This window comes from Lissotriton helveticus, chromosome 4_1, assembly GCF_964261635.1.
Source record: "Lissotriton helveticus chromosome 4_1, aLisHel1.1, whole genome shotgun sequence".
Classification (NCBI taxonomy): Eukaryota; Metazoa; Chordata; class Amphibia; order Caudata; family Salamandridae; genus Lissotriton; species Lissotriton helveticus.
This window is the reverse complement of record NC_136063.1, coordinates 661,268,655-661,557,012: the sequence shown is the minus strand read 5'-3', so window position 1 is coordinate 661,557,012 and position 288,358 is coordinate 661,268,655. Positions and strand designations below refer to the sequence as shown.

At 46.0% G+C, this 288,358-nt stretch overlaps 1 protein-coding gene across 1 annotated transcript; it reads left to right on the top strand.

Moving 5' to 3' along the window:
- Nucleotides 1–57,965: 57,965 nt before the first annotated feature.
- Nucleotides 57,966–245,617, top strand: TCEA1 (transcription elongation factor A1). The gene is made up of 10 exons (XM_078687305.1): nucleotides 57,966–58,187; nucleotides 70,590–70,652; nucleotides 89,281–89,386; nucleotides 139,637–139,724; nucleotides 201,629–201,777; nucleotides 202,440–202,496; nucleotides 204,721–204,875; nucleotides 205,987–206,133; nucleotides 216,816–216,887; nucleotides 244,964–245,617. Exons 1-10 carry the CDS (start codon nucleotides 58,119–58,121, stop codon nucleotides 244,970–244,972), a joined length of 915 nt encoding a protein of 304 aa, XP_078543431.1. The 5' UTR covers nucleotides 57,966–58,118; the 3' UTR covers nucleotides 244,973–245,617.
- The last annotated feature ends 42,741 nt before the right edge of the window (nucleotides 245,618–288,358 follow it).

Below are 288,358 nucleotides of genomic sequence, written 5' to 3'. Positions count from 1 at the left end.
TCTGGTGATATGGGGGTGATTTGGGATATGCAGCATTTGGTTTCACAGTGATTCAGACTGGTTCAACACCTTTAATAAGTTCAATGTCGTTCCCTGTAAAATCCCGGACTCCTGCATTCACTGTTTCCCTCTCAAATCCTCAGATATTTAATCAATGCTTAGCAAAGGGAATATTCCTGTCTCAACCTGTTGTTTAATTATTGTAAAATCTACATTATCATCATGTGAGGTGTACAATAAATAGTGCAATTTAGTTTGCACAACAAATCCCTTCCTAGCTGGTTCACAGAATTGGTGCTTTTCTTTCAATGAGCCTATTTTTACTAGAATCTTTTCAGAAACTGGGTTGTGGGTTTGTTTGTTACTCCTACAACTTGGATAGTTTTCCCAGAGAGAGGTAGGTTTGGGACTTCCACTGTTCTAATAGTGGACCTGGTAGCAACAGTATCAAAAAGAAATTATATGGGTGACCATAGACTTCTACGTCTACATACGGGCCACTCTGGTCGACCTCTATAACCACACCAAGTATGCAGTCTTCCTCCCTTCTCAGGCACCGTCATTGAGAACTATATGAATCAGAGCCATCATTTTAAAATAACGGGAATTGTTGCAATGCATTCTGGTTTTGAATCTAAAATTGTGGTATGGCATTCTCAAATGGATTGGTATACATTTTTGGCATTCGATGGAGATTAAACATACAAACTTCCATTTGTGCAGGTACAACAGGCATCATTGGGGCCTGTCCCTGCTTTTGCATTTGCTGTGCAGGCACATTTTGAGGTTGCATACCACCTAGCATCTGTACATTTCCTCCATCATTGTCAGGATTATATCGACATTCCCTCTTCCAATGTCCAACTCTATGACACTTGACAAGCTGCAATCCATTTCATAGTATCAATAGCTAATACAGAACCAATACCCATAGGAAGACCTCTACCCTGTGATACATTCATCCCTACTTGATTTCCCAGACAACAAAATTGTGGTACAACAACTCCTTGCATATTTCCCTGATTTCTTGAAAGGTTCTGAAAGCCTTTCTGAGCTTATTTCGTCTGCGCTAACATAAATTTCTCTTTTATCTTCTTCTGCTTCATGTCTAATTCGCCATTGCAATATTTTGCGTATCTCATAATTTCATCTAGTGACCTACTCTGGTTTCCTGTGATCTCCTCAACCCAAGCTGTTATCTATCCTTCCTCTGTAATATTTGGATCCACAGTAGCCATTGGAGCAGTAAAGACCAAATTCCCTACATCTATCAGTGCTAGGATCATCTGTGGGGATTTCCATAAACCTATCTGTGGATTTTGAGAAGTAGGGACAAATCTAGAGGTAGATGCTGGTTGAGCATCTGGCTTCATTTCTGCTATTGGAGGAGCACTCGCAACAACTTGTATTGTAGTCTCAGCAGGAACAATAGGTACCGGAGCTGTGTTAGTCACTGCAGCCGAAGGTGTCATCGTAGGACTTACAACTTGTGGTCGGGTCATAACTGGTGGAACAAATTGCAGAATTTGTAATGATCTTTCAACTGATGTAGCACCCGGAACTGCAGGAGCTACTGTTGGACCTAAGCTAGCACCTAATTCTTTCTGATCAGCAGGGGTGGCATGGGGGAAGGGGTTTGAGGTTTGGAGTTTAACTTTTGTTCTAATATTTCATCATCTGTATCTCACTCATCTGCCTCTCCTTTATGGGATTTGTGTCCTTTCCTTTCTTACCAGCTTCTGATATAATTGCAGGATATAATCTAGTTTCTTCTATAATTGCCCTTCTCTGCCTACACTGGTTTTCATCCCACCAAGCATTTGCATAATTCTTCACTGCTCTATTGGTTCTCCTCTGATATTTTTCCCTCTCGTTTTCCCTTGCAACTTTCTCCTATGCATTAAAAGCCTCACATTGAATGTGTCCGGGTGGTGGCTTCATTTTGTAAAATGTTCCCTTCAATTGATCAAGAATCCTGGTATTAAATGTCTCTTATCTGGGAAAACTCAAGGCACCCTCCTTCTCAGTAATCCTTCTCCATTGACAAAGTCAAAAACATGTGCTTAAACCATGGGCAGTAGTCATATTTTATATAGGTGTACCCTCCGGTGTCGCCTCTTCTCCTTCGCTTACTGGAAAAGTGACATCCCCTCTTACCAAATTCTTAAAATATTTACCACCTTTCATAATGACACGTCAATTTAAAACAGCATGAATAATTTGAATATTTTAAGTTTGGTCCTGTATATGTCAATTTCTCAATAGGCCAATATAATTTCAGCTATTATGTTCATGCTTTCTTATTAACAAATCCAAAATGTTATATTTTCCCTGAAAATGAAATTGCAGCACAGCTTGACAATGTCACCAACGAATCCCAGTGCGAAACTCAACAAACTGACCAATCTCGTAAACAGTATGACGTTCAACCTCACTCCTCACAACAGTTCACCCTCCTTTACCGTTTTCTTTGTATTGACACAATTTTTACAAATAACCTCAAAAACTCTTTGCTCTACTAAAAGAAATAAAGTTTCTCAAACTTTCAAGAATATTTTCAACAACCACAAGTGAAATCTCAACCAGCATGAAATCACCCAATCAATGCAGTTTCCCTTGTTTGCGCAATTAAGTTCCACTAACACCGATCAATATTAATAATTTCCAAAAAATCTCCTTGTCCCTATGTCAATGGTATAGGTGATGATACCTCACACACTACACTTTTTAAATCTCTGTAAATACGTTTTCCTGGGATCTTACAACTATGATGAGTCTGAAATCTTGGAAAACCTTTTCAACCACTTATCCCCTATGTCTTCTTACCCACTCATTCTATTCAAACATTCAAACCATAAGAAAGACACAACTGCAACCACAACACATTTGCCCTTTTAATACTTACACCTTGAAAACCGCAACTGCCACTGAATACCGCTTTGTCAGATCTTCAAGTTCTGGACATTGGATTCAACAATCAGGAATGTCAAATAAGATTATTGGGTAATATTTTATAGCTCCATTGAGGATGTTAAACCATCCTCTGCTACCAGATTTGCGAGCACAGAAATCTCATAGAAAATGTATAAATAGCTCCCCCTTGAAACTTACTAAAATAGTCTCTAATTTCCATGCCAATTTCTTCGTCAGGTCGATGATTCTTTGCCACTGTGTTACAATTGCAATGGTTCATAGATAACCATAGGTCTTTAAAGAGATCTATTATCACAAGAAAATATTAATCAATTAAACTCTGGCAAAGAAACTCTGCTCGATAAATGTCGGGAGGGACACATGTGAATATTGAAAGTAGTTTCATTTATTAAACAATATTCATTTTTTTCATAATACGCAGATTATAGATCTCCCCTTCTCTTATCAGCTTCACGGTTTTACGTGGCTCTATCCATTAGCTATTGGCCCTCCGGATATCCTATTCCTAATTTTTACTACAGTCTCGACCAATTCCATTGCCACGCCTGACTATGATTCAATCAGCCACCTAAGGGCTCGTTTATATACCACTTGCTCATGTCTCTTGTCCTGATGAAGATCGCAATTCTTTGCAATCGAAACGCCGTCAGCCTTTTTACAACTTAAACTCCTTTACGCCTAAAACTTTGTACCAAGGAGTTTTACTTATGGTATCAATGCAATGTATGTTTGAATATTTCTTCACCTATCATATCATGTTTCTTTTCACTTTTATGTGAGCACTGGATCTATAATCCATGTATTATGAAAAAAACGAATATTGTTAAATAAATGAAACCGATTCCAATATTCACTTGTGTCCCTCCTGACATTCATTGAGTAGAGTTTCTTTGCCAGAGTTTAATTGATTAAGATTTTCTTGTGATAACAGATCTCTTTGAGGACCTATTGGCCATCTATGAACCATTGGGCCCGATATAGGTAGGACTTATTTACCGAATCTTAATTACCGAATTTTACTGATTCGGTAATTAAGAATCGGTAAATAAGAAGGGGGGACAAGTAGAAGCATCCAGATGTTTCTTTTACCGAATCGGTAAAAATCTGTATTTACCGATTCGGTAAATACCGACCGGTAATGCCCATTCATTCCTATGGGCTTTGAAGCCCATAGGAATGAATGGGCATTACCGATTCGGTATTTACCGAATCGGTAAATACCGAATTACACAAGGGTGCAGGGGGTGTCACTTTGACACCCTCTGGCACCCCCAAAAGAGGCTCGGTGCCATGTGGCAGGCATACCTGCCCTAAGGGCAGGTCTGCCTGTCATATGGCATAGGTGTGCATGCACACATGTGCATGCACACCGGAATCGGTATTTTAACATCAAATTGAATTTGATGTTAAAATACCGATTCTGTAAGGCTTGTGGGACTCAGAAGAGTCCCACCTACATCTCATAATTACCGATTCGGTAGAAATACCGATCGGTAAATTTACCGATCGGTAATTTTACCGAATCAGTTACACATGCCCCTACATCCCATTTCTGTAATACCGGTCGGTAACGGCCGAAAATACCGATTTTCGGCCGTTACCGACCGACCTACATCGGGCCCATTGTCTTTTGAAAAACTATCCTACACCCCAGGATCAAAGACTTGGGTACCCTTGTTATGTTACACATACTATGTTAGAATGGAGCACAATCAAAATACATTTTTAAATCAATCATCAACTTGCAGAATTATAATGTTCAGTCAATGAGGAGAGGTTTGGTGGAGTTTAAAAAGTTGTATTTTCTCATTAAGAGATTAGTCTGTATTTATTTATTTATTTTTTCTTTTTTAAAGACCTTTATTGTACAAAATGCATCTTACACAGCTTACAGCTTACAACCCCTCGGGCCAGCGGCGTGAATCAACAACCATACGCAACAGTATCAGGTGAACACAGCCCTATGGCCGACAACCCGGAGGTCCGGCGGCATAATGTGCTTCGTGTGTAGCATTCAAAATTTTAGCAAACCACATATCTCAATGAGCAAATAGGTCAGTGAGGTTTTATTTTTTGTAGAGCAATAGTGGGGGCGTCACGGTCAATAGCCGGATAACAGCCCGCACCCATGAGCGCATATAACCGGTAAGTATGTCAGTAAGTATCTTCTCCCATGGGGATGTGGGGCATCAATGCGGAAGAGTAGTGTGATACAGTATCGCAGATTTGTTAAGGATGAATGACTATATAACTTATTATACCTTGTGGGAGAATTTCGTGAGGACGGCAGCGTTTGGCGGGAACCGCCACAGCCATGTCCGTCGCACTCAGTGGTCCCATGAATGTGGCTTCACTCAGTAGCGGTGGTTCGAGCAAGCTAGCCGGTGTTGTGAAACACCATCTAGATCCACCTACCCATCTTCAGGCAGTGTGTGTGTGTGTCGGTCGGTCCCCTTGTCCGTGTTATGGTGATGTCGTGTAATGTCGGCCCTGGAAAAGGGGAGGGGGGGGCCGGGCGTATTGATCAGGGTATGGTGTCTGGAGGCGGTCGTGTAGCATGTACTGTGTCTTTACTAACAAAAGCAAGAAAGCCTGGTCAGGGAGCCGAACCAGTGCATCGATAAACATCTTAACCTCAACTGGGGGGGGATATATACAAAGGGGAAACGACTCTGGGTTGGGTGTGTGTGTGTGTTCGGGCTAAATAAGGGTAGGGTTGCAGCATCCGCATGTGTGTAGGTCTGATGATCAGGGATCAGGGGCATCATGGAGTCGACACGTCCGTATGGGGGGGGTCCATCACAGGGGCACCCAGGGGATGCTCGTGGAGCGCAACCTGTCGGGCGGCTCCGTCTAGGTCATAAAGGGAGGAGCTGACGTGTATATGTGGAGGCGGAACAATAATGTTTCATCGCCGACAGCTGAGTACATCGTGTAGGTAGTTCGGAGAGGGCGGTGCGCAGTCGGGGCGCGTTGTGTGATGTGCAGCATGGCAGGGGGCGTAGGGGTGTGGGTCCCAGCCAGCGTTACCCAGTTGGGGGGGAAGGGGGGGGGGGGAGAAGTGAGCTGGTGGGGGGGAGCTGTGGGTGCAAGCGCAGTCTGCAGTGATCCGTATACGCGTATGGAGGCCAGATGCGAGTTCCCTCAAGTGATCCCCTGTTCTAGGCATTTCTGTTGGAAGGATTGGAGGATGTCATCCCAGTAACATGCAATGGGGAATTTCCTAAGCCCTGCTGTCTCCTCCCGTCGTAAGATTGTGCCCTCCGCTCGTGCCCAATTGGTGAGGGACATGCACCAGTGCCGTATATGCGGGGGGGTGTCGGCCTTCCACCGCTTTGCGAGCAGTCGTTTGGCCGTGATCAGTCCGAGATCCCAATATCGGGCCGGCACTTTGTTGAGTTTAGTGCGTTTGTACAGCCCTAGAATACAGGCTTCCCAAGTTCTCGGCACGCGTTCGTTGGTGCAGTGTGTAAGCAGCGCTGTTACCTCATCCCAATATTGCTGGATGTTGGGGCAAAACCAGAGCATATGTAAAAAGTCTGCACCCACCCGGGAGCAGCGGCTACAGGCGGAATCTGTGACTGAAAAGTATCTGTTGATCTTGTCCGGTGTGAGATAGGCGCGGTGCAATATGTAGAGTTGTATGATTTTGAATCGGGGGTTGCGTGGTTTGTTAACTGGCCCAGTGAGCACCATCGCCCATTCTTTGTCCGTCCAATCCCTCCCTCTGTCCGCCGCCCATTTCTCCCTTAGCTGCGAGGTAGTGGGTTGTGTGTGAATCAGAAGGGCTTGCGCTAACCAATGCACTATATGGGAGCCATTGCCCATAACATGGAGGTATTGCATGAAGTAATGTGTCGGTGGTTCTTCAGATATGTCACCCCATGCGGCAGTCAGCGTGCGGACGAGGGACGCATGCAATAGGAATTGCCCATTCGGGAAGGTCGTATCTCCCGCAAGGGTCGCAAAGGGGAGGAGAGCACCGTCAGCGTATAGGTCTCCTAATGCCTCCACACCCGCGGTGGACCAACTGTCCAACTTCGCCTCTGTCAGTACTCCATTGGCCGTGGGGGTGCCCAGCAGAGGGAGTATCGGGGCGTTTGTTTGGTGGATCGGGTAAGCCGTAGACATCTCAGAAAACACTTACGTGCCACTGCTAGGTGTATCTGCGGGGGGCGGGGTGGCCGGGCCAGTGGATGGAACAGGGTGCATATTTGTGAGTGAGACCAAGCAGTGACGTCTGTGGCAGTGTCCCCCAGGTTTTTGCCACTCAGCCATCCCGTCACCTATTGCATCTGCGCCGCCAAGTAATATAATTCCGTGTTGGGAACCGCTAAGCCTCGCGAGTCAGTGGGCATGTATAGCTTCGTCAGTGCCACTCGTGGTCGGCCAGCATTCCAGATTAAGCCGCGGAGTAGGACCTCAAGGTCCCGGAATATCCCTTTGGGGATATAGGATGGGATGTTGGCAAAGTAGTACAATAGCCTCGGTAGGACTATCATTTTTGTGAGCGTCACTCGGCTGGGCACATTCAGGGACAGAGTTCTCCAAAACCGAATTTGACTCCGGATGGATGCCAGCACCCGCATCAGGTTCCCCTCCAAGATATTCATAGGATTACGGTAGATGTGGATTCCCAGGTATCTGAATGTCGTGGGATACCATTGCAGCCTTTCGCCACCGATGTATATGTCGCTCTCAGGGATGTTCGGGTCAAAGGAATAGGCCCCAGATTTACCCCACTTGACTCTCAAACCCGACATCTCCTCGAAGGTGTGGAAGATGTCAGTTAGGGACCCCGGGACATGAGCCAACTCTCTAACATAGAGGAGGAGGTCGTCCGCATACAGCGATGTCACGTGGAGGGCATCCGCCATCGGAATTCCCCACTCTACACCCCGAGTCCGGAGAATCGTGGCCAGGGGTTCCATGGCCAAGAAAAACAACAGGGACGACAGGGGGCAACCTCGCCTGGTGCCTCTCTGTACACGGATTGGATCGGAAAGCAACGTGCCGGTGCGGACACGAACTGTGGGCCTGCGGTACAATAAGCCAACCATGGTCTCGTAGTCATCCCCCAGGTCAAATTTATCCATGACCGCCCGCAGGTATGGCCATTCCACTGAGTCGAATGCTTTCTCTAGGTCCAACACCAGGCACTCGGCACGTGGCCAGTGGCGTGTTGCGTACTCCTGTATACGGAATAGGCGGCGGATGTTGTAGGAGGTGTGACGCGTCGGCACGAACCCGTTCTGATCATGATGCACCAGTGTTGGTACCAGGGGAGCTAATCTTCGAGCCAGGGCAGAGGCGAGGATTTTATAATCTGTGTTAAGAAGGGCCAGAGGGCGGTAAGAGCCCAGCAATTCGCCATCCCTGCCAGGTTTGAGTAGGGAAATGAGGGTAGCCTCATTGAGCGTCGGAGGGAGAGAGGAGTCATCCGCAGCCGCAGCACACACCTTTAATAGCTGGGGGATGAGTATGTCTGAGCCGGCCTTATAAAATTCAGCTGGTAAAATGGCGTCGCAGAGTTCCTCAGGAGTAAGGGATGCTCCGAGGTCGTCTTGTTGCGCAGCCGTCAATGTAGGCAGCTGCAGGGGTGAGAGATATTCCGCTATGTTAGGAGGTGGGTCGTTGAGTCGAGAGAGGTATAAGGCTGTGTAGTGGGTTATGAACGCTTCATGTATTTGGCGTTGCGTGTAGAGTAACCCCCTCCCTTCCACACGTACCACTGATATTGGGGTCATGCGGTCTTCTCGTGCAATCAGCCAGGCCAGCAGTTTGCCAGGTCTGTCGCCTTGGCGATGTGTGAGGGCAGAGTGTGCAGCGAAGTTGAGACAACGCAGACGTTCTAGAAGGTGCTCATGTTCTGCTTCCGTCAGAGGGTCGCTTGCGCCACCCACCGCATCTTGCTCATGGGCCAGTAATGTAGTTTCCAATCTCGTCAAGTCGCCCTCTAGCTGTCGTCGCATGCAGCCCTGTGTGCCCAAGCAATGTCCCCGGGTTTCCACCTTGAATGCATCTCATTCGATCTGGGGGGGAGGACGCCGTGCCAGCATTATTTTCAAAATATTGGGCAGTTTGTGTGAGGAGGGACTCGCGGAAGGGTGCATCTAGCAAGAGGTCCGGCTGGAGCCGCCAGGTGGGGATGGGTGGGCGTGGGCGCTCCCATGCGATGGCCAGAGTATGTGGGTTGTGGTCCGAGTGGGTGCGGCCCATATATTGCGCATCTGTGACTAGTGGGAGTAGATCGGTGGTGACCATGAACCTGTCCAAATGGACATGTAGAGCGTGCGCTCCCGACCAATAGGAATATGTCCGTGTAGTTGGGTTTCGTGTCCTCCATGCGTCGTGTAGATCCCACTGTGTTGCCCAGTGGATTAATGCTTTCGTGGCGGCATGTGTCGGTGCATTTGTCGGTGGCAGGGAAGATCTATCTAAGGTCGCATCCAGGACGCAGTTGTAATCACCTCCCAGCATCCACAGGACCCCATGCCAGGTCGCCAGCACTGTCGAGAGGCGATTAAGGAAACCACCCTGGTCAGTGTTTGGGGAATATATCGACGCAGGTACTACGGGCTGACCATCTAGTCTGCCCCGGGCTATCACATACCTGCCATCGGGGTCCACATGAACGTCTATGGCTGCCCATGGGGTCCCAGGTCGGACCCATAGAAGCGCTCCGTGGGCGAAGGAGGAATATTCAGTGGCATAAAGTTGTCCGCGTCATCTGCGGCGAACCTCTGTTTTATTTAAATGTGTTTCTTGCAACAGTGCTATGTGAAATTTATGGTGTTTCAAATAAGAGTAAATCTGGTAACGTCTCGCTGGTGTGTGCAATCCTCTGACGTTCCATGTACATATCCTAACTTCAGCCATTATCGTCACTTGCGTAGAAGGCACATGTGTCATCTAAACCCAATCTCCTGAGTGCAGCCTCACTGTGACCCCTCGGCACCCCCCCCTTGTCTAGACCATGCACAACTGCTTGCACATTGGGGAACAACCCAGTCAGATTCCAAGGGGTAGGGATAATATGGAAAACACAGTGTTCAAAAGAGGGAGAACAATAACAAATACCAAAAGGTCGGCTGCGTAACATGCTGCCGTCCAAACACTCAAGTGAGTCAAAGTGAGCTTCTAATTTGACAGTTCTAGGGGGGTGGCGTTCAAGTGGCTCAGCAACAACTCAACAATAATATCTGTAAGAGAAGTAACATCCCGCCCTCGGCCGGGGTGGGGGAGTGGATGTCTAACAAGCTTCGCCCGGCATCAGCAGATAAGTCATAAGGGAAAAGTAACTGTTCGTGATGCGGAATCACATTAAAGCCTGGGTAGTGACGCCTCCCTCCAACCAAGTCGGGCCAAAGAACATCAGGCCACTAGTCATTACAGTAAAAGATAGAATGGTGCCGTACTTACAGAGTTTGAGCGTTGGAATTGTCTGTAAAGCGGTACTCACTGCGCTCCGCTGGCCTGATTCCATGTAGGGCAAGGAGGGCTCCCCCTCCCGTCCAGTGCCAGCAAGCGACTCGCACCCCACAGCAGCCAGGGGCCTGTATGTGAAGCAGTTGCCTTTGCATTAGGACGTGAGGAGCTGTAGGACGTCCCTCGTTAGCCAAGTAAATCTACTGTCTGAGGCGTGACTTCAGGCGGGTCTGCAGAGTGTTGGGAGTCTGGGAGGCCGTAGATCGCCTCGTCGTCGCTGGGGAAATTGCATGGGCTGGCGTGTGGACCAGAGGCCAGTTGCTCCTGCAGTACCTGCTCCGCTGGGGGGGAGCGGGTCGGCGTGTCTTGTGAATTCCGGGGCGTTAGTGATCTGTGTCTCCTCCGTCGCCGTGGCCCTCTGGAGCGTGACAGTGTGACAGTGCCTCGCGCTTGACGAGGTGCCTCCTCCACTCCTCCATCCAGCCAAGCCTCAACGTCCTCAGGGCTAGTAAAGAAGTGTGTCTTATCCTGCGCCACAACTCGCAGGCGCGACGGGAAGAGGAGGGAGTACTTGAGACCCGTTTGTCGCAACCTGTACTTGGATGGTGTAATCCGGGAAGAACATGACCTATGCGGATGTCTCCGAATTTCCTGGACTCACGCAGAATGGCGTCGCGATCCCTGTAGTTAAGTATACGAAAGATCAATGGCCGGGGGTTAGATCCCGGAGGGAGGGGCCTCGTGGGTTCTCTATGTGCCCGCTCCACCACGAAATGTGGCGATAGTGACCCTTCCGGCAGGAGGTCTCTTAACCACTCCTCGACATGATGCGCTGGGTTCGCCCCTTCCCACTTTTCCGGTACGCCAACCAATCTGATGTTATTCCTTCGCGCCCATCCTTCTGCGTCCTCGGCCCGTTCCTCTAGGAATTCAACCGTGTTGAGCAAGTCACGGACATGTTTGTCTGTCTGATTCGCGCGGGGCCCCAGGTCAGCCATCGAGGTTTCCAGCACGGTGGTGCGATCTTGCAGTTTCTTGTGGTCAGCTTTGAGGTGGGTCAGATCAATTGCCACGCTGTCAATCTTATTTTCTAGGGAGGCGCGAGTCTGTTGTAGAGATTCTTCCAGCCGTTCCATCACAGCTAGTACACAGTCCAGTTTGGATTTGACATCGGTATCCATTGCCGGTGTCAGTGTGGCCTGTTTCCCCTTTATGGATGTTCCGCCCGTTCCGGTGCGCGTCTTCACTCCTCCAGACATGGGCAAAGCGGCGCGCGTGAGTGGTCGTGGCTCACAGTGGGGGTAGGCCGCGGGGAGCAGCTCTCACAACTGTTCCAGGGCAAAAGTGTCGTCCGGTCGTCAGCTCACACTCAGTTGTCAGGGTCCTCCCCCGGCACGGTGGGAACGCCGGTAGGGTACCTGCGCTGCGTCTCAGCAGGAAGTGGCTGGCGAGCAGGAATGGCGTAGGTGGGCAGAGTCCTCAGGGTGGGGTATGTAAGTATGGTGTCCAGAGAGAGAGGACAATTCCCCAAGTAGCGGCGTGATGGAGGGCGCAAGACGTCTGCGAGTCGTTGCATGGCACCTCACCAGACTAGTGCTTCTAGGGGTGCCATGGTATATTCTGTGCCCGAACTGGCGACGGTGGTGGACCGTCGGGTTGTGCGGCCTCCTAGCAGGGGGCAGCGCGCCAGGGAGTGGAGGCGTGCGCCAGCGGTTGGGACCAGTGTGTCAGCGCGTCGCCAGGGGGGGCCGTCCCCGTCCGCACCACGGCAGTCCCAGCCGGTACTCACTGTTCAGGAGAGCTTCAGGGGGCCGTGCACCACCGTTTGTCGACCCCGCCAACTCAGGTGGCTCACCACACTGGGGTCAGTTCATCCGGCAGCTCATCGGGGGGTAGGTCCCACGCGTGCGGCGCTCCTCGGCCGCCAGGGCAGGTGCGTGGACTCACAATGTGACACCCTCCAGTCAATCACCCCCCGGGCGCAGGTCACTGCGGTGTCAGTGGCGTGGTACTCTCCCGCCCAGCGGCACCTCCGTGTCACTCCAACGGTGTGGTAGTCCTTTAGCAAGTGGATGACTAATGGCGGCTTCCAGTGGTGGGAGAGGGGGGGAGGAGAAGTGTGAGGCCTCCACTGCAGTCACCCCACACGAAGGGCAGCCGAGGGCGTCCAGGTCAGGGTGCAGCCTCTGGGTAAGGGCGCCGGTAACAGCGCAGTCCGCTAGGGCAGGAGCCACGCCACCACCTCGGGAAGGCCCTTTGCAGTGAGAATCGCTGCAATCAATGGGGCCGCTGTGCCTCGACTCAGGTCTTCACTCCCCCGTAGGGCGTGGGGAGATGGCTCAGTGCAGGCGTCCCCAGCGGAGGTACCGCGGGGAGGGGGGGAGCAGTGCTCCGTATGGAAGCCCCCCGGCAATCCGGCAATCACCGCCCCGCAGGGCCGGACGTCTCCCCCTCACCGTTCTCCGCGAGGCTCCGTGCGCGCCGGGTCCCGCGTCGGTCATCCAGTGGCTCCACAGGTCAGCAGTCGAGGCTGTGCGGTCTCCGATGGCAGGGACAGGTCTGTGAGGCACGCCCCCGGGGCGGTCGGGAAGTCCCTCGGCGGCTCGTGCTGGCTTAGCGGCCAGAGACAGACCGCGGCCTCGCGTACTCCTGCACACCAGCCGGGGAGCAGCCCACGCGGCCGCAAACCGCCAGGCAGCACCGGAGCGGCTCTCGAGCCGCGGCGCTCCCCAAACTCGCCGAGGACAGAGCTGAGGGTCAAAGGCTGCTCCGCTACTGTTTTCAGCCGATTCCGTTGAATTGTGGCGGATAATCGGCCCAGGAAAGAGTAGCTCAGGACGGAGCTTTACTCAATTGCTGCCACCGCCATTGCGTGCCAAACCACGCCCAAGAGATTAGTCTGTATTTATGTCCTTTTATTCGGGTTAGTCAGATAAATCCGTTTACAGAAATATAGAGAAAATTTGGTTAGAATGCGCTTACAAAATGACACCATATTCCATAATGGAATTTAGTCCCTGTCTTAATCTAAATGGCATAGCCTATCGTAGCAAGAACTCATAAAGAGTTGCTTTGGAAAAGAGAAAGAAAACTTTGAAGCAACAGGCTAATAGCTATGAAAAGTTGAACTCCCCATATAAAGAAGTTCAAATGGTAAGAGAGATACATGTACATGGCATATGACATGAAGACAGTATTTACATAACAAAAGTTAAACGAAAATACTGATGTAGGCAAAATCCAATAGGGTGTCCGGGTAGTGTGTAGGGGTTTGGAAAGTGGAAGAGGCACTCAGTGGTATGGGTGAAGTCTTGATAATGTGGAACATTGGGCAAGCCGAGCAGTGTCAAGCATGAGGAGGGATGCTGTCTCAATGTGAGAGGAATATGTCGGGTAATAGAAGTTTTACTTCCTTCCTGAAAGTGGATATTGTTGTTGAATTGCACAACCAGGAAACCTTGGATCATTCACGGCTTTCCTGTTAGAGAAATTGTGTTACCTTATTTCATGATGTCCCTTTTTTCTTTATTATCACGTTTTGAGAGGACCCTGAAAAACAAAGGTTCGGTATGTGTGCTGTATTAATAAAACCTCTTGCAAATCTTTTAAAAGTCTTTAATAATGCTTGTTTTATAATGACATTCTATGCCCCCAAAGGATACACAAGAGAACTGACGAGCCTTGTGGTCCACTAATTGCAAGACTGTTAGAGCGCAGAGCAATAATTATTTCTAAGTTCACGTTTAGAAACTTTCATGTGATGCAGCGATACAGCCTGATGCTCTAAAGTAATATTCTTCCGCGAGTTAAAGAAACATACTCTTTTTAATTGTGAAGACTCTACTGTATTTTACAGGATGCATTGTTGCACGATTTGCATGCCAAAATATGTTCATTGCTCCAGTTGAGTTATGGCTGCTAATAGCTCGGCCTAGGTTATTTGCTGACTCGCCCACCTCTACCGCATCCTACACTGGAAGGCGTCCATATTGTGCCCAAACACAAACAGGAAGGAGCTAAAAAGGCACTTTTTTTAGTGGGAGCAGGAGCAATGAGGTGCCGGTACCTAAAGTTATGGCATCTACCCATTTCATTAAGAAATTTGGTCCAATAAGAGTTTACCTCGAGTGCAAAGAAAATGATGAATTTAAGTGACACTAAATGAAGAGAGGCCCCTATGATGTCTTAGAAGTTCTCTTTCTACATTTAAGTATATCTTTGTAATATAGAATATTAGGAGCATGGAGCTCAGTGCATATGCCTTTGTGATAAAAGAATGTTCAGTTGGGAATGTAAAGGGATTTACAAATATCTCAGTTGATCTACTGCTCTAGGACCAGCTGGTGTGCGTACTCTAAAGCTCTTTCTTGAACCTCAACTTTATGCTGGTATTTGTGACCGGAAACTGCATTACACTGACGACATGTTTGTTGGTGATGACAAATGTATCACCTCAACAGAAAGCAGTTCAATGGTCATTCCTATAAACTTAGCGTAGAGCAATAGTTTCTGATTCAAAAGGAACACTATTAGTCACTGTAAAAATATGGAGAGGGGTGATATCTTACGTCATTGACAGACTAGTGCTGTCTCTTCCCCAAAACAAAACTTGTTAAAAAAACGATTTTCCCTTTCTGTGATTACTGTCTTTGCCTGTGGTTCTTACAGTTTAAAATTGTAGTTTTAACCTGCCTGTGATTGCATATTTTATCACCTGTTCTGTGTTTTAAACTTGTGGTTTTCCCTGCCCATGATTGCTTCGATTTAACGTGTTGAATTGTGGGATTTGCAGTCCAAACCCTGTAGTTTATCCCTCTTATTCCTGTGGACAATTCAGTTTTCCCTCCAAATTTCTCCTCTGCTCTGTGCTAAGACCTGTATGTTAAAACAGTGCACCCCGAGAGAGAATACATAGGGGGTATTCAAGATGCGTCGGGGAGGGTACTCCATAAAGACGAGGACAAGGCGGGCCTTTTCGGGTCCTTTTATAGCTCCCTGTACTCAGCAGACACACTGGACACTGAGCATCAGCATGCCTTCCTTAGGGACTTACCAATTCCACAGGTCTCCCCGGAGTGGAATGAGGCTCTCATAGCTCCGATCACACTTGAGGAAGTGCATTCAGCTATCAAGGCGCTGAAACCCATAAAGCGCCCGGCACTGACGGGTATACCGCGGTCTTTTATAAGACATTTGCGGCCGACATTGGCCACCACTTGGTTGGGCTTTTTAATCGGATGGCCTCAGATGGCGACACCTCTGACTCTATGGCCGAGGCGGTGATCTCAGTGATCCCCAAACCGGGTAAGGACACCACTCGCTGTGCCTCTTACCGGCCCATTGCCCTCTTAAACATTGACGCAAAGCTATACTCTTCCATACTGGCCAAAAGATTGTATGATCTCATGCCACTTATTATCCATCCCGATCAGTCTGGCTTCATTAAGGGACGCCAAACACATGACAACACCCACCGTATCGTCCACTTAATTGAGAAAGCCAACAAATTTAAATTTCCTGCGGTCCTAGTCGGCCTAGATGCTGAAAAGGCATTCGACCGCGTTGATTGGAACTTCCTGCTAGCCACACGCGCGAAATTTGGCTTCTCCCCCCAATTCATAACTATGCTCCAGGCCAATTATAGACACCAAAGATCCAAAGTCTCAGTCAACGGCGTGCAATCTGCCTCATTCTATCACTCCAGGGGGACCAGACAGGGATGCCCCCTGTCTCCCTTGTTGTTCGCCCTCAGTATAGAGCCCTTAGCTATAGCAGTCAGGGAGCACCAAGGGATTGAGGGTCTCCCTTTCACCGGTGAATCCCATAAAATCTCCCTCTTTGCGGACGACGTCCTCCTTTCCTTGTCCAACCCGATAGGTTCGCTCCCACGTGTACAGGAAGTGCTTAGTTCCTTCAAAAAAGCAGCGGGCTTCAAGGTTAATCTGGATAAGTCCTATATACTTAATCGCACCCTTGCACCAGCGGAAGGTTTACAACTCCGATCGCTAACGCCTCTAGCGTGGGCGCCCTCTTCTATACAATACCTAGGGGTACAATTGACGCCAACAATAGAGAAACTGTATGCAGCCAATTTTCCCCCAATTCTCACCCGCATCCAAACAGATCTGACGAGATGGAAACCGCTTTTTCTCTCCTGGTTGGGACGCATCCATGCTGTAAAGATGACACTCCTCCCCAAACTACTATACTTATTTCAGGCGCTTCCCATAGAACTGGATGAGGATTTTTTTAAACGCATGAAAACGATGATCCTGCAATTTGTCTGGCAGGGAGGGCGGGCCTGTTTCTCCTTTTCTATGCTTCGTCGTCCGCAGAGGGAGGGGGGAGCAGGACTCCCTGATCTTAGACTCTATTATAAGGCGGCCCAACTGCGAATTTTGGTCGAATCGTCACAGAAGGAATCGGAGAAGCATTAGCTCCACATGGACCGCAGTATAGCAGGTAGAACGATATGGGACTTGATCTGGCGCGACAAACAGGACAGACCCCAAAATGCATACCTCAGCACCCCGACACGCACTACTCTTAAAGTCTGGGATTCCGTGGCGACAAGGGAGGGGTGGACTTCTTTCCCCTCACCCTTCACACCTATCCACTTCACCTCTTCATTCCCCCCAGCGCTTCTAGAAGGGCCGTTTAATGCTTGGAGGGAAGGGGGTTGTCTCGCACTGACCCATTTATTCCACAACTATGATCCCCTTACATTTGAGAACTGCAAAAGGGATTATGGGGTTGGGAACCATGAGCGATACCATCATGCACAGCTGCTGCATTGGGCTCTCGACCCACGGATTAGGGAGGGTGCCACCAGACCTCTCACCACATTCGAATCTCTCCTCATTAAAACTTCGTCCATGAAGGGTGCTATTTCGGCCCTGTACAAGCTATTACTCTCAACAGCGATTGCCCCCCGCCCACGATATATGACATGGTGGGAAGGGATGGCCCAGCGAGACATCTCAGAGGTAGATTGGACCCATCTGTGGACAGATACTTTTAAACTGAATCACTCCACAGCTCTACGAGAAGCCCATTTGAAAGTAATGATGGACTGGTACTTATACCCGTCCAAACTAGCTAGAATCTTTCCAGGCTCGTCAGATAGATGTTGGAGAGGCTGTGGCCTACTGGGAGACTTCCAACACATCTGGTGGGACTGTCCCTCCATTAGGCCGTTCCGGAAAGAGATCCTAGCACAGGTGAAGACCATCTTGGGGTACCCCATCCCGACATCAATGACAGAGGCCCTACTTGGCATTAGAGATCCTCAGCTAGAACACCAAACCAGGGCCGATAAGAGGATTATGTGGCTATGTCTGGGAGCCGCCAAGATTGCTATAGCGGCAGTGTGGAAGAAGAGAGGCACCAGCGATGTCCCTGTGGCACTCCCGCCTGTGGCAACTGCTTAGCTTGGAACGCATGTCTGATATTTCTTGAGAGGATTTTAAGAACTTTGAATTTCGATGGGGCCCTTTGGTCTCGTTCCTCTCGAGAGGCCTACCATCGGCGGTTTGCCCTCCCACACTTCGGGCCCTCCATCTTTTCCAACTCTGAGCGATTCCATACGGTCGAAACTCTGTAGTATTGCTGCACCACCACTTGGGAGGCGGGAGGGAGGGGGAGGGAGGGGGGGGTGTAGGTTTGATTTTATTGTTTGATTCTTGGTGTATTATCCACTTTCAATTTTCTTTGAGCTCTCGAGGTGCAATACTCTCTAGTTACACATGCTGACAATTAGTAGGAACGAAACGCATATGGGCGGTACTCATCGCAGAGACACTCACGGATGTGGCACAAATCCTCGTGATCCCCCCCCTCGCGGTTGATATTGTGACTGTACCCAATCTTCCTCGAAGCTGAACCCTACAACTGTGCTGCAGATGTGCCTTGGGTACACTATTGGTATGGGGGCACCTCCCCCCTACTTGTCTGTAAGTGTGACTACTATTCTTTGAAATTCGGAGATCCCCAGCGAGGGTATGTTGGCGGATTGTGCCTTGAATCTCTGTTTTGGAAAATTAATAAAAACTTCTTTGAAAACATTGCACCCCCAGCCACCATTTTGTGTTCACAAGCCAGTGAAACCAGCCCCCCTCCCCCCCCCTGCAACAGGGATATTCTACATCAGAGGGTGCTTCTGTGAGCTATTTAAACTGTGTTAACCAGGGACTGTGTACTTTGTTTTTTGGCCAGGAGAGGGAGTAAAGTTTTATTCAAACGGTATTGTTAGATTTCATGTTAGTGAGGCCTTTACCTGCAGAAGTCCAAAGTGTGGATTAAGCCTGTCTGTCTCCTATGAGATTCTGAACAGGAGAAGCAGCTTTCAACTCCCTGGCCAGCAAACCTTGTCTGAGGTCGCCAGGACTTTATGAGATATGCTAGTGGTTGGTACATGTGTACACTGATTGGTGGTTGTATCTGGTGTTTCTATTAGATTAGGGTTAGCATCCTCATTGGTTGGTTATTTGAGGGTTCTGATTGGTTTCCGGGTCTGTGATTCAATCAATGTAGGGTTGGGACTAGGGCTGGGGTTAGGATTTCTATTGGAAGTAGGGACTAGGGCTTCCTATGTTATTGGTTGTTGGGAGTAGGGTGGCACTAGGGCTAGGGTTAGACCTTTAATTGGAAGTAGCAATTAGGGCTTCTGGTTTGATTGGTTGCTGGACTAGTTGTGGGACTAAGAGTAGGTGTGGTATCTATGGTTCTGTCTCTCTATATTCTCTCCTGTCTCTATTGCATAGAACGCTCTCTCTAGGTTCTTTGCTGAGTATTCTACCTTTGTCAGTTATTGCCTGGTTCCTGCTCAGAGCTGACGTTGCTTCGTGTTTGCTGTGAAGGTTACTAATTAAAGAACCTTTTCTTCACCAACTTCATCTCTGCCTTTCATTGGAGTTTGGATTTAACATTTGGCGACGTTTTGGGATTTTTCCTGGATTCCTTCACATTACCAGCATCCACAGAAGCACTGGGAGGCCTTCTCGACCATCCGAATGCGCAACAACGTCTTTTCAACAACAAAAGCGCAACCTCTTCAAAAGGTCGTATGCAACTTATAATGATTGACTGCTTTTAGCGGCTTTACGCTACCTTTGCCTTCATTGCGCACTTCATTACCCTCGAGCGACTTTTCCTCGAGCGCCACAGACTCTACGTTCCTCTCCTCGAGCGAACTCCTGCTCGAGGATTCCACTCGAACGTACCTGACTGAGTCTTCCATTCCGGCCATCTTCGTCCCTCCTCCCAGTCAGCCTCCGCGCACGTCACAGTTCTCCGCCTGGTCCATGACGGAGTGACGCGCCTCACGTTGTTTCAACTCACGTAACCTCTACGTGACTCCATCTTGGTAAAGTTCACGCAGCATCCTTCATTTGCATGCGCAGTCAATTTCATGCGCTCGTTTCTTTAAGTTCATTGCATTTCTTCGTCAAGTTGAACAACGCTTACTTCATCATATACAGCGTTCCTTCAATTTTTATCCTAATCATTTCGCAACGCTGTCCTGGACTTCAAGCAGCTTATTCGTTTTCAGGTTTGACTTTGATATTCAAAAAAAATGTTTTGATTCTGCTTCTCCCACGGCACATCTTCTAGTTGGCTACTCGATGGTGTGCACATCTTACCAAGTACTTTAACCCTTATTGGACATACATTTTTAATTATTCCTTATTGTTCGTGTAATTTTACCTGTTCTGTTGTTTTACTGTTTTCGCGGCACACACTGTTGCTTTAACATGTCTCAAAATATTGTCACTCCTCCTTATTTTCTTCCTGATCCTGGTGTACCTAAAACTAAATGGAAACAATGGTTCAAGGGTTTTGGCAGTTATATTATTGCTTTAGATGGTCAAAAATATGAACCAGACAGAAAATTAGCTTTACTCTATAACAGTCTTGGAGCAGAAGGCCAACGCATATTTGACCATTTACCTGTTTCTCCTCAACCTCATGAAACTGAGTGGGATTGTTTTCAAGAAGCTGTTTCTAGATTAGCCAAATATTTCATTGACGAAACTAGTGTTGTGGTAGAGCGTCACAAATTCTATACCAGACATCAATTTGAGTATGAGTCAATTGAAACCTTCTTGACAGAACTTAGAGTCTTAATTGCAACTTGTGAATTCGATGGGAATATTGATTCTTACCTCAGAGATCAGATAGTGGTTAACTGTTATAACAAAAAGGTACAAGAGAGATTGCTTTGTTGTAGGGATCCATCTCTCAACGAAACTCTTGAACTTGCGAGAGGAATCGAGAGATCTGTCTCTTCTCAAAGGGTTTTGAACAAAAATAAAAACGAAACTGTAACTGAAGCTGTCAATGCCCTAAACATCAAACCAAAGCCTTCCCAATTTAAAAACAAAGATTCCAGAGAAACTAAAAAAGGCTTTGCATGTTTCAGGTGTGGTTCTTCTTCACATCTTGCGAATTTCAAAAGTTGTCCAGCTCTTAATAAGACTTGTATTAATTGTAAACGTACTGGTCACTTCACCAGAGTATGTAACAGAAATCCTGTAAAAATTAATGCAATTGAAAATGTTGAGTTTTCTGAACCTGAGAATGTATGTACAGTTGTCTCTTCTAAAAAGATTGTTTTGTACATTGATGCTGAATTGGATGATGGTGGTCCCATCTGTGTTATCACCATTGGTGATACAGTAATCCAAGTGACGGTGGATTCTGGCTCTCCGATCACCTTTGTCACTGACTCTTTATTTAATTTACATTGGAATTCTTCCCAATTATTCCCTCCTGATATTCACACCATTTCTTTTGGTGGACATTCCATTGACATGCTGGGATTCTTCAATGAAACCATAAAGTTTGAAGACAGGTCCATTGCTTCCAAAATATACGTTGCTAAAAATGGGTACAACATTTTGGGTTGGAAAGATCAGGGCAGATTCGGCATGGTATTAAGACCGGGCACTTCTTGTCCTATCTCCTTAGTTGATGTTTGTTCCTCCAATCTTGCCTTACACCAACTTTTAGCCAAACATAGTGCTCTTTTCAGGGACAAGCTGGGTCTTGTTCATGGCTTTGAGCATCGCATTGTCCTCAAAAAGGATGCCATTCCTGTGGTCCATAAAGTCAGGAATGTCCCCCTATCTGTGAGGTCTCAACTCAAGTTACACTTAGAGCAGCTATGCATTGACAAAGTTATTGAGCCTATAAATTCGTCAGAATGGGTCGCCCCCATTGTTATCGCGAAAAAAAGGGTAGCAAAGACATCAGATTATGCATTGATCTAAGGTCCTTAAACAAAAACATTTTAATAGATTGCTTTCCCCTACCCAAAATACAAGACATGTTAGCTCAACTTGGTGATTCTAAAGTTTTTTCATGTCTGGACTTAAGGTCTGCCTATCACCAGGTTGAACTCTGTGAAGACTCCCGTGATTTGACTTCCTTTAATACCCCTTTTGGACCATATAGATTCTTACGCATGCCTTTTGGGCTTGTGTCTGCTGCCTCTGTCTTCCAGAAGCTCATGTATAAAATGTTTGGCAACTGTAGCAATGTGTTGGCTTACCAAGACGACATTCTCATTTTTTCTAAGTGTGAAGATGACCATTTAAAGAAACTGTCTGAGGTGTTGAACATTCTGGAAACCAACGGTTTAACTGTTAAAAAAGAAAAGTGCAAATTCATGGTTGATAGCATTGATTATCTTGGCCATCACATCTCTAGCAGTGGCATCTCTCCCAAACAAGATCTCATCAAAGCCATTGTCGATAGTCCCAGTCCGGAAAACAAAGATCAACTGAGATCTTTCCTCGGTGTTTGCGAGTATTATTCAAGATTTGTGGATTGTTTTGCCTTGCAAACTGAACCTTTAAGAAAGCTCCTCAAGAAAGGTGAAAAGTTTGTGTGGGATGATTCTATTAACAAGACTTTTGTGCACTTAAAGAACCTTATTGTTCAAGCCCCCTCTCTTCATTCTTTCAGAGATGATATTCAATCTGTTGTCACGGTGGATGCAAGTGGCATCGGTTTAGGGGCTGTCTTCTCTCAGTTGGTTGATGGTGTGGAACAGACTGTCGGCTTTGCTTCCAGATCCCTTTCTCCTGCAGAACGCAGATACAGCACCATTGAGAGGGAAGCTCTGGCTTGTCTTTGGGCAACTAAACATTTCGAGACTTACCTCTGGGGTAGAAGATTTATTTTGGTGACCGACCACAAACCTTTAGTGTTCCTTTTGTCCAACAAAGACCACAGTAATCTCAGTCCTCGTTTAATCAGATTACTTTCTAGGATGTACGATTTTAATTTCTCCATTTCTCATATCCCTGGTGGCAAAAATACCCGTGCTGACTTCCTCTCTAGGTGTCCCCTTAAGGATTCTGAAAACTCTTCTTCCCTTTGTGAGGACTCTGAGTGTGTTGTAGGCATGGTTGATGGTTTGTTGTTCTCTGAGAATATCATCAGCAAGGATGAGTGGTTGGATTGTGTTAAATTGGACAAGGTCCAAAATTTGGTCAAGGATCATGTTATCAAGGGCTGGCCCGATGACAGAAATCTTGATTCTGGGTTACGTTCATTTGCTAAAGTTAAAGATGAACTTACTGTTGAGGATGATTTTTTGATGAGGGGCTCTTTGTTGATTCCTCCTAATAAACTCAAACTGAAATTGTTGAATTTGGCACATCTTGGTCATTTAGGGATCACTGGTACCAAGAAAAGGTTACGACTTTACTACTGGTGGCCCAATCTCGATGCTGATGTTGAAAACTTTGTTGGTAGGTGTTCTTGTTGTTTTGAAGCTGACAAGTCTCTCAAGCTTCGGAATACCCCCCTTATTCCTGTTCCTTACCCTCAGGGCCCTTGGGAGAAATTAGGCATTGATTTTATTGGTCCCATGTACAACTTGAAGCCTCATTTAAGATTTGCCATAGTCTTGGTGGATTATTTTTCCAAGTGGGTTGAGTGCAGGTTCATGTCTGATCCTTCCACGGTTGGTGTCATTGATTTTTTGGATGACCTTTTTCACAGAGAAGGTATCCCTAAATTTCTAGTCTCTGACAATGGTGTCCAGTTTAAGTCCCATGTCACTCAAAAGTTCTTATCCAATCTTGACATCAAACACTTGACTGTTGCCCTTTACAGTCCACAAGGAAATGGAATGGTCGAAAGGGTTAACAAAATGCTAAAAGACACTATCCAGTTAGCATGCATGCAAAATTTGGATGTTTCCAAAGCTGTAAAAGAAAGGTTGTGGAGTTATCACAATACACCCCATTCCACAACTGGCATTACCCCTTTTGTCTTGTTAAAGAAACGTTTTGGCTCCTCCAAGCTTAGCCCTTCCTGGGTCCTTGACAAGACAAAAGTGGATGAGAAATTACCCAATGTTGATCAGGTTCGCAACAGGGTTGTTTCCATGCAAAACAAGATGAAAATTGCTTATGATGACAAATTCAAAACCAAAGTGGTTCCCTTCAAGGTGGGTGATTCCGTCAAGGTCAAAAGACCTCTGAAAAACAGTAGTCATTCTTCAAAATTCTACCCTACTTCTAAAATTGTCAGAGTTTCCAAGAATGCTGTGTTACTTTCTAATGGGAAGTGGTGGAGCAAGAGAAATGTCGTTATTGTTAATCCTTTTGTATCCAAGGACTTAAGAGGACAACTACTTTTCTAATTCCTCGTCCTTGGATTTTCAGCCCTCCACCTCTTCTCCTCAAAGAGACTCTGGTGTCGATGATTTGGAACGTCCAGGTACTTCTTCCCTGCTGTTGGACCGATGTTCTCCTTCTGATCTCATCAATGATGGTTGTACCTCTAATGTTCTTCCTGTTGGTTCTGATTCTCCCTCCAATGTCATCTCTGCTCAATTTGAGCTTCCTCCTGCGCTCAGGCGGAGTTCTCGCAACACTCGTGCTCCTGCTTATCTAAAGGACTATTGTCTCTAATCTGTTTCTTTTTCTCTCTTTCTTTCTTTTCTCTTTTCTTTCTTCCTTTTCTGTTTTTTTTGTGGGAAAGGGAGATGTGTGGCATCTATGGTTCTGTCTCTCTATATTCTCTCCTGTCTCTATTGCATAGAACGCTCTCTCTAGGTTCTTTGCTGAGTATTCTACCTTTGTCAGTTATTGCCTGGTTCCTGCTCAGAGCTGACGTTGCTTCGTGTTTGCTGTGAAGGTTACTAATTAAAGAACCTTTTCTTCACCAACTTCATCTCTGCCTTTCATTGGAGTTTGGATTTAACAGTAGGGTTAGGCTTTCTATTTGAAGTAGGGGCTAGGGCTTCCTGTACCATTGGTTGCTTGGACTTGGATTGGGACTACAAGTACGGTTAGGGCCTCTATTGGACGTAGAGATCAGGGTTTTAGAACTGATTGGGTGCTTGGACCAGGGCTAAGATTGGCTGTAAGGTCCTGGTCTCCTATTGGTTCTAGATTTTAGGGCTAGTATTGTGATTGGATAGTGTTAGGGCTAGGGTTCCCATTGGCTGAAAGGGTCATCTGATAACTAGGGGGCTATAAAAGCCAAGGTTAGGGCGTCTCAGCCTGGGTGCCGAGGCTAAGGGCGGAGAGGACGAGGGCTGCTGCCTGTTTGAGCCTGTTAAGGGTGGAGAGGACAAGGGCTGCTGCCTGTTTGAGCCTGTTCGAGACTGACCAGGGCCATGGCCAGAAATGCTGCCCATTTTCCCATTTAGCAATACCCAGCCTACACCATCCACGTCCACAAACTTAAGGTACTTATGGATCTCTATATTTATCACTTTCTTCTAATTTAGCATTTCCAATGCACTACCCTATTTCTCAGCCTATTCATCTATCAATATATCCTCTACATCCACTCTCATTTATCCCAAAACCCATACCACTACTATGACCCCCAAAATAACCCTTTCTTGACTACTCTCTACTACTCTACCCCTCCTTGTATCATCTGACAACTCTTTCTACTATACTTATCCCCAAAACAAACCTTTCTAAACTCTTCCCTCTGACTCCTCCCCTCCAAAACTCCTTTTTACTCATCCAAAAGCCTCCTCCTACTGCTAAGACTTAAAAACAAAAAAAAATCCTTCACTCTTTTATCCCTCCACTCTCCTTTTCAATCAATATTAACAGACTAACATGTTCACTTCTCAAATTCCATATTCAACTATACTAATTCACCACTAATTCTTTATGGGTTCCGGAGTGGCGTGCTTCAACACCCCTTCAGGGGTAACAAGTGCTATATGAATGCAAACCTTTCTTCTCTTTATTCCTCAGCTATCCTTCTCACTCCAAATAACTGACTAATACCCACCACTGAGATTACTTTCATATTTCACCACACTAATTTACCACTAATCCTTTATGGGCTTCCGGAGTAGCATGCTTCAACACCCCATCAGGGCTATCAAGCGCTATATAAATACAAACCTTTTTTCCTCCTCTATCCTTCTGCTATCATTCCAAATAACTGACTAACCTATCCACCACTTAAAATGTACTTACATGTTTCACTATACTAATTCAAAACTAATCCTCTATGGGTCCCGGAGTAGCGTGCTACTTGCCGAAAAAGCGCTTTGACGCCTCGTCAGGGGTAGTAAGCGCTATATAAATGCAATACAATACAATACAATACAATAAAGGACATTTTCAGCATTGGTGTGCACACTTGTGTTTTATCATGCTGAAATAAATACAGCAATCTGCTGTAAAAACAGATGCGCTTAGCATTAGCGGCCATATTACGTATGGGGGTAAGGGGGGTCAAGCTTTTCATCACGTCTATACATCAACAGCAATCGGCTGTAGAAACAGGCGCTATCTTACTAGTGGCATGTCAGTCTTTTCAAAACTGTAAACAGGACAGCGTATTGTAACATCAATCTGTCATATGAAAAGTCACGGATGATGAAGGAGACAGCTAGCTAGAGTTAAACAAGACTTGTGGTGTCATTTGGTAGTGAGTTATAAAGGAATTAAATATGAAAATTCTTTCAAAAATAATAACCAAAAGAACAACAACTTTGGTAATATAAGCAAGACAACAAATTTGGTTTTGAGCTACTTTTGGGAGCTGTACCTGTTACCCAGTGACAGGCACATCACCTCTGGAAGTCCAGTAAAATTAATTGAGTCTGTTATTCAGTAACAGGCACGCCATCCTCATAAATCATATATAATGATCATAGTTGGGCACGCTGAGACAAGCACATCAAGTCTGTTCTAGTTGTGTGTTTATACTGAGATCTGTCTGTTATATGTGATTTATTTTTATCTTGTACTTGAACAGTGGAAATTAGCTATTTACATATTCCAGGCTATTCATTTTATTCTGTGCAAGATGAATGAGAGTTGTTTTGTTTTCCCGCTTTACAGTGACAGGCGCTTAACTGTTGTATCACATTTTAGTATAAGTTAAAAGCTAGGACACATAAAGGAAGAAAATGCAAAATGTAAAGCCATCTCTATTTTTCAATTTTTTTTGCTTAGTCTAGGTAATCCACCCATAAAGTGGAGTAAATTTGGAAAAATGTATTAGTTATGCTAGAGTCTGTGAGCCAAATCTTAGTGCAGAATGAAAGTACTTACTTTTATTGCAGTACCTAGGAGGTGAAGGGCAGGAAGTATTAAAGAATTTACCTGCACTTTCTGGAGAAGAACAAAGACATCTGAATTAAAAGGACTCCAGCATGTTGAAATTAGATAGTCATTACCTGACACGTACTAGTACCATTATGTAAAGATCCCACTTTGGTCTCAGGAAGTAAGGGAAAGATGAGTCAGTTGAGGATTATGTCACATGTCTAAGAAAATTAGCGTCAACCTGCAAATTTTTTAGCGAGGTAGAGGAAAGAATTAGGGACTAATTTGTTTTAAAACGTGGTAGTGGCAAAATTAGAGAATCGCAGTTGAAAGAGGAACATCCTCTTGAAGAAGTGATGAGTATAGCAAAAAGGGTAGAACCCAGGGTCAGTTGTGTAAAGGAATTCGAAATTTGCGAACATACGTGACAAGAATTTTCAATTCTATTAAGGACACGGAGGCGAGGATTATGCTTCTCATTTCTTTACTGATGAAATCTCAGCAGCCAATCAAATAATAGTAAAATAAATAAACACTACAATACCCATGAACACACTGGGTATCACATGACAGCAATAGAGAATCCCCTAGAAAAGATCCATAAGAGAATACTATATCCTCTTTCATTGTTAAGCATAACAGTTAACGTGATGAAAACAGTCCAACATTTGCGAAGAATGCGAAGAACGTGGAAAGAAAAAGAAGTCTTAGAGCGTAAAACAGCAGTCCAACAGGCTGGAAACAGAAGACTTGATGCTTGCATCATCAGAGAACCGGAACTTGCTGGTATCCAGAAGACACCTTATGGAGAAAAACCAATGATCATCATTTGGGATCAGAACCTGAAAGGAAAGCTAGAGTCGTAATACACCATTCCCTCATAGAACATATTACAGTAAAAAGGCAGGGAAAAACAAGGAGTATATACACAGTATCAGATATATACACAATTAAGGTAGGTAATGTAAATAACCATATGAAATACAGAATTGGGTGGGATAATCCTCGCCTCTGTGTCCTTAATAGAACTGAAAATTCTTGCCACGTATGTTTGCAAATTTTGAATTCTATGTCCGGACTGGAGACTCCGATTATTCTTGTTTAGAGCTGCGCCACCACTACAGATGCAATATCCACAATCGGTTTATAATAAAAGGTCTTAAACGTAGATTCAGATGACCAATCAGCTGCATTCATAATGTCTAGTAAAACTAACCCCATAGAAAAAGCCTTTGAAGCCATAGCTCCACGAGCTGAATGTGCACCAAATTTTGCAACATCAATTCCTGCCTCACCCATGAGCCATCGCACCCATCTTGATAATGTAGCCGAGGTCACTGGGCGAAAAGGTTTCTGCAGAGCAATCAACAATTGACCCCTCATATCTTGTCGAAATTCAGCAGTACTTACCTCATAATCCTTAATACATTGCACCACACAAAGTTTAGGGTTATTAGGAAAAGTCAGATAAGTAACAGAAGTAGTATTACACTTAGTGCGTCTGGAGAGAGCCAAAGTGACACCTTCTGGTGAAAATCTACGACCTGCTAGATCCAGCGCACAGATATCAGAAACGCGCTTAAAAGAAACTAGACATAGTAGCATAGCTAATTTTGCAGAAAGTTGTTTATGTGACAGATACTTGTTGAAGGTCCAAGCCTCCAAGAATCGTAAAACGGTAGACACATCCCATAACTCAAAGTATTTATGAAAAGGAGGATTTACCAACCTGATACCCCTGAGTAGCTTGCAAACTAAAGGATGCTCACCAGCAGGTTTGTCATTGACCGTTACATGGCCTGCAGAAATGGCAGACCGAAAATTATTAACCATTCTATAGGCAAGACCGGAAGAAGCAATGCATGCAAGGAAATTCACAATCAAAGACATCCACAGTAGCGGGATCCACCTCCCGTTAAGAGCATCAACTACACCATCGTTTCCAGGCTGTTGAATAACGCTTGTGTGTTGGGAGCCCAAGCTTTGCTGATAAATCTGGTAGTGTCTTGTGAAAGGCCTGGGATCTTCCAGTGATCCCCAAAACCCGCCAAGTTACTAGAAGGAGTTGTACCGATTCTATCAAGGGATGCAGGGTTTTAAGAGGGTCCGGCAACAGATTCCATCGCTGGGTAAGAAGTAGCGGCACTGCACAAAGCATCTCCAGAAGAACCATGCCTGAGCACTCCAAAGAGGAGTGATCTGAATCAATTCTGGCTGATAATGTTTTGTCATGCTAGGACCCTGGGAATCATCATAAACGGGGGAAAGGCATAACACAGACTTGACAGCCAGTCCTGCAGAAAAGCGTCCGTGGCCAGAGCTTCCGCATCCGGACGCCAACTGAAAAACATTGGAATCTGCCTGTTGAGGCAAGAGGCAAAGAGATCGATCTGACACGGCCCCCAAAGTTGAATCAGTGACCTGAATACACAAGGATGAAGCTTCCAATCGCTGAAATCTCTGAGATGACGAGAATTCCAATCGGCAATCAGATTGTTGCACCCTGGAAGATACTCTGCAATCACCATGACATTTCTCTGAAGGCAAAAGTGCCAGAAATCTTAGGTGATTTCTGCTAGAATCCTGGACTTTGTCCCTCCTAGTTTGTTCGCATAACGTACCGCTGACACATTGTCCATGCGGAGAAGTATGCAACAATTCATCTTGCGAGGTGACAGACAACGAATTGCAAAGGACCCTGCTAGAAGTTCCAGACAATTGATGTGGAGTGACAATTTGTCCCGAGACCACCGCCCCCCTGTAGTTACCTGACTGCAACGGGCTCCCCAACCCCACCGTCTGGCATCGGACTCTATCACCACTTCCGGAGACACTCCGAATAGGGCTTGGCCATTCCAAGACTCCATGTGTTATAACCACCACAACATCTCCCACCTCGCTTCCTCCGAAAGAGGAATCTGATCTGAATATTAGAGGCCTTTCTGGAGATGGCGGATTTTGAGTCGCTGAACTGCTCGGTAGTGAAGAGGACCTCGGAATATCACTTGGATTGAGGAAGCTAACAGGCCGACTATCCGGGCTACAGATCTCAATGATACAATCTGTTTCTGTAAAATTAATCTCAACTCTCTCTTGATAGATCTGATCTTCTAATTAGGTAAGAGGAGTTGGCAACTGAGGGAATTGATCACAAAACCCAAGAACTCTATCGATTGAGACGGTATGAAAACTGACTTCTGTGGATTCACTAGAAACCGAGAGACCGCAAAAGATCGATTGACCACTCCAAATGAGTCACCAACAGACGAGGGCAACGAGCCATGATGAGAATGTCGTCCAAATAAAGCATAAGGCGAACACCCCGGGCTCTCAGAGATTCCACGACAGGCCTCCTAAGTTTTGTGAAGCACCAAGGTGCTGACGAGAGGCAGAAGGGTAGAACCTTGTACTCGAACCAGACTCCCTGCCATTGGAATTGCAGAAATCGACGATGAGGACCGTAAATGGGAACAGACAGATATGCAGCCTTCAGATCTATACGGACCATCCAGTCCCCCTCCTGAAGAAGATCTCAAAGAAGATGGATGCCCTCCATCTTGAAGTGTCAATAAACGACCCAGCCATTGAAGTCCTGGAGATTGAGAACCAGTCTGGACCCACCCCCTTTCTTCTGAACCAGAAAGATGTTGCTGTTGAAGCCCTGAGGATGACGGGTGGTCCGAATTATTGCCCTTTTTTTCATAAAAGAATCGATTTCTGTGGAAATTACAGCCTGATCTTGAAGGGAATAAAACAGGAGCGAAGGAGGTAGAGTCTGAAGAACTCTATCTTGTAACTCTTCACAGTATCTAAAATCCATGGATTATTCGAGATCCGTTGCCAACTGGGGAGAAAAAATTGGATTCTGCCCCCCAACAAAACTTCTGAAAATGCATTCAGGCTCACCTGAAGCGGAGGAATCCTGTTGTCCTCCTTGATTTCCACCATAATGGCCTTTCCTGAACCTGCTGCGTGCTCTGCGAGAAGGATGTGGTGTTGTTATATCCGGAGTCCTGATAACCTCCCAGATGGGACTAAGAGCCATGTTGGGTGCCTTGGTTGAAACTGCAGCTGAATGATTGTCCCCTATATCGTCCGGTCCAACCAAAAACCAGGCGAAAAGCCAGTTTGAGAGAGGACTGAGCCTTATCAAGGCCACTGAAAGTTGCAACAAATTTTGTCAATTCTTTAAGAAAAGACTGGCCAGACAGCAAACCCTGAGGTAACGGTCCAGCTTCAGAAGAGGACAACTCAGCTAACTTTGGATCTAATTTTAAAAGAATAGATCTCCTGCATCCACATGACATCGCACAATTGGCGTTACCCAATTGGCATATGGCTCTCTGAGCCCACCCAATCAAATCATCTGGATTAATGGAGGAGGCAGAAACTTTAGCTCGATAACTTAATTCTAAAATCTTGGTGAGGGGGCCAAGCAAGTCCAACATCTTGTCCTGACAAGAGCGCCATGCTCTATCAATCCCCTTTTTTGGATCCTTGGCGTCGTTTTTTGAGATAAGTCATCATGGAAGGATCGACTTCCAGTGTCTCAGCCACCTTGTCAGCTTAATTCGGTCGAGGAAATTTAGAACGCAAACGCGATCTCGCATCCTTGTCAAAAGGTTGGCGAATATGGGACTACACATAATCCGCAACCTCCGCGGATGGAAGCCAGGAAGAGGAATTAGGATGGACAATTTCGGACGGGTTAAAGGTAAGAACTTTAGGTTGTGATGGGGCATCGACATAATGCTCTTTACAAACTTTTTTAGCAGGAGGAGAATCATCCTGATCCGAAGCCATGTCTGTGGAAGTGTCCCCACCCACAGCGTGAGGAGAATTAGAAGCGGAAATTTCCTTGGAGGAATGACCATAGGAATGGTCATTCGAGAAAGCCTTGGCTAATTTAGCAAAATCAGATTTATGAGGATTAGCAACCTTTGTGCCACCAGAGGAAGGACAACTAGAGGAAGCAGGCAGCCAGCCCTTTTGTAAAGCATAAGACCACAGGTGACGTTTCAAGGGCCCAATAGCACGAATCAGTGCTTTATTAACAGAGTGTTGGACACCCACATCAAGCACTTCAACCAACTCCTGTTCCATTAACCCAGAGGGCCCTTCATCATAGAATTACTCCTCGTCATAATATTCAGTCATAATGACACAGTAAAGTGTCAATAATGCCCACTGGAGGAAGTGTAAAAACTGTAGCAAGGAGTATTGCCAGAAAGCAATAAGGGGAAGTGGTAACCCCTGGCAAGCCACCAACACAGTTACAAAGTAACAATGTGGAAAAGAATTAAATCAAGCGTCGAGGGAGGGTTTGCCAAGAACCACTCTAGGCAATGCCTATGCACTATTATCCAGCCGAAACAGAAAATATTCGCTAGTTTGGACGTAAAATGGGGGCTGTGACAGGCAGGTGGGCAAAGAGCTTTGACAGGGCTGCTCCAGCGCTCACTCGAAAAATGGCTGCCTCGCATGCGCGGTAACGGCCGCCTGACCACAATCAAAAGAGGACTGCGCGGTGCTAGTACGCGCGTCCTCCAGCACCCGAGCTCCCGCTCCACAAAGGCACGGGCACAAAGCGCCCGGACCGGGGAGGTATAAACGCTCCCAATAACAACAGCAGCAAAATGCAATAAATGACTCAACAAGCCACACACTGCGGAACAAAGCCAGCATGAAACAAATGTAAGAAAGAAAGACAAAGCACTTAACTGGCTGCGGAGCAGTAAAGAAAGAGGATATGGTATTCTCTTATGCATCTTTTATAGGGTCTCTATGGTTGTCATGTGATACCCAGTGTGTTCATGGGTATTGTAGTGTTTATTTCTTTTACTGTTATTTGATTGGCTGCTGACATTTCTTCAGTACAGAAATGAGAAGCATAATCAGAGCCTCCGGTCCTGACATAGAAGTCTTTTTCGGAAGTGCTGATAAAACAAAAACAAACAAGCATTGGCAAAGCCAATAGGTATGGCCTAATCAACGTCTATTAGTTTTGTCAATTTTTTTAAGACACATTGCATAGTAGTGCTGGCGCTGTATAACATGGCTTAAAGAAAACAAAAAGCGCTATGATGCGGTTAACACTGGAGATATTATAGCAATTTTTTTTACTTTAAGCTATGTTGCATAGCAGCACGGCTAAAAAATATTGACAAAGCGTATAGATATCACATTTTCTAAACCAATTGGCATTGCTTCTCCCAACTGGATGCATGGCACTGCTTTTACAATTTTGTTAATCAATATTTCAGGAACAGCAGTCTAATTTTTAACTATTTGTTTTTTCCAGTTTCAAAATATGTAGCCCACTTTTTTCAAGTTCACAAAATTTCTGTTGAATTTCTCAAAAAAACCTTTGCTTTTCCAGTGCTCATGTGCAAGTATAGTGATTTTTTTTAACTAATTTGTCCGATGTAATATAAGGATTGTCTGTGAAACTGTGCTACTTTGTGCCTTTTCCCAAAAATCATGTCCCTTTCTGAAAATTATGCTCAGGATAATGAGGTCTCCTTGTGGTCAAGCTAATTGGATGCATGGGGTTCGAGCACATCAACCCTACTTGAGTGAACACCCTGTATGTAGCTTGGGCAGCCATAGTAATTTTTTTAACTGGAAGTGTGAGAAAGTGCCTCTTTTGACATAGTTAGCCCCCACTTTTTGTCTGGTATTTGATGTGGTTTCGATTGCAGTGCACAGGGTCCCTGCCAACCAGATCCCCTGTGCTTCTTTCCTAAAAACGATTTAACAATTGTCCCATCAGGCCCCTGTAAGTCCCTAGTAAATGGTACCGGGTACCTGGGCCATGCAGACTGCCACTGCAGCTTGCATGGCCTGGTGCAGACACAATTACAAAGTTGACATGGCACACTGACTGTGTGCCATTCCAACTAGCACTGTCTAAAGCCGTGGTACTCGTAGTACGGCCCGCGGGCCGCCAGCGTCCCGGCAGGCCTGCCTTGGCGGCCCGCGGACCTTGCAGGTAATGTTACCCATGGCCTCACAAAGAGAGCGAGAGAGATTGGAGAGAGACAGGGGTGAGAGACTAAAGGAGGAGAGAGAGAGGGAGAGAGAGAGAGGAGAGAGTGAGTAAGTGGAGAGAGTGAGTAAGTGAAGAGAGTGAGTGAGTGGAGAGAGTAGAGAGACTGACTGACTGAGAGAATGAGAGACTGACTGAGAGAGAGACTGACTGAGAGAGACTGACTGACAGAGAGAGAGAGAGAGAGAGAGAGACTGACAGACCGAGAGATACTGACTGACAGAGCAAGACTGACTGACAGAGACTGACTGACTGACTGACTGAGAGAGAGAGAGACTGGCTGACTGACAGAGAGAGACTGACTGAGAGAGAGACTGACAGAGAGACTGACTAAGTGAGAGACTGACTAAGAGAGACTGACTGGCTGACTGACTGACTGGGGAAAGAGAGACAGAGAGAGGCTGACTGACTGAGAAAGAGAAACTGATTGGCTGAGAGAGAGAAACGGACTGACTAAGAGACTGACAGAGAGAGACTGACTGACAGAGAGAGAGAGACTGACAGAGAGAATGAATGACTGAGAGAGAAACTGACTGACTAAGAGAGAGAGACCGACTGACTGAGAGAGACTGACTAAGAGAGAGACTGACAGAGAGAAACTGATAGAGATAGAGAGAGACTGACTGAGAGAGAGAGACTGACAGAGAGAGAGACTGACTGAGAGAGAGATAGAAAGACTGACAGAGTTAGAGACTGACTGACAGAGAGAGAGAGGCTGACTGAGAGAGAGACTGACTGACTGACTGACTGAGAGAGACTGACTGACAGAGAGAGACTGACTGACTGACATAGAGACTGGCCGACTGACTGACTGAGAAAGAGTGACTGAGAGAGAGGGAGACTGATTGAGAGAGAGAGAGACTGACTGAGAGAGAGACTGACTGTTGGAAAGAGACTGACTGAGAGAGAGAGACTGAATGACTGACTGAGAGTGACTGACTGACAGAGAGACTGACTGACAGAGAGAGAGACTGACTAACTGGGACTGACTGAGAGAGAAACTGACTGACATAGAGAGACTAACACAGAGAGACTGACTGACAGTCTGAGACTGACTGACTGAGAGAGACTGACTGACATAGAGAGACTGACAGAGAGAGACTGACTGACAGAGAGAGACTGACAGAGATAGAAGCTGACTGAGAGAGACACTGACTGACAGAGAGAGAGACTGACAGAGAGAGAGACTGACAGAGAGATACTGACTGAGAGAGAGAGACTTCCAGAGAGAGAGTGACAGAGAGACTGACAGAGAGAGAGAGAGACTGACAGAGAGAGAGATACTGACAAAGAGACTGACTGACTGAGAGAGAAACTGACTGACTGACGGAGAGAGACTGGCTGACTGACGGAGAGAGACTGGCTGACTGACCGAGAGAGACTGACTGAGAGAGAGACTGACCGAGAGAGAGAGGCCGACCGAGAGAGACTGACAGAGAGAGAGACTAAACTGACTGACTGAAAGAGAGACTGGTTGACTGACAGACTGAGAGAGACTGACTGAGAGAGCGGGAGACTGACAGAGCGGGAGACTGACAGAGCGGGAGACTGACAGAGAGAGAGAGAGAGAGAGAGAGAGAGAGAGAGAGACTAACAGAGAGAGAGAGACTGACTGTTCGAAAGAGACTGAGAGAGAGAGACTAAATGACTGACTGAGAGAGACTGACTAAGAGACTGACTGACTGAGAGACTGACAGAGAGAGACTGACAGAGAGAGAGAGACTGACTGACTGGGACTAACTGAGAGAGAAACTGACTGACATAGAGAGACTAACAGACTGAGACTGACTGACGGACATAGAGAGGCTGACAGAGAAAGACTGACTGACCGAGATAGAAGCTGACTGAGAAAGACACTGACTGACAGAGAGAGAGACTGACAGAGAGAGACTGACTGAGAGAGAGACAGCCAGAGAGAGACTGACAGAGAGACAGAGAGAGAGAAACTGACAGAGAGAGAGACTGACAGAGAGAAAGACTGACAGAGAGAAAGACTAACAGAGAGAAAGACTAACAGAGAGAGACTGACAAAGAGACTGACTGACACAGAGAGAGAGAGACTGACTGACCGAAAGACAGAGAGACTGACTGACAGAGAGAGGAGAGAGAACGAGACTGACTGACTGAAACTGACTGACAGAGAGAGAGAGATACAGACAGACAGACAGAGAGAGACTGACTGACTGACTGAGCAAGAGACTGACTGACTGAGAGAGAAACTGACTGACCGAGGGAGACTGGCTGACTGACAGAGAGAGACGGACTGAGAGAGAGACTGGCAGAGAGAGACTGACTGAGAGAGAAACTGACTAAGAGAGAGACTGACTGACTGAGAGACGGACTGATTGAGGGAGAGAGAGAGAGAGAGAGAGAGAGAGAGAGAGACTGACTAACTGAGAAAGAGAAACTGACTGACTGAGAGACTGAATGAGAGAGACTGACTGAGAGAAACTGAATGACTAAGAAACAGACTGACTAAGAGAGAGAAACCGACTGACTGGGAGAGACAGAGAGAGAGAGAGAGAGAGAGAGAGAGACTGGCAGAGAGAGACTGACAGAGAGAGACTGACTGAGAGAGAGACTAACTGAGAGACTGACCGAGAGAGGGTGATAGAGAGAGAGACTGACTAGCTGAGAGAGAGAGAGAGAGAGAGAGAGAGAGAGGGACTGAGAGAGAGAAAGACCGAGAGAAAGACAGAGAGAGAAAGACTGACAGAGAGAGGGAGACTGGCTGAGAGAGAGACTGACTAACTGACCGAGAGAGACAGACTGACTGACTGACAGGAGGCTGATTGACTAAGAGAGAGACTGACTGACTGAGAGAGAGACTGACTGACTGACTGAGAGAGACTGACTGACTGACTGACTGAGAGAGAGAGAGAGAGAGAGAGAGAGAGAGAGAGAGAGAGAGAGAGAGAGAGAGAGAGAGAGACTGGCTGAGAGAGAGACCGACTGAGAGAGAGACTGACAGTTGGAGAGAGACTGACTGAGAGAGAGACTGACTGACATAGAGAGACTGACAGAGAAAGACACTGACTGACAGAGAGAGATTGACAGAGATAGAAGCTGACTGAGAGAGACACTGACTGACAGAGAGAGAGACTGACAGAGAGAGAGACTGACAGAGAGAGAGACTGACTGACAGAGACTGACTGACTGACCGACAGACAGAGAGACTGACTGAAAGAGAGAGGAGAGAGAACGAGACTGACTGACTGAAACTGACTGACAGAGAGAGAGAGATACTGACAGACCGACAGAGAGAGACTGGCTGACTGACAGAGAGAGACGGACTGAGAGAGAGACTGGCAGAGAGAGACTGACAGAGAGAAACTGACTAAGAGAGAGACTGACTGAAGACGGACTGACTGAGGGAGAGAGAGAGAGAGAGAGAGAGAGAGAGAGAGAGAGAGACTGACTAACTGAGAAAGAGAAACTGACTGACTGAGAGACTGAATGAGAGAGACTGATTGAAAGAAACTGAATGACTAAGAAACAGACTGACTAAGAGAGAGAAACCGACTGACTGGGAGAGACTGACAGAGAGAGAGAGAGAGAGACTGTCAGAGAGAGACTGACAGAGAGAGAGAGAGAGAGAGAGACTGAGAGAGAGACTGAGAGAGAGACTGACTGACATAGAGAGACTGACAGAGAAAGACACTGACTGGCAGAGAGAGATTGACAGAGAGAGAGACTGACAGAGAGAGAGACTGACTGACCGACAGACAGAGAGACTGACTGACAGAGAGAGGAGAGAGAACGAGACTGACTGAAACTGACTGACAGAGAGAGAGAGATACTGACAGACCGACAGAGAGAGACTGACTGACTGACAGAGCGAGAGACTGACTGACTGAGAGAGAAACTGACTGACTGACAGAGCGAGACTGGCTGACTGACAGAGAGAGACGGACTGAGAGAGAGACTGGCAGAGAGAGACTGACAGAGAGAAACTGACTAAGAGAGAGACTGACTGAGGACGGACTGACTGAGGGAGAGAGAGAGAGAGAGAGAGAGAGAGACTGACTAACTGAGAAAGAGAAACTGACTGACTGAGAGACTGAATGAGAGAGACTGACTGAAAGAAACTGAATGACTAAGAAACAGACTGACTAAGAGAGATAAACCGACTGACTGGGAGAGACTGACAGAGAGAGAGAGAGAGACTGTCAGAGAGAGACTGACAGAGAGAGACTGACTGAGAGAGAGACTAACTGAGAGACTGAGACAGAGACTGACCGAGAGAGACTGATAGAGAGAGAGACTGACTAGCTGAGCGAGAGAGAGAGAGAGAGAGAGAGAGACTGAGAGAGAGAAAGACAAAGACTGAGAGAAAGACTGACAGAGAGAGGGAGACTGGCTGAGAGAGAGACTAACTAACTGACCGAGAGAGACAGACTGACTGACTGACAGGAGGCTGATTGACTAAGAGAGAGACTGACTGACTGAGAGAGAGACTGACTGACTGAGAGAGACTGACTGACTGAGAGAGATAGACTGACTAAGAGAGAGAGACTAACTGAGAGAGAGACTGACTAAGAGAGACAGACTAACAGAGAGAGAGAGAGAGAGAGAGACTGGCTGAGAGAGAGACAGACTGAGAGAGAGAGACTGACAGTTGGAAAGAGACTGACTGAGAGAGAGACTGACTGACATAGAGAGACTGACAGAGACTGACAGAGAGAGACTGACTGACAGAGAGAGAGAGAGACTGACAGACTGAGAGAGAGAGACTGACAGAGAGAGAGACTGCCAGGGAGAGAGAGAGGCTGAAAGAGAGAGAGACTGACAGAGAGAAAGACTAACAGCGAGAAAGACTGACTGACCGAGAGAGAAAGACTGACTGACAGAGAGCGAGAGACTGACTGACAGAGAGAGACTGACTGACAAGAGAGAGGCTGACTGACAGGAGAGAGGCTGACTGAGAGAGAGACTGACTCACAGAGAGAGAGACAGACAGAGAGAGACTGACTGAGAGAGAGAGACTGACAGACTGAGAGAGAGACTGACAGAGTTAGACTGCTAGACATAGAGCAAGACTGACAGAGAGAGACTGACAGAGAGAGAGACTGACAGAGAGAAAGACTAACCGAGAGAGAGAGACTGCCAGAAAGGCTGACTGACAGAGAGAGAGACTGACTGACAGAGAGCGAAAGACTGACTGACTGACAGAGAACGAAAGACTGACTGACTGACAGAGAACGAAAGACTGACTGACTGACTGACAGAGAGATTGACTGACTGAGAGAGAGAGACTGACTGACAGAGAGAGAGAGAGAAACTGACTGACTGACAGAGAGAGACTGGTTGACTGGCAGAGAGACTGACTGAGAGAGAGACTGACTGAGAGAGAGACTAAACTGAGAGAGAGACTAAACTGAATGACTGACTGACTGACAGAGAGACTGGTTGACTGACAGAGAGAGACCGGCTGACTGACAGAGAGACTGACAGTGAGAGACTGACAGTGAGAGACTGACTAAGAGAGAGACTGACTAAGAGAGAAACTGACTAAGAGAGAGACTGACTGAGGGAGACTGACTGACTGATGGAGACTGACTGATGGAGACTGACTGACTGATGGAGACTGACTGACTGAGAGACTGACTGACTGAGGGAGAGAGAGACTTATTTACTGACTGAGAAAGAGAAACTGACTGACTGAGAGACTGAATGAGAGAGACTGACTGACTGACAAAGAGAGACTGACAGAGAGAGAGAAACTGAATGACTGAGAGGGAAACTGACTGACTAAGAGAGAGAAACTGACAGAGAGAGAGAGAGAGAGAGAGAGAGAGAGAGAGAGAGAGAGAGAGAGAGGGAGACTGACTGAGAGAGACTGACAGCAAGAGACTGACTGAGAGACTAACTGAGAGACTGACAGAGAGAGAGACTGATAAAGAGAGACTGACTGAGAGAGAGACTGACAGAGAGAGAGAGAGACTGACAGAGATAGAGAGAGACTGACAGAGATAGAGAGAGACTGACAGAGAGAGAGAGAGAGACTGACAGAGAGAGAGAGAGACTGACAGAGATAGAGAGAGACTGACTGAGAGAGAGGGAGACTGACTGAGAGAGAGAAAAACTGACAGAGAGAGACTGGCTGACTGACTTACAGAGAGAGAGACTGACTGAGAGAGAAACTAACTGACACAGAGAGAGAGAGAGAGAGACTGACTGACAGAGAGAGGCTGACTGAGAGAGAGACTGACTGACAGAGAGACTGACAGTGAGAGACTGACAGTGAGAGACTGACTAAGAGAGAGACTGACTAAGAGAGAAACTGACTAAGAGAGAGACTGACTGAGGGAGACTGACTGACTGATGGAGACTGACTGATGGAGACTGACTGACTGATGGAGACTGACTGACTGAGAGACTGACTGACTGAGGGAGAGAGAGACTTATTTACTGACTGAGAAAGAGAAACTGACTGACTGAGAGACTGAATGAGAGAGACTGACTGACTGACAAAGAGAGACTGACAGAGAGAGAGAAACTGAATGACTGAGAGGGAAACTGACTGACTAAGAGAGAGAAACTGACAGAGAGAGAGAGAGAGAGAGAGAGAGAGAGAGAGAGAGAGGGAGACTGACTGAGAGAGACTGACAGCAAGAGACTGACTGAGAGACTAACTGAGAGACTGACAGAGAGAGAGACTGATAAAGAGAGACTGACTGAGAGAGAGACTGACAGAGAGAGAGAGAGACTGACAGAGAGAGAGAGAGACTGACTGAGAGAGAGGGAGACTGACTGAGAGAGAGAAAAACTGACAGAGAGAGACTGGCTGACTGACTTACAGAGAGAGAGACTGACTGAGAGAGAAACTAACTGACACAGAGAGAGAGAGAGAGAGAGACTGACTGACAGAGAGAGGCTGACTGAGAGAGAGACTGACTGACAGAGAGAGACCGGCTGACTGACAGTGAGAGACTGACTAAGAGAGAGACTGACTGAGGGAGACTGACTGACTGACTGAGAGACTGACTGAGAGAGTGAGAGAGAGAGAGAGAGAGACTGACTGAGAGGGAGGGAGACTGACTGAGAGAGAGAAAAACTGACAGAGAGAGACTGGCTGACTGACTTACGGAAATAGAGACTGACAGAGAGAGACTAACCGACAGAGAGAGAGACTGACTGACAGAGAGAGGCTGACTGAGAGAGAGAGAGACTGAATGACTGATAGAGAGACTGACTGAGAGAGAGAGAGGCTGACTGTTGGAAAGAGACTGACTAGGAGAGAGACTGGCTGACCGAGAGAGAGTGACTGACTGAGAGAGAGAGAGAGATTGGCTGACTGACAGAGAGAGACTGACTGAGAGAGAGACTGACAGAGAGAGAGCCTGACTGAGAGAGAGACTGATGACTGAGAGAGGCTGACTGACTGACAGAGAGATTGACTGACAGAGAGAGACTGACTGACAGAGAGAGAGAGAGAAACTGACTGACTGACAGAGAGAGACTGGTTGACTGGCAGAGAGACTGACAGAGAGAGACTGACTGAGAGAGAGAGAAACTGACTGACTGACAGAGAGAGACTGGCTGACTGACAGAGAGAGACCGGCTGACTGACAGTGAGAGACTGACAGTGAGAGACTGACTAAGAGAGAGACTGACTAAGAGAGAGACTGACTAAGAGAGAGACTGACTGAGGGAGACTGACTGACTGACTGAGAGACTGACTGACTAAGAGAGAGAGAGAGACTTAATGACTGAGAAAGAGAAACTGACTGACTGAGAGACTGAATGAGAGAGACTGACTGACTGACAGAGAGAGACTGACACAGAGAGAGAAACTGAATGACTGAGAGGCGAACTGACTGACTAAGAGAGGGAAACTGACTGACTGAGAGAGACTGAGAGAGAGAGAGAGCGGGAGACTGACTGAGAGAGACTGACTGAGAGACTAACAGAGAGACTGACAGAGAGAGAGACTGACTGAGAGAGAGAGAGACTGACTGAGAGAGAGACTGACAGAGAGAGAGAGAGAGAGAGACTGACTGACTGAGAGGGAGACTGACAGAGAGAGAAAAACTGACAGAGAGAGACTGGCTGACTGACTTACAGAGAGAGAGACTGACTGAGAGAGAGACTGACTGAGAGAGAGACTGACTGAGAGAGAGACTAACTGACAGAGAGAGAGAGACTGACTGACGGAGAGAGGCTGACTGAGAGAGAGAGAGAGAGACTGACTGACTGACAGAGAGAGACCGGCTGACTGACAGAGAGACTGACAGTGAGAGACTGACTAAGAGAGAGACTGACTGAGGGAGACTGACTGACTGACTGACTAATAGACTGACTGAGGGAGAGTTAGAGAGACTTACTGACTTAGAAAGAGAAACTGACTGACTGAGAGACTGAATGAGAGAGACTGACTGACTAACAGAGAGAGACTGACAGAGAGAGAGAAACTGAATGACTGAGGGAAACTGACACTGACTAAGTGAGAGAAACTGATTGACTAAGAGAGGCTGACTGAGAGAGAGAGAGAGAGAGAGAGAGAGAGAGAGAGAGAGAGAGAGAGAGAGAGGGGGAGAGCGGGAGACTGACTGAGAGAGAGAGACTGACTGAGAGAGAGAGAGGCTGACTGTTGGAAAGAGACTGACTAGGAGAGAGACTGGCTGACCGAGAGAGAGTGACTGACTGAGAGAGAGAGATTGGCTGACTGACAGAGAGAGACTGACTGAGAGAGAGACTGACAGAGAGAGAGCCCGACTGAGAGAGAGACTGACGACTGAGAGAGGCTGACTGACTGACAGAGAGAGACTGGTTGACTGGCAGAGAGACTGACTGAGAGAGAGACTGACTGAGAGAGAGAGAAACTGACTGACTGACTGACAGAGAGAGACTGGCTGACTGACAGAGAGAGACTGGCTGACTGACAGAGAGAGACCGGCTGACTGACAGAGAGACTGACAGTGAGAGACTGACTAAGAGAGAGACTGACTGAGGGAGACTGACTGACTGAGGGAGACTGACTGACTGACTGATGGAGACTGACTGACTGATGGAGACTGACTGACTGATGGAGACTGACAGACTGACTGACTGAGAGACTGACTGACTGACTAAGGGAGAGAGAGAGAGAGAGACTTAATGACTGAGAAAGAGAAACTGACTGACTGAGAGACTGAATGAGAGAGACTGACTGACTGAGAGAGAGAGACTGACAGAGAGAGAGAAACTGAATGACTGAGAGGCAAACTGACTGACTAAGAGAGAGAAACTGACTGACTGAGAGAGACTGAGAGAGAGAGAGCGGGAGACTGACTGAGAGAGACTGACTGAGAGACTAACTGAAAGACTGACAGAGAGAGAGACTGATAAAGAGAGACTGACTGAGAGAGAGACTGACTGAGAGAGAGACTGACTGAGAGAGAGAGAGAGACTGACTGAGAGAGAGGGAGACTGACAGAGAGAGAAAAACTGACAGAGAGAGACTGGCTGACTTACTTACAGAGAGAGAGACTGACTGAGAGAGAGTCTGACTGAGAGAGAGACTAACTGACAGAGAGAGAGAGAGAGACTGACTGACTGACAGAGAGACTGACAGTGAGAAACTGACTAAGAGAGAGACTGACTGAGGGAGACTGACTGACTGACTGACTAAGAGACTGACTGAGGGAGAGTTAGAGAGACTTACTGACTGACAAAGAGAGAAACTGAATGACTGAGGGAAACTGACTGACTAAGTGAGAGAAATTGACTGACTGAGAGAGACTGACAGAGAGAGAGAGAGAGGGAGACTGACTGAGAGAGACTGACTGAGAGAGACTGACAGAGAGAGAGACTGATAAAGAGAGACTGATAGAGAGAGAGAGAGAGAGAGAGACTGACTGAGAGAGAGACTGACAGAGAGAGAGAGACTGACTGAGAGAGAGGGAGACTGACAGAGAGAGAACAACTGACAGAGAGAGACTGGCTGACTGACTTACAGAGAGAGAGACTGACTGAGAGAGACTGGCTGACTGACTAAGAGACGGACTGAGGGAGAGTGAGAGAGACTTACTGACTTAGAAAGAGAAACTGACTGACTGAGAGACTGAATGAGAGAGACTGACTGACTGACAGAGAGACTGACAGAGAGAGAGAAACTGAATGACTGAGGGAAACTGACTGACTAAGTGAGAGAAACTGACTGACTGAGAGAGACTAACTGAGAGAGAGAGACTGACAGAGAGAGACTGACAGCGAGAGACTGACTGAAAGACTAACTGAGAGACTGACTGAGAGAGAGACTAACTGACAGAGAGAGAGAGAGAGAGAGAGAGAGAGACTGACTGACAGAGAGAGGCTGACACAGAGAGAGAGAGACTGACTGACGGAGAGACTGATTGACTAAGAGAGAGACTGACTGACTGAGAGACTCGCTGAGAGAGAGAGACAAACAGAGAGAGATAATGAAAGATAGAGAGAGACTGACAGAGAGAGAGAGACTGACTGACTGACTGAGAGAGAGAGGCTGACTGTTGGAAAGAGACTGACTAGGCTGACAGAGAGAGACTGACTGACTGAGAGGGACTTACTGACAAAGAGAGACTAACTACCTGACTGACAGAGAGAGACTGACTGACATAGAGAGACTGACAAAGAGAGACTGACTGACTGACAGAGAGAGACTGACTGACAGAGAGGCTGACTGAGAGAGAGAGAGAGAGACTGACTGAGAGAGAGAGACTGACTGAGAGAGAGAGACTGACTGAGAGAGAAACTGACAGAGAGACTGATAGAAAGAGACTGACTGAGAGAGACTGCATGACTGACTGAGAGAGACTGACTGACTGAGACTGGCTGAGAGAGAGAGACTGACTGACTGACTGACAGAGAGAGACTGGCTGACAGAGAGAGAGGCTGACTGAGAGAGAGACTGCCAGGCAGAGAGACTGCCAGGGAGAGAGAGTGGCTGACCGAGAGAGAGACTAACAGAGAGAGAGACTAACACAGAGAGAGAGACTGACAGAGAGAAAGACTAACAGCCAGAAAGACTAACAGAGAGAGAGACTGACAGAAAGACTGACTGACTGACAGAGAGAGAGAGACTGACTGACAGACAGAGAGAGACTGACTGACTGACAGAGAGAGACTGACTGACAGAGAGAGACTGACTGCCAGACAGAGAGAGACTGACTGGCAGACAGAGAGAAACTGACTGACTGACAGAGATTGACTGACAGAGAGAGATTGACTGACAGAGGAGAAGCGTGCTTTAGTAGAACTAAATCAGTCCACTTGTAAACTGTACAATAGCTTGAATGAGTTCACTGGATTTCACCCATATCTGAAAGAGGTGACCAGAGCCTCGCACCAGTTTGTACTAACCAGAATAAGGATGGGAACTGCACATTATCTGGTTGCGTGCCCTACTGTAAAAGTACGCCCCACTGGTCCATGTGCTTGTGATAACAATTCAGAACAGAGCACTATGCACTTTCTTTTGTCTTGCCAATTGTACAGTGAATTACGGAAATTCTATCTTAAACCCATCCTAATAAGATTTGGAGTAAGAACAATCTTGGACTCTATGAAACTGCTTTTTAATTTGCATCATCCGGACATTTGCTTCTTCACAGCTACCTTTGTACTTAAGGCTATAAGTGCTAGGAAAAGCATGTGTTTTTAATTGTTCTTAACTATTTATTCCATCCCGCACTGGAGAATTAATGTATTATGTGTTTGTGTTTTTTATCTTATTGTGAAATGTATGTATGAACTTGTTTGTGCTTTTATGGACATGTTTTCTCTATGATCCGAATAAAGCTTTATGAAATGAAATGACTGACTGAGAGAGACTGACTGAGAGAGAGAGAGAGTGACACTGACAGAGACTGACTGACAGAGAGACTGATTGACTAAGAGAGAGACTGACTGACTCACTGAGAGAGAGAGACTCACTGTCAGAGAGAGAGACTGACTGACTGACAGAGAGAGGCTGACTGAGAGAGAGAGAGAGAGACTGACTGGCGGACAGAGAGACTGATTGACTAAGAGAGAGACTAACTGACTGACTGAGATAGAGGCTCACTGAGAGAGAATGACTGATAGAGAGAGACTGAGAGAGAGAGAGACTGACTGTTGGAAAGAGTCTGACTGAGAGAGAGACTGGCTGACATAGAGAGACTGACTGACATAGAGAGACTGACTGACATAGAGAGACTGACTAACTGACAGAGAGAGACTGACTGACATAGAGAGACTGACAAAGAGAGACTGACTGACAGAAAGGCTGACTGAGAGAGAGACTGACTGACAGAGAGAGACTGACTGATGGAGAGAGACCGACTGACGGAGAGAGACTGACTGACTGACGGAGAGAGAGGCTGACGGAGAGAGAGGCTGACGGAGAGAGAGGCTGACGGAGAGAGAGGCTGACGGAGAGAGAGGCTGACGGAGAGAGAGGCTGACTGTTGGAAAGAGACTGACTAAGAGATAGACTGAATGACTGACAGAGAGAGACTGACAGAGAGAGAGACTGATAGAAAGAGACTGACTGAGAGAGACTGAATGACTGACTGAGAGAGACTGACTGACTGAGACTGGCTGAGAGAGAGACTGACTGAGTGACATAGAGAGACTGAGAAAGAGAGACCGAATGACAGACCGAGACTTACTGACTGACTGACCGAGAGAGAGACTGACTGACATAGAGAGACTGACAGAGACTGACTGACAGAGAGAGACTGACTTACAGAGAGAGAGACTGACTGAGAGAGACTGGCTGACTGACTAAGAGACGGACTGAGGGAGAGTGAGAGAGACTTACTGACTTAGAAAGAGAAACTGACTGACTGAGAGACTGAATGAGAGAGACTGACTGACTGACAGAGAGACTGACAGAGAGAGAGAAACTGAATGACTGAGGGAAACTGACTGACTAAGTGAGAGAAACTGACTGACTGAGAGAGACTAACTGAGAGAGAGAGACTGACAGAGAGAGACTGACAGCGAGAGACTGACTGAAAGACTAACTGAGAGACTGACTGAGAGAGAGACTAACTGACAGAGAGAGAGAGAGAGAGAGAGAGACTGACTGACAGAGAGAGGCTGACACAGAGAGAGAGAGACTGACTGACAGAGAGACTGATTGACTAAGAGAGAGACTGACTGACTGAGAGACTCGCTGAGAGAGAGAGACAAACAGAGAGAGATAATGAAAGATAGAGAGAGACTGACAGAGAGAGAGAGACTGACTGACTGACTGAGAGAGAGAGGCTGACTGTTGGAAAGAGACTGACTAGGCTGACAGAGAGAGACTGACTGACTGAGAGGGACTTACTGACAAAGAGAGACTAACTACCTGACTGACAGAGAGAGACTGACTGACATAGAGAGACTGACAAAGAGAGACTGACTGACTGACAGAGAGAGACTGACTGACAGAGAGGCTGACTGAGAGAGAGAGAGAGACTGACTGAGAGAGAGAGACTGACTGAGAGAGAGAGACTGACTGAGAGAGAGACTGACTGTTGGAAAGAGACTGACTAAGAGATAGACTGAATGACTGACTGAATGATTGACTGAGAGAGACTGACTGAGAGAGAAACTGACAGAGAGACTGATAGAAAGAGACTGACTGAGAGAGACTGCATGACTGACTGAGAGAGACTGACTGACTGAGAGAGAGAGAGAGAGACTGACTGACTGACTGACAGAGAGAGACTGGCTGACAGAGAGAGAGGCTGACTGAGAGAGAGACTGCCAGGCAGAGAGACTGCCAGGGAGAGAGAGTGGCTGACCGAGAGAGAGACTAACAGAGAGAGAGACTAACACAGAGAGAGAGACTGACAGAGAGAAAGACTAACAGCCAGAAAGACTAACAGAGAGAGAGACTGACAAAAAGACTGACTGACTGACAGAGAGAGAGAGACTGACTGACAGACAGAGAGAGACTGACTGACAGACAGAGAGAGACTGACTGACTGACAGAGAGAGACTGACTGACAGAGAGAGACTGACTGACAGAGATTGACTGACAGAGAGAGATTGACTGACAGAGGAGAAGCGTGCTTTAGTAGAACTAAATCAGTCCACTTGTAAACTGTACAATAGCTTGAATGAGTTCACTGGATTTCACCCATATCTGAAAGAGGTGACCAGAGCCTCGCACCAGTTTGTACTAACCAGAATAAGGATGGGAACTGCACATTATCTGGTTGCGTGCCCTACTGTAAAAGTACGCCCCACTGGTCCATGTGCTTGTGATAACAATTCAGAACAGAGCACTATGCACTTTCTTTTGTCTTGCCAATTGTACAGTGAATTACGGAAATTCTATCTTAAACCCATCCTAATAAGATTTGGAGTAAGAACAATCATGGACTCTATGAAACTGCTTTTTAATTTGCATCATCCGGACATTTGCTTCTTCACAGCTACCTTTGTACTTAAGGCCATAAGTGCTAGGAAAAGCATGTGTTTTTAATTGTTCTTAACTATTTATTCCATCCCGCACTGGAGAATTAATGTATTATGTGTTTGTGTTTTTTATCTTATTGTGAAATGTATGTATGAACTTGTTTGTGCTTTTATGGACATGTTTTCTCTATGATCCGAATAAAGCTTTATGAAATGAAATGACTGACTGAGAGACTGACTGAGAGAGAGAGAGAGAGAGAGTGACACTGACAGAGACTGACTGACAGAGAGACTGATTGACTAAGAGAGAGACTGACTGACTCACTGAGAGAGAGAGACTCACTGTCAGAGAGAGAGACTGACTGACTGACAGAGAGAGGCTGACTGAGAGAGAGAGAGAGACTGACTGGCGGACAGAGAGACTGATTGACTAAGAGAGAGACTAACTGACTGACTGAGAGAGAGGCTCACTGAGAGAGAATGACTGATAGAGAGAGACTGAGAGAGAGAGAGACTGACTGTTGGAAAGAGTCTGACTGAGAGAGAGACTGGCTGACATAGAGAGACTGACTGACATAGAGAGACTGACTGACATAGAGAGACTGACTAACTGACAGAGAGAGACTGACTGACATAGAGAGACTGACAAAGAGAGACTGACTGACAGAAAGGCTGACTGAGAGAGAGACTGACTGACAGAGAGAGACTGACTGACGGAGAGAGACCGACTGACGGAGAGAGACTGACTGACTGACGGAGAGAGAGGCTGACGGAGAGAGAGGCTGACGGAGAGAGAGGCTGACGGAGAGAGAGACTGACGGAGAGAGAGGCTGACTGTTGGAAAGAGACTGACTAAGAGATAGACTGAATGACTGACAGAGAGAGACTGACAGAGAGAGAGACTGATAGAAAGAGACTGACTGAGAGAGACTGAATGACTGACTGAGAGAGACTGACTGACTGAGACTGGCTGAGAGAGAGAGACTGACTGAGTGACATAGAGAGACTGAGAAAGAGAGACCGAATGACAGACCGAGACTTACTGACTGACTGACAGAGAGAGAGACTGACTGACATAGAGAGACTGACAGAGACTGACTGACAGAGAGAGACTGGCTGACAGAGAGAGAGGCTGACTGAGAGAGACTGACTGAGAGAGAGACTGACTGACAGACAGAGAGAGAGACTGCCAGGGAGAGAGAGAGGCTGACAGAGAAAGAGAGAGGCTGACAGAGAAAGAGAGACTAACAGAGAGAGAGTCTGACAGAGAGAAAGACTAACAGCGAGAAAGACTAACAGATAGAGAGACTGACAGAAAGACTGACTGACAGAGAGAGAGAGACCGACTGACAGAGAGCGAGAGACTGACTGACTGACAGACAGAGATAGACTGACTGACAGACAGAGATAGACTGACTGGCAGACAGAGATAGACTGACTGGCAGACAGAGAGAAACTGACTGGCAGACAGAAAGAAACTGACTGGCAGACAGAGAGAAACTGACAGATTTACTGACAGAGAGAGATGGAATGACAGAGAGAGACTGACTGACAGAGAGTTACTGACTGACTGGGAGAGAGAGAGAGACTGACTGACTTTGAGATATAGAGACTGACTGCCAGGGAGAGAAAGAGGCTGACAGAGAAAGAAAGACTAACAGAGAGAGAGACTGACAGAAAGACTGACTGACAGAGAGAGAGAGAGAGAGAGAGAGAGAGAGACTGACTGACAGAGCGAGAGACTGACTGACAGACACAGAGAGACTGACTGGCAGACAGAGAGAAACTGACTGACAGACAGAGACTGACTGACAGAGAGAGATTGACTGACAGAGAGAGACTGACTGACAGAGAGAGTCTGACTGACTGTGAGAGAGAGAGAGATTGACTGACTTTGAGAGAGAGAGAGACTGACTGACTTTGAGAGAGAGAGGGAGATAGACTGACTGACTGACTGAGACAGACAGAGAGACTGTGATGGAATTGGGGTCAAAGTGTTTATGAAGCTATGCAATGCCTCTTAAGACTGCTATTGTCCGCTAATAAAAATGTACTATCAAAATGTGCTCTCTGTATTTACATCTGCTTTTCAATTACAGCATTGTTGCAATGTCTAATGTTTTGAAACAGGTTTGATTTGTTTTACTCTAGCCCCACCTCCACAGACCCCACCCCTACCAGTGCTGCCCTCAGCCACAAGCCACAAAAGGAGGATCAGGGTAAAATAATCCTGCACTAGTCCTTATATCTGGTCACAGCTACAATTATAATTTGGTGCTTGGTGCAATGGGCCTAGGACGTGACCTCCATGTGCCCCAAGGAAGTGGTATGCAAACTACTGAAACAAACTCATACACAAATAGCCCTGCACTCAAAAAACATATAGCTCGTTAGTAAAGGTATTTTATTGTCCATAATCAAACAGAGAAATTAGTTGACATCTTCCCACAATGAAAAATGCAATAGTCGAATTTGATTGTAGAAAAGTAGTTCTTTTATTCCATAGAAAACTTCTTAAAAGACACAACTGCCAACGCGTTTCGTCCTCATAGGTACTTCTTCAGGGCTAAAATATATACAAGGAGCCTTATATATCATTGAAATGTATCAGAAATTCTTTGAAGTGTGGCTCTTACAAATGCAATTGGATCAATAGTACAACCAATAAGTAAGTAATGGATCCCCCAATCACGTACAACAGAGCCAGTATTAGGAATCCAAGATAATCCAATCATGAAGGATGCACGATAGTAATCTCTTTTGGAGTAACAATACAGGATATGTATTTCCCGAGTAGCTGTGGTGGCATCCGGTTCAGATAATAGAATCGGCCACAAACCAGACTGTAATTTTTGCCCCCAACAGAAAGTTTGTGAGTACCCATGGTCTAAAGTATAAGTAAGTCACCCCTCTTACAGGCCTTCCAGCTATAAGGCAGGGTGCACTATACCACAGGTGAAAACATATCTGCATGAGCAGATATGCCCCTACAATATTTAAAGCCATTCTTAGATATTGTAAGTGCCAGGGAAGCCATAAAGAGTACCTTAGCTGGGAACTCAACAACTTGAGTTCCCCAGCACCATGATGGCTTCTCTGAACTGAGGAGTGTTTGGTACTAAACTACTCCTTTCAATAAACCCACACTGATGTGGGATTTATTGTACCATGTACTCAGAGGGCATCTCGAAGGTGCCCCCTGAAAACCTACTAATCCTGGTGTGGTCACAGACTGGGTGTAGGCAGCCTGTCACCACCAGACATGTTTCTGGATCCCTGAGTCCACAGCCTTTGCTTCTGGGGCCAGAAACAATGCACATTCTGGGCGGAGGTGTCACCCCTCCTCCCCCAGGATGGGCACAGTGCTTGAGATGGAAGCTTCAAAGGCCTGCCACCTTTGGAATATAACCCCCCAGCCTCGGGTGCTACAGCAGATGCAAGCCCCGGTTTACACCTTCACTTTGGGCAGGAAAACTGGTGAGAAAACTTAAGAGAATAGGGGGTGTGCCCACCTATGCCAACTCCACCCCGAAGGTGGGGGAGGTGAGGTGAAGCACATCTTTCCGTCCCCACCATCTTGAAAATGGGGAGACTCCTCCAATCAGGGCTAGGTCTATGCCCCCTTCCACATGAGGTTGGCATAATTGAGGGTGTAGTTAACCCTGCTAAGGTGCCCACTGGCCCTACCTGCTAATCCCCTAAAACGCCCCTAAATTTAGAATTTAGGTGGCTTCCTAAGACCTAGAAACTAGTTCCTGCTGACGTAAGAAGAAGGACAAAGAAGATGCCGTGCAGCAAAGCCTGAAGGAAACGACTGACTTGGCCCCAGCCCTACCGGCCTGACTTCAGTTTCAGAGACCCTGCGAAAAAGACAACGCATATCCTGCAGCCAGCAATTTCCAGAACCCGAGGAAGACAGCCTGCCCTTTGACAAAGACCAGAGACTCCTGAGGGCAGTGACTCTCGCCACTAAGAAACCTACACAAAGGTCTCCGGTGTACTCCAGATTTGTGAGTCCTGTCCACTCTGCACTCAACGCATCCCGCCCATGTCCAGGTGGACGACTGACCTAGAACAGGTCCCCAGTGATCCTGACCTTTAGTCTGGCGTTGGCTGACCCCTCCTGGACTCCACGGCGATGCCTGCAGCCTGAATCCAGAGGCTAACACTAACTGCAACTGGCTCCGTTAAAGAAAACCGACGTCTAAAGGCACCCCTTCGCCTAAAGCCCCTGACCCTTGGTGAGCTGAACCGAAGTGCCCCTACAACTCCCTACATCTCTACTTACCTCTGCTGTTGCTGGTCTCCCTCCTGCAAGCTCCGGTGTGACGCCTGCAGCCTGTTTGTCCGAAGCAAGTTCTCCATTGAAGAGCATTGGGTACCCAATGCTATATTTGCACCCTGCAGCCGGTCGCCCCAGTGCTGACGGTGGTGTATGTTTGGTGCTGCTTTGTTGCCCCCGTACTTGCTCTTACCCCCAAAGCGTGGCCCCCTGCACCCGATTTACCGACCTGCAAGCAGTGTGGCTTCGAGTACCTCAAGTCTCCATTGAAACACATTGGGCTGAACTCAGATTTTGACCTCTGCACCCGGCCACCCCTGTGCCACTGATGGTGTAGTTATGGTACTCACCTGACCCTTGTCTCTTTCTGTCTGTTGGTCCCAAAGACTGGAGCTCTAAGTCGGGTACTTACCGTTATAACTGCATTACTGTTTTTTTTAAATTGCACTATCAACTTTTTAGAGTCTTAAATATTTTTACGGCAAAACATACTTACCATATTACGAAGATCTTGGTCTTAAAATAAAACTCAAACAAAGCTTATTTTTATAAAATTGGTGTGGATCTCCTTTTTGAGTGTTATGTCCCTTATTGGTCAATGTTGTGCAATAAATGCCTTACACTCCTCTGTGTTAGACCTAAGGCTGATCCCCTACACTACCACTAATAGATCACTTTGGGTTTACATTGGGCCCTGTACACTTCTGGTGAATCTTTAGACTCTGTGCACAGTATAACTACTTAGTGGTATAGCATACACAGAGCCAGCTTCCTACAGCAGGTTTTTACAAATCTTTTGTGAACACTCAAACTCAGTGTATTAATTATTGTTCATGTTATAAAATATATTGATTTATACTATAAGTTAATAACCAATCATCTCTCACCTGTGAATCTTGAACAGTAGTATATAACCAAAGTTTAAAAAGCATGGTTCAGTATCCTTGTGTAGTGCATCCCTCTTTAAGGCACTGCTGAAACTGACACAAATACTGTCACTATATGATAGCTATTTCCACTATAAGGCATCTGTTTGCTTCTCGAAACTGTTTAAAAGTTATTTGTCTTTTGTGTTGCACATCTATACTGCATATTATTTTAGACATGTCGCTCTTTATGAGACAATGCTCTTGAAGACCAGTTGTGAGGCCGAATTATAAACCATTCGCAAGGAGAAAGGAAAGGTTGCGCTGAAGCTATTCATAGGCAATGTGCGTAAAGAGTTTTCGCTGATGAAAGGCCCTCATCCCTCTGTGGTCCTTCTACTAAGCCCCATTCCTTTTTATTTGGCAGAAGTTCCCACGACAATCCTCCTGGTCTGCATCTCCATTACATATTTGTTAAACTGCACAGCTGCTGTCAGGATTACTTCACAAAAGAAAAACCCCCTCAGTGGCAGCAGAGGAGAAAGCAATGACGGGGCAGGAACAGTGGGTGGCGTGCGGAGGTTTAGGAGAGAGACTGCAGAGAGATAAATTCCAACAGTGCATGTAAAAAAATGCACTTGTATGGGGTGCGTGAGCACATGGACAGCAGTGGAGAAAGTAACGATAGAGCAGGAACAGCTGGTGGTGGACGACCGGGGTGTAGGTGAGGGGCTGCTTAGAGATAAACTTCAAGAGTACATGTAAAAAGATGCACTCGTATGGAGTGCGTGATGGGAATAGAAAATAAGAAGAGCCTCCAGAGTGATAGTCCGATGGAAGGACGCTGGCCAGAAACCAGACGCTGTACTTGAGCCAAGCTCTATGCCATGGCATGGAAGGCAAAGTACAGCAGGAAGTAAAAGCAGACGAAGGGCTGGCCAATCAGAATCATGTAAATTAGATTGACGTTGGAATCAACGAATGGTAAGTTCAGGTAAGTATTAGGCGTGTTCTAAGCCCCTTTTAAGATTTATTTTTAATACAAGAGATGTAACCTAAAATGACATAAGAAAAACGGTGCAAGAAGTCACTAAAAAAGATCATTTTCCAAGTTAAACATGTAAATTGTGACACTAATAGTGAGGCATGTGATTTTTCATGTGACAGTGTGAGTAGGAATTCCAGACGTGAGCATCCTTCTGAATTAGTAAAAATTAACTCCTAGAATGTTCTTATGAGATTTGAAGACAAATTTGAAAAGAATGGTACTTTATGCGAGTTAGATGTGCAACCTGGAGTCTATAGTGGGTTTTCCTACAGTAATGATGGACTATTCAGAGAGAGAGAGAGAGAGAGAGAGAGAGAGAGAGAGAGAGAGAGAGAGAGAGAGAGAGAGAGAGAGAGAGAGAGAGAGAGAGAGAGAGAGAGAGAGAGACAGAGACAGAGACTCTGTCTCACTAGCTAGATAAATCTGACACTTTTCACAAAGTAGTTTGGTTGAAAGAGGTGAGGAAACTACTTCAAAAATTGCACCTTGAACACTTGTGGTATGAAACCGACCCAGATGTCTTTCCTTCCAAGAATGCATTAAAAAAGCTATACTGGGAAATGATAAATAATGCCGTACTGGTTTCCAGCCAATCCCCTGCCTTGACATCCCAGTTCTTAGAGATAAAAACACTCCCTATGTTCGAACTGTACTGGGATTTGATCTCCAAGCCTTTAGATAGGAAATTGTTTTTCCAGTTTAGAGTCGGCACCCTACCCCTGAATGCTTTCACTGTTAAATGGTCCCCTGATAACGTCAGCACATGCTTTTATTGTAAATCCCATGCAGAAGATCTTTTGCACTTTTTATTCGTATGTCCATTATATGCAGCCCCAAGGAGCAGATGGCTGAAACCTGCATGCAAAAACCTGGGCACAAGGAGTTGTCTCGAGGCTTACAGGGTCCTGAAATCAAACTGTGCCCCTCAACTTGTAATTGCAGTCGCCAAGTTCCTGGGATGGGCTTGGATCATACGCACGCGCACTTTAAAACCCCCATGAACTACATGAACTTCCTTTGGACTGTGATGATACTTTTAATGTCTAAAATTTTTAAGATTTTTTCTTATTCGCCAACAAAGCAATATTGCATGTTATTTAATATGTTTTTTATACTACTAGATTAGTATTTATTATGTGTAGATAGGGTTGAAAGCTTTTATGACAATGTTGTCGAATAAAGTATTTAAACTGAAACTGACTAGCTAGAAACACTCATTATTATAACTTTCTAATACATTTATCAACCTTCGAAGACGTCTTCACTTAATGTCCAATCAGAACAGCTCATAAGGTACTGTTGTCATTCATACAATGCATCTTCTTCTGATTGCCACAGTCTGCAATCTTGTTATCTGGATGGAAACAGTTTTCTAACATAATTGTTATATGAGGGAAGGCTTCCATGAGAACCTTCTTACCCAAGTTAAAGAATTTTGAGTTTCAGGGCAGAAACAAAGGCTAGTCAGTAAATGTAAAAACGTATATCAAGTTAATTCGAAGTAACATTTATAAGTCTACATCACCATTTGTTCTTTCCCGTTTCAATAAGGCTATTATTCTTAGTGGAAATGTTCTAACATAGGGTGAAGGGAACGAAATTAACATAATATTGAAGTCAGCACATTTCTAAAAATGACATCAATGTTAGGCTGTTTGTACAGAATACTTAATATGAGCAAAGGTCGAAAAGGAAACTTCAGGCCTCATTCACTGCACAGGCAAAAGTACAGTTGCTTGGTGCAAACATTTTCATACATGCAATTATAAATTAAGCATTTCTTACGAGATTTCTGACGTCCACATGTCATTCTACTATATATTTTGGTTTTATTTATTTGTTTTACTAAAGGTATTCACACTTTTTGTGTGCCATTTCATTTGTATTTAACATGTTCTAAATTACATTTCTAATATGCTAAAATATATTGGTGTCTAAATATGTGGTAATTTTCCCCACGCACTGTACTTATTTCCGCTTGGCTCCTGAAGTCTTTATGTAACAATGGAGCTTAATGCACATTGACATACAAACTGGCCTGCATCACACACAAAGCCCTCCACGCCCAATCCCCCAACTACCTAAACAGCAAACTAGTAAAAGCAGGAAAATCCAGAACTCTGAGAAGCACCAACTCACTTCTTCTCATCCCTCAGAAACTGAAAAAGAAAACGACCTAGTAGTGCCGGTCCTGCTCTGGTAACGTACCCAGGATGTGGAAAATGCATTCAGATGCGGGCAAAGGAGTCGCCCTGTCCCTGGGAAGGAGCCCAGGGGTAGCACTCACTCGTAACTTTTGGACTGGAAACACGTGTGCGCCCGCCATTTTGGGACCGTCTCCTGTCGTCGCTCTGTCCTTGGTCCACCATCTTGCGAAACAGCAGACCTTCTACTGCCCTCCCTTGGTGCTGCAACTGGGTCCCCCCTCCAACCCCACTTAATGGAACTCTGCTCTCCTGTTTTTTGGGGTCTTGACCTGAGTAAATCTACTATTTGTATATATATGTATGTATATATATATATGTACATACAAATAACTCTAACCACTAGTATATCTAGTAGACCTTTATACTCTCTACCATTTCTATGTGACTCTTAGAGTATACCCATTTGTATCTCTTCCTTGAGTGGCTTGCAACTTGTACGTTTGCAGTTTTTTTTCTGTTTGTATCTCTTCCTTGTGTGGCTCTACAACTTGTACATTTGCAATTTTTTTCTGTTTGTATCTTATGTAACTCATGGAATCCTAAATCCTTATGTATCGCAACTGGTTCTTATGTAAAGCACTCTGACACCTTCGGGTAATGTTTGCGCTACATAAAATCGCATTAAATAAAAATAAAATAAAATAAATACATAAAACTCTGACCTTAAAGGATGCTGATTATCTGACTTTGTCAACCACCTGCATCTTTCTCCCCTCACTAGATACATAAGTATTTTGTCTTTGCTTATATCTTTATGCATCCTCATGTCCTGCGATGTTATGCAATTTTTCTTTTACTTTTTGTATGTAAGCGCTCTGATACCCACGGGTCTAGCTAGCGCTATATAAATCTTTATAAATAATAAATAAATAAAATAAACATGCCTTTGCGTTAAAAGAATGTTCGTTTGCAATTTGAAGGGATTTGTAAATATGACAGTTGATTTTATGCTCTAGGAGCGGCTGGAGTGCATACAATAAATCTTTTTCTTGATCCTCAATCTTATGCTGGTATTTATGGCCGGATACTTCGTTACAGCCTAAAACAGCCCCCATTCAGCCACACTAACATTGATAATCTAAGAAGCACAGTGAGAACCAAAACCACACCGTCCCTACAGTCAACATCAACATACGGGTTTATTATGATACTATGGTTGTAAATCTAAGCCTCGTTCTGGTAGGTTGAGATGGTGCGCACTTCCGATTGGCTCTTTTCTTGCAGCCGTTGTGCAGAGAAGCTCAGCTGTCGATTGCTTATGTCTATTTCCGGTTTTCGGTGAGCGATTCCTTGCTGCCTGGCGGCCTGCCTGGGGGTCGGTGAGCTGCTTGCTGCCTGCGCCTGGCCCAAGTTACCGGCTGACATACAGCTACCGTCGGTAAAGACCAGTGTGCACGGCAGCCATGAGTACCGAAGATGAGATCATCCGCATCGCCAAAAAGATGGATCGCATGGTGCAAAAGAAAAACGCGGTGAGCAGCGTGAGGGGCGGGGTGGCAGTAAGGGCGCGCGCGGGCACCTTCTCTTTTGGCGAGTTACCAGCGAGTCCCCCTGCACCTCCCCGAGGTACTCTATCCTCGTACCCTTTTTTGTGCAGCGTGGTTATCACCGGTCAGTCATGCACCATATGCATCCTCAATGTCCCGCGCTCCCAGCGATGCACAGTACACCTTCCTTTGTAAACAAAGAAGTGTGAGTCCACCATAATTGGCGGGGTCGGAGACTCCCATGCCTTCACATGCATACACTTCTGTGGCTCTCCTATCCAATCACGGAATTCCCCGTTAACTCAGTGAAACGGGAGCGTGCAAGGCTCAGCTGAAGATACTATTCTTTTATCTAAAGCAAAGGGCTCAAGTTTGCCTTGAGCATGCCAGTTTTATTTGTTTTGCCTTCTGTGAGTGATTATATATATATATCTTGGGGAAACCTGGATTGCAAGTCCCAGAACAGAAAGCTAAAGCCTGGACTGGATGTAATGAAACTTTAGAGCAGTCTAGATTAATAACCTGTACAGGGGTTAGAGGACTACCACCGTCTGCTTCCTTTTTGGGCATACACGTCTTCCCTACGGTGACCTCAGTCTCACTGGCAGGTCTTACCTGGTCCTTCAGGAACTTGATAATACCTCGGCCCTCATTCGCTCACATGGCTCGGCTACTGCTGTGCTCGACAAAGCATCTCATGCCCCAGCCTTTAACTGGTCACATTGTCTCGGGCTATGGACAGGGTCCTTCATATCTTTGAGTTAAACGCCAGACCCTGCACCTTGCCATTAGCCCCGCCCTGCATAAAATGATTATTTTGCAATATTAAAGGCACTTCTCCCTGCATGAATATTTTGCGATATGAAACTTGACGTGAACATTGAGTTTCAATGAAATATAGACTATATCAGGACAAATAATATAATAATTAGACCGGCCCTTTAACGCAGTGATTAGTGTTCGTTTTAATGCACACCTTTAACTTTTCCAACCTTTGATTAGGAGTGTATGGAAAAAGCCGGCGTTTATAGATATTAGCCTCAGTTCTATGCATTGGGTGGTCTGGTGTGCACGATTGATCTACTAAACTTGGTTGATTTTTATTTCCTTCTTCGCTGTGTAAACCGTGGAGTTGCTGTGGTTCTGGCTAGATGGCCAACTAATTACTACTGGTGTCTTTGGTTGTATTTGTGAAGGAGATCCGGATTGCATCTGTGAATTTCCCTAATCTGGCTGCAATTTGTACTGTTTTGACAGAAAAGCACAGAATGAATTAAAATTAAGTTCAGTGAAGCTTGCAGTACTGCGGTTTGTCCTAATCCTGTTGCGCATGGACGCAATTTACCAATATGTTGACTCTACCAATTGCATGGATGCTTGTACTTGTGCAGGCTATGCTGATTCTAGTTTATATAAGTGGGATTATATTTCTGCTGTCAGTACTGTACTAGTTCTCTATGCTTGCAATGTCTCTTTTAGCGTTCACCTATCACAGCCCAGATGCACCGTTCATCACTCAAACCTGGTTCACACTGTCGTCTGCACACCACCTTGATGTCCTCTTCTTAGATGATGATATCATCTAAAGAATAGACTGTACACTCTAAACACAATAGGGGATAGCAGCATTAGATTGGCCATCCTGGTCCTGCACTTTTAGCAACTCTACCACACACAAGCCTTCTGAACTCCTCTCTTGTTAGTCCCATCTTTCAACCCCCCAAACAACCTTATTTTATCAGATATACAGCCCACCCAGATAAAAGGAACTCTTCCTTCAAAACCTCATTACACCCACCCACATTCCTTGGGGTCTTCACCTCTTCGGCAACTCCAATACAAAATGCATGAACGACGCCTTTTATTCACTATTCAGTAGGCTGGGAATACAACTCATTACCCAAACCATTCAAAAAGCAACACTCTGGATCTCATCCTATCAGCATTCTGTAACATCGATTCCCAGACATCTGCAGCCTTGGAATTGTCGTCTGACTTCACCATTACATGCGCTACACCTCAGTTACTAGAACTGTAAAGAGGAAAAACAACCTTCTGCTCCATCAAAGACAAAAATCTGGAGGAAAAAAAATCCAAGACTAAGAAAACCTGCCACAACATTTCCAGCCCACCACACATGTTGGTACTCTGCTGAACATCTACTATACCAATATGAGAGCTTGTTTTGAGTATTATGCTCTACTAAAAACCTCGATCTTTTAAGCCAATGTCCTCTGCATCCTGGCTGTACTTGAGCTTACTGAAAATAATTGTCCCATTTAAAAAACGGGAAAAGAAATGGAGAAGATAAACATTCCTGGATAACCTCACCCTACTCATAACACTCTACAATATTTGCTGATCCCTCATGACAGCTAAAGCCTTCCACTGCAAGACTGTCACAATGCGGCAACCACCAGAAGCAAAGTCCTCTTCAAGGCTGTTCAACACCTGCTACTGTCCGGACTTCAGTCAATAAATGCAAGACAATCAGCCTCTTCTTCACCAAGAGCATTTTCAAAATCAGACCAACATCATTCCCACTTCTATAGTAGTAAGTTTAGGTAGACGGTTCCAGACCGTGTCAGAAGGTCTATTCTTTGCGAGTCTCTAGTCGTTTGTATTTGTAGTAATGATCTTAGAAGACTTTTTTTTTAATAAGTTGTTGATGAACCAATGTTACAAATGATGGACACTGAATACCATCAACCAACGAATCAAGTTCACATGGACCATAGATGCTGAGTCCATAACCTATCTTGATGTTCAGGTCACACTGAAGAACAACAGTATCTATACTGATATATACCACAAACCAACTGACCGCAATAATGTTTTACATTATACAAGTTTTCACCAAACATCACTGAAAAAACATTTACCTAAGTCCCAAATGATAAGAGTGAAACGGATCACAGCAGACTTTAACGTGGCTGAAGCTCGAATAGAGGAGATGACAAACAGATTCAGGGAAAGAGGTTACCCCAACATCATTTTAGAGACAGCTAAACACCAAGTCAGTGCACTCAATCGTTTAGACTTACTACACAAACCCAGAACAAAATCTCGGAGTGACAGGATGGTCATAGTGTCTAAATTTTCCAATGTTAGTACGACATTTCGTAACATTGTGTTAAATATTGTCCGATGCTACAATTGGAGACGGATTTTAAAGACATGTTCAAGTCGCGACCATTGTTCGCATATACCAGAGGAAAAAATTTGGGGGCAATCCTTAAACAACCAGGACACACACAAATGGAATCAAAAGGACTAGACCTTGTAATAATTGCAATAATATAATCTTGGGCAACAAGGTGACACACCCCATGAAAGGCCACAACATAGCGATAAATGTTACTGCCACCTGTGATACAAACAACGTGATATATATGCTAAAATGTCCCTGTGGAAAAACTTACGTTGGTAAGACTGAACGTAAAATTAAAACACGTGTGAATGAACACAAGTCGAATATTAGAACCAAAAATATCAAGTCATCGGTATCTAATCACTTCAATGAAATGAACCACAATGTTTCTCAACTCCAATTTATGGTATTGGAAACCATTAAAAAAGTAGAAGGGAGAGACAATAACAGATATTTACTCCAGAGAGAGAACTATTGGATTTATAAATTGAACTCGACAAAACCCAATGGGTTAAATGAACGCATAGAGTATTCTTGTTACCTGTAATTACTTCCCTGTATGACTATTTATCAACCCACATTGTTGGGACATATGGTTCTGTTAGTTTCCTTGTTTTAGTAATGATAATTTGTACTTTTCATGTTTCACATGTGTATGCGCTTGATTACATTCATGGTTCATGATACTATGTCCCATCCATTACTCTCACACACCACTACACCGCCATTTCGATTCGACATCTTAGTCTCATTTCTACCTCCATTTCTTTTTCGGTCACGTGCCGCATCACTACCTACTAGTGAATCTAACACAGTTCGTACTAACAAACCCAGTCACCGAGCACTTGGCAGACGTCCATTCAGCTTTACGAACTGAGAATACACGGCGTTAATGTAAGTAAATGCGAAATCCGTTTTCCCATAGCGTTAGCGGAAAACAAACACAACCGCGGTTTGGGTAACAGGGAAAGCCGTTTCACGGCGTTTTTGAATATTTCGTATAGTTCATTTTACCATTTTTCACCATGCCTTGCACTTTGCAGTCACCGTCCTCGGGTTTTGAACTAACTACTCACGACGATCTGATTAGCGTTAAAGGACAGATCACTGAAATATGTTTTACCCACTAACAACCCTTTTTTTAAAACTCACATCATTAGTACACTAAAACCGCCCGAAACTTCACTCTTTGGCACTTTGAGCACCGTGAACCATGCAGTATTTACACACAGATCACCCCCAGCATGAAACGAACTATTTATGCTACTAAATAAATAGACATGACTAGTATTCCACATGTCGTTTTTTGTAGATGCTCCCAGATGAAGGGTCATCACCCGAAATGCATTAGAGTTGGAAAACGCCACTGTTGAAATAGTTGAAAAAAATGATGTGGAGAAACAAACATCAATGAACACTATGAAATAAAACTTTATTTCGAACTGTTAAGATTGAACAGAAATTATTTAATTATCGTATGGAGGATTATTATCCCGACACAAGTGTGCCCCAAGGGATGCTATCAATTGCCAATTGATAGCACTGTTGGATACAAATGATGGACCAACAATAAGACCGTGTTCAACTACTGACTGCAAGGACTCTGGACAACCTCCTCTACAACTACTCTTGTAGCATCGGTTCATCAACAACATATTCATAGAAATGTCTTATAATAAATCTCATAACTACAAGTACACATGACTGGTAACTCTCCATAATAGAACTGACATTGTCTGAAACATCTACCTAAACTTACTACTCTGTTTCCTGTATGAGATAAGAGAGTCTTGCCAAGTCATACGTTAATGACGGTTCCTATAAAAATAAAGCCATTATGGGGGAGATCCAGGAGCTTGTATATAAAAAAAAACTGTAGAAAGAGCATGTCAAGGAAAAGAGGAAGAAAAACATACACAGTTTCTGGTCGTGCTCCGGGATCTGGAACAACGTCCATTTCAACCACCCTTTCCGCACCAGAGCTCTTGTACTTGTCAGAAAAAAGTTGAAGACTCCTTTCATCAAGGAGCACTATTGCTGACCTGTCTATCCTTGACCTTCCCCCATTAACTGTATCTTCTGGATGCCACACCCCTACTCGGGGCTCTCCACTGGTTCTGCCTACACTGTTGTGGGAAGCTTATTCCACGGTTTGATATATTTTACTGTCATGTGTGTGGAGGTAGCAATCATGGTGCTAGTGCTGCTATTGTCCAGTTATGTGTGCCTCAGTTCTGAGTGCTTGTATCTTCTTGTGCTCATTGATATTGTGCATTAAACCTGCACAGGAAGGTAAAAGTAGAGTTATCTATAATTATTAAATGTGCTGTTTCACTCTAAAACAGATTAATCACTTGTTTAACTGTTCTCTGAAATCCAGCACAGTTCCTTCCACTTGAAAAAAAGTGTTTGTGCTCCCACTACTGAAAATAATCCAATATAGAACCATAGTGTTTGAGTAACTATAGGCCCATCTCCCTTCTTCCATTCCTGGGGAAAATCGAGAAGCAGCTGGTAAATAAAAAGCTTACCCAATTTATAGCTAGGAGATAGTAAAGGAACTCTGTATCATACTCCATGTGGATTTAAACAAGGTTTCAGCATGAAGGTTGCGGTAGCAGAGTTTGTCAAAACTAACCAAGACATTTGAAAAAAGGCAGTGGTCATACCCCTGGATCTCTCGTCCGCTTTTGGTGGTTTCCATTTAGATACTATTGGGGCTGCTGGAGGAGCCCTGGCTTGAATCTTTCTTCTTTTTTATCATAGATGGTGCAAGCTTCATATCTAGTTAATATCAAGTTTTAAGGAACTGAGATGCAATGTCCCAAAGGGCTCTGCGTTAAGTATTTCTGTTGGTGGTTGCAAATTGGATGCAATGCTGTTGTATTAAACTTAATTCAGACACTGACGTTCTGATCATTGGCGACTCTACCTCCTTGTATCTCAGAACCTTGTGGCCTACAGACCTCGGTGAACATTAGATTCCTAAATCTGAAGCATGAAACCTAGGAATTAATTTGATGGGGATTTTCCCTTTAAACTAGAAGTGGGAGCAACCACAGCCACTTTTCTTGAGATGCTCAAGTCCCTAAAAAGACACTGTCTTTAAGATATCTATAGCCAATTTTAAATTACGCGTCCTATCTTCTGATATACGTCCACTTATGCCAGATGGTATCATAATGACCTATCCATTTCCCCTGTCCTATGTAAAACATGTTTTTTTTAAATGTTTTATAGTGTCAAGGTTTTAGTTAACCATACAATAAAATTTCTTTGACTTGACTAATCAAAGGATTACATTACGGTGTTAATTACTCTTAGAACACTGCACAAAAAAGGTCCTTTATACTTGCAGAGAAGATTTAGGTAATATACTCCAAACAAGGAACATAGGTCTTTCAAACAAGGTTGCTTATGTGTCTGAGGATTCATAAGGAAAGATCTGGTGGCCTTTTCTTTTCTGGCCGCCAGTGTGGCTGATTCTCAGCATGGCTGAAAGTTAGTGGTGTACTCATGGAACAATACAAGGAGCTAGGCAAAGGCATAGTGGGCACTCTAAAACAAATAAAGGCAGCAAATAGAAAGCAAGCAACTGTGAGATACAAAACGCAAAGCAGATGGTAATCAATGGGCGGCATTCGTTCCCAGAGAAGCTTTCCAAAGTCCCTAAGAAGTCTTTACAAATAAGATAGCTGTAATGTCTGGTAGACTTTGTTCTAAATGCATTCCCAGTGAAGCTTTCTGAATATCCCTAGATGTCTTTGCAAACCAGATAGCTGCGCTACCTAAAAATGATCACACTAGTGACATGATATATTATATTACATTACTGTTTCATTGTGTATGACTCTTAATATGGTTAGAGTAATCTTTGTGTACATGTTGCAATTTAAAGATGCGTTGTAAAGTTTGCTTATTTATTGCTATCAGTATTGTGAGGTCCTATGCATTGAATTTTAAGTGCTAATTTGGTTTGGCTAGCAGGTGCACAAGCCATGGTTGGGGTGCTAACCATAACTAGGGAATTCCATGTGATTTTTCTGGTTTCTTTTCAGAACTGTTAGTGCATATCTTTCTAGTTTTTAGATTTGTATGGTGCTGTGACTAAAGTTAACCCTAACTTCAATCTAACAGGGATTTCTTTTTTGAGATTCAGCTTTTTGCGTCATCATTTTTTTGTCTGGTTGTAGAAGCCTATTGTGAGCTTACCAAGAACTGGCGAGGCTTATAGCCCAACAGGCACTTATCATTTGTTGGCTTTGCCACTCTCATTTACTTCGTATTTGTAGCTCTCTCCACCCGCTCCTCTGTTGCCCACATTTTTAAAACATTTTTTTTAATGAAAGGCGGGTGGCGAGACCCAGGAAGCAAATTGCTGCCAGTCCCTCTGTCTTGAAAGTGCTTTCACAATTTACCAATATATCCATGGATCTATTAAAAAAAAAAATAAAGCCATTTATGCATGATTACAGTGCGATTCAGTATGAGTGGGACAGTTGGAAAATGTTTTGAATCAAAGGGTATTTCTTTCTGAGCAACGTTTAACAACGTAGCTAGTATTTAATAGGACCCCTTTATACTCACATTCCAAACATGTTTTCAAAAGATAGATTTTTAGACTTCTTAGAGTATATTTTTGGTAACTTCCATTTTTTTTCTTGCAGTGGTATTTGTAGGATTGACATGCACAGCTTCTTAATACAAGAACATATAATGAATGCATCTGTGCTGCTCATTGTCTAAGCTGTCTATCCTTTGTGTAGCTTACATGCAATACTACAATAATCTGCCACTTATGCAGTGGGATGCACAGTTGGCTAACCCAGTGGTACTCCTTTTAATTACATACTAGGTGTACTATTTTTAGAATATTTTTTTATATATATTTGTCTAATGAAAATATTTTTATTATGTGGTGGACCGAGAGGCTAAAACGTGGAAATAAATAAGATGGGTGAATTACACCATTCGCATCTCCCAGTTTATGAAATGCACACAATAGCTGTATGTCATTGGGCATTAGGCCTTTATCCCTTGTGAATGGTTTTTCTCTGTGACTACTCTTTATTTTTATAAAACTGAATGCTCTTTTCTACTTATTTTCACCCTTGGACACTGGGGTTTCTTTCCTGGCAAAGAATATATACTTGGACAAAAGACACAATGACAGACCCCAAGATTAACAAAACAGCGTGTCCATATGCCTCAACACAACACCCTGGGTGACTCCAGTAGAAAACTGATGACTTGGGTAACACATTTAAGATTTGGCTGAAGCACGGTATGCCACCGACTTACCAACTTGCAGCATCTCCAGGCCACCTTGCTTGTAGCAGGAAGGGCTACCCTGACATCTAATAAGAAGAAAACAAATTCCTGCTATCCAATCTTTGTACTACTTATAAACAGGACAGATTGTTTTTATTTATTAAGGTAAAGAAAATTTGCAATATATTGTACTGTTGTATAAAAACCAAGGGGCTTGGTGTATAAGTGTGCTTGCTTAATGATTATTAAGACTTATTTTTAGCTCTTCATAGATCTACAATAAAGTATTTCCTCTTATAGGGCATGCTTCTCACAACATCCTCAGTGGCCTTCGGAGCTCTTGAAGCATCGGGCTACATAACCCGGTTAATAGCATGTAGTGGACTGGTTTGGATGGCTGCAGCAATCCCTTCACCTTCTCAGGGCCAAAACCTGTAGTTCAGTCATTAAGGCTTTTGAAAAGGGTTAGCGCTTACCACTGCCTCCAGATTTCTGAATGCTACCTCTTAGTGCCACCCTTTAGTTGTTTTTTTTAATTGTTTGTGCCTGCTCCCTGAAGCTTGTTGTGTGATCACTTTGATCAAATGACTGGTGATAGCTCCTGTTATTACTCTAGCATAAGAGAACATTAGTGATTGCTTGAGACCCCAACACCTCTATGAAGGCGTGGCAGAGCAGACATCTGAACCTGTCTCTATGCGGCCACTGGATTAAGGGTGTTGACTGGACACTAGTTTGTTGTCCCTCCCGCATCAACAACTAGGTTCAGTCGGCCTGTCTCCCGATTTGACTGCATAGTTTACAGTTATCCTTGGGTCCCACTTGTCTCCTTTTCTCTTTCCCTTTGTTCCTCGTGCTGTCTTCCCCAATGCCCCAGCTCCTACTCTGTGTGGCTGCTGGCCCTAAAGCCCCATCGGATCCTGTTACTTTGGGTAGTTGTTCATGGCTCTGAGAGGCAGCTTCAGGTCCTCCATGTTGATAGCAGAACAAGGCTGTCATCTCCATCTGTATTTCAGTAGACTCCTGGCTGCACAAACTCTTGCACACAAAATTGTCATAATCGGAACCTGTAGTCACAAATATTGGTATTGCATATGTGTATGGCACATTTTTATTTCTTTGTTACCTCTAAAAAGCTTTTAGACCAATATTTTTTGGAAAAGTCTAAAAACATGAATTGTTGATTATATTCACTTTTGTGTGGATTTTGCTGGTTGCATGCTGCATAAAATGATTTGAACTTGAATTGCCATTTGTCCATTATGAAGGTGGTGAATGTAATTGCATATATAAACAAAGTGCTAGCAAATGGGGTGTTTTCTTTGTCGCATTATGCATGCTTGACATGATGTTGATCACCGATGGCATAGTGTTGGGACAGTCGTCTTAGTTGTAGGTATTTTAATGTTCTTGGTGAATGCCCTGCTTCTTGCAAGTTTAGCTGTGGGTGGCTCGTTGCAACAGTGTTTGACTAGTTAGAAACTAAGTCACCTGTCTTTTTCCTGTGTTGATGACTGGGCATATCCCCATGCTTTGTAAATATTTGTAACCACTCCCATTCATTCTTTTATTAATTCATGTGCACATCACTAACTTGCTCGCCAATTCATCTGTGCAGTGATCCTTTGATGTAGGTGTATGTGTGTGTGTATATATATATATATATATATATATATATATATATATATATATATACTAGCAGCCCATCCCGACGTTGTCCGGGATGGCCGATGTTCAGTGTTGCCTTTACATTTTGATTGCGTAGTAATGTGTGTTTAATTCATCCGCAGGTTTTCATCGAGCCACACCTAATTTTGTTTTGCTGACCTTGTTGAGAGTGTTCCCCCTGTGTGCGAATGTTGTTTCCCAAATGTTGTAATTTGCGCCGCAAGTGTTACAGTGGTCGCTCAGATGTTTTTGCCTGAAATTGCTTGTTTGTGTTTGTGAAAGGGGCTTTCCTTGTTAGCGTTTTCGATCCCTTTACTGACGTCTTTTTTTTTTTTTTTTGTTTTTATCGGCGCAAGTACTGGCAGTGTTCCACTGATAACGCAGAGTGTTTGAAATTCGGAAGTGTTTGTGTAAGTTTTAAATATTCGCCGCTGCATACGTAATTATTCGGAGCCTTGTGAGTAAAGTCTCGTTCATGTTCCGTCGATTGGCTTTCTTGTCTAAGAAATGGGCGCCTCTTTTGTTTACGTTCCTCTGTGACAACGTTGTCGTTTGTCAAATGGTTAAACATTTGTTATATTTTTGTATCGCAACTCGTGTGTGTGTTAATCATTGTGTGTCGTGATTGGTGAGCTGTGCGAAGCAATGCGAATGATAGGCGGCCCTTTTTGTAAGCCTGCCCCCTGTGGCACTGTATTATTACGGAAGGCGCGCCCCTTTTTGGATGTCATCCCACGAAGGCGTTAACGTTTGAAGGGTAATGCCGACGAATGCCGAGGCGAGTGATAAGCGGCCCTTTGCAAATGCACGGGATGCACAGTTTGTGCCTTGCACAGTGAAATCATTGAAATCGTATTTGCGCTATGCACATTGAAGTGTGTGGTGAAGTGTATGCCTTGCACAGTGAAATCGTTTGGCATTTGTTTATTGTTTGTACTTTGGGCCATGCCCCTGTAAACGCCCACATTTTTGTTTGACACGCCCACGCCCACAAGGGACTACTTTCCCACTTTTGGCGTTTTTGCTTTTTTAATGTATATGGTGTCGACATCTATAGCCTATGTCCTTCTGCTACATCTCCCCTTTCAAATGGTGTATTGGGTGTAGTAACTGGTGCAGTACTTTTTGAGTTTACCTGGCTCAAAGGTTTGTGTTCTCTCTTTATAATAGTAGTATAGATTACGCTCCATGGGGTTGTCCAAGTAGCGGGTAGCACCCGAGCCTGCGTGCGCCTTCCCTGAAGCGTTAGTTGGTATGGGCAGTTGCGTGTTTGAATAGGCAACCCCATGGAGCGTTATATATATATCTAGCAAAACCAAAAGGGATGATGGACGGAGTGTTGAACATTGCAAGCACTCACCCCCAGTCAACTGATCTGGGTTTAATCCATCATCATTATTTAGCTCACTCCGCCACCCTAGTTCAGACATGGCCATATGCAAATCAGTCTGACCCTGTGCCTCATGGCAACAGTCCAGCTAAACTGCCAAGCCATGTCTTCCCTGGACCGGAAACAAGCATCCTGGGACCGGTTTCTGGCCAATCATTTATCATCAGCCAGGCTAGCATGAATCCAGTGGCAAAGTGAGCAAGGGACCCACGTCTGGGCATACCCTGCCAACTTGGGGTGAACTAAGCAAAACCAAAGGGCATTATGGACGGAGTGTTGGACATTGCAGAGGGAGTGCTTCTGTTTCGACCCAAGCCTTTTTCATGTACTTTCAGGAACCACTGTGTTGAATAAAGAAATACATTTCGTGTTTTGAGTTGTGTACCTAACTTTTTGATTATTTTTCTCTTAAGGTATCATTGATCTGTAGGCTACATCTAGGATCATGCTTGATGGTTTCAGTAAGACTTAAGCAATTGGAGAGCGTCCTTTGGTTTAGTACACATGCCATTTTTAATTTCACCTAGGTATTGGCTTTACTGACGGACTCATAAGTGAGCAAATGAGGCTTACTTAAAGTCACAGTAAAATCCCATAACAAGAAATTTGTTACACCCTTGCTTATTGCTCCTTCTAAACCGCAGGTATGCAAACATTATGTTTAGTCCAGTAACTGCAAATGTTGGCCACAAATCAGGTGGCTAATCAAAACCCACATTTAATTTACACTGTAGTTTTTGTTGCTTTCAGATTATCGTCTTTCCTGCAATTTGAATCCGCCGTGGGGGGAAAAGCTTTAAACTGTGCATCTTTTCAGGAAACCAAACATATTTTTCCATGTTAAAAATCTCTTTTGATTATAGCACGCTGATTTGTTTGTTTTAAATTTTTTTAATTTAATTTTTAGGCTGGTGCCCTGGATTTGTTAAAAGAGCTAAGAAATCTTCCCATGACACTGGAACTGCTTCAGGTATGTTAGATATTTTGTTGTCAAAGCTTATTGTTTTTATCCAGTGGATACAACTCTTGATGAGAGAAACTGTGGGGAAATATGAATATTTTCCAGACTTGACTGACTGTGGTTTCTGATTCAGTTATTTTTCTTGCTGTGCTTGGCTTTTGAAAGGCATCTATAAAATTAATATCTACGATCATTTCACATGTGAAGGTAGTTCTCTGATATTTTGTAGTATAATTTTTAGTATTTTATATTTGAAAGGACACAGTTTTAATGGAGTAAACATGTTAAAAAGTGATCATTTTACTTTTTGTCCAATCCCATGCTATAAAAAAATCCTAGAAGTGTGGTGAAAGCGCCAAATGTAAAGCTGGAATCTCATTCTCTTAGGTTGTTGTTATGCCATGTTAAGTGACGACGCAAAAGCAGGTAAACATAGAAGAGACTTCGGTTAGATATTGGGTTTCTGGTTGGCAAAGTTATGCACCCTATCCAAGCAGGAACCACAATCCGAGTTTGGGTACGCCAGATAAACACAAATTAACCTGTGCTTAACCTCTCGAAGCGTGGCACAGAGCAGTCAGGCTTAATTTTAGAGGTAATGTGTAAAGTACATCACTTCAAACAGTAACACAGTGAAAACGCCACAATACTACTTCACACCAAATGAAAACAAGCATTTACAATGCAATGGTCTTGTCTTTGTTAAAGTTAGAGCTATTGGCATTGCAAATGTCATTTTTAAAAAATTTTAAACCGATAAATATATGGTATTGTCATTTACAATGGCAATAGGTAAGCATTAGAGAGTAGTAGAGAGTATTAGCAGTGATTAATAGTTAGTAGAGGTTGACTAGTTGATTAATAGAAAGTATACTTGTGTAGAGTAGGAGTGAGTTGTAGGCAATAGTAGTTAGTGAGTAGTGTATATTAATGGAGAGCAGTATAGAGTGAGTAGTAGATAGTGTGTAGAGAGTGTGTAGGAGTTAGCGAGTAGTAGAGACAGAGTAGTAGTGAGTAATGAAAAGTACTAGATAGAAATAGATGTAGTGTAGTGAGTTATAGATAGTATATGGAGTAGTATATCTATTTAGTAGAGTGAGTAGCGAATTACTTTTAAAACGTGGAAGAGGTGTGGCGCCGCGGCCAGGGCGACTGACGCTGGAATCTGGGGACCACGGTTCGATCCCCGGCTCCGGCGGCAGGTCAGCCCAGCACCATGTGACTCTGGGCAATAGCTCGCTTAATCTTCCCGACGGCCCCCCAGCGCCTAGAGACCCTTACGGGTGATTGTGCGCTTTACAAATGTGGACTTTACTTTACTTTACTTTATATGAGAGAGCAGTAGTTAGTACTTTTTAGTATTAGAGTGTAGTAGAGAGTAGTAGAGTGAGTATAAAATTGTGGATAGTGTGATTTTAGTGAGTTGTGAGGAGTGTGACTTGTATGTAGTAGAGAGTAGTTAGAGGGTGTATTAGAGTGCGATTAGTTGAGTCAGTAGTAGAGTGTGAATTGAGAGTAGTAGAGATTGAGTAAAGTGTGAGTAGCTTACAGTAGTAGTAGAGTGAGTAGTTAGTAAAGTGTAGTAGAGTATTAGATAGTTATAATACAGAGTATTATAGTGAGTAGTATTTTGTAGATATAGTTTGAGTAGGGTATTATGAACTGAGTATTAGAGAGTTAGTAGAGAGTGAGTTGTAGAGTGAGTAATAGTGAGTAGTAGATAGTTTTATATAGTGTGCAGTAGAGTAGTTTTATATAGTGTGCAGTAGAGTAGTAGTGAGTACTATAGAGTAATAGGTATTAATATTGTAAAAAGTTAGTAGTATAATTATTTTGAGTAGCAGAGAGTGTGTAGTAGAGAATTGTTATTAGTGAGTAGAGTAGTAGAGAGTATTAGGATTAGGGTATTATAGAGTATTTGAGTGAGTAGTATAGAGTATTTGAGGTGTGGCGAGTGAGTAGTATATTGTAGATCTAGTTTTTAGTATAGTGTGAGTAGGGTATTATAAACTGAGTAGAGTACAATGCAACGGTCTCGCCTTTGCAAAAGTTAGAGCTATTGGCATTGTAAATGACAATTTTTTTTTATATTTTGTTTTTGAAAACGGATAAATAAAAGGCATTGTCATTTAAAATGCCAATCAATAGCCTTAACTTGCCTAAATGCAAAACCTATTGCATTGCAAATGCTTGTTAAACTGAGCAATTGTTTTGTTTTTTCTTTAGGGAGAAGGGAAGTTAAAAACAGTGTGCGCGCCAGAGAGTGAAGTAACGTGGAGATGAAAATGAAAGAGAGGGCCAAGGAAGAGTGGAAAGGGAGGAAACAGAATAGAAAAAAATAAATGGCATTGTCATCTACAAAGCCAATAGCTTAATTTATCGCAAATGCGATACCTATTGCATTTGCACCCACACACACACGGAGCCACAAACACGGAGCCTCACACACACACGCGGAGCCTCTCTCTCTCACACACACACACACACACACACAGAGCCCCCCCACACACAGAGCCCCCCCACACACAGAGCCCCCCCACACACAGAGCCCCCCCACACACAGAGCCCCCCACACACAGAGCCCCCCACACACCGAGCCCCCCTCACACACAGAGCCCCCCTCACACACAGAGCCCCCCTCACACACAGAGCCTCCCTCACACAGAGCCCCCCTCACACACAGAGCCCCCCTCACACACAGAGCCCCCCTCACACACAGAGCCCCCCTCACACACAGAGCCCCCCTCACACACAGAGCCCCCTCACACACAGAGCCCCCTCACACACAGAGCCCCCTCACACACAGAGCCCCCCTCACACACAGAGCCCCCCTCACACACAGAGCCCCCCTCACACACAGAGCCCCCCTCACACACAGAGCCCCCCTCACACACAGAGCCCCCCTCACACACAGAGCCCCCCTCACACACAGAGCCCCCCTCACACACAGAGCCCCCCCCCACACACAGAGCCCCCCCCCACACACAGAGCCCCCCCCCACACACAGAGCCCCCCCCCACACACAGAGCCCCCCCACACACAGAGCCCCCCCCCACACACAGAGCCCCCCCCCACACACAGAGCCCCCCCCCACACACAGAGCCCCCCCCCACACACAGAGCCCCCCCCACACGCAGAGCCCCGCCACAGAGAGCCCCACGAGAGAGCCCCCCCACACAGTCCCCCCCACACAGTCTCCCCCACACACACAGTCCCCCCCACACACACACAGTCCCCCCCACACACACACAGTCCCCCCCACACACACACCCACAGTCCCCCCACACACACCCACAGTCCCCCCACACACACACCCACAGTCCCCCCACACACACACCCACAGTCCCCCCACACACACACAGTCCCCCCACACACACACACCCACAGTCCCCCCACACACACCCACAGTCCCCCCACACACACCCACAGTCCCCCCACACACACCCACAGTCCCCCCACACACACCCACAGTCCCCCCACACACACCCACAGTCCCCCCACACACACACCCACAGTCCCCCCACACACACACCCACAGTCCCCCCACACACACCCACAGTCCCCCCACACAGACACACACAGTCCCCCCACACAGACACACACATCCCCCCCACAGACACACACATCCCCCCCACAGACACACACATCCCCCCCACAAACACACACTCACATCCCCCTCCACAGACAGCCAGCCTAATGGTACTAATAAATAACACTCTTACTACTGCTCTGAACGCATGAGTAAATGAAATGCTAAAGGTGAGTCACTCAGCTACGCACCTGAGAGCGCCAGTACTGTGGGACACCATGGAGAGGCAGTACCACGGACAGAAGTTACTGCACACATGGTAACCAATGACTGCCTCAGAACCCCTAGAAAACGTCTTTCGTAGTCCGTCACTGCTTTAAATAGCAATCAGCAGTGTCTGCTGACTTCTTCAGACTTTTTACATGTTAATTTTGGACACCATATTAGAAGTGCTTCATGGAAACACTGGCCGGGGAGGTGAAGCCGGACCCAATAGGGTCCTGTGTCAAACGCCTCCCAAGGGGGGGAACCCCACAAGCCTGCAAAAAGTGGAGGGGGGTGCTCCGGATTGGGTGCCCCAAACAAGCAGCTAGCCACCCAATCGGAGCAGAGAGGCAAGTGGCAGGGGGGTTCAAAATTGGAGTCGCTGCACCCTGCTCGTAGAGAACCCAGAAGGAGCATCGGGAAGGAGGAAGTACGGCGCCAAGCGAACAGCAGGACTTCTGGGCGGTGAGGAAGCAAACCAGCCCGGACAGCACAGTGGTGGACGGCGAAGGAAATAGCTCTGAACCCGCAGGAACCGGTCCTCGACCTTGAGGAGGCCAGTGGCGGTCACCGACAGACTGGACATCTTGCAACGCTGTGACTAGTTTTCCTGTGGCAACCAGGCATTGAGTGCGGAGTGGCCTGCTCGAGGACGTGGAGATCCTGCAAGATCTTCCGCCTTTGAACTGGTGGCGGAGTTTCGAGTATCGTCATCGGCAAACTGTGATTGGGGCCAGTGTGCACCAGACCCCGACGTGGCTTGCACGAACCCAGGGCAATCGCGACCAGGCTTACCGCATCGGTTACTTCTAAAGGATGTGATCCGGCTCGGCGCTTGGCGAAGGCGAGCAACAGGGCGTTACTGGCAGGATCCAGCTAAAGTGGAGAGTTGCGATCGCCGACTACTGAACGGGATTCAGGCGGGAAGATACAAGAGTCCATCTAAGCAGCTCATGTGGCAGAGGAGCTTCAGGAGATTTTTTTTCTCTAGCAGAGCAAGTCACACAACACAGCGACAGGAAGCCATGAAGCGGAGCCAGAGCACAAAGCCGAGCAGAGGCCCCGCCCACCAAAGGAAAGGCAAAACAGGCATCCGAGCTATGGCAGGGAGACGCAGGGAAAGAAGATTGCCAGCGCGCTTTAGGGAGACACCTGGGAATAATGAGGTCACTGGGTCACGCGAAAAAGGAGCTGAGAAGGCCCCGGGAGGATTCTGGGCCGGAACTGGACAGCGATCTTGAGGTCTTATTAGAACAAGCAAAATGGTGGCATCATCTGCGGATATGTGCGATGCGGTGGCAGTAGGCTCTGTAAGCCCCGTCCTTTTCAGACTGGGGGGCTTGTTTTTGACTGACAACATCACGGGTAGAACAAAACGAAAAAACGCCCCCCAATCCGAAAAAGATGGGGCTTAGATAGTCACTGGGACCTCTTCTCCAATGGCTGGCCGCCGTTAGGGAGGCCAGCCAATGGAGAAGAGGGGCGGGTTTTACCCTCGCTACTAAGAAACATAAAATCTCGCCAGCGAGACTGCGCATGTGCACAGCCTACGCTAGCTGAGACCTAAAAAACATACTGACACCAGCAAAATTTGGGTGACCATGAAAGCAGGTCCTACTTTTCCAACAAGATTTAACTGTGGTGAAGCCTTGCTTTTATAGATATGCAGATGGTGGAAGCCTGTGAAAATCCATTGGGTGCCACAAGTCACCGGAACCATAAAGGGGAGTAGCACACCAGGTCTCTATGTCGATAATTAAATTTAGTAGCTCAGAGATAATAGACTGTGAGAAGCTGAAAATGTTGCCAATGCCTGCTCCAGGAGATAAAAGGCAAGACCAGAATCGCCCAAAACATGCTTAGAGTTGCAAACTAGAACTATTTATTGTGGCGCTTGACTTCAATAGTTTTGTGTGTTTATTTTGATCAGGGAGAAGCGGGAATATCCTAAAGAGTTGCAATACAGCAAACAGCAATTATAGATGAACACACACCAACACGGAGCGTAGGCAGTTTTGACAAAGTATTGTGTTTTAAAAGACCATTTACTCACTAACGAGGCTTTGTTGTGTTCTCACTCCTTCTTAGAGCCCCTGCATCTCCACTCTGCATATTGCTGGAAGAATCAGACCCCCCAAAATGTTTAGTTGCCCCCTTCCCCCTATAGTCCCCCTCCGAAATTTGGCTCTAGTTGCGCCTCTGCTCTGGGGAGGCACTGTTACACTAAAGATGTTCCTTTGACACCCTGGGTGGCTGCAGCAGGGTGGTCTGAAGGAGCTGTTAAAGCTACGGGCCAGAAGCTCTGAATGGTTTTATGACGCATGCCTGTGATATCACAAAAGACTGGAAGGCGTGAAGACACGGTGTTGCATTGACCTGCAATGCGGCTACACCGCAGAGAGGCACAGAGCGTGGGGACGTGGACTGAGAAATTGCGTTTACAGCGGATTCGAACTTTAAAAAAAATTTGAATTCAAACTCACCGTACCCTAATGAAAGGCAGCGTCAATCTAACCTGCGCGTACATGCTCATTGCCCTGTCCTCGTGTTCTCAGCGGTGAACATTGATTTGAGTGGTGTGCTGTTTGCGAACCAACGCTGAAAATATCATGTTTCCCTTTGCCACAAAAGAGGGTAACGGGCCTGTGATTTCGAGCCTCTCTTGCGTAAGACTACGTTAGTTTCCTGAATACAATTCCCTCGGCCAGTAGGAGTGCATGCGTACGCGCAAGGGCGTCACTTGGCAAGTTCCTACGGTGTCAAAGCGTTGCCCTCCACGCATCACCATACAACCCTGGCGGCTGAACATGATTCACAATGCGCAGTTACCACGAGGAGGCTCTGCTTATCACACGAGCGGACCACGGGCAGGCCGGAGGAGTAGCCGTGTTTGCTTAGTGCAGGGAGAGGGAAACACTGCTCTCTCATGGCATTGTATGCAGCACCATAGCAACCCGGAGACATGCCTGGAAGCGCAGCACGCAGGCAGGAAGGCAGGGGCAGCAGGCAGGACGTGCTCAGACTGCAAGTTACGGCAGTCCAATTCCCCGCACTTGCACAAAAAAAGGGTGTGCTGCTGAGCGCCCCACGACCGTGAGTCCACGCTTCCAAATAAATGAGACGGCTGGGAGACCACCTCGGACGGGCTGTTGCAGGGGGGCTTCCTACATGATGTGCGAAGTGGCGTAGTGCCAAGAAATGGAATCTGAACAACTCCTCCACGCACTTGGAACATTAGGAAGGGGTGCACACCACCACCTGACAATGAGGGGGAAAAGGCTGACCACCGGTAAGAAGCATGCCCTCTTATATGGAAACATGCTCAACACTGTTTTAAACAAGCAAAATGGTGGCAGCAGCTGCGGATAAGCCCCGTCCTTTTCAGACTGGGGGGCGTGTTTTTTGTTGAGTGACTGAAGACGTCACGGAGAGAAAGGATAGCAAAAAACACGCCCCTCAATCCGAAACGGACAGGGCTTAAAGTTACAGACAAAGCTCTTCTCCAATGGCTGGCCGCCGTTTAGGAAGCCAGCCAATGGAGAAGACCTAGCTCGTTTACCTCCCTACTAGAAAACATAAAATCTCGCCAGCGAGACTGCGCAAGCGCAGCCTACGCCATCCGAGACCTAAAAATAGGTTGTAGTTTTATGAACAAAATCACAAAAATCCAAGAAGTATATTCTGAGTTCTGAATGATTAAAGATTAAATGAAATTGTAGTTCTTAAAGCGTCAACTGGAGTTACCTGGTTGCAATAGGCCAGAGTAAATCCAAAAGTTCAGGTCAACCGCGATGGAGTGTGGTACGGATACAGGGACCATCCTTGGCCCCCTTCAAAGTTCCTTAGATTCGCCGCTGGCGGAGTCGAGATGTGGAAAGCAAGGAGGTGATGCATTGCCATCAAACCGATGGGTTGAAGGCAATGCATCCAAGCAGCACAAAGTCGGAGATGCGTCGGAAACTAACCAGAAACTATGCGTGGCGCAGTTGGGGATGCGATATCAGCAGTCCATTCAGCAACGACAATGCATTTGCTTCAAGGGAGGTGTGCCGGTTTCTGTCGGTTCAACATTTTCTGTGTGGACTCTGGCAGTTACAGCACTATATGCCCACTTGCAAGGGTCCAGGACTGGATTGGCACCACTTGGCAGGGCAAAACTTGCAACCGTCAAAGTCCAGGTGCTGTTGTAGGTTGATGAGAAGTCTTTGATGTCCTTGAGACTTAGACCAGGGGGCAAGCCCCTGGAGTCACTCTGTGTTAAAGTGAGATGAGTCCATTCCTTCCCCAGCAGGGCAGAGGGTAGCAGGCAGCACAGCAGAGAAGCAGTTCTTCCAGAGCAGCAGCCCAGCAGAGTGGCAGTCCTTGTAACAGCACAGCAGTCTTTCCTCCTGGCAAAGTTCTTAAAGGGTCCAGTGATTTACTGAGTTGGTAGTGTTAGAGCTCCAGTACTTGTACTCAGTTGTACCTTTTTGAAGTGCGAGAGACTTCAGAAAGATACCTTGAAGTGCACAGAGGTTCTACCTTCCTTCCCCGGCTCCAGACTCACAACAGAGGATTAATCAGTCCTTTGTGTGGGGACAGAGCACAGCCCATTTAAATGCATGTGGGAGACTCGGCTCATCTCTTCCCTCCCATCCTGCCCAGGATGGCCCATCAGTCACACCTAAGCTCACTTCATGTGTGGTTGTGCAGAGGGAATACACAATGCTCACCTGTCCCCTACCCCAGACATTTATTGGAGATAGGCAGTAGGCACCAAATGGCTAAAGTAAGAACATGCCAACTTTCTAAAAGTGCAAAAACCACAGGTGATGGACAGAATGCAGAACGTTATACATTCACCCCAGTACAGAGATCTGGGCCTAAATCCATAGTTTTTTTGCTCGCCATTCCAGTTTGAACCCAGCCATATGCAAATCAGTCTTGACCCTGTGCCCCATGGGAACAGTCCAGCCCGAATTGCCAAGCCAGGTCCTCCCTGGACTGGAAACAAGCATCCAAGGACCGGTTTCGGGCTTTCAGCCCTCATCAGCCTGGATAGCTTAATTCCAGTGGCATGGAGAGCACGGGACTCACGTCTGAGCATACCCGTCCCACTCGGGGTGACAAATGCAAAAACCACAGGTGATGGACAGAATGCAAAACAATCACCTTTGGTTTTTCTTCAACTTTCTAAAAGTGGCATTTTCAGAATTGCAATTTGAAATCTGACTTTACAATACATAGTAATTTCAAAAAACACCAGACTTTGATGTCCAATCTCTTCCCAATTGGAAATTACACTTATAAAATGTAATAAGGTAATCCCAATGTTATCTTACGGGAGAGAGAGGCCTTGCAGTAGTGAAAAATAAATGTAAGAGTTTTTCCCTAACAGGACATGTAAAACTTAAATGTCCTACTATATACCTGGCAAGAGGTTTAATTTGCAAGTTCGACATGGCAGTACTGCACACACAGACCCTGCAATATGAAGCCTTAGACTGGGTTAGAGGGTTACTTAAGTGGGTGGCACAAGCAGTGCTGCAGGCAAAGTAGTAGCGTTTAATTTGCAGGCCAAGGCCACATGTTGAGACTTATAGGTAAATTAAATATGGCAATCCGGTATGGGCCATTGTTAACCTATTTAGAGGAAAGAGCACATGCACTTTAGCACCAGTTGGCAGTGGTTAAGTGCTCAGAGTCCTATTGGCAACAAAAATGAGGTCAGAAAAAGAAGAGGCAGGAGGCAAAAAGTGTGTGGTGACCCTTTAGAAAAGGCCACTTAACAACAACTTCCTTATTGCTTCTCGGGGCTCTGACAGAGGTGAGTACTGTCCTCAGTTCAACATTCTAAACAATAGGAATGTTGTATTCTACAGCATGGGGCTGGACAGGGTGGAAAGGGTAGAAAGGGAGAGGATTAAATAAGTGCCTGGAAAACTTGTAAAATGATAACCCTATGCATATCTTGCACTACTCATTTCAACCATGTAACCATGTAACCATGAGGTATGTAGCCCATCCAGAAAATGTACCAGTTGTATTTAATGGTGTAGTGCAAGCTCAGTATTGCATAGTTAATTCTAGAAAATAGTTTTGGTTGACCTAGCCTCCTTTTAAAAAATAAAATATATATCCCTCAGTGGGCGTAGTTTAGTGCAAATTCCATTCCAAAGCATATTGGGACATGTAGTTCCTCTCCGAGCTTGCTAATCTCACCTTAGTAGGTTTCTGTTACTGTTTTTGTATTGTAGAGCATATTTTTGTCCTTAGTCAGCTTTGTGATGCTTCTGGAGGACATTTTACTGAAGACTACCACTCTGCAGCCCTGCCGTGGGTGGGTTCACCACCTCTGCAAGAGGGGCCATGGCTGGAATCTTCCTGAAGCCACATAACGTAGGCAGCCTTGAGTACCTCTGGTAAGGTGCCTATTGGCCCTACCTGCTAATCCCTAAAGCTAGGAGGTGTGCCCACCATTGACAATTTCACCCCTCTGGTAGAGGAGGCGAAGTTAAGCACACCTTTCTAGTCTCTTCCATTCGGATAATGAGGGTTACTCCTCCAATTAGGGCCAGGACTAAGCCCCCTCCCACAAGAGGGTGTCAAAAAAGTGGGTGTTGTCACCCCAGGTAAGGTGACTATTGGCCCCATCTATTACTCACCTAAATTTAGTATTTAGAGGGCTCCACCTGGCCTAGAAACTAGATCAGTGACAATCTAAGAGGAAAGAAGACATCCTTGCAGAGAAGACTGAAGACGACTGCCTTGGCCCCAGCTCTACCGGCCTGTCTCCAGCTGTGACCTATCTTGTAGCCAGCAACCTCTGAAAACCCTGGGAGGACTGCTGCCTTCGAAAAAGGCTCCAATCTCCCAAGGACAGCTGTCCTGTCCAGAAGATGGCTACTACAAAGACTCCAGACCCAGGCAGATCCACGTCTCCTGCCCACTCTGCACCCGACGCCTTCTGCCCGAATCTGAGTGGCCCACCTTCCCAGTGATCCTGACCTAGAGTCCAGCATTGGCTGACCACTTCCGATCTTCCCGACCATGCCTGCAGCCTGAGTTTAGAGGCTCCCCCTGACCTCGATCAACTCCTGTATTAAGACTCCGTCAAAAGGCAGCCCTGCACCCTAAGTCCCTGGGCCTTTTGTGAGCTGAACCGACTGTGCCCCTACAACCTACTACATCTCTACTTACCTCCGCTGTTAGTCTCCCTCTTGCAGCGTCCAGTGCGACGCCTGTTTGCCAAAGGAAACTCTTTTGAAAAGCATTGTCTGATTTTGCACCTGGCTGCCTGTGCCGCTTGTGGTGTAGTTTGGTACTCACCTGGCCCTTGCTGGCCTTTGGGCCCGAATACTGGGTTTGTAAGTGTGGTACTTACCTGTTAAACATTTTGGGGAAAAAGGGGACCCCTACTAAAGATATATTCACTACCAGTAGGGACTGACAACAATTATTTTGAAAAAGAACAGTAGTGAAAAACAATAAACCAAATGCCAAAACCTAGGGGATTCAACTAAATTGACATTCACAGTGACATATGAACATAATTAAACGAGACCAAACATAATTTATATATCAAAATATTGTTTTAGATTTATCTTTTTTTCTTCATTTTTTTGGTAAAGTTTTTCGGTTAAAATTACAATTCAGTGAATAAATCAATGAAGAACATACAGTTTTACAACACCAAATTATAGAACAGAGAAGGGAGGAAAAAACCCAAATGACTTGGTTGTAGTTGTGGGCTGATGAAGTTAGCAAAGCGGTGGATGAAAACTCTATGCGCGTTTCGGCTATTGCCTTCTTCAGGAGTCCGTCATTTGCAACAGGACAAAATAAACAATCACTAAAAAACATAAAGAAATCAATGTCACATTCCATACTACTATGTTATCTAACAACGTATACATAATTGCATTAAAACCCTAGGTCTAGGTCACATAGATGGAACTTAATATCAAAAAAGTGAGTATGCAAAAATTCAAGGAGCTGGATTTATTTTTGTCCTAATTTACATATTTCAGTATACTTTTATCTTGTCATTTAATCACATTTTCGAATTCATTTCATTTTTATACATTTTTCTTCGACTGATTGTCTATTTACAAAAAAGTTTCTCTTTTTCATCATGTTTTAAGAGGACACTTTGATCAGATTTTATATTTATATATTTATTTTTCTAGGGTTCATTTTCCATATAAACTAATATGGTTTGCAATCATACATAAGACCATTTACATGTGTTGAAAAATAAAGAAAAGGTAAAGAAGAGAAAAGAGAAATTATAAAGTGAAATAAAAAACAGTAAGGGAGATGACAGCATTTTTAGTTAGTATTTATTGTCAGTTACAAAAAACGGGAGATGGTGACAATCGATGGGCCAAACTCTATGATAGTTTGTAAAATATATTTTGTCTTCAATAGATATCTGTATTGGAGACATAGTATGGATATTATATAAGACGTGTGCTCAACAAGTTGTATGACATGAAAATGATAGCTGTGGGGAGGCTACTCACATAATAGCTGACCGCTATATCTTTACTTTCAACAATGCATTACGACAGATCCTCGTTTGACATAATACTGTGGAGATCATAGTCTGAAATAAATAGCGGATCTGATTAGTATGCCAATGGCCTGGGAATTCTTCTGCCTGACTATATATCTATTTTTTTCTGATTTACTAAATAATTTAATTACCGGTTTGTTTGCGGTTGCTCTGTACGGCTAGAAGAATGATTCAGACCTCAAAAGCCAGAAGCAGGCGTTGTCAGCGGGGCTAGATAAGGGCTGGTAGGCCTCTGTAGTAACTGCCAAAAAATATATATATGTATGTTTATAGCGGGTCCCAATTACTAGATGATAAAATGGGCCAAGATATTGTAGCTGGAAATAGCACTAGCAACGAGTTATAACTAAGTACCTTTAAAATCACTGATGTGATGTAGTCCGGATTAAAGCCTCAAAGTGATCCCTGTAATGCACGCTTGCTTGCAGTATGTCGATCGAAGTAGCTACATCGGGGATGTGAATGGCTCTTCTGTATTTCTATACAGTATAAAAAGAGATATACGGGCTCTTAGTAGTCAAAAATAGATTCTTAGGAGATACATATCCGGCTTTATTTAGAAAAGAAAGGGGAACCGATTAATGGATGTTTTAGTACCTTCGGCTATATATCCGGATACCTCTTTAACCATCCACGCCCTGAATTCTGATGGCGATCGTGACGGGGATTATAACTCTCTACAATTTAAGAAAAAAAGGGTGCCATTAATACAAATGATTCTGATGATTTAGCGAAAAAGGCCTCTAGTTATGCCAGTTCTTACCTTTTAAAATGATTAACCGAGTCCGTAACTGGGAGTCTGATGAACGGGAACCGCTGGCCGCAACCGGGTAGGATTATAAAGTGAGTGCCTTTGTGGAGTAGTGTGGCTCACTGGTTAGAGGCGGCAGGCCTGAGAGCAGAAGTCAGCCCGGGACCAGGGTTCAATTCCCGACGCGGCAGGGTTGTGGACCTTGGTCAGCGGACTCGATAATTCTCGCTTTGGTGCTTACTCTAATCAGGGGTTCCACTCGGCAACTCTGGGCATTAGCTTGCCTAATCTCCACAACGGCCCCACCAATTCCGGGGATGCCTGGCTCCACCTTGGGGACCATCCCACAGGGGTTCCCCAGAGTTATACAGCGCCGGGACGCCCCGTTGCTGGGGCAGCTGTGCGCTTTACAAGTATACTACATTTACATTTACATTTACTTTGACGATCTGTTTATATACTCGGGGGGCCACACTAATTAGGCACAGGTGTAGAACTCGCGTTACGAACAACAGCGCACATCGATGACGTACCGTGATGTCCCCGTGGCTCTGAGCCCCAAGGCCAATCAGTTAAAGGTGCAAAGTGCATTACAGAAACTACAGAGGGTCGCCAAAAAGTGATGTTAATTAAGGAGATCCTTATAGTTTTGTTGCGCTGTACACAGTAATAAGCTGCTAAATTCTTTTTTGTTCATCACAGCCTTAAAACGATTATTGTGGCATTTGGTTTATTGTTTTTCACTACTGTTCTTTTTCAAAATACTTACCTGTTAAACTGCATTATTGTTTCCCCCGTAGGATAACATTGAACTGCTTCAAAAGTGTCGACTTTTGAAAGTGAAAAGTATTCTTATTTAAAATCGTACTTACCTTATTGTGAAAATATTGGTCTTAAAATGCAAACAAAGTATATTTTTCAAAAAATTGGTGTGGATCTAATTTTTGAGTTGTGTGTCCATTATTGGTCAAGTGTTGTGAAATAACTGTCTTACACTCCTCTGTGTTAGTCGTAAGGCTGCTCGACCACACTACCACTAATAAAGCACTCTGGGTTTTACCTTGAGCCCTGTACACTTTTGGTGAACCCCTTGACTCTGTGCATGGTATAACTACCTATTGGCGTCGGGTGCCTAATGCGTTTCAGTGGAGAAACTCAGACAAACGGACTGCAGGCGTCGCACCGGAGGCCCAGGGTCTAAGAGTGCAGAAATGTCCTTTGAAGTTAGATTCTTCTTACTGGAGCCACTTGCGGTTGGAGGGTGAGAGGGGGGGGGGGTGTATGTTCTGGATTCAGTCTGCAGGCCTCATTGTGAAGTCCATGAGGGGTCAGCCAGCACTAGACTTGTAGTCAGGATCTCTGGAGAGCCTGTTCTGGATCAGAGGGCCTCCTGCACACGGGCCGGAGGCGTCTGGTGCAGAGTGCATAGGACTTGAGGTTCCGAAGGGCACCAGAGTCCTTTCTGTAGATTTCTTGGGGACCGATCTGCTGTCCTCTGGAGTTCTGATCTTTATCTAAGGTCATGCAGTCTTCCTCAGGTTCTGGAAGTTGCTGGCTGCAGGACAGGTTTCATTTTCTTTTGCAGGGTCTTTGAAGTTGGAGACAGGCTGGTATGACTGGGGCCAAGTCAGCGTCATCAGGCTTCACTGCACAGCCTCTTCTTCGTCCTTCTTCTTAGGTCTGCAGGAACTGGTTTCTAGGTCTGAGGGGGCCACCTAAATAATACATATAGGGGCATTTTAGTGGGCACCTTACCTGGGCTGTCTACACCTTCAATTATGCAAGCCGTCTGTGGGAGGGGCATAGTCCTAGCCCTGATTGGAGGGGTCTTCCCATCTTCATGATTATGGTGACTGAGAGATGTGCTTCGCATCGCCACCCCACCTTAGGAGTGGAGTTGGGAAAGGTGAGCACACCTCCCATTCTTCCTAGTTTTCCTGCCCAAAGTGGGGGTGTAACCTGGGGGCTGCCATCTGCTCCTAGCAGCAGGGGCTGGGAGTTGCATTACAAAGGCAGCATGCCTTTGAAGCTTCCAACTTAAGCACTATGCCCTCCCTGGGGGAGGAGTTGCAACACCTCTGCTTAACCTATACCTGAAACAGTGCTAGTTGGCATGGTACACAGGTTGTGTCTTTTGTCTGCACCAGGGCATACAGGCTGCAGTAGCAGTCTGCACGGCTTAGGTGAGGAGTACCTAGGGGACTCTTCAGTCCCAATGCCCTAGGTACCCAGGTACCATGTACTAGGGACTTACAAGAGGCCCGGAGGGCCAAATGTGGAACAGTTTTAGGGGAAAAAAACACTTGTATTGGGAACCTGGACAGCAGAGACCTAGTACTCCACAGTCAAAGTTGCATCAAAATCTAGGCAGAATGTGGGGGGTTACTGTAACAGAACCCCATTTTCTCACAGAGGACCAACGGAGTCACACCCCACCCCTCCAATCTCCCAGCATTGCAAGACCTGAGCACTCAGCCCTACTGGCCTCATGGCTAGAGCCTGCAGCCTCTTTCCGCAGTGACCGATCTTCATTAAAATACATTGGGCTCCTAACGCTGTTTTGCACCATGCACCTTGCCTCCCCGTGCGGCTGGAGGTGTACTGCTGGTGCTGCCATGGACCTTTCCCACCACTTACCTTCACTCCTGGAGATTGGTCTTGTAAGTCACTGTACTATACCCGTTTCTCGAACTTGTACTTTCTTCCATAGGATAACATTGTAGAACTCTGAATTGCACTGTCCACTTTTTAAAGGAAAAATACTTTATATTTAAAAACGTACTTACCTGAACGGTTTTTCTCTGATGCCTAAACATATAAGGATACTTGCTATTTTATAGATTGGTGTGGATCTTCTATTGAGTCATTGTGTGTATTTGAAAATGTCTTGCACTACTCTGTGTTAAGCCTTGGGCTGCTCGACCATACTACCCTGTAATAGAGCACTCACAGCATGGTCAGTCAAGATATTCACTCTGAAGCATGGCTGCAGCTCCTGGACCTCTTCTGTATCGAGGTAAATGAGCATGCCACATCCCTGGCATCGCATACAGGGATGCCAGCACCCATGAGCTTAAAAGGAGCACGTCCGCCATCTTGGCCATCCGGGTCCCGCCTCGACCTAGCCTAATGTTTACATCAACATTTAAGTCCTATATTAACAGCATTGACTTGTCTTTAGAGATGCAAAAGTTAGAACATATACATGTCAATAAGCACTCCCTTCCCCATAACAACTATTAGTCTTTCCATTCGCTAATTGGTTTCTTTTAGTGTAATACATTTTCGGGGCTCCTGGTCCTTTATAGCAACAGTTGCCCAGTTTCGCTTTAAAATAGTCACCTACCCCGGGACTTTGATACACCTCCTGTGGAATTGCCCCAAGCTCACGAGCTTCTGGAAGACGGTCCTGGGCGACATTGATGGCGCCTTTAAAACTCAACTTCCCGGTTCCCTACATGCATCCTTCTGGGGCTCCCCAATGCCCTTACATACCCTCTCCGGTCCACTAGAGGCCGACAGATCACTATGGCGCTTAATGCACCATAGTGACTTGGCAAACTAGGTTTCAAGCAAAATCACGGACTACAGACAATGGTTGAATCTGCTCTGGTCCTTGAACCTGGAGAAGTTGTCTATGGTTGCCAGTTTTGACCCTGTAGCATACGCGAAAATATGGTCCCCATTCATCGCTATTGTATCCAAAGAGTTCAAGGAACTGACAGGTCCATCATACTTGTTTATCATGAGACTTTTGCCTCCTGATCAGGGGGAGGTCAGGCCTCATGATCTCAAGGTCTCAAAACCTGGTGTAGTCTAGTTGGGAGGGGAGAGGGTGGGTGTGGGTAAGTGTTTGTTTAATTTCTGAGCTTTTTTTCTGTCTTTCTGTTTTCCTTGGCATGCAAAGCATTCTACCACACTCAGCGATACTGTGCTAAGGCCATTGCTGTACAAAATTGATTATGATTACCTATGCTTTTTTAATAAGCTTGCACTGCCTCGACCTCTTGTTCCCTATACGTGGCTGGTCCATTCTGGGTTGTAGGTTGACATGCTGTGTATTACCACGCCCACTCTGCAGTTACTAACTTGACTTGTTTGGATTTGCTCATTGGTAAATAACACAACTTCGCGGCCGGCCCGTAATGAGTTGTTGGCAGCTTGCTGCTCACTGAACTAGGTTTCGGTTTGCCAAACCCACATAGTTTGTCCTCTTCGGTTTCATTTACGTCCCTTAACTTTTGCAATTCCATTGTAGACTAAGTTTGCACTATGAATGGAGATAGGTGGGTCTGCAGATTTAGAATGTCTGCAGTGTATTTCCTGGTAGCAAGAAAACCCCAAACTCTCACTTTTCCCTTACCAAGCCCCCCTACCAAACCAGAACCACGCTGTCCGCCTCTTGCCTTCCTGTAGGTTATGGACTTGTTTAACAGGGTCTGGTTGTATGCTTAGCGAATAGGGCGTCCAGCATTCATACCAGATGTGGTTTGACCCACTGAGCACCACTATTTTTCTTTTCATAATTTAATAGAAGATTGTTACCACACACTCCAGATGCAACATTCTGTGGATAGTTCTTAATAGATTGTTGAAACTAAGATGCATCTAAGTGGGGCTGAATGTTAAACACCAGCAGTGTATTATTAGCGTATCTAAAAAAAAAAAAGAAGAAAAAATTAAAAGCCATTGTTACCTAAGAAGATGAGCTGGCAACTCAATGAAGTTTTAAGAAATGTTAAGTGCCGAAAATAAAGTGACCCCCCTGGCCAAATCCATATCCAAAACCGACTGTGTCCCATGGCTTTGACGGAAGCTAAAATAAGCGTGGGGTTCTAGAAAACTGGAAGTTCAGCATTGACAGTCCCAAAATTGATCTTTGGTTCTAGAGTGTGAATTAAAATCGGATGATAAACTAGTGTAGCGAGATCCAATGAAGTTCTCGGTAATAGAGGGGTAACCATTGCTTTTCCAAGAAGCAAGGACAGTACCTGAAGAAGCATATAGTTAGTTTGGGTGACAAAATATTAGCTGTGAGTTAGCGAGGGAGAACTGTCAGTGGGTCGGGCAAAATCAATGGCATGAAAATCTATACTACCTATAATTAGAAACCAGGCACAGGTTTGCTTTGAATTTAGGTACAAAAAAAATGAAAGTTTGTCACAGGCGTCCGTGAATTGCTTCTCGGAAAATTATTATAATTATTAAAAGAGTTATGGCATTACATTTATTTCTGCACAGTAAGAGTTCATAACCTAACAGCATGTCCCTGCACAGAGCTATAACTGCTTTTGAAAGTGACCTAAATTAAACTGCTTTTGTGTCTTGTAGTACAACAAATTACTACCTGCTTACTGGTGTTGTAATTTCTCACTGTAAATTCTAGATTATTCTAAATATCTACCAATATACTCTTGTTATTTCAGAGAAAAGAGATAGAGCTCAGTGTTTAATGTGTAATGGTTTACAGGGTTTTTTATCTCTCTAAATCTGGAGTCAAAGTCTCTTCAGGAAAACTGTTTCTTCTCTGTTGCAGTCAACAAGAATAGGAATGTCTGTGAATGCAATCCGGAAGCAAAGTGCAGATGAAGATGTCACATCCTTGGCAAAGTCTCTAATCAAATCCTGGAAGAAACTATTAGGTAAAATAGCCATGTGTGATTTCTTTGAAAAATCTTTCTGAAATGTGGGATGAGTTTATGTGGGATTGTGTTTTACAAACTTTGTGACAGTTGCATATTTCATTAAACAAATAAGCTATGCTTCGAAGGGTGCATGTTGTATAAGGGTAATCCATTTATATAGTTATTGTTGAGTGCCTGTAAAGGCAGTGATTCAGCAGGCAAAGCTTTAACCCCTTCACTGCTGGGCCTTTTCACCCCCTGTGCCAAGCCTGTTTTTTGGCTATTTGGGGTAGTTCGCGCTTAGGCCCCTGTAACTTTTTGACCATATAAAATATCCACACCAAATTTGCTTCCTTTTCCCAACATCATGTGGATTCTAAAGGTACCTAGGGTTTGTGGATTCCCTTGGAGGGGGACCCAGAAATTAGCCAAAATACAGCAAAAAAAATGTTGGTGGGGAAAAAAGGGCTCCAGATGAAAGCGTCTGTTTTTCCCCTGCACATGGTATCAGAAAAGGGGTTGTGGTGCTGAAATCACCATCTTCCCGGCTTTCAGGGACAAGCAGACTTTTGTCAGAAAATCAAATATATTTTTTTTTTTTTACAGTTTTGGCATTTTTCTGGGAAAGGGCCTATTTTTGCTATTTTTGAGCTTTCAACCTCCTTCCAGTTAATGGTAAAAATGGGTATGAAAGCAATAATGGATCCTGGAAAGCTATACATTCTGAATTTAGCAAGGGGTCATTGTGTAGATCCTTCAAGGTTTCTTCATAGAAAATAACCGTTTCACAGTGAAAAATGACCCATTTTTGCAAAGTGCCTAGCTGTAGTGTTTGAACCCTAGCTCTGCCGGCACCTAGGGAAACATAGCAAACCTATACATTTTTGAAAACTAGACACCCGGGGTGTACCTTATCTGTATTTCTCCATAACAGAATCTTGATTAATAGATGGCAACACAGAGTATTTTGACCCAAAAGTGTAATCACGTAAGACTGCAAGTTTGTGTTGTGTGATAAGGTACTTGGAAAGCTAAAAGGTTTTTAAAAATGTTTTTAAACGGGTGTGAATCATGCCGGTTCAATTTTCCAAAAGAAAAAACAGAGCATGTATACAACAAAAAAACTGCAGTGTAGTTTAGAAGATTGACTAACTATTTAAAGCAGCACAGCTATAGTGAAAAAGCAGTACGTTTTCCATTCTGTGAAGTAGTGTAGGAGATTGGTTGTTGTTGCAGTATCCCCCAAACACTTTTTGCAAGAGTGGACATGGCAGTCATCCCTATTTGCCGTGCCTACATCGCACTGCAAGTGGTATAGATAAGTCAGCACTACAGCAAGCCTAACAGCCCTATGGTAGTGTGCACTGTACCCATATGTGGGCATATCTGCATGAGTGGATATGTCCAGATGATATCGAAGTTCCCCACTGGGCACCACGAGTGCATAGGGAAGCCATACCGGGCCCATGGGCTAGACACCCGTGTTTAAGAGTTTCCCAGCTACATGATGGCTTCACTGTACCCCTAGGTGTTTGGTACCAAAGCACCTCGTCTTGCTACCCCCACACTGATGCCAGTGCCAAAGTTTATTAATATATCCATCCAAGGGGGACCTTAGAGGTGCCCCCTGAAAACCTACCAATACCTAGTGTGTTCATTGACTGGTCTCGACCAGCCATCCTCTCTAGACAAGTTTCTGACCCCCTGAGGTGAGAGCCTTCGCTCTGAGAGGTCAGGAACAACGCCTGCTCTGGGCAAAGATGTCCACACAGGAACTGCATTCCAGTTCAGGAAGCTTCAAAGGCCCTACTGCCTTTGGTATACGACCCAGATAGTAAAGATTGCCACCACCCTGTCCCTACGTTTTGGCTGCAAGACAGGCGGGAAAATTAGTAAGATTAGGAGTATGCCCACATCAAGACACCACCACTTCTAAGGTGGACTAGCTGCTGTGGGCCCCATTTTTCAGATTCCTCCATCTTGTTTTGGAAGGAATTAGTATTCTAGGGTCAGGGTATGTTAGAAAGGCGATCCCGGGGGAGGCAGAAGATGTCTGACTGACCTCCCCTAGGTCCACCCCTCTGTCTAGAAGTAGCCGAACGTTATCGAGAGGCCTCCTGGGTGAGGGTCCTCTCCTAGGATCGTACAGCAGAGTAACCCCACCACTACAAAGGGACACCATACAAGAGGATAAGTTCTTAGGCTTTATCAAGAATAAAGGTTGCTTGTCTTCAGCGATATGTACAGGCAGATCGAGGGATCTGGAAAGTCTCGTAAATAAGGGACAGGGTAGCGGGACAGTCTCAGTACTGGTGAAGGAAGGGATACCCTGCGCACAGCTCTCCATCCTCGAGCCGGGGGGTTCCGAGAGGTCGAGCAGCGCCAGCAGGACTCGACAGGTGGTCTTTACGGATAGGGGGCAGCGCCAGCAGGCCTCGAGGTGGTTTCGCGAAGATGGGCCGCGGCAGCGCCAGCAGGCTCCAAGGATAGTTCAGCTAAGATGGACCGCGGCAGCGCCAGCAAGCTCCAAAGATGGTTCAGTTAAGATGGACCGCGGCAGCGCCAGCAGGCTCCAAAGGTGGATCAGCTAAGATTGACCGCGGCAGCGCCAGCAGCCTCCAAAGATGGTTCAGCTAAGATGGACCGCGGCAGCGCCAGCAGGCTCCAAAGATGGTTGCAGGTTTCAGGGTAATGAGTTCTTCTCGGGGTCAGCCGCGACAGGGTCAGCAGGGCTCTCGACTCCAGGATACAACTGGCGTCCTACTCCAGGGCTGGCACAGATATAGGACTGGAGTCCTTTGATGTTCGGACCCTCGCGCCTGGGGGTCAGAGGGGCCGGGATGGTGGTGTCCAGACACCCAGCAGGGGGGTGGAGCCAGCGCCCAGGGAGGCCAGAGGGCGATCGATACCAGGCGTCCGGGGACGGCTGGAGGGCCATCGAAACTCCCCTCCTCTTGATCCGTTGAGTAGCCACTCTACCACCCGGGGGGATCTTGCTGCCTCGATGTCGGGGCTTCGCTGGGGCCTTGGCCGGGGCCACGTGCTCGGGACGTGATGGGCCCAAGATGGAGTCTGGCCTGTAGGGGTGATCCGGAGGGGTAGCCGGACCGGCAGGGGTGGGGCGTGCAGGGTACGCCATGTTCCAGGGGGGAGAGCCGTGGTTTGCCAGGGTGGTTGCTCTCGTCGGTAGTTCGTGTAGGGTCGTGCCCAGGGGGTGACCGTGGCTCGATGGAGGGGTAGGACCACGCCAGGAGGCCGGGTCCAACAGGGTAATGCCTACTCCCCACATGGAATGGATATTTAGAGGGTGTAGACACCCTAAAGTTAGCATCCCATTGGCTTATGTCTGTCACTTCCCTTAATGCTCCTACATTGAGTATTTAGGTGGTACCCTTGAACCCAAGAATTCCTATTAGACGGATCAAGAGAAGGTCACTGCCTGGCGAGAACTGCAGCAGAACTGTGGACTTTTGGTGCAAAACCCTGCCCGTTCTCAGCCCTCTCTCGACAATTGCGACAAAGCGACTTGTCCTATGAGCTGGAGAACTACCAGCACTTGGTAAATCGCCTACAGTCTCCCTTGGAGTAGAGAAGCTACTCCCCTGCAGTCAGCAGGCACCAAAGAGCTGAGTCCGGTCAACTGCCTTACAGCTCCCCAGCCCGACTTGGCTCCGCAGACGACTAGGAGATGGTGCTAGTGCTCTGGAGGGTCAGATCTGTCTTTCAACTGAGTGTGAAGACACCAAGACCAACCTGAACCGTGCAGCACCAACCCCGGGTACTGAAGACCCTACACCAAACACCAACCATGAGAGTCTGGTCCAGATTCCCACTGCACCTGTACCAAGCAACAATTGGGGGACGTCTGCATCGCTGAGACCCACTTAGTATGTGGCACTACTGCCTTGCTTTTGCCCCTGCCCACTGTTTGTCCCGGACTGCGAGGAGCGTCTTTGCACAGCCAGCCGTGCCGACCTAACCACACTGCTCCCTAGCCGCCCAGCCTGGATTCTGAAGAGCAGTCTGTGCCTCTTGCTCCAAGACCCCTTGCGACCTAAGCCTCCATTTGGGGGGGCTTTCGGACTTGTCCCCAAGTCACCCTTGTGCAGCCTATTTCCAAGTGCCACCTCACCGTAGCACACCCAGCTACAACATCACCAGCACCCAGCTCACTATGAAATCCGGGCTGCTCCCGAAGAAGTGCTGTTAGTACTTTGGACCTTGGCCCACTACAACTCCAAACTATGAAGGTGAACCCGTGAAACGGACTGTACCTACCTTTATGAATTTCTGACTTTTCCTTAAGTGGGATTGCATTGTGCCTAAAGGCGCATAACTTTGAAAGCTTTACCCTACCTGTATGAATTGCTATTAAAACAGTGCTTACCTTTTGAACAAAGTTCTTGGTTTTGAAACCTATAAAAAGAAATGTTTCTTTTTCTAATTTGATCTTGGATTTATTCTTTGAGTGTGTATCTCCGTTATTGCCTTGATGAGTGCAATATATGCTTATCAGTACCCTCTGGTAAGTCTAACTGCTTGCCCACACTACCACAAAATGGAACATTCGTATTATCTTCTTTAGTCTCTGTAAGCCAATTGGGAACCCACTAAACCCTCCACAGTGTACTTTATTTTAGTGCACTGTATAGAATCAGCCTCCTACAAGTAGGGTACCTTAATACCACGCATTGTCTTTTTCTGATTCAAAACAGTCTTTAGAAGATCAGTGATTACATCTATTCTCAGCAGTTAATTTTATTTGAGATATTTAATAATCTCCGTATAACAAACAGAAATAGGAAGAAATTCATTGTGTTTAATATTGATACAAAATCCGAAAGAGTGATGTATATTAAGTGAAAGGAGTTCATAAGTACATAATACATAGGTTTTTGTTCTAAATGTTCACATTCCTAGAAACATTAAAATTCTTTGATTAGGCTCTTTACAGCCACTATGTCCTAGAGACCTATCTTAGGCACGTGAGATGTGATTCTCAAATCACTGCAAGTAATTTGGGTCTTTAGCTGCGTTTGACTAGAACAGACTCTAAGAAAAAGGCTGCATGCGAATTCGACAGGGCCAATATCCATAGAACCAAATGAGACATGTCGACCATATCTAAAAAAAAAAATTGTTACGTTGTAGACAAATTGTAATGTAAAAATAGAAATTGATTTAGGTGCTGTCAATAGTTTTAGCACAAAGTGATGCTTTTTTTTCACTTGTAAAGAGACCAGGTTAAGATGGCTCACAAATACTATTACCCTCGCAGGCAGATGACTTTTTTATATACCTTATTTGTTTATGTTACTGGTTTGATACCAGATCTTTCGGCAGATTTAAAAAACATCAGCATTGCACTGGGTCACGTGGACCATCTATATTCTGGATTACTTTTAGTTTTCAAATGCTCAGTACTAAAACTAAGCATTTGTTGGCCTATGTGACAATAAACTGTGTTTTGCTTTATGAGAGCAGTGTGTCTTAGGCTAGCCTTAGAACAACCAATCCTCATTTCTTTCACCTTGATCTAAAACAAATATATATCCTTCTTCAAACAATGTTTCTGGAGGTTGAATTCTCTATAAGGTCTCATATGGCCCCAGTGTGTCAGGAGCAGGAGTAATTTATAAACTCTCATGTCCCTCTTTGACTTGCATGGTTAAGTGTCAAATTAACATAATTAGAATATTTCTTAATGTTTCCACTGTAATTTCATCTAAGATAGCCCACAACTTGAGCAGGCTAACATAATAAAAAGCACAGATCTGGTTCATAAACACTTACGGCATGATACCACTCCTAAGGATGGTTTATTAGAGATTTTAAGTTGTCTAAACATTGCTCTGGAGTATCTATGCTGGATTGAAAACCATAGTGTGTGTCATGTAAACTTTTTATTAATGCAATTCTGTACCCATGACAGAAATAGTCTGCTGTAGGAAAGAGGATTATTATGTGATATGATTGTGAGACATCACTCTATAATAATGTCACAATCTTTGTTAGGTCCAGTTAGATTTCTTTAAGAAAACCCTGGGTAGCAGTACATCAGAGCAGTCAGGCGTACTCAAAGGAACAAGTGTAAAGCATTTAGAAGTACCAAAAACTACAGGTAAGTAAGAAACACGACACAAAATTCCAACACCAATTTATACAAATTGTGTATTTTTCTCTTAAAAGACACCCACACGTCTAAAATATATTGTGGGGAACCAGAAATAATTTTTTTGAAGGTAAATCAATTCTATATTTAATAAATCTTTGTAATCGGGGTCACAGTTCCTGAGCCAATGGGCTAGTACGACTACCACTTTTCTCTTGGACTGGCCGCAAGAATCTGGAAACCTGGACTGCATGGATTTAGGGAGACAGTTACCCGTCTGGTTCGGTAGTCTGAGTCCTCACTGAAGATTTCACCTGGGTTGCTTTTCCAGCAAAGAAGAGGTTCTTATGCTGGGAATGCATGACTCTGAGAAGATTCTAAGGATACTAAAGATGATCGAGCTGCATAAGGTAAGCGGTGAGTATTCCTAGGTCCATATACTTTAGGGGTTGTCTTCGACCTCGGGACTCAATCTCCCACGCTGCTCCAGTGCAGGTCCAGTTAACACTGATCGACTGATCTCTGGTTACAGCGGTCTTCAGTGACTGTCTACAGGATAGCGTCTCTTTTTTTGCAGGATGACCAGGGTCCACAAAGACGACAGCCACGTGTCCCACATGCTTGGGCACACACCAGCAGGTCAGACCTCCTTGTCCCAGCAAGCACCTCAGTGTCCAGTGGTGGGCTGTGAATTTGTGGCAGTCCGGCCCTCACAAGTGCAGGCTTCCCTTAGCTTTTGTTTCCCTGGTGCTGAACATGGGGCTAGCCACCTAGCCCTTGGAGTTAAGTTTTCTGTCCTGACACAACTGGATTTCTTTTTCCACGAGTGGGCAGTCCTTTTTGCAAATTCCTCAGGTTAACCCCTTCCACGCTCATGACGAGCTGGGCTCGTCATGCAGTAGCCTCCTCGCACGCTCATGACGAGCCCAGCTCGTCATAAACCAATGAGGATCACGAAATCCCAGCACAGCAGGGGAATTCCCATAGCATCCAAGAGGTTAAGCAGGGATTGTCCAGTCTTTGGTACAGACCATTTGTGCAGTCCAGGGAGCCGTGGGGCAGACCTTTCAGTGATCTGATTACTGTGGGTCTGGGGTGCCACTTTTATGCCATTGTTTGTAGGAAGGGAGGGACAGCTAGCCTATGGGGAAATAGTTCTCACTAGGCTACCCTTCCCACTTTGTTTGAGGTAACCTCCCTCCCTCCCACTCCCTCTCTACACTAAACTAAGATGGTGCAAGCTGCCTTTCCCTGTGAAGAACCTGCACACTTCCCTGGGGTTTACCCAACATAATGAGCCACTGGTGGAAAACTGGTTTTCCCCCTCTGTATGAGGTGCCGGTCTGTTTGCCTTCACAGAGGAGCATGCAGGCGGAGATGCGATCGCAATTTCTTTTACTGAGGCCTGGGAACTGACATGGTGCTCAAAGCTGTCTCACTGATGAATGTCATGGATAAGAATGGTGCCCATGGATCTAGATTTTTTTTTTATAGATGGCCACAGCTACACCACTTGAACCAGGACTGTTGTAAGAAAGACGTTAAATAATTGCTTTCCTTTTTCATCAGTAGAAAATTAGAACTGCCTTGGCTGCTCTGACAGTATTACAAGAATGGACATTTCAAAAACGTGCATTCAGAATTTATCCCTAACAGAAGTGCAAATGCATGGGATGGAGCACAATCACTGTGTGAAGCTTCCATCAGTTTCCATAAAGTGTTATTCTCCTTATTTGTTTCTTTGGTTCTCTGCTACATTCTATTGCGCTTATTGCTTGGCTTTAAAGTTACATTTGAATAACACTTCACACTGTTTCAGCTCAAATGTGGGTGAGGGCTAACGTACAAGAATACAAGTTGGTAAGGAAAAATAAATGCAGGATGTTAACCCTGCATCCTATTTTCCTTCATTTTTCCACCCTGTTTAGATGTGCATGAAAGAGCTAGCAAATAAAATATCTCAGGGTTCCCAACTATGTCGTAAAGCACTGCATTGTCCCACCTATGAGTGTGATCATGGAACACACCTTAGTAAGAATACATAAACCTATACATTTGCGCAGCACCATTCAGTAGAAACTTGTGCTTAAAAAGCGAAAAATAGCCAAATTTCATTTAAAAAAAAAAACTAATAGGTAATTGACTGCATTGGTCTTCTCAAAAATACATAGGCTCAACTACTGGAATGATCAATCTCGGCTTTGGAAATCAAGTTAGAAGGACCAGAGCGAACATCTAAATGTCCCTTAAAATCCTTGCTAAAAACCAAACTGATTTTGTACTTTTATACAAAAAAAACTGTGTTTTTCGGACCTCTTACAAAGCTGAGATTGTATGTTTGTTATGTTATAACAATATATTATGTGAACTACTACCCGGAGGTGTCTAGGTGCTCACTGTTTACCATGCTGTGCCAGGAAAGTTAATTTCTAAAGAGCCATTTCTTGAGCAGTTTCTTGAATTTAAGCAGGGATGAAGTCTTCCTAAGGGAGAGTGGAAGAGCGCTCCATTCCTTTATAGTGTTGTAGCTGAAACTCCTTCCTCCCCAGTTAGTCCTTTTGATTCTAGGGGTGGGCATCCGGTAGGCATTAGCTGAACGAAGCGATCTGTTGGGAGAATACTAGCTAAAAAGGTCCAAAAGAAATTGTGGTCCTTCTCTATGTAATGCTTTATACGCAGTGCAAAGAGCCTTAAATTTGATCCGCTGACCAACTGGTAGCCAGTGCAATTCCTGAATGCCTGCTCTGATAGACTGGTATTTAGGAACATCTAAAACCAGTCTAGCCGCGGCGTTTTGTACTGCCTGCAACCTTCTAAGTAAATTGGATTGTAAGTTAATATACAATCCATTACATTAATCCAGTTGCGATAAGACTAGGGAGGTTAGTACTGTTTTTCCTATGTTTATGGGGATAAAAGTCAGAATTTTACGTACAATCCTGATAGTGAGGAAGGAGGAGGAGACCACCTTAAAAACTTGGGACTTCATGTTGAGTTTTTCATCTATAAATAGAAAACCAAAATGCGGCTGACCACGGTTCAGCACCTCAGTTCCAAATTTAAGAGAGACAATTAAAGGGTCCATGCAACAGCTTCCGGAGTTCGCTGCATTTCCACTCCACTAGAAACCAGATAAATCAATTCGTACAAAGAAGGAAGGTGCACCAGAAAGTAGTCAATTAACTTCAAGTCTGTTCAAATATATATCCTTTATTGTAGCTGTAGTTTTAAAATTGGGCATCAGCCAACACGTTTCGTTCTGAATGGAACTTCGTCAGGGCATAAGTTACAAGGACTGTTGCCCTATTTAATTCCAATGTCGTACAGTCATCCAAGATATAAAGGCCCCAAGGTTGGCCCAAAATCTCTCTAATTCACTATAAAAGGCCGAATTGCCACGAAAAATCCGGGTGAGGGAACGTCTTCGTATGCGTCAACATTGACCAGGACTACTGGCCGTTATATTGGCTTTTGGAATTCAGCGATATTGAAAGTGATTATTCGTGGCAATTCGGCCTTTTATAGTGAATTAAAGGGATTTTGGGCTATCCTTGGGGCCTTTATATCTTGCAGGAAAGTGGCCTTTTTGGATGGTTATCCCAGACCACTTTTTGCTCCAATGCTGATGGTTAGGACTCTGAGCCTGTGCCAGTGATCTCTCCCTAAAACTGTTTAAATTGGCACCCCAATTGACAAGGACTTTACCCCATTATAAGTCACTAGAATGTGGTACCCAAGGCATGGGTGGTAAAGGGGTACCCAGGGCTTGCGGCACTGATTGTGCTACTGAGTGACCCAAGTAAACTACTGACCGGAGGCCTGCCATGGCAGACTGTAGGAGCAATGCTAACTGCTCAAACTTAACTTAACCCTCACCATGTTTGGCAAAGTCAATGCACTATCTTTGATATATGGCAGTCACCCGTAAGAAAGGTCGCCTAAAGCCCTGTAGGCAGGTTGGATTATACAGGCGGTGTTAGAAATGGGGTTGCTGGTTGGCAGCAGTATGCACCTTGTCCAGGCAGGTACCACTGATCTAGTCAGGGTAAGATAGATACAGTTTCGAAACAGGGATTATATTTTTATTAGTAAACCAACGAAAATGACAAAAAAAATCCAATGAGAAGATCCGGGGTTATACATTTTTTAAATATGAAAATATAGTGCTTCAAGTCATAAAAAGCCAATCGCGGATATTTGGTCGCGCTAGACTGGGTAAATCCTTCGTTCAGGCTGACCGCAATGGAGCACGGAACAGATACAGGAACCAGTCATGGCGCTCTGAAAGCAGTACCTTTGGGGGACTTCTGTTGAGGTCGAGATGCAAGGAGCATGGAGGCGAAGCGTTGTCATCAATATGAAGGATTCGTAGGCGTCATCGAGCCACACACTCAGGAAGACTTTGTCAGGTGCACTGCACCGGTGCAGATCGGCGCAGCAGTGCATCGGCATCGAGAGTTGCAGCACAGAAATCCTCACTTCCAAGGTCCTAGGGCTAGGTTGGCACGACATGGCAGGGACTCGCAGATGGCAGAGTCGGAATGCTGTTGAAGAATTGCATGCAATCTGTAATGTCCCTGAAATTTCAGAACAGGTGGCGAGCTAGCAAGCATTTGGAGTCACTGTGTGTTCAAGGGTATTGGAACCAGTCCTTTTCTTCAGTAGGGCAGAGGTTAGCAAGTAGCTGGCAACAGACAGCACCTCAGAGCAGAAAAGCAGTTTTTCCAGAGCAGCAGTCCAGCATAGTGACATTCCTTGTAGCAGCACAGCATTCCTTCCTGACAGGGTTCTTCACCGGTCCAGTAGTGTATTGTCTCCGTAGGGTCAGGGACCCAGTACTTGCACCCAGTTGTGCCTTTGAAGTGGGGATGCACAAAGGTATTTTTCCCAGGCCTACCTCCAGACTATCAGGAGGAGGTAATCGGCTCTGTGTGGGAAATGGCGTGTTACAGATGAGTCGGATTCCCTCCCCCCGTCCCCTTCTTGCTCAGAAAGAGCCACCAGAATGCAGATGAGTACTCCGTCACATCTAACCTTGCTGTGTTTGTGGCTGTGTTTGAGGAAATGCACAAAGTGTAGCTGTCACCCCCCATCCCGGCTGCAGGCACACAGAGCAGTAAGAACAGAGAAATGCCTACTTTGGAACAGTGGCATTTCTAAAATAGTAATGTTAAATCCACCTTTACCAGTAAAGAGGAAGTAGCCTTACCATTTAAAAGAAATAAAACCTGATAAAACAGCCCCATTCTGATCTGGAGTTACTGCTTAAAAGCATATTCAGGAATTCCCAATGTTAACCTATGAGAGGAGAAGGCCTAACAGTAGTGAAAAGCAAATATGGGTGTTTGTCACTATCGGGACATGCAAAAATTAAAAGGACCTGTCCTACCTTTTACTCAAATGCTTTTAAATGCCGAAGTGGACGTAAACTGCATATACACGCCCTGCAATGGCAGGCCTGAGACCTGGTTGAAAGGCTACTTGTGTGGGTTGCACAGTCCGCGCTGCAGGCCCACTAGCAGTTAAACAAAAATGGGGTGACCCTGTGTCCCTCAGAACCTGGGTATAAATTGGTAAGCAAAAAGTGGTTCTGTTGGGTAGAAGTTAATTTCTTTTCGGTGCACCTAATGTCACTCGCTTCTGTAAATAAATAGGCCAGACAAGTATGTTTACCTAGTGGCTCTGTTGGCTGATCCTGCTCTGAGTGTGCAGAGCCTTGGTCAGACTGGGCCTTATATGATTGTCGTTGAAGTTTCAAACCGAGGTGTGCTCCATTAGGTAGTCACGTTGGGTCTTCATCAGGACAGGGCAGGGCAGGAAGGGAATGACTGCCCTCGGTAGGCCAGACTGAGTCCTGGCTACTTGAGCCTCAATGGGCTGGCGATTTGCGAAGGAATCCGGGGGGCGCCCCGGGTGTTGGTATTTCTTAAGTTGTTGCGTACTGTGGAGAACAAGCAGGCATCCGTCCTGCGTTGTGGCTGCATACAGTCCGTGAGGCCCACTAGTGGCATTCAGTTTACAGGCACTGGGTATATGGTACACCACTTTACGAGGGACTTGTACGAAAATAAAATATGCCAACTGTGTACACCAATATTTCCATGTTGATGGGAGAAGCACATGAAATTTAGCACTGGTCAGCAGTGGTATATTATTTTGTGTGCTAAGGGCAACAAAAGGAATGAGCAAATACAGGCAAAATGATTGGTGGAAGACCACCCTAAGGATGGGCAGTCTAACAGACTATACATAGGATAACATGGGCTGGCACTCGGGCAAACCCGAGGTTGTCGTCTCCATTATTGTACTGCATAAATGTCATGTTTGGTATCACACGTGCCTTCTCACCCCTGACTTGAATCAAGTGCCAGGAACAATGTGGCAAACACAAGGAGGTGATGGATGGAGTGCTGAAACTTGACACTCACTCCCCACCCCCATCATCGTTCTTTAGCTCACTTCGCCACCCCCGTTTGGACCCAGCCATATGCAAATCAGTCTTGACCCTGTGCCTCATGGGAAGAGTCCAGCCAGGAACGATGTGGCATGCATCTAGGTGACTACCTTAGAGGTTGCCCCAGCTTTCCTGTGCTTTGGCTGGCAGCCTGCGGTTGCTGCAGACAAGACCGTGTTCTGACCTCCTGCTAGGCACTGTGAACATACCCAGGAGTCAGGAACAAAGGACTTTTATGGATCGAGACTTCCTCCCAAAGGATGGTGCCCCCAGGCACATTTGCACCTGGGTAGACAGGAGCATTAGGTAGTCAGGAGGCATACACCGACAGAAGGCTAGCCACACAGTTAGGGTGGGCTACCTGGTCTGTACAGCTGGGGAAGACTTCTGAATTTTTAAATAGTGGCTTCTGGGTAGAAAAAGTGACCTACACCCAAATGTGGCCACTTCAGGGGCAAAATAGCCGCTGGGACTAATAGCCCATTGGCCATTTGCACCCTCAACCATAATACTCCGAAATTTGGGATTTAAGAGCTACCTCGGACAATAGAACCTCTGTTCTGAACATCCTGCATCAGAGGACAAAAAAGAGACCCATGTCTGGGACAACACTACTTGGACTAAAGCAAAAGAATACCCTGTCCCTGTGGCAACGCTCCTGTAACTGCCTGATCGAGACTCGTCTTAGGCTATCTCTCCTTTACCTCAGCGCCCCCTGTAAAAGCCTGAAGCACCCTCTGTCTCCCCTGGACTAGTGGCAAAAGGCAGGTGAAACGATGCTCCAGATCCACAGAATCGCTGGCCATCGGTCCCTTTGAGGGAATTGCCGAAATCCAGATGGTCTAGTGCATTTTGGGAACTGTAGTCCTGCCATCCACAAAGTTAGACATCTGCAGTGTTCCCTTGGACTGCTGGACATCGAATTACCTATCTGCTCCACTTACCGCTGCCAAGGCTTGTTGGTCGCCAGTTTGGCAACCAATCCCTGCGCTAGACACTGCACGTAGAAAGAACTCCATCCAATGTTCATCCGACATCAACAATGGCCCAGTTGTTGTGTGTTTTTGCATCTTGTTTCCCAGCAGCACAGTTTTAGCAGTAAGAGCAGCTCTCCCGCCCTCCCATTCGGCATTAGGGACAGCCAAGAGAACCCTGCTCCCTGGCCAGGTAAAATTTAACTGAGTGTAGTGGCTTGGTCCCGGGACAAGCATCCCCTTTACCATGCAACGGTTTCACGCAACTCAACCTCCAAGCGACCAATTGTCATTAGTGGTTTTTCCCATTGGTCGCAATGTCGCACTGTGTTCTTTTCTTCTGATTTTATATTGCTTCAAAAATCGAACCCTCTGGTTTTATGTATGCTATTTGTTCGTTTTGGTGTTAAAATTATGATAAAAATCAGCTTCATTTTTATAAATTGGTATCTAATTTCTTTCTAGTTGTGTGAATTACTCATGGTCCATGTTGTGTAATTATGTAAATGCTTAAAAGCCTGACTGCTCTTTGTCCCGCCACTGGGACTGAGCTAAGAATTCATTAGTGTGAATTCAAGGGCCATCTTTGGGATTTGTGAGAGTATTGCATGGTGAAGCCTAACCAGTATCACCACAATACTCCACCTTCTTAAAGCTCTTCTGTGACATCCGCTTCTACTCTCATTAAGGACACTACATGGGGTAGATCCCGAACAACCTTGAAATCCTTTACATCAGAGACTTTACAGTGTCCACTTGTTTACTACCGAAAGGTGCACTTCTGAGGAAATTGATGTCTAAGTGCCAACTGTGATCGAATGAACAAAAATGTTTAATGACCATTACCCAGGGTGAAGACCATGTTTGCGATACTCTTCCTTCAATGTTGATACCTCAAGGTCTATCACTTTTTGATGAGCCTTACATTCCAAGAATGCTGTTACCAATTTCTTCAGGGTTACTTTTCAGTTTGAAGAGAAAGGGTACCTTGCCTCTGATTTTAAGTATACTTTCTCTCCAAGGAAGTAACTCCAGAAGTTGCTTTACCGGTCTTCTCTGGTACCTTTGGCTTCACCACGTCTGACAAGGTCACCAGTGGTCCTTATCCTATTGCTTTCTCCTGTTAAATCCTGGAATGGCAGAACCCTGCACAAGAGGACAAGATGGCACTCTTGGAGAAGAAGGCCCAGTTCTTGTCACAGGTGCTCAAAGCATTCCAGCTGTAGGTTCCGTTCTTTTTGGTGCTCGCTCTCTCCCTGATCATCTTCTTTTTCTTTGTTCCCTCTTGGATTACTCCAGACATTGGGACCCTTCTCCTGCTCACTGTGAATGACTTGATGCCATTCAACAAAGTTCTGGTCAGAGTTGAGGCTGAGGTAAATATTCCAGTGACTGTTTCACAATATCGATGTCTGTATGTGATTTTTGAGGACTTGCAAAAAAAAAAAAACATGTTCCTGTCTCTGGCACGCATTCTGCTGAAGCCTGTTATTCAGTTCTTCTTGATTCCAGCATTGATAAAGTCTGCTCCCTCTAGACTTTAGAAGAAATACAAACCGCGAGATCAAGCCGCTCTGTTGGTTTGATGGCTTCATGCATCTTTCTGGTCGCTTATCCCAGCCTGCACTTTACCATTGCATCAGTACCTGGAGGACAGATTGAGTCCGCTTATGGGCGCTTGTGGTGCCAGTTGAACAATCTACTAAATGGAGTTACTTTTCATCAAGATGTCCAACACCGACAATATTCATACGGGTTTTGGAGTAGCGTGCGATTCAACGCCTCGTCAGGGGTAGTAAGCACTATATAAATACAATACAATACAATTCAAGGACACTTCCCTTAGTGACTGGGTACACACGTGAATAAAGTTCAATGGACATAGTCTAAAGAAGAAATTCTCATCATATCCACATCTGCTGGACTGTCCATTTCGGGCCATGGTTATTCAGTCTGTCTTTCATGTCGGAGTCCCTATTGTTAAAATGAATAGCTATGTATTTATTTGAGGAACAAGGCGAGGGCTCATTCCAGACTGCTGTTCTGGGAAGCACAAATGATCTGGAGATGGTTTATAGCAAGAGATTGCAAGTCAAGATTATTCATCTTCCGGGGCTGCAGAATGCAGATGCAGGCTATCTCATTTGATCATTCTGAGAAAACCCCAATCGGGTTTTCAATGGTGAGGTGCTGCAAAGCGTTGTTGGCGCCTCCAAGTACTATCAACTAGGGTTGAAGGAGAGTTCTTTGATAAGATTGGGCCAAAAGGTTTTTATATGCTTTTCCTCCCATTACATTGATCCCGTAGTAGGAAGTTGGCCCTTTATATAGTGGGCCAAAACAAGGTACACTGTGTGAAGTGTCCAGGCAACTCTTATTGGTTTATAGAGGCAAAGAGGCAAAAATTATAACACTAAATGCTCTTCTGTGGTAGATTGGGAGTGTGGCGAGCAGTTTAGGCTTTCGGAGGGTAGTGCTAAGCATTTGTTGTATTCGCAAAGGCAGTGCATGAGAGACCAATTTATAAAAATAGGTTATTTTTCTATATATTTTAATAACAATAACTTTGTTATCTAGTAAGTACTTTTTTAGATATGAATATTCACATGTAAGTAAAATGTTGACTTAAATGCATATATATACAGCACTGCTTCCCTACGAGTGAAAATTCATATGCTGCATACTGTTATTTACGGTCCGTTTCTGGGGGTCTTTTTCGGGACTTAGGATCGTGGGGGGAGGGCAAGTCCCGAGTACCACCAGCAATTACTAGTTACCTGCCTTGGGGCGCCCAGGTGCAGAGGTGCTGGTTGGGTTATTAGCTATGCGCACTATGCTGGTGGAGGCCACCTAGACACAGCCTGCAGAGGGGGACTTGGGGGCAAGTCTGGGAGCTCCCAAAGGGGCTGGGGAAGCTCTGGTCACATGGGTCCTGAGAACAAGAGGACACAGCCGGTTGGGTGATACTCTGGGCGGGGCACTCTGGTGCAGAGTGGAAAGGTCGAGTGGGCACTGTGTCCCCTAGGGCCTTGCAGTTGTCGGTCTCGCTAGTTAAGGGTGCAAAAATCAGGACTGCTGGGCCACTCTGCTGCTGACGTTCCTCAATGGTTGTTCAGTCTCTGGGTAGTGGAAGTCTGGATTGGACTCTAACTGGCTCTGTATGCTGCAAGGAACTCCAGTATCCAGCGTATTTATCCTGTTGGTCCTGGTGTCCTCTCACTGAGGGGAGGAGACAAATCAGACCTTCAGGAGCACAGGCATCTGACTGGCTGGGGACGGGCAACTCTGTGAACCGGACTGTGCGTCTTCAGTGCCTGCTGGTATGACAGAGACACGCATGGCTATGGGGAGAAAATGTAGCCTAACGGCTAGAGTGTTTGACCTCTAAGCGGGGAACTGGGTTTGAATCTCGGCAATGGACGTTCAACATCCTGAGATTCTGGGCAAGTCACAATATCCCCTGCCTAACAAAATTAGTGTGTACACCTGTAATGCAGCTGGTGCTCATGTAAAGTGCTCTGATAACTTTGGATCAAGCTCACACTATATTAAACTCTGGGGGGGGGAAACATCACACACAGGTGCATCTACTACGCAGCCCAACAACTAATATGTATAAACTCATGCATTTAACAGGCAATGACTGCTAAAGGAATGTGTGCTAAATATAACACCCCAAACTCTCCATCCAAAGCCCTGAACACTCCCCCCCCCCCCCCCCCCGCCCTAAAAACTATTCCCAAAACCCAGCACCAGCCCCACTTAGCTCACCGCGTTCTCACCTGATCTTTCCTGCTCCTAGTCCTGCCCATCCCAGCATCTACTCCACGCACAGCCTTAACAACGCATCTGCGTGATTTAAGGTAGATGTGTGGTTACGGTATTCGTTGTAGAGCTTGTAGGGAAACCGCACATGTGGCTCTGCCTGCATTAAGTCAGTTTCCCACGGTGATTGCAGGGTAATAGCTCCTCTACTCCAAGGAAGATTGCTGGATATGTGCGAAGGGCTGGCAGTCTCCTGGGGTGCTTCAAGATGTTCCGCTGCAAGAGGAGTCGTTGGTCACACTTGTCAAGACTGGTGCAGGCAGTGTTTGGCTCTAAACGTCCACAGCAAGTCTTCGGTTCTTGTGACTCTCGTCCTCTTCTGGATCTGTTGAATCTGGTTTCCTGGCATCAAGGGTGCCCCTAAATACGCAAATTAGGGGCGTTAAGGGGAGTGATGGGTAGTAGCCAATGGGCTAATTACCTTTAGGGTGTCTATACCCTCTATATTACTTCCTGTGGGAAGTATGCATAACCCTGACCCTGGTGAGCCCAGTTTTGTCAAAACCAAGATGGTGGAGTTGTATGTTGTGTTCAGCTCGGGTAGCCCACTTTTGGGGTGGAACTAGCCTAGGGGAGGGGACAAGCCACCTGACTAGCTAATTTTCCAGCTTGTCCTGTTGCCAAATGGGTGTGGGCCAGGGGGGTGGCATTTCCCCTGTCTGGAGATGCCTTTGGTCATATATCCAAGGCGGCAGAGGCCTTTAAACCTCTTACCTTGATATGCTTATTACTTGGCCATCCAGCTTGAAAAAGGTGACAACACCTCCGGACAGGCATTGTTTCTGAACTCCGAGTGCAGGCTCTCACCTGCAGGGGATCAGAAACCTGTCTGTGGTGACAGGCTGGTTTACACCAGTCAGCCAGTACACTAGTCAGTAGGTTTTCAGGGAGCACCTCTAAGGAGCCCTCTGGATCCATGTATAAATAAATCCATCACTACAATCAGTGTGGGTTTATTAATACAATATGTTTGATACTGAACATCTCTAGTTTCAGTGAAGCGATCATGTAGTTAGGGAACTCTCAATTACCAGTGTTCAGCACATGTATCTAAAATGGTTTCCCTGTTCACTTGTAATATCTAAGAATCGTTTTTGACATCACAGGGGCATATCTTTCATGCAGATATGTCCACACATGTTGTACACAGCCTTAGGGCTTTAAGGGCCGCCGGAGGGGGTACTTGCCTAAACTGCATGCAGTTTCTGCAGGTATGGCACACGACGGTGTACCATGTTGTGTCTTCACTTTCATCTGCGCCATGTGATGAAGCCTGCAATGGCAGTTTGCATGATGGTGCGAAGGAGTTTCTTAGGGTGGAACAATAAATGCTTCAGCCCATAGGGACCTTCTTTAGACTCCTTGCCCTAGTTACCCGGGGTACCATTTACTAGGGACTTACAGGGGGTGCTAAAGATATTGCCAATAGGAGGAACAATTGTACCATGTTTTGTTCGGCGTTCTCTGCACCTTTCTCGTTTTTTTTTTTTTTTTTTTTGTTTTTTTTTGGGACGAAAGTGCTTATTTACAGTAGCCTTGCTCCTCAAATGCTGTTGCTGTGTTGCCATCTCTCTAGGGACACTCAGCTTGAAAACACTCGACTTGCTAGCTGCAATGCTACATCCGCTATGCTTTGCCTCTAGACATGTTGATGCCTTGCAGACTGTGCTGACTCTGCCCCTCCTGATTCTGAAACTGACCAACGTAGTCTCTTCTCTCTTATGTCTGCCCTGCCACCATTTACTTAGGACCTTCACCCTCACACCCCCTCACCCTCACCCTCGCACACCCTCACACACCCTCACCCCCCTTACTCACCCTCACACCCCACCCCCTCTCACCCTCACTCACCCTCACCCCCCACGCACCCTCACTCACCCTCACCCCCTCACACACCTCCTCGTCACACCCCCTCACACACCTCCTCGTCACACCCCCTCACACACCTCCTCAACCACCTCCTCACCCTCACACCCCCTCACCCTCACACCCCCTCACCCTCACACCCCCTCACCCTCACACCCTCACACCCCCTCACCCTCACACCCCCTCACCCTCACACCCCCTCTCACACCCACACCCTCACATAATAAAACTCAACAAAACATAGCATAGCATAACAAAACATAGCATAGCATAACAAAGCACAGCATAGCAAAACATAGGATAGCAAAGCATAGGATAGCAAAGCATAGCATAACAAAGCATAGCATAACAAAACATAGCATAGTAAAACAAAGCATAGCATAATAAAACACAACAAAACGTAGCATAACAAAACATAGAATAGCATTACAAAGCATAGCAAAAACAACATAGCATAGCATAACAAAGCATAGGATAGCAAAACAAAACATCGCGTAGCATAACAAAGCATAACATAACAACACATAGCATAACACAACACATAGCATAACAAAACATAGCACAAAACAACATAGCTTAACAAAACACAACAAAACATAGCACAGCAATACACAACATATAATAGCATAACACAACCTAGCTTAACAAAACATAGCATAGCAAAGCAAAACAAAGCATAGCATAATAAAACACAGCATAACAAAAAACATAGCATAGCATAACAAAAAACATAGCATAACCAAACATAGCATAACCAAACATAGCATAACCAAACATAGCATAACCAAACATAGCATAACCAAACATAGCATAACCAAACATAGCATAACAAAACACAGCATATCGGAACGAGCTTCCAGTGCAGAACCGGGCTCTCCGACTGTTCCCCCACTCTGATTTTTTCACTACAGCAGCTCTCAGGACCACAAAGGAGACGACCTGTCCTGAATACAGCCTCCACCTCATCGGCTGAGAGGCTAGAAGCAGCTTTTAACCCCCCGGATGTTCACTGCAGCAGGGACACAGATAACGATCTGCAGGTACTCCCCCCCACCTCTCTCCCCTGCCGCAATCACCACAAGACAGGATACACGGCGGATCTCACCGCCGTTAATTCAGGTCCAACCCATAGATACATGCAGCGCTTCTTATGTAATTCGAGCAAACGGCAACATTCATTAACTTAAATTGAGACCCATCACGCTTCCGGAGATCTAGTCCACACGACGATTATATGTTCCGTGATCCAAGGTACAGACCCATTTTTGTTTAAACATTAACTTGGGCGTTTCCCCTATTTTGCGTTATTTTTGACTTTTTCCCCAGTTCATTCCAGAACAGATGGCCCACTAGTCATGGCAAATCCTCCATTTTGCTATCAAGTTTTAAATAGCTGCATTCCTCCCCTCAACTTCAACCATTAGAAAGAAACAGAGGACTTTACCCAGAGATGAAATCCCAAAGAAAGAGTGATAGGACTTCACACCTGAACCAAACTAACTCGGAGCAAACAAGCAGCCATATTGGAACGGCTTTTCTATTAGCTATATTTAAATTATAACATATCACCAACCTCGCCTTTAGGATTAATTTTTCCACCAACGCACGGAGGTAGATATGACCTCATTCTCAGACTGTCATTAGAATCTAAGTCAGTAAGATTTACTCAGTGTTCAACACAAACGTGAGCCCTTACCTCGACACTTACACAAACATAACTAGTCCCTTTCTATCTAAGTTTCACTTCAAGGCGACAACTATCCACCGGAGCCTGCTCCATAGCAGCCCAGTCTGAGACTGACCGTATATTCCTGCAACGAAGTCTTCACAGTGGAGCGCTACCCCCGGAGTGACGGTGTAATAACTGGTACCTCGCAAGGGACAGCGCGATTTATTACGTTACCCGCGGGAGCGCTCAGGGCCGGACTGATGATCGGGGGCCCTCCCTCCCTCCAAGCCTCTGAAACAACTTGATAGCACGGTCCCTCGTTACCCGATGATCCTGACACAAGGAGCGACCCAACACCGAGTCGCAGAGAGAAAGATGAAGTTCCGCCTCTTTCACCTCACATGTCTCGACAACCGGGCAAGCCCCAGACACCGAAAAAAAAAAACCCTCCCGCACCCCCTCAGACACCGAACCTACCCCCCCTCCCTCGGGCAACGCCTCAAACACCGAACCGGCCCAAGGAGAAGGGGAGCCTGGAAGTATCTGCACCGGACCCCGCTCAGCGGCACCGCACGGAGAACTCCATTGTGGCGCCTGTGAAGAAACGGACCTGCTTTTTGAATGCCTCGCAGCAGATCCATGGGAACCTTTACCGAACTACCTACCCCCTACCCCTCCCTGCCCTACTCCTCTCCTCTTTCCTGCTACTAACCTTTACCCTCACCTGTCCTATCCCTAGGCCCCACCCTGTTTACCTGTGAATTTCCCGCGTCATTTGAGAGCTAGCTTTTTTGTCTGATGCCCGATAAAGCTACCTGGTTTAGCTATAGGGAAGACAGGTCGGGATTCCCTCCTTGGACGTCACCTACCCAGTCGGTCTTTAGCCAGACTTCCTTTTGTGTCTCTTCCCGCTTCCTCACTCTATTTATATCTCTACTTCTCTCCTCTCTCAATGTACTGAGACTGAACTATTTTGTCTGATGCCCGATGAAGCTACCTGGTTTAGCAATAGGGGAGATGGGCCGTCGATTGCCTCCTTGGTCGTCACCTACCCAGTCGGCCTTTAGACAGATTTATTTTCGTCTCTCCTTGTTGTCTCCTCCCCTATCCTCCCTTTCTCACCTGCCCTGTTCCCTCCCCTCTATGCTCCATTTATTTTGCCCCCCATGTTATTTAAATGTGTCCCATTGAGACCTAGATATTTGGCCACAGCCCGGTGGAGCTACCTGATGGCTATAGAGGAGATGGGTTTTGGGACTGTAGTGTAGTTCCTATATTCCCAATAGGCTCTGCGCATTGGAATAATATAAACAGCAGTGTAGACGTAGGACTGAGGTTGACTAGGTCTCTACTGACTATATTAGACTTAATTAGTTTTGCCAGCTAGCTCAGAGGTCACTAGAAACTTTCTCGAATAAACAAGGAGTTCAACTTCCCTGGATAGACAAGAAGGGATTAGCTTCTGACAACCATAAACATGACAACTTTGCTCCCTCAGAATAAGAGTGGATCTCTAGAGTCGTGTGAAAACAATAGAAAGCTATTTTACTCAGTCAATCGTGCATACTTAGTTTCACCAGAGTGCAGAAAAAAGAGAGACGGGCGTTTTCAATAAAAGGTGTTATTTATTGAGCAGTCTTCTTTCTCATGCAAGAGAAATGAATTGCCATAATTGCAATACTTAATGTAAAGTAAAGTGCGTACAGTAAAAGGAGTATTATGAAATAATACTGAAAAAGGATTGATATTGTTTCTTAGCCATATGATACTTTAAAATGGATAAAATATATACATGCATATATACATTGACTAACGTACTCAACTGGTGCTTCTAAATACGCCTACCCCGGTGTACCTGACCTAAGCCTAATACGTGGGAAGGATTAAGTAAGTAGCAATTTAAGTTGAGTTGGTTTTTGCCAAGAATCTGAGTCAAGAATTCTCTTAAGGGTTTAGTCAGCTTCGTACCTGGGTAATAGAAAGCAGGAGGTCTGGTATCTCTCTCTCAGGACTCGATATCCCAGCAACCCGCGAGGGCGGCTGGAAACACCGGAGCTGGATTTTCTCGGCTGGAGAAAAAGACAGCGTCTTTCTCAGTGCGTCAAAAGGGAGGGGCGTCGTCCGTGGGCTCTCGCATCAGCTGGGCTCTCGGGCAAGTAGATAGCCGCTCTGCTCCAAACCACCGTGTGTCTGCTTAAGGCAACGTTGGTATATTTATACCTGAAAGGTGCCGGGTTTGACGTAAGGTTGGACATAAGACGTCAATAAAGATGTCACTAAGAACTGGACGTTCTTTCAGTGTTCGCAGGAGTTCTAGGACGAATCAAAACAGAAGCATGGGGATTTCCCAGGGTGCTGGAGGTTTGTTTTGTTTAAAGAACTCGTTGTACTCTCTAGGAGTCTGGGGAAGTAGCCTTGCTTAATTTGGACTGCATGGGCTATGACTAAATATGGATATGATTCTTATGCCTTTATAAGGATATTATTTATTATAACCACATAAGGGCATAAATCAGGAATATCGAATTAGGGTCCTAGATAGAAATACAACACCCACTCCACGATCTAATGTCCCTCATTACTTAAAACTAAGCAATAGTAAACATATAATGGTGCATGTGTTTTCCAACCCACCCCAAAATACATAATTCGCATTTGAAATGGTATATGGTAAATACACGAAAATGAGTATTGGTACTGTACGCTTTCCAAGCAGTGGTATCATTCAGTTAAAAATGCATATATATATCAGCTGAATGAATTGCGAAAATTACACATGAAATGGCTCTTAATACAGAAGAGAAGGTCGAGACCATTCCATCACATATTAATACAAATGCTGTACATGTGCTAGAGGCTGAGGTAAAATATTGTCTCGAGTTCCTAAAATAGAAGCTCTGTTCTCTAAGAATAGTTCTACTTTAAGCCGAGTACATGTGCCAGAAAAAGGTAAATATTTTGGAAGTGAAAAAAAATAATTTCGTTTTCAGGGAAAAATAGTTCCAAATGCTTTCAGTAGCTTTTGTTTATCAAAGCTGAAGGCCGAATTCAGAGTTCAGGGAACGCTGTGTGCTTGTTGCTTAAAAAGTTATTCCCTTTGTTCAGGGGAGAACATAATTTCAGACAGACTTGCAAAAAATTGGTCTACAACCTCAGGTGAAAGTTCGACCAAGTTCGAAAATGCTGTAACAGTGCAGTCGTGAGAATGATTGCTATCATCGATGTCAGGATCAGCAATGCTCACAGAAGGTTGTACCTGGGTGATGCTGCTCTCATCTCGTACTCCACTGCCACATACTCGTAGTGGTGAAGTCTCAACGAATGCCATCATCAGAATGGGTAGCCGCTGGGGACAACACGATGCATGAGCCGTTACAGGACCTAGCAAAGTATCTGTATCCAATGGTACTGCTGATGGTAGTGTAAGACAGATGTCCAACACGCATTCTTCTCCGCATAGCATACATCGAAGCACAGGTAAGATGCAATTTTGCCAGATAGGTCTGAATGAAAGAAACCAGGTCATATTCAAATCGAGCTAATCCGAGGACTTTAGTTAAGCGGTCCCGGTAGCGTATAGCTAGGATAGTCTGCGACTTGGCTTGCCATATCGGAGCAGAAGGATCAAAAATAAGATTCCTGCCACGAGTCCCAAAAGTAGAGGTAGGCCGCTACAATACTTGCATACAGCAAGTGACCATGGAACTAACGCTGACGAGATAGGCTTTCCCTGGCACCATGCCACAACAGCTGTGGTCATTTATTAGAACATAGCTCCCGTTAGAGCCATTCTTTAGACCACTTTCTATCTGTGTTGTAGGAGTGCCCTGCAGGTGACATGAAAGGTTATTCGAAGACCCTTCGCAGGCACCATGCAAGTTAATACCTTGACACAGAAGTGTACCGCTTAGTGATCGTTTAAAATTTTTACCACTATGGAGTACATTCTTTTTCTTTTCACTGTAACGTGTGTGTATAAGATAGTTTCCATATTGACTTGATGTACCCTTTACCCAACCTTTCATACTGGCCCACTGGTATATATTCTTGGCAATATTTAAATTGGAAAGTTGTTATCGGAATTGTAAATATTCCGTGTATTATCCATTCAATGACAGGTCTTTCTGACATTGTCAATGGTAATCTCTCAAGTTTTTCAATGCTCAGAATCGTGTAGTCTGCTCCTTTTTGTGCCAAACGGATTTGTTTATCAGTAAGGTTAAAGATAGAGAATAATGACGTTGAGTTGATTTAAAGCCATGGTACGTATCCTGAACGCAGATTTTGCAACGTCCAGCCAAGCTGTACAATAGAACGTAATTGGGACTGACCATGTTGTAACATTAGTAAGTCCTGCTCTATTATATCAATAGCAGATGATACGATACTGTCCAGTGAATATATTCTGGAGGACAGAGTCGTTAACCCATTGTCCACAACAGAACGTGATTTTTCCAAATTAATGCGATCAATTTCTCGTATTTTTTCTGCTGTTTCAATTTGCATTACTTTCCAAGCTTCGTTGTACGCAGCGTATATACCGGCCGCTATGAAACGTTTTTGACGCTGTTTGCGTGGTCCCAGTATGAAATCACGCAAGTCAGCACCGCCTTTAAGTAAAGTCAAGTGTTGCTTAATTTCAGCCAGTGTGGATTTTTTTAGCCATTCGCGGCATAGTTTCCCTACACTGTATGTTGTAACTATCCCTGGATGTTGTCTCTGGGAGTATCTTGGGTCTGGCCTGTTTAGTTTTAACCCCTGTATTTTGTTCAGGAATCTATCTTGACAGTTATTTGTGTCTGTGGGCCAGATCAACCATTTTTTCCAATCAGCATGTGTTCTGTTTTGGTATAAAATATGGGATACGTCCATCTCCATATAAGTAGTGCTATTACTATCCGGTATGGGCTTTGGAATAGACGGTTTGTTTAAGTCCTTCATTTTGGCTAGGCCAAGACAGGTAGTCTGGTGTCATTCAGGAATATTAATTGTTCTGGGATCATGCAGGCTCTAAACAATGCTTCTAAACCTTGGACCTGCCATTCTTTTGTACCCTAGATGGTTTTTGTTTCAATGTATTTGTTCCAGAATTCAAAACCAAATGTAATCATTTTTTCATAAAATGCTTCAGAATAAATCAATTTAGTATTTGTCAACATTGTTTTCATTCCTGTCTTATTTATCATTTTAAAATAAAACGCTTCTGCATCACTTGTGTTAAACCCTGAGAAGTATGGGAATTTCTCATAAAAATGTTTTAGAGCTGCTTTTAGGTGGTGTTGCACAATGTTCCCATTGGTTATACTTGAAAACATTTCTAGGTTGAGCAGATTTATGCAAATAGTGATGACCAAAATGATTGTAGCAATACATTTCTTCATAATTTGATGAACCCTGTAAATAATCATGTTCTGGAAATTTTGCTGACATTACTAAATCTGCCATCATATTGTTAATATTTTCAAAGTCCCAATCATAAGAGAAAGTACTTGGTTTTACAAAGTCACTTAATGAAACCTTAAACTGGTATGGATATTTCAGGAGCTCAATCGGGCCATAGATTTCATAATCCGTTTTGTCCCATGTTACCCCACCGGGTATTGGATTGGCTGTGACGTTTACTGATGATAATTCTCTTTTCTCGATGTGAGATGATTTGGAAGGCTTTAGGACCAAGTTGATGTTCTGACTTGCTATGTCCATTGTACTGTATTTTCCTTCAATGAATTTTCCCAAACTGTGGAAAAGTAAATTTTGCCATGTCATATGTGCCTACGTGTTCCCCATCTTATGTTATATGTGCATGATCGATATGCATGTATTCCCCTCTGATCGATTAAAGACGCAATTACAGTTGTGTCCATCTCTAATATGCCAGTTTCCAGTTTTCGTGAATATAACGAATATCAGGCCTATGTAAAGCTACGTTGCCACATTTTACAGTGTGCACGTTAATTCATTGAATTATCCCCGTTTCTAGGCCTCAAAAGGGCCCGGACTCAGATTCAGCTCCTGTTTCCTGAACCCTCTCCGAGGAGCGATACAGCCCCCACCTGTATCCCTGACCCTTAGCTTACTTCTTGCCACGCAGTGTCCGGCTAGGCCTGGCTCTGCCTCCCAGTCTGCCAAGAGTATGTTATGTTTCTAGTTATCAGTCCAGCCCTCCTTCTCTGCATTCCTAAGCTACTGAATCGCATCAATAGTTTCCGTCATGGTCTAGCCTTTATGTCTCCATGTAAGAGAAATACTGTATTCATATTCATAGAATATTCCTCGCACATGCAATACATTTAGAATAATGCATGCACCAGTCTTAGTGTCTGTTAGCCTTTACCCTGATAACTTTTGGATTCTATCAACATGTACTATAAACACCAGATACTAGATATGCCTAGGTACATGTCGCTCTGACCCTCCAGACTTTCGTCTCCTCTTCTAGTGCAGAAGTCATAGTCCCCAGTTCTCCCTGGTAACACGTCATTGCCAGTTTACGCGCACCACTAGGTTAGAGGTCCCAGCTGCTCAGGTAGCCCCCTCCATGTTTCCGCCCCTTTTATGACATATTCTGTTACGTTTGCATCACATGTCTATGTATACGCCCTGTACACACCTCTTGTTACACCCACTTTATGCCTTATCTTTCGCGACTGCTACAAACTCCGCCTACTGCTACGCCTACTGTATTGAATGCAATGTAATTGTTTTTAGTATATATATTAATGCACTGTTATTAAAAACCAGCCAATTCCCAGATCCTGCCCCCGGCAGCTGCCATCCTATTCCCATGCAGGCTGTCCTGTTCCTGTCCTTTTATGCCTGATTTAAAGCCTGTATACTTCAGCTACCTCGAATCTTGACTCTTATTTATTGAGCTATCTGTTATTAGAGTATCCTGAAAAATAGAACCGGTAATTAATTATTTATTTACCACATAATGGCGCCCGAATAGGTACTTGCCCTTTCCCCACGCGCCGGAGAAGCCACGCAGGCCCCCTGATCCTCTGCAGCCGTGACGGAACCATACCGGCCACGTGCAGATATTTCTGCTTCAAGTATCCCTCAGGCCCACGGAGGAGACGGAGGTTGCGGTCCAGCGTCCAGACGAGGCGGTGGAGGAACGCGGCGAGTCCCGACCAGAGCCCAAGCCGAGAGTCCGAGGTATCCGGAGGCCCACCTGTAACTGAAGTCCGAAGTTCGTCCGTCCGTCGTCGTAGCAGTCCAGTCCAGTCCGAGGCCTTCCGTTCTTGCTGCCCGGTGAGTACCATTGCTGGGGTAGTATCTAGACAGGGTCAATTAATTTGTCTCTGGTCCGTGGGTTTGGGTACACAGATCCAACACGAAGTGTCCACCTAGGTGGATGCGGGTCCTGACGTGTCTCTTTATGGGACCGGTAAGTTTCGTACTGTTTTAGCAGTGCATCTAGTCATTCTAGTAAGTTTCTGTTCTAGTAAGTTCTGTTCTCGAGAAATTCATGTATTCTGTTTTCAGTATTCCAGGTAATATTCTGTCCGAACTGTTATTTTAAATGTTATTTCATGTGTTTTCAATGTTGTGGTATGAGTGATTTGTTTTCAAGTTATTATTGTGTTTATCGTGTATTGTATTTGTGTCCAGATTCCAGTCTAAGTCATGCCTCTGTTCTCGAAGTTACGTCAGTTAAAAACCAGAAAAGGTCTGCTCGAAGAAGCAGTTTCTGTCCCGCCTAGGGACAGTCCAGGTCATTTTATGTATCATAAGCATGGCATAAGTGCCATATTATATCTAGACTTATGGGTCGAGTATACTAAAGATCTAGAAGAGAAATATAGATGGCCTGTATCAGGTACATGGGATGCCGAGTGCATCATGCGAGTAGAAGAAGCATTATGGAAAAAGAAATCCAGACAGTCCCAGAAAGATGCCATCGAGTTATGGCGCAAAGAATCTCATAAAAGAACCGAAAAAGAAATCAGAAAGTCAGAATTAAGTAGAGAATCCTCAGAAAGAGCCCAAGAAAGGGAATTAATCGAAGTAGGTGAACGAGTTAAAGCCGAACAGACAGACAGAGAAATGCCCTTATTAAGGGTATGTATCCTCTTCTTGCCGAGGGCTTGCCAAAAGCAACCCCGGAAGCACCATGTAATTTTCCGCCGACATTGGTTCCGATTAAGCTACGTCACAAACCGACCGCAGCTGATATTTTTCTCTCGTCCTATTTGGACGACACAGTCCCAGAATATGCAAATCCTGTTCCGCCAGCTCCTGTAAATAATGTAATTCCTGTTCCTCCAGCCACCGGGGCACCTGTTACAGCACCTGTTACGGTACCCCCGGTCCAGCCCGTAGTACAAGTTCCCGCTACATCGGTCACTCTGCCAGCACGAAGAGTATCAGTCGACGATTCTAGTATAGGGGCCGCGGGGGAAGGTCTTCCTGGTACCCCGCCGCCACACAAACGTGTAACGTTAGTCGAGTTACATGCCCGAGCGTTACAGCGGTCGCCCAAAAATCAGTCAGTTGCCGATCTCAAGCGAGCTCTCACCGAATGCCATTATGATCCAGTCCCAGGCGATGATAATATGGTTATATATTCATTGCGTGTAAGACGGGTGACCGAGTATTTGGACACCCTACCGAATATGAAAGAAGATCTAGACAGAATATATCGTTTCATCCGTACAGGAGACGATCCAGAAAGTATTGGCGAAATCATGTCTCTAAGGAAAGCTGAGACCCAGCTCATGCTATTAAAATTTCTAATCAATTGTTTAGTAAGGGAACAAGATTGTCCGACTAAAGATCCGATCGAAATGAGAATTCTGACAAAGTGGAGTGATCATATAGCCGAGGGAAGACACAAGACACTCAGTAGTATAGAGAGTATGTACAAGAAAATTCGTAAGGAAATAATAAGGTTACACGAGAAACGCAAAGCAGCACAAGTAAGCGAGAAAGAAGACAACACTGATACTGAAGAGGTAGAAGACGAGAATACCGCCAGAATAGCGTATGTAGGTAAATCTAGACTTCTAGACCGACATTCACGCCTAGAACACAAGAAAGTTTTTCACCTTCCAGCACTAGAACAAGAGAATCTTGAACAAGTATTTCAAGCTACCGATCACATTCTGAAATCACGTATCGGTTATAGTGAACTTAGTACCATGCATGAACTAGAACTAGCCCGATCAGCAGTCCGATGGACTACTGATTCTACCACTTTTTCAGATGAAATAGTGGCACAAATGTTTCTGAAACTGCCCCCAGCCGAGCAGCGACTGGTGGGTATGTACATGATCCAGCACCTCATTACACTGTATGAGGGACAACATTCCGATCCAGGTCCGTTACATGATGTTCTGAACGAGTTACTCCAATATAGATGGAGAGGTCTAGGTACCGATTTAATTAGTATCATTCTAGAACAGCGCCACAAATATAGAACGTTCCTGAATCCGCATTTTGTTCATGTCTCACCTCCAGAAAGTAAATCATTTTACATAGATAGACAGCACCAGTTACGAGAAGTACACCCAGTTAGGACAACGGGTGGTGAAATGCAACGAGTATTTGTTTACACCCCTATCACAAAGATGGAACTCTTAGAGATGAAGAAATTAATTCCTTGTCACGACAAAGATCCAGCAGGGTTCCATCGAGAATTAAAAGACATGCTCCGTATGGGAGAATACACGTATCCAGATGTCATTAAAATGCTCAAGGTCCTGTTGCCCGCAGGGGTATATGAAAAACTCAAGGAAAAAGAATGGGAGGTGGGAGAGAAAAAGATTGATTGGACAGCTCTAGAAGCTGAAGATAAAATACGAGTACCAGGTACCGGTCTTGGGGACAAATGTAAAGAATTGCCCGAGTTATTGATACAGGTCTTGCCAAGGTTACTAGCCACGAAAAAGGAAGATTGGGATGCAATCTCAGCATGTAAACAGAAACAGGATGAAGATACTAGTGATTTTTATTCTAGATTTGAGAAATGTTTTATTATTAACAGTGGTTTGAAGACAGGTAGCGAGTCATACCCTCATCTTTTTGTTACTAAACTAGTCGAGAATTCAAGCCCACAAGTTAAAAATCGAGTTTTGAAAGTCGAAAGTACCTGGCAAGCTAGTACCCCGTCACAAATGCTTCAAATGCTCCAGTATCACCAGAATAGAATCAGGGAAGAGCAAGAACACGAAAGGAGACGTATGAAAGACACGAAAATGAAAGTACTAGTTGCACAATCTGTTCCACAAGACAGTCAGAAGAGGGGTCCGAATCAAGCCAGTCATCCTGCAGCTCCCGTTAAAGGGACATGCAATTATTGTAAACAGCCAGGTCATTTTATAAACGAGTGTGCAGTTCTGAAACACAACATAGCTACTGGTAAGACTAAAGAAAGACCACGTCCGCCTAGACAAGAACAAGTCTCACAGACTTCTCAGTCACCGCAGAATGCACAACAGACAGTTCCAGCACCGCAGCCTATCGCTGCAACACAGCATGTTACACAGCAAATGTACCAGTATGCTCAGACAGAGTATCCAGAGTATCAACAGTATTCATGAAACAGCCTAGAGAGGGAGGTAGGCTTGCCTCTCATCGAGATACCTGTAGATCAAGAGGGTCCCTATGTGCACAATCAAGTATTAGGGAAAGACAGAAAGTTTTTGATAGATACAGGGGCAAGTAGGACTACTATCAGTCATGACGAGGTTCCAGGGGCTCCGCTCTCAGGCTCTAGAAATGTTTCCCTTGGATTTTCAGGAAAGCCTATTGTTAACGAGATTTCAAAGCCAGTTACTCTAGAAGTTGGTCCATTGTCCCGAACTACTGATTTGTTACTTACGAAGTCATGTCCAGAAAATTTGTTAGGCATTAAAACATTGAAAGAATTAGGTGCAGTAATTTGCTGCTCTCCAGAAGGAATACGATTGTTTTTGCGTGACTTTAAAGGTCACTATGTATTACGCGATTTTGATCCAAGATTATCCAATGTACCGCAGCATTTATGGGCGCAAGGTCCAACTGATGTAGGTTTTATGCAAATCACACCCCATCGTGTGACTCTCAAGCAAGGTATAGTCTTGCCACGAATCAGACAATATAAATTGCCACCTGAGGCTGTAGCAGCCTTATCCAAAATTATTGATGAGCTCATTGCTCAAGGAGTGGTTGTAGAAACTGACTCCAATGTATGTAATTCTCCTATCATTCCAGTCATGAAACGTACTGATCCAAATGCACCTCCAGTATATCGATTAGTGATTGACCTTCGAGAACTTAATAAATGTATCATACCCCAGTATCCAGTAGTCCCAGATATTTCATCCCTATTGACAGCCATTGATTCTGAAGCTACATTTTTCACTGTCATCGACCTCAAGAATGCATTTTTCAGTGTTCCCATTCATCCAGACAGCCAGTACCTTTTCGGTTTTTGTTTAAATGGAAGGAGCTATAAATTCACACGAGCTCCTCAAGGTTTCACAGAAAGTCCTAGTATTTACAGTCAAGCACTTAAAAGACAACTAGACAATATTCACATGCCAACAGACACTGCCCTGCTCCAGTATGTCGATGATCTATTGATCACAGCCCGTTCTGAACGTGACTGCGAGCGAGCGTCACTTACAGTTCTGTATTTTCTGGCCGAGATGTGGCACAAGGTGTCCCCTTCAAAGCTCCAGTTCTGTGTCCAGCAAGTGATCTACTTAGGCCACTTACTGTCCAAGTGGGGTAGGCAGTTGACACCAGACCGTATCCAGTTAATAGCGAGTCTTCCACAGCCCAAGACACAGAAGGAGGTACGTGCTTTTATTGGCCTCACTTCTTATTGCAGACAATGGATTCCTCAGTATGCATTTCTAGCCAAGCCACTGATACAGTTAACGACACAGGAGGCAGCCGTATCGACTGTCCTCCCTTGGACCCAGGAACATACATTTGTTTTTAATGAATTAAAGAAAGCCTTATGCCAAGCACCTGTTCTAGCTACACCGAACTACAGTAAGCCTTTTACACTTTTTGTCACAGAACGTGATGGTACTGCATTATCTGTTCTCACACAAGATCAAGCAGGACAGTACAAGCCTTGTGCTTATTTCTCGAGCACATTAGATCCAGTAGCCCAGGCTCTGCCTGCGTGCCTCAAGTCAGTTGCAGCCACAGCTCTAGCAATCAGACAAAGTGATTCCCTAGTATTAGGACACTCCCTGACAGTACAAGTTCCACACTCCGTGGAAGTTCTTTTAAACCGAACACAGACACAGCACTTGACCATTGCACGTTTAACAGGTTATGAACTGACACTGTTCCAGCCACACATAGAAATCAGACGCTGCAACATTCTAAATCCTGCTACCCTGTTACCGTCAGTTACTTCAAATCCTGCCACACATGACTGTGTGGAAGTCATTAATACTATGACTAAGCCAAGACAAGACCTGACAGACATTGCATTACCTAACCCCGACCTGACACTTTATGTGGACGGTTCATGTATGAGAACTAGTACAGGAGAACTAGCAGCCGCGTACGCAGTGACTACTGACACTGAAGTTATAGAAACACACCGTATTGACATCCTGTCTGCTCAAGCAGCAGAGCTAGTTGCTCTGACCCAAGCCTGCATACGTGCCAAGAACCTGAAAGTAAACATATATACAGATTCACGTTACGCATTCGGAGTTGTACACGACTTCGGAGTACTCTGGCAGGAGAGAGGTTTCATGACTTCTCATGGAACCAAGATTCAGCATGGTCTCCTCATTCAAGCTCTGTTAGATGCAATACATTTACCGACAGCTATCGCTATCATGAAGTGCAAGGCACATACGAAAGTTACTGACATCATTTCCCAAGGTAACGATCTAGCAGATCGAACAGCCAAGCTTACAGCTCAGACACCAGACATTCCAGCTAACAAGACACAGACATCCACTCCAGAACAGACTACCTGTATGACAGTTAAGGACCCTACACAAGATGTCATAGACATACAGTTACATGCTACTCCTGAAGAAATCAAGAAATGGTCCGAACAAGGAGGGGTCCAGACAGATCAGGGATGGGTGACGAAGGGAAAAGCCACATGGTTTCTCCCCGACTCCATGGTTCAAGTCATTATCAATACCGCACATAGTCCAGCACACCTAGGAGAAAAAGCCATGTTAGACAGTATACAGAACCTCTGGTTCAACAAGCATTTACGAGCTGCAGCCAAGCAGAAAGTCCGTACCTGTATGATATGTTGCCAGTTCAATCCAGGTAAAAGTGTCCCGGTGGAACAAGGTGGATTCCAACCTCCTGACCACCCTTTTGAAGTCCTCCAGATGGATTATGTTCAGATGGAGCGATGTCGAGGTTTCAAGTATGTCCTTGTAGTTGTATGCGCTTTGTCCAGGTGGACAGAAGCATATCCAGTTCCAGATTACACAGCAGCGACCACTGCCAAGCAGTTGGTTCGTGAATTTTTTCCCCGTTATGGACTCCCTAGGGTCGTGTATTCTGATAACGGCCAGCCATTCTCATCCGAGTTAATGAAACATGTTTCCCTTCTGTTAGGGTACCAGTGGAAGTTCCATTGTGTGCGCCATCCTGAAGCAGCCGGTCTCGTAGAGAGACATAATCAGACCCTGAAAATCCGTATTGCCAAGATATGTAAAGAGAAAGGTGTAGACTGGCTAGTTGCCCTGCCAGTTGCTTTATTCTACATGAGAATGGTCGCACATTCCAGATCAGGTCTGTCCCCTTATGAGGTCGTATTCGGCCGCCCCCCAAACATGTGGGGTACACCTAGACCCCGCAGTATTACAGATGTTTCCAGCAATATGTTGACAGATTACCTAGCTTCCTTGATGTCTGCCCTACACTCTTGTCGTTCACAGGTTGCCGCTGCATTTCCAGACAATACTGAAGTGAAACCGCACGAGGTCATACCAGGGGACCTCGTTCTTGTAAGGAACTTTGATCGTTCAAGTCCGCTGGAGCCTCGTTGGAAGGAGCCGCAACTTGTTCTCCTGACCACCCGCACGGCCGTGAAGTTGGAGGGCCGCAAGGGGTGGGTCCATCTGTCTCATCTAAAGAAGTTCCATGGAGTCCGAAAAAAAACATTTGCAAAGGACATTTCTAAAGACTGCCTGAAACCAGACACTGATTTGAATCCTGAACTGAAAGTTCCTCTGTTAGAGAAAACTCCGCAACAGGAGTATAAGTTAAAGCTCCGGTCTAGTAAAATAAGTCAGCCAGTTTAATTGTCTAAGTCCCTCTCGGGTGAAACGGTTAGACAGGTCCCTGACATGTATGAGATAGACCCCCATAGTGAGAGAGTTAGTCAAAACTCTATACGATGTATCGTCATTCTAAGTTTCCTATTGTTTCTAAGTTTGATGGTTACCTGCACAAGTTATGCATTACATTTATGTTTTCCAATTTCGCATATAAATAAGTTTGCTAATGCTACAGTAGAGCACACATTTAGTGATCTGCCTCCTCACGAGTTATCTTATCGTCTTGCTATGAGAAATAATACATTCATCCGAATGTTACACTATTCACACCAGACCAGCAATGCCACTAATTGTTGGGTGTGTGGTCGACTCCCCCCTTTCCAGACACCGAAGGGAGTTCTGCCACTCTTTCCTTATCCGTTTTCACATAATGGTTCGTGTGGAGCATGGTCCATGTTAACGTCATCTTCAAATGATATGTCCCTTCTGAATAGAACATGTTCTCCAGACAAGCAAGGTCTCCCCCATAGAACAGGGTTAGATCTAGAAAATGAAGTATATAATTTAGGTAATTATTCTTCGAATTTTATGGTATTGAATGTTCAGTCTGATACTACTCCAGACTTACCTGCTATTTCAGTACTACCAGTCAAAGGCGAATTATGTGTCAGAAAGAATGGTTCCGCACATGTAGGACATAGTGATTGTACTACTACTGTCAAGTATAGTGACAGTGGGAAATCTATTTTCAAAGCATCACGTCATTCTTATTTTGTTTGTGGTCAGACCGCATATGTTCGTCTGCCCCTCGATTGGGATGGAACATGTTACATTGCCTTCCTACTGCCACCAGTTTTTCTAGCCCCATCTGATTATCATAGAAACACACATCTAGTACAGGTCAGACATAGAAGGGAGATCGAGTCCCCAATTGTCGATCAAACTGAAACTACTCTAGAACAATATCAAGACTTCAATAAAGGTTTCTTCTTCTTTATAGGACCTGTCCAGAATAGTAAGCTAATCCGTAGGTTAACCAGAACCCTTGAAGCAGTAGTGAATGAGACTACTTCTGCTCTAGGTAACTTAACCGAAGAGCAATCTGCTATGAGATTTGTCGTGCTCCAAAATCGTCTCGTTCTTGACGTCATACTGGCCGATAGAGGAGGAGCATGTAGAGTCATCGGATCTAGTTGCTGCATTTTCATTCCTAATAACGCGCCGTCTGTTTATTCAGCTATAACCAGACTTCATAAAATTGCCCATCAGTTACACCAGAATCCAGGCACCTGGACATGGTCCGGTTGGCTCTGGAGTATCATATCTGCCTGGGGATGGAAAGTATTGTCATTTCTAGGTATTGCAGTAATGATCGTATTCAGTTGCTGCCTATGTATACAATGTGGCCCTGCGATTTGCGGCATTTGTGCTACCTCTTGTATTGCTAGTCCTAAGTCCCGTTCCAAGACAATTCGAGACGAGCAAATGATGCTATATGAAATGATAGATGGTATCATGAATATTGATGTTTCCTGATGGAAACGTAGGGCACAAGGAGGGAATGTGGAAAAGTAAATTTTGCCATGTCATATGTGCCTACGTGTTCCCCATCTTATGTTATATGTGCATGATCGATATGCATGTATTCCCCTCTGATCGATTAAAGACGCAATTACAGTTGTGTCCATCTCTAATATGCCAGTTTCCAGTTTTCGTGAATATAACGAATATCAGGCCTATGTAAAGCTACGTTGCCACATTTTACAGTGTGCACGTTAATTCATTGAATTATCCCCGTTTCTAGGCCTCAAAAGGGCCCGGACTCAGATTCAGCTCCTGTTTCCTGAACCCTCTCCGAGGAGCGATACAGCCCCCACCTGTATCCCTGACCCTTAGCTTACTTCTTGCCACGCAGTGTCCGGCTAGGCCTGGCTCTGCCTCCCAGTCTGCCAAGAGTATGTTATGTTTCTAGTTATCAGTCCAGCCCTCCTTCTCTGCATTCCTAAGCTACTGAATCGCATCAATAGTTTCCGTCATGGTCTAGCCTTTGTCTCCATGTAAGAGAAATACTGTATTCATATTCATAGAATATTCCTCGCACATGCAATACATTTAGAATAATGCATGCACCAGTCTTAGTGTCGGTTAGCCTTTACCCTGATAACTTTTGGATTCTATCAACATGTACTATAAACACCAGATACTAGATATGCCTAGGTACATGTCGCTCTGACCCTCCAGACTTTCGTCTCCTCTTCTAGTGCAGAAGTCATAGTCCCCAGTTCTCCCTGGTAACACGTCATTGCCAGTTTACGTGCACCACTATGTTAGAGGTCCCAGCTGCTCAGGTAGCCCCCTCCATGTTTCCGCCCCTTTTATGACATATTCTGTTACGTTTGCATCACATGTCTATGTATACGCCCTGTACACACCTCTTGTTACACCCACTTTATGCCTTATCTTTCGCGACTGCTACAAACTCCGCCTACTGCTACGCCTACTGTATTGAATGCAATGTAATTGTTTTTAGTATATATATTAATGCACTGTTATTAAAAACCAGCCAATTCCCAGATCCTGCCCCCGGCAGCTGCCATCCTATTCCCATGCAGGCTGTCCTGTTCCTGTCCTTTTATGCCTGATTAAAGCCTGTATACTTCAGCTACCTCGAATCTTGACTCTTATTTATTGAGCTATCTGTTATTAGAGTATCCTGAAAAATAGAACCGGTAATTAATTATTTATGATGAGCCAAAGCAGGAGGAAAAGTACACCTAACACAATCCAAGATTCAATCCATGGAGAAATCAGATAGGTTTCTTTGAGTTGATGAAAGAGTTCTGTTACTTTTTCTTTGAAAGTTTTTGTGGCTGGCTTTTCTTCAGGCTTGCTTGGATCTTCAGAAAAGTCATCGAAATTGATGAAGTAGCCAGATGCAGTTCTGTCAATTGTTGGAATTGCTTCCAAATTTTTATTTGCTTTTGGATTTTTCTTTCTTTCATTAGCATAGTCTGAGGCTACATCGTTGTAGACTGGAGTTTCTTGACGAACTGTTGCAATTAGGGTTTCAAGAGGCACAAGTTCCATGGCTTTGTTGCATAGTCCTTTTTTTATTCACTGCAGGTTTATCGAATGTGATTAGTCTCTGTTTGAACCTCTTGTATTGTAGCAAATGTTGGTACTCTGCTATTTCTTGGGAGTCCACTGGGCCTACTACTTATTATTGGCCACATGATTGTGCTTTTACCAGGTCGATGGATACAACTCGGTTCTCCTTTTTACCAGCAAGGGGCGGTAGTACAACTGATCTTGTTCCGCTGACAGCTAAGACAGGTACTGCTTTTCTGTAAGAAGGCCCAAATTCCTTCTTCACCGCGATCTTCTCTCTGACCAGATCCCCAGTCTTTGCAATCCAGACAGGTCTTGCTGGGACAGGTGGTTTTTCTTCAGTGGCTGTTGGCTGTTGTTTTAACTTTATGTTGCTCAGGTTTCGTCTTGTTTCATTTAAGTCCTGTAAAACAGCCAAACGATCTTTGATATCAAAGCATTTTTCTTCTACCACTGAAGTGTGACTATCAAGGTCCTGAATATGCATTCTAGTACCGAACAATAGTTCGTATGGACTGAGACCTTTTAGAGAATTTCTTGGCAGATTATTAGGACTACGTTGGACACTTGTTAAATGTTGGACCCACCCATCACCCGAACCTAATACCCTCGCCGTTATAGATTGCTTTATGTCCTGTTTTTTTCTTTCAACTACCGCATTACCCTCAGGATGGAAGGGACAAGAGTACCGCAATGCAATGCCCATGCTGGCCATGGCCTCCTTGTAAGCCCTATAGCTAAACGCAGGACCCTGGTCAGAATGTAGCATGCCAATTGCGTATGTGCCGATAAAGACTCGCAAATCTTTTATAACAGTTCTGGCGTCAGCCGAGAGCTGGGGTCTACATGAATATAGTCTTACACATTAATGGGACGCATTTCTCCTGCTGGATTTTTGCGTATAGATAGCCTTATGCTTTCTAATAGAAGGGTCCTGGCATTACTCCGGTCGGTTCACGACTGCGATCTCTGTTGCAGTTTGGACAGCCCATTGCAAATTTGTAATGTTGCAGGCTCATCCCCGGCCACCAGTATTCTGATTGTAATTCTTTCTGAGATTCCCTGATCTCTCGATGCCTTAGACCCAATCCCATGTGTGCGTCTGCTATTAAAAAGACTCTCCTGTTCGTGTTTGGAATTACTCTATCCCCCACTCCAGGGATTTGAGCAAAATGAATGGAGTTTGCATCAATTATGTATGTATTACTGAGTGGATAGTTCAGAGGTAATGCTGCATAGTCGCCTTTTAAAGACGCTTTTACCGCCAGCATAGTCTCTCCGTCTATGTATTTTCCTGAACGCTTTTTTGTGGCTACGGAAGCCGGTTGAGCTGCTTCCGCTGTGGCTCTGGGAGCCAATGAATTCCCTGCAACGTGAACGCCATCACATTGATGACTCAGTGTATGTATCACGTGAGTCTTTCGTAGTTCTTTCTGTAAAAGAACTACTTGTTCCCAAAGCTTCTTATGCTTTATTGTGGCACCTGTGTCATCTTTGTAATCGTTTTGAATCCAGGTATGCATGTCATTATTGTAAGACTTGACGCAGTAATGCGAATCGCACACTATTAGTGTCGGGAATTCGCGATCGGCATTTTCAAGCGCCATCTTTAAAGATCTTATTTCAGCTCGCTGAGTTGAGCAGTTTCTGAGTGATTCAGTTTTGGTAATTAATGGTCTGAATTTACCAAAGCGCCAGCGACCTTTAACAATCGCGCACGCTGCGTTGTAGGATTGTTCCTCTACATCGTAGTGTTGTGCAAATCTGTCCATGTAGATTACACATGTGTATTGTTCGAGAGGCAGAATTTCGATTGGCACAGGATATTCTTCTTCGTATTCTAGATTTTCTAGTTTTTTCGTTTGCGGGTCAAAATAGTATTTCACGTCTTCTGCAGCAAGAGAATTTTCCCATTGTATCCATTTTGGATCTAATGCCACAGCAGTCAAATTGCGTGGGCTTGTTAATGCCTCAAGAGCTGATTCTGCTGTTAAAACAGTTATCCTTCTGCCTTGGGCTTGGCTCTTTCTTTTGCTACAGCAGTTTGAACCGCTATTATAATTTTTTCAGTAGAACTGAATTTTATTTCAGCTTGTGTGTACAAGTGTGATTTGTAAGCTATTGGTACCGTTTCTCCCTCATTAGAGGTTAGGTATGTGAATCCGCATCTTCCTGGGATGACCTTGATTACAAGGTTGCGTACGTTTTCGCGTGTTTGTAATTTTGTTTTAGCTAACATGTCTGTTTGCAATGATCTTAAAATTTCTGTGTGTTTCTGAGTCCAATTGATTGGTTTGAAATCAGGTTTTATTAATTCATAGAGAGATTTAACCCTCTCTGCATAATTTAGAATGTTTGTTCTTCCGAAATTCAGGAAACCTAGTATTGATTGTAAGTTCTTCAGCGTTTTTGGTGCTTGGAGTACAGCACACTTCTCTAAGAAGTTGTCTGCTAGGCTTTTGCCTTCACTTGATAATTCATATCCTAAAAATAGGACCGTTAGATGGGCAATTCGTGACTTTTTAAAGTTAAATTTGTAACCCTCTGCTGCAAAACCAAGTATTATGGTGTTCACTCTTTTCAAGTGAGTCTCCAGGTCATCATCTGTTAGACAGATGTCATCGACATAAGACAATGCTTCATCGTCATATATCTGTAGTAACTCTTACTCTTGCTGAGAATAATCCTGGGCTATTCTTGAATCCCTGTGGGAGTCGACAGAAGTGTTTTTGCGACCCCATTATTGAGAACGCGGTCAAATACCTGCTCTCAGGTGCAATGTTCTGACAAAAGAATCCATTAGAGATGTCTAATGTCGTTTTATATTTTTTGCGCACGATGTTATTCATTAGTGCTGCACTGTGTGAGTTTTGTACTGCAAATGTTTTGCAACATGAGTTTAAGTGTCTGTAGTCCAAAACTAGACGATATGAATCGTCTGGCTTGGAGACAGGAAACAAAGGATTGTTCATTTGTGAGGTGCATGTTTCAATCACCCCCTGGTATTCAAGTTGATCTAAGATCTCCATGACTTGTTTTTTAGCTTCTTGCTTAACAGGATACTGCCTTTGTGCAGTGGGTTGACATTTTAACTGGATTTTGTGAGGAGTAGAGTCCTCATCCCATCCTACATGATTTTTATATAATGCAGGAGCTTGGGCCACTGCCCATTTTCTTGCAAGTGTATATTTTTTATGAATCGGAATATGATCTGAGAAGGCAGGCATAATCATTTCTTCGCCATGAGGGGACTCCCTGACAAACTCTGGTGGCCAGTCTTTCTCAGCTAACAGAATGTCATAGCCTTTCGAAGGGTTATCCCAAAAGAGACCCCTTACTTTCCTAGTCTTGTCCCCCTCTATACGCAGTGTTATTTCGTATATTTTATGAGGTTTGCTAACTCTGGTATCTGCAGTTTCCACTTGAATGTATTCATTCGTGTCCACTGTCTCCAGAAGATTCATCAGGATCTTGCGAGCTATGGTCACTTCTGCTGCGCTGTCTAGCATTGTCTGAGCCCACTCTCCGTTTTTCAGTTGTGTCCTCCGTATCCTCGGCATGTTTAATTATTTTAATACTGGCTACCTTCTTTCTTGGAAATTGTAATTTTTTACTTTGATGAGCAGGTTCCTTGTCTTTGGACTTGACGTGCTCTTCTTTGTGTTCTGACCGTCCTCTTCTTTCCGATTTCTGTGAGGAAGTCTGAAAAGATCGAGAGGGACGTGTATCAATATCTTGATATCTATCAGGTTTTTTCAATTATCCCTATTTCTAAGGTTGTATCTTTTCTCAGAGGGCTCCCTCTGGGGAGACTTGTGTCCTTGGTCCGGAGATCTTTCTCTCCGTTGAGGAGACCTTCCTCTGGACTGGAATCATTTTTCTTTGGGAGTGGATTGTTTATTACCATCCCAACTCTTTTTTGGAGTATTTAGATTATTTTTAATAAAAGTTTTTTCAGGATTTTCAGTTAGTTGGGGTTTTACTGGTTTCCCACCCAAACTATCTCTTCCTAGTTCTTCATAGGATTTTTCTATGATTCTGGCAAGTTCAAAAGGTTGTTATGCTATATCTGTTTCTTTAAATTTCTGGCGGATCGCCACAGATTCTGCTTCTCCTTTTATGTTGGCTAGTAATATAGCCGAGACCTGCTTGAAGTCTCTCAGTAATTTCATACCCAGAGTTAAAGCAGGTTCTGGACCGTATTCATTTTGATTTTGTCTTAACACATCTGGTATTACCGCCATGGACGGAACACCATGTGTTTTTGTGTAGATGGAAGCAAAGACTGTGCCCCAAGTGTAACAGTCCTCCACATGTGGTGCGATCCCCATTGGAAGACAGTCAGAATTCTGTGTTTCTCATTGGTTGTAGTATCAGGAAATACTGCCTCTATTTGAGTGATTTTTTGTGCTAACCAGAATGGAATTTGTTCCCGTTTTGCGGGTGTTTTACCAAGACCTGATTGTATGTTCTGTGGTGTAATTTTGTTTGTGTTCCCCTGATGAGGGGTCAGCTGGGGAATGTTAATTGCTGGTTGGACTGTTGAAGTCCGTATTACATATTGGACCAATTGTCTTATGTATTTTAATTAGTATTTTTAGCTGAGCTAAAAGTTCCCGGTCTGACATTTTATCAATGTCTGGATTTGGTGTGTAGCTGGCTAGAACTGGCCACGTCGCTCCTGGTCTACCTAGTGGACCGAGCCTGGTGATGTGATTTTTATGTTTTAGGGCGCCTTTAAACCAGAGCAGGTGCTCTTGGTAATTTAATGGGATTTCAACCTCCTCGAAAGGAGTGTATTCATCCGGAGGTTCCTCTATTTTGTAATAGTGGAATTCTCTTGTTACAGCGTTTGCTGCTGGAAAGTGTATCCATGAATAGAATACCTCTGTCTGCCAATATTCATGGTCCTCTACCACGAATATGACTGTACCACCTCGTGATGTCAGTCCATTTTCTATAAGTTTAATAGTTATAGTTCTTCTTATATTTGCCGGAATGTAAATAGCATTCGGGTCATTCTGTTGGATATTCGTGTCATCCAACAACTGTGGAGATGCTGTAGCATCTCTTTCTTCGTCTCCGTCAGGCATTTTACTGACAGAAAGTTTTTTGTTGCAGATCAAGTTTCAAGGGAAACAAATATTAGGTGCACAATATTTTGGAACACGGTATCCTTCATCGTTGACTAAACCAAAACTATACATAGGAATCTCTTCCTACTAAGTTCTGGTGGATTTTAACCTTTTACCCACTCCAGATGTCTTTTGGAGTATTTACGGGAAAAAGGGTTCTGTGTGAAAAAGCACGACTGAGTTACTCTAGTGTCTTGCGTTAGATTATCGCCTTACCAAACGTTGGGCGCCATGTAGTGTAGTTCCTATATTCCCAATAGGCTCTGCGCATTGGAATAATATAAACAGCAGTGTAGACGTAGGACTGAGGTAGACTAGTACTCTACTGACTATATTAGACTTAATTAGTTTTGCCAGCTAGCTCAGAGGTCACTACAAACTTTCTCGAATAAACAAGGAGTTTAACTTCCCTGGATAGACAAGAAGGGATTAGCTTCTGACAACCATAAACATGACAACTTTGCTCCCTCAGAATAAGAGTGTATCTCTAGAGTCGTGTGAAAATAGACAGCTATTTTACTCCGTCAATCATGCATACTTCGTTTCACCAGAGTGCAGAGAAAAGAGAGACGGGCGTGTTCAATAAAAGGTGTTATTTATTGAGCAGTCTTCTTTCTCATGCAAGAGAAATGAATTGCCATAATTGCAATACTTAATGTAAAGTAAAGTGCGTACAGTAAAAGGAGTATTATGAAATAATACTGTAAAAGCATTGATATGGTTTCTTAGCCATATGATACTTTAAAATGGATAAAATATATACATACATATATACATTGACTAACGTACTCAACTGGTACTTCTAAATACGCCTACCCCGGTGTACCTGACCTAAGCCTAATACGTGGGAAGGAGTAAGTAAGTAGCAGTTTAAGTTGAGTTGGTTTTTGCCAAGAATCTGAGTCAAGAATTCTCTTAATGGTTTAGTCAGCTCCGTACCTGGGTAATAGAAAGCAGGAGGTCTGGTATCTCTCTCTCAGGACTCGATATCCCAGCAACCCGCGAGTGCGGCTGGAAACACCGGAGCTGGATTTTCTCGGCTGGAGAAAAAGACAGCGTCTTTCTCAGTGCGTCAAAAGGGAGGGGCGGCGTCCGTGGGCTCTTGCACCAGCTGGGCTCTCGGGCAAGTAGATAGCCGCTCTGCTCCAAACCACTGTGTGTCTGCTTAAGGCAACGTTGGTATATTTATACCTGAAAGGTGCCGGGTTTGACGTAAGGTTGGACATAAGACGTCAATAAAGATGTCACTAAGAACTGGACGTTCTTTCAGTGTTCGCAGGAGTTCTAGGACAAATCAAAACAGAAGCATGGGGATTTCCCAGGTTGCTGGAGGTTTGTTTTGTTTAAAGAACTCGTTGTACTCTCTAGGAGTCTGGGGAAGTAGCCTTGCTTAATTTGGACTGCATGGGCTACGACTAAATATGGATATGATTCTTATGCCTTTATAAGGATATTATTTATTAGAACCACAAAGGGCATAAATCAGGAATATCGAATCAGGGTCCTAGATAGAAATAAAACAGGACTTCCCACTCGACCGTCACCTACCCAGCCGGTCTTTCTGCCGTATCTCCCTCCCATCCTGTTTTTCTGCGAACCTCTTCCCCAGACACCTGAGACCGAACTTCTTTGTCTGATGCCCAATGGAGCTACCTGGTTTAGCTATAGGGGAGATGGACCGTGGATTCCCTCCGTGGTCGTCACCTACCCAGTCTGTCTTTAGACAGACTTCCTCTCGCCTCTACGGTGGTCTCTTCCCTTACCCTCACGTTCTCACCTCACCTAACACCCACTTCCTTTATTTCTCCTTTCTCTCCTCTCCTACTGTATTGCTGATTGTTTGATGTATTGTGTAATTGTTGATCTTTTCTGTTATACTGTTAAACCACATTGTTTCACTTCCTTTCGTCCCTCCTGTTGTCTCCTCCCGCATCCTCCCTCTATTTATTTCTCTCCTTCTCCCCTCTCTCAATGTAGTGAGACTGAACATTTTTGTCTGATGCCCGATAGAGCTACCTGGTTTAGTTATAGGTGAGATGGGCCGTGGATTCCCTCCTTGGTCTTCACCTACCCAGTCGGTCTTTAGACAGACTTCTATCCGTCTCTCTGTATTGTCTCTTCCCTTTTCCTCCCTTTCTCACCTCCCCTGCCCCCTCCACTACTTTTCTCTCTCCTTTCTCTCTTCTCCTAATTGTATTGCCTATTTTTTGGGATTTATTGTGTAATTGTTGAACTTTTTATGTTACATCGTTGATTCTCATGTAAAGCGCTCTGATACCTCCGGGTCTAGCCAGCGCTATATAAAACTCTTTTAAATAAAAATAAATAAAATAAATAAAAACATAGCATAGCAAAACATAGCATAGCAAAACCTCGCATAGCATAGCAAAACCTCGCATAGAATAGCAAAACCTCGCATAGCATAACAAAACCTAGCATTGCATAGCAAAACCTAGCATAGCATAGCAAAACCTAGCATAGCATAACAAAACCTAGCATAGCATAACAAAACCTAGCATAGCAGAACAAAACCTAGCATAGCATAACAAAACCTAGCATAGCATAACAAAACAAAACCTAGCATAGCAAAACAAAACCTAGCATAGCATAACAAAACAAAACCTAGCATAGCATAACAAAACCTAGCATAGCATAACAAAACCTAGCATAGCATAACAAAACCTAGCATAGCATAACAAAAGCTAGCATAGCATAACCAAAGCTAGCACAGCATAACAAAACCTAGCACAGCATAACAAAACCTAGCACAGCATAACAAAACCTAGCACAGCATAACAAAACCTAGCATAGCATAGCATAACATAGCAAAACCTAGCATAGCATAGCATAACATAGCAAAACCTAGCATAGCATAACAAAACCTAGCATAGCATAACAGAACCTAGCATAGCCTAACACAACCTAGCATAGCACAACACAACCTAGCATAGCATAACACAACCTAGCATAGCATAACACAACCTAGGATAGCATAACACAACCTAGGATAGCATAACAAAACCTAGCATAGCATAACAAAACCTAGCATAACAAAACACAGCATAGGCTAGCAAAACATAGCATTGCATACAAAACAAAACATAAGATAGCAAAACAAAACATAGCATAGCATACAGCATCACTCCGCACCACCACAGCATCACTCAGGGGCACCACAACATCACTCAGCGCCACCACCGCATCAATCTGTGCAACCATTCAACAACACCTGGTTCAAATATGTTCTCTCAATGTTTCAAGCTTCATTACGAATGTAACAAAAATGTTAATATTTCACTTCTGTTCTTGGATTTTCGTCACAATAAAATACACTGAACATAATCTTCACAAAAGTTATTTACTAAACTTTAAGCTATTGCCATTATAAAGTACAATAACTTTTATTTAATTATTAATTATTGAAAAAAAGTAAAAGCCACTGTTATTTGTAATATCAATACATGTAAGTCACGTAAATACAACACATATTGCATTACAAATGCTATAGGTGTCACATTTACGAAAGTTATTACTATTGGCATTGTAAATGACAAAGCTATTAATTTCGCTATTTTCAAAAACAAAGCCTAAATAAAAAATTGGTCATTTACAATACCAATCGCTCAAACTTTCCTAATGCGAGACCTATTGCATTGCAAATGCTTATTATTACTTGGGTACACCTTGCGGCAATTGCTGCCTGTAAGAAATCTTCACAGACCTTTCTTTAGAATGATATAGTTGTAGAAAGGGTTTCCTCCTACTAGATTTCCCATCTCCATTGTGGGAATTAAACGGTGTCCTTTCCAAGTTAATTAGTACAACTTTTGAGCCTGTACACAGATATCATTACAGCGTTTTAACTTGGAAAGCTTAGTTTTTGGTAGCAGTTACTTTGACTCCCTGTGTTCCCAGGAAACTTGCTCTGTCTTTCATATGAAATGGGTGGCGATGAGAACTCGTCTTGAGTATTTTCCCTGAGGTGATCTTAGATTTTCGTAGAATACCAGTAAAAAAACCATTAATCTCACAGTGGATGGTAACTTTTATTGATTTTCTTTTTTTTATTGTTTTTTTTTTACTATTACCAAACAAATCTCCTTCTGACAGAACTAATACACATTGAACCAGAGGGAAAGCTGCTTCTTGAACTATTGAACAGTAGTATAAGATTTTTTTTGTGGGGGGGTGGGTGTTGTCATGTGGGAATCCGACTTAGAACTGATTCCCACATGTTTCTCTTTAGTATTTTGTCCAGAAACTTAATACTGAGGTGTACTCTCTGGGTCATCTCGTCCCATTTAAAAAGAACAGCGCTCTAGTAAGTAGGGCCTCCGAAGGTAGGCCTTTTGCCACTGATTTCTAATGCTACAGTGTTTTTGCAGATTTAATAGCCAAAAGACTCATTAGGCACTGGGCTCCCTCTTTTAGGTCGAGCCTGGGCAGCGTTGCGAGGCATGCTGTATTCAGGTATGTACTTGAAGCTCCGCCCATCTTTTCAATTGGCTTCTGTTACTTTCGTTTCTAAATGGTTATTTTTGATTCATAAATAGGCTTAGTAGTCCCTCCTTAGTACCGCCTTGTCTGCATTTGTAACCTCCCATAAGACTGGACTTTTCAATTGTTGCTACACGGTCTGTTTTAGCACTATTTTCTTTAATGATTTCCCCTAATGCAGGCATGAAGTGCTTTCCTGCATTAGGGGGCCCACTTAAGAAAGGTTCTTGACTGCTATTAAAATGAAAGTGTCGCATTGGGCGCTTTTACAAGTATTTGCAATGCAGTGGATCTTGCATTTGCACAAGTTTAAGCTATTGTCATTGTAAATGTCAATGCCTTTTGTTTAAGTGTTTTTTCAAACATAAAGTGCATTGTTATTTACAATGCCAATAGCTTAAACTCTTGCAAATGTGAGACCTATTGCATTGCAAATGCTTGTTTAATATTGGCAGTTGGAAAACGAGTGGGCCAGCTCCCACTGAATGGCCCATGGTTGCAAAGAAAGGGGGAAGTGCGGATATCTTAGGATCTTATAATTGCGGTAGGTATCGTCTGTTGGAGAGGTAATAATCTGATGGGGTATCCACAACAAGGCACCATGGCAAAAATAGCCACTGGTATAGACCACACTGATGGTCCATCCAGCCATTGATGTTTCCTGAATCATACAAGCTAGAATGACATTTTGAGCATCTCAATACAATTGAGCCAGGTCCTCTGCCAGACCGTGCATGTTAATTGTATCCTGGGTTCGTTACAGCTGGGAAGACTGGTTAACTTTGGGTATGGTGAGGATCCGGGATGATGGGCTCATTTTTCTCAGTTCTGGAAGGGAGGGAACAGTCCTAGACTCTGTCAGTCTTGCTTCTCCTGGGTAGCTGGGCTGACATGAACTAGAATCCTGTGTCGCTTCATTTCCTCAAGCTGTTCTTACAGTGGCCCTTTAATTCCGCAGAGTCTTGTTTTCTTATTTGGAATAAATATAAATAAAACCGCTCTAATCTTGAAAGATCAGCAGTAGTATAAGTTTTTATGTTGCAACTTGTTGAATACCAAATCATTTATAATGGCTTTTAGCACCAGATACAAATTAATAATGGACAGTTATATTTTGTGATTGACTCAAAGTTACATTTACTTTTTTGGAAATTATGTGCTTCCAAATGTTGGTGCAGTGCTGTGGAGATCACATTATGAAATGAGGAAGGTGGAGCAAACGAATGGTAAAACTTGTTGGAGGTTTGGCTTAACACTAATAATGATTATGGTATGTTGATGCAAACACAAATGCTGATGAATGAGCCCCATATGCATGTGGTCTTCATCAAGACAAAAGAACAAATGCTGTTTCTTTTCTGAAATGCTCTGAAAGCGAAGTCTTGTTACCTTCAGCTGCAACACAGTTATGTTGAATAGTCCTGAAGGAAAAAATGTGATCACTGTAAATAAGTACCGTCCAAAGTAAGGTGATTAAAATATGCGTAGAGGAAGAGAGAGCTTACCAGCTCTGAATCACACAATTCATTAAAATAGTTAAAAAAAAAAAAAAAAAAGAATTGCACAGGTTCAGGCATATAACCAGTGGAGCACAGTGAGAGTAGCTAGATATGTGATCGACCTTCTGTACAAAATTAATAAGGTTAGTTTCTCCTTAGAGGATACAAATTAGTGAGAATGTTTACGTGAGTAATAGTCAAGTTGAGTGAAAAAAGATGCTGGAGTTCATTGTTGGTTAGGACTTACTGGATTCTAGGGACAAGGACAGAAGCAAGCCTGCAGGTTAACTGTCCTTGTCAGCCTACAGTCTTGGCTAGTGGCATAGGATATCCAAGTGTGTTTATATAAGAAAGATGCTTCAAATGAGATGGCTGCTTCTCCTGTTTATGCTAGCCAGAAAAGGTGACACATAAAGACTGAGTTATTTCAATACAATAAATTCATACACTGTGCGATATTGGATCATCTTTCTGAAAGCTCTTATTTTTGATATTCTACTGCCTACTTTGCAAATCTCGTAGTTGACCTTGTTTTCCCACTGAACAGTTGTGGGCATGTAGCCATCCTTCCAACTTGAAGTCCACTCTGCAGTGTTTGCAACCTGATTCTGTGATTGTGGTTTATTTTCACTGAAAGGAGACTGTTTTGGTAAAGGCAACTGCCTTATTTGTGACACTTTATCATCAAAGGTTAAATTTTTTTGTTGGTGCAAGAATTAAGTATCATCTGTCTGATGCATGGAGATGTTGCCAACATGCGCGTCTGTGCTGAACAATTCGGCTTGGCTAAACTTTTATTTGGTACAATTCAAATAAGATGTTGTTTGACATGTTGCATTGACCTACTGAAATGGCCTGCTTCAGTTCTAACTGGGCATACAGAGCAAGTTCCGTTGTTGATGCTGTGCTTTGGTGGTTACAGATGGTCCTACAGCAGAGAAAGAACCTGAAGAAAAGAAAAGGGAGCAGTCTTCGCCACCACAAAGCAGTCCAGAACCAAAAGAGGAAAGGTTTGTTAATTTAAAGTATTGCTGGTGAGAATGGGGGGAGGGGAGGGGCATACTAAGGCTTTGGTATGATATTTAAACTGAGTTTTGGCTATCCTGTTTCATCCTACGTGCAGTGGTCTTTCTCTTGTTGACAGTTCAATGCTGATTGCTTTTTTTCGATAAGCCCTGTAGTGTGATAACATGTAATGATCATTTTTGCCTTACAGTTGTATAAATTGTGCAACAGTTGTACAACATATGCCCAAACGTGCAGTTGGCCATGCCCCAGGGTAAAATATTGTCAGAAAAGCATTGTAATGCTTTTAAAGCAAACGGGCTGTAGAATTAGGTACCGAATGATTTCTCTTTTATGATGGTACACCAACATTTTGAAAATATAAGCGGTTATCATATGCGAGTAATTTAATTAAGGAAACATTAACTAACCATAGCAGTTCTATAGGTACAATTTTGTAAACTAATTCCTACCACCTTGAAAGGGTTACGAGTGCAAGCCGTTTACTTATTATAATCTAAGTTGCAAGAGTATGCTTGGTTCTGAATGACTTTTAATGATGGTGCGTAGCTTGAATTTGCTTAAGCACAAATGTAGCAAAACTGGCATAATGGTGATTGATCAACCACCAAATCGTCGGGAACCCTCCCATTTTAATGCTGACTTCCTTGACATCTGAAATTGTGAAGGTGCCAGCCCTGTACCCTGAATCTAATCTATGTACCCTCAAACCAGTGAGGCAGGACTTTATCTACCTTAATTTAATTCTTTATAATAGATATCCCTTCTGAGCAGGGCCAAGGGACATTCATTTGCGCCTGGATACCAATACCTGGGCCTTCCTACCGATCTGCAGTTAACATTGAATTTCCTAGTTATTATGTACTTTTTCTGGTTCCCTGTCTCCTAAGATGAGACATAAGTTCAAACCTTTCTGAATGTCAAATGAACTACTGCTACCCTAATGGAGCTATCTCTTGTATTGAGTGTCATGCTTTCATAGAGCAGACTGAGAAGACATTCCTTTTTTAGGTCTCGTCTAGCGTTGCAGGGCATGCACTGCTTGCTCAGCGAGATTTATTGTGAAGGAGGACTTTGAGATTAGGGTTTGAAGCCCCGCCCGCCCTTCATTTCCCTTGGCTGGCGTCACCGTTTGTGCTAAACCGTGGCCTGCCATTGGAAATGAGGGTTTTTTGTTAACGCCCTTTCTCCTCCGATCCCAACTGGGTCGCCTGTTTGCTTATCCAGTATTGGGGTATCTTTCATAGATTCACATGCCTGAATCATTCCCCGTCGACGAGGCGGGAGTCCCACGGTAAATAAAAAAGCAGTGCAAAAGCACTTTGTAGTAGTAGTAGGCCCTAGGAATAGGCCTGAGGCCTAAATTATAGTAGCCTACCTACCTCATTATGTAAAAAAAGACCAAAGTCTTTGCTCCAACCAATCAGCTCACAGCACCCTCCAGAACCCTCTCTGCAGAGCCAGCTCTCCTCAGATTTTCACCGCACGTCGTGGGTGAAGGGAGTCTCCCTGAGCTCTGCTCAGTTTTTTCTTCAGTTTTACTTCTTTTTGGATTACAAGCTCATACTTCATTTCTCTGACCCAATTAAGGCGGTAATATGGCAGAATGGCAGTAAATAAGGTAATAGACTATGATTTATGTCTAACCTTTTCCTCAATAACTCTCACGTTCTGAGAGATGAGGCCGCTTTGGGTCAGAGACTTTTACCGGCCACTTCTGAGGAGGATGAGGAGAGGTAGAAGGGAGAAGTCGCGCCAGGAGCCTACTGAGGGCGCGCATAAAAACCGGCCACTTCTGAGGAGGATGAGGTGAGGTCGAAGGGAGAAGTCGCGCTACTGAGGGCGCGCATAAGAGCCATAAGATTCTCTTTGAGCCTTTATAGGCATTTCTCACAGAGGATACAACTCCCTTTTTTTCATCCCTGACGCTACATCAGGGAAGCTCTCTTGCCGGACATTAGGAGTATATACCAAATATCTCCATGTCTAATATTACTGCCTCACCAAAATGATCCTCATCTACGAAGATCGTCGACGACGGCCTCCTCCTCGATGGTCGTCGACGATGGCCTCTTCTACGAGGGTTGTTGACGACCGCCTCATCTACGGTGGTCGTCGACGACAGCTTCGTCTACGACGGTCGTCGTTGACTGCAGCGTCTACGACAGTCGTCGACGAAGGGCCTCGTCTACGACGGTCGTCGACGACGGGCCTCGTCGACGACGGGCCTCGTCGACGACGGGCCTCGTCTACGACGGTCGTCGACGACGGGCCTCGTCTACGACGGTAGACGACGGGCCTCGTCTACGATGGGCCTCGTCTACGACGGTCGTCGACGACGGGCCTCGTCTACGATGGTCGTCGACGACGGGCCTCGTCTACGATGGTCGTCGACGACGGGCCTCGTCTACGATGGTCGTCGACGACGGGCCTCGTCTACGACGGTCGTCGACGACGGCCGCACATTGATGACGGCCTCATATATGACTGCTGATTTTTGATAGTGTCATCTACAATGGCAATGCCTAGCTACGACGGAAGTCTATGACAACTTTATCAAGGTAGCTTCATATACATATGGCCTCATTTGTGCATGGTCTATACTACACATGGCTCCATCTATGCATGGTATCATCTATGGCTGACCATCATTCAATTGCCTCATCTATGAGTGCCTCATCTACAGAGGATATTGTAGGGAAGTCAAATAATCAGGCAAGACAGCGGATGAAGTCAGAGGAGCGTTTATTCGTATCCTCTCATCACCTATTTTAACCTCATCTATTATGGTATTGCTATGACTGTCTTCTATGACAGCATCATTCACTAACAATGGCCACGTTTACCACCAATGGCCACGTTTACCACCAATGGCCTCGTTTACCACCAATGGCCTCGTCTACCAATGGCTTCCTCTGTAAAGGGCTGGCTCGAATACTGACCTTGTATGCCAATGGCCTTGTCTTACAATGGTCTCGTCTACCAATGACCTAGTCTATCAATGGCTCTGTCTATCAATGGTTTTATCTACCAATGGCCTCATCTCCTGATGATCTCATCTACCAATGGCCGCATCTACCGATGGCCTCATCTACGAAGGGCAAATGGCCCCATTTGTAACCCTCATCTACGGATGCCCTCACTTATGAATGCCTCATCTTCAATGGCATTGTATATGGCTGTCGTCTGACAGCCTCGTTTGGAAGGGTTGCTCATGACGGTCATCTATGATGTCGTGCTAGTCTGCAATTACCCCGCTTACATGACCATGTCTACGACAAAGTCGATCATGAGATTGGCTGAGATGGCTTCAGCGGTAAGGGCATTATATATATTCTTAACGTAGTGGGCAACAGCTAGATTGTCACTGCCAACTACAGGCAAACAGAATATATCCTTCATGGTTTACAGGAGGTATGCATCACGAGAGTGGTACGTATAATAGACTAAGTCTATTCCAGCAGTTTCTCTGCGCACAGAATAGAAATAATGTGTACCTACTAACAGCCCATCCAATTTGATAGGCTACTGTTCGACCAGATTCAGTAACTTCACAGACTGCTCATTAGCAATCTAAAATCCTGCAATGCCTATCTCTACACCGCCTTACAAAGAAGGATGTCGTCTGAACCTTAAAAATGATAATAATAAGGATAATAATTTCTCTACTTTGGCAGTGGCCTCTAGTAGAGCTGACAATCTTTTATCCTTGATCGGTTTCTATGATCGTCCAATGTGGTTGACAATAGCGAATTTCAATGACCTCATTCCTGAGGACCGAAAGCGGGATGCAGGAAAGATTCTGTTGGAAAGCGCACGCCAGGAATGGCTTAAAGCCGCTACCCTCAGCCCTGAGCGAAGTTTCTAGGCATGGCCTATGATGAGGAGTTGTCGGTTTGCTAAACATTTGAATGAAGCTTCTTAGTTATAAACCAAGGCATTGATAATGCACGATCATTAAGCACCCTTTAATATGGGCGCGGATCTTTCAAAGAGGCGTGATAAAGGGGTTTTCATCAAGAGGAAGATACCAAAACCAATCGGATGAACAGTATCAATCTCAGTACAGCCTTGCAGCCAGGCATCTTTCCGTAGATAGTCTGTCTACTTTCTCCCGTCACAAACGAGATTTAAGTATCCAGACTGAGACACTAACAGGAGGCCATGATCACCACAAGGTTCCAATCATTTTATCCTTTTCTCGAGTGGTCCTGAAGGTTTCAGGTTTTTGTTTCCAAGCAACAAGGAACTATATCGGACCAATGTGTTCTAAACCTAGTAACCAATGGCCACTCCATGGAATTCATCAATCAGCCATATACTACTCCGCCCAGGGGTCCCCCTCCCCCTCGTTTTCACAACAATTATGTTATTTAAACAAATGATATTTTATGGCTTCTCTGGATGGAGAGGGTGCGAATTTCCACATACTTGTCCACCCAAAACAGCACAAATATTTTCACTTTCACGCGGCTGACGCCCATTTTAGGTGCGTAGTGCTCCCGTCTGGGCTGAGATCGTCACCAAGAGCCTTTCAAGAAGTTCTTGGTACTAGTGGCAGCAACATTGAGATCTTGAGGAATGCAAGTGTTCCCCTGTCTAGACGATTGGCTGCTTAAAGGTCCTTCTGAACACGAAATCAGGATTGCCACAGTAGATGTACCCATCTCATTTTTTCTCTGGGGCTGATTCTCGACGACAGCATATTGCAGTTAGGTCCTCTCCAAGTAAATGTATTTTCTCGGAGCAGGTTTAGGCACAATCCACAACAAAGCATTCTTGTCACACGACCACCAGTTGTGTTTTCAAAAATGGGCAAGGTTAACTTCATAAGGTCAGTTTCAGTTCAAATGTTTGTTTCGTTCCTGAAGATGTGCTCTTCAGCGATACATCTCATACCATTAGCATGGCTCAAAATGACACCTTTTCAGATAGAACTACAATTTCAAGATCAATAACCAAAGGGTTCGTTCGATGATACCATCAAGGTTACTCCGTGCATGACCAATCCTGTACATTGCTGGTCGCAGACAGAGAATATTGCCCAGGGCCGCACGTTCCTGCAAACCATTCCAGGGTTTGTTTTAACGATTGAGGCCTCCATGGAAGGATGGGGAGGTCATTGGCAGGCATAGTCTCATAGACAACGACAACAGCAGATCAACAGGCTTGAGCTCCACAATGCTGTTCTGTTCCCCAAGCATTTCGCTTGAGGATTGAGGGTTTGTCTGTGCCAGTACAGACCGCAAACACCATCCGCATGTCTTATATCAATACACAAGGAGAAACTAAATCTGCTATACTCTCGCAAGAGGTTCAGGAATTGTGCGAAGGAGTTGCATTGCACAAGATGTCTTGAGAGCCAAACACGTCCGGGCTCTCCACAATGCTCTGAGCATGTCTCAGTCGGACTGTCACGAGTGGACGCCGGAAAAGGGACAGGTGCACCCAGTTTTTCCAAGTTTTGGTTAATCTGGCACGGGATCCATTTGCATTCAGAGAGAACAAGGACGGCCGATATTATGTCAGCAGGTTTCCTTAACAGGAACCAAGAGGGAATGCCCTGTCCATGCAAGGGTCAGGGGTTTGTGCGTATGAGTTTTCCCCCAATACCATTGGTTCCGAAGGTGTTCTGCAAGATGAAGCTGCAAGGTTACCATCGGATTCCGATTGCACCCCGTTGGCCAATATTGGTTCTCGGAACTTCTGCTATTGTTTATAGACAAGCCCATTCGGCTGCGGCTTGGGCCTACGATATTGTCAGGGGACGGAGATCAAGCGGTTCGTCCGGATCCACAGTCATTACTATTGCACGCACAGCTTATCATTTGTTAGAGTTCAAGGGCATCAACGTTTCAAAGAACTGTTGTGAAATTTTGGCCAATTCTCGTGCCCGAGGCACAATCAAGGCTTATCGCCTCAAATGGAAGCGATTTTGCGGTTAGTGTGAGGTGATAGCAATTCACTCAATTACAGTTACTGCAGAACAAGTTCTCCATTATCTGCTCTTCTAGCCAAGTCTGGGATTAGTTTTTCTTCAAGAAACAAAATGCGTCTTGCTGCTCTTTCCTGAATTAGGAAATGTTAAAGTTTTTCTTTTGTCTGCTCTTCGGCGCTTGTCAGACAGTTTATGAAAGGGCTTTTCCGAGCCTTTCTCTCCAGTGCGAGCACCCTCCCAGAGTGAGCACTCGGCATTGCTAGGGCGGTTAATGCAGTGTACATTTGAGCTGATCCATAAACCAGCTCTCAGATTCCTCACCTGGAAGGTTGCCCATTTACTGGCTCTTACTTTGGAAAAAAGGGTTCGTGAAATCTAAGCTTTCACTATAAAGAACACCTCACTTTTACATTTTTCCTCAGAACTATGTCACCCTTTGGTCGAATCCTGGGTTAATTTCTAGGGTACTGACACAATTTCACTCTAAAGAACCGGTAAGATTAAGGACATGCATGTTTTCTTTCCAAATCCTTCAACCCCAGTGGTTAGAACATTGCATTCTTTAGACATCAAAAGATGCTTAAACTTCTACTCCAGAGAACCAGGACTTTTAGAAAATCAGATCTGTTTGTGACTTATGGCCAGATTACATTGGGTATAGCGGTCACTAAAGCTACGTTTTCTAGATGGATAGCCTCTGCCATCCAGTTCTGTCACATCAAGGCTAACCGACCATTGACGAGGTCTGTTCGATCTCATTCCACAAGAGCTGTGGCAGCATCTGCAGCTTTGTTTGCAGGGGTGACGCTTGAAAACATGTGTCGTGCTGCGACATGGAAGAATGTCCACACGTTTACAAAACATTACTGCCTACAATCAGCAAATCAGAATGATGCGGCAGTGGGCCAAACCGTTTTTACGCCACATGTTTCCATAGGAATACATTCAGGTTCTAACATTGGCTTATTTCTTAAAAAGTATATACAATTCAATTTGTTGTTTATAATATACAGACATGTGTTATCATATACTGAGTTTCTATGATACTAAGGTTCCTTTCCTGTAGGAAATTACATGATTTCTATGTTGGTTCGGAAGATGACTTGTTAATAGGTCAATCTCTAGCCGATTGTTGGTTGTTAACGGTACATTCATGGGGGTGCACTACAATAAGTCTCCCACCGTCCGCAACCGACTTTGCCAGGTTTACTGCTTACTATTCTGATTCAGGCATGTGGATCTATGAAAGATACCCCAATACTGGATAAGAAAACAAGTTACTTACCTGTAACTACGGTTATCCAGTATTGGTATCTTTCATAGATTCACATGCACCCACCCTCCTCCCCGGAGAGTCAGTTCTCTATGATTGGGATACTTGTTCCCACTTGTGCTACGAAAATCTGAGGAGAGCTGGCTCTGCAGAGAGGGTTCTGGAGGGTGCTGTGAGCTGATTGGTTGGAGCAAAGACTTTGGTCTTTTTTTACATAATGAGGTAGATAGGCTACTATAATTTAGGCCTCAGGCCTATTCCTAGGGCCTACTACTACTACAAAGTGCTTTTGCACTGCTTTTTTATTTACCGTGGGACTCCCGCCTCGTCGACGGGGAATGATTCAGGCATGTGAATCTATGAAAGATACCAATACTGGATAACCGTAGTTACAGGTAAGTAACTTGTTTTCTTTCGCAAATCACTTTATCTTTATGGGGCCATGTGTTTCTAATCCGAAACAAATGGCCCCATAATGACAAGAGATCGATGCTTCACCACAATGAAAGGAACAACGCTACATGTTCATGGAGGGTTAAGCAGAATGTGGTTAGCAGCCCCCTCTCCATTCTGTATGTTTCCTGTTCAGAAATTGGCATTTGTTGGCAGTTGTGTTGTATTTTCGCAGTTCTTTGTTGCTTGACCGCGAAAAGGTAACACTGTGGCTCACAAATGGTGGTATTTAAACATTGCTCTTAAGGTTACTTGTGTGTCTGCACACCTCACTGATGGACACAAGATGACACTACCTCTGTTGAAGTTACGAAGCGGCGGAGACCTCATTTTTTGATTTTTGCTCGGTGTATAGCATCTGTTACAAGTGGCAGCTCCGTGATTTTGGAGTCTCGCACAGTGTGCTCTTAAGCAACTCGCTCCTAATAAATCATAATCGTTTTGTGTGAAAGGTAAGGGTTCGCATCATGGACACTAGTGTTATTTCTAGTGTATTTTTTCCCAATGAGGAAAAATAGTCTTATGAAAAAAGAGCTAGATAAAAATTTCTCACAAAAAAAAACCATAGCAAATCTGCAGTGGGTTGAATTTTGGAGGCAGCAATCTCAAATAATACAAGAAGGCTCTGTAAGGTTATCTTGGTGTCTAGTGCAGTGATTCTTAACATGTGGTCCAACGACCCATGGGGGTCCACAGAACGTACAACTGTTACAAAATCAAATAAAGTTAAATGTAATTAAAGTATATACAAATAAAGAAGTAAAAGTGAACATGTGTAAATCTTTTCTATATTTTTTGCGTGTATTGTTTCGAAGCTCAAATCCTAGAAATTGCTCAGGCTGGGGGTCCCCAGCTTTCAATAACTACTCAATGGGGTCTGCGCATTCCAGTAATTATTCAGTGGGGGTCCACAGAAGTCAAACGGTGGCGACTTACTGGTCTAGTGGTAATAAAGCTGACTCAAAGCAAACTTCCATGATGAGGTGCAGGTGTAATATTTGTTGAGCTATATGCCTCTAGCTCTGCTGACTATTTATTTACAAAAAGCATACTAGAACATCAGCATGGGTGGGCATCTCATGATGGGTTATCAATATAGAAAACATGATTTAGAGACTACTTACGACAATATTGCCTTCATTTAATTACTGAAAATTATGTTTTAACTAGAGGTCAATTTCTGTATACAGTCTTATATAGATTTTTGTACCTCTTTCAACTGGTTTTAGAGCCCTACACTTTGGAGGAAGTTGCAAAGCCTAGGAGTTTTCAGTACTTTATAATGGCTAATTATTGCGGTTTTATTGTGCAGAAATCAAGGCCTCTCATCTAGAATCCTCACTAATGGGATTAAAACAAGCTGCTTATTGTCACCTTTGTTATTTTCTCTTTATATGTATGATTTGTTGTTGGTTCTTTCTACACTTGAAGGAGATGTCCCAAGAATAGCTTATCGAAAATGATCAGGTCTCCTTTATGGAGATGCTATAGTAATGCTAGATCTGACACGAAGAGCCTTTTTTTTTTAAACACATTTGATTGAATTTTCAATTTCCGTGCATAATTATGTAGAATGCACATACAAATCCAGCATACAACTTATATATGATCAATGTTATGTTCACCACAATGTAATACAAGTCAGTGGTTCGTATTTGGTAAATACAAAGATTATACAGACCTACCCCAACATATCCCTCCCCCCACCCTCTGTAACTGTGGTCATATTCCAAGAGCAATATCCGTGTCTGTACATTTGCATTCTAAGTATATGAATTTACATACAACTGCGTACCACATTCATATTTTCCGTTGGGTCGTCAGGTGTGGGCAACTTACAAACATTTATACACACATTACGAACATTAGACTAACACATTATGTTCCTCTGATTTGAGCGCCTCCAGCATTGCCTCCCACTCTATGGCTATCGGTGTTTTTCGTAGCCCTCTCGCCTCCTCTCTTTGCAGCGCTACTCCTTCTGCACTACTCCATTTTATCATTTCCGTGTGCCATTTATGTATCTCAGGGGGCCTGTTAGATTTCCAGCGCATTGTGATATTTCTACAAGCCAGTAGTAACGCCAGGTAAATGAAGCGAAACTGTACCTTGTGTTTAGATCTATGCTGTCGTAAGCCTAGTAGGCATTCCTCCACAGTTCCGTGTAATGTAAGTTGCGTTGCTGCTTCAGTAAGTTCTCTAATCGTGACCCAATATTCTACCAGTGAGGGGCATGTCCACAGCATGTGTAATAATCCCGCTCCCGGGACATGGCATCGTGGGCACAAGTGCTGCGTCTGGGGGAACATCTTATCCAGCTGATCCGGGGCCAGATAGGCTCGGTGCAGTATCATGGTTTGTATGAACTTGAATCTCGAGTTTCGGGAAACCTTTTTTGGGTGCTCTATAATCTTAGCCCATTCAGTATCCGACAGGTCCCGGCCTATCTCCTCCTCCCAGACAACACGCAGGGAGTCTAGGTTCATCCTAGTGTGGGCGCTGATCCCATGATATATCCAGCGGATCAAGTGCCGTCCTCACCCCATGTAATGTACCATTTTCACCAGTTCATTTTGGTCGGGTTCCTGGCCTCGTGCTGCCCAGTATTTCTTAATGTACTGTAGGAGAGCAGCGTGTGTTAAAAACAAGTGTTGCGGTGCACCTGTCTCGTGAACGAAAGTGTCATGATTCATCAGGAGTGCGTGACTAAATAGGTCTGCCACCGACGTCACGCCACAGTCCGTCCATTGTAGCAGTTTACGTTGCATGAGGGTACCAGCGGCAAGCGGGATGCCCAGAAGAGGTATATTGCTTGCATATGTGGATGGTGTTTTTGTGTATCGGAGTGCCGCCTTCCAGCACGTCAATGCAGTGGTTAGTAGTGTAGGTAAGTCTTTGCGGAATTTGTAGGTGGGTAGTAAAAGAGTGTGTAGGGCACCATTGTCAAAATCAGTCGTGGTGTATCCTATTTCGTGGAGATTGTGGCCTGCTGTCCAGTAGGAAAGCCATTGCAGTTGGCAGGCGTAATAATATGCACGGAAGTCAGGAACTCCCAACCCCCCCCTTACCTGTACCTACTTGCAATCTCTTCAAACTAACTTACCAAGATTACCCTCCAACATATCATCGTTTGTCCTATACACCTGGATGCCCAAGTATTTAAATGTAGTGGGGGCAACTTGTAATGAGGCGTCCCCAAATCCCACTTTTGCAGTGACGTCATGATTAGTAAAGAAAAAGGCCTGTGATTTGGTTATATTTACAGCAAGGCCCGACATGATCTCAAAGGATTGAAATAGGTCATAGAGCGGAGCTAGAGGTTGCCGGAGGTCCTGGAGATAGATAATTATATCATCGGCATATGCCGAAAAGAGGTGCGTAGTGTGTCCAAGTGGTATCCCCATATCTGGGAAGTTCTGCCGTAGCGCAATCGCCAGGGGTTCCAGTGCTAATATGAAAATCAGAGGTGATAACGGGCAGCCCTGTCTCGTTCCCCGGTGTATCCTATACACGCCCGAGATGTGTCTACCGGTCCTTGCTCTCGCAGTCGGTTCCATGTAAAGTAGCTTCAGCCACGCTATGTAGCTATCGGGTATCCCAAAGCGCGGGAGCGCTCTAAACATGTATTCCCAATTAATTGATTCGAACGCCTGCTTAAGGTCTAGAGAGGGGCATCCTGCGTGTGGAAATATCTGCGGCGCCTCCGACATTAAGTGGTGCAATTTCCGAATATTCAAGGAGGTGCTACCACACCGGTACAAACCATGTCTGATACACATGGATCAGGTGGCGTAAGAAGGGCTGCAATCTATTGGCCAGCACTTTACTCAGTATTTTGTACTCAGTAGGTAGAAGCGATAGCGGGCGATAGTTAGCCATGTCAGTGTGATCCCTGCCTGGCTTAGGCAGTGATATTACCAGTGCTTGCGCGGTAGTAAGAGGCAGTGCACCTACCTCCCAGATTGACTTGTATAAGTCTGTTAGTTTGGGTACTAATGTTTCTGCGTATGTGGTGTAAAATTCAATGGGTAGACCGTCCATACCAGGGGTCTTATTACAAGGGAGTCCCTTCATAGCGACCCTTATCTCCTGTGGGGTTATGGGCCCCGATAAGTCTTTTTGTGCCGCTGTTGTCAGTGTGGGGAAGGTCAAGGTGGATAGGAAAGCATCTGTTCGGTCCGCGGGTGTCGCCTCCGGTACAGCATATAAAGAGGCATAGCATGTTTTAAAGGCCTCATTAATCTCTCCCTGTGTGCATAGGCTTGCGCCATCAGCCTGAGTGATTTCAGTTATTACTATCGTGGGAGGGGTATCATGGAGAAGTCTGGCTAGCATGGTGCCTGCCTTGTCTGCTTCTGAATGTGTACGTCTAGTGTATTCCTGATAATCTATGTGCCTAAAAGATTCCAACAGTTCAGCATGCACAATCCGCTTTTCTTGGAGTGCCCCCGAGTGTGCGTCATCCGTCATTGCTAGCTGTTCTAGTCTGCCCATCTCCGTTTCGGTGTCTACCAGTGACTTATGTAATTCTTGTCGTGCACCCATCGTTGCGCTGATCGCCTTACCCCGCAACACTGCCTTGAATGCGTCCCATTCTATCAATCTGTTGGTCGCAGTGCCGCTGTTTTCAGTGAAGTACTGCTCTATCGTATGTAATATGTCTGTGCGGACTACCGTATCTTCCAGCAACTGTGGCCACAGGCGCCATGTGGGGACCGGTGAAGGTGTCCTACCCCATGTGATGGTGACCTCCAGTGGGTTATGGTCGGAGAATGTTTTGGGCAAGTACGTAGAGTGAAGCACCCGATGTGTAATATCTGCAGAGCAAAAAATCCTGTCTATCCTAGTGTGTAGGGAGTCCACTGCTGAATAAAATGAGTATTCCCGGTGTTCTCGATTCCGCATCCTCCACACATCATTGAGTCTCCAGCCCTTCATCCAGCGTACCAGCGCTTCTGATTGCTTAAGTACCCCTGCACCGCGCAGAGGCGGGTGCGATCTGTCTAATGTGATATCCACTATCGTATTACAGTCCCCTCCCAAGATCCAGGGGCACGTGTCCCATCCCGTGAGTGCACCGCTGAGCACGTCCCAGTACTTGTCCTGGTCAAAATTAGGGGCGTAGATGGATCCTAGCACCACCATTTGTCTGTCTAATGTCCCCCGCACAAAGCCATATCGGCCCTCTCTGTCAATTTTTTGATCATGTGCCACAAAAGGTACCCCATGCCGTACCCATATCGTAGCACCCCAAGCGTAGCCCGAATAAGAGGTAGAGAACACCTGCCCCCTCCACTTTTTCCTAAGTTTCACTATTTCCCCAGCCACCATTGTGATTCCTGTAAAAAGGCCCTTACGGCGAGTCAAAAACGCATGTATTCTATGACGTTTGTGCGTGGTGCCCAACACTCGTACATTCCATGTGGCTATAGTGTATCTGTCCAGTGCATGCATTTCATCAAGTCGTACGTCCTATGTGGCGCAAATGTGATGCGTATAAAAGCGACAAAATTATTACCTGCGTCTTGAAATTGACCTCCCCTTCCCCTAACTTCCCCAATACACGGTCTGGGACCGGAACCATACCAGACCACAAAATAACATCGCAACAGGCAAAGCAAGAACGGCAAACTGTGGGCCTTCGCCATGTGGGGGGCGGGTCCTGCACCTCGCATGTGCACGCGCTTTACCTTGTAGGAACTTTATGGAGCTACAACAGCAACCGAGCCCCATCTGTTTTTTCTTGCAATAGGCATACTAACAGCAATTATCAGTTACAACGTTGTATTTCAATTATGCCATAAAAATACGGCGTAGAGTGTACTTGCGTGGAAATGTCAACCGAATAAGTCTGTGATCAGCTGTGGTGTAGCAGATGGGAACAGGGCCACGCTGCCCTCAGAGTCCGAACCATGTGTTAATTCCTCTTCCGTGGAGGATTTAGACCCATTATCAATCCGCGGACCATTTGTAAATGTTGCCGTCGCGATGATCGCCTGCAGCTTAGGTTGTTGCAGCCGCTGCGAGGGGGTTTGCTTAGTCTAGAAGGCTCTTCGAGAGTGACCACCTCTGCGACCGTCAATGCAGTCTGTTGGGATCCCGTAGCTAAGACCTGGCGGTTAGTGGAGCCTGCTGCAGCAGTCTGCTCCATCACCTCGATCCAATCCTCGACGTCTCGGGGGCTCTCGAGGAAGTAGGCTTTTTGTTCATGCAGGATCTTCAGGCGTGCCGGGAACAAGAGAGCATATTGGACATTCAGGTCCCGTAACCTTCGTTTCACATCCAGGAATGAGGAACGCTGGCGTTGAACCATTTGCGTGTAGTCTGGGTATAGGGAGACTCTGGTATTTTCGAAGGTGATCGGTGCCTTCTCTCTGGCCTTCTGCAATAATTCATCTCTGTCTCTATAGTTGAGCAGTTTCACAATTAGGGGTCTCGGTGGGGCGCCTGGTTTCGGTCTGCCAGTTGGTATACGATGCGCCCGTTCTATGCAATATTGCGAGGAGAGGCCTTCCGTCGTCACATGATCTCTGAACCTTTGTTCCATGTATCCTGTGGCGTCCGTCCCCTCACTTTTCTCCGGCAGGTCGATCACTCTGACGTTATTGCGCCTCGCCCTTCCTTCCGCGTCCTCCACTCGGTCTATCTAGGTGGCCATTTGGGTTTGTAGGGTTTTCACATCCGTCTCCGCTTTTTTCTGTTGTGGTATTATCTCCGCCAAGGACATGGCGTGGTCTTTCACTTTGTCCGCTACCTTCGTGTGGTCTGCTTTCAATAGAGTTAAACCTGTAGTTAGAGTACCTATCTGTGCCTCTATGGCCTTCCTGGAGTCTCGCACCTCCTGCAGTATAAGGTCTAATTAGTCCATCTGTGCCGGCATCACCGTGGGGGGGGGAAACAGTCTGATCTCGGCGTAGCATCCACTTCATCAGTCGCATCTGGTGTGGGGTCTACCACCATTGGTCCCTGTTGCATCAGTCTGTTCCGGCCCATAATGTCTGGGTTTACTAGTGTCTCAGCAGCCCCACTGGGCCAGGAAGGGAAAAGGGCACACTTCAATCGGCTGGCCGTGTCTGTCGCGTCGTAGTCACTGTACACCGGTGGTATTGGCACTAGAGTTGCTCCCTGGGCACAGCACCACACTGATAGGCCACTGTCTTCTGTGTGTTAGAGGAGGGGGTCCGTAGTCCCTCCGGGTTGCGACCCTTCAGGATACAGTAGTCCAGTGTGCACTGACCTGCAAGTCGATATGCAGAGGGGTTTGTCTAGGGCGTCCACAGGCAGCCACTCCGGGAGGGAAAGAAGAAAAAGGGGGGGGATTTCCAATGATTTCCCCCTTAGTGCCTCCGCAGGTATGTGCCTGGGTTATGGTATTGAAAGTGTCCCCCTCTCGTATCAAAGTTCGTTTTAGATGTGCACATAACAGGCAGCAGAGTTCCTAGTGCCCTCACAAGTACTGTTCCCTCGGTGCTTGGAGTTGGGGGACTGGGGGATTAGCTGTTGTCCGCCATCGCGCCGTAGCTCCGCCCCTTTCTCTGCAGGCCGTGCAGCCCCGGGCTCGCGTAGTTGTGGCGCCCCTGCAGCGATCTCTCAGAGTCCCAGCCAGCCGTGCGCTCCTCACCTCCACCTCCTCGGCCCAGAGTGGTGCCCCGCAGCCCAGTACAGCGTCGCGACAGAAGGTGGGCCACTGTCCGGTGCACAGCGCATCTCCCGCTGTGGCGTTTCTCGATCCGGCGGTCTGCGCGGGTCCCCTCCACCGTCTCTCGGTGGTTCCCGTCGTCTCTGGCAGCCGTTAATTTTCGGGATGTTGGACTCGTAGCACCAGCTGATCGCAACACCACCGGCCGTCGGATAGCGCCGGGAAGGTACTCTCAAAAAGCAGCAGTATGCAATTACAGGATACTTTTAGGGCTTCGGGTCCGGAGCTCCTCTAGAACACGTCCGCCATGTTCAGTGATCGGCCACGCCCCCCACACCTCAGAGCCTTAAAGTTTGGATAGCTTTCAGCAAAATACTAAGATACATTTTCAAAAGATAAAACATGTCAAAAAAGCAAAGTTCTTAAGTAGATGAGATACAAATTATGTATGGCACCTTGGAAATGAAATCCTAGAAACTGTACAATCATACCCATAAGAAGGAACAAATGCAGTACTTGATTAGAAAATCAATATCTCATGCAAATGGACTTGAGGTCCCGCTGTCAAGGCGATATCTCTTTGCCTGTAAAAGATCTATCCCAATTAATCTATTGCTCGTGCTCTTTCTTTTGATGGAGGAAACAATCCTGGTAGGCATCTCTTCAGAGTACACGCAACCTCCCTCTCCAGTGCAGTTATCAATGTGGCCACCACAGTTCTCCTGTAAGGTGTCCACAGACTGCAAATCGGCACAATGTGAAGGAAATCTGCATCATGGAGATCACATCTTGGACATTTCTGTCTGTCAATCGCTAATATCCTGTTTAGGTGTCAAATAGGTAGTGTGTAAATAGTTAAATTTGGGTATATTTTAACCGTACATTTCTTGATATCACTTGAGTATGTCTTGCTCATTCCGTATCCGAGAGTCACCTTTCACTTGTACCATAGCTCCTGCATGTTGGTGTAAGGATTGCGTTCAGTAATTTAACCGACCTCTGATACCCCATTGTTGAAGAGTAATTGCAATATTTCATGAGAGTTAGGTTCTTCCCTATTTTGGGCCCCCAGGCTCACTCAATACTACTATCATTCTCCCAAACACTAGAAACTGCCCTGCTGGGAGTCTAATATCTGCCATTGTTTCCTTAAAGGACAATAGCTTCCCTATAACATTTCACCCACATTTTGTACCCTCGCCTCTTTCCAGCTGCATGCTAACTTAAATGTCATGACTAACCTTGGTCATAATATTGTGGGTGCATAAAGTGGTGTATTCCTGGTTCTATACACAAATCTGTGCCAGCATCTCATTGCCATTCTCATCAACCTAGGTACCAGTCAGTAATTCACTGTTCGAAGGATATGTGCTATAGATACACATGCTTTGCATACTCTTGACATCTAGTGTTGGGTCCGGATATTTGCATGTTGATTTTCTTTGAAGAAGTCTTTTCTAGTCACAAGGTAAGGTGACTCCTCCTTTCAGTAATAGTGCACATGGTCATTGACTCCTTTGTTAAATTGTTTTTTTCCGCCATCGGGTTCGCAAGTGTATTGAGGCGCTTCGGTTCAAAACCGTTCTTTGGGTTTCCCTCGATGTGCAATCCTCTCTATCCTCGATGGTATTGTTTCATACGCGTTTCTCACTTCTCCGTGTATCGCTTAGGTCACGGAATCAACTTTTCGATCGGAAAGATAAGTGGATGTCCTTCGGGCCTAACATTGTCCGATCAGCTCTCCTTCGATGTACAGGACAACCTTTAAATTCTGCCAGAGTGCCACTTGAAGTATCTGCACACTGATTCGTGCAGGGTGTGCAACTGTGCTTGTCTCAGGAGCACAGGGAAGAAGACTGCGACGCTTGCAGATTGTTTCGATCGAAGAAAACTCTTTGTGATCGTTGGGCTTGACGTCGAGCAATGCAGCGTCAAAGCAACGAACACACACCGGAAATCTGCGGGGGAAGGTTCCGGTCAAGAAGATGTGGAGGCATGAGCAGTGGAGGAAGAGAAAGCCTTCTCCGTACAGGACTCCGACTCGGAGCTCGAGATTGAACTCGACGCTGAAGAGATACCGCCGGGAGAAGGTGACATGAGAACAGAAGTTCTCCAGGATTAGGGGTGTCTTTCATAGATTCACATGCCTGAATCATTCCCCGTCGTCGGAGTGGGAATCCCACGGTACATAAAAAGCAATAATATGCCATAAATACATAGTAAATACCAATAAAAAACAAACCAGCCAAAGCTACAGTAGAAAAAACTTCCACACCTATGACTATCCTAGGGAGCGGGAGCGAGGAGCGGATCACGAGCGGACTCCTGCGGGCGGACTTGCCACTGAAGCCCTGTCCTTTGGAGCTTGTCCTGTCCTGTCCCGCCAGCGCCTTGCAACACCCGCTTTGCGGGTCCGGGACATCCGTGGTGGCGTTTGAGGCGGAAAAACAAACTCGGCAAGTGCAGCAGGGGTGGAGCCCCGCAGGGACTCGCTAGTCCAGCAGTCCCTGCGAGGCCTGTCTGACCCAGCCTGCGCACCCTGCTAGCCCACGCCCCTGCCCGGAAAACCTGCAGAAAACATCACCTCACCTGCATTTCAGCGGGAGCGGCTCACGAGCGGACTCCTGCGGGCGGACTTGCCCCTGAAGCCCTGTCCTTTGGAGCTTGTCCTGTCCTGTCCCGCCAGCGCCTTGCAGCACCCGCTTCGCGGGTGCCGCTTCGTGGGACCGGGACATCCGTGGTGGCGTTTGGGGCGGAAAAACAAACTCAGCAAGTGCAGCAGGGGTGGAGCGCCGCAGGGACTCGCTAGTCCAGGAGTCCCTGCGAGGCCTGTCTTACCCGGCCTGCGCACCCTGCTAGCCACGCCCCTGCCCGGAAAACCTGCAGAAAACATCACCTCACCTGCATTTCATCGGGAGCGGGAGCGAGGAGCGGATCACGAGCAGACTCCTGCGGGCGGACTTGCCCCTGAAGCCCTGTCCTTTGGAGCTTGTCCTGTCCTGTCCCACCAGCGCCTTGCAGCACCCGCTTCGTGGGTGCCGCTTCGTGGGACCGGGACATCCGTGGTGGCGTTTGGGGCGGAAAAACAAACTCAGCAAGTGCAGCCGGGGTGGAGCGCCGCAGGGACTCGCTAGTCCAGGAGTCCCTGCGAGGCCTGTCTGACCCGGCCTGCGCACCCTGCTAGCCACGCCCCTGCCCGTCACACGTTCTATAAATTTGGATTTTCTGCCTCCTTGCCCATAGGCATACAATCTACAGTTGTCCCAGAAATGTTAACCATAGGCCATGATATACAAACACTTTGTCCCATACCAGACAGAACCTGTCTCTCCAAGGTTTCTGGGGGTACCGTACCCAACTCCAGTCAATCGTTTTGATCCAGCCCACTAAAGCATTGGAAACGATTAACGGTGTTCACCTGGAAACTATTTGGAAAGCTATGCGAAGCTTCTCCCCTCGTTCTCTCCCCCCCGTGGTTACTAGGATGATGGCTAGTGTGTTGTCTATAGAAAAAGCCCAAAGGACGGAGTGAAATGCCCTGCTCGTTACAGGGACGGGAAGTGGCTCGAATCAGAGCTGTTGTGGCAAGGTGTGGGTTACTGAAATTAATAATAACGCAATCCCCAGAGATGTTCTTCGGGGACGTACCAATCCAGTTGGTTCTGGTGGTGATCAAGATTTGGTCCGCCAGAGTCACTGGAAAGCCACACTCCCGATTGAGCCATGCCACAGTTTTGTATTTGAGGGATTCATGTGATTCCATAGAGCGATGAAGCCCATCCTCCCTGATTGGTGTAACGTTTGTCAGGACTGCTACGTAGGGTGCGCAGTCCGGTGGGAGGTTCGGGTGAGGGAGGCCACAATTGTTAGACTTCCCACTTTCAGTAATCTTCAACTGATTCCCCGGGGCACGGGTAGTGGGGGGGTTCAAAGGGACATCGTTAGAGCATATAGGTGTTACTGCAGTGACATTAATAGTGTCCCCTGTAGACGGTAGTTTTGGTTTGCCAGTTACGCCCTGCTGCTCGGTAACTGTTAAGGGACTACTGTTTGGCTGTGCAGGAATGCTAGAACCTGCACAGGCCACTCCGACACTGGATGGGCCTTTGTTGGATTGCACGGGCTTGCTAGTCCTGCCCCCAGCGACAGCAGCTGGTTGCGGACTGTTATTTTGCTTCAAGCCGGATCCAGTAGGTTGCCCGGAGTCATTACTGGAGCTGTGTACGGTACCCCCAGAAATTTTGGAGAGACAGGTCTCGTCTGGTATGGGACAAAGTGTTTGTATATCAGGGCCTATGGTTAACATTTCTGGGACAACTGTAGATTGTACGCCTATGGGCAAGGAGGGTGATCCAGTAGGTTGCCCGGAGTTATTACTGGATACTACTAACATCGCTATTTTCCAGCAGGGTAGTAACTGTTCTCTTTTGGGGTCAGGTGTCTCCGGTTTTTCCAGCTGTTATATTGCAAGTTGGAATATTGCGGGTATCGGGTCCAAATCAGATTGTCTAGGTTGGACTGAATTTTTAGCTCTCTTTGATATTATCTGTTTACAGGAAACCTGGTGTAGGGACTTTAAAGGATATAATGGTTTTGTCTCTTACCAGTTACCTGCTACCGGTTCCCTGTCAGGTAGAGCTAAGGGGGGCCTTTTGATTTTGATTTCTGTCCAAACTCCTCTGCTGGTCAAAAAATACGTACAAGTTGGGGTTCACTCCCAGATTTTATGGCTGCACAAAACAGGAGGTAGGAATATTCTCTTAATACATTTTTATAACAACGTTTTTGATGATACTAGGGATCAGGTCGTTGGAGCACTATCTAGTGCATTGGATGATATCCTCAAGGATTCCAATGTAGTTTTTGATCTGTTCATGGCAGGAGACTTTAACGCCACTACCTGCCCACTCTCAGATGGCAATGTATGTGGGGCGGTGGACTGTCATGGAGATGGAGTCCCCCATTTTCAACATAACTATTATGGAGATGCCTTAAACAGTCTCCTTGACTCACATAATATGTATATTATGGTTAACGAGACAAATGAACAGGAGGAGATTTGCCCTACTTTCACAGGCCGGGGAGCGAATTCTGTTATTGATTTTATTTGTATCTCCTCGAGCCTTGGGGCCTGGACTATGGCACCTAAAGTTATAGACCTCCAGCTTAGTGACCACAATTGCCTGATAGTAGAGGCCATGCTATGGGAAAACAAAGAGACCCCCATTCCGGGGTGTATTATTAACATTGAGGCCGTGCGACCTAATGGCACTAGACTCAGATGGAAGGGGGATAAGGCTGAAATCATGTCCGATTCAATCATTACTAGTTGCCTGGCAGGAATTACAGGGATTTTAGAAGACAATCAAGGTACCACCGGCTCTATTGTGTATTTTATTGGTATTAATGCGGTCATCGACTCTAAGCTTACTAGTACACTCAAGCACAAGGAGGAACGCCTGCGGGGGTGGTTCAATCCAGCATGTACCCTGGCCCTAAAGGAACTAAAGTCAGCTTTATCAGTTACGCCTAGAGATAAGGGTTTGGTTGTAGATCTTAGAGCCAGATACAAAGAAACCCTAAAACGGAGGAAATTGGAACTCCAACAGGAGGCATGGGACAACCTGACCCTGGCTGCTGAATTGAATAATTGTACCCTGTTCTGGAAAACAGTTAATTCCCCATTCCTCAAAGATAAGACCCCTGAATTAACTTCCAACGTTATGAAGGAAGAGTGGGTTTCCCATTTTTCTAAAATCTTTGATTCGGACAGTGTATCCAGGGATATAGGGGATAGGTGGCCGCATACGCCACTCAATATCACCGTTCAAGAGGTTTTAGATAGCATAAGGGTCAGCAAAGGAGGAAAAGCTCAGGGTCCAGACGTGGTACCAATTGATGTTTATAAATTGGTCCCTGAAGTATGGGGGCCTCTGTTAACTAATATCTTCAACGCAGCAGTCCGTAATGAGGTGCCCCCTACCTGGGAAGAATCCATCCTAATCCCAATATTTAAGAAAGGAAATCGAGGGGACGTTAAGAACTATCGTCCAATCTCCTTGTTGGATTCTTCCGTAAAAGTAATGAGTAGAGTGCTTCTGGTAAGGTTGGAAGAATGGGTGGATGATAATGGCATTCTAGCAGAGAGCCAGTTTGGGTTTAGGAAGGGTCGTGGTACGATTGAGCAGTGTCTAAATTTAGACCTGCTCATCGGTAAATATACCTTGGCAAAGACCGGCACTATTTATCTCTGCTTTGCAGATTTGAGTAGTGCCTGCGACCTGGTGGACCATGGCACCCTCTGGGCAAAGCTATTTGAAATTGAGGCACCCGAGGGCATTGTGTTCTTCCTAGCACGTCTTTATGCCAAACTATGTGCTTGTGTCCGTTACGGTTCTAACGGGGGATGTACTACTAAGTTTAAAATTGGGCGTGGAATCCGACAGGGATGTGTGTTGGCCCCACTGCTTTTTACCCTTTTCATCAATGAGATTGATTCTTTTCTCAAATCTCTGGCAGTGGATGCTCCCAAAATCAATGAGGACAACGTCCCTGTGTTACTTTACGCGGATGACGCGGTCCTAATCTCACGCACCCCCATCGGCCTTCAACGGCTGATGGAGGGCTTTTCGCAATTTATTAAAAGCAGAAATTAGTGTTAAATAAATCTAAAACCTATGTTATGGAATGCGGGCGAATGAACAGAAAGAAACAGTTTTTATTTTTTATAGAGGGACAGAAGGTCCAGGCTGTTGACAATTTTTCGTATTTGGGGGTCACCTTCTCAAATAAAAACACTTGGGCCAATGAACATAAGAATGTCCGGGCTAAGATGGCGAGGAGTGCTCATGGAATATTCACAATGGCTACGAAACTGGGAGACCGGCGGGTCCATGAAATGTTAAAATTTTTCAGTCCTGTTGTGTCTCGATTGCCTTGTACGGTGCGGGCATTTGGGGCCACGCCCCGGCAGGGTCTCTTCAGGTTGAGGAGAATGCATTCTTGAAGAGACTTTTGTGCCTGCCAAGCTCTGTTTCTAATGCTTTAGTGCACAATGAATTGGGTATTCCCCATCTTGCCGACTTGATCCTCCTTAGGCCACTAATGCTATGGCGTTCCATTTGGATAAAAGAAGAGACCTCATTGTGCAGAGCCATTATTTCTGATTGTCTCTCTTTGGACCATCATTTAAAGATCCCATGGTTAAAGTATATTGTGGATAATTTTTGTGAGATCTTTAACATTAACATCATTGCGGATCGATGTGGGGCTACTGAGCTGTCCAAAATCGAACTTAAGTACTGGTTTTTACAACAGCTTTCCACCAGGAGGCATCAAAATAGCTCTGAACTCTCATCCTGTGTTCTTTATCATGATTTAAATGAATTTGTGGGTTTCCAACCGTATTTGTCACAAGTGACCTGGAAGGCACATCGGTTTGTGTTGACTAGACTGAGAACCGGAGTAGTCCACAACCTTGTTGCTTTCCCCTTTCAGCATTCGCATCCCGCTGGCCCTTGTCCGTGTGACAATACCACCCCTCAAAGCACTGTGCACTTTCTTTTGCTCTGTCAGTTGTACAAATACTTGCGGATTGCTTATTTGAAACCCCTTTTTGCTAAGTTCGGAGTCAGGACAATACGAGACTGCATGAGCCTGCTTTTTAACTTGCATCACCCTGACGTTTGTTTTTATACGGCTACCTTTCTCCTTAAATCAATTAATGCAAGGAAAAGTATGCTTTTTTAACCTTTTTAAATTGCTGTATCTCCTGCTTTTAACTGTTGTTTTATAATGTCTTTTTATGCTGTGCTTTTATGGACCTGTCTTTTGCTCCGAATAAAGCCTTATGAAATGAATGACTCTCCTAGTCATTTTGTATAGTCCAAAATACAGCCAATCAGGTGCCAGCACCCACCAGAAGGTTCTTCTCAGAGGCTCAGGTTCTCAGATTTTCTACCGCACGTCGTGTGAAGGGAGTCTCCCTGAGCTCTGCTCAGTTTTCTTCTCTTTCTTCCTTTTGGATCTTTTCTTCAAGGAAGTCTACAAAGAAATATCTGTTTAGAGCCTGTGATTCTTGTGGTAAGCTTTGGCTTTTTAAAGAAGACCCCCACAAGAAATGTATTTATTGCCTGTACCCAGATCACCAAGTCAAGGACTGTAAGATCTGCAGGACTTTTCCTCAGAAAACTCTCAGAGACAGAGAGGGTTGGTTGCTTTTGTGGCTACAAAAGCTTAAGGATTCTGATAATCCTGTGTCTGAGGTTGGCAGTATAGCCTCTGGTTCCACTTCAGCGTCTAGAAAGAGGCCTGCGTCTGAGGTATTGCCATCTCCTAGAGCGAAGGTTGCCAGCCAGTCAAGCCTTCCAGCTCCATAACGAGTCAGCAAAAGTCCTCATCGGAATCGAAGTCCTCCGGTTCCAAACAGAAATCCTCAATGCCGAAAGCCAAGCAGCCTTCGGAGCCGAAACCTTCCGCAGCGAAAGGCCAGCACACACTGGCACCAAAAGCATCGGTGCCGAATACATCAGCACCGACATCCAAAGATGCTTCTTCGTATCTGAATTTGGACATTCTTCAATCAAAAACAGATCCAAAGCATAGGAGACTATATATTAACCCCGACACTGGTCATGTTCATACCAAGCTGCATCAAAAACATAAACTGTCTGAGGAGGACACTCCTTAAAAGATTCCTTTAAAGAAGAAATATGTTGCTACCAGTCAGTTTCATCCACCATCTTCATCCTCTCCACCGCATCCTTCTCCACCTTCAAATCCTTTCCAAATTACACCTCTGGATTCTCCCCAATATCACCACAATGATGGTGATAATGGGGGAGGGGTTGCCCACACCCACCACTAGATTATACAATAGATCCTCAGGCAGATAATGACCGAGACCTTTACCCAGCCAGCCATTCCCTCCAGGAACTCATTGCCAGGGCTGCACAGTATCATGGGGTGGCACTGCACAAAGAATCCATAGAAAAAGATGTTTTTGTTTGAGACCTTAGGATCCACACATAGGTTGTCATAAACACTTCCTATGTTTAAGGGTATGATTAGGCATGCTGATAATTTTTAAGGACCCAGTACGAGCACGCATCTTGACTCTTAGTTGACAAGAAGTATAAAGCCTCCCCAATGGACCCAGAAATGATCACGGGCCAGTCGCCGCTAGATTCACTAGTAGTATCTAATGCTCGTAAACAGGCTAATTCCCAAACATCAGGGGATTCTCCTCAAACAGGTAAGGAGTCTAAATTAATAGACTCTTCTGGGAAGCGCATAGCTGCTAAAGCTGCAAACCAATGGCACATTTCAAACACAAAGCTTTCTAGCCAGGTATGACAGGGCACACTGGGATGAGATGGAGCAATTGCTTCAATACCTCCCAGACGAAAATAAAGCTAAAGCGCAGGATTTAATAAATGAAGGTTAGCTAATTTCTAATTCCTCCATAAGGTGTGCTCTAGATGCTGCTGATACTGCGGCTTGAGAGGTCAACAGTAGCATTTTGCTTAGGAGACATGCTTGGTTAAGGATCTCTGGGTTTAAGTCCGAGGTCCAACAATCCATTCTTAACATATCATTTGACAAAAAAAATCTTTTTGGTCTAGAAGTAGATCAAGCATAACCCTAATAAGCAGTGACTTGCCCATACTTCCCCCTGACTATACCACACCAATTGGGAAAAGACTTTAACAATTTCTCCCTATTTGGCAGTCAATAACAAGAGACAAATGGGTGATTGGAATTATCCAACATAGTTATTGCCTGGAGCTTACCAGCAATCCCCCCAGACATTCCACCTCAAACTCACAAATTGTCTCCAACACCTACAATTGCTCAAACAAGAAGTGCAGTCTCTTACTGAAAGGAGCTATAGAGCTGGTTCCCACACAGTATCAGGGCTCAGGGGTTTACTCTCTATATTTTCTCATTCCGAAAAAGGACTGTTCCCTAGGACCTATTCTGGATCTCTGAGAGTTAAACCATTATATACTGTCAGAACACTTTCACATGGTGACCCTTCAACAGGTTTTTCCACTTCTACAGAAGGCAGATTTTAGGTCTACTCTAGACTTAAGACACGTATTTTCATGTGCCAATTCATCCGTCTCATCGCAAATACCTCAGGTTTGTGATAGCAGGCAAGCATTACCAATTCAAAGTACATCTGTTTGGGGTGACTACAGCGCCCAAAGTATTTACCAAATGTCTCGCTGTAGTCGTGGCTAATCTCAGAAGACCGCATATTCACGTCTTCCCCCTATCTAGATGACCGGCTCATCAAAGCGAGCACTTATCAAAATTGCCTACAACATACACAGATCACAATAGACCTACTTCATCACTTAGGATTTACGGTCAATGCACAAAAATCTCACCTGCTTCCGTCACAAATGGTCTTACCTAGGAGCCACTCTAGACAGTCAAAGCTCTAGCCTCTCCCAATGTAGACAGAATTCACAATATTCTGGCTCTCATACTACAGTTTCAGTCCAACCATGCCTTACTGGCCAGAATGTTCATGCGACTGCTGGGAATGATGGCAGTGTGCATCGCAATTGTACCCCATGCAAGACTTCACATGCGTCCTCTACAACAGTGCTTGGCACGTCTGTGGAATCGGTCACAGGGTCAATTAACCGATCTAGTGTTAGTAGATGGGTGTACCTATCTATCTCTGCAGTGGTGAAACCTACAAAACTTGTCAATAGGACGGCCTTTCATCAACCCTATTCCACAGAATGTTCTCACAGCAGACGCATCTCTAACAGGTTGGGGTGTTCATCTCCAAGACTACATAATACAAGGCATGTGGAGCAACAAACACAAAAGTGTCCACATCAACTATCTAAAGCTTCTAGCAGTTTTTCTAGCAGTCAAAGCTTTTTTAAACTCACCTCATAGGCAAAAATGTCCTAGTCTGAACAGACATGACAGCGATGTATTATGTGCAAAAGCAGGGAGATACACACACTCTCCAACTGTCAAGACTTGCTCAAGCCATTTGGAATTGGACGTTCCATCACAACATTTATCTTCTGGCAAACACCTCCAAGGAGTAAACAATCAAATTGCAGACCTTCTCAGCAGGAGACCGCAAATTCACGAGTGGGAACTTCATCACCAAGTTCTCCTTCCCTGCTTTCATCAATGGGGATTTCCACAAATAGACTTGATCGCTACAGCAGAAAACGCAAAATGCCCAAGCTTCCGCTCCAGGTTCCCTATGGATGAACTGGTCAGGGATATTTGCTTATGCTTTTCCGCCTCTCCCACTCATTCCATGTCTGGTTCGGAAGCTCAGACAAACATCCCTCACACTAATTCTAGTAGCTCCCACATGGGCCCGTCAGCCATGGTACACCACCCTATTAGAGCTGTCACTAGTTCCACATCAAAATCGGCACCTCACCTCCAGTCTCCTCACACAGAACCATGGAGAAATCATACCTCCAAATCCCAAAGTACTAAACTTAGCAATCTGGCTCCTGAAGTCGTAGAGTTTGGTTATTTAAATTTACCACCAGACTGTATGAATATTTTAAAAGCAGCAGAAAGGCCTACCACCAGAGCTTGCTGTGCAGTAAAGTGGAAAAGATTTGTTGTATACTGCAATAACAACACAATCTATCTTTTAGATGCTTCTATACGAAACTTTATCTGTTACCTGTTGCACTTACAGCAATCTTGTCTAGCTTATACATCTATTAGTTTGCACCTTGTAGCAGTAGTTGCGTATTTGCAAAACAGGCAACATCTGTCACTATTCAGAGTTCCAGTAATCCAAGCTTTCATGTAGTGGTTGAAGAGAGTAATTCTGCCAAGGATTCCTCCTGCCCCAGTTTGGAATCTCAACATTGTTCTCACTAGACTCATGGGTCCACCATTTGAACCGTTGCACAAGTGCCACTTGCAATTCCTCTCCTGGAAGGTTGCTTTCCTCATTGCAATCACATCGCTGAGGAGAGTTGGTGAGCTACCGGCGTTCACCTTAGAAGAACGATTCTTTCAGCTACACAAAGAAATGTTAGTTCTACACACCAACCCTTATTTCCTTCTTAGTGAATTCTGCATTTCATATAAATCAATTGGTTGAGTTACCCGTCTTTTTTTTCCTCAACCTGATTCTGTAGCCGAACACCCACTTCACATGCTGGAGGTTAAAAGAGCTTTATTGTACTACATAGATAGAACAAGACTTTCGCAAAACAAAACAACTGTTTATTGCATTTGTTCCACCATCTCTAAATATGGCATTGCAAGATGGATTGTTAAATGCATTCAAACATGCTACACTAAAGCTAAAATAACTTTATCCATACCCCCCTAGAGCGCATTCCACTCGCAAATTAGGGGCTTCTGTTGCCTTTTTAGGTAACATTTCTCTAGCTGATATATGTAAGGCAGCTACATGGTCTACACCAGTGGTTCCCAAACTTTTGACTCCTGAGGACCCCCATTGAGTCACCACTGGAAGCCGGGGACCCCCAAGCAAGTTGTATGATTTGATTTTCAAACTTTAAAACAGTAATTCCCAAAAATTAAACACGTGCACACTTTTTGCGACGTTACCGTGGCGATGGAGGCTTCGCCTTCTTTACAAGGCAGCGTTAAGCCACATACCATGGCTTAATGTTGCCTTTTAAATAAGCCCTCTGTTACGCAATGCTTTGCATGAAAGGGGTGGGCAGTGGGTGTTGCAGTGGGCGTTTCACCGCAACACCCATTGATTTTGACACTGCCCCCTATTTACAAGGACAGCGTAAATAGGAGGCAGCACCAAAATTAAGACCAGGGAAAGCCAGGTCCTAACTTAGCAAAACGAGAAGAAATCCTTTATTTCGCCTCATTTTTGCTTTTTCCATGTGGCTTGCCTTGTACAGCACACATGGAAAAAGCAAAACGCCTTGGATTGTTTATGTTCAGGAAGGTGACCCTTCCTGCACATAAACAATCTTTTTTTAAAATTCCATTTTGTAACTTCAATGTGTGCTACATTAAGCAGCACACATAGAAGTGAAAAAACGGCATTTCAAGGTTGTCTATGTGCAGGAAGGGGGACCTTCCTGTACATAAAGAATCTTCCCCTGCATGCACACACCCTTGTACTATGATGCAAGGGTCCCTGCGTTGGCGGTACACTGCTAAGTGTAGCACCAGCACTGGGGGAAACCCAGGGATGCACCATATTCTTGTAAATATGGTGAAGCACTGTGTTTCTGAAGTGGCGGAGCTTATCGTTAAGCCAAGGAGGCTAACGACACGCTCAGCCACTTCTGTTGTAAATATCCCCCTTAGTATTTTATATTCAAAGAATTTGCAAAAAACAAAACAATTTAATGGGGAGGTTGTTCCTGCAACTCTGTGGCTAACTTTTAATTGGTTGGTTTTATTTTGCGGTACAAGGCTCCTGCTCCTGCCAGGGCTAGATTGGAAACCCAAGGCAGCCCTGGAAAATGTTTTCAAACCAGTCGCCATACGGTGCGCACCAAGTGCAGTGAGTGAGCCTGACCACTACAAAGGGGGATTTGGGAGGCTCTCCCACAAAGAAATTTAGGAAACAGTTTTGCATTCTAAAACACATTTATCATTATATATTAAATTGTATTCGCTTTTAACAAATAGTAAATGAAGACCTTACTATGCACTAGGATACGACAAACTTTGTTAGAGTTCTTCAATGGTTCCCTTATTCTCACCCTTCAACAGTGCCTCTCATCTCTCCATAGCCTCTCCATCACATGTATTTCATTTGTTTTATACCATCTCTCATACCATTGTAGGATGTCAGAGCATTTTACATCACACACATATAGAAACAATGAATCATACGTGTAAATCAGTGTATAGAAAATGTTACATAAGGCAAAGGGTTCTACAAGGTGTAGGATTCACATGTCATTCATACTGGTAGGCATTTTTAAAGAGTGCTTGGTCTGGAGAAGCACAAACCAGGGTTTCAGAACATCACCCAGTGGTTAGCATTGACTTTAACAATCAAAATGTATTTCCGCCCCCAAAAAACCTTTTTAGCAGCATCAGGATAATGAAAGACTGGGGGAAAAACATAAGTTACTAACTTGTACCATGCAGTTTTCAAGCAGCTCGTTGATGGCAGTTTATAAGTCACTGAGCTAGATTACGGTTGTTACTTATGAAATTTTTTTAAAATGCATGGTACATGTTCTTTGCAGTAGGCACATTAAACCTCTGTGCTACATTAGAAAATTCAAAGGGGCCACTGGACAAAACTCTAATCTCTCCAGCAGGTGCATTAATCACTGGCTTTATATTGACACTTTTATTGTTGCTCGAAAGCTGCTAATTAGACAACGAACCTTGCAGTGCTTTTAAAACTTCCTCCTGCGGACCCCCTGGGAATGTGTCACGGACCCCTGGGGGTCCGCGGACCACAGTTTGGGAAACACTGGTCTACACCAATCACATTTACCAAACGATTTGGTGTAGATGTGTTAGCACGTCAACAAGCTAATGTAGGACAAGCAGTACTTAAAACACTATTTCATACAACTGTAACATCTACAGGTTAGCCACTACTTTGGGATTATACTGCTTCCTAGTCTATGCAAAGCATGTGTATCTACAGCACACATGCCTCAAACAGATAATGTTACTTATCCAGTAAGCATCTGTCTTTCGCATGTAGAGCTGTAGATTCACATATGCCCTCTTCCCGGGTACCTGTAGTTGTTGCAGTTCATTATACATTTATACGCAAGGGCATCTCTATACTACACTTACTTTTTCCATTCTCACCCTCTTGCGGGAAAACAATCTAACAATTGAGATGATGACCATGCGCACTATCACCGAAAGGAGGAGACCCTGACTAGGAAAGACTTCTTCGAAGAAAAACAACTTGCAAACATCCATACTCAACACTAGATGGCAGGAGTATGCAAAGGATGTCAATCTACAGCTCTAAATGCCTAGAACGGATACTTACTGGGTAAGTAACATTATCCTTAGTTAGTACCAATGGTATTAGCAATCATTCAGCCTAAGGACTCAAGATCTCCACGGTCTCCAAAAGGCTACATGTGTCATTATCGCTAGGGCCATTGTATCTGGGCTACTGGATAATATATTTCAAAATCATGTGCTCCCAGCCCACCCTCTGCAATGGGCACTGTCATAGTTGCTACGTTGACCCGATGCCATCCTAAATCTTCGATAGCCTTTCATTGGGATGCACAGCCCATCATAACCGTCGGGAGCTAATCTAGACTGGGAGGTTCGCAAAATTAAGGAACCTGGATAGCGTTATCTACATCAGGGCTATAGGGTCCATCACAGATTGTGGCAATGTCTGCCAGAACAGCATATTGCCCTTTCGTGTTCTGATGGGTATTCCCATGCTTGCCATCATGTATGTTCTGTTCTGAATGTAATAGCCTATTTCCCAAATTACTAAAGGTGCTGCTTTGTCAGTGTGTCCGCTTGCTGACTCCAACATGACCTATGTGTCAACCGTAAGCGCATGTCCTCCCCCCACCCCCATTTAGAGCAAAGGCTGAATTCCCTCCAAATTTACTGTAATACGTTGAGTGTGTGAGGTCTTGTGGACCAGGAGCATATCATCCACATATAATGCAATTGGTTGCTCCCCATTTGGCAGGCAGCATCATGCCCTTGCTCATGTGCTTCCTTCTAATTGCTGCACAGGGATCTGCTGCCAGTGCAAAGAGCATAGGGAATAGTGGGTACTCCCCTCTATACATGTTCTATGGGGTTGATACACAAGCACAATTCAAACTCAACACTTTCAAGGCACTACTCAACACTGGTCCAGCACACCTCAACAATCGGATCTGCTTCTACAAGCCTTCTAAAGAACCTCTGCTCATTCAGACTCCTATTTGAATACGTCCCACGAAACATCTGCCGGTCGAGCCTTTGCCTACATCGCTCCTAGCGCATGTAGTAGTGACCTGTCACTACTACACATAAGAGCCTCCTCCTCAACTCCCTGAATTCCGCAAGAGGTTGAAGACTTGGCTTTTCGAGTAGTCCCATTATGTCCTAGGTTCGGCTAGACTCTTTATTTTATTTATTTGAGGTTTTATAGAGCGCGAACGTGACCCTTTAGGTTATCAGTGCTTTACAGGGATAAAAACGTTACATACAGGTTAGGCATAGGCAAAATACAAGGAATGGGGGTTAGAGAATTTAACACAATAGGACAAGAGCAGAGATCTATACAATAATCAGTGCAGTACTAAAATCAGTGAGCGACATGTCTGCGATTAAAAAGGGAAAACAAGCAATTGTATACTCTCAGGTGATAGTGCACTAAACAAATCTGCATAACATAACAAGACACTGTCACCAAAGGTATGTACATCAATTTTTTGCTTCCTGTGGACCTTTTTCGGTGTCAGTTTTCATCGAGGAAAGTTTCTTGTTCTACAAGAAACTTTCCTCGATGAAAACTAAAACATAAAGTCACGTGACACTGTTCCCATCATCAACAATAGGAGTGCACTCAGTCTGCTAAAAGAACTCAAATTTATTTGTTGGCTTGTTTTTTTTTTTAGCAGATCTCCCTTTGCCTGCTGTGTTCAGGCAATAAATAATAATAAAGGCACAAGTGGTTCCTATGGGGGAAGTGTAGCCCGCTGCAATAGTTTCAAAAAACCTTCACTAGTAACTTAATTTTCTAAATCCAACTTAGAACAAGGTGCTCCTAAAAGTGTGTGGTGAAAGTGGTAAAGTGAATGAATAGTGCGCAAGCGCTATACATACTACATATATTTACATGTGACTGATAAGGACACTTGGCTGTAAAAGCAAACACTCCTATTGGAAATGTTGAAATCCTAATTCAGTATTGGAAACAGTCCACTGTGGTAGTCATTGGGATGGAAATATACAGAGGAGACATCTAAGAATTAAAGAATCATGCGCCAGTCAAATTGTACTTGTAAGTGTATTAGTTCTACTAATAGAATATTATCTTATAGCAGAACATAGGACTGTGGCACAAGATCTAACAATCAAGGATGTGTGTATTAATCTTTCAGGGTAAACTTCAATGCAGCTCGCATGTGATTCAGCAAGTTGCAAAGGAACATATTGTGTTCAATCTGTTATGTTTCAATAGATATAATCCTGTTTCTCAGGAATGAACCTACCAGCTAGGGTAATGAAACCAGCACTGTTGGTGGTTCGTGCGGTTCAGTAAATGTTTCGAAAAGGTGATCAGGAGTGGTGTTACCGGAATCTGTTGGAAGAAACAACGATGTGAAGAACTATGTACCCAGTTCTAACTGCGATATCAGTCGTATGGAATTACAGGTACCAAGGACTTTTTATTTAATCACTTAAATTAATTCTGCGTGCTCGGGAAGGCTTCTTAATAGTGGCGGTCCCGAGTGAGGATGCTGAGGGGAGGTAAAGGAGGGTCTCAGATTTGTAGAGGAAACATTTCTGAGCATTGTGACTTAAAAATATTTAATAATTTGGGCTCGCCACATAAGTAAGAACTATAACTTCAATTGGTGTCGCAGCCTGAATAAATATACAAGGCAAAGGATGATGTTTAAATAAATGTTTGCTATCATACAAGGCCTCTCAAACTTCCCCATAAATCAACTCCAGTAGAATCTCTCCAGTAAAGTATGCTAAACCAGAAATAAATTCGTATGCGTCATCTAATTTACTAAGAACGTATGTCTGATATTCAGATAAAGCCACATAAGACTCACCCTTTACCATACTAGAATGGGGTCTCATCCTGAAATATGCCAACCCCACACTGAATGCATTTGTCATCTAAGAGGCAAAAATCTTATCTAAATGATGATGAAAGTATGTTTTTCAGAGAACAGATAGTCGCGTAGGCTAACCCATGTACAATATTCCCATCTGTCAATTAGTGGAGCTATTTTGGAAAAGAAACAAATCAGTATCTTTTCATCAAGGCAGGAGGCTTACAATCGTATGCGAAGTGCGCTGGCCAAGGCTTGTCTCTGTCGAGAGCATGTTCAGTAACAACCCGGTCTGTTTGTAGCCCAGCGTGCACGTGTTCGGAGGGGCAGGATAGGGTTCTCTGAATAGAAAGAAGCATTGTGTGGCTCTGTTCATTCTAAAATCAGATAATCGAGCCGGAACATTACTGAAATTGAATGTCTGTGGACTACGACTCAAAATGTATATTAAAATAGACAGGTCTTTGCTGGTGTGCTGGTGTGATGGTTCCTTGAAAATGTTCCACAAGTGGTGGTCCAGTCGTACCACATTTGACTCTGCTTCTGTGCTGCAATATCCTGCATTTCACCTTTTGCGTAGTCTGCCCTATGTAGATTAAATTACATGGGCACCATATAGCACAGATAACGTCCTGGGTGTTGCAGTATGACATTCCTGTGAGCAAAGGTATGTTCGAGGCATGTGGGCTGCTGAATTCATATCTATAGCATAGATCGCCGCCTAGTGTTGCACATTGTTGTCCTGGAAGAGTCTTCGAAGTATCACGAGAGGTGGCTCCTCCCCTGGACTACAGTGCGCATGGGCATCGACTCCATCCCCAGATTGTTTTTTTCCGCCATTGTGTTCGGATGTATATTCGTTATCTCCAGCTCGGAATCGATATTGACTTTTCTTAAGGCCTGAAGGCCTTTTTCCTATACCATCGGTATTGTTTTGCGCTCTGTGCCCAGCTCTGCTCCGGCTCAGTTCCCGAGTCGGACATCCCGAGGAGTCGCGTGGCTCTTCGGTGCTCGAGGCCCAGTCGACGCAACAAGACTTTCGACGACACATCATGGAACGGAGCCCGTTCAAGAAATGTCCCGTGTGTGGATCGAAGTATGCCCACATCGACGTCCACCCGGTGTGCAACAAGTGCCTGTCGCCGGACCACGATGAAGCCAACTGTATGGCTTGTTCCCGGTTTCGTTCGAAGAAGACGATTCGACTTCGGCGCGTGGCGCGCCTGGAGGCCCATCAGTCGGCCCGGCACCGGTAGACATCTTCGAGAGAGAAGAAGCAGACGAACAAGAAGTTCATATGCAGATTTCACCTCCGGCGGAAGTGATCGACTACGACGCGGACGTCTAAGCGCTCGATGCAGAAGAAGTCGTCGACGAGGTAGGAGACGACAATGAGGCCTATGGGGCCATGGAAGATAGCTCAGGCGAAGAGCTATGCCCCGTTCGAAAAATCACTAAGGCTCAGGTCGTGGGATCGCCACACGGCCTTACCCAAGACCTTACACCCAGATCCACGGCCTCGCCTACGGGCCCGGCTACGGACACTTCTGCGGAGCCGTCGTTGGTCAAAACGAAACCGAAAGTGAAACCTTCGGTGTCGACGAAAACGAAAGTGATGGAGACGCCGTCGAAACAGAAGAGGTCTGTCCCTCTGGCCGCCTCCTCGTCTTCCGATACGTCGGGGCAGCCGAAGCCGAAGAAGGCTGTCGACCCGGTGAAGTTGAACAAAGGCGTCGAGCCAAAGTCGGTCAAGGGTGTCGATCCAAAATCGATCAAGGGTGTCGGGCCGAAGACTGGGGCCCCAAACCCGGGAGTCAAGGCCGCCGCCCCAAAGTCGTCGGCGCCGAAGGCCGTCGACGCGGAAGGAGGACACGGCGCACCTAAGAGGGCTGATCCTGTACCTCGGCCGGAGAAGACTAAAACATCGACGCTCGAGTCTTCACATGCTGGTGGACCGAGGACGTCTGTCGGGTCGACGAAACCGTCCGCTTCCTTTACGAAGCAGGTGTCGTACTCACTGCAACGCATCAGGAACAAGGCTTCCGCGGTCGTTCCGAAGGATGCCACAACCCCGAAGCAGGCTGCCAAAACGCCAACGTCTTCGACGCCACTCCTGTTTACGTTGCCGCCGAAGGTGGCACCGAAGGCCTTCGCACCAAGGTCGGTCGCCAAAGCGCCCGTGCAAGGGTCTGCAGGGTCGAAGCCTTCTCAGCAGCTTGGAAGCTTGAAGCATCGACAACCCTTGATGGAGGAGCAGTCGGAACACTTTATCGACGCCGACACCGGTAAACTTACCCTCTACAAGAGAAAAATCACGGCGACACAGCCTTTGGAGTCCTACACGATTCCTTTGAAGCGCAAGAAGCCTTCTACGGATTCCCCGGTTCTGGTTGAGCCACTTGCTCCACGGACTCCAAGAGTTGCTACACCCTCACCCACTTATTCAGATGTGGTGGCTGGGGAAGGTGATGACGAGGAGTATAACTTTCTTGCCAACACTGATCCTGAGGATCACCAGGACTCTTGGGCAGATGCAGGGGACCAAGGGGATCCGCAAACTGCCCCGGACACTCAGGTGTACAATATCAAACCCTCTCCTACTGAGGATTCTGCGGCATTTAATGCTCTAATTGAGAGGGCGGCTAAAAACCACGACGTGGAGCTACACGCTGACCCTATTGACGTGGACTTCCTTTTTGATACCTTTTCCACGGCAGAAAAAACTGTCAAAACTCTCCCAATGTTGAAAGGGGTTCTAAAACATGCTGCACACATTTTTAAAGAACCCACACGTGCCAGGTTGATCAACCCTAGAATTGAAAAGAAATATAAGCCGGCACCTGGCGACCCTACCTACATCAAGGGCCAGTTGCCATTAGACTCTCTGGTCGTTTCTAATGCCCGGAAGAGGGTGAATTCGCAAACCACTGGTGATGCTCCTCCCCCTGACAAGGAATCTAAAGTGCTGGAGGCATCAGGGAAGAGGGTGGCGGCTCAAGCAGCCAATATCTGGCGTATCTCAAACACTCAGGCACTCTTGGCCAGATATGACAGGGCGCACTATGACACACTAGAGACCCTGTTACAACATCTACCAGATCAGTATAAGGAGGCGGCGGAGATGCTCATTCAGGAAGGGAAGCTCATCTCCAACGCTTCTATTAAATGTGCACTGGACGTGGCGGACACCGCGGCCAGGGCCATTAACACCAGTGTGATGTTGAGACGTCAGGCATGGCTCAGAATCTCAAGTTTTAAGCCGGAGATACAAACCACCATCCTCAATCAGCCGGTAAACCCTGATAGGTTATTTGGTCCTGAGGTGGATACCACACTGGAAAAAATAAAGAAGGATACAGAGACTGCAAAGTCCATGGGAGCTCTCCAGTCCCAACAGTTTAGGGGCAGTACTTTTCGTCGCTCAGGCAATAGAGGTGTTTCCAGAGGCCAGATGTCCCAGCAAACTCAATACACTAAAGGGGGGGCGCAGTCCTCTTACACCAAGCAGAGTAGAGGCGGCTATCGGGGCAACAGTTCCAAGGGCAGAGGCCGTGGGCATAACAACTCACGTTCCTCTGCCACCAACAAACAGTGACGCCCTGCCACTGCCCCCCGACCATACCACACCTGTCGGGGGGGAGACTCCAGCAGTTCCTGCCAGTCTGGAAATCCATCACCACAGACAGGTGGGTCAGGAAACTTATCCAGTTCGGTTATTGTCTGGAGTTAACATCCACTCCACCCAAAATACCACCAAAACACCGTCCTATGTCCACAGAGCATTTGCACTTATTGCAGCAGGAGGTACTTGTCATGCTGCAAAAAGGGGCAATCGAGCTCGTGCCGGTGGAGGAAGAAGGCACAGGAGTGTATTCCCTGTACTTCTTAATCCCGAAGAAGGACGGGTCCCTCAGACCCATACTGGACCTCAGACCCCTAAACCAGTATATTCTCCCAGAACATTTTCACATGCTGACGCTGCAGCAAGTTCTTCCGTTGCTCAACCAGGGAGACTTCCTCGCAACCTTGGATCTCAAGGATGCATATTTTCACATTCCACTACATCCATCACACCGAAAATACCTCAGATTCACCATTCAGGGTCGGCATTATCAGTTCAAGGTCCTACCTTTCGGGGTGACCACGGCGCCCAGGGTGTTCACAAAATGCCTGGCGACAGTGGCTGCGCACCTCAGGAGGCAAAACGTTCACATTTACCCTTATCTGGACGACTGGCTTGTCCAAGCAAAGTCGGCCCCGCTGTGCGCCGCCAACATGTCCCACACCATTCACCTTCTTCACAATCTGGGATTCTCACTGAACTATCCCAAGTCGCACCTTCAGCCAGCCCATGTGCGGCAGTATCTGGGCGCGACGATAGATACTCTGGCAGCCACGGCTCAGCCGAATTCTGTGAGGATCGACAGCATTCAGTCGCTCATCCGGAAGTTCAGACCGCAACACTCGCTTCCAGCAAGAGTGTTCATGCAGTTGATAGGCATGATGGCCTCCTGCATCTTCATAGTCCCGCACGCGAGGTTACATATGCGTCCGCTTCAAGAGTGCTTGGCACGTCAGTGGAATCAGGCTCACGGACAGTTGAAAGACCTAGTGTTGGTGACCGGTCGGGCATACAACTCTCTGCATTGGTGGAATCCACACAACCTTTGCAGGGGCCGAACGTTCCAGGAGCCTGTGCCACAAATTATCCTGACGACGGACGCATCTCTCCAGGGTTGGGGAGCTCATGTACTCCACTACACGGTGCAGGGACTATGGACAACGCAGCAAAAGGAGATGCACATCAACTACCTAGAACTGATGGCAATCTTCATGGCGATGAAGGCATTCAAAGTACATCTGTGCAACAAAGTCGTGTTGATCCGGACGGACAACATGACAGCCATGTACTACATTCAGAAGCAGGGAGGTACGCACTCTCCACAGTTGTCTCATCTGGCTCAGGGCATGTGGAAGTGGGCCATTCATAGGAACATCTTCCTCATGGCGGAACACCTCCCGGGCAAGGACAATCAGATGGCGGATCTGCTCAGCAGATACAGCCACCAAATGCACGAGTGGGAGATACATCCATCAGTACTCCACCCGTACTTCCAGCAGTGGGGTCATCCAGAGATAGACCTGTTTGCCACAAGGGAAAACGCAAAATGCCAACACTTTGCCGCCAGGTTCCCTCACCCACAGTCGCAGGGCAATGCGATATGGATGAACTGGTCAGGCAGATTTGCGTACGCTTTTCCCCCAGCACCTCTCATACCGCTGGTGGCACGAAAGCTAAAGCAACACTCGATGACGCTCATCCTGGTTGCTCCAACGTGGGCACGCCAACCATGGTACACCACGTTTTAGAACTCTCCGTGGTACCGCATCAAAGGCTGCACCTCACGCCCAGACTTTTATCGCAGAGCCATGGCGACATTCAGCACCCAGACCCGCAACAGCTCAACCTGGCGATCTGGCTCCTGAAGTCTTAGAATTTGGCTACCTTAACTTGCCTCCTGACTGCATGGATATCATACGGGAGGCAAGAAAGCCTACCACCAGAGCTTGCTATGCAGCAAAATGGAAGCGGTTTGTCATTTACTGTACAGAACACAACATCAACCCGCTAGATGCATCCACTCACAACATCATCTGTTATTTGTTACATCTTTACAAATGCAAGCTGGCATATGCTTCCATTCGGATACACTTATCCGCCATAGCTGCTTACCTCCAAAACAGACAGCATCTCTCCGTTTTCAGAGTGCCTGCCATTAAAGCTAGGGTGACCAGACGTCCCGGTTTTCCCCGGACAGTCCCTGTTTTTGGAGAAGTGTCCCGACACTTTTCTCCAAATGAGTCAAATGTCCCCGTTTTCGAACAGTGTCCGGGTTATACACACAAATGTCCCGGTTTTGGTTGGCCGCATGCTCTGTTTGCATTGCGTGACGTCACTGAGGCGAGCGCTGTAGCAGGAAGGGAAATCCTTTGAAGAGACACATTTTCTCTCTGGATTTCCCTTCTCTTTGTCCACGCAGCGCCACCTACGTACTTTTGCTGACTTTCAAGAGGTGCCCCCACAGGCGTGTTGCAAAGATGTTAATCAGGCCTCATGTGCACATTCGAAGAAATCCTCGAGCCCTGCTTGCGGCACCACACGGGCCTTTAAACTGCTGTGACCGCCTACTAATACTGGTCCGGTACCTGGTGTAAACACAAGTCTCTGCAGTTATGGGATCGCAAAAGTCTCTGACAATGAAAGGGAGAAGCTGCCCTGCTGACTTCAAACTTAGTCCCATCAGTCTGATCAGGGAAAGCTGAGGGGTCGGGGGGGGGGGGGGGGTGGGGGGGCAATAGAGGGGGAAATCGACAAAGGTCTAGTCAAACTTGTAAATACACTGCTCAGCCATTGTCCGTTTTTAGGAGGAAAAAAGTAAGCGATAATTTACTGGAACGAGTGGGTGTTGCATTTTTTGGAATATAGTCTTTTAAACAGGTCACTACTGAGAACACTAATATTTTCCTTTGATAACGTATACTTGATCAGCTTAATTGACCATTTTGTCAGGGATGTTCGGTGAGGTTTTCAGCCACCCCATAAATGACTTTCATCTGATCGAACTGAATAATGTGATGATTTGAAGCACTTTAAAAAAAAAAGTGTTGCAAACTGATGCTTCTTATAAAGTTTTGTGCATCTTCCTTTGGACATTTACCCAAATCGTACTTTACAAATTCAACCTAAACATGGTTACCACTTGAGGAATTTATCTGCACATTAATATAATGCATGATGGATTCACCGGTGGGGACACTCTTTAGCCAAGGCATACACCTGTATGGAGAACACCCTGCAAGTTGATGAGTGCATATTCTGTGACACGAAGACAAACTGGCTTTCTTTCTTACATATCCTGTATACGGAACACCCATGAATTCCCTATAAGACATACAGTGTAAACCTCTTGAATGAATGAATTAATTAATGTTCTCGAGTAGCCCACATTAAGAACTGAGGCACAGAAAAGGAAATTAAGTTACATTTGTCAGCGCCAGTCTTCTGCTTCCAAAGTATGCGGCGAGGAATTAGATTGCATCTTGTATAATTTCCATCATGCTTATGTTCAAACGTTGTGCCTGCTTACATCCTGCCCTTTTTTTGAAAAGTACTTAAGAGCAAGTCATGCGTAGGATCCCACAATCCGGTCAAGTGAGGACAGCCAGGATAACAACACAGGTCTTCCTAATCCTACAGATGACATATCTACTAAACCCTTTCACCTGAGGTGCATTTGTGTGAACTGCGCTGATACCCCCACCGCTAAATTTATTCCACTCAGGCTGCAACACACCACATACACACACACCAGCGAAAGCACGGGCAGTGCTTGGTCAGGTCCAGTGCAGCCGGTAGCCTTGAGCTACTAATAAGCAATTATGTGGGAGATGATAGATCATGTGTAGTGGCATTAGTAAGCAGTGTCAAGTGAGCATCTAGGCCAGCACAGAGAAATCATGTTACTTCAGCCGGCCTCTGAAAGGTGCTGTGCCATGCATGTTGTGTGTACATGTCACTGATGGCCGCTATGTGCAAGTCTGTATGTGCGTGTGGCCAAGAGGCAATACGATGGAGTCACTCATTCTGTACATTCTTAAGCTCTACAGGCAGCCCTTCCGATTGCCTCGCCACACCTCTCCTGCCCAAATTCAACTTGAGTTTGGCCTTGTAAGCCAGCAGAATGGGGATGTCCACATGACTGGCTCACTGCTTAGTGCTAGAGTGCAGTGACAATATGCACTTCAAGCTGATTGGCACTTGGTCATAACAGCGTTAGTACTTTGGGCATGATTCACAATGGTAACCTTAGACCAAAAGTCTAAGTTTATGAATTTTGGTAGTCACAAAGGGACTTGCAAGTGGTAATAAAAGACCTCTGATTTGTCGTCTGTTATGCTTCATCTCGGTCTGTGGAGGGAGCTGTCATTGCAGTCCCTTTTCTATGTCTATGACAGCTGTCAAATAGTCTTACTTTTATGTTGATGGTTACTGCAAACTGTAGTCCTACTTCTATGTCCATGACCTGTCCCCGTTTTTTGTTTTGAGAATCTGGTCACCCTATTAAAGCCTTCCTAGAAGGACTGAAACGGGTCATCCCTCCCAGGACCCCGCCAGCTCCTGTATGGAACCTTAATGGGGTCCTCACCAGACTGATGGGCCCACCTTTTGAGCCTCTGCATTCATGCGAGGTTCAGTTTTTAACATGGAAAGTGGCTTTTCTAATAGCCATTACGTCTCTGCGACGTGTTAGTGAGCTCCAGGCGCTCACTATACAAGAGCCATTCATACAAATTCACTCGAACAGGGTGGTGCTGCGCACTAACCCTAAATTTCTTCCTAAGGTGGTTTCACAGTTCCATGTCAATCAGACCATTGAACTGCCCGCGTTCTTTCAAAACCCAGAGACAGTAGCCGAAAGAATGCTCCACACTTGACGTCAAACGAGCTTTGATGTACTACATCGATAGGACCAAGGATTTTAGGAAGACACAACAACTCTTTGTTGCCTTTTCGGCCCAGCACAAAGGCAACCCCATTTCCAAAGCAGGTATAGCCAGGTGGATCGTTAAGTGTATTCAAATTTGCTATCACAAGGCTAAGCGCACTTTAACGGTCCCCCCCAGAGCCCACTCCACCCGCAAGTTGGGGGCCTCCATGGCTTTCCTTGGTAATATCCCTTTGGAAGACATTTGTAGAGCAGCCACATGGTCTACACCCCACACATTTACTAAACACTACTGTGTAGATGTGCACTCCAAGCAGCAAGCAGCTGTAGGGCAGGCTGTTAAGACACTTTTTCAAACGTCTGCAGCTGGCACAGGCGGCCGCCGTTAATGGAGGGACTGCTATATATTCTATGCTATAGATATGAATTCAGCAGCCCACATGCCTCGAACTGAATATGCTACTTACCAGTATGCACCTGTTCTTGGCATGTATGGCTGCTGACATTCATATCGCCCGCCCTCCTCCCCGGCGCCTGTAGCGGCTGTAGAATTCAAACTTACTCTTAGCACGGTCATCGCTCACACTGTTACACTCCATCTTCGCCACAATGGCTAAAAACAATCTGGGGGTGGAGTCGATGCCCATGCACACTGTAGTCCAGGGGAGGAGCCACCTATCTCGTGATACTTCGAAGACTCTTCCAGGACAACAATGTGCAATCATCCGGACCCAACACTAGGCAGCGATCTATGCTATAGATATGAATGTCAGCAGCCCTACATGCCAAGAACAGATGCATACTGGTAAGTAGCATATTCATTGTGTTAATCCTGAATTTAGGGGCGCATATTGGGTGCGTTTCATTACCTGTTCTTCACGATGTTGTGCAGCGTGTCTGTAAAAAAACAGAAAAGCCCGAGTCAAAAAACGAGTCCATGAGAGGTTTTATCTCGATCGGCTTTAAAGAACTGGAGGTGGTTTCAGAATGCAAGCTTACCAGAAGTTATATGTTCACGGGCGATTCTCCTCTTCCATTATCGGAATAACCGGCAGGACGCCGATAGTTTGGTTAATACACAATCAATCAATCAATCAGTGACACTTATAAAGCGCACTACATACCCGTAGGGTCTCAAGGCGCTGGGGGGGGTGCCGCTACTGCTCGAACAGCCAGGTCTTCAGCTTCTTCCTGAAGGAGAGGTGGTCTTGGGTCAGGCGCAGGTCGGTCGGGAGGGAGTTCCAGGTCTTGGCGGCCAGGTAGGAGAAGGACCTTCCTCCTGTAGTCGCTCTTCGGATGCGGGGGACGGCGGCGAGGGCGTGGTTGGCTGATCGGAGGTGGCGTTTGGGAGCGTAGAAGTTGACTCGGCTGTTGAGGTAGCTCGGGCCTTGGTCGTGTAGGGCTTTGTGTGCGTGGGTGAGGAGGCGGAAGGTGATTCTTTTGTTGACGGGGAGCCAGTGAAGGTCTCTCAGATGTCCGGAGATGTGGCTGGTTCGTGGGACGTCGAGGATGAGTCTGGCTGAGGCGTTCTGGATCCGCTGGAGTCTCTTCTGGAGCTTGGCGGTGGTGCCGGCGTAGAGGGCGTTGCCGTAGTCCAGCCGGCTGGTGACGAGGGCCTGGGTGACGGTCTTTCTGGTCTCGGTGGGGATCCACCAGAAGATCTTCCGTAGCATGCGTAGGATGTTGAAGCATGACGAGGAGACGGCGTTGACTTGTCTGGTCATGGAGAGGGAGGAGTCCAGGATGTCGCCCAGGTTTCGTGCGTGGTCTGTCGGTTTGGGTGCGGTGCCCAGGGCGGGAGGCCACCAGGAGTCGTCCCAGGCGGAGGGTGAGGAGCCCAGGATGAGGACCTCCGTCTTGTCCGAGTTCAGCTTCAGGCGGCTGGTCGTCATCCACTCGGCTACCTCTTTCATCCCTTCGTGCAGGTTGGCTCTGGCGGCGGCGGGGTCGTTGGTCAGGGAGAGGATCAGCTGGGTGTCGTCGGCGTAGGAGATTATGCTGAGGTTGTGTTTGCGTACGATGGCCGCGAGGGGGCTCATGTAGACGTTGAAGAGGGTGGGGCTCAGAGATGATCCTTGGGGGACGCCGCAGATGACTTCGGAGGCCTCTGACTTGTACGGTGGTAGGCGGACTCTCTGTGTTCTTCCGTCGAGGAAGGAGGTGATCCATTCCAGCGCCTTGTCCTGGATGCCGATGTTGCTGAGGCGCCGTTCTCGCGAGTGTTTAATATATAAATGTGCTACGTGTGTTTTGACAGAAACGTCAAACACAAACAACGGACTCAATCATGGTGAATACTTACGTCGGCCATGTTAGAATACCGGCCAGTAAACAAGAGCGGAGTGATGCATGAAGGAAAAAATGAAAAAATGCCTGATTGGGATGTATTGAATGAAATACACACTCGGGTAGCTGAAAAATACTGAACAGAATTAAGGGTTACCTGATGTTAAATAAAACTCAAACCAAATGAACAAGGGTGCATATATGGTTGTACCCATAACATAAGAGCTGGTAATTGATTGTATACAGAGCGAATGGTGTGGGTTTATGTGATGTATGTATATTGAGACTGCAAAAAACAAATAAACATTTATGAATAATACGAACCTAATAAGAGGTCATGTGATATATATAATTGTCAACAATGTGCTATACATGTGTTGCGTGATTCAATCTTACTTTACTAAACATTTCACAGGAAGCATCCTAGATCCAATTTATCATTTAACCCCATAGGTTCCATCGTTTGAAATTTTTTGATTAACATCACTTCCCTTTGGGATAAGAGTTTGCGACTGTCTGTTCCTTCTCTTATTTCAATCTTTTCCACAGCCATAAATCGAACTTGGGAGATGTTGTGCTTGTGGGTTATCCAGTGAGCTGCCAAATTGGACTTGGTGTTTTTATTGTGTATCATGCTTTTGTGCTCACCTATTCTTATTTTTAGTTTTCTTTCCGTTTTGCCTATGTACATTAACCCGCATGGGCATTTTATGCAGTAAAGTACAAAATTTGAGTTGCAATCAGCTGTGAATTTCAAACTGATTTTTTTCTCCAGTTCTTGGATGGGTTACAAAGTCTTGTTGCATAACGTTGTTGCAATGTACACAATTATTGCACTTACGCATCCCTTTATGGTTGATGTTACTCGGCTATCCATTGCTCTTAGTTCAGCACTCTGTCCATCACTTCTCCATATTGCCTGCTGATTCTACCCAACAGCAGCAGGCCAAGCATTTAATTGCACACCATGTCACTATCCCCAATGTGGCCTTGGGACAATGACATGTCTTCTCAACAGAGAAACCTACTTTCTTTTGTCAGATTGTGTTGGGTACTTAATATACTTAATATGCGCCATGACAATCCCTGACACTAGGAAGGGGGAGGGGGGGACCTCTGGAGTGGCCCTGCGCTCCCACCAAGACTGGGATCAATTTTTGTGCTTTCTGGGTGTTTGCCTGCCATACCAAACACAGAGGCTATCCTTTGATCATAGAAGTTGTAAGAAAGCACCTCTTTTGACATGGTTAGCTCCCCTCTATTTGCCTGGAAAATGATGTGGTTTTGATTAAAAGTGCACAAGGTCCCTGCCAACCAGGTCCCCTGTGCCAGAGCTCCTTCCCTAAAACCTGGACCACAAATGGCAACTACAGACCCCTAGTAAATGGTTCCTAGGGCATTGGAACTAAAGAGGGGCTCCTATGGACCCCTCACCAAGGCCATGCGAACTGCCACTGTAGCCGGCATGCCTTAGTGCAGAGAAAAATTAAAAAGTCGACATGGCACACTGTGTGCCATGCCAAGCAGCACTGCCTAAGGTATAGGCAAGTCACTCCTCTAGCAGGCTTTAAAAGCCCTAAGGCAGGGGGCACTATATCTCAGGTGTGGGCATATCTGCAGGGGTATATGTACCCCTACAATATTTGTCCTTTTTTTTAAATTTTTTAAAATTCTTTTTATTAACAGTAGAAATCGAAATCACAAGGCAGAATACATTACATTATCACTGCTTATCTTGAACAAGGTTTCCAGACAATCACAGATACACGATGTGGTAATTACTGGTAATTCGTGACATGTCTACAAATGTTCATCTTGAGCTTGTGTCAGCGGCGGGATACAGAGACTTCCCCTATATTCATTCCAGCCCTCCCAGATGCGGGACCACTTCCTGGGACATCCCCTTGCTACATAGACATATTTCTCCCGAAACATGCACCAGTCCATGTCTTTTTTCCAGTCGCAGCTGGTGCCCTCGATGCCCCCCACTTCTGGGCTATGTTGCGTTTGGCTATGTAACCCAGGTTCTTCATGTTTTGTTGAGGTCTGTCGGCTCCCATACATTCATATGTAAATGTAAATGTACAGGAATTTATATAGCGCAAATCACCGAGCGGTTTCTAAGCGCTTGCTTAGGGAACCCGTCCTGGTATTCCCCTGTGAGATAACCCCGGCAGGGTATCCGCAAGGTGAAAGCCAGGCATACCGCCGCGAGGAGCTGTTGGAGATTAAGCAAGCTAATGCCCAGAGTCGCAGAGTGTGAACCCGTGAATCGAGTAGGCACCGGAGCGAGAATTGTCGAGTCCATGGACATTTTAGGACTCAAGACCCCGCCGAGCCGGGAATTGAACCCTGGTCCCGGGCTGACCTCTGCTTCCAGGTCTGCCTCCTCTAACCAGTGAGCCACACTTCTCCAATTCAGGAGACACCTCTTAGCCTCCAGCGGGAGTGTACTATCTAGGACTTGACTCAGAATCTCATGTATTTTCTTCCAGTATCTCTGGACATGTGAGCAGTCCCATAGTATATGGAGGAAAGTCCCTTCGCTTCCGCACCCCCTTCTACATTTACCGTCAGTCGCTCTACCCATGAGCACCATCCCTGGTCCCGTTTTGTAAATTCGGTGCAGAATTTTAAGTTGTAGAAGCCTCAAATGTGCTGCGATGGCTACCTCCAGTGGCGAAGATACCGCCGTTACCCAGTCTTCATCGTCCAGTATGATGCCGTCCCCCTCCCATTTCTCCCGCAATCTCACTAGGGGGTCACCTGTGTGGTTCACCAGCTTTTTGTATGCGAGTGAGATGGCCTTTGTTGGTAAGTAGCCATCAAGGAGTCTGTCTTCGAGGGGTGCTGCGTCAGGGGGGATTCTCCCTTCTGGAGACAAGAGTACAGGGCATGGCGGACTTGCATGTACCTAAAATATTCTGTAGGGGCAAGTTCATATTCGCGTTGTAGGGTGGAGAACGACTTAACCTCGCCTTTAACCCATAGGTTGCCTACTTTCGATATACCTATAAGGTCCCATTTATCAAAGCCTTTAGTGGACCAGAGGTTCCCAAGTCTTTCGGAGTCTCATAACTGCGTCGCTAGTATTACTTTATTTTCCCATCCCATGCTCCTGGAGGCTGCCTTCCATACCTGCACCGATTGTTTAGTTGTTCCGGTCAGTTGACGTCTCCCGGCCAGTTGACGTCTCCCGGCTTTTGAATAGAGCGCTCAGTTGTAATTCCCTCCAGGCAGAATCCAGCGATCCATGGAGTAGCCCGCGTCCCCAGCCTGCCTATAGATGACATGGTTAATAGCTGCCAGGTGGGCTGCCCAATAGTGTTTTTTGAGATCGGGGAGAGAGATCCCGCTGTCGTACCAGGTAAGGTTGAGTTTGGATAGTGCTATGCGTGGCTTCCCGTTCTATAGCAGACAGCGTTGTAGGGTCTCGATCTCCTTAAAATAGCTGGCAGGAACTAAGTCTAGTGAGTTTTGCAGGACGTATCTGAATCGGGGTAGGGACATAATTTTAAACAGGGAGGCTGTGCCTAGCAGCGAGAGTGGGAGTTGCAGCCAGCGCTCGGAGTCGCTTTTGAGTCTCTGCAAGGGTGGGAGCAGGTTCTGCGCGAGTCTTTCTGTTGGGTTGGCGGTTAATGTGGAAGCGAGGTGTTTGAAGCCCTGTGTGGTAGTCTGTGTTGGGCAGCCCCTGGGTAGGCCTGTGAGGACATATAATACTGACTTGAGCCAGTTTATGGTGTACCCGGAGTATCTGCCAAAGTTGGCAAAAATGTTGAGCACTGCTGTGAGTGAGACCTTCGGGGAAGTTAGGAACAACAGTATGTCGTCCGCATATAGGGAGATGCGGTCCACCCAGGATTCTGCCCACTTAACCCCTTCGACGCTCATGACGAGCTGGGCTCGTCATGAGGTAGCCTCCTCGCACGCTCATGACGAGCCCAGCTCGTCATGTAAAGTGCACTTTACAAATTCCCAGCGTACGGGCGGAATTCCGCCCGCACGCATGCGGTTAAATCCGCGGATCATCGGATCTCTCTGTATCCATGATGCCAGCGGCTCCAGGGCCAAGGGAAACAGGAGAGGGGAGAGCGGGCATCCCTGCCTCGTGCCCCTGCCTAATTCAAACACTTCAGATTTTTTTATTGTTTACCACTATCTGGGCTAGTGGTTTTGCGTAGAGGAGTTGCACCCACTGGATAAATTGGGGCCCATAACCCATTTTCTCTAGTACTGCAAATAAATATTTCCATTCTAGCATGTCGAATGCCATAGAGGCCTCCAGAGATACCAGGACTGCCTCCTCTTGTATTGTGGTCGCCCTCTCCATCAATCCGTGTACTCTACGCAAACTCATCGCCGTATTGCGCTGAGGCATGAAGTCAGATTGGTCTGGCTGTATGAGGTTATTAATGACCTTAATTAGCCGATTAGCGAGGAGTTTGGCTAGGATCTTCGGTTCGTCGGTCAATAGGGAAATAGGCCTATAGGAGAAGTAGTCTGTCCGGCTTTTACCTTCTTTATGGATCATCACTAGGGTGGCTAGCCTTTGGTCTTGCGGCAGTTCCCCTATCTCCCTACTCTCCTTGAACATGTTGCAGAGGTGGGGGGCAAAGATATCAGTTCCCGAGTTTATAGAGTTCTATCGGTAGCCCATTGGACCCGATGCCTTCCCCAAGTTAAGTCCTCTGATTGCCAGTGCCACCTCGTCTGGCGTGAGTGCTCCCTCCAGGTATTCAAGCTCTGACTCTGAGAGTTTAGAGAGTGTTATATCTCTTAGGAGTCTATAGACTCTTGTGTCGTGTATGGATTTAGGGAGGTATAGATCCCCTGGAAATGTAGGGCAAATGCGTTGGCATTGTCCTGGGGGTCTGTAATGGTGCGTGCGTCTTTGTCAATTAGTTCTGGTACTAGTCTACTTGCTAGTTTTGTTTTGTCTAGCCATGCAAGCAATTTCCCCGCTTTGTCTCCTTTATCATAGATTCTACCCAACGTTTCTCTACCCAGCTCTTTGGCCCGGTCCGTAGCTAGGGCCTTATAGTTATCTTGTTTTGATTGCAAGGTGTGTTGGGTCGCTCCGCCTGTTCTTCTGGTCAGCAGATTTCCCTCTCTGGTGCTTCCTCCTCCTTGACCATTTCTTTCTTTACCCCGGCTATTTGGAAAAGGGCGTGACCCCCCATCACTGTCTTAAACGCTTCCCAGTGTTTGGTATGAACGTACCGATCCCTCGTTCTCTAGGAAATAGTGCTCAATGGAGGCATGGACCGCTTTGTACACCACTGTGTTGCGGAGATGCCAGGGGTTGATGGGGGGGCCACTCTTCCCCCTCTATGGTGGCCCACCACCAGTTGCATCCACTACGGGGAGTGATCAGGAATGCCTCTCGCCATCTGTCTGATCTCTCGCACATGTTGTAGCTGCTCAGGGGAGACCAATAAGTAGTCTAGTCTGGATTGGGAGTTGTGGGCACCCGAGTAAAAGGTGAACTGGGTAGTGTCTGGGTGAAGCGATCGGCATGCATCTTGTAGCCCCAGCGCTCCCAGAAAGTTTGGTAACCAGCTGTTGGACGGACAAAGTTGCCTAAGCGGGTGTCCGTCCCGTGTGCCATCTGCCACTGCGTTCAGGTCCCCTCCCACTATTAGTAGACCCTCTGGAATCGTCATCAGGATGGATCCTAGATCCTTGAATGCTGGGTCCTGGAGGGCTGGCGGCACGTAGACCGACATGAGTTAGTACTTTCCCCTCCCATTGGCCTGTGATGCCCACATATCTCCCCCTGTGTCCACCCATGTGGATTTGATTGTTAGGGTAAAGGAGTTTCTCAATAGTATGCCTTTTCCTCTCGAGCCCGAGGTAAAGCCCAGTGTGCTGCCAGACTATATCCCCACCTGTTGAGGGCTTTGCAGGAATTACCCACCAGGTGTGTCTCCTGTAGGAGTACCACGTCAGGGGCGTGTCTCTTTATATGTTGTAGCACCACAGTTCTCTTGACTTTGCCCCCTAACCCATTGACATTCCAGCTCATCAATCTGAACCCTTTATCCCAGTGCATATTTCCTGACATTCACGTATCGCCTATGTGTCGAAGTCGCCGGATTGAGGTGCCTTGACCATTCCTAAAAAACATACATCGAGACACAAACCCCTCCCAACGCCCCCCCCCCCCCCCCCCCCCCCCCCCCCTGCTCCCCTGCACTCTGGGCTCCAAACTGCCCATGATTCCAACTATGCAGAGTGCCTGTCGCCCTTAACATATACTAAATGAAGAAAATCGGGGGTACACTCTTTCTTCCCTCCCATGGCGATCTTATAAGAAAAACACACCGCACCATTTAGTAACATTGCCATGCTGTTTTTTGTCGTAGTGCTCCCAGGCAGTGTTACGGAGAGATATTCCAGACCGGGGACTGTTGACCACAGAGTCAGTTAGTAGAGCCTCTGTACCTCTTATTCTCGTAGGGAGCTGTGATCTGTCGGATTTCTCCATTCGTCCAGCCAATCGGCAGCATCCACCAGTGTCTCCAAGAACCTGGTCTTTCCCCCGGCCTCCACCCGAAGCCTCGCCGGGAACAACCTGGCGTACTTTAGGCCTTTGTCTCGCAGACGTTTTTTAACCTCCAGGAAAGATCTACGCTGTTTTTGAACCGCTTGGGTAAAGTCTGGAAAGAAGCTGACTTCCGAATTCTCAAGCCGTATTGGAGGTACTTCTCTGGCTGTCTGCAATATTAGGTCCCTGTCTCTATAGTTCAGGAGTTCCCCCCGATTCCTCAGGGATGTGGTCCCTTCAGTTGCGCCTGCTTGCCCGCCTGTGTGTTGTCAGGGTTGTGGTCCCTTCAGTTGCGCCTGCTTGCCCCCCCTGTGCCATCTGTGCGCGGCGACGGTCTAGGCTGCTACGATATTCATGCAGCGCCTGTCGCCCTCTGCTTCTGGGGTCCCTGCCACTCCGGATGAGGCACTATTTCGCCGCCGCCACCCCTAGCGGGTTGGGTCGCTCACCTCTTCTTTAGAGCGCTGCTCCGACGCAGCCCGTTGTCCCGCACTCCCCGATAGCGTCCCTGGGCCTCTGCCCCCAAGTAGGCCAGGAGGAGGGGGGTGACTTTCCATGAAGGGGGGGGGGGGGCAGCGGGGGCTCCGGAAGGTCCGGCGGGCTGTTCCCCAGATCGCCGAGTTCCGAGGCCCGCCCGATGGAGTTTCTGTCCGGGGCTCCCCAGTACTACAGGTCCCGGCTTTTCCTCCGCCGCAGGCCTCCACTCGGGAACGCTCGCAGCTGCGGGTCGGATTTCTCCGGTCTCAGGCTCGTTTTGGAGAGTTGGACCTCTGGTAACCGGATCTGGCACCAGGGTGTGGATCAATAGGGCGGATTTACGTGGAGGGAGAAGGTGAGCTGCAGAGAGTCCTTAAGACACGGCCATTTTGCTTCGCCGCTAGGCCACGCCCCCTATTTGTCTATTCTTAATATTGTAAGTGCCAGTGAAGCCATAGAGAGTACATGGGTGGAAACTTGACGACAGTAATTCCCATAGCACCATGATGGCTTTACTGAACCCAAGAATGTTTATTACCAAACAGTTCCTCTCAATAAACCCACACTGATGCAAGTGTGTTATTTATTGAAACGTGTACCCAGAGGGCACCTCAGAGGTGCCCCTTGAAAACCTCCCCCCCCCCCCCCACCCCCCCACCCCCCACCACCAATTTGCCAACTCCACACCTCAGGTGCTGGAGGTGAAGTGAAGCACATTTTTCAGTGCCCACCATCTTGAAGATGGTGGGACCTATCCAATCAGGGCTAGGGCTATGCCCCCTCCCACCACAGGGTGGCATAATATTGGTTGTTGAAACCCCAGGTGAAACACCCATTGGTCCCTACCTGCCACTCTTCTGTAACACTCCTAGATCGAGTATTTAGGAGGCACCCCCAGGCACTGAAATCTTCCAGACATAAGAAGAGGCGGACACTACAGCGTCACACCTGCAGAGAAGACTAAAGACACCGACTGACTTGTCCCCAGCTCTACCGGCCTGGCTGCTGCCCTAGCCTATCCTGACCCAAAAGACGACCCATCCAGCAGCCCAGCGACCTCCAAAGCCTTGGGAAGACTACCTGCCTTCAACAAAGATCAAGATCTCCCGTGGACAGGGAACCTGCCCTGAAGAAACCAAGTTTAAAGAATAAAGACCTCCGCCCTGAGGATCTGCAAAACCACAGCCGGACCCACTTCTACACGCAACGCCCACAGCCTGACTGGACCACCTGTCCTGTAAAGGTTTCCCAGCGTTTTTGAGCAAGAGTCCACCGTGGGCTGATCCCTGTCTGACTCCATCTCGACGCCTGCAGCTTCAACTCAGACTTCCCCTGACTGCGACCTGCCCAGTAAGACTTTTTCTACGCCTAAGGACACCCCTGGGCTTGGGGAGCACGATCATTGGTGTCCCTACGTCCCCTAACATCTCTACTTACCTGGGCATCTGTGGGTTTTCTTCGTCCAGCCTCCTGGCCTGAGCCTGCAAACTTTCTTCTAAACCGATCTCCCCCATTGGTTTGCATTGGGCGCCTGACGCTCTGTTGGCACTCTGCACTTGGCTGCCGCTGACGGTGTAAGTTTGCTTTGTGGCACCCCCTGTGCTTACCTTAACCCCAGGAGCTTGGTTTACCAAACCGTGTTGCTCACCTGTGAGCAGCATCTTTTCGATGTCCCCCTTTCTCTATTGGATAACGTTGAATTTAATTTGAATTTGTACCCCAAGGGGTTTCCTGGCTCCGGACTCCGAATTTGAACCCAGCACCCAGCCGCCCCTGTGCTGCTGCAGGTGCAGGTTTGCTACTTCCCTGAACCTTGCCTGGTGCTGATCTTCATCCTGAAAACCAAGACTAAGTTGTATACTTAACTGAAAAGCTGCATTGTTTTCCTCCCATAGCTTAACATTTCTGAACTGTAAATTACACTGTGTTCACTTCTGAAAGTGAAAAGTATTTCTTATGAAAAACGTACGTACCTTTTTACGTATTTCTTGGTCTTAAAATAAATCTTGAAAAACATATTTTTCTAAAATTGACGTTGATCTTCTTTTTGAGTTGTGATTTATTGATCACTGTGTGCATAATACATGTCTTGTGTTCCTATGTGTTTGGCCTAAGGCTGCTCGACCACGCTACCACAAATGGAGCACTTTGGGTTTACATTGAGCCCTGTACACTTCGTGGGGATCTCTGGATTCTTTGCACGATATAAACACTTAGTGGTATTTATATAAAGAGTTGGCTTCCTACAGAAGTCCAGGCCTTCTCACTCTGCTGGCAAATGCCACCTGCAGCTGCCATAGTGCCAGAGAGAGCACAGTCTGCTAATCCTCCCCTCTCGCGGTGACTTGAGTCTGTCTCTTTGCTGTGTTTGTACACACAGTGTGCCCACAGGGTCCTTGGTTCTCAAAGTCTATGCCACATCTTACTTTCCTCTCGCTCTGCTGAGGGAGTGTCACAGTGACTGAAGTAGCCTGGTATCGCTTTTAGCTGGCTACTAAATATTATTGCAGACTGACTCCTCGCCGATTTCCAGCCAGAAACCTCTCGATCAGGCTGCAGTTTGAGCCAGAGTGATTCATTCATTCATTCATTCGGAAAGAAGGTGGGACACTGGGCCAAAGAGCATCTTCCCCCCCCCCACGCCCCCTTTCTACACAAACTGTCCCACCTCGTCTCCCTGCCCCAGAGTCCTTATCTTCGAATGCCTTGGAGACTTACAGCCAGAAAGCTTTTTTTTTTACCCATTTTTAATATTTATTTTTGAGATAGTTGGTTTCTTTTAAATTCTGAGAAGGGTACATTTCTTAAGAGAAAATTGTGCATTTCATCATATAATATTCATATATAATCGTTTCAGAAATGATAATATACAATACAAGCATTACCGATGTGTGTGTGTATATATACACCCAGGAAAAGTTAACTTACAAATACACATTTAAGAAAAATTAGCTATATCATTAAGCATATTCATCTTAACAGGAATTAGTGAATATTGTATCATAAACCCAGCAGAACTAAGGAAAGCAGGAATAGGAAAACCATCAAAATAGAAAATTTTAAGATATAAAAAAAAAACAGTACAAGTTTATGGCACTTTACAGAGATGCAATATAATATATACAGTGTAATCACAGTTGGAACGGTTCAACCTTCTCCAGCGGCTTTTTGCACGGTCTTTTGAAGTTGGAATTCGACGATGGGTTTTTTTTTGTTACCAGTTCCTGTCTCCTTACTTTTGACTTTAATTGTTCTCGTTTAATCTGTAGAATACTTACTGTGATCTGCCATCTGGTGGTCACAAACAAGATGGCAGCGTACTTCCGTAAGTACAATGGTGTTGTGTGTGTGACATTATTAATAAAATGGTGTCCCCTACTGCCTGAGGAGAGCCTATGTTAACACATCATAAAACACAGCATACACGGATGCATACATCTAGAACAAGCCTTGGTCATGCCAATATGTCTCGCCTGTGCGGAAGATACTGGCGTTGCCAATGCATTTTAGCCATTTTGTACAGCAAACACTAAGCAGCATGGCTCAAAGTAGAGTTAGAAAAAAGCGCTTAACGTGTCGTGGAGCTCTGTTTCTAACTTTGCTTTCAGCCAATGCTGCACAGCCACGCTGCTGTACAACATTGGATAAAAGACATTAGAAAAGCCAATAGATGTCTCATAGGGGAGGCCTATTGGCTTTGCAAATTCTTTCTGTTTTCTCTCCAGCGTAGTCTTTGTAATTATATTTATACTGCGCCCACTACCCCTGACGAGGCGTTTACAAATCTCCCTGTGTGGATGATAATTTCATGTGCAATCTAATATGGTTAGTTAAGATTCGATTTACATTAGATTTACTCAAAGAATTACGCTTTGCTGCATTTTCTTTGGACCTGCCTGGATTTCTGCTACCAGCCCACTGCTTGCGGAACCCGCTCCGCGGGTCCCGCTGCGTCAGGAGTGCCGCCTGCTGCTTCAGGGGACAACGAGGGAAATTCTTTTGCCGGGGCTGCGAGTGAGTGCGCGCGCTCAACTGGGACTGCATATCCCAGGAGCGCCCGACTGCCTGATTAGTTACACCTGGGCCGCTCTCCCCGACCCCTCCCACCTTTTTAACTACCTGTGTTTATACCATATTAAGCTCCCTGCACACCCGCGGCGCGGGAGCGCGCGGGAGGCGCCGGGAGAAGCCCGGGACCGTCCAAGGCCGTCACAGGCCGGAGTAGGCCGGGCTGGGCCTACCCTCTTGGTTTTTCAAATTGCCCAGGTAACTCTTGGAACTATTAGTTTGTTACATCCGCTCTGTGAGGCATAACTGATCCTCCCTAAGTAAAATCATGCCTTCCCCGGCAAGGGAGAGTACCCCACTGAAGTCGGGAGGGGTGAAAACTGGGACTCTCGAAAATTATTTTTCACGGGCAGTGGGGGAGGCTGACAAAGAGGGAAATTTGTCCCGGCTAAGGGCGGAACGGAGACGATCAGTGGACAATCTGAAAAATACCCCCATGGGAGAACAATCCATTACATTTAGGGAGGAGTTAACCCGAATTGAGGATGTTCCACTACTGTTAAGGGAACGCACTAACATCTCACCAGCTGAAATCACGAGCATAACTCCAGCTATTAGCCCCAGCCCTGCTAGGGGGACCATCGATTTAATCTCACAACCGCCCTTAGCTCATAATGATAGGAACCCCAAACCGAAAGTATTCACTACACAAGTAATTTTGGGACCCCCTCCAAAAAAGCGTAGGAGGAGGGCAAAGGGAGCGCAGGGAAGCAGTAAACCCAAGAACTCACATCTGGACTTTGGCAAATCCCTAAAACCCCCTGTACCAATAGTGAAACTACCGGTAGTGCCATGCCCTAAGCCTAACGCCCAGGAAGATACAGCTCCTGCCTTGATCAAAGATATAGGATCTAGTATTGTTAATGTCCCCCTCTCGGTGGTGCCGCTGGGAAATCTGGAATTCCTGTTAAGGTCATTGTTACTTCCGATCAGCGAAAGCATAAAAAAGATTGAGATCAGACTAACCATATTGGAGGCCACATTGGGAAGTCTGAAAACTCGCGCTGGTCGACAGGGAAATGACCTAGAACCTAATACCACCTCTGTAGTCCCACAAGGGTCGGGACTCAGGGTAGTAAACCCAGCTCCACCACAAGTTGTAAACGGGGTAGTCCCTCAACAACCCTTAAACCCAAAATCTGCAACTACCAATCCACTCAACGTAAACACACTTAACCCTTCTCTTGCACCAGTACTTCCGGCATACCCGGTAGACAATATTATCCCGGACTACCAAAAGAAGCCCCCCGCAAGACCCCGTCGTCCTAACTTACCACCTGAGACTAATGACCTTACTGTGGTCATGGCGGGGGTCCCCCAACTTGATGAAGGTGAAGTTGAGGATTTTTGTGCCCTAAAAACCAGGGTAATCAAGTGGCTAAATAGAACAGACCCCTACCGAGATATCTTAATAACGAAATTATAATGGTAAGAAGGGTCCCATGGGTGGGGAGAACCCAGAAATCCATCCCTGGGGACTGTCTATTGGTGAGTTTCAGGGATAAGGGTACGGTGTCGCATATATGTCAAGGGGAAAACATATCAAGGGAATCTACCATCCAAACCCTCCGTGTGTCCTTCTTCTTTCCCATCGCCCCAGGCCCACTCGACCAACATCCAAATCATAACAGATGGGAGAGGGTTGGAAGAAGGGGGAGACACCAGGCCTTTTACCCTAGGCCATTATTTGACAGACCAGTACCACCTCTTCCTACTTACAACCGGTTTAACGGTCTGAACGGCCTAGAGGGGGTGGACTGACAAATAGAGAAGGCCTCTAAGGAGAACACAGAAAAGGGCCCTCAAGCAGTAACATCGGAGGAGAAAGGACACATGGCCTCGCAAATTCAAATAAATGGGGTGGAGGAACTGATGTTCTTTGAAAATAATGGTACGGCTGTAGATAGTTTGGTAGGAGGAGGTGGGGGGGCTATGCAAGGGGTGCTGCAGGAGATAGAATCAAGGAGTCAGGGGGACGTAGCATTGGGTGGAGAGGATCTGAGGATTATTTCCTGGAATGTAGCGGGCTTAGCAGGTATATTTAACAACAAGGAGTGGGTTGATTTTATCAGGAAATTTAATGTTATATGCATACAGGAGACATGGGCTGTGGCGAATAACTACCATCTTCAGGGCTATAAGTGTTTTTTTGTTCCCGCCCGAAAATCTAGTTCAGGGAGAGCAATGGGTGGTTTAGCTGTTTATGTAGATTTATCTCTCCCAGGTACCTGGTCGTCCCCAGACTGGAATTTATATGGAATACAGGCAATTCGGTTTTCTGGAAAGGGGTTGAAATTATTGGTTTTCAATTTTTATAACAGTGAGACATCAAACACCCATTCCCCACTATTAGCTGAACTTGACCATAGGCTGGGTCAAGAAATTATATCCCAGAACAAAGGGCCGTCCCATGGGCTGCTTCTGGTAGGAGACTTTAACTGTCACCTCTGTCCGGCACTGATTAAGGCAAATACAGATTGGGCACAATGCCCAATTGAGAAGGGGCCGCATTTCTCACATACGCCGACTGGGGTGGCTCTTGGGTTGCTTCGGTTTAAGTACGACCTAGAGCACACCATTAACATGATAGACCCACAGTCGGATGGCACGCTCCCACCAACTTTCAAGGGTAGGGGCTGTGCATCTATTATAGATTACATCTTGGTCTCGAGATCTTTGATTAACAAAATAATCAGTGTAGGGATAGAGTGGAGCAGTTTTAGCGACCATAACCCGCTCATCTTAACGCTCTTTTATAAGGCGGGCATGGGAATTAAATCTCGCTGTTTAATTGAGGAGAGGGTCACTGACCAAGGCAGGAGATTGAAATGGTCTAAAATTGATGGGGCACAGTTTTATAAAACTCTGGGTGATAAGGTCCTAGTGGCCATTAATGATTGTTTAGATTTGGAAATACAGGGTCCAAGGGTTTTGGAAGCATTTGATCACATTGCCAACTTAATTGATGAATTATTAAGGTCTAGTGCGCCCACACGTACCCAGGTAAATCCCCGTTGGTTTGACAGAGATTGTTCTAAGGCGCTGAGGGAACTGAAATGCTCCCTCAAAACGAAACCACGGGATCCTCAGATTATTAGGGCCAGTAGAGAAAACTATAAAAAAGAGATCAAACGGAGGAAACTTGCCCTACAAGCAGAAGCATGGGCAGATCTAAGAGAAGCTGGGGAAAGAAAAGATCTAGCGGGGTTCTGGAGAATCATTAATAAACCGACTTTTCTAGAAAATGACTCCCCGGAGATAGGGGCTAATATTCTCCCGGAGCAATGGGTAACCCACTTTAGGGGTCTATACAATTATGAGTTGGGCACCCACGCGGAACCACCGGTATCCCCAAGACAGGTTCCACCAGTTATATTCTCTCTTAAAGAGATCAGGACAGGGATGGAGGGTTTAACTAAAAATAAAGCCCCGGGCCCGGATGGAATTCCTCCTGACCTGTTCCTTAGTAATATAGATTTATGGGCTCCTTTGATGACCAGGGTCCTAAATACCGCTATCACCTGTGGGCTTCCACCATCCTGGTCCAAGGCGATCATCGTGCCAATTTTTAAAAAGGGCAATAGGGATGACCCGAAGTGTTATCGGCCCATTTCCCTGATTGACGTATCGGCCAAACTTTTGGGAAGGGCAATCCTGAATAGATTGACCGAATGGACCGAAGAGAACAACATCTTCTCGGATACCCAGTATGGGTTTAGGACAGGGAGGTCCACTAGCGACCAGTGCCTGAACCTATATATGCTGACTGCCAAGTATACTTTGGCCAGCGATGAACCCATCTATATGGGATTCATGGATTTGGCAGCAGCATTCGATCACGTCAACAGAGGAAAGTTGTGGGATATGATGGCAGGTATGGGGATAGAAAGTGGCCTAATCACCATACTGAGGGAACTGCATAGTGACACCACGGCCAAGGTCAGATTTAACAGGGAGGGAGGACTGTCTGACCCCTTTCCATGTAGGAGTGGAGTCAGACAGGGCTGTATACTTGCCCCTTTTTTGTTCTCCCTTTATATCAATAACCTGGAGCAGTTCCTTTTGGGCCTAAAGGCAGATTGTCCAAGGGTTGGGCCGCGGAGTATCCCCGTCCTGCTTTACGCAGATGATGCGGTTTTACTGGCAAGAACACCTCGAAGCCTACAAACCCTGATAGAGGGGTTTGCGGAGTTCATGAGTAACCTGGACCTATTTGTCAACCTAGGTAAATCATATGTGCTCCTGGCCGGCAAAAAACCTTCCTCCAAATTTGTTTATACAATTGGTTCCCACAGTTTGGAGCAGGTTAAGACGTTCTCCTACCTCGGGGTAATTTTTGACGGTGCCTTGCACTTTACCCCTTTGGTAGCGGAACGCTGTACTAAAATGATTGCCTCCAATGGGGCGATAGCTGGTTATGGCAGGAGGGTGGGCAGATGGAGTCCGGAACAGGTGATGAACTTGTATGGCTCCATAACATGCTCCAAAGTAACTTATGGGGCAGAAGTCTGGGGGTTCGTGAATACAACAAAAATCCAACAGGAAGAAAATAGGTATTTTAAAGCAACCCTGAGGGTGCCACCCAGCACGGCTGGTTTTATAGCCCACAGGGAGCTAGGTCGGCCATATTTGGAAGATTTGTTAAAACTTAGGCCAATAGTAGCCTGGTTAAAAATATGGACAAATCCAGATGCGCATCTAAGCAGAGAAATTTTATTGGACTGCCTAGGTAGGACCCATTCAATGCGCATCCCCTGGCTCAAATACGTGAAAAACACCCTGGAGGATTTAGGGTTGGGGAATCTCTTCACGAACCCAGCTACTATTTCAGCACAGCACAAAAAGAGAGTAGGGGAACTATTTCTGGAGCGAGAAACCCAACGTCGAGTTGGTGCTGAAGGAATGAAAAAGACTGTAAGGGCCCATAGTTTGGTAAAAAGCGTGGAGGGTATGGAGCCTTACCTATTTCTTCTACATAATGCACAGGACAGATTTTTAATGTGCCGTCTTAGATTGAATTTGCTCCCCTTCATGTTGGCTGTGCCCGCCGGGTTTACTTCATCTATCGAGCAGAAGGGCCCCTGTGGCTGCGACAACCGGTCTCCGCAGGATTCCCTTCACTTTGTTTTGCTTTGTCCCTATTTTTCCATGCCCAGGCGTAGATTCCTTGTAAATATTTTAAAAAAGGCCCAACTGGAACACGCCAGGGATGCTTTAGTATTTTTGTTAAAAGCCTCTGACCCTTTAACTTTGTGTAGTATTTTGAATTTCATCAGTCGCAATTCGTTTAAGAACGACGAGGGGAGAGGAATGAAATATTGTGATTTGTATTTATATGGCCCTATGTCGGCATTCTTTTTAGCGTATGAATTATGTACAAGGATCTTAATTAGTGTTTAATAATGTTTTATTGTTTACCTGTGTATATATATGTGCTTTTATGGTGTTTTTTAATCACCGAATAAAGATTCTTGAATTGAAATTGAATACTCAAAGAATTATTATCTGATGTATATACATCGCAACACTCCAATGAACCTTGCTGTATGGTAATATACTCCCATGCCAAAATAGAACACCTGTTAAGTTTATTGATAAAATACGGGTAGCACCGCTTTTACCCCGTTACACGTTTTGGTCAGGGTCTTTAATTTCCTTTGTATCAGCTCAACAATGCCAGGATGCAATGGGTAGGTAGAGGAGTAACTGACTGGGTGAGGGTGTTACACGTCACCTGGGGCACTTGAGAGCTTAGCTGAATACATACACTTATAGTCTGGAAAAGCCTCCAACGGGCACATCTCCAGCCGGGTCCAAACAACATAAAAAGGAGTTTGATACTATGCATTTGAGCCTTGTACACTTTTTGGGAATCTCTGGACTCTGTGTACTGTATAATCACCTAGTGGTATACCATATACAGAGCCAACCTCCTACATGTTTCAGGTGATGAGCAAATCGAATAGCTCGTATCAGTTTGAAGACCAGACTGTTTTGTCCCTCCGGATTACCCTGTGTTGAGAGATGTCCTGCCTAAATCGTAGAATGAAAATTGTTTACTGACCTATAAGCCAAACAGCTCACTGCTGTGCGGCAGGAAATTTACCACCATTGGTAAGGGGGTGTCCAGGGGATCCACGCACCGCTCATTGCGCCAACCAACCCATCTCCTCCAGGCCAAAGATATCGACTGGCTCTGAGCCAATCAAATTGCAGCCTTTTTCCTAGTGTCAGCTGTCTAATGTACAAAATTCCCCTTTAGTTAATGGTGCTGTAGAGCTCACTGTTGTTTCATTGATAGTACCTACAATATTTGTGCTTCCGCCTCAGAAGTGTCCTGGGTCCATCTAGTCTGCTTTGTTGGTCCTCATTTTTTACTGTACTTTTAATTTGTGGTGTAATTTTAAGACCTATGGTTTTTAAGTTAACACTCCAGGGGAACGTTGACCTTTCTTGGTGTTGGATTCGATGGCGCTTTTCAAAGCTTAAAAAATGCAGTACACTTGGGCTAGGAAATAGGACACACTATTTAACGTTTTTGTATTGGGATTCCTGATCCATAAATGCCTCCTAGATGAAGCTTTGACAGTTCACCCTTATTGACTTTGAAAGTAGGGCCAAACCTACTGGGGGCCAAGTCTCACTTCCACACTTGTGCACTGCTGCCCAATGGCCCCCCACTACCCAAGTTTTGACACAGTAGGACCATGGACTATTGCAGGCGAAGGCAAAAGTTAGGTTGGCAGATGTAGTGTTTACGAAAAGCTCTCATGTTCTGCATATTCCAGTTCTGTGGCTTAATTTGGGAAGTAAATGGATTTACAGATGAATGGTGAGAATGTTTATATTTTTCTCTTTAGCAAATAGTAACACAGACAGTTGATCAGGTATGAAAGCACAGGGTGTCCATATTCCGAGTTTTTCATCTGGAGTCTTTTCTTTGTTCCTTTTAGCAGTTCCAGTAGTAACTCCAGCAGCAAGAGGGAAGACTGCGCAGCGCCTTCCGACACTCTGATCACCTCTTTTCCACGGGCAGCTGTAACGTCCGACTCTGTGCGAGTTAAATGCAGGGAGCTCTTGTCTGCTGCTCTCAAAACAGGAGGTCTGTATTACAACCTGTGTTTTTTACTTACGGCCTCCTATCTAAGGAACGTGTTGCCAATGTTACTTTGTAGTGAGAGGGAGCTTTGTTTAGGGTAAGCGAGGGTGTGTGGACATGCAGTGCATGTGTCATTTGGCTATTCAAACCTCTCCCCATTTCCTAATGAAGTATGCAAACCGAGTTCATTGCTTCTCTTGCTTGATGTCTCGGGTGTGAGTTCCTTTGCTGGCAGCAGAAGCAGGTTAATTGGTAACAGTGAAGTGGAAGATGTGGTGTACATTTTGTTAGGTATTGAGAGAGCGAGGGAGAGAGGAACAAGAAAGCTAGTTCTCTTCCCCCTAGAGCGTTTATATAATCAAAAGGAACTAGCCAATGTAAAGGAGGCATAAAAAAGTGTATTTTGCAAAGGAAAGAAATACTATTTCTTATGAAAGCCTCACTCACCAATCAACATTTTGTTTCCATGGTTGCAAAGTTTATTTGTGCGTGTTCGTTAAAATCGCTTGGCGTAATAGACATAAGCGCATCTGATAAGTCACATGTGTGTCAAAACCATTGCTTGTTGTGCTTCCATTGTAACTTTTCCCAGTTGCTGACTAGAACATTGAGGTACAGGTAATAACTCCTCCATGTTCTCATTTTTTGGATTTGAACTTTTACAGATGACTACATCACAATCGGGGCCGACGATGAAGAACTGGGTGCTCAGATTGAGGATGATATCCTTTTTTGTTTTTTAAAAAAAAAGGATGTTAATTGTATTATCCTGGTTTTATGTACAATCATGTTATTGTTGATACTTTGGCATCTATGTACGCTTGGCTCAGCCTTTGCATTCGGAGATAAGCTAGATTTTTGCAATTTACAGTCAGGATAGAGTATTGAGTCCTATTAAGCATGTGTGTTTCATGCATCATCTGCTCCTCCAAACACTCCTTTCCTTCGTGTCTTTTAAAGCTTGATCCTGCCACAGAAACCTCTACCTAAAAGGACTGGGTCTTTTACAAAACTCCATCGAGACCATCATTACAAGGACTCTGCAAATCCCTATTCCACATTGACCAGCTAAAACCTGTGATATTGCAGAATGAGTGTGGCCTGAAAATAGGGTGTTACCACGGGAATCTTATATCATATTAGCAATTAACACTGTAAGACTCCATGTCTTCAGCGGCAGACCCACTTGCCATTGCGGTCTAATTCTCCATCCTCAAATTACTGATACAGTAATACCAGATTAGTTGTAATGGAGCCCTTATATTCTGTCTAGCTCATGGGTACTCACAAACCTATCCCCAGGTCCGCAAAGTGCTGTCTGTGGCTTTGCCCGAGGGCTGCACCGATTCCAGCAGTGCGAGTGTTGGGATGATGAAAGGTGAGCGCAGGGCAACACAAAGCAGATGCATGGCGTGGACAACCAACTGAGCCTTCACCGGACTTCTGTCTGCCACCAACACTCTATTCTCATGCACCAATAATTAAAGTTAAAGCATTAACTTCTAATGTAAAATATGAGGGGGAAAGAGATACTCATTTGGTGACTGAATTGTAAAATGTGAAACCAGAAAACTTGGTATCAGTACTGGCTTCCTCACTTGATGAAATTGTGTGATCCTATGCAATTGTTTAATTTCACGTTGCCTCCTATTTCTTCATTAACACACGAGCCCTTTAAAATACTCAAGTTCAGGATATGTACGTTACAAAACCACCTAGCGTTTTGCTTAATAAACTATAATGGTGTTCCAATTATATAACAACCAAGGCTACACACAAGGTGACCTGACAAATGACTACCCGCTTGGTTCACTAATGGCAGAATGGAGGCGGCATTAATGTTTCCACGATCATGTTTGAAAACTATCACTGCTAACAAATACCTCGCAGTTTAATAACAATCTGATCTACTAGGGTAAAACTCTCATGTTTGTTAATAAGACACTTTTTTGAAGTTTGCAGAGTGTTTATCATGTTTTTACATATTTAGTCGAATATGTCTTTAAAACTAAAGGTACTCCTAAAGAAAAGTTGTCTAGTGCACCCTATTTTTTTCCTTATGGTTTCTTTAACTACCTGCTCTGTCAAGTTAACAGCAGCTCAAGGCTGCTGTTCACCAAGGGTCCGCAGTTGAAGGTCTGGAGGGGCGCATGCGGCCCCCGGGCTGTTCTTTAAGTATCCCTAGTCTAGCTGTTTGTCTTGAACAATTTTTCCTTGCTGCTTTTTGGATACTTCCAGTCTATCGCCATCCTGTTAGTATGTGAGTCCGCTGTAGGATCTGTTACGAGTTTATTTTTTCATGCATGCTTCCATTCCCCACACCGTTTTTGACATCTTGTAAAGGCTAGCATTTGTGCCTTATTTTTAACGTCTTCTGGTGAATTCCACTCGATTGTAAGTGCCCCCTGTGCAGGTTCGTTCTCAAAATTCCCCCCTTGCATACCGGTGCTAGGGCACTTGAAAGCCTTTAATGCTAACTTCTGCTTAATGTAAGACAGGAGGTCTGAAATCATGTGATAAGCATGTTTGCTTTTATTACGACACGCAAGAAGAATCTATACCTACTGAAAGAAAGCACACCAAATGTATTTTGGAAAGTTGACACCAGTCAAGAGTTAACCTGATTACTGTATATTGGCGTCAAAACATTGCTTTGTTATAAGCAGAAATGTTATACTATTCACGCTTAATAGTTATTTTTCATGCCATTGAATGCAGCATTGATCTTGTTACCTTTTTAATTTGTAAGTCCGAATAATTATAATACCTTCATTTGTAACCTGTATCGTACATTTCTCCCCATTGTGCTTGATTGAAATTGGACATAATGGTGGTTTTTGGACTTGGCCAAAATTGCTAAAATGGTCACACGTAGAACTATTCGTGTCCAGTGTTTCTTTTTTTTTCTCTGTTCTTCACCCTTTGTATTCCTTAAGTCCTTTGCACCAATTTTTCAAGAATTTAAGAACACTGATCCAAAATACAAGAATAGAGTGCGCAGCCGCATAGCAAATCTAAAGGATGCCAAAAATCCAAATCTAAGAAGAAGCGTGCTTTGTGGGAATATAGCACCAGATGTATTTGCCAGGATGACAGCTGATGTAAGTTACTTTACAGTTTATCTAAAGTACTGTTTTAATAAACTGCATTTTTTTCGCCGTTATCTAAATGGAGTTTTGAACATGAATGAACTTTTTATTCATTAGAGCAGGTTGAATACATTTTCAAATCATTTAGTATACATTTTAAAGTTGTCGTTGGATGAGACTCTTGAGCAAAAGAGCAACTACCACCATTGTGAGTGTTCATTCTTATTCTCATTATTAGAATGTTATTGGTGTTCTGCTTGTTACTTTTGTTTGGGAACCAGATTGGGTACGCATCTTTAGAAGCTTATGAAAAAGTGTTTTGGATGTGATCCTGTTAGATGACCCTAGTCCATCTGAGGTCTTCATTTCGTTTATACGTACCTCCCAGTTATTTGTGACATCTCGGATGCATTGATACATTCCCAATTTATCAACATGATCTTTAAATCATCACACAGTTTTGCTGAACATATACTTATTTTAGATTCCTCCTATGATAGTGGTTTGTATGTACCAGTTTCAAAAGACAAGATACTAAAACTATTGGAAGCTAAACTCTTACTCAGGTGCAAAGGCTCAATAGTATGATTTGTTATGTATTAGCAATAACGTAAGGGTAATAATTGTTACCACAAAATGCCTGTAAAAGGAATTGCCACTTCGTCTTGTTTTGTACCCTGTTGCACTCAAGGAACTTGGCATTTTCAGAGTATTCAGTTATGACCCACCTAGTTGGTGCCCAGTCTTTGGTTGGGCTCTTTTCTCAATTTGTATGACCTAATGGAGAACTTAGTTCCTACCTCCACCCCATAAATCCTCCCAGGGCTTCCTGCACCGAACAGCCAGAAAGCACTGTGGAGGTGACAGACTTCAGGCCATTCTCTTTGAGGAACTGTTTATGGAATTCTTGCACTTTGTGCTGTTTCTGTGCTAGACTCCAATATTTACTTGTTTACCTAAGTCCATAAAAAGGTCCTGAGTTGGAGTGCCGTCGAGGAACACAAATCTTTATCCTGGTAGTTGTCCACACACAAATTTTGCTAAATGACTAATACCAGTGTCCACGATCCAGGCAGTTACAAATAAGCAGGTCTAATCTGATCTCCCTTCTCAACCTTCCCAGGAAATGGCCAGCGATGAGCTGAAACAAATTCGTAAAAACTTGACTAACGAAGCTATTCGAGATCACCAAATGGGCAAGACAGGTGGCACAGAAACAGACCTTTTCACCTGCGGCAAATGCAAAAAGAAGAACTGCACTTACACACAGGTACGTGTTGTCTTCACACCCATGTGTGGTTGGTTTGTTTGCTTCTTTGTTTGGTCTTAGTTCCCAGAATTAAAGCAGTATACTGCTTTTTATATATTTTTGTGGGTTTGTATCTCCTACATTATGGTCGAGTTTGAGTAGCTAGGTTTTAGTGCAATTATAAACAGTTCTGTGCCACTTGGAGCAGATAATGATCTTCGATGGCTTGATATGATTACCTGGAAGGGATTATGCTGGTGTCTGTTTGAAAGGGAAAAGTCCCTCTTTTGATGCCTTGCCTTTTTTTTGTCTGGGGACAAAATATGCAGGAATACCTACAGCTCCTTTTCTCCCTAATGCTTTTTTGGTCTCGCCTATGCAGCGCGCATGCGCTGCATAGGCAAAAATACCTTTTCGATCGCCTTGGCTTTTCAGCCAAACGCATTCACGAGTTCCATTGCCTTCAATGGCAACGCGTGCACGTGAGGCATTTACTTGCGGGAGCGAGCGCCGCCATATGGTAGCAAATATCGCTCCCGCAAGTAAATCGCGCAGCCCCCCCCTCCTCTCCCTGCTTCTAGCGCGCGCGCACACAACTCCAGGGCTTGTATTTTTTTTTTTTACTTTAAGCGCTAGGCGTGCATGTGGCCAAGCTTGTTTGTTGTAGGCACGGGGGAGCCCACGCCGAGATTCGAGCCCTGTTCTCCATTTCAAAGTCGGCAGCTCGTTATGTTTTCCCACATCCTCTTTCTAAAGCAATCTAGTGTCTCCTGGAGCATAAATACTCACTATGGACTGCAGTGATTTTAAAAAGAACATTCACATGTCTCAATGGTAATTCCAGACCAGGTGAAACTAGAGTATTCCGTTCCTGGTTTTGGGCTGGTCTCACTCCCACCCGCTGTAGTGACGCAGCGATGGCCAATGGAATTGCCGTGCCCCCTCAACCCCCTCTTCTATACTATACCGGGCAATGCATGGGAGTAACTAGAGGTAAGCCGCTAATTATTAAGTCAAAAGCCTCGATTTTTAAGTAAATATACAAGGCACAGGAAGTCACTCTTTTGACCGTTTATTCAAGAAGAATTCTCGTGTCAATAACCTTTTCTTCTGCATGGCGAAAACTAAAGGATTGACGTTTCTTTAAATTGAGGTTGAGGGCATTTTGGCAGAACAATATACATTTAAAATAGTAATGAACATTTTTCCAAATTGCAAATATAGGCCTCTGTATCGGACACATGGTGATGTGTGCAAGCACTGCGGGTTCTTAAGTAATTGGTGCAATCCTGTTTTACCCCGGCCTGGAAGCAATTGTATGGAGCTCTTTGTGCATAACAAAGTGCCACAAAGCATCCCTACACTGTTGCACGGCAAAATATTATTTTATACTGCTGGCCTGAGTTTTCATAACATGAAACATACCGCGTTGTATTTTAAATGTCTCATTTGTCTGATATCAACAGGTATATAGTTATCTTAGAAGCATTTTCTCTTATGCTTTTGTTTAGTTTATGGAGAAAGTGTTGCTGCATCTGACGACTAGGCGCTAAGGCGTGACCAAGGTGACGCCAGCCAATCCATGGGAGGACTGCAGGGATGCGAGGAAATCGTGTAGTTGTAAAGGGAGTGGTTCAAACCGGTCTCCCTCGCAGTGACTACATGTATGTTTGTTACTATACAGCTGAACATTCGTAATTTAGAACACAACACTAAGACAGCACAATTAGAAAGTTCTATATCTTTCTGTTCTTGGGCATTAAACCACTGTAATATCAAGGCTTTGACAGTACTTCCATCACCGACCTGTCCTTAGAAGTCAGAAAAGAGTATTGGATTTATTTTTATTACATAATAAAAACAGAAATAGTAGCACATGCTCTCGGATATTACTCTGATGTACTTTGATATATTAGTTTATCAGAGATGCAGGATTGTAATTCAGTGAGTTAATGCTTCTTTGAAATGCAGTCACGTGTGGCATAGCGCGGCTGAAGGAACTGTGCTATCGAGTCACAGGATCCCCAGCAGGACTTCCCATCACAAGTCTGTGTGGCAGAGGCCGGAAGGAATTCGAATGGCGGTATATCCTGTGAAATGTCATACTGAGATTACATTTGTGGTCTAGGGTTCATTGTATATATAGCTGCGCCTGGAATGCAGCGTATGCCAGTAAAAAATTATACTATCGAATCAGTCATACGGGTGACAGACGCTTTGCACTTCGGTATTTTAAGATCTTGTTTATTAGTTTCAGGCCTTATGTATTGCCAATGCCAAGCAGGCATTTTTCTTGCTGACTGCAAACACTGGTTTCATGTGGTCGTCCTCCTTTTTTGTGGTTTATCTTTTATTTGGCGAAAAAAAGAATGTCCTATGGGGGCATTCACCTCTAACTCTTATTGGAATAATACCGTAAAACTATAGCCAGCAAGAACAGTCGCTCGCAACTCAAGCAAGCCAGTGGCTGAATTGAGCTGACCCTGTGTTCCATGCTGAAATAACACATGGCTGGCAGCTGAACAGACCACTGGATGAAGGGGGTTGACCAAAATCCATTCTGCGTATGTAGTTTTATCTATTTTCATTTTAAAAAAAAGGATGGCAACCCATCAAAAGCTGTTTAGGCTGGACCACCAAAGGAAGCAATCGCATTTTATTTTACTAATGCAGTGACAACGGTACACATTTTGTATCTTTCTTTTTTCCCCTCCGTTGCATCGCTTATAAATAGTAGCCTGGCGAACAGCATTTTCATTTCACTTTTTTAGTTTTGTCTTAGTTCTACTGAAGCAGCACATGGAGAGCATTGGTATTTGCTGCGGATCTGTAATAAAATAAACAAGCATTGGCATAGCCAATAGGTCTCGCCTTTGGGACCTTATAAGTGTTTAGCCATGCAACAGTTGTTGTTCCACCAATGATATTGTGCTGCATAACTAAATACTTATAAGGTCCCAAAAGCGAAACCTATTGGCTATGCCAATGCTTGTTAATGTTTTTTGCCATGCGGGTTTCAAGTGAGATTTTTAGCTTAACAGCTGCTTTTAACGTTGTTTGGATTTTTTTTTTACTGCAAATGGATAAAGAATATTTTATTTTTGGGTGAGGTGGTCCGAATTGGATCAGAGTATGTGGCAAGGTTCCGCAGTTTCTCTCTACCTACCTTTAGGTTTGAATATGCGGTTACATTGCATGCGGTACAACGCATGCGATTACAACACGGTTGTTACAACGGCTGCGTTGTTACAACGCATATCATTACATCGCAAGTTGTTTCTACAACTTGCTGTAGGGGGGGCGCGCTAGACTTAGGAATAGTATAATTTACTATTTCAACTCCAGCTTGCTGAACAGTAGAGTAGGTGTTGGAATAGTAAATTATACTATTCCTTAGTTTAGAGCGCCCCCTACAGCAAGTCCTAGAAACGACTTGCTTTGTAATGGTTAGCATTGTAACAACGCGGTCATTGTAACAACCACGTTGTAATCGCATGTGTTGTACTGCAGGCAATGTAAACACTGCTTTCCTTAGTTTCTTGTTCATGGTGGTTAGAGCAGGGGTGGGGAATTCCTATCTCCCGACGCCTGAGACATCTAGATTCCTTACAAGGGCAAGAGGTTTTAATTTCTAACTTGTCCAAAGGACAAGTAGACAGTCTTATGGTAATCCGATACACAGCCTGTTCAACCCTTTTGGTCACAGCCAGTTAATAAGGAGCTCTGAGCAGTTTATTGGCAGTGAAAGGGTCAATGCAAAAGCTGGGGCCTGCACTTTAACTTACCCAGAGCAGAACAACAGCATGATGGAGCTGAGCTCAAAGTTGCAGCGCCATATAAAACATCCACAGCACTGTAAGAAGAGTCTTTTTGCTCTCTCCCCGAGGCTCCTGTGTGGTTTCCAGGCCCTCCTCTGGTCCTTTCATTTTCTTCGAGCAGGAGACAAACATGGAGCTTCTGCAGCTCCAGAACACTCACATCACTGGAATGTAAGAGGCTGTCTTAACGGCCTCTTGGCTCCTGTTCTGACTTTAACCTTGTGACCCCCTGCCTTTTATTATGTGCTTCACCCTTGAGCCTCAAATCGTCCCCAGGAACCCTCCTTACCCTTTCCTCGGGGGCCTACAGTAGAGCCCATGCTTTCTCTTCTCATGCAGCCCCTGCACAGCCCTCCTTTGCACTTTGCTTTTCCTGTCCACCTTAAGTTTCACCCGGTGCCTGTACTTGCTAACCCCACCCCCCTCTGCTGCCCCCTCTGACTGCCCTGACCCGCTCGCCTTGGTCTCTCATATCTTACCTCATCCAGTGCTTACATTTTAGCTCATTAGTTTCCCCATGGGGAATTCAAGCAATCCTCAGGCACACCCTCATTTCTCTCCTTGCAATGGGCCTCTCGTCTCACTTTGTGCGTGCACCAGGGGTATCTGAACATGCCTCTGTAGCAGCTACAGCAGCTGTGGAGTTCTTAAGGGGCCTCTTCTTTCTGCAGGTCCAGACAAAGGTTCATAATTGACATGAAAGGGTGGTTGGATATATGCATGGATGGATGAGTGCAAGGGTGAATAAATGAATGGGGTAAAAGTGGATGGATGAGTGAAAGGATGGATGGTTGAATGAAAGGGTGGATGGATGAATGAAAGGGTGGATTGATGGAGGAGAGAAAGTGGTTGAATGGCGGATGGATGGATGGGTGGGTGGAAGGAAGGGTGGGTGGGTGGATGGATGGATGGATTGATGGAAGGATGGATATACAGATGGATTGATGGATATATAGATGGATAGATTGATGGGTGGAAGGTTGGATGGATATATAGATGGATGGATAGATTGATGGGTGGAAGGTTGGATGGATTGATGGGTAGAAGGTTGGATGGATTGATGGATTGATGGGTAGAAGGTTGGATGGATTGATGGGTAGAAGGTTGGATAGATTGATGGGAGGAAGGTTGGATAGATTGATGGGTGGGTGGATATATTGATAGATGGATGGGTGGATAGTTGGATAGATTGATGGGTGGATAGTTGGATAGATTGATGGGTGGATAGTTGGATAGATTGATGGGTGGATAGTTAAGTGAAACGGTGGAAGGAGGGATGAGTGAGGGTGGATGGATGTGAGTGGAAGGGTGGATGGAGGGGGTGAAAGTGGATGGATTAGCAAAAGGATGGATGGATGAGTGGAAGGAAGGGAGGAGGAATGGAGGAGTTTGAATAATAGATTTGGAGCTGGAAGGATAGGTTTGGCCATGAGTGTCGTGAACCACTCACTTTTGCAGCTACAGCGAGGGTGGAGCTCTTGATGAGCCTCTTCTCTCTGCAGTTCGGCAGTCAAAGGCCCATAATTAACTTGTAGGGATGAGTGAGTAAAAGGATGGATGTGTGGGTGAAAGGGTGGATAGATGAGTGAGTGTATGAATATAAGTATGGCTTGCTGGATGGATGAATGAGTGAAAGGATGGATGAGTGACAGGGATGGTGAATGGACGATGGATGTATTGATGAAGAAAAGGGTGAAAAGATGGTTGCAGGGTGGATGGATCCGTAAGTGGAAGGATGGATGAGTGAAAGGGTAAATTGATGGATGAGCGGAAGAGTGGATGAGGGAATGGATGGAATGATGGATGGATAAGTTTGGGGATGGATCTGTAGATTTGGATATGGATGGGCGGATGGATTGACAAACAGAATGGTGAAAGGCTGATCAAAAGAATAAATGGAGGCCAATGTAAATGTGAAATGCTAAATATCAGTGGGTGAATAAAAGGATGAATGGGTCGATCTGCAGAAAAGAGTCCACATACGGAAATCACTAGTATTCAAATCCTTCTATACTGTGAGCCTGACCTAACCAGAGAGGCTATTATCTGAGCTCTTCTATAATGAGTGCTGCCATTATTTGACAGTGCACTACATGGCACCAACAGGACAAGTGGATTTTGTACAGGATAAGTAGGTTTATGAAGCTTCCTGTCCCATGGACAAGTAGATATTTTATTAAATTCCACACCTCTGCGTTAGAGACAATTTTGGCGTTTTATTTTACTCAGTTTAGTAAATTCTCAGGAAATCTTGCATAAGTCACTCGTTTGGTTTGATGCCTGTTTGCCTAGTAGCCTTTTTTACTTTCTCCATTGTTGTGGCTTTCCTTAATAGGCCCTTTACACAAGTCTTTGTTGGCTATCACTTGGGTTGTTCCTCACGATTTTCAGCTTTTGCCCTTCCCTTTCATATGACTGAAACCAATTGTTGATAGCCTGTCAGGCAATCTTGAATTTTGTGTGTTTTTTTTAAATTGATTTTATACTTGGAGAGCCACTATACATAGTTCTGGAGAGCTTTTTTGATAGTATTAAGGAGAACAGGTAATGATGATGGTTAATCAATACAGATAAAGCCTTCATGAAAGAGATGCGCTTGATATTGACATGCTACTGGGGAAGGCCAGATTTAGAGTGTCTCCCTCTGAGTGGGTAAAGGATTAAATCTGTGTCTGATACTCCTGCTATCTAGTGTTGGGCCCAATCTCTGCAAATTGTTTTTCCTCAAGGAAGTTTTATGATAGGTGTCTTCTCTCTTCCCCCCTCGAGGCAATGTGCATGTTCAACAGTTCCTTTGTTAGAAAGTTTTTTTCCCGACATCTGAAAGATCAACCAGCAATCCCGTTAACTACATCCAACTGATCTGAGATGCTGGGAAGCGAATACAGAGAGATAGAGAGAGAGCGACAGAGACCTCGAGAATGCACGTCTCCGGGTGATGGAGACTAAGAAAGACCTTTTTCGACTGTGCCCTCGGTCTGGGGCCAATTGCGCACACTCAGACACTCACTAGGTGTGTAATCTTTGCTCATTCCCAAAGCACAAAGAAGATGAGTGCACTTTGTTTAAAAACAAAGACGCTTCGGACCCAAAGGAATCGTCGCCTGGCACACACCATGGAGCAGGTCGCCAAGCTGGAGTTCTGGCATGATAGTGGGGAAGAAATTGAGTCCGATGCACCAATAGTAGGTGGGGTTGCATTTGCCAGCCCCCACTATGTTGCCTCCAATTTCTCCTCTGGGGATGAAGAAGCTCTGGTACATGTTGAGGGGCCGACACTGCCGCTCCCGATTCCTCCGTCAGGGCCAGTGTGATGCCACGTACCTGGAGTACTGTTGATCCGCAACGTACCAAGACAATCTTGCACACACCTCCCCCCACCAGGCCACGTTGCGCCACAGCCCTAGAGCTCAGGTCGACACCGCGAGCATGCCTCTGAGCCGAGAGGGGACGAGAACGTTCTTGATCCCAATTGGACGACCAGGCCACATCACAGGGATGACTCCAGCAACACATCCGCACCAAAGCATAAGTCCGCACTGACGAGCACTTCGGCACTGAAAGCTACCAAACAGACTTTAACCCCAACTAAAGCATTGTATCCGAAGAAACGCTTGGGATCGAGCATCTTTACATCGAAATAGCCCTCTGCTCCAAGGACAGACCAACACAATGGTCACTCTTCGGGACAGAAGAAGAAATATACATCTGGGGTTACAAAACCACACAGTTTCTGGCAACTCTACGCCTGCTTCAAAGAAACAAAAGACACAGTCTCATATGCCATCTGAGGAAAAGGGCATAGTTGTTGAGGGACTTCAAGAATTCATGCAGAAAAACCGCAAAGAAATACCAAAACACAGACACAAGAGCAGGATCTGCCACTGCCTTCACCTATGATGATGGCACTAATGCACATGGTCACAAACCAAATTACGTTTAGCCCACCTGGATCCCCACAAACACAACCACCCTCTCCACAGGAAGAGGGGGAGACCCCATACACAGATTCACAATGGACAGAAGGCACAGACCACACCAAGGACCCGTTGGATGATTACTACGTTGTTCTTCCTGACCCAGACATGGAAACACCAGTTTGAAAAGCATCACCACCGGATGACACCCCCGCATAATCAGTGTCATTCAGAGAATTGCAGAGTACCACAAGCTCCCAATGCACACCACGGAGGAGCAAACCGATTTCTCAATTGAGACTTATCGCACACTGAGGGCAGCGTACACTACCTGCCCATGATAGGATCTGTACTGACTGTATCCAAAGACATCTTCAAAGACCCAGTCAAATCCAGGGTCTTAACAACTTAGGAGACTATATCCTCACTCCTTATAGGGCAAGGGGAAAAACATTATATAACAAAGGAGCTGTTGAACATGCGCAATGCCTTGAGGGGGAGGAGAGACGATGCGCAACACCAATTATAAAACTTCCTCTAGGAAAGACAATTTGCATAGTTCAGCCCCAATACTAGATGGCAGGAGTATGTATAGCATGTGAATCTGCAGCAATACACGATACGAATAGATGCGTATAGGGTAAGTGGCATACTTCATTTACACCATGTTTCATTCTAGTAGCCCAGGCCACTGAAATTATGAGGTAGTAGAGGACCAAATTATGTTGCAGGGCTGACTCAATTATGCGGCAGGAAAAAGCAAACTATGTGCTATATAACACAGCACATTTTGTGATAGGGTTTTCATTATTTTGTCATTTTACACCCGAGCGCTACCGGGATAAATATTTCCCCTCATTAGTACCAGTTTGACATCCAGACACAGTAATAAACCACAGAAAGGTGAACAATCCGCTTTTGCAAAGAAACATGTTGCTGCATTTTTTGTAATTTTCTATTCTGTTTGAGCAATAAGCTATTTTTTTGTTCAAATGTTCATATTATACAGCAGTTGTGGATTATGCTTCAGCCCCAAAATCGCATACATCTAGTCACCCTGTCAGTAGAGGAAGCAGTTTGTGTTCATACCTCGAACTCCAAAGCTCACCATCCACAAATGTATATATAGTGAGTGCTTAGTGCTCTTTGTTAGAATGACTGATAAATGTAAGCAATGGTATTTATGTCTGAAAAGTGAGAAATTCTCGCATTGTTCTAAGTCTTACCACACCTTAATAAATAGAGAACTGTAGGATCTTAATACTGTAGATTCTCCACAGTATCTGTAGATTGGGTGGTGAAATCGCCCTCTGTGCAAAATGTCATTCAACTGCCTTTTAGTGCGCAGGTAATGGCAGGCACTAATCAAGTTGCAGACTTCAGGTGCTATCCCCTCACTTCTGGGAGACTGGCTATCGTGCAGGTAGTCACTCTCGTCTCTCAGCACTTCTTCCTTGGCCATGAAGAACTTGGAGCTGGAATACAGTGGGGTGTTTTAGTTCCCACTTTAGTGCACTACCCACATCGAGATGTGGATCGACAGACAGACCGACAAAAGACCAGGATTGCTTAAAAACGTAATTGTCCTGAACAACAGAAACGACAACACGCACTCACTCTCTCTTACCCCATATCTATCATCCAGCAATAATAGCGGTGCCAAGGAAGCACTAATCAGCAGCACTTTCCTAACGACTGTAATGACCTTTCTAAAGCTAGCCTTGTCTACATCCAGTACGCTTTCACTGTTTGGGGAAGCCGTGCTCGCACTCAGGTTTGTGCAGTGCCAAACCAGAGACACCCTGAATGGATCCTACTATTTCAGGTGCTCCTACAACACAGAGTACTGCTACCGTCCATATTCTACATACTGACTGCACTTCAACACACAGCCAACTACACAGAGACTGTCAGCACAAGGTTCTGGGTTTCACATAACAAGAGAGCTTTACCCGAGGTAGGTCAGGAGACTACACTCTTACATGGAGGAAAATTGTCCGGTCACACAAGTAAAAAAAAAAAAAGCGCTGTACAATACCACCACTGCCTTTTGTGGTGTAGCCAAGGCAAGGGCAGTAGCCCATTGTTTAATGGGAGTGCCTCCTTGGTGCCCCTCCCCCCCCATTATATCACAGGGCAGCTCCGGGACTAGATTAATGTGAAACCTGAGACAGTCAGTCACGATACCTGTTTCACATGCAGTTACACTCTCATTCCATGGGTACACTCCCATTAACCATGAAGTAGACCTTCCCATTGCAACATAGTTCCTATTTTTCTGCCTTTCGTAGCTCAGGCAGCACAAGATGCAGTGCATGTTAAAGAATATCAAATATAAGCTGTAAAGCAGATAAACACTATCCTACTATGTAAAATGCAGTTTCATGAAGTGCTGATGATTGGCCAGCAAATATACTAGGTTTCCCAAACAAGTATTGACCTTCCCTTGTTACAAGTTAGAAACATAATGCTTTTTAAAATTGCATGTGTTACTGGAAAGGGTCTTTAAGGTACCAGCAGAATGACAATGACGTTAATCGGTAAACAGTCATACCATGAAGTCTAAGCAGCTTCTTATCGACACGACACACAAGTGCAATCACAGAATTGCGATATTCTGTGTGTACCTTAAAGTCAAGGCTTTTTTCTTTCTGTTTGAGCTCTAGTATTGTTTTGATAAAGACGTGATTTGTATTTATGGATCTTCAGAAGATATAGACCTAAACAATGGTTCAAATCCTTCTCTTCGGGAACGTTTTGTTTTTAGCGGTTCTGTAATTGGTCGGAGCGAAATTTGAAAATGCATGAAAGATAATATCCAAGTTATGCCCAAGTGCATCCCAGAATATTAGAATAATGGCCACTGTATATAAAGTTGATAAAAGTTTATACTGTTTGGTACACGGTTTAACAGATCTATTTTATTTAAAAGGTCAGTACTGAAACAAATGTTTTTTGTTTTCTACAGGTCCAGACTCGCAGTGCTGATGAACCGATGACCACATTTGTTTTATGTAATTCATGTGGAAACAGGTGGAAGGTAAATACCATGTTTTGTATTTTATTACCAACCACAAAGGTTGGGGAAACATTTGCATTTCAGTACTGCATGAGAGAAATCCAAAAGTATGTCTTTGGTTTACTTGTATGGGCATCCACACATTTCATTGCAGCGCCCTGATATGGCAAAAGGTCTGGTTTGCACTATGCGAGGCTGCACAGACAAATTATCGTACAGCATGTTATTGACCATGAAATGTATGCCAAAGCCTTCCAGAAATACTTTTCATGTTCACTTAAAAAAACTGCCAAGCTAGCACTTCTGTTCGTCAGGTTAATTAATGTTATAAGAATATATGCAAATAATTGTGAAAGTGCTTTTATTCAGATATTTGAATATTTTGGAGAATAGTTCCTTTGACTGCCATTTTTATGTGCTTTTACATCCAATTGTTCTTTTTCCGAACTTGTGGTGTCTGTACCAAGATCACTGGCCATTGTTTTCTAACTTAAAGTAGATGAAACATGGTAATATAGGTGCCAAGGTCTAGAACCATGCTCACATTGCCTTGTATTGTAGTCCTCTCCAGTTGTCTGGTAGGGAGAATTTTTAAAGCACTACTAGCTGGCTTCTGTTAGGGCCTTTTTCTCCATGACACATTTGTAATTCTGAACTTTTTTGGGCGGCTTATTAGTGTTGTGTTTCTTTTTAGGACTTTAATACTTTTCACTACCCTCCTCACTCACCCCACATCTTTTTTTGTTTAAATGGGTTCTTTGGTGCAATTGTATGCCTCCTTTTGATGCTCCAGCTTTTTCTTTCTGTTGGACTTCTTTGACATGTAAATTTACTTTTATTTTTTGAGGGACTCCTTGAGATGGCATTTAACGGACTCTTATGTTCGATCTAAGTGCAGGCTACCTTTAGCAACCCTACCAGACCAAAAGTGCTGTTTGGCCTTACGAGGATGTCTGCCCAGAGTGCCTTTAGAAGTCTTACTCTTTAAACAGACCACAGCCGGCTGTGTCCTTGGGAGCATTACAGTGGAACATTGATGTGCTTTTTTTAAGCTCTGCATTGGACTTAATTCCATACCTCCTCAGTAGTTTTTGACCATGATTTTAAGAGAAGTCCTCTCTTGACCTTACTCCAGGTACTCGTTGGCACCATAACACTTTTCTGTGTTTGTATGGCTGAAGTACTGTCTACTAACCAAAGCCCTCATAGAGCCTTATGTTTGCCCCTTGGCAGGTAGACCAACCAGTGTTATGGTACTGGCGTCTTTTGCCATATGGCTTCTTACAAACCCCTTCCAAGTCTAGTGCTAGTTTTGTATCCTGCATTGTATCTTTGATATCTAGGGTACTTTAATTATAACCTTTGTGGTCTGATCTGTTTTTCGTTGTGTGGATCAACAATAGTCTTCGCTCTTATAAGATCACCTTAGGATGTCTAACAGTGTCCTGTGTGTCCGCAGCCTCTTGATTGATTTTTGTTTTCTTACTTCATGCGAGATTAATGCAAAGGCATCTCGAGGCTTGACTTTGGTAATTTGTGTTAAGGTCGTATTTCAGAAAGTTTAATATTTATTTTTAATTCAGGAGTACCACAAGCTGAAAGGTTTTAGGGCTGTGTAAAGCACTATTATTGTAGAAATGTGCAAGGTTTGTGGAAAATGTCAATCCACATTACATAAACCTTGTAAGTAAAAGCTTTCAGCCCTGTATACCCTTTCATCATAGGTTGAATGGTGAGCTGGGTAGAAGAACAGAGCTTTTTAAAGTGGTGCACTTTGCATATGGTTGTGAAAGGGGGTGGGTGAGCTTTTTTGGAGTAGTCTCAGAAAACAACTGCTCTGCAAAAGATGAGTATCACTGTAACTGGTTAACCAGAATAGATGGGTCCGTGAAATTTCATCTGAAGTATTGTAGAAAGCGATTTGGTTGAAGGGAAGTAAAACCATGACTAATGAGCAAAACAAAGAGTAGATGACCAACATTATGCCATGACCAAAGAGGCACTACGGCAACCAACTGCAGATTTCCACCCCACACCTGCAGTGACTTTTGCAATTGAGAGCACATAAGCAAAAGGGCATACTTGGTGTGGCTCTAGTATCTAGTAGACGTTTCAGCATTGAAATAATTGGTAGAGATAGAAAAGTTGGTTGAATCATAATCAATAAGGCTAGTAGTCCCACTGCCCAAGCACGTGTTCCTTCTGTGATAGTCCGTACTGGAGGAAGAGATTGAAGACCTCTTAACTCCAGAAATAAGTGTTGACGCCAAACATTCCTTAACACATGGCTGCAGTTTTGACACTGTTCATAGATATATCAAGTATATCCATGTCCTCACAGGTTGAAATAAGTGCTCAAATATGTATCCACCATTTCTCTGTCGGAGTATTTCCATTGATCATCATAAGCACTGTGTGGGGACCCCAGAGCACTTCTTTTAAAGTCACCTTTTGTGTAGTATCTTTGCCTTATTTTGGAAAGGCCTCTAGGAGACAGTGACACAATTGTAAATGTTTGCAGCCTTATGGCAGGTTATATTGTCAGTCCATTCATTTATATGGGAGAAAAAACATAATACTAAAAAATTAAAATTGACGTTTCAAAAACCTGCTTGACGAGTCCTTTTTAAATGACAGTAGATAGGGCAATGTAACTGTATAGGCTGCATTTGCCAGCCGCATCTCCAAATTAGATTTCCTTTTTCAAGGTTCCAGGGATTATAAACTTCGAGAAGGACTCTAGTATATTGCTACCCATAAGAAGACTGACTCTTCCGATTGGTCTGAATATAGTTCTGTCAGAATTAAGAAGCCCTCCTTCAGAGTCTGTTCGCCGCACTCCATTGCAACACCTTTGCTGAAAGGTAGCCTCTTTCAATAGCCATCACATCTGTTCAGAGAGTGAGGGAATTGCAGGCTCTTTCTTCCATCGAGCCTCACACGGCATTCCATTCTGAAAGGGTAGTGATGAGGACACACAGTATGCTTTCCTTCCAAAATCGTTTCTGATTCTCATATCAAAATCATAACACTACTCGTCACCTTCCCAACTCCCTAGACACCGATCAAGCAGTTCCTTCAATCGTTTATACATGACAAGTGTACTTCAGTTCTACCTTGACAAGTACACTTCAAGCCTACCAGCTCCTTGTGAATTGTGTCCATCTTAATCAACTAAGTCAATCTATTGTTAGATTGATTGTAGTTTGCATTATTACGCGTGATCACTTAGCAGGAAAGCCACTCCCAGGCATGCCTTAAGCACATTCCACTAGGGCTAAAGCAGTTATAACAGTATGGCTGAGGAATGTTCCTATTGCTGATATTTTGTTAGGCAGCAAATTGGAATTCAGTACGTACATTTACTGGACCTTATTGCCTAGACTTGGACACACAAGGTGATGCAAGTTAGGGTCAAGTAACACTTAAAAACCTTTTCAAGTGTTATATATATTCTTATACCTAACGGCAGTATTTATTTTCTTATTCGTGGTCTTTCCTGTTGCCTAACAGCTGCTTTCTTTAACTGCGGTTAACTCGCTACCCTTTTGAAGCATTTGACTATCAGTGAAGATTATACGATTTAGAAGGAAAGGTTCTTGTAATCCTAGTTCTGCATTGGAGGACTCTTCATTCAAGTCCTAAAATGCCCACCTGCCTCCTTGGCTGGATAGTTATACATCTGAAAGAGACACGTTAGTGATAGATTCCTTACCTTAGAATATCCCCAGGCGTCAGACTGGATCCGGAAATTTTTGCATAGCAGTACCCTTGCGCGTCGGTAGGCGTCGTCTGCGGGTCCGTCGTGGGCGCCGGGATGACGTTGTCGGAGTACTTAGACGCCGCCTCCGCGTGCTGACGTCAGTTCTTCTTTTTTCCGCGCCAGCAGCGCAGATCCGGAAAAAGTGGTACCTTAGTCACTTTTTGACTAAAACTTTTTTGATCTTTCTTTTTCGAAGTCTTCGACTCCGAACGGTGCCGGTAGGGATGCCAGGTTTTAAACCCTGTGAGGATTGCGACCGGCTGATGTCGGTCACCGACCCTCACCGTCGGTGTCTCCACTGTCTCGGCGTCGACCACGACGACAAGACCTGTTCCGACTGCCGGGCCCTGACTTCGAAGGCTAGACGGGAGCGGTCCCGTAAGCGGCTCGAACCCCGGCAGTCGGCCCCGCGCCAAGAGAGGTCCCGGTCCGGATGGAGGTCGCGGGAGCGGAGCCATCATAGCTCCGGGAGTCGACATCACTCCTCAGGGTCGAAGTCGTCAGGTAAGCACAAGAAGTCGAAGAGACGTCATCGCTCTTCCGACGCCCCCCGACGTTTGCGCGACGCGGCCGGGGGGGGTTCAGGTGGCACCGCCCACGCGGCTCCGTCGGAGTCGCAGGCGCCGCGTCCGGCCTCATACCCTCTGGTCCCTGGGCCTAACGCGGCGCCGGAGGAGATCGAGCGGTTCCTCATGGCCAGGAGGTCCCTCTCTCCTCCGACGGGCTCCACTGCGCCTTCGGGCCCAGCGGACCCATCTGGGGGTCCTAGCGGGTCGGGGGCTTCGGCTCCGACGCCGCCGGCGCCGCAGGGCCCAGCGCTGCAGGGCCCCGCTTGATCCAGTTCCGGGTCGTCGCCGGTGGACTTAACGACCTCCCCGGCGCCGACCCCGCAGGTGTCACCCCCGGCGCCGTCCCCGATGCCTCCCTCGACCCGGTTCCGGCCCCGGAGCGGCGCCGCGCGGAGAGTTTACTTTCCATGAACCGGCCCCATCATATTCTAACCCTGAGTACCAGGAGATGGGTGATGAGGAGGATTGGGAGGGGTCTGAGGACCCTCTGGCCCGTGAATGCCAGTCTCATGAGGACTGGGCAGGTGACCTTGGGGAGGCCAGTGGTATTGACACTTCGCCAGACACTGGCTTTGTCTCGCCTCCTACCGTGGCTACGGAGGAGGGGGCAACCTATAGTGTGGTGTTGATGAGGGCGGCCAAGGCCTTGGGCCTTGAGCTCCCCGTCACGGCCGTGACGACTAACCTCCTCACTGAGGTCCTTAAGCCGCAGTCATGCTCAGCCGAGCCTCTGCTGCCGTTTAACGAGGCCTTAACCGACGTTCTTTTGGGCACTTGGTCCAAGCCCGCTACGGGTTCGCCGGTAGATAGGAACGTGGCCAGGCGCCATCGCCCGACTCCGGGCGACCCATGTTTCCTGTCGACCCACCCCACCCCCGAGAGCCTGGTCATCCAGGCCTCCAATTCCCAGACCGCATTCCGGTCGGCTCCGCCGGACAGGGAATCCAAGAGGTACGAGCAGTACGGTAAAAAGATCTCCTCCTGCCTTAGTCTGGCACTGCGGTCTTCCAACACCGCATGCCTCTTGGGCCGCTACACCCACTCTCTGTGGGATACGGTTGCGGAAGTGTTGCCAGAGTGTCCGTTGGAGGTACGGGCCAAACTCGGCCAAGCCCTTGTGGAGCCAGGGCAGCCAGATATTCTATCCGGTGTGGGCTGGATACCACCGACTCACTAGTTAGAGCGATGGCAACGACAGTGGCGGTCAGACGGCACGCCTGGTTGAGGTCCGCCAACTTTTCGGCCGATGTCCAAAACACACTGATGGACATGCCGTTTGATGGCCGTCGCCTTTTTGGCGACAAGGCAGACCATGTGCTTGAGTGCTTTAAGGACTCCAGGGCTACGGCCAAGTCCTTGGGCCTCTCGGCCCCGTGCCAGCAATCGGCTGCTTTTCACTCCTTTCGTGGCCACGGAAGGGGTGTTCCCACACGTGCTGCCAGCCACGCTCCGCAGGGTACTACCCAACGCGGTGGCGGCCGTGAAAACCGCCGTGGCGGCGGTCGGGGTCAACAGCGAGGTCAGTCCACACCTTCCCCCGCAGCATCCGCCTCAAAACCCTCCTAGTCCGTGCTTTCAGGCCCATGTGACGCCAGTGGGGGGCAGGGTTCGCCATCACCACCTCCACTGGCGCACTGTCACGTCGAACAGGTGGGTGCTGCAGATCGTCCGAAGGGGCTACTCCCTCCCCTTCGAGGCGACTCCTCCAGCCATGCCACCGCAGAACCACCGTGTATCGGGGGATCATTTGCAACTTCTGCAGGAGGAAGTTACGGCCCTCTTGGCCAAGGGGGCCATCGAGTGCGTTCCTGGGCCAGAAGTAGGGTGTGGTTGCTACTCCCACTACTTTCTGGTACCCAAGAAGGGCAAAGGGGGCCTACGCCCTATCTTGGACCTACGGAACGTCAACGGCTTCCTCCGGAAGTAGAAGTTCAAAATGCTGACTCTGGCTCAGGTCTTAGCTGCCCTGGACCCAGGAGACTGGATGGTAGCGTTGCACTTGCAGGACGCTTATTTCCACATCCCCGTCCTGCCGGCCCACCGGCGCTACCTGCGGTTCACGGTTGGCCACGAGCACTTTCAGTATACCGTGCTCCCCTTCGGCCTTACCAGCGCCCCACGGGTGTTCACAAAGGTGATGGCGGTGGTCGCAGCTCATCTGCGCAGGTTAGGGGTTTCAGTCTTCCCCTACCTCGACGACTGGCTGTTGAAGGCGGGCTCGCCCAGACAGTCATCAGCCACCTCCAGACTACGGCAGATCTCCTGCACCAGCTGGGGTTCTCCATCAATGTGCCAAAGTCACACCTGTGCCCCCCTCAGAAGCTCCTCTTCATTGGAGCGGTTCTCGACTCGGCGCAGTTTCGGGTTTATCCACCCGAACAGCGGGTCTGGGATATTCAGGCTCTGATTCCGACATTTCAGCCTTTATCCCGGGTCTCGGTCAGGTTGACGCTGCGGCTTCTGGGGCTGATGACCTCCTGCATCCTACTGGTGCATCACGCCAGGTGGCGGATGCGGGCTCTGCAGTGGGACCTGAAGTTTCAGTGGGCCCAGCATCAGGGCAACCTGTCCGACCACGTCCTGATGTCGGAGGGCACTGCGAGACAGATGCAGTGGTGGCTCACGGACCGCGATTGGGTCAGTGGCAGATCCCTCTCCCTTCCCCAGCCGGAGCACGTAGTTGTGACGGACGCGTCCCTCCAGGGCTGGGGAGGCCACATGGGAGAGGCGGAGATCAGAGGCCTCTGGTCTCCGGCGAAGTCCGAGCTCCATATCAACCTTTTGGAGCTGCGGGCGATTAGTCTAGCACTGAAGGCATTCCTCCCCTCTGTCCGGGGGAGTGTAGTGCAGGTGTTCACGGACAACACCACCGCCATGTGGTACTGCAACAAACAGGGCGGGGTGGGGTCGTGGACCCTTTGCCAGGAGGCTCTGCGCCTCTGGCAGTGGCTGGAACAGCAGGGCGTGACCCTGGTGGTTCAACACCTGGCAGGTTCTCTGAACGCCAGGGCGGACCAACTCAGCCGTCGGTGCATGATGGATCACGAATGGCGTCTGAACTCGGACGTCGCACAAGGCCTCTTTCAGCAATGGGGAGAGCCTTGGTTAGATCTATTCGCCACCGAAGAGAACGTGCAATGTCATCAGTTCTGCGCGTTGGAATTTCCAAGGCGGCACTCGCTCGGCGACGCTTTTCGTCGCGTGTGGAGTTGCGGTCTGTTATACGCCTTTCCGCCTATACCACTTCTGCCCAGAGTGCTGAAGAAGATAAAGCGCGACCGGGCACAAGTCATCCTTGTGGCTCCGGACTGGGCACGAAGGTACTGGTATCCAGAGCTACTCAGTATATCAGTCGATCCCCTGGTTCGTCTGCCTCTTCAGGAGGACCTTCTGTCACAGCAGCAGGAGACGGTCCTCCACCCGAACCTGTCCAGTCTCCACCTCCATGCTTGGAGATTGAGCGGCGACAGTTGAGGTCATTTGACTTGCCTCCTGAAGTCTGTAATGTCATTCTGGCAGCCAGGCGTCCCTCCACTAAGTCTGTATACGCCTGCAGGTGGAACAGATTTGTGGCATGGTGCACAGCAAAGGCTGTGGATCCTCTTGCTGCCCCTCTTTCTGAGGTTCTTCTCTTCCTTCTTTCTCTTGCCCAGCAGGGCTCTGCTCTGGGCACTATCAAGGGCTACCTTTCTGCCCTTTCAGCCTTTCTAAGGCTGCCTGATCAGCCTTCTTTGTTCAAGTCCCCTATTGTAAATCGATTTCTGAAGGGCATCACACACACATTCCCTCCTGTTCCGTTTGTGATGCCTCAGTGGGACTTGAACCTTGTTCTTACGTTTCTGATGTGCGCTCCCTTTGAGCCACTTCACAACTGTCCTCTCCGTCTTCTTACCTTGAAGACTGTCTTCCTGGTTGCCATCACCTCTGCCAGGAGAGTGAGTGAGCTCCAGGCCCTTTCTTGTACTCCTCCTTTCCTTTCTGTCCATCCGGACAAGGTTGTGTTACGTACTAAGCCATCTTTCCTGCCCAAGGTTGTCACAGCCTTCCACATTGGGCAGTCTATCACCTTGCCAACCTTCTTTCCGCCACCGCATCCCTCTAAAGAGGAAGAGCGGCTCCACCGTCTGGACCCAAAACGTGCGCTCATTCTACTTGGATCGCACACGCCAGTTCCGGATGGATGAACAACTCTTTGTTGGTTACGTGGGCGCTAAGAAGGGGAAAGCGGTTCACAAGAGGACCATCTCGCGGTGGATCATCTTGTGTATCCAGGCATGTTACTCCTTGGCTAAGAAGGAGCCCTCTGTTGGATTGCAGGCTCATTCCACCCGAGCCACGGCGACTACAACTGCCCTGGGCCGGGGAGTGCCCTTACAAGACATCTGTCAGGCAGCTACGTGGGCATCACTGCACACGTTTGCAAGACACTACTGCCTGGACAGCCAAGTCCAGAGGGATGGCTTGAATGAATGAATGAATGAATGAAAACTGTTTTTTGTAAAGCGCAACGTTCACTCCAAGGAGCATCTTGGCGCTAGATGACAGAGGGCTGAGGGGAAGATAGGAGGGGAAGAGTACAGAAAGAAAGGATGGTTACGAGAGATCAGATGAGTGCTAGGATTTCCTGGTCTGGCGTGCTAAAGATCTAAGTTTTTAATAACTTTCTAAACATGGGCTCGTTGTTGGTGTGTCTTAGTTGGGTGGGCAGGAGATTCCAAGCTTTGGCTCCCAGTGTAGCCAGGGTTTTCCCCCCTCGGGTTTTCATTTTGAAATGGGGACTGATGAGCAAGTTCTGGTTGGAAGACCGCAGAGTTCGATTAGTTTTGTAGGGTCTAAGATGATTTCTCAGGTATTGTGGCCCATTTCCAATGGTGGCTTTATGGGGGATGGTTAGGATCTTAAACATGATCCTTTTATGGATTGGAAGCCAATGGAGGGCTTTTAGGGCATCCGGCCCTAAAAGCTTCTTTGGCCGTTCTGTCCTCTAGGACTTTCTAGTGTGATTATTGGTTCGCAGACCCACCACCGGGGTTGGTATTGCTGGGGTATCTATTCTAAGGTATGGAATCTATCACTAACGGTTCTCTTTCAGATGCACAAGTTACTACTTGTGTAACAATATATCTGTAAGAGACATTAGTTAGTGATAGATTCCTTACCGACCCACCCATCCTCCCCGTTCCGCGAACCGATATCTAGGGTTAGGGTTACCCCCTTTCAGGGCCCTAGTTTCAATGGCACCAGTGTTGGTTTTTAACATGGCTCAGCGCTTCTGGCGTGGAAAAGCTGTGTCTAAGAACTGACGTCAGCACGCGGAGGCGGCGTCTAAGTACTCCGGCGACGTCATAACGGCGCCGCCGACGGACGCGGAGCCTCAGACGACGCCTACCGACGCGCAAGGGTACTGCTACGCAAAAATTTCCGGATCCAGTCCGACGCCTGGGGATATTCTAAGGTAAGGAATCTATCACTAACTAATGTCTCTTACAGATATATCGTTACACAAGTAGTAACTTGTGCTTTAGGAACTAGTCATGGCACATTTTTCCTAAAAATTAACTGACAGTCAACTGGCAATACAGTGCATCTTAGGTACGGGAATCTTAAAGGCACAGGTTACTTTTTCACAGCTTTCTGTGCTTGCCCACCAGGTTACATGTTTTCATGAATACTTTCAAGCTGTATTGCAACTAAAATGCTGCAGTGTCTTGAAATGGGTGTTTTTTCAACAATACAGACTAATCAGGAAAAACAATCCACCTTTGATAGGCCTCTAAAGGGTGCTAATCATAATATGGACACTGTTACCCTGATTCATACATATATGTCAGAACCCTTTTCAGAGGGCCTTTGGGCAAGTGGGAGTTACTGGTCCCAACCATGGGTGTTGAGGCCTTTTGCTACTGATGTCCCTAGGCTCACCTTCTATGGGTCTTGAGTAACTGGGCCAAGTACTACCCCTTTCAGCACTCTCATTGGTAGCATAGGTCTAGCAGTCAAAGGCTCTTAGAGGGTGAGGTAGGTGTGAGGCGTACACAGAGTATTTTAATGTGATAACACAAAGCATATTCTCTACACACTAAAGTATCCCCACGGCCTCTCCAGTTTGGTGTGCTAGTGCTGTCCTGGGCAGAACCCAAGTCTTTGCCCGTCTAGTGAGGTTGAGTTAATTGTTCCCCATTCTATACTGGGATTGACGCCCAGATTCAGCCCACACCCGTCCCCACGCAACAAAGTAGGTCTCACCTAAACAGCTAATGCTAGAAGCATTTAGATGCAAGGGTTGTGAAGTCCCCACTAGGCCTCTCAGCCTGGAGCAGTCTTATGTGACCCAGTGGCAGTCGGGTGGATCGGGGCACTCTTTGGTGAGTTTTTTCACTCTGGTCTGCATATGTGTAGTGAACCCCTGTAATATGGATTGATCTTATAAATCCGCTGTGGTATACTGGAGTACCATGCATTTCCCAGTCTTACCGTTTAAATAGCACATACTCTAATTAGGTATTATATGTGGCGAACTAACAACAGATCACTTTATTTCCTGGTTGTTGTAGTCAAAGGACCACATGCTCTACTGTTTCCATGATCTCCCCAGGGGTCTCTTCAATGCCTGGTTTGGCCTGTTTAGATTCCCTGCCAATATAAATGTCACTTCTAGGTATGGTGATTAAGTCTGCAGTATCTGAGAAACTGTTCATCTACATTTGTGGCTTTCACATTCAACAGACACTTTCACTCTGTCCAGTAGACCATATACTGCTACATACCTCCCCTTAAGGTTTGCTTTCCATCATGCATCTGACATAGGACACCAGTGCCTACCCAACCAAGACCTCCTGCAAAATTAGCATATGATGCGGAGTTGATTTGGCCACGCCATTTTGACTTATTCTTTCTTCATGAGTAAGTGGATCTCCTGCAACATTCTTATACCCTACCTCTTAAAGTGTGCATGTTTTCTTAGTGCTTAGGTTAGGGTTTTAGGGAACCCGAATTCCAAGTTACAATCTTTCTATTATTCTACATCATAGTGATATTGTGCCCCCTTTTCCTTTTTAATTTTCAGTCATGTCGTCAAATCTTCATGGCCCATTATACCAGTCACCTCAGATCCACCACTAATATAAAACTTTGAACTGAATCTTCACCCACCCTCTCCTCTGATACGCACCTAACTTTTGGACATATCTTAGCCATTAACCTTTGTACCCACCCAGTTACTGTTCTTAACCCTTACCTAGCATTTCTATCACCAACTCCCAGTTCTAATTAAGCAACTCAGTAAATCTGACCCCCCCCCCCCCCCGAAATGATATGGTATCATCTTCATTATTTTACTGCACTGCTGTAAGTAAAATGCTTGTACGTGCATTATGCAACTATTTTGCGCCTCTTCAACAAACTTGCTATCTTCTTGTAGTACAATTTAGATCACCTGCTAAACAGTTGCTTGTGATCCTTACGAAGTTGTTAATCAACACTGTCCTCCTTTGTGGTTGCGTCTTCATTGCTTTATGGGTGTCAGGGCCTCTCTGTTGGAGGCAGACACCTGTCTTATATTTTGAGCCAGTCCCATATCATTGCCTGGATCATGCGAAGCCTCACTGGGTAAAGTAACATGTATTTCAGGCCCATTGCGTTCGAATTTCTACTGAACCTTTCAAAATGCTTTGCCTGGTTGAGAAGAAAACAGATATCCCCATCAACTTTAACCCTTGTACTATCCATTATTTCAAGAATATTGGTGAAGTGCCTCTCTGCTCTTAGTAAACCCCGTAAAGCTCTGATTGTCCTTCCTTGAGTGGCTCTCTGCATCGTTGTATTGTGTAACAATGCTGGAGCACTAAATGTGAGATGAGTGCTACTATGACCAATGTGTGCGATGATATTGTAGGTGGTGATGAGGGGGATGGGTATCGGTAAGTTCAGGGTCAATTTAGAACAAAATAGTATCACAACTGAAGTAAAATTAAAAAGCACACCTGGATAAACTAGGACAAATTGAAAGTAGACATTTGACTTAAGTGTGGCTCAGTATCAACGGTCTTTAAACGTTTCAATGCTGTGCGACCCCTTGTAAAAAAAATGTAAATACTTATAAAGTTCATCAGGCCACCAAAATGAGAACCTATTTTTTCACATTATTGTATTATATAAAATTGGAAACTTTTTTTATATGTCTAAACATAATTAAACATTGCAATGATGTTCAATTATCCTTTTTAAAAATGCAATCAAATACATGATTGCCAGACATACTATTCTGATCGGCCGACTAAAGGAAAGTTGTAAAAGTATCCACAGTGGGATTCTTTACACACTGATTTTGAGGCCATCTCCATTTGACACCTACTCCCAGCCAGGATATGAATGACAGAATGTTAGCGATTGCCCATTACAGAGTGGCTGACTGCCTCTCTTTTCATTAAAAACAAACACTGCTATCAGCATGATGCTTCTCTTGGTCAGTGCCTGGCGCCCCCTATTGGAATCAGTTAAGCCCCCATCCCCAGGAGACCCACCCCCTAGTTTGAAGACCTGCACATGCTAGATTTACCTACACAACCTACACAACCTTTAGATGGGAACTACACAGGTGAGGCAATGAGGCAAGACTGTGCCTCCAGATAACTCTACTACCTATTTTAAGCGAAAAGGGATAACATGAGTATACTGGGGATCCATCTGCGAGACACTGTATAGGTATCTGAGGAGTTTATATTCAGAGTCACATAAGTTGGATAATACTCAGGTGTACAAAGATGTCCGAACTGCAGAACTACCTAAAATGTCTGAGGAAAGAAGGGATACCGCCCTGACTTGCCAAAAAGTAGTAAATGGCAGTACTGAGAGACAGAATGAGAGCAAATATGCCATTGATGGCCTCCCAGTGGTATGCAATATGTGCACTGCTGATATTCTTCTGGATGGTATCTTAGAGATTTTCCAAGAAACTTGCCACTTGCCACAGTCCATGAGGGGAAACAGTAGAACTATTCTGTGCAAGCATGAACATATTCAGACTAAATATCTTATTGACCACGGTCTGTATTCAGTGTAGATATAAAAATTCTCAGCAAAATGCTGGCTGGTAGGAGTTGCCCCTGGCTTGATCACTCGGGCCTCCCTGGTTTTGTTCCACACAGAAATGTGCCACTCAGAGTACACTGGCCCATGCTATGAACTAGATTTAGGGATTCCTTGGAGACTACGCCATGTTGTTTCTGTATATTGAAAAGGCCTTTAGTAAAGCAAATAAGAATTTGGCACAGAGATATATATATATATATATATATATATATATATATATATATATATATATATATATATATATATATATATATATATATATATATATATATATATATAACATAACAAAATAGCGGCACATTACATAAAGTATCACTAAAAAAGAAATTAAAAATACACAATTTTATATTAAAAAAATGTCCAAAAGCCAATAGGAATACACAAACGCATAAAGTTCTGAGGAAGATACTATAGGGAGTCGCCAGGGTAGGAAGAGTAGCTGCATAGGTTCACTCGAGGAGGTGAATGCGTATGGCATCTCTGCACTAACGAGCAAGACAGCTTGGCGCTTTACAAAGTAGGACAATACCAGCTGGTCATACGAGGTACATTTAGAGCAAAATAAAAATTTATAGTTTACAATGCGTAGTGGGATGTATAGAATAGTAGCGGTATTAAAGTTATATGAAAAGTGTAAATAGCCTCAAAAATCGACAGTAAATCACAGAAGAGTTCGATTAACAGTGTACATAACAGTGCTGAAGTAGTTATGGAAGTGGATTGCTGGGTGGCGAGATAGCCGAGGTAGCAATGAGTAGAGTAGCGAGGGGGGTGAAGTGAAACATACGGCCAAGAATAACCTCATTTTACAGAGTGACAGAAGGCAGCAAAGAAAAGGATGGCAAGGTCAAGTTGGGGCGTGGGGGAGGGAGATTGCCAGGTCCTCAATGAGAAAGGAGTTTGTTGGACTGGAATTGTTTTACTACTTTCTTGAAAGGATTACATCTGATCTCAGTGGGGAGAGTGTTCCAGATGTTCGTGCCATTCCAGAGTAGAGAAAGCAGTAGGTTTTCTTTTTCTTAAATTTCTGTGGCTTCTGGAGGATCTGTTCCCACTCGAAAGGGCCAGTTTCTGAGAGAGGTAGGAAAGCGTGTGTTGTGGTGCAGCACTTTGAGTCATGCAAGCAGTGTTAAGATCCATCTTGGCCTCGAGTGGTAACCAATTTAGAAATCGTAGGTCAGGTGTGATGTGACCCCATTTTTTAGATCCCGTGGTGAGGCTGGCTGCTGCATTAAGAGTGGCCTTAAGAGGAGCAGGTGAGATTTTCGGGAGGCCCACAACGCTAGCACTACCATGGTCCAGCTTCATAAGCAGAAATGCCTAAGTCGCAATTTAGAGGTCAGCCACAGGAAGGAAAGGTTTGTTTCCTAAAAATATGCAACTGGAGGTTGACTATCTAGTACTGGCACTTATGTGGTTTTTCATGCAGACGTTTTTCTCTAGGCTAATACCTAGGCAAATGCCTAGGTATCGTCCTAGGAAAAAAAGTCTGCATTCAACTATGTGTCTGATGCAGTTTAAGGCAGAGAGAAGAGTGAGCCATTCTTTAATGTTAGTGGTGGAGGTGAGTGGAGCGATCGGTAAGAACTGTTTAAGTGCATTGAGTTTGAGGTGGCATTGCTGGTTTAATGTTAGGGTGTAATTGAGAGTGTGAATGTCCTTCGGAGAGGTTTTTGTTATATAGAGTTGGGTGTCGTCAGCATACATGTGGTAGGAGATGTGGGAGCATTTGAGGTTATCAGTTAGGAGCTCCATGTAGGGATTGAACAATGTCGGAGAGAGGATAGAGCCTTGGAGGACTCTTAGCGAAAGTGGGCCTGCTCCGATAGAGTGTGATTTATTATTTTATTTATTTTTGTGTTTTATAGAGCGCGAACTTTGACCCGTGAGGGTATCGGAGCGCTTTACACGATATACAGTGGTGAACAAACAAAGTTTAAAGTGTAGAAATATACAAAATCAACAAAAAAAGGAATGGCCGGGGTGCTGAGACATAGGGAAAAAGGGGATACAGGTGTATGGTTACAATCACAGTCAGTAAAAAAAAGGTCCCACATATTCTCTGTGGGGAGAATTGGTGATTTGTGGAAGAAGCCATAGTCTAAGATTCATCTGGCACAATATGGTGGTTGAGGGCAGGCTTTAGACAAGGAATTTACCCAGGAGGAAGGTTTTGGCCTCTATTTTTTTTAAACGTGCTAGAGAAGGGATTCTTCTGATGGCGGGTGGGAAACAGTTCCACATTCTTGGTGCTGCTCCGGCTAAAGTCCTATTGTAGGTTCTTTTTTTCTGAAAGAAGGCAGGTTGGAGTAAGAGGTTTCTTACGGACCGGGAGTTCGTGCTTCCTCCAGATATCACTAGTTTCTGTGCCAGGTAAGCAGGGGAGTTTGTGTATAGAGCCTTGTGTGTAATGCATGCCATTTTCAACTGAATTCTGGCCTCTAGAGGGAGCCAGTTCAGCGCTTTCATATGTGGGGAGATGTGGTTGAATTTCCTGGTGCCTGTGAGTAGGCAGGCGGCTGTGTTGAGGCAGGCTTTTAGAGGTGCTAAGGAGATCTTGGGTAATCCTGTAAGGGTGGAACAACCATATTCCAATCTAGAGATGACTAGTGCTTGAACTGCCATTATTAAGTCTGGAGCATCGATGAAAGGTTTCAGCTTCCATAAGTAGCTCAGGTGGAATCTGGCTGCTTTAACCATCAAGTTGATGTGGTCTCGCATGTTCAGGTTACAGTCGAGGATTATGCCCATGGACTTGACAGAGTCCACAATGGTCGGCGGGTAGTTCAGGGCTGTGATGGCCTTGATCCGCATCTGAATCTCCGGATTGGCTTTTGAAGGGGAGATTAAAGAGGGTGGGGGACAGGGTTGAACCTTGGGACACTCCAACCGTGACCGGGGTGGGAGCTGATAGGTTGCCGTTGATGAGGAATCTCTGAGAGCCGTTGTGGAGGAAGGACCTGAACCAATCTAGGACCACGCCATCCAGACACATCCTGAATTTGAGGCGTTCACGTAGTTTTTCATGGTTGACCGTATCGAAGGCGGAGGATAGATCAAGGAGGATTAGAAGGCAAGTTTTTCCTTGGTCTAGGGCTTGGAGGGCGTTGTCCATGATGTGGAGCATAGTAGTTTCAGTGCTGTGCCCTGGTCTGAATCCAGATTGGAAGTCATCAAGTAGGTGGAAGTTGTTGATGTGCCGACTTAGTTACTGTTGTACACACTTCTCCAATACTTTTGCGAATAGCGGGATATTGGAGATAGGTCTGAAATTGTCAGGGGATGCTGGATCCAGTGATGTTTTTTTTAAAATAGGGAGGACTTGGCCGGCTTTCAAAGGTCCGGATTCGAACCCTGCTGGAGAGAGGCATTGATTATTGTAGTCCAGCAAAGAACGATGGATTGGGAGGCAGCAGCGAGGCAGTTGGAAGGGAGCGGGTCATTAAAGTGGTTATTTGGGTCTACGGTAGAGAGGATTTTGGAGAGGGAGTCTTCGTTATAGTATTCAAAGTCAATCCAGCTGGCTTGGTTTTTAGGTGAGGCCAGAGTGGGTGGTGCGAAAAAAGGGGGCAGGTCAGGAAGGGGTTGAGAGTAGGTGGCGGTGCTGAGTTAAATTCCTAATGCCGTGATTTTATCAGCAAAGAAAGAGAAAAATTCCTCTGACGATATTAGAGATTTGGGGGATTCTTTCTGTGTTTTAGCCAATTTATTAGATTGGTGTTTGACCAGTTCAAAGAGTGCGGGTCTATTCTTGGCGTTCCCCCAATTCCGATCTGAAATATTATTTTGGGGAATTGAGGATGTGCTTGTTGTAGGAGTTTCTCGCCTGGCGGAAAAGTTTCAGATGCGTAGCAGAGGGGTGTTGTCTCCAGATTCTTTCAGATTGCCGTAGGGATCTCCTCTCCATGTTGAAGGAATCGGTGAACCAGGGGTTTCTGTCTTTAATTTGTGTTCTTTTTAGTTTTAGAGGGGCAATGTCATCCAGAATGCTGGAAATGGACGACTAGTAATATTCATTGAGGTCGCTGACCATGGTTATATGCGAGGGGGGGAGGTCAGATTTGCAGCGAGCCTCCAGTTTCGTACGGTCGAGGTTCTTAGTGTCTCTGGTCCAGCGTTTGGGAATCAATGGTTATGGCGTCTGTCTTGCGGGTCCAGGGTAAAATGAAAGAGATGGAGTGGTGGTCAGACCAGTCACATGGGTCTATGGAGATAAGCTTGACTGAGGATTCCTTAGAAATGATGCTGTCAAGGATGGCCCCTTTTGAGTGGGTTGGCAGAGAGCATGCTTGAGTCAGGGCTTGGTCGGTTAGGAGGTCTGAGATGGCATTGACGTAGGGATCTTAAGTGTCATTCCAGTGCAGGTTGAAATCACCCAGCAAAATCTGTGGCATTGGAGGGAATCTTAGTTGTGATGATTTCCAAGAGGTGATTGGTGAAAAAAATCGTTAGAACCTGGAGGGTGGTAAAAAGTGCGCAAGTTGCAAAGGAGTAATTAGTTGCTGCAAATGGAGTGTGTGAGGTATTCGCAGGAGTCGGTGGAGTCCGCCAAGAGTTCTGTGACAAGAAGGGAGGATCGGTAGGTGCAGGCAAAGCCGCCTCCTTTCCTGTTGGAATTTCTGTCCAGTCTGGCGAGGTTGTAATTGGGAGGCACTAATAAGTCAGGCAGGGGAAGAGTATTCATTGAGCCAAGATTCTGTTAGTATAGCTAGGTCTAGGTTTTTGTTCAGGGTGAGGTCAGTAATATCAGCGGCATGCTGGACTGCTGAACGGCAGATAGGGGGGAGTCAGGGGGAGTGTCCGGAGTCTGGACGGACAGAAATACAGGCGCGAGGTTGCTTTTTACCACACTTCTGTTATGAAGGGTAGCTGGCCTGTTGGGGTTGATGGTGACCGTGCTGATGGGGTGTTCAGGACTCTTATCTAGTGGACAGGGGATGGCTTGGACAGAGTTGTGGTCTTGGAGGATGGCTCGGATTTAGTTTCCAATGAGGTCTAGTGGATTAGAGGTTGGCGGTGGTAGAGTTGTAAGAGTGCGAGAGCTCGGGATTCCTCCGATGAGAATTGGCAAGGTTGTTTGCGCGGGCGAAGATGTCTCAGAAGTAGCGGGAGTGGGTGCTTGGGAGGCTCGGTGTTTGGTGGGGGGGAGGTATGAGGTGGTTTGAGGTTAGCAAGGAAGAGCTCTGCAAGGTGACTGAGGTTCATAAGGTCCAGAATGGAGCTATGAATGCTCTGGGTGAGTTTAGCCACTCTGGAGTGCAGAGTTTCAAGATCAATATAAGCTGGGGGTGCTAGAGGGCTGGGGGGGGGTCAACGGGTCAGGAGCAGTCCAGGGTGCATGTAAAGGTGGAAGGGGAGATAGATGGGTTTGAGTAGACTCCAGGGTCTTTGGAGGAGTACCTAGCTCTCGATTTTGGTGGATGGCTAGCGGGGAGTAGGTCAGAGGAAATTAATTAGGAAGTGTTGCTTCCTGTTGTGTAGAAAGCAGGCAAACCATTTTAGCACAGTGCTGAAGAGGCCCAGCCTCTGTTCTAGGATGTCGAACAAGGGAGCATGGTTGATGGTGTCAAAGGCTGCTGACAGATCCAAAAGGATCAAGAGACAAGATTCATTCTTGTCAAGTGAGCGTAGGGCATCATCGACAATATGGACCATGGCCGTTTCAGTGCTGTGCCACAAACGGAAGCCAGATTGGCTATGGTCGAGAAATTGGAAGTGTTCAATGTGATTGAGGAGCTAGAAATAAACCCATTTTTCAAGGAGCTTGGCCAGAGTAGTGATATTGGAGATGGGGCGGTAGTTGTTGGGGGTCAGACAGGTCTGTGTTTTTTTTTAGATAGTTAACCTGGTCAGTTTTAAGGCAGTCAGGTTGGTAGCCCTGGGATTGGGAGGCATTTATTATGTTGTTGCACAGTGGGAGTAGGAGGGGATTGGAGTAATTTAGGAGTTTGGAGGGGATCAATGAAGTGGTTAGAATTATTTCAAGGAGGACAGAAGATTGAGTGCCGATCTCACCAAAGGTTTTGAAGTCAGACAAGGAGGCATCATTTGTGGGCGAGTAGAGGTTGGTATACAGGCGAGTTTCAGTGTCCAAAGTGTGGGGCAGTGGGAGCGGCTGGGGTGGTAGGAGGTTGTCTGGATGTCTTTGATTAATGATGTCTTGTCAACGAAAAAGAAGACTAAGGTTTCACAGTAAGGGTGTGCTATGTTATTTGAGGAAGAAGATCGCTTCTGCATGGAAAATAACTTCTGATGGTTTCAAACAATTTCTTAGGTCTATTTTAGCAGTTATGTGTACTGTGGCAGACGGGGGTATTAGATATGGGTACAGTAGGCTCAATGTGTCCAATTACTCAGATGACATCTTAATCTGTTTGTAGGAACTCAGTCTGTGCCCCTCCACCTGCAGAGCCAAACACAATTTGGTCTACTTGCTTGTTTATACACAGATGTGCATAAGTCAATATTTTGGTTTAGGCTATTACTGAATATACAAACCGTGTAAAATCATTAGTACCAGATATCTTGGAACAGGTCACCGTTAAATCTCTTCAAGGTAATTGAGATTCTGCATAGTAGGAATCATTACTAAAGTCATAGACTTAGAATAATTTCTATCAGTGTGGGCCCAAAAAAATGTCCCCTTCATTTATTAAAAATCTAAGTAGCATTTACTGTCCCCCCCCCCCCCCCCCCCCCCAGCTGAAAAGTGCAGCCCCCCCCCAAAAAAAAAACTGAGGAGCTTTATACTTTCCATATTTCAGTAGAAAACATTAAAGTAAAAGGTACCTGCTAGGTTAAGAGTGCATAAGGTCAAACACCATAGGACCCCCTATAAGAAGACAGCAGCTTTCAGCTCCCAGGATGCCTTGTAGTACTTTTCCAGGTTGTGCTGACTGTACTCTGAAACACTTTGAGGAGATTTTTCTCCTCATTTCTTTAGGTTAATTGCTTTTTTCCAATGCCTTCACAATTTGCGAAGTGTTCTTGCTGTTGTAGGAAGAAGGCTGCTACAAATCCTCTTTTAGTGTTTGGTCTGTTTACTACCTACCGAGTCATACTATACATTTTGTCAGAACAGATGTTCAAAAAAGCATCAGAGGACAGAGAGGAGATTCTCTTGAGAAGGCAGTTAGAAAACCTTCTAGCCCATCACGAAAAAATGAGACGAGACAACAGCAAGGCAGAGAGCGGGCTCTCGCTACTGTACCTTTTCACTCTCCCAAAAAGGGCTGCAGGGAAGGAAGATCCAGGAATAAAAAGCATCACAAACAGCAACACCACTCCAGACACATTTGATGGTCACCCATTCGATATCGAGACAACAAGCCTCTGTACTGACGTGCTTGCTGTCAAAATCTTCACTGGCAAAGGGACACTTGTAGACCGCATCAAGACCTTCATGACTGGACCTTCGTCAGCAGTAACTTTTTCATCCTCCCTGGACCTGAAACAAGCAGCGACTCCCAGTCAAAAGATCTAGGTTAAATCCATCAATCTTTTGCTTACTGCAGTAGGATGGGTATGCCCAGATGTGGGTTCTTTGCTCGCTGTGCCATTGGATTCAAGCTAACGTGGCTAATATGGGTTGATACATGAAACCTGTCCCTGGTTACTTGTTTCCGGTCTAGAGAGGACCTGGTCTGGTAGTTCGGACTGGACTTTTCCCATGACGAGCATGATCAAGACTGATTTGCATATGGCTGTGTCCAAACTGGGGTGGCATATTGAGCAAAAGAAGAATGAATTAAATCCAGATCTCTTGACTGGGGGTGAGTGGTTGAAAAGTTTCAGCCACAGATGTGAAATTTCCATGTATAAGGCGTTTGGGAGCCAATTTGAAGGGATTTGCCCCAGTTCCTTTTGCAGGCTCCTTTTCACCCCCGCCCCCCAATTCAAGATCACTATAGGAGATTTTGATTAGGGTGCTGGAATGTAGTAGTTAAACATTCAGGGCAGGATGCGGAGTGCTCTGATGCAGATAAATGTTATTTGGTAACTACTAATGCTTGCACGCTGTCCATCTTGTTGTGTTTGCTGCGATCCAATTTAGATCACCTCCTCCCAAATTCCACTAATTGGTGCACCAAACCATCAGCTGCACGTATCAAGAAAGGAGTTTTTCTTGGAATGTGTGGCTATAGATACACATGCTGTGCCTTCTTCCACCATCTAGTGTTGGGCAACAACGTTTACAACTTGTTTTTCTTTGAATTAAGTGTTTTCGAGTCACAGGAGCTGGTGACTCCAGCTATTTATTTATTTATAAACTTTATTGCGCATGGGCTTCAACTCCATTGTTATATTGTTTTTTTTCTGGCTTCTGGTTTAGATGTGTCGTCATGAGCTCCGATTTGGCGCAATGCGGTGTTCTCACCAGGCCCTTGGATCCGTTCCCTTGTCAGTTATACAAAACAATACTGCTTTTGCCAGTTTTCAACCATCTTGTTTCGTTCGACTCCGTGTCGGCTGCATACCTCTCGACTCCTACTGTCTGGGTTGAGAATGTCTTCATGATGGACTCATTTTGATTCTGTCCTACTTGCCTTGCCAACTACCCAAGGTCCGACCCTTACAAACGTTGCAATCTGTTTGTCTCCCAATCACCGAGAAGACTCCTGTTTGGCATGTTTGCGTTGCACGAAAAAAAACACTCTACGGATCTGATGCACTCGTCGCCTTGGCTACCATCGCACACAGACGAGAACCTGAAGACACTCCAGACGTCTTTAGAGAGTGTGAGGAGTCCTATATAGCTGAATTAGGTGCTTTGGGAGTCTAAATGGAACCTATCATCTCGCTGGAAAGCGCGGACTCCGAGGGAGATAGAGGCTAAGCAATCTCTGCCTGTCCAGCAGCAAAACAATATTGCAGTGAGTATTGATGCTCCCCACTACTTGCCACCAAGAGACATCCGCCTCTCCCTTCCATGCCTATAAGGTATCTGGTGCGCCATCACCTTTCGGCCATGGTCAGCAGGCATTCTGATTCAGACCCAACGCCCGTTCAGCATTTGGTACCAAGTCCTCTTCGAAACCTAGAGCCTCATCTGCCAACTCAGCGCTGGATCTGAAGGGGCTCCATCGACCACCGTCTGAGCTGAAAGGGGCTGAGCTGAAGATTTCAGAGCGTACATATCTTAAATCGAAACAGTTGAGCAAAGTTGAGTTCACCGACAAGGCTCACCAAGGATTCAGCACCAATATCTAGCTTTACTCCTTTCGGTAGATGACCATTCTTCCCATCAAAACCCTCCTCCACTGCTGCCTCCTCTGTAGCCTCCATAGACTTTGGGGAGCCGATTCTAGAGCGGCTTCAAGAACACCTAGACGCTCGACATCAGAGGACACACATTCAGCCGGGCACTGGAAGGATCTTGTGATGGTGTCGAAGAACCCTACTCCTCATAAGGAGAAGTTGACTTTTGAGGAGGTCTTCAAGACACCAACGCCTATCCCTCCCAAGAGGCCTAAAAGGTACAACATGGCTACCTCTCTACTACTTCCTCCTCATCCATCACCTTCCTCCTCCTCCTGTGTTAACTTTGGAGTCGCAACAGCACGCAGCTAGGGGTTCTTCACACTCTGAGAGCATGGCCAGTCTTAGACTCCCTTATTACCAACTGTTGAGTGCACCAGACCTACCCACACAAGTTAGGTGCCATTTTTATCAAGAGACTTAAGGGAATGCTAGGTGATAGGAAATGTGTGTCTCTCTATAGATTTCGGAACTTAGCATCACAGAAATGCGAGAAATTTATTTTTAGTCAGTTTGAGGTTTGAAAGGCTTCTGGGTAAGACAACCTAGTGCAAATCACATAAGTCACTCCACCCTGGATTCCTCCATGTATCTAGTTTTCAAAAATATGCAGGTTTGTTACGTTTCCCTAGTCCCTGCTGAGCTAGGTGCCAAAATTCACAGCTACCCACATTGCAATAAAAGGGTCAGTTTTGTGTGGAAAAAGGTGGTGTCCATGTTGCGTTTTGAGGCCTTTCCTTTTACAGGCACTGGGCCTACCTACATATTTGGTATACCATTTTCATCAGTAGACTTAGGGCAACACAGAACAGTAGAACATGTTATAACTAATTGTATTTCTCTGCATTTGTGCCTTCCAAATGTAAGCCAGTGTGTTTTGAGAAATGCCCTCTGAATTACGTGCTAGAATGATTGCCCACAAATTCAGATACGTGCAAATAACCACTGCTCCTAAACTCCATATCTTGTGCCCATTTCAGAAAAACATAGTTTTGCAAAATGGCTTTCTGAAGGGTCCCCCAAAACAAATTTTCCTGCCCCCTCCACGTTTTGCTGAATTGTTTTGTTGGCCTTAGGACTTTGAACACTTTACCACTGCTAACCAGTGCTAAAGTACATGTGATTCTTCCCTAAATGTGTTTAATTGTTGTGTACTTGATTGACCTATTTAATTTACTTGTAAGGTGGTTTACAATATACCCAGGGCCTGTGAATTAAATGTTACTAGCGGGCTGCAGCACTGATTGTGCCACCCACAGAAGCAGCCTTTCAAACCGGTCTCAGGCCTGCCAATGCAGTGCCTGTGTGTGCAGTTAATGCTACTTCGACTTGACATTTAAAACTACTTGTCAAGCCTTAAATTCCCCTATTATTACATATGTCACCCCTAAGGTAGGCCCCAGGTAGCCCTAAGGGCCGAGTGCTATGTAAGTCAAAGGTAGGACATGTATGTTTTTCATGTTATGGTAGTGACACACAACCTATTTTGTTTTTCACATCTGTGAGGCCTACTTCTCTCATAGGCTAGCATTGGGAATTGCTTAATACAATTTTAAGCTGTAATTCTTGATCAGAGAAGACTAGCTTTTTCATGTTTCGTATGTTAGGAATAGTAATGGTAAATCCTCATTACTGGTGAAGTTGAATTTAACATTACTGTTTTTAGAAATGACACTTTTCTTTGAACTTATTGTTCTGTGTGCCTGACAGCCTGTCTCCAAGACACATCTGGGGTGGGTGACAGCTACACTTTGAGCATTTGTTCTAGACAGCCGGAACGCAGTAAAGATAGGTGTGTCTGAGTACCCCCAGCTAGCCTGGCAGACAGGACTGGTTTGAAAGGCATCCTTGTGTTCTTCAGAGGGCTGCTTTGAAGTAACCCCCCTCATCAAAGGCACGTTTTGGGTACAAGTACAGGGTCTCTGACCCCCTAATATCCGACACTTCTGGATCTTAAACTGAAACCGTCAGAAGGACTGCTGTCCTGCATCGAGGACTCAATTGGACTGCTTATCTGAAAGGACTGCTTTTCTACTTGTTGCCCTGCTACTCCCTGACTCTGCTGTAAGGACTCTGCAATCCCTCCAAGTGATCTCCAAGGGCTTCTTGGCTTGCGTCCTGTTGCTTGAGACTCAGGGTATTAAAGTCTCTACTCCTGTGCCTTTCTAGCTAGAAGTAGGCCATATATACTTGCAATACGGATTTCGATGCATCTCCTGTTAGTATGTAACCGAACCGACGCAGCGATCCAGTTGCTGGAGTAAAATTAGTGCATCCATCGGAACAAACGTTTTACCTCCATAGATCCACACATCGAACCGCATATCACAGCTGCTCCAGGTTGGTGATATCGACACATAACTCGACTGTGTGGCAGAATCCCCCACATCACACAATACCTCTAGACTCGGACATCCATCTTTGAAACAAACGCATCGCCTTCACTGCATGGAGAAGATCGACACATCTCATTGCTTGCAACCAGGAAAGGTACTGTTCACTACGGCCTGCGTAAGGTCATGTTGCCGGCCTGGGCTTCTACAAGGTCAGCCCGAACTTTGACTTTGCCTCAGTCCAGCGCGAGCTAAAGTAACATTTTTAGGACTGCTTACTTCTAAGCACTTTACTACATTTATTGCTTTAAAAATCAATATTTCAACTTCTATACATTGGATTTTTCATTTTGGTCTTGTTTCGTTCAGAATATAGCAATCTATTTTTCTAAACCTATGTGGAGTCTTTTTGTGGTGTATTCATTGTTATTGTCTTTGTGTGTGTGTGTGTTGCTTTATATTTTACCATATGAATTGCTCCATACCCATTTAAGTCATTGTAAGGTGCAGCGCAGTTATTGGCTCTGGGTACCTCGGGTTCTTGGAAAATCTACAAACCCTATGTATCCCCACAGCCAGAATGGTCTAGAAGACCTAATGCTATATTACTTTTGTAAATAGGCCCTTCTGTCAAGAAGTTACAAATTAAAACGTTGCTGCAAAAGGGCTTTTTATCTACTCATTTTAAATATTATTTTATTACAAGTTTTTTTATCGCTTGAGGGATCTACATAAAGGACCCCTTGCTGAATTGAGAAGGTTGTCTACTTTTCAGAAATCTATAGGTTTGAGGCATGTGAGCTGTAGATCACATGCTGTGCATAGCCTACCATCTAGTGTTGGGTCTGGATGTTTGCACTTAGTTTTTGTTCGAAGAAGTCTTTTCCAGTCACGAGGTAGGTGACTCCTCCTTTCGGGGATGGTGCGCATGGGCATCAACTCTATTGTTAGATTGATTTTCCCGCTATCTGTTTCGGATGTGAATTGCTGCGCTCCGGTTCGGCACAGTTTCTCAGGTTCCCGTTCACGCGCAATCCACTACCCTCGACGGCATTGTTTTTCTTTCGCTTTTCCCATTCTCTGCGTATTGTCTTGAATCCAGAATCTTTGATCGGAAAAGTTGTGGAGGTTGTTGGGCCTAACCGCGCCGGGCTCGCTAGCAGTCGATGGAACTGACTCTATTCATTTATGGGGGGACTTAAAAGAATCATTCCTCCAAGACTTCCACCTGCTCCAGTGTGGAATCTCAACATTGTCCTCACCAGCCTAATGGGGCCACCCTTTGAACCATTGCATAGATGTGGAATACAATTTTTTACTTGGAAGGCAGCTTTCCTCATAGCTATCACATCTCTGAGGAGAGTGGGTGAGCTTCAGGCACTAACCATAGAAGAACCATTCTTACAAATAAACCAAAATAAAGTGGTTCTGTGGACCAACCCTAAATTTCTACTAAAGGTAATTTCTGCCTTTCATATCAATCAATCTTTTGAGTTGCATGTGTTTTTCCCTCAACCAGATTCTCTGGCAGAACGTGTTTTACACACTTTAGATGTAAAAAGAGCTATTCTTTACAATATAGAAAGGACAAAACCTTTCCACAAAACAACTACTTGTCGCTTTTGCTCCATCACATAAAGGCTATCCTATATCTAAGTCAGGAATTTCAAGGTAGATAGTCAAATGCATTCAAATATGCTATGCCAACGCAAAAAGAAATGTAGCAATTCCTCCTAGGGCGCACTCCACACGCAAACTAGGGGCTTCTATTGCATTCTTAGGAAATATACCCGTAGATGATATCTGCAAAGCAGCAACATGGTCTACACCTCACACTTTCCCAATTCACTAGTATGTAGATGTGTTAGCAAGACAGCAAGCTAGTGTGGACCAAGCAGTTTTACGTACACTATGTCAGACCACTTCAACAACTAGAAGTTAACTACTGCTTCGGGAGATAACTGCTTTTTAGTCGATGCACAGCATGTGATCTACAGCTCACATGCCTTGAACGGAAAATGCTACTTACCCAGTATGCATCTGTTCTTGGCATGTAGAGCTGTAGAGTCACATGAGCCCACCCGCCTCCCCGGGTACCTATAGCTGCTGCAGTGACATGTTACTTAGATACATATATACATGGCCATCTCTTACTACTCTCACTAACTCCATTATCACCCTCTGTGGCAAACAAACTAACAATAGAGTTGATGCCCATGCACACTATCAATGAAAGGAGGAGTCCCCTACCTCGTGACTGGAAAAGACTTCTTCGAACAAAAATGAAGTGCTAACATCCGGACCCAACACTTGATGGCAGGCTATGCACAGCATGTGACAACACAGCTCTACATGCCAAGAACAGATGCATACTGGGTAAGTAGCATTTTCCTTTTTCGGGATCACCCATGGGCTTCACAGCTGTTTCCACTACAAACTGAAAGTAGGCTGAAAGAACAAAAATTTGGTAAAATGGGTTACCTGTTAGAAAAATGCCCAAACTGTGGTAAAAAAAATAGGTTTGGAAATGATGCTGTTAATGGTCCTGAAAGATGGTGACTCGCTTAGCAAACCTTTTGTTGATGCCATTTTTAAGAGAAAGAAACCCAAAGCCCTATTTTCCTCCCCAAAAACAAAATGTAGCTATATTTTGCCCATTTCCTTAGTCCCCTCCAGTGGAGTCCTCAAATCTTGCATATATTTAGAATCCCTAGGATGTTTGGTGGGGGGTGAGATGTAAAATTGGCCTGCATACCTTATGTGCAAAAAAATGTATGCAGGCGTAAGCCCAAACAACCACAATTAAAAAAAAAAAATTAAAAAAATTAAAAGGCTTAGCATTCTAGTGGGCAAAGGCCAAGCTGCGAAATGGGTAACGTGTGTTACCTATTGGAAAGTTTGTTCATCATAATGTAATTTTCATGAGGACGCAGTATTATCAGTGTGCCAATTGTTAAACCTGGCTATGTGTATGTACAATTACCCTTACTGGAGCTACTGCTCACATTATATGTGCCCCTCAAAGCAATCTTCCATTATTAAATGTGTGCAGTTATCAATGAAATGTATTTTCTCTCTCTACAGTTCTGCTAAAACGAGATGAAAAGACATCTGGACCAGTCTCGGAGATGCAGTTTTGTAATTAGCTTTAAAAATTAGGCTGAACACCTAGTTTTGAGAATGGAACAAGAGTATTTTGAAGCAACATTCATACCCCAATAAACGTGTTTTTAAAGCAATCATCACTTTCATAAATGACCTTCCTGTAATGGGTAGTAAGTAGGAAGTGTGCCCAATTTTGTGATGTACGTGTAAGAATATTTTTTTCTTTTTTTTTTTTTTATAAGTGTATTAACATTAAACTTTTATCAATTAACTTGTACCAATTTTTTGTTTATTTTATTTCTTTCTCTGGTGCATAAGTAGTTACTGAAATCCAACTCACAAAATGGAAAAAGTTTCATATGGTTTCAAGTAATTGACATGGGTATTGCCAGGCTTTCATGTTCTATTGTAGTCTTTTCCAGTACCCTTTTATATTACTTAATAATTGTTCAGTTAATAACTTAATTCTTTTGACTAGATCACTCTGTTGTCCATGAGTCTTATTATTGTAATTAGTGTACTTTCACAAATGAAGTATTTAATTTTGTGGTTTAGTGAAAGACTGTTTGATCTTGCCATTTGATTGACCCATCAAGATCAGAGGATATCATTAAAGTCTACCTTTTCTTACCATTTTTGTTCTTATTCTCTTGAATGTTCCGTAGATAATTTGATCAAATTTCCATCAAAACCAAATTTCTAATAAGGCATACTATAAGGTAGGATTTTTGTCAAATTTCATTTATTTTTGTCACATAGTAAAATAAATTCCTAACATTCAATTGAAATCAGAGTGTAGGTGATGTTACCAAGAATGGCTTTAGTGAATAAATAATGTACCGCAAACTCTGAGTTCTGCACAGATCTACTTGACGTCTGTAAATCTCCTTTCTACGTAATCGGTATACCTATAATCAGTGCTTCCCTGAACGTTCTCCCCTTTGAGTGAACAAGAAGTATTTCTAACGACAGCAAAAGTAAAGGCTTTCAATTTTGCTGTCAGTCCCTGCCTGTCAGCCTAACTTGGAGTCAATGGGCACACTAGCTTATAACATCACCTACAGTTTTAATTCATCAGTTGAATATACTGGTCACCGAAGCATTTCAACAAGTTAGACAGCCTATTAAAAAAAACGCACACCGCTTACCTAGACAACTGCTAACTATGGTTCAGTCCTAACCAGTCTCCACTTAGCAGAGTTCTAGAAGCAGAAATAGTGAAGCTCTGCAAGTAAGTATAAGCACGCAATCTCTGTTCATACTAGGTGCTGGCACACAAACCATATTAGTACCATATAGTAGGATGAGTATTCTCATCAGATCATATCGAAGTGCTCATTACCCTAGACTTGGCAGGGTACAACACACATAACTACAACATAGCTCATGGACTGGAACTGTTGTCCAGTATTACATGCTCTGCCGTTTGTTCTATTCATTCTTGCTTAATAAGCAGCAGGCTGCATTTAAGAATTTTTAATGCCACTTCAGTCCAATGACATATGCAGTTACCAAGGCTGTGCTCTCTCTACTTCTACTCCTCTATATATAGCCTCTCATAAAAGTAATTTCCCAACATCAACCTCCATTCCAAATGCATGTTTTGCAGCGTGAATCGTTTTCTGGATTCACATGCTGTGCATTATTCCGCCATCTAGTGGTTGGGTTCGGAATAGTCTTTTTTCTTTTTTCTTTTTTTGGCCGTTATTTGGTGCCGGGTACGTCCCCTGTGTGAAGTCCGACGGTGTCCTGGAGGTCGTTGTGCTTGGTAGCAATCTTCAGATACTTTTTTTCCGCCTCTGAGTCTGGAAGCAAGACGGGACGCTCCGAAAAAATTCTCTAAAAGAACAGAAAAAGTCCAATTCGAGTGGACTCCACCGTCCATCAACATCGCAACTGGAGAGCAGAAGAGAACTCCGAGATTGACATCAAAGACATCAAGGGTTGACTATGGTGAGGTAGGGGCCATGGAAAAAATCACTTCCAAATTCTGCCCCGAAGGCCACTAAAAGTTCGCCCAACGCAACCCACACTATGTGCAGCCTCTGCCTGCCCAAAGACCATAAGGACAAGGAATGTGAGGCCTGCGCGGTGTTCCAGCCGAAAACACTCAGGACATGCCGAAAGCAGAAATGCCCACTATGCAATGATGTCACAGACTTCCAAGAAAACTTCCCTGAAGGACCTAGGCCTTTCCAGTGATGAAAAGGACCAGGGAGTTCTGGCAGAATTGACGCACGAAGGATCTGACGTTGAAATTCTTGAAGGAGACTCCGAAAAACCACACACCCACAAGAAGTCGGGCGATTTATGGAAGAAGATGGATAAGATAAGACACCATACACATCAGTTGGAACCGAAGGGCCACGATAGCAAGACGCAGCTGAAGGCAGCGCTGAAGGACAAGGCAATCAAAGGCTAGCCGCAATCCAAAGAACCCCACGGAACCCTACCAAGGGACACAGATGAGGGAAAATCTCACAAAATGCTGAAGTCTAGGGTCGAACACGAACCCCCAAAGGGAAGAGCGATGCTGTTGAAACCAGAGGCAAGTGCGAGCAAGAAAAGAAAGTCTCCGACGCCGAGAGCCCTCGAAGCTGAAATGGTGACACTCCTCCAAAAGAAAAAGGAGTTGGACGCTTTGCTAAAGGACTTCCGAATTCCAAAGGCCCCAGCCACCGAAGTGGACAACGTCGACGCCGAAGGGATTCTCGAATCGCCCCTAACCCCAGAACCTCGCGAGGAAGATCTTGGAGTACATAGACGCTCCTGAAGAAGAGGGAGCCTCTGAAAATTTCGAGGGCACATGGAATGACCGTGACTTTGAAAGTCCAGAAGAGGAGATTTGTTGCTATCCCTCGAAGGCACCCCCACCAGATGATACAGTCTTCTACAACGGCCTAGTTAAAAGGGTAGCAGACACTTTCAGAGTCCCCCTCGAAGAGAAGGGAGACACGTTTCCTTTTAGAAACATTAGTCCCAGCCAACAAGGGGACACAATACCCGTCAATGCTGCCAAGCATCCTAGACCAAGGCAATGGAGCCTTTAAAGAACCAGCCTCAAGCAAATGGTAACACCATGGGTCGAGAAGTACCAAGCCTCCTCCAAGGACCCTAAGTATATTTAGGCGAACACTGTCCCTGACTCCATCATCTTCACCACGGCCAGGAGAAGAGCAAACGCCCTCTCTAACAGTGGACTACCCCCAGAGAAAGAAAGCAAACAAATGGGTATGTCGGGCAGTTAAATGGAAAAGGAGGCAGCATCGCAGCTCAAACTCTAATGCCCTGCTAACGGTTACGGACCCCAGCAAAGGAATAACATCGAGGAGCTCCTCAACAAGCTCCCAGAGGAGGACAAGAAAAGAGCTATATATTGTCCATGCCTTAAATCTGCACTAGATGCAGCAGACAAATGTGCACATGCATCACCCTAAGAATGAATGTCTGGCTTAGAATTTCAGTGTTTAAGCAGGAAGTTCAAATCTCCATCATTGACGGGTCTTTCACAGGGGAGGCACTATTGGGAAAGGAGGTGGACGAACCTCTACAACAAATCAAAAAAGAGAAGACTGAGAGCCCTACAGCAAAGAGGTACCTTCAAAAGAGGTGGGGTTAACAGCAGAAATCCCACAGGGAGAGGAACATTTGTTCAAGGCCAGCAAATGTCACACCAACAACAAGGCCAATGGAATGGCCAACAAACAGGATACCAAGGTTGGCGGCAACATCCGAAGCAGTCCTTTCAAGGAAGAGACAGAGGGCAGCCCTCTAGGGGGAGAGGAAATGGATCTAATTGACTCCTAGACAGACAAAGACCCACCCTCAACGCCAGTGGGGGGCAGAATGTCATGATAGCTACAACAGTGACAGACAATTTGATATTAAATTTGGTAAAATACAGATATTGCATAGAACTAACCAAAACACCACCTGCAAATCCACCAAAAATCAGGAAGTTCCTCAAATCAGAACTCATACAGCTAAATTCAGACATCAAAGACCTTCTCCAAAAGCAAGCAATAGAATTGTTACCAAGACCAGACTTTTTCAAAGGAAACTACTCACCGTATTTCCTGGTTCCCAAACAGGCCTTATCACTAAGACAAATCTTGGATCTAAGGTTCATAAACTAATTCATTTTAACACATTTCAAAATGACTACTCTCCAGGAGATAATCCTACAAATTCAAAGGCGATTACATAGCAACAATAGACCTCAGGGATGCCTGTTTACACATACCTATGAACAAGAACCACCGAAAATATCTCCGGTTTCAACACAAGGGAACACACTACCAGTTCAAAGTTCTGCCTTTCGGAATAAAATCAGCACCACGGGTATTTACCAAGTGCCTAGCAACAGTTGCGGCACACCTGTGAATCCTCACTTGTCCCATTCACCTGAGGCGGAAGCCGGGTGTGGGCGAGTGACAAGCATAGCGCTGAAATACAAGCGGTTTTTAACTTTCTGAATTACTCGTTTTTAACCTGTTGTGTTGTGTCCTATTTGCACTTTATTTTAAATAAGCTGACTACTAGCTTCTCTGTCCTTTCTGCTGCTATCACTGCACCTCGCACTTTCAGTCTCCTTGCAGGCACCTGAGGTGGAAAGCCGGGTGACCTTAGACTTCTCAGCATAACAAGCACTCTTCCCCTACCTCGTATTTCTTCCTTGCCCGCGCCGCGCTGCCCTGCCTGCAGTCTCCCCAGTCTTCCGGACGGCACATCGAGGTGCCTGGGATTCTCTGGGACCTGCAGGCGCGCATTTCGGTGGCGGCCATCTTGCGGGTAGGCAGTTTAACGGGCGGCAGTCTAGTGGTGCAGACTCGCGCCGGACGGCCAGCGACGCCTTAAAACTAAGTGCCCTCCCCTCCGCGCAGCGGACGCGCGCTGCGGAGGTGCCTAAGGAGCGCCAAAGGAAAGCTCGTCAGCGTCCCGGAGGCTGCCGGGCGCGGGCCCGGCTGGTAGGGCGAGCTTCCAGGATGATAAAATATTCACGGGATGACCTCCTCTCACTTAGATATACTAACGGTCCCTGTTCTAAGGTCTTCCCCAAACCGTCTTGGTCGATTAATAGGTGCTCGGCCTGTGGCTGGCAACCAGGCCAGGGTCGTATCACCTCTCTTAATCCTCCCTCCAATAGCACAACCTGCCTTCTTCTCAATACTAGATCCTTAAGCAAGCATGCACTTGACGTCTACAATTTATTGATAGACTCCAGAGCCGACTGTCTGTTTCTGACAGAAACGTGGCTGGGCGAGGGAGCAGGACCTGATATTGCTACTGCCATCCCCCCCTAGCCATGTTATCTATAGGAAAGACAGAGCCAGTGGGAAAGGAGGTGGTGTTGCCCTGGTCATCGACAGGCGCATCACATGCTCTATTCTTCCCTCTGATAACATCACGGGATGTGAAGTTTTGCAGCGTGAATCTTTCTGGATTCACTATGCTGTGCATTATTCCTATTCCGCGGTCTTGTGGTTGGGTCCGGATTCGTAATCTTTTCTTTGTTTTTGTTTTTTTTTCTTAGCCCAGGTGGGCGTCGGCGTCACACCCCCTTGGGTGTATTTCCGGTGACGTCGGCATGCTTCCTGCGGAAGCTCCCACTCTTGGGCGCCATCTTCAGATTCTTTTTTTCCGCGGTCGGGTCTGGATCGTTCCCGTTGGGGCTCCAGACATTTTTGGAGAAAAAAGAAAGAAAATACAGAAAATACGAGGAGAAGTCATCTGAAGACTCCAGGGGACTTCATCGACAAAGTCAGCAAGGATAAGGCGTTTTCCATCGAGATCCTCGATGACCGTCGACGAACACGCGACCAGAGAGGCCCTGGACGCTCGATGATGGACAACACCCGTTCAAGTTCTGCCGTAACTGCCACCACAAGTACGCGCAGAAGGACCAGCACCCGGTATGCAACCTTTGCCTACCGGTGGACCACGAAAGCGGAGACTGCAACGCCTGTTCCGCCTTCGCCCCGAAGACCCTTCGTGTGAGAGAGAGGCAGAGGGTAGCACACGCCGCCCTGCAGGGGAAGGCCCCGACTCCGTCACTCTACGAGCTGGGGATGTCCTCCGAGGAACAAGACAACGCTGCCGCCGAAGACGACAGCTACACGGTCGTAGAGACCGATTACACGAAGACTTCTGGCAAGGTAGGAGACTCTTCAGCCCCCAAGAACCCGAGAGACTCTGAGTCTAGAAAAATCGAGGGCAAGACCCCGAAAGCGCCGACGCCAAAAAAGGCGGCGTCCGCGAATACTCCCAGGCCCAGCGGATCCTCCGAGAAGGAGTCCCCGGCGCCGAGAGCTGCTGATCAGCAGAAAACGTCGAAAATCGTCCCCGAAAAGGACCGATCGACGCCGAGGGAGAAAGACCCAAAACTGACGACGACGACCAGAGACCCAAAATCCGGTTCGACGTCGTAAACTTAGACACCGAAAGGCACGGCGACGAGCCATCCGCCGAAAAGAGCGGCCGACCCATCCGACGCGGAACACGCGGCCGAGATGGAGAAGAAGAGAAGGCGCCTCGAGGCAGAAATGGAGAACATCATGCAGCGGAAGAAAGATTTTGACGCAAAGATGAAAGCCTTCACGATCCCTCACCAAGACCAAGCCACCGGTGGTGGAGGCGGTCGAGGAGGAAGAGGAGATCGCCGAAGTCGCCGAGGAACAAGACCAGGACGTCGAGGTGATCGACGACCAGGAGGAGTACGAGAATCCCTACGATAGTTACAACTATGGGGAGGAAGAGGATGGCAGGACGGACACAGAGTCGGCACCCTCTGACCTTCAGGAGGTAGATTACATCGATGTCGACACCGACAGCCCGGAGGAGGTGGTCGACACTTACCCCTCGCCGCCGGACGACATCGGGGCCTACAACTCGGTGATACAATCTGCCGCAGCAGCTTTCAAGCTCAAGCTCGACGAAGAGAAGCAGAAAGCAGACTTCCTTCTAGAAACATTGCTCCCAACACAAACGAGGAGCCAATTCCTTCCAATGCTCGAAAGCGTCTTGGCTCAGGGGAAGGAAGCATTCAGGGAGCCCGCAACATGCAAAGCAGTAACTCCCAGAACGGAGAAAAAGTACAAACATGCCGCAAAGGACCCGGCCTACATTCAGGGCACGGTCTCTGCAGACTCCATTATCACGGCCACAGCAAGGAGGAGGGCTAACGTACCCACTACCTTGGGCCCGCCACCGGATAAGGAGAGCAAAAGGATGGATCTGGTGGGCAGAAGGATCGAACGGAATGCCGCGACCCACTGGCGCATGGCTAATTCCAACGCCCTGATAAATAGGCACATGTATCAGATCATGGAGGGGCTGGGGCAGTTGGTGAAGGACCTGCCCCAGGATGCCAGGCAGAAGGCCGAAAAGCTGGTTGAAGAGGGAAAGAACGCAGCTAATTCTTGCCTTAAGACGGCCCTGGATGGGGCAGACACAGCCAGCAGGCTCATGAATGGGTGTCACGGAAAGGAGGCACGCCTGGCTCAGGATTTCAGGTTTCAAACCGGAGGTGCAACACAGCATCCTGAACACACCGTTCAACGGCAACACGCTTTTGGGGACAACAGTTGATGAAACGCTCAGCCAACTGAAAAAAGATAACGAAACAGCAAGATACATGGGAGCATTGCAGTTCAGAGGGAACAAGAGGGGCACCCCGTCACGGAGGCCCGGCGGGAGAGGCGGAAACCAGCCAGGTGCATCACACCAGGCTTTCCAGCAAACGCACCAGGCAGACTCGCAAGCTCAGCATGGTCAGCAGAAGCAGTCCTGGCAGTACCAACAAAGAGGCCAGTCCTTTCGAGGGAGAAATGGACGGGGACAAAATAGGAGAGGAGGGCAGCAGCCCACCTCTAAGTGACTTCAAAAAACTCCGTGTGCCCGCCCACAAAAAAGATCCCAGGGGGCAGCACGTACAGATGGGTCAAGACAAACTAGACACCTACGACCACATGACACCAGTGGGAGGAAGATTAAGATTTTACCTCCGAGAGTGGAGAGAAATCACATCAGACCAATGGATCCTCAACATTATCCAATTCGGATACTGCATTGAATTGGAGGGGAGACCAACAAGCAGAAAACCAAAAAGAAAAACACTAGCGAGCAAGCAGCTGCAGTGTCTTCAGGAGGAGGCAAAGGAACTCCTGCGGAAGCAGGCCATAGAACGGGTACCCTTCAAGGAAAGAAACACAGGAATATACTCAACGTACTTCCTGGTACCAAAGGTAGACGAGACCATGAGACCCATTCTAGACTTGCGGTTCCTGAACAAATTCATAAGAACGCAAAAATTCAAAATGACCTCCCTGCAAGAGGTGCTCCCACAGTTGCAGACCGGGGACTTCATGGTCACAATAGACCTCAAAGACGCCTACCTGCACATCCCAATGAACAGAAAGCACAAACACATGCTCAGGTTCACCATTGGAGAAAGCCGCTACCAGTTCACGACACTGGCCTTCGGACTAAAATCAGCACCAAGAGTTTTCACAAAGTGCCTCGCAGCAGTCGCAGCGCACCTACGAAGGCAAGGTATACACGTATACCCTTACCTGGACGACTGTCTGGTGAAAGCAAACTCATACCAGAAATGCAAGCAGCACGCACATACAGTGACGAGCCCGCTCATAAACCTGGGGTTCTCCATCCATTGGAAAAAATCATCAATGGAGCCGGAACAGGTCAAAATCTTCCTGGGAGCACAGATCAACACCTTACAGGGCAAGGTGTTCCCCAGCGAGAAGAGGGCGAGGGCGCTGGTGAAGGAAACTCTCCTCTACCGGAAGGGACAAGCTCGGACAGTGAGGACTGCGAGCAAGATCATGGGCATGATGGCATCATGCATCCACCTGGTACCAAATGTACGACTCCACATGAGACCCATTCAAGAATGGTTGCAGGAGCAATGGTCACAAGCTACAGGCGGTTGGGAGGATCTAGTGGTTGTAACGCACGCAGTGCAGAAGGAGATGTCATGGTGGACCATGGAAAACATAACAAGGGGAAAGCCTCTAACGCCCCCAACGCCAACAGTGACCATCACCACAGACGCATCCCTGAAGGGATGGGGCGCTCACATGGAGGAGCTCAAGGTGAGGGGACTGTGGACGACAACAGATGCGGCAAAGCACATCAATTACCTAGAACTGAAGACAATCTTCCTTGCACTGAAAGCCTTTCAAACAAGGCTGTACAAACACAAGGTATTGATACAAACAGACAACACCACTGCGATGTTCTACATCAACAAGCAGGGGGGCACACAGTCAGCACCGCTTTCAACGCTGGCGCAGGAGATATGGAGATGGGCCATCCCTCTCAAGATAGACCTGCTAGCCATACACCTACCAGGGAAGGACAACATACAAGCCGATTGGCTCAGCAGGCAGACATCGGCATCCCACGAGTGGGAGCTCAATGCTCAGGAGACAAGGTACCTGTTCGACAGGTGGGGGACACCATCGGTGGACCTGTTTGCCACACGCCAGAATGCAAAATGCCAAAACTTCGCATCCAGGCAGCCCGAGGAGGGGTCACTGGGGAATGCCCTATGGATAGATTGGTCAAGGACATTTGCTTACGCCTTTCCCCCGATACCACTGATGCACAGAGTGCTGAGCAAGTGCAGAGCGAGCAACATGACACTGATACTGGTCGCACCACAGTGGGCGAGGCAGACATGGTACTCGCAGATCATGGAGATGACACAGTGTGCACCCCACAGATTCAGCAGGAGGAAAGACCTACTCTCCATGCAGAACGGAGAGGTACTACATCCAGAGAGCATGAGCCTAGTGGCATGGCTCCTGAGGACATAGAGTTCGCACATTTGGGACTACCAGAAAGCACCCTGAGGGTACTTCGGGAGGCACGAAGGCCCAGCACTCGAAAGTGCTACGTTGCGAAATGGAAAAGATTCACAGTATGGTGCAGACAGGAAAGACTCCACAATAGAATGAAGAGGGACTCCACAGTGCTAAGGTACCTGACGCACTTGCTGGAGAAGAACCTTAGCTCATCCTCTTTAAGAGTTCACTTGGCAGCGATAGTCGCCTACACAAGGGGAGAAACGTGCAGGAGCTTCTTCACATCACAAGTGGTAAAGAGATTCCTAGAAGGAGCGAAAAGGATCGCACCACCCAAGCGGGTGCCGCCACCTGCATGGAACTTGAACACAGTCCTAACGGAACTCATGAAAGAGCCCTTTGAACCACTTCACAAGGTCTCCCTAAAGATGCTAACTATGAAAACAGCCTTCCTGGTTGCAATAACGTCCTTACGCAGAGTAAGCGAGCTTCAAGCGCTGACGCTACAAGAACCCTACATACAAATACACAACGATAGTTGTGATGAGGACTGACCCACACTTCATGCCGAAGGTGGTATCCAAATTTCACATGAACCAGTCTATACAGATACCGAGTTTTTTCCAAAAACCAACAACTAGCGCAGAGCGAGCTCTGCACACCCTGGACGCCAGAAGGGCAGTCATGCACTACATTGAAAGGACAAAGGGACACAGGAAAACAAAACAGTTTTTTGTGTCATTCGCAAACAGCTTCATGGGGAAAGCAGTAACCAAAAAGACCATTGCACGATGGATCGCACAGACAATTCAACTCTGCCACAAACGTGCAGGACAAGAACTGGCTGAGGGGACACGTGCCCACTCCACCAGGAAGAAGGGCGCTACAATAGCCTTCCTGGCTAACACACCCATAGAGGACATATGCCTGGCGGCAACATGGGCTTCGGTGCACACGTTCACGAAGCACTACTGTGTGGACATACAAATGAACAAGGAAGCTCAAGTGGGACAGAAGGTGCTACAGCACATATTCAACACCCAACGCTCATCTTCCACCCAGCCGCCACAGAGATGAGAAACCGCTACAAAATCTATGCACAGCATAGTGAATCCAGAAAGATTCACGCTGCAAAACGAATAGTTTTCTTACCTGTCGGTGTAGTTTTGCAGCTTGAAGATCTTTCTGGATTCACTAGCGAACCCACCCACCTCCGCCAGAAAGATGAGGCTGGAGAGAGAAGAGGTGGTTAACTAAAGAAAGGACGTTGAAAGTACAAAGCGGTAAATACAAACTAAATAGAACATTGCCATTACTTCGGAAACGAAAGAAACACGGAAAAAAAGAACCCGAAGATGGCGCCCAAGAGTGGGAGCTTCCGCAGGAAGCATGCCGACGTCACCGGAAATACACCCCAGGGGGCGTGACGCCGACGCCCACCTGGGCTAAGAAAAAAAAAACCAAAAGACTACGAATCCGGACCCAACCACAAGACCGCGGAATAGGAATAATGCACAGCATAGTGAATCCAGAAAGATCTTCAAGCTGCAAAACTACAACTGCCTTTTCCCTCTCCCGATCACCTCAGCAAGCATGCATAGGGTTGTTGGTATATAGGCCCCCTGGCCCCACGGGCACCTTTTTTTGAAGAACTCCACTCCCTGATTTCTACACTATGCCTTAGGTCCAACCACTGTCTGCTCCTTGGCGACTTTAATATTCATATGGACAAGGTGGATGACTCAGACAGTATTAAGCTCAACGACATCATTTCATCTTTACGGTTTCTTCCACACCTTCGGTCCCCTACTCACTGTAAAGGACATATACTAGCTCAAATCTTTTCTACTGTTCCTGTTGCCCTGACCTCCCTTGCTCCTGTCCTGTGGTCAAACCATTTCTTAGCGGAATTTGAGATTCCTCTTAGGAAAAAGAGCATTGATGGCGGACGTTGGCACGAAGCGCTTCCCTCCAGAGCATTCCATCGAGTCTCCCCAGCCATGTTGTCGAAGGCTTTAGGGACCCACCCCTGCCTGCTATTAGGCTCTCTGGAAACAGACCTTGATCTACTGCAGGGCTGGCTGACCCAACGACTCGCCGACCTTGCTCTCCCCCTACCTCCGAGGACACCTTCGGTGAAATCCTCTGCCCCTTGTTTCTCCTTGGCACTTGCCATCAAACGACGGCAATGCAAAAAAGCCAAAAGGATTTGGCGCAAACACTACGACGCCAGCTCCAAGGAAACCTACAGGGCCATCACAAGAGACTATCGTCACAACATCACCGCCAGCAAAAAGGCCTATTTGGCTAGCAGAATAGATGACGCTTCCAACTCCTTCAAAGAAATCTTCAAGATAGTCAAGGATTTTATCTCCCCTCCCTGGTCCACTCCCAAAATCTCGCATTCAGAGTCCTGGATCTCCGAACTTGCTGACTTTCTTGCCAGCAAAATTAGGACTATCCAGACCTCCTTTGGGACCTTTAACATGAGTAACCCTCCCATTTCTTGGTCTCTCGATTCCTCCCAGACCTCGACAGCTCCCTCCTTGTGCAATTTTACTTTACTGTCCCTCCAGTCCTCTTTAGACCTTCTCTCCAAATTAAAATCTGGCTCACCTCTCGACCAGTGTCCTGCTAAATTTCTCGCTCAAATGGCCCCTACCCTTAACCACCTCATCAACCCCATTCTTAACCTTTCGCTCAATACAGGTGTAGTCCCTCAGTCCTGGAAACAGGCCCTCATTTTGCCTCTGCTGAAGAAAGCCAACCTGAACCCTGTATCCCATGGCAATTACAGACCCATCTCCCTTTTACCAGCTCTGGCGAAAGCGGTTGAGAGACACGTTCATACCACCCTGTCCCACTTTCTAGAGGCAAACAACATCTTACATAAATCTCAGTCTGGTTTCCGCTCTAATCTGAGCACCGAAACAGCTCTGCTTGAGGTCACCGAAGTGATCAAAGAAACCTTGGACAGGGGTGGAAAAGCTATGCTGGTGATGCTTGACCTCTCTGCTGCCTTCGACACCGTCCCCCACGACCGCCTCCTATCTAGACTCTGGGAGGTGGGTCTAAGGGGGACGGTGTTTAGTTGGTTTAGGTCATTTCTCTCCAACCGCCAGCAAACTATCTGGGCCCCACCTTTCTCTGCCGCAATGCCGCCTTTGGAGGTCGGAGTGCCGCAGGGCTCAATTTTGAGCCCTTCGCTCTTCAACATTTATATGACCCCTTTGGCGGCACTCGCGGAGGATTTCGAGGCCCAGATAGTGTCGTATGCCGACGACACGCAACTCCTGTTCACCTGCGACAGGGGCCAGGACTTTGACGGCGCGTCTATTCGGGGCTGCCTTGGGGCTGTGTTCGACTGGTTCAGTCGTCACAGCCTCAAATGTAACTCCGAAAAGTCCGAAGTGTTTTTCTTTGGCTGCCCCGCAGATCCCAGATGGAAAGAGTGGTGGCCTTCCGCCATGTTCCCTCCTGACAGCGACTCTGGGGCTGCAAAAAACCTGGGCATTCAGATCGACAACTGCCTCTCCTTCAGGGCCCAGGTTTTGGGCCTGGCCGGCAGATGCTTTGCGATCCTGAAGATGCTGAGGAAGTTCTTGCCGCTCCTATCTTTGGAGCATAGAAAGACCACAGTGCAGGCCCTGATCGGCTCGCGCCTGGACTACTCCAATGTTCTGTACCTAGGACTGCCGGAATTTCTTTTATCGCGTCTCCAGGTGGTACAGAACTCTGCGGCCCGTGCCATCTTTGGCCTCACTAGGAGAGCCAGGGCCAGTGAGCTCCTCTGAACCCTTCACTGGCTGCCCATAAAGAAGCGGATCACTTTCAAGGCCCTGACCATTGCCTTCAAAGCCCTGCATGGCATAGATGCCCGCTATCTCCAGAAATGGATCAGTTTCTATCTTCCCTCTAGATCCCTGCGCTCTTCAACCCAGGCCAGGGCAGTCACGACTTTGGTCCATCGGGCACGCTGTGGGGGGTGCTCTTTCAAACATCTTGCCCCCCGGCTGTGGAACGACCTTCCTCTCTTTCTCAGATCTAGCCCTAATCCGCTGGCCTTCAGGAAAGATCTGAAGACCCTGCTTTTCACGCAATAAGACCGCCCCCTCTTAGCCACGCTCTGTTAACTCGCCCTTTTTTTCTTTTTTCCTTGTCTCCACTCTGGACCTGTGAGGCTCCGACAGCGCCGGGACACTCCTCGGAGTAGCCGTGCGCTATAGAAGCACCCCCTACAACATAACATAACATAGAATGCACGTCTACCAATAAGGTACATAAAAACGTAGGTCTTGGTTGACTTTGAACTTTGATTTAAAGAGCAGATCCATTCCGTAGCAAAGTATGCCAAACTCGAACTAAAGAGGTTAGAGTCCAACTAATTAGATTGAAATGGCTATCCAAGTTACTCATGCAGAATAGCAAGATAAGACACTCAATAGCCCTACTTTAGTCACAGCCAGACTACTGCAATGGAGCATCAAATAATTACATTTTAAACTTCCGTTCTATGTACCATATTTATAGTGAACAAAGATCCCACTCTGTTTCTGTAAATGCACTCCTCACTACATACCAGGACAAAATCTTGAATTTAGCACATTAGTTTTAAATGCATTTCCAAATTTAGGAAAAACAAACTCTGAGATTCAACAGATTTCAGTGAGCCTATCTGGGAAGTTCAATTGATTCTCCCCTCAGAGACCTGCCTTGTTTGAAATGACATTGGAGGTAAAGCTATTCAAATGAGCCTTTTATCCGTAGCTAATCCTTTATGTTGAAAGTATCTTCCAGCAAATTTCTTACCTTAAGACTAGTTCCCAGGCATCAGACTGATCCAGAATTTGTTCTCCCCCAGCAGTAGCTCTCCAGGTGGTGCCTTGCAGTTCAAGCTGCAACTCTGCCCGCTTGGTGTGACATTGGTGCATAATTGATACCTACCTGCATGCTGACATCACTTCTATTCTAAAAGCACTCCGTTTCACCAGTAAAAGTACTCTGCTTCAACAGCCAATATTTCCAGTGTCTCTTCTGAAAGATTCTTGTTCAAGCCTTGCCTGAAGTGCAGCAAGTGAATGTCTTAATTGGATGCATCTTTCATCTGTCTTGGATCTGACGCTGCGCCACGCCGTGGCTGCCAATTGTGCTCCCTGTTTTAACTAAAGACCTTGGAACAGGCCATTTTATTTTTAATCTAGGGGGATAAAAAAGTATACACTCTTGCTGCAGGTAAGTCTTGTGTGAGGTAACAATCTCTGAAATGGTCTTCCCACTCATCATAAAAAGTCCCATGGGAAGTTGGAAATTTTCATGCTAGAGGAACTCATGCCATTCTCAGGGCAATTCTGATTCATGGCCCGGTCCACTGCCAACCTGCTTGTCCCCCATAAAAGCAGAGCTAATTGCAAAGCTGCAGAATATCAAACTAAAACTTACTGCAACCCTTTTTTCCCCCAACTCTGCGCTGGTCGAGGCCTAGCACTAGTCCATGTCGGGCATCTTTAGAGCTGCTTTCATACCCTCTGTCTCACTGTCTTAAAGTGGAAAGCGCATTCGGCCTTGGCAACTATTGGCAACTATGACACCCCCAACACTGCACCTCCTGTCTCTAGCCTTTGTCTAGAATGTCTCGTACCTTTGTGCTATACCCTGTCTGAGGCACCATCCATGATATCTGCCACTTAGCTGTTTTCAGCACTGCTTCTCCAGAAGGCACAGAAAGCTGCCTGGATAGGAGTTATTCAGATCAGAGTTTAAGGCTGTTACTATGCCTGATAGAAAGGATAGTTGTACGGAGGATGATTACTCTAAGATCACTCTGTCATGCCTGCCAGATCGCGTGCCCCACTGAAGATGGCCGCCCCGTACCGCGCATGAGCAAGGAAGTCCGGCAGCAGTCAAAAGCCTGACTTCCCCTGTGAGCGGTGCTTCGCGCTCTAGTGTGTGGACCTTTTGCGTCGCGTCACTTCCGCCAAGCCACTTTCACTCTCTGTCTCAACAGAGATCTCTCCGTGCCGGTATTGTTCTTCGCGGGATTAAGACCGGCTCTACTTTTACAGAGCCTTCGTTATTGTTTCCTTGTTGCTGTTCGTTGGTATCCCCGCTCAGCCACCTGATCCCGGATACTCCTGCCAAACGTCTCCGCCTTCTTGCCTGTTCGGCGGATTCGTAGTAGTCCTGTGTTGTTCCTCAGCGCAGCGCCAGCTATCCTCTCCTTTGCTCCCTGGGGGGAGTGTCCCGTCTGTTTCTCACGATTCCGCCCGTCGGCTGGACTCTAGGTTCCGTCGGCCGGCCGACTTGGGTAGGACGGGCGGGGAGACTCTCGAGGGGCTTTAGGTAGTGGTGGTCCGCCTGTAATCTTCCCCTTTTTGTTGTTATTCCCCTATTTTATTTATGATACTCCATCTTTTCGGACGTCCAGTGGGTATTTGGAATCTGGCAAGCGTCACAGTCTGGAGTGATTGAAGAGCTGGCAAAGGCGCCTGGCGCTACTTTTCTATTCATTTTACTTATACATAACAGTAGTGTGAGTAGTGTTTATATGTCTCAGACTCTACCAGCAGATAAGCGCCTATTTAAGAATGTGACCACCTTCCCTGCCATAATAGTTCACGTTGGGGTAAGTCCTCTAATACTAAGGCCAATTCACAAGGATTTGGTTAGGCACACCTTGTATATATTCTTGTCTTTGCCATTTAGGTTGCCAAAGGTCGCTATTGTTGAGATCCAGTCTTTAAATTTCACCTGGGAGTACATTGTGTAACCAGAAAGATAGAAGACTTCAAGAACCCTTTCTTACAGCACCTGTGTTCGACCTGCTGAAGCATCCTGTCCACGGAGTCTTTTCCCTTCCTTTCCTTGTTTTGTTCCCTCCTTTCCCTCTTTATCACCATTGTGTTCTATGGTTTGATAGACGCAGTGGTGTAGGAGGGAGGGGCTGGGCCTATCTTTGGTTCCTGGCACTCCTGCGGAAACAACTCGTGGTTCCTTACACAGTCTACTCCTCTGTTTTACTTGATGCTGTCTTTTAGCTTACTTTACAAAGTGCTAGTGACCAGGAAACCTTAGGAAAGATACATTCCTTACCCTTTCGGGGCTCAGACAGATGAGATCTTTTTCTTTTTCTTAAGTACTGTGGTGTGTAAAGCTACTGCAGAGCCGACTGTGCCTTTCGAAACACCCAAGTCTTAAATTTTGACATCTTACAACCGCCGTCTTCTGTTGCCAAGTTGTGGCGTCCATTTAATGTGGCTATGCTGGAACCAGTTCTGTTTTCCTGTCCAACATTTTGGGCCCAGCAGTACATGGGAAACCTATACCTGCTCCTGGTAATCTCATATTCTTGACATTTCATGCGTTGCCATTTAAGCGGCTTATATACTGGCTTCCTCCGCCAAGCTGAGCCTGAATGGCTTTCCCATTGTCTCTTCACACAGTAGTCATATGTGGATGTCATGGGCTGGAAGATGTTTGCATCTGTCATTCAGTGGTGGCTCCGCTAACGCGTAGGAGCGCCGTCTCACTGCTATTGCAGCAGTGAAAGAAAACGATAATTACACTGTTATTATTAGTTTCTTTTTCTTTCGGGAGTCTGGCGGGGCTGGCTCCCTGATGCCAAGGAGGGATTGGTTTGCACTCCTCTAAGTGATGTTGCACAACCCCGTGGAGAACATGCCTAGCCTCCCCGGCTCTGCCTGAGCATCCAAACAGGACACTCAGCCAATCACGATGCAGCATCGTGATTGGCTGGGAGAGACCAGAAGCCTGATTGCTTCTGGTGCTTCCAGCAGAGGAGAAGAGGTGTGCGGCAGAGAAGCTAAGTTTTTATATTTTGCATTTTAGTTTAAATCCCCCACCCAGTTCCGAGCGATCCGCCACTGCTGGCAGCCTCACTTTCCACACAGCAAATGCAACATGCAAGTCGACCGCTATGTCAATTTTTTTATGGGAATTGACCAAACTAGTTGTTGCAAGCCTACTGAGTCACATTGCAATTTTCAGATTCTAACATTTTTAGATTGGATGCTTCAAGCATATCTTTCTGCTTGGTTTCTGCAGCTACATTAACCTGGTTAATGGGCACCATTGTAAATTGTACCACTTTGTCTAAAGGCCTTTTGCGAAATGTCCAGGCCACCGTGATGGACATGCCCTTTGATGGAATACAGCTTTTCAGTGAAAAGGTAGGCTTCTTCCTGGAATGCATCAAGAATAGCAGGGCTAAGGCTTCCTCACTGGACCTGCCGGCACTGGAGAGGTGCATCAGCAATACTGAACAGAAAATTTGGGTGTTGTACCAGAGCTATGCAATCTCAGCAGAGACAGTCTACACATCTAGCAAATATCAGGGATCACTAGCAACCGATACAATTCTATGTTCTCTATTTACCTCCTCAAGCCTCTCCCGCCCCTCCTCCTTTCCCCTATCCAAGTCACAATTTTCCAGACAAAGTGGTGAGATTTCTAGAAGGAAAGTGTATGATTCCACTGCCTTGGTTTTTGGTCCTCGAGGAGTACTGAGTGTTGATGCCAGTCCTGGCTCTAGCCTCACAAATGCCTCCTAGCTGGGCTGGAGAGCCCATCTGGGATGCACGCTGTCCCGAGGCCTGTGGTCTGTGACTTTGCACCGATCTGCACATAAATGTGTTATAGGTGTGATTAATTTGCCTTACAATCGAGACACATCTCTCTTCACCAGGGACGTCTGATCATACATAATCAGTCGGACAAAACCAGCACCCTTCATAATATTAACAGACAGGGCAGTGTTGCATTGTGGACTCGGCTGGAAGGTAACTGTGGCAATGGCTGAGGTGATTGAGAATTTTCATGGTGGTAGTGTGTCCGTCGTGGTTAGTCAGACTTGTTTTGTTGGAGGACCATGAGTGGGAACTACACCGTGTTGTGCCAGAGGCGATCTTATACAGACTTGCGTGTCCATCCATGATCCTCCTCACCATTGCCCAGTGAAAAATTGCATCCTGATGCTGCCTCAATATCAAGTCCTGCCTCAGACCTGTCCTCAACTATTTGAATTGGGGCCTGGGCACAGTCATCCAATGAGATGCATTACCGTAAACTGTCTAAAACTTTCCTCCTGAAATATTATGTCCTATACATTAGGCAGAAGTATGCTTACAAATTAGTGAGTGGATGGGTGTGCGTGTGAGATAGGAGCTCAAATATTGTAATGTCAAAAGTGGAAAATCAAAAAAGCAATTAGCTCTCGATGCTACGATCCTTAGAACTTCTCCAAACATGCTAAAAGAGACCAAACTATTTCTTTAACTTACAACAGGCACAATATCACGACTTTTGTGAGCAGCAACCCTGCATGTTGGTAGGTGGCAGCATTCTGCTCTGTGTCGTCATCCGTGCCAGAAGTGGTGTGTGTGGTGCCTTGATCAGTGTCACCCCACCCTGCTGACATCTGTTAGTTTCAGGCCAGTCCGCGCAGATCCAGTAAGAGCTAACCTCCATTCACTTTTTGACTGACTCCTTTTTCAACTTTTGTCAAGTTTTTTGAGACTTGTGCTTTGGTGTGACAGGAATGTCCACGAGGAATGCTAGATTCAAGCCCTGCGTTGCCTGTCACTGACAAATGTCGGTGACTGGACCAGCACCTTGTCTGTCTCTGGTGCCTTGAGCATGACCACAATGCCAAGACCTGCATTGATTGTTGTGCTATCCACACCCAAGGCTTTGTGGGAGTTATCCCACAAGCTCCTGGCCATTAGAATATTTCCATACCGGTCGAGAGGAAGGGATCAGTCGCGGAACCATAGATCTTCATCAAAGTAGTCCCACTCTGGAAAGTCTCACACAACGAAAAAGAGCAAGAAGTCGAAGAGGTTTTTGACTTCACCCGGTCTGTCGAAGTCATCTGACGAAACGCAGGAGCATTGTCACTCAAGGCCTAGCTCCCTGGATGAGCCTGCAGTCTCCGCTCCTCCTAGAGTTTGCTGGAGAGATCCTCGCCCAACCCTGAGAGTTCTTTGAGGACATTCACCTCATACTTGGGTGGTCCCCCCGCTGGAGTGCCTTTGGGGTCCGTGGGTTTGGGAGGGTTCCCTACTGGTTCACCGCTGGTGAGTCTGCCCTCACACCAATTGGGCCCTTTGGAACCACAGATGGATTCAGATAGGCATGTGTTGTACCACCTCGACCTTCCCTGATGCCGGTCGCTCTGCTGATGCCCCTGGCACCACCGTCCCCATTCTGATCCCTGACTCCAACACAGAATAATTTCCTCTAGGCCAGATCCTGGGCTCTCTTCCTATGGACTAGGACTTTTAGGAGATTGGGAGGGACCACTGGACCCTGAAGAATACCAGCCACTAGAGACAATTATGTACTGGTGTGAGGAATTGGTGGATGCCAGTGGACTTGACACCTCCCCAGGTACTGGCTTGTTTACTCCTTCTACCATTACTATGGAGCAGGGTGCCACATTTGGTATGGTGGTGAGGAGGGCAGCTGATGTCCTCGACCTTTAGTTGCTCTCTGTGGCTGTCGAGACTAGCGTCTTCACTGAAGTGTTTCTACCTGGATTCAAACCTTCAGACCTGCTTCTCCCATTTAATGGAGCCCTTACTGACGTCCTGCTCTGGGCCTGACCCAGGCCCTGCATAAGGGTTCTTGTGGACAGGACAATTGCCTGCCGCCATTGCCCTGCCCCAGGTGGCCTCTCTTACCTCACCCACATCCTACACCAGAGAACTTGGTAGTCCAAGCTTCCACTTCCGAAGTAAATCCTGGCACATTCCCTACTGGATAGAGAATCCAAAAGGCTGGACACACTGGGTAAGGAAATGTTTTCTTCTGCCATCCTTGGATTGCAGTCTAATGTAGACTGCATGTCTTTTGGGCCGTTACTCCATTCTCTTAGGGACTCGGTTGCTCAGGTGCTGGAAACGGTCCTGGAGGAGGCCTGGGCCATACGCTTCCGAAGCTATGGCTGATGGGAGAGACGCAGCTAAGTTCACAATCCGATGTGGCCTTAACAGGACTGACTCACTAGGCAGAGTTTTTTTTTCATCTCCTGCCTTCTGGCTCCATGCCTGACTGAGGATGACTGGCTGTGCAGGAGATGTCCAAGCTTCCGCTTAGGGCCATGCCTTTTTTTTTTTTTTTTTTTTTTATTGAAGAAAAAAAAAACAAAAGCAGAGTCAGCATCCAGTAATTAAGCAATACAATACAGAATCAAATAAATCAGGCATGTACAGAAAGATATCACTTTAAAGATCATTACATCTTCTCGATCCAGCCTTATCCATTGCCATTTCTACCGAGGGGGAGGTATAGATTTCGCCTCTATAGACATTCCAGTGTCCCCATTTTTAGGTCTCGCCTGTCAATGCGCATGCGCATTGAGCAGAGCGAGACTATGGGGGCTTAAACAGAGCTTACCTACACTGGCGATTCACTGGCGATTTGATGAAGTGCATGTGCACTTTTAACTCAATGCACAAGCGCAATTAGTTAAAATGCGCGTGCACAGCATCAAATCGCCAGCTTAGTGCCGCCAGCAGCTCTTCCCGCTCCGCCCCCTGCTGCATCAAAGGCTTGGCGCTCTGCCTCAGCCCAGCCATTCTCCTCCCCTAATTACCCCCTGCTGCATCAAAGGCTTTTTCACGGCCGGCCGGCCGTGCTTTCAGTTTCACGGCTGGCCGGCCGTGTCTCCTTTTCTTTTTTCTTTTTTTTTTTTTTTTTTTTTTTTTTTATCCGCTGCATGTTGATAATAACGATATCTGCTTGCTTTGCTTTATAACACTTCTTATCATAGTTTTGCCGTTTCTAAGTTCTATCAATCACAGGTTCTACTGTTATCATTCTCCTCCCCCCTCCCCACATTAATGCCCTCCGTCTTGTTTGTTGCAGTCTGTCTTCCTTTTGTCTCTCCCTATCCCTCTTACTTCACCTTTTTCTCTCCCCTTCCCTCTGCTTCGCCATCTCTTCTTTCCCTCTCGATTCCCCGTGTTTCCTCCTTTCCCCCGCCTCACTCTCTTCACTATATGTCTCACTCCTTTCTTTCTCCCCTTTATATATTTTTTCCGTTCTCTACTTCTCTCTGTCCCTTACCTCTGCACACCCCTTCCCTCCCTCCACTCGTCTGTTCTCTCCCTGCCCCCTTGTTTTTTTTTCCTCGCACAAATGGGAAAAATGGCACCCATCTGTGAACCTGGCAACCCTGGGAGCTGCTTTCCTTCTTAGATGGCATTACGTCAGCAGCTATTCCGTGTCCCTGCCACTCCGGGTCCCAGTTCAGGCCTTTCTTTTGCACGTCATTGTTTTCGGGCAAATTGGTCCAATTTTCAAAAGGGTAGGGGGTGCGGGAGCACACTGCAGGTCAGCATTACATACCGCAAATCATTATGGCAGATGCAGTTCCTGTTAGATGGGTTTTAACATATGTGTTTGCACAGCCAATGCTTGATGCATTCCTGGACATGTGTTTCTGAGTTATTTCGCTCCTTCAACAGAAAGTTGCAGTCGTATTGAGATCAATTACAGTTCCTTCTTCCACGTGTATCTGCTGCTGTACATTTAAATGTATATCAGTTCTCCTGCAAGAAGTGTTGTCTTCCATACTATGCTCTCCAGATGACACCATATCATCAGCGATTCCAGAGCTTTGCCCTGGGCTTGCCTTTACCTTTTAGGGTGCATTAGTACATCTGTTATAGTTGAAATGAAACAGGACGACAACTCCCAGAATGCATTCGGCTGTTAAAAGGAAAGCTGAGCACTATTCTGTGTAGCTGGTATTGTGCTCTTACTTGTACATCCGTTCCTGTGCTATGAGCTGCTCCTGGGCTTTTAAAAATGCAGCAGTCCTACTGAGAATGTATATGGAGTCCCTGCTAATAATTGTTGCATCTGTGGCATTAAACAAGTCAGACCCCTCACCCTCACCCCCTCACCCCCTCACCCTCAACCCCTCACCCTCACACCCCCTCACCCTCACACCCCCTCACCCCCTCACTCACCCTCACACCCCCTCACTCACCCTCACACCCCCTCACTCACCCTCACTCACCCTCACACACCCTCACACACCCACTCACCCTCATACACCCTCACATCCTCTCACCCTCACCCACCCACCCTCACACCCCCTCACCCTCACCCTCACCCCCTCACCCCCTCACCCTCTCACCCTCAACCCCTCACCCTCAACCCCTCACCCTCAACCCCTCACCCTCAACCCCTCACCCTCAACCCCTCACCCTCAACCCCTCACCCTCAACCCCTCACCCTCAACCCCTCACCCTCAACCCCTCACCCTCACACCCCCTCACCCTCACACCCCCTCACCCTCACACCCCCTCACTCACCCTCACACCCCCTCACACCCCCTCACTCACCCTCACACCCCCTCACACCCTCACACACCCACTCACCCTCATACACCCACCCTCACACCCTCACACACCCTCACACATCCTCACCCTCACACATCCTCACCCCCTCATCCTCACACACCCTCACTCACCCTCACAGGCTCACTCAGCCTCACCCTCACACACCCTCACCCTCTCACCATCACTCCCCCTCACCCTCACACACCCTTACCCTCATCCCCTCACCCTCACACACCCTCAGTCACCCTCACACCCTCACCCTCACTCCCTCACTCACCCTCCCTCACACACCCTCACACACCCTCACACACCCTCACCCCCTCACACCACCTCACTCACCCTCACACACCCACTCACCCTCACACCCCCTCACCCTCACACCCCTCACCCCCCTCACCCTCACACCACTCAGTGCTACAACACATATTGTGTTACAATAGGTGTCACATTTGCGAAAGATAAAACTTGGCATTGTAAATAACAAAGCTATTTCGCTATTTTCAAAACAAGCACATAAATAAAAAATGTGTCCTTTACAATACCAATAGCTCGAACTTTCCTAATGCGAGACCTATTGCATTGCTGTGCTTCTCTCCCCTGCTGCACTCTCCTGCTCTCTAGAGATGTGGCCTAACGACCAGAGCTGCCATCTAAGTCACGTAAATACAAAACATGTTGCATTCCAAATGCTATAGGTGTCACATTCGCGAAAGTTATAACTATTGGCATTGTAAATGACAAAGCTATCAATTTAGCTATTTTAAAAACCAACAAATAAATAAAATATTTGTCATTTACAAGACCAATAGCTCCAACTTTTCTAATGCGAGACCTATTGCATTTCCAATGCTTGTTTATCCCACTTCTTGGGGCATCCTCTGACCTTAAATACAGATTTTTCAGCCAGCATGCATTTATCCATTTCTGCCACCCAACCCACCAGGAGAGGCCTCTGGGGGACACTCCAGTGCATTGCCACTGCTCGCTTCACTAACAGGAAACCCAGGGCCACCCACTAAAGCTCCATCTCAGCGAGGTCCGTAGCACCCCATATATTAAGAAGTCCTTCCTAGGGGAAAGAGGAATGGGTTTTCCCACCGCCTCTGCCATTTTACGAACCGCCCTGTCCCAAAATTGTTGGATAGCTGGACATTCCCAGAGGACATGGTAAAAGGTGCCAGGGCGGCCACAGCTGCGGAGACACAACTTATCCGGGCGTCTTCCCAGTTTGGCCAGGAGAGGGGCAGACATATACGTTCTGTGTAGAATTTTCAATTGGATCAATCTGAAGCTGTGATTTATCGCCGTTTCCCTAGGGGACATGAGTGCCGATCTCCAGTCTTCATAGTCTAGGTCTCCCACATCCTCCTGCCACTTGTCACGCAGGGCCTGGAAGGAGTCGGGCATATTGTTGCACAGTTTACGATTCGTACACGATATTGCCTTTGTCTGGAGTGGCTCTGAAAGTAGCCTATCTTCTAGGGGAGAGGCCTGGTACAGTGGCTGTGATAGCGTGTGTAATCTGGAGGTACCTGAATGCCTCGGATTGGGCAAGATCGTGCTTCTGTTGAAGTTCGGCAAAAGTCAATAGTTTCCCCTTGTGAATCAAGTCACCTAGAGTGGAGATGCCTATCGTGTCCCACCTGTCAAAGCCCTTAAGGTGACAAAGGGAACCTAGCTTTTGGGACGCCCAGAGCAGGGTGGCTCGAGTAAATATGTCAGACCAACCCATGCTTTTAGTAGCCCAGTGCCAGATAGCAATAGTTTGTGTCATGGGTCCCACATATCGGTTTCGGGGGAATTTGCCGTATAAGGCACCTAAGTAACCCTCCCGTCCCGTCTGATAGCGCTCTAAATGGAAAGCCGGGTTGGTAGGTGACTCGTGGATCCAGGAGTTGGTGGCCACCAGTTGGGAAGCCCAGTAGTAGAGGCGCATGTTTGGCAAGGCGATACCCCCATCGTACCATCCCTGAGTTAATTTATTCAGAGCAATTCGAGGCGCCTTACCGTCCTATAGGAAGAGCCGCAAATCACCCTCCAATGCATGGAAAAAGGAGTCAGCAATTGGGTAAGGACAATTTTGAAGGACATACAAAAAACACGGGAGTGCCAACATTTTAAAGAGAGGAGGGAGGGACAGGGGTAGTGTACGCCAGTGAGAAATGTCATTGTGGAGCCTTTGGAGCGGGCCCTTTAGGTTGTGCTCGTAGAAGAGCTTGGGATCAGGAGAAACAAAAATACCCAGGTACTTGAAGCCGTCTTTGGCCACTGCAATGGAGAACCCTCTTGGAAGCATGGGTGGAGGGCCGTGTAGACAGGGCTGACTTGGACCAGTTGATTGAGAAACCAGAGTATTTCCCAAAATTCCTAATGACATGAAAGAGACTGTTAATGGAGGATCTGGGAGAGGAGACATATACAAGAATGTCATCCGCATATAGGGATATTTTGTCAATCGTATCGTTGTTCCATCTCAGCCCTTTAATTGAGGCATCTGTACGTATCCAATGGGCTAGAGGTTCCAGTGTGAGCGCAAATAGAAGGGGGGAGAGGGGACTTCCCTGCCTGGTTCCTCTATGCAATTGGAATTGCCTGGATGTATGGGCGTTGACTCGCACCTGGCCTAACAAGTCGGTGTAGAGCAATCGGACCCACTGGATAAAAACCGGGCCAAAGCCAAAACGTTTAAAGACCTCAAAACGGTAGGACCATTTTATGGGGTCAAACGCTAGAGTGGCGTCTAGGGACAGAATTGCGGCGTCCTCCTGTATGTAGGGTTGCCTGCCCAGTACGTTATGGAGCCTGCGGAGGTTTAAAGCTGTGTTCCGGTGTGGTATTGGGTTTCGTCAGGTCTACATACTCTGCAAAAACTCTCGAACACCATAAAATAGAAGTTGGCACGGAAACTGGAAAATGCAAAAGACAAGTTTATTAGTACCCCATGGGGTGGTGGTACATTCCTACAGCACCCTTCGGCAATGCAAGAAGTATCACCCCGAACATCGGTGCGCGACCTCTTTGATACAAGTTTAACAGTAATAAAAAGGTAGGCGGTATACATTCGAACAGTTTTAGGTACCTATAAGGGCATTTTTGGAACACAGCCAACATGTGGGAGGAGTTTGATGCCTCTGGTCAGTTTAGGGAACATTCCTAAGAAGTGACCACTCGTTAGTCCAAAGATCGTGTGTACGCATGTGCGAGATTGACCAATGCTAAAAATAGCCTGTTGCTGGGCAGGGTAATGGTTCATTGGCATGGAGGAAGGACGAAAGGGCACGCTGACCACGAGGCCGCATGTTCATACAAAATGGAAGCCACCAAATACAAAATGGCCCCGCACGTTTGGTCAAGTTAACAGTAAAAGCTCGTGTAGCTGAGCTAAATGCTAACTCAGGTGCTGCCAAATTACGACAGACGGCCCTTTTAGCATTTAGCTGAAGCTACCTCATAGTGGAAGTAATCCGGATGTTCATCGTCAATGTCAATCATCATTATTTTCATCACTTCGACATTACTCATCTGTACATTTTTAGCAATAGCTCGTTTGGATGGGATACAGGCTGTAATACATACAGAGCATAAAGTAGGGCCACATTGGATACATAAACAAAAGAAGAAGAATATCCCAATAATCACACATAGAACTGTTAACAGCTTCCAACCCCATGTACTGAGCAAAGTCCAAAACCAACCAGAAAAAGTCCATGTACCGTTTTCGGGGCGAATTTCAGCAGCAATTTTGTGCAATTTGGAAATGGCATCATACAAAGAAGGTGAATTATCGGGGACATAAACACAACAACTACTCCCGATAATGCGGCATGCACCCCCACGATCAGCTAATACTACGTCCAGAACCATTCGGTTCTGAAGCGTAACAATTCTCGTAATCTGGAGTTCCTCAGTTATGTTCCCTAAAGCAGAGGCAGTTTCATTAGCAACAGCTTCCACAACACCTGTTAGCCGTCTTATTTTCCTGCTGTTTAAAGCAGCACCAACAAAAGAGAACAGGCCTAAATTAAAATCTACATATTGTTGTAGTGAGGTGTCAGTTTGGTCAACATTGTCAAGTTCTAATGTTCTCTTAACCCTATTCAATATAAAATCGTGATACAATACAAAATCATTATGGTACATAGGCGGGGCAATAAACACAGGGGGTAGTACAAAAGATATATAGCAGGTTCCTAACCATCCAAGAGGAAGACGATGATATCCTTTATTACCACAGATAAAATAAGTGTTTCGTGAGGCCACAAAAGTAATACCATTTGGTGTATCAAATGTGAGAGTAGTGTTACATTCACTCCTTCCTACCGGAATTGTTCCCTTGTTTGTTATGCAAAGATCTGCTTTTGTATCAATAACCGTAATCACATGCAAACTAGACATATTTATAAGCCTTTGATTGGTGAAAAAACGAGGTGTAGATACATTGTCCGGTCGATATTCTTCCCACTCAAATTTAGTTCCTTCTGCTTGTGGATAGCCATCTCTATCGTTGTAACAGACTTTGTTCAATCGGAAAAGTAGTCCACCTTTTGTTGGCCATCTTAAGGTAAAAAGAAGAGTGTACCAAGCATTACAAGAACCATTGTGAGAAAATGGAAGAGGAATAAGAGGAGTTCCTCTTCTCTTTTGATGTCCAGGCAACATTCCACACACCCAACAATTTGAGGTGTTTGTCATATTGTGGGTATGATGCAGAATTTGAATGAAACTGTTATTCAAGTAAGTCTGTCTATGTCTCTCTTCATGATAGGGCAAAGTAAAATGGAAATGTTCACATGGAATTGGAGTGGTAGGCAGTAAATATTCTCGTGCAGGAAACAGTCGTTCTATAGTCCAAGCTATTACTGCTATTACCACTATAGTTGTAGCAAAAAGAACTGCACCCAAAATTCTTCTATTTCTCAGTATCGTAGGTGCCATAGTACAAAGAACAAAGTCTCAACAACCAAACAAAAAAATAAAAATGTAGTGCTGAGAACCGAGGCTGCCGCTGGTTTCTTCTCCGAGATTCAAGACTGGTGTCGCTACACTGGCCAGAACTGATCCCCCCCCCCCCCCTTTGATATTCCCGGCTTCCGTTTTCACAAACCTCGGAACGGTTACTAACCAGTCTCGAAAAATATAAAAAATATTATTTCCTTGGCCGTAGGTTATACTTCGCTCCACCAGAAACAGTGTGGTCCGGGAAGGCTCCCTCCGACTCGTGAGGCGTAACAGCTGGGCTCTTCTCCGCATCCAAGATGTCTCGATAATCAGACAACACCGCAGGGTTCACCAGATCCGGAGAGACACGTCGGCAGTGAGTTGAATGTATCCACCGCTTCTTATTCGTGACACGCACAGCCGTCCGCGTTGCCAGCAACACTTGTTCAGGGCCACGCCACCTCGGCTCCAAACTGCTGGTTCTCTCAAACGCGAATCATCACGTAGTCACCAGGACGGAGATCATGAGCTTCTCCAATAGAGTTGTCGGGGAGCGCTTCTCGAACCTGTTGATGAATAGAAAGTAAATCATTTATTAATCATGCCAAATAATCGTTCATCATTATACAAGGCACATCATGTATCAAACGAGGCTTTGGAACTCCCCAAATATTCATGGGCCTTCCGAACACCACTTCATAGGGTGTGAGGCCAGATCGGGAATGTGGCACTGATCTAATAGACAGCAATGCCAAAGGCAAAGCGTCTGGCCATTTCAAAGACGTGGATGCCACGATCTTTGCTAGCTTCAGCTTCAGAGTCGCATTGTACCTCTCTACTAGACCTGCTGACTGCGGGTGGAATACAGCTTGGAACTTTTGCTTAATTCCCAATCCTTTCAGGACATACTCCACTACTTTCCCAACGAAATGAGGACCATTATCATTCCACAAAAATTTACAAACACCGTAGCGCGGGAAGTACTCTTTAAGTAACACCTTAGCTGTTGTCAATGCTGTATTATCCTTCGTGGGGTAGGCCTCAATCCATTTACTGAAGGCGCACACCTCCACTAGGACATACTTTAGATTATTACAACGCTCAAGCTGGATGTAGTCCATTTGCAGTACTTCGAATGGTGCAGTAGGTGGAACGAACCCTCCTTTAGGAGTATAGGTCCCTTTAGCAGGATTGTACTGTAGGCATATCAGACAGGTCTGCACTACTCTTTTAGCCGTGCTGGCAATCTCAGGATGCTCCCAAACTCGAGTAAGCAATTTAGTAATTGCAAGAGCTCCAACATGTGCCAGCCCATGTGTCATTTGAACCATTGTCTGCAAATAAGCGGCAGGCAATTTCCATCTCTCCATATCTTTGCTACGCCAACAACCCTCATCATCCAACACTCCCTCTGTTGCCCAGGTTGCAAGTTCTGCTTCAGATGCTGATTTCTGTATGTCTAAAATTTCTTCTCTAGCATCATGCCATCGCTCAGCTTATGATCTCACCACATACATAGGAGAGACATTTTGTAACATGGCAGTCTCTCTCGCTATGCGGTCAGCAAAAGCATTTTCTTGCCCTATTTTGTCTGTCACCTTCTTGTGTGCACTACATCTAATTATCGCTACCTTCTTTGGACATAATAGTGCATTCAGGAGATCACGTACCAGCTCTCCATGCATGATGTGTGCCTCATGTGAGGTCAGAAACCCTTGTTCCTTCCAGAGTAGGCCAAAATCGTGCACTACTCCAAAAGCGTAACGGCTATCAGTGTAGATATTCACACATAAACCAGCACTTAACTCACATGCTTTCGTTAAGGCTATCAATTCAGCCGCTTGGGCCGATTTTTGCAGTATTCGTGCTGTTTCCACCACTGTTTTAAGTGTCGTGATCGCATAGGCTGCGGAAGTCGTGCCATCTGGCAGCTTCACACACGATCCATCAACCCACAGTTCCCCATCTACATCTGGAAGTGGCGTATCCTGTAAATCGATACGACCCTTTGTTTGTTCTTCAGTCAGAAAAACACAATCCTGTTGTTCTTCCTTCTGGGTCTCAGTAACAGGATATGGCAATAAAGTAGCAGGGTTCAGAGTGGCGCACCTCTTCAATGTAATATGTGGCGCCAACAGAGTTAACTCGTATCCTGTTAAACGGGCACTGGTTAGATGCTGCGTTTTCGTTTGGTTCAATAAAGCATCTACCGCATGGGGAACTAATACCAACAATTTGTGTGACAAAACTATTCCCTCACTCTGTCGTATAGCTACTGCTGTTGCTGCAACTGCTCGAAAGCATCCAGGCAGTCCTCGAGCCACATGATCGAGTACTGCTGAAAAGTATGCACAAGGCCTCTGTTTGTCTCCGTGTAACTGCACTAAGACTGACAATGCGCACCCATCCTTCTCATGTACATACAATGTAAAGAGCTTTGTATAATCTGGTGTACCTAACACTGGTTCAGAACAAAGAGCTTGCCTCAATTGTTCAAAAGCATTCTGACATTCATCCGTCCATTCAAGGGGGATTGGTGCAGTTTTGGACAACAATGCTAACAAAGGTTTTATAATGTACGAAAATCCTAATATCCATTGCCTACAAAAGGACGTCAAACCTATGAAGGCACGAACATCCTTCTGAGTGCAAGGGACTGGTGTATTTAAAATTGCTTGAATTCGATCTGATGTCAATGCACGTCCCTCCTTAGACAAAAGATGACCGAGGTAGGTCACCTTTGGTCTACAATATTGCAACTTCTTTCGTGAAACCTTGTGATTGTTTTTAGCAAGGAAAGAAAGTAGGGAGAGAGTACTCTCCTCACATTGCTCCTGCGTGTCTGCTGCAAGCAAAATGTCGTCAACATATTGGATAAGAGCCACCCCAGACTGTAAGTCAAAAGAATCAAGCTGTCTTTTTAAAGCCTGGCTGTAAATGCTAGGGCTTTCTGTGTAACCTTGAGGAACTCGACAAAATCTATACGATTTATTATTTAATGTAAAACCGAACAAATATCGGCTGTCTGGATGAATGGGAATCGAAAAGAAAGCATTTTTCAAGTCGATTACCGTAAATGTAGTAGATGTGGATGGAATCAAAGTGAGTAAGGTGGTAATATCAGACACCACCGGGTACTGGGGTACAACTATCTTATTAATTTCCCTCAAATCAATAATGAAACGATAGATCTTGGTGTCTGTATCTTTCTTTAGGATCGGAAGAATTGGGCTGTTGCAAACATTATAGAGAACTTCCTCCACCACCCCTGCCATTATCAAATCATTCACAATGTGTGTCAAAGCTATTTCGCCTTCTCTGGAGATCTTGTACTGAGGGACACGAGGCAAAGTCGCTCCCTCCTTTACAGTAATACGTACAGGAGGAATAATCATTTGACCCACATCAGTATCGGAAGTGGCCCATAAAGTGCTGGGAAGAGATGCTAACGCATTGGCCTCCTGCATGAGGCACGATCTCTCAACCTCTGGGTAGTTCTCATTCAAAATAACCCGCACCCCTTCAGGGGCACAGCGTATTGTTGCACGAAAATGTTTTAGCATATCAAGTCCCACAATATTATCTGGTGTATTTGGAGATAATAGAAACTGACATGGGGCAGTGAATTTATCAATGTGAAATAGAAGGGGTTGAGACAATGGGCTTAGAGAAGGTGTTCCATCGAACCCTATTGCAGTAATTGTTTCGCCAGACAGGGGAGCCCTTGGAACCAAGTGTTTGGACAGAGCGCTACGAGTAGCTCCCGTATCAACCAGAAACTGATCAGTAGAACCCAAAACATGTGCTGATATATATGGACCCCTTTGATCGACTGTTACTTCAACCGATTCCACACCCCATCCTACGCAATTCTATGCATAATTATTATCCTGAGACTCAGTATTCTCTCCTTCAGCTATCTGATATTTATTCCGTCGATCAAAAGTATTGTGATCCGCTTGACCACGACCTCATGCTTCAAACCTACCACGATCATTCGCTCCACCCCTCGGTCCTGAATAACTATTCCGCGACCTTCCACTTCCTCGACCCCGCTGATTACGCTGTTCACGAAGTACCGGACAATCTGAAACCCAATGTCCAAACTGCTTACAGTATGCACACTGATCCTCAGAAATATCAGAACGAGGGGGAGACGTAACATACGATCCTCGTCTACCCCTATCATTCCCTCTCGATTGCGTAGCATAAACCTAAGCCAACATCACCTTCGTCTTTAAGTCCTTCGCTTTCTTATCACTACTTTCTTTAGCCTCCAATTCCTGTCGTGCATAATACTGAGCATGGTTAATAAAGAAGCGGGGGTTGCAGTGGTCCATGAACTTTCGCTAGCCTTTAACCGTTTTGCAATCTCCGGTAGGAGATTAGCCACATACTTGTCAACGAACAAATGCCTGCCCGTATCCTCTGTTAATAATTGACCACTGTAATCATGGAATGCTTCCTCAAAACGTGAAAAGAAATCAGAGGCCGATTCGTCCGACTTCTGTTTACAAGACTCCAACATTGTCCAATCAATTTTCTTAGGGGGAACAAGCGTTTTTAATTTATTCAATATAGCCTCCGGGAGGTCTAAAATTAACCGACATGGTTTACACGCGGTTTCCCTATCCAGATCAGCTCGAGCTATGTCCTTCCAATCTGCACCTAGGATTGTTCGATCATCTAACTTACGAATCGCCCTCCACATATCAGGAGGCAATATCAACCCAAAAAAAAGATCAATATCAACTAATGTCATAACGCACGAAGAAATAGCGCCTTCCACTCCTTCATAGAAAGCTGCTGGATTTTTACGGGGGTCAGGCAAAGCATTCTTGAGTGCCATAACATCTGCTCTATTCCATGGCGTATAAACCCAATTATATATAAAATAACCCTTCGCATCTTTAGACATCTTATCATCGTCCGTGCCTGCCCCTTTAGGAGGGACATACAAAGGCGCAGCTTCTCGCATAGGCATAGCATTAACTGCAACGCTCTTATCTGTTCCAAAGATTGGGCACTCTTTGGAAATTTCCGTCGATCCAGATGCTGGCGGACCCGATGCCTTTTCCGCCGCTCGCAGTCGTATCGCCTCATCCCGTAGCTGAACCAAACGGCGGAAAAATTCATCCGCAAGAGCAAAAAGACCTTTACGAAAATTCTCACGACCAACTGATATATCTTTAGGTTCCAACTCGGATGAACTCCGTCTAAACCGTTCGACAACTTCATCTGCAAAATGATTTAAAAAATACAATCGTTCCCTTTCAGACCACGAACTCATAAAACCATCAACCTCTGAAACAGTTATAGCATTTTTATTTAGTTTACAAAATGGCCCCCGCACGTTTGGTCAAGTTAACAGTAAAAGCTTGTGTAGCTGAGCTAAATGCTAACTCAGGTGCTGCCAAATTACGACACCGGCCCTGAAGGAATCCTGATTGATCATCATGTACAAGGGAGGGGAGGACTGTGAGGAGTCTGGTGGCCAGAAGTTTGGCCAGAATCTTAACCTCAGCGTTGATGAGAGAAATCAGCCTATAAGAGCCACAGTCAGTGGGTGGCTTATTGGGCTTATGGATGACTGCTATGGAGGCCAGGCGTTGGTGCAGTGGCAGTCTGCCACGTTCAAGACTTTCCTCAAACATAGCCTTTAGGTGAGGAATCACTTCTTGAGCCATCCCCTTGAGGAATTTAACGGGGATACCATTAGGCCAGATAGCCTTGCCCAAGTTGATGGTAAAGAGGGTGCTCGTAAGCTCCTCGGTTGTGAGAGCAGCGTCCAATTCCTCCCTATCCGAGTCGGAGAGAGTGGGTAAGCGCATTTCCTCCAAAAGGAGGCGAGATTCGTCCGCTGAGTAGTAGACCTCTTCCAGGTGGTCTGCAAATGCCTCAGCTATGTCCAGTGGGTCTGTGATGCGCGAGGCATCAGGACGAATCAGTAGCGGAACCCATCTAGATCCCTGTTCGCGGCGTTCTAGCCAAGCGAGCATTTTACCTGCCCTGTCTCCCAGCTCGTACCCTCGGAGGCGGGTTTGCAACAGTTTTGCTTGAGCTTTTTCTTGGGCCAGCATTCCGTATTCCATTTGTTTCAGTTGGAGACGGGCAGCAGTGTCATCAGATGGGGTAGTGTTAAGGTCAGATTCTAAGTTGAGCAACTCCGACTCGGTTTGAAGCAACAGTTGGCCTGTTTGAGTTGGTATCCAGATTTAAGTGCAATCGCCCTCCCTTTAATGACTGCTTTATATGCTTCCCAGATTGTAACGGCCGATTGGACTGAACCAAGGTTCTCGGCGAAATAATATTCAGTATGTTCGAGCAGGCTGTCTCTGATGTCAGGAATTTTCAGGAGCCATGGGTTGATAGTTATAGGACCCCTGGTCACCTGTCGATGGTAGGTGAGTTTGACAGTGAGGGGAGAGTGATCTGAGATACCTCGGGGGAGCCTCTTTGGATTGCGAAAGGGGCCGACATCTGCCGAGTGGCAAAGGATATAGTCAATGCGGGACATACTGTTGTGAGCATTGGAATAATGTGTATAATATGGGGTATCAGGGTGTGAGGTCCTCCAAGCCCATTGGGTGCGCGAAGTCCAAAAGGTCTGAGCACTGTTTATGGGAGCTACGTTGGGGGGTGTCTGTCTATAGCGTCGTCCATAGTCCTATTAAAGTCCCCACCCATAACCAGTGTACCCTGGGGGAGGTCTAACAACAGTTCTAAAGTCATCAGGGCGTCTTTGCTCAATGCTGGTGGGATGTAGGCTGAGAATGTTTAGATGTCGTCCCTCCCATGTGGTCTCGGCCACGGCGAAGCGGCCCAAGGGGTTAGCCCACGTTTTATTACATGTAAGTGGAAGGCTTTTTTTGACCAGGATACCGGTGCCCCGGGAGCCGGAGGTGAAACCAGTATGTATCAGTAGTTTGTCCCCCCCTCGGTGAAGTGCTCGACACGTATTGCCCATCAGGTGTGTCTCTTGGAGTAATACCACATCAGGAGCGTGGCGTTTAAGGTATTGCATCGTCACTCCTCTCTTTAGCTTGAGAGTGAGCGACCTAGCATGGGAGTGCATCATGATGGGTTGTATAGTAAAACATGTGGGGGCAGGATTATAGCCCAAAGCTGTGTCAGTCGGGAACAAGGACAGATATCCGTAAAGGATAGGATAGCAATCGAGGCTGGACGGCTGTGTCTCTTATGCCCATATGCAAGGAGGACTCTGAAAAGTCTACAAACAACGAAGAAAATAAAAGAAAAATAAGAAAGGCCATCGGAGATGGAAAGAAATCAGAACGGAACACCCTAGAACCCCCTTCCCACCCAACCCAACCCCCCTCCCTGCCCGCGGACTCGAAACTATCCACTCCCCAACTAGGCAGAGTGCCTGTCGCCCTCCCGAACATTGATGGGGTGTGTGGAGAGCCAAAGGTGCCCTCGCTGTAAGTGAACAGGATTGTCTAGCCTAGTGCATCTTAGAACAAATTACATCAACAATAGCATTCTCATCGTATAGGAAACATTGAAACGAGCAGGACGCTCCATAGTATCTGGACCAGCAAAAAAGGATATGAGTAGACCAGGGGTGGGCATCAGCCAGAGAACTTAGTCCGATCAGAAGTGGGAGGTCTCAATCTCCTGAGGCTGGTCCCTGGACAGTGACCCGGATTGACAGCTGAAAAGGAGCGAGCAGCTGAAAAGGTCACGCCCAGAGAGTACAAAAGGAAGGAGTCCAGTGCAACTTAAGTCAATGATGACAGCCATGACAATCCCATAGTATCACATTGAAACAAGGACTGGACGGATCCTAGTATCAAGACCATAGAGGAAAGTGCATGGAGAACAGGAGTAAGTACCAATCAGTCAATATGTGGCCGGTCTGGGGTAAAAGCGCTCTACGTTATGTGGCAGGTCATAGAGCAAAAGATACTCCCCTCTGACCGACCCGTGGAGTCGGTCCAGACGATTGAAAGCATCATTGGCCTCCGTGAGCAGTATCCGTGAATAAATCATGGCTCCCTGGTAGCGTTTCCGGGCCGGAGTGGTCTGCCGATCGTCTGCGACGATTCTGAGTGGCAGACGGCTGACGCCACCCCTCAAGCCAGTCCCATACCTCAGCAGGGGACTCAAAGAAACAAGTCTTGCCCTCCGATTCAACGCGTAGTTTAGCGGGAAACAGCATGGAATATTTGATGGTTTGAGCACGGAGTGCCTTTTTTACTTCAAGAAATCTGCGCCGACGAGCCTGAACTTTCATCGTGTAGTCAGGGAAGATCGTGATCTGGGCATTGTCCAGGCGCAGGGGCGGTGCCGTCTGAAGGATGATATCGCGGTCACGGAAGTTAAACACTCGGGCTATGATGGGGCGGGGGGGGGCGCCCGGCTTCGGCCTGCCCTGGGGGCCTATGTGCCCGCTCAATGGAGAAATAGTTGGACAGCTGCTTTGGTTGGAGATGTTGCAGTACCAAGTTCTCCACAAAGAGATCAGTAGCCGGCTCCTCTAGTCGCTCCGGGACCCCTAGGATGCTGAGGTTGTTGCGCCTCGCGCGCCCTTTATAGTCATCAAGGAGCTCCCCCATTTGCAACTGTTGTTTTTGGAGTTTGGCCACTTGCTGCTGGAGGGTGGAGGTGTCGTCAATAAGCGCTGTGGTTTTGATTTCTATGTCCTTTACTTTAGTGTCCATTTTGCGGAGGTCCGCACCCAGCGGCGTCACTTCAATGTTCACATAGTCTATACGAGTCTCTAGCGAGGAACGGACCCCAGCGATCGCCTCCATCACGTCCTCCAGAGTGGGGGGTCTCGTTGCAGGAAGAGGAGTCGCAGTTTTAGATACAATATCGGGGCTAGCATCTTTAGGCTCCCCTTTAGAACTCCACGATAGTTTATTAATCTGTCGCTGGCTGGAGGGCTTACTTCCTTTGTTAGAGGCCATCATGAAGTCCAATACGTACAGTATGTCCCAGTGGTGCAGGGCCAAAGAGCGCGTGATCAGGAGGGGGCCCCCGGCAGCCTCGGATAAGTAAGTACACCCCACACCTGTTAAGATAGTAACTATAGAATGTCTCGGGATCATGTGGGAGCTGGGAGAGATGAGGCAAAGTGGCAGTCGAGTGCAGGGGGGAGCAGGTGCTCTACTCAGGGTTGTATAGCGTGCAGGCCACACTCCTCGGCTCTCAGCACACTGGGGGGGCTCAGCTTGTCTGTCCAGGAGGAATGAGAGGGGACACACCGGGGCCAGCCCTCTTCGCAGAGCACCAGGATCCGCGGGAGAGGTCGTATCGCTGATGCGCCGGTTCGTGTGGAGTTAAGGTGGGCCCCTTTTGGACTCCAATGCCAGGCCCAAGGCAGCGTCCAGCCGGCACCAGGGTACAGCGTCCAGATGGCACTCCCAATATAGGGAGGGCAGGATCTCTCGCAGTGTGAGCCACTAAAGTTCCAGCAGGCTCCAGAAGCTGGGGTGGGCACAGGTATCTCGTGTTAGGCTGTGGAGGTGGAGGGGTGAGCACTGCTCTCCACGTCTCTGAACCAGGGCCCAGCTCGCTCCGGGTCCGTGCACGTAGCGTGGCCTCAATTGAGTGCCCAAATGTCCCTCGTGGCACCAGCAGCCGGTCCAGGTGGCGAGAGACAGTCCATCTGGGCGGTACAGTAGGCCAGTAGGCCGCGGTTCACGCAGGCAGGACTGGGCGTTCTGGGCAGCTTGTAAGCGGTCCTCGGCAGCAGGCCTAAAGCCGGGGACTCGCGTAGCTAAGGCCGTGGGCGTCAGGGAGGGCTCGGGTACGGTCACTTTAGCCGTCGCACGTGGGGCCCAGCAGGATGGGACCAGCCTGGATTGAGGGGCGCTCGCCCCCTTAAGCCCTGACTGGGCCGGATAGTCGCATCGGAGGCAGCGAGGCTCTCACAGCGGCCCTGGAGTCTGCCGTGTATCGGCCACTGGTCGCGGCTGCCATTTTGGGCCGATGGAGAGCCGGGCCTTGGGAGCGAGCTTCGATGTTTGAGGGTCCGGAGGCCAACGGGGAGAGGATGGGGGAGCCCAGGTGGTCAGTGGAGCAACACCCCCAAGTACAGGGGCAAAACAGAAGCACAGGCGCAGGATCAATGCCTGGAATAGCAGCGAGGGCAGAGGAGCTGCCTTAGAGTGCGGCCATTCCTCTCGGCTGCAAGCCACGCCCCCCAGGGCCATGCCTTTTGATGCCTCTCTGCTCTTTAGAGACAAAGCGAACTCCATGCCGTAGAGCTTCAAGGACAGCAGAGGTATGGCCAGGTCCTTGGGCCTTTCCATGCACCCCTTCTCCAACCCCATCCCTCTTCTAGTCGTGCCTCTACTTGCCCAGCCACTATGGTCCTCAAGCTTCCTAGCCCCTGTGTGGCTGAGGATGCAACACCCACAGAGCCCGTTGGTTTGTCAGCCAGGGTTCGTCCAAGTCCACCACCACCCCTGGCAGCTGCAGCCTCCAAGGCGCTTTAGTTTGATCACCAACCATCATGAGCAACTAGTGAGCGGCAGGATATGCCATCACCTGCACCAACTGGAGGTCAATAGCATCAGACCACTGGTTTATCCAGATTGTCTGAAAGGGCTACTCCTGCCCCTTCGTGACCACCCCTCCACTCATTCCACCCCCTTACAACAGGCTGACAGGAGAGGGTGCCAGCGCCAGAAGTAGGTTGTGGTTGCTACTCCCTCTGCTTTTGGGTGCGTAAGAAGGACAGAGTCCTTTGTCCTTCGTCCTGTCCTAGACTTGCATCCTATCACTTTCATCCCGAAAAAGGAGACCTAAAATTCAAAATGCTCGCGCAAGTCTGGTATTCCTGGGGCCCGGTGAGACTGGATGGTAGCGTTGGATTTCAGGATGCTTATTTCCACACCACCCTGTCCTGCCTGCCACAGACGTTAGCTGCAGTTCACAGCAGGCCATGAGCAATTTCAGTTCACTGTGCTACCCTTTGGCCTTACAAGGACGCCTCAGGTGTTCACCAAGGTGATGGCGGTTGCAGCTCTCCTGTAGAGATCAGGGGTTCCTGTCTTCCACTGTCTAGACGACTGGCTATTGAAAGTGGGCTTGTCCCAGGCAGTCGTTACCCACCTCAAGACTATGGCAGACCTCCGGCACTCACTGAGGTTCACTATCCACAGGCTGTCGCACCTGACCCCTTCTCAGATGCTGCCTTTCATCAGAGCTGTTCTGGACACATAACCGTTTTGGATATTCAGGTTATGATATCAATGTTTCAGCCTCTGTCCTAGATTTCGGTGAGGCTTCTGGGCCTCATGGCATCCTGCTTGTGACTCATGCTGGTTGGCATATGCAAGCTCTACAGTGGGACCTGAAGTTCCAGTGGGAGCAGTATCCGGGAATTCTGACATGGTCCAGATCTTCGGAGGGCACTGCGAAAGATCTGCAGGGGTGGCTAACAAACCACAATTGGGTCAGCGGAAGATCCCTCTCTCTTCCCCAACCAGATCTGACAGTAGTGACGGATGCATTACTCCCTAGATAGGGTGGCTATCTGGGGGAGGTAGAGCTCAGAGGTCTATAATCTCTGGCAGAATACTGGCTCAACATCAACCTATTGGAGCTGCAAGCAATCTGACTGACATTGAAAGCATTTCTACCTTCCATCAAGGTAAGGATAGTGCAAGTGTTCAGACCACACAGCTGCCATGTGGTACTGTAACACACACTGATGACATGTCGTACTGCAACAAACCAGGCAGGGTGCAGTTGTGGGCCCTCTGTCAAGTTGCATTCTAATTTTTACCATGTCGAGCATCAGGGCATATCCCCTGTGGTTCAACACCTGGCAGGCTCTCTGAACCCCAGAGAGATTATGCTTAGCGGATCATGTATGGCAGCTCCATCCTGAGGTTGTTACAAATTACTTACCTTTGGTGACACCTTATCTGGTAAGAGACTCTAGCTGCTGCTCCTTTACCGACCAACCCATCCTCTCTGCTCTGCAAACAGATTTCTAGGGTTAGGGCTTAGGGACCTAGTGTTGCGCATCAGTGGTCTATGTTCTTCGTGGGTCCATGCTCAGGGTGTTTAAAGCTGCTAAAAGAAGCTGATGTCAGCACGGTAGGGTGGCGCCTATATAGGCACCATGGCGATGATGCCATGCGGAGCTTAGCGACGCCACCTACTGGTGCGCATGGGAACTGCTCATGAAAAATTTCTGGATCTAGTCTGAAGCCTGGGAAATATACTAAGGTAAGGAATATGTGTGTTCGAGGCATATGAGCTACAGATACTACACTTTGCATTAGATCGCCACCTGGTGTTGGGCTCGGATGATTGCATGTTGTCGTCTTGGAAGAAGTCTTTTGTAGTCACGAGATAGGTGACTCCTCCCTTGGACGATAGTGCGCATGGGCATCGGCTCCATCCTTAGATTGTTTTTTCCGCCACTGGGTTTGGATGAACTTTTTCCGCTCTGGCTCGAAATCTACTTTTCAAGTACTTCGAAGCGCAAAAACGTATTAAAACTTTACCTAACTAACTTAACGTCGACTAACATCGTTTCGACTTCAGCTTGATTCCAGTCAACGCGGGCTGTTGGGCCTATCCACGCCGTGAGGCCTACACCTCATGGAAAGGACGCCATTCAAAAAATGCCCCGTACGTAGAGCAAAGTTTCCACGCAGTGACGACCACGAGGTCGGCAACCTGTGCTTATCGCCAAAACACGACTAATCCAGCTGTACAGCCTGCGCGTCCTTTCGATCCAAGAAAACCATCCGAGATCGGAGGGTCCGTCGACACGACATGCAGAGATCCGCTCCGGAACCGGTGGATATCTTCGACGAGGAGGTTCCGCTCGTTCCCGAAGAAGATTCCGATGATCTCCAAATCGTATCAGAGGCAGACGACTCAGATGACGACATAGCATCGGGTCAACGCGTGAGTACTACTGCCCCTGCACCACACACAGCACCCAGATCGAAGGCAATGGTCAACACTCCCCCTCCGGGGCCCAGTCGCGACCGAAAAACCACTTCGAAAGCCCTGCCATCAAGCTCGGCTCTGAAGAAAGTAATTAAGCCTTCCGGGAGCTCCTTACAGAGCAAGCCGCACGTGCCGATCCCACAAGCTCCCTCGGCACTGAAACCGAAAGACGTCTCGGCTCCGAAACCGTCAACTTCTAAAGACAAAGGTATGAAGCCAGCGTCCGACGCCTCAAACCAGACGAGACCAGCTTCCACTCCAAAGCCATCGTCTTCGGTACTGAAACCGACAAGGCCTTATTCCGATGCGCCCAAGCCCTCGAAACAGCCTACGACACCGAAAACAACACCTTCGGTGCTGAAAACTACGCCAAAGGACACTGTAACACCTCCTAAGGCTAAAGACAGCAGCAACCTCGTCCGGAACCGAAAAAATCGGCGCCGAAAAAGGTTCCACAAGGAGAAGACTTTTCCAACCTGATCCTCTGCAAAAGATCTACATTGACCCAAAAACAGGTGCTGTATCCACTATACCATACAGGAAGAGGAAGACAGATACAACACCCACGCCTGTAGTACCTGCCAAGAAGGACTCTGCCTCATCTCCTATGCACCCTTCTTCTCCTATACTTCCTTCTCCTTCATCCCCTGCTCCTCTTAACAATTCACCACAGTTTTCTCTTGCACATTCTCCTCTTCTGTCTTCACACTCACCTCAAAATGGTGATGAGTATAGTTTAGGGAGAGGGATAGACCCAGATGAGCCTTTCCCATACCCTATAGATGACACAGACTGGGAGTACCCAAACCCACAGGATGTACCAGATATTCTTGACCCACAGTCATACCCATCAAAACCTCTTCCCCCAGAAGATAACATTAGTTTTGGACACCTGCTGAACAGAGCTGCCATTTACCATGGGGTCACTATGCATTCCGATGAGGCAGAGAAAGATTTTCTGTTAGACACATTTGAACAATCGCAAAGGTCTGTTTAAATTCTTCCTATGATTAAAGGGGTCATCAAACATGCTACAGAGATATTTAAAGACCCTGTACGTACTAGGATCCTAAACCCTAGAATTGAGAAAAAATATAGGCCTGCACCTGCGGATCCAGCCTACATTAAAGGACAACTACCCTTAGATTCACTAGTTGTATCAAATGCTAGGAAAAGGGCAAATTCACAAACGTCAGGCGAGGCACCTCCACCTGACAAAGAATCTAAGGTAATAGATGCTTCAGGCAAAAGAATAGCTGCACAAGCTACCAACATATGGCGTATAGCTAACACACAAGCCCTCCTTTCAAGATATGATCGGGCTCATTATGATCAGTTAGAGAAACTACTAGAACATCTACCTGACCAATATAAGGCGCAGGCAAACGACCTTATACAAGAAGGCAAGCTAATTTCCAATGCCTAAATCAAGTGTGCACCTGATGTGGCAGACACTGCATCTAGAGCTGTAAACTCTAGTGTTCTACTTAAAGACATGCGTGGCTACGCATTTCAGGATTTAAACAAGAAGTGCAAACTACCATTTTAAATCAACCATTTAATCAAAATGAATTGTTTGGACCAGAGGTCGACACAGCACTTGAAAAGATGAAGAAGGATACAGATACTGCCAAATCTATGGGAGCTTTATAGTCCACACAAGCTAAAAGTTCCTTTTGTCGCTCCTTCTACAGAGGTTCTCTAAACAGACTAGAGCAGACAATACAACATCCTTGAAATCTAACACACAAGCATCCTCTAACAAGGGATATTTTACAGAAGGATATAGAGGAAACAACAACAAAGGAAGAGGTTGGGATAACAACAATAATCAAACCTCTTCCACCACAAAACAGTGACTTTCCTGTGCTCCCCCTAAAGCATTCCACTCCTTTTGGGGGCAGACTAACACAGTTCCTACCTGTCTTGAATTCCATCACAACAGACAAGTGTGTAAGACAAATTATCCAGTATGGCTACTGCATGGAACTTACTGCAACCCCTCCACACATACCACCCAGGCAGCGTCCAATGTCTGCAGAACTCCTTACACTGCTCAAACAAGAAGTCCTGTCACTTCTTCAAAAAGACGCAATAGAAATAGTTCCTTTACAACACCAAGGAACAGGGCTTTACTCGCTGTATTTTTTTTTTTTTTTTTATCTCAAATGTTTACTCGCTGTATTTTTTTATTTTTTTTTATCTCAAATGTTTTTATTGAATTGTATCAAGGATACACGACAAAGGAATGCAATGAGGGTACAATCAGTGGACAGGTGTACGTACATCTGGACAAGTCT

Coding starts and splice junctions, on each gene's coding strand:
- TCEA1 (XM_078687305.1), top strand. CDS start 58,119: ATGAGTACCGAAGATGAGATCATCCGCATCGCCAAAAAGATGGATCGC. Junction 204,876..205,986: donor TTGCCAGGATGACAGCTGAT/GTAAGTTACTTT, acceptor CAACCTTCCCAG/GAAATGGCCAGCGATGAGCT. Junction 206,134..216,815: donor AGAACTGCACTTACACACAG/GTACGTGTTGTC, acceptor TGTTTTCTACAG/GTCCAGACTCGCAGTGCTGA.